Genomic DNA, 288,358 nt, shown 5'->3' with positions numbered 1-288,358 from the left:
TTTCAAACGGTAAGATGCATGATTTTTAAAAAAGTATTTCCAGGGTAAATATTAATTTCCATGCCTAAAATTTGGAACATACAAGAATTAATGAATAATAAAGTAAATATTAGGATTGGATGCACTTGTACCAGCTGCAAAAATACCTTTTCTACATATCACACTGAAACTTTTCCAAAATCAATATGCTGCATTAGTGGATTAAAATAAGCTCCCTCACTATTTGAGGTAGACGGTTGGTCATTCCTGCAAACAGGCACCAGAACCCAAGCTGCCCACCAGTATGATCTGCATCAATGACTAGATTTTCACCTTTTTAACTTCAAACATTTTTGTCAGTCGCAATCACCTATGCATTTGTTCTAAAACGTGTGCTTTCCATTCATCATTTCATCCACTGGGAGGATAGAGAAAAGGGCTGGAGTTGTGCCAAAGGATAAAAAATTAATTTTCTTGCAGTAGAGGATCTTGTTAAAATGAAACATCTTTCCCAAGAAATGGATGCTAACCCAACATAACAGAATACTAATAAAGTCCTTTCACAATATTTTTCCTAAAGATTAACTGCATTTAAGAAATTGTCTTTTTTATCACCCCCAAGTGATACTTTTAAAATATAAATCACCTCTGAACAAGAGAGACTTTTTTCTTGCATTTCTGGTTAACTTATACATGGTTTTGTGACGTTATCTTTAGTCAAGGAAACCTAACAAAAGACAAGACCATTTACAGTTAAAAGGAATAATTTGTATGATTTAAAGAAGAGGTAATACAGCACCAGATTTCCCAAGGCAACAGGTATGCATTACAAGTCCACATTACTGCTTAACAATTTGGAAAAATATTTAATATTTTGCAAATAATATATTCACTTTATATACAGTTCATACATACAGTTTTAAGCAGAAAATTCTAAATAGCCATACGTCAATTGACTTCATAATGAGAAATAAATGCCTCATACTTATGGAATTTGGAATGGCGGGGTGGGAGAAAGCAGTATATAAATTTTTAAGAGAATATATATCTAATTTCTCTGCCCCAAAGAAAAGGGAGGGGGAGCAGATAAAGGAAATGTTAATGGTACCAGGGTGTTGGACTATTGGTGAGCAGGTGTGTGCTGCTGAATGGGTCTCTAGTGAATTAGAAGCTTTTAAAAGAGATTGATTCTCTTGCTTAACTAATTATTTCAAACATGCTTTTAAAGGTATTAATTACTTGTGGAAAATAGCCTCCATTTGCTTCTAAATTGTTTCTTTAGGTAATTCTTTGCCTGCAAAAATGTCTAGGGTAAAAGTGAACAATCTGTTACCATAAAATTAAATAAAATATTTAAAATGGTTTTAAAATTATGTAAAATGCATTTCAATATACTTATATAGAAACTTAAAAATTATATAAAATTTTTAAACTTGCTTACTTCATATGCAGATATTTTTATTTCATTTACTTCGTACATGTAAATGATAGATTTACAAACCTTAAAAAAATCCACTTTTTTTTAATGTGTGCCTATGTGTATATCACACAATGGCAGGAAAACTTATATCTTTTAGTTTTACAGTGAATAAACGGTTATCAGACATTAACTGTGGCACTAACAAATTACTGGTGTGGGCAGCACTGGGGCATAGCAGATAAAGCTGCCCCTTGTATATCATGTAGGCACCAGTTTGTGTACTAACTGCTCCACGTCTGCCCCAGCTCCCTGCTAATTAATGAAGATAGCCCAAGTGGTTTGCCTTCTGCACCAATTATGAGAGAGAGGGAAGGTGTTCCCGGCTTCAGCCAAGCCCAGGCCCAGCAGCTATTGCAGCCATCTGGGGAGTGAACCAGCAGATGGAGGATCTCTCCTTCTCTTTCTCGTATTCTCTCCTCCAACTCTGAATTTCAAATAAATCTTTAAAATACTAAAGTTGTTGACTCAATTTTTCTTTCTGATCTGGTGGAAGCATTTGAATTTGCATAAAAAAATTCATCTTTGGTTGGTTCAGAATAATTTTAAGGACACCACTCTTCAGAACATTAAATACCATCCCATGTTGCCTTGTGTTTTAACTGTCTAAAATTCTTGATTTTAGCTGTCTAAAACATTTAGATCCACCTGAAAAAAATTTTATGGTCATACACGCATCTAAGGCACAGGCACAGTATACCAGGAACAATTTCCCAGTCACAAGAGACCATGTTGCCAATCTGCTGTCCAGAACTCAGAATAAAGAGTCACGGGCAGAGGAAGAAAGTAGCTGCATATTCTTGGCATTAATGAGTAAACTAAGAATTAGTCATCTTAAATCCTCCTTAGTAATGCCATAATGTAACAAATAACACTTTAAAAATCCTCAGGCACCTTGATGTCTGAGTAACTATTTTATTTTAAACCAGATCCTGCCAAAATTTATAGAACTATCTTCCCAGGCCAAGATACACACACACACACATTTTTGAAAACAAAAAAAATTAAAAATTAAAAATATGCTGGATCAATTTCTTCACTCTAACTTTTGTTAGATTTTTAACAACACTGTAGCTATTCCCCATTTGCAATGCAGAGTGTTAACAGCTTCACTGCTGGTGTAAAATACATAAGTCAGAGCGACACAGAATAAAAAGAGCCCACATCAAAATACATCTTCGGTTGGCCCAAAACACATTTTGATACAGTGGATGAATATCTAATTGTTAAAATCAACACAAAAGACTGAAGCCCTTCTCTCAATGTTCCCAACAGGATAATGTAGTCTAACAGTTTATAAACATAGAGCAGGAATTAGAATTAAAAATTGCTCCAGGTCAGAAATGATATCAATTTATAATCAGAGAGAAAACTACTGGTACCCAGTGGAGATTAAGGAGATGGTTTCTGAAAATGTACATAAGAGCGACAAAAATAAACAACTTCCACAGTCTGGTGGCACAATTCTGTTCCCTTGTGATAGAAACACAAAAAGGAGTCTCTAACAAGCCCCAAAAATATGTGTAAGTGTATTTTAAGTAAAAATTTAGCTTCTCAGCCAACGACATTTTTTTTTCTGCTGGAAATAATGAACTAACGTAAAAATGATATAAGGATGTGTGTAAAAAGGACATTTAAGTGAAACAGGTTGAAGAGCTCTATAAATTTGCTGAAGATTAAATTAAAGCTAGATGTATAAGCTATGGAGATAAAACAAATTGGGTAGTTCCTTCTTTAAGCAAGGATTCTTTGGGGTTTATCAGAGAACAGGTGTGCATAACAAATCAGTGGCAGGACTGGCCCCCGCTCTGAAACGGGAGTCTCCAGCAACCCCTTGTAACACATATATGCTCAAAACTCATTACTTTGGATATGCCTTGTTCTTGACCTAAATGCAATAGAAATTCTTCCTTGGGGTGCACGATATACATGAAAAAGTACAACTTCTCTTTAAAACACCATTAGAATATTTTATTGTGTGTGGACATACACTCTTGTTACTCCTAAACGCTATTCTATTGAGTACAGTTTATATTCACTGGCAAGACGAAATCTCCGGGGAAGCCAGAGAGAGAATGCAATTTCTAGTAATAACAGCTCACAACAGTGAATACTCTCCACTTATCCCCACAATTTCCAGCTATTTTGGACTCCTTTCTGAATTAACCTTTCATATCAAAAGGAGCAATTCTGCACACTAGAGACTCCGGCACAATTTCATGCATAATTTATTCACTCAGTTCAACATTAAACGCACAGTCCTTGACTTTGTCAAGGTGGATTCTGTTGGCAGACTTCACAAGCAGCAAAACAGAAGAAATGAGATCTACAACTCAACCTCTTCACCTATTCTGTCTGGTGAGAGATGGTGAGTGGGACGGTAGAAAAAGAAAAATAAGGTAAGATTCTAGAATAGTGCAGTCTTCTGTAGAGTCTTTGGCAGACACATACTATTATCACATTAGTAGCCCTCAAGACATTTTTTTTTCATGTTCAAAACAGAAAAAGAAATATAAAGAGAGAGAGAAAAAGGGAGAGAGAAGGATGGAAGGAAGGAAGGAAGGAAGGAAGGAAGGAAGGAAGGAAGGAAGGAAGGAGGGAAGGAAGGAAGGAAGGAGCTTAAATTCCATTTCACCAACAAAATTGTGGTGTACTTTGTTGGCTTCCTGACAATTCTGTCATCTATGAAAAATGATATTTTCTTCTGTGTTGCTGGGTAGGCACTGTTAGAAGAAATTACTTAAAATTGTTATTCAAACGGACCCACACATCAAGTTGAGGTCATATTAGAGGAACTCATTTTAGAAATTTAAATAATACAGATTCTCCAATGAGATCCCAAAACCCAGTTTTGCATTCCCAGATTGGTCTTCAAGAAACATAAATATTCATTTTCTCTTCCTAAACTACCCATTTGAATCCTCAGATGAGGAATATGTGCAACCATTTGTAAAAGCATAACTGTGATACACCATGAAACTGATCTGTTGCCTTTTCTGCCTCAGACATATCTCACAGTAGATCAGAGATCTGTTTTTGCTCTTTAAAGGGGCTATGTTCAAGCATCACCTGCATCCCACACAGGAGTACCTGGATCTGATCCCTGACTGCATTCATTCTAGCTTCCTGAGAACTCTGGAGGTAGTAGTGCAGGCTCAAGGAGTTAGGGCTCTACCATACACACACACGGGGTCTGAATTCAGTTTCTGGAGGAGAGAACCTGCTGATGGATGCTATATCTCTCTGCCTGTTGAATAAATAATTGTGTTTTAAAACACTATCTTGGGCCCGGCGTGGTGGCGCAAGTGGTTAAAGGTCCTCGCCTTGCACGCCCGGGATCCCATATGGGCGCCGGTTCTAATCCCGGCAGCCCCGCTTCCCTTCCAGCTCCCTGCCTGTGGCCTGGGAAAGCAGTCCAGGACTGCCCAAAGCTTTGGGAACCTGCACCCATGTGGGAGACCCGGAAGAGGCTCCTGGCTTCGGATTGGCATAGTATCGGCCCGTTGCGCTCACTTGGGGAGTGAATCATCGGACGGAAGATCTTCCTCTCTGTCTCTCCTCTCTGTATATCCGCCTTTCCAATAAAAAATAATAAAAATAAATCTTAAAAAAAAAAAACAAAACAAAACACTATCTTATTCAAAGTCACTAGATCTAGACACCAGAATCCAGAGTTTTCGGTCCCAGCACAATAATGTAGTGGTTAAAGTCCTCGCCTTGCATGTGCTGGGATCCCATAAGGGTGCTGGTTCTAATCCCGGCAGCTCCACTTCCCTTCCAGCTCCCTGCTTGTGGCCTGGGAAAGCAGTCAATGACGGTCCAAAGCCTTGGGACCCTGCACCCGTGTGGGAGACCTGGAAGAGCTCCTGGCTTCAGATTGGCACAGCACCGGCCACTGCGGTCATTTGGGGAGTGAACCATCAGATGGAAGATCTTCCTCTCTGTCTCTCCTCCTCTCTGTATATCTGCCTTTCCAATAAAATAAATAAATAAATCTTCTAAAAAAAAACCCAGAGTTCTCTATTTCTCAATCAAAATTTTTTTAATACTCATTCTGTAACAGTTTTTTTTCTTATTAATACCAACCAAATTAGCTTCTTGCTATAAGTCTTAATATAGTCCTAAAATGTTACTAAAACCTTCACAGCATACTGAATTTATTCCAAATAGCATTGCCAAGTGATATTTGTAAACATCCACATGTCACAGATGAAAAAACTGAGGTTCAAGGGATTCTAAAACCAGTTCTCCTATAGACTTCAATGCCCCTTAAAAAAAAAAGAAAAAAAAAAGGGAAAAACAAAAACAGACACTAAACGATTTTTCTAAATACATCAGGCAAAATTATTTGATCTGCAACTTTTGCACTTGCCTTTTAAAAATACTAATTTCCAGCAGCAGCCACATCCAACCTTCCAAATTGTTAGAAAATTAAGGCCTACAAGGACACAATGAAATCTCTTTGGAAATACCACAAATACTGGAAATTTTCACACAGGATTTTTAGGCAAAAATCTTTAAACTTTCTTAGCTAGCTGCCCCTGTAGTTTAGTTAGCAGAAACCTAAACTTGAGCCTTCCCCAAACTGAGCTTTGCTTTTATAATTTGCTTCAGATCATGAAAAGTAAATGCTCCTACTACCATTGAAGTAGCTTGCTCAGAATTTAGCAGTCTTCCTCCACTATTATTCAGCGCCCTTTTTATTGTCTCAAGACAGTTTCTGGATTTGAACCAAATTACTAAACTTTGTGAACACTTAGAAGTGAAGCAGACTTTTGGTTATAAGCTTTTCAATACTAGAGACACTGATTTGCTTCCTGATTATGATATACCAAAATGAAATTAAGAAGCCTCATTTTTCTCTGGATTCCATTTACCCACACTCCAAGCCATAATGCAATCTGGAATATTTAGCTCTTTGTAGGAATAGCACAAAGCACACTGGACACATTGCATTCTGGATACAATGCTAAGCACCCACCTGGAGTTCTTGACATTCTAATGGATTATCTCCTTGCTACTGCAACCCAGGGATGTGAAATCCCACATTACCGCCTTATAACTTTTGATCCCTACAGTAGATCTTATGCTTCTGGAGTAGCAACCAAAGCACAAAGTTCTTAGAATTGTAGTCACAAGTTGAATAGCATGGCACTCTTCTGTTCTTTAAAGTGGCCAGAGTCATGTCCAGGCTCTACTTTTTGATATACACTTAGCAGAAGTTTAGTTCTTAAGCTAACTATTCTGTACCTTAATTCCTAATTAGGAAATACGGTGAATAATATCCACTTGCAGAAATGTTGTGGGAATTTAACATGACAATAATTTTAAGTGCCTTAGCCCACAGCCTGGCACAAGTGACATTTATCTGCCTAATGAAAATGACACCAAGATTAATTTCAATCTTCACAACATCTGTGAGGCAGCTATAGTAACATCTCATAAAGATGTGCGCATGTGAAATGTGGCTCAGCTGGTAAGTGGGGAGCTGAACTTGAACAGTTTTGATATCAACGCCCCAAAATTTAAAATGTCACCACGTGCTGCCATGCTAATAGATGGTTATTACTGAAAGGAGCTTTATGAAAATGGATAGAGTACTAAGAAGGAATCTGTGAACCATAAACGTAACTTACAACAAACATATTTATCTACTGTTTATTCCTGCAGCACTCTCCAAGCACTCAATAAATGGATTGTCTAAACAGATGCCCCTGAGGAGGATCAGTATGTCACCAAGGTCTTTTTTCTGCTCGGGTACTGAGTCTCTGCAAGCATCAGTGCTCAGGGTATACACCTAGGATCTTTGCAGAAGCTTTGTGTTTGGCTGATGAGAACCATCTCCTCTGACACAGGCTTCTGGGAAATACACCTGATAAGGTCCTCTGGAGAAACAGAACCTAGAAAATGCATGTGTACGCCTCCAAAAGTGAAGTCTGCAGTGGAAACTCACCTACTGCACAGTAATTTGTTGGTTCAAGGCCACGCTTCCCAATTTCATTCATTCAAATCTTACCTTCCAAATCCCACCGTATCTGTTCACTTAAAACCTATGTTAATATGAATTCAGAGCATTTTATTTAAGTGATCTTTAATAAATGCATTTTAAAAGGAAAAAATACATGGTATATTATGATGACTGATTTTGTATGTTAAGTCAACCTTGTCTTCCTATAATTAAAAACATTTGTTGTCATGATGTACATTTATTTCCACATGAATTTGTACTATGTAATACATATTTTAACATTTTACTGTTAATTAGAAAAAATTCATATGTATGAATGGCTATATAGAGAAATATTTACTCTATGGAAATGGGTTATGCAATTTAAATTAAAGAGACAGGTCTAAAGTTTGAGAACGGGGCATCAGGCTGAAGATGACTGACAGAAAAGATACAATCTAATCACAATCTATAGGCGAATTCCCACTAGCTTGGAGAGACCAGGTGTTTTTTTCATTGTATGCAAGCCTTCCACCCCACTGGATGAGGCTCACTCCCAAATGTGAACATTAACCAAAATACAGAACACAAAATTAGCTAACACCAGGAGTTTCTCCAATTGTCTCCTCTTCAGATGGTGATTTATCAAATGAGATAAGACTAAAAGGCTTAGGTTAGGACAAGCCCGAGGTGTAGGTTAGGCTCAGAATTCCTCCCAACTTTAAGATTAGAATGAGGTTAGACTCAGTTTTTGCTTGGCTCTTTCCCATTCCTTGTTGTGTTTGCATTTCTTTCATCCAGGTTTGTCATAAGGAGTAGGCCTCAATAATCACGTATAACATAGTCAAATTGTTGGACTAAACCCTCCCTGTTGGCTAGAGAGCCACAACACACTTTTCATTTTTACTCAGCTCTTCAGCCACCAACTTCTAGTGTTTGCCTCATTAAATATGTCTTCCTATTTTGAAAAATGTTAATCTCATTCCCCATTTTACCTGTATGAAAAAATAGCCCCATATTACGAATATCTCTTAGTCACAGAAGCTTTTGAGTGTGAGACTATAAGCCCAATCAGATGCTTTAAGAAAATTTCATTTATTTATAATTTCTATCACTGTTTCACAGCATTTACTGGAACTGCTTTATAATGAATGACAGTCACTTGGAACTTCATTCTAATACTGGAGTTGAGTGTCCGGATGACAAAAAGTTTTTCAGCATAAACTGCATTATGCTAAGACTCTCAGGAAGTTTTTTTTTTAAGCCCCTCTTGTTCAGGTCAATAAGAACCCACCGCAAAGAAATTGTCACGTGAAAACTGACAACTAATAGTGTTTTAGATTTACAAAAGCATATTCTCTTCCTGTTTTTCTCAACTGTAGTAACTGGTAATGTTACTGGCAAGGTTTGTGGTCACTTGGGGAGTGAATCATTAGATAGAAGAGTTTTTTCGCTGTCTCTCCTCCTCTTTGTATATCTGCCTTTCCAATAATAACAAAATAAATCATTTTTTAAAAAAAGTATAGCACACAGTGCAGTGGGAATTGAACCTAGCAGATAAGATGACTGTATTTGATACTGGAATACCTGGGTTTAATAAACATCTCTGGATTTTGCTCCAACTTCCTACTCATTCCAGCTCTGGAAGGCAGCAGTGATATCTTCATGTCCTTCTGCCTTTCAAAAAAAAATACTTTTAACAAGGCATGTCACTAAAATATTCTTGTTAATAGGGCCTGAATAATTAAAAGTTAAAGCACAATTAATAAGCCATGAAAACATTTTGAAAATGATTAGATTATGTTTCCTCTTTTCTTTCGTCACCAGCTGAAAGCTACTACCATCCTGTTTCACAAAATTTTTTTAAAGATTTATTTTTTGGGCCCGGCGCAGTGGCGCAAGTGGTTAAAGGTCCTCGCCTTGCACGCCCAGGATCCCATATGGGCGCCGGTTCTAATCCCGGCAGCCCCGCTTCCCTTCCAGCTCCCTGCCTGTGGCCTGGGAAAGCAGTCGAGGACGGCCCAAAGCTTTGGGAACCTGCACCCGCGTGGGAGACCCGGAAGAGGCTCCTGGCTTCGGATTGGCATAGTATCGGCCCGTTGCGCTCACTTGGGGAGTGAATCATCGGACGGAAGATCTTCCTCTCTGTCTCTCCTCTCTGTATATCCGCCTTTCCAATGAAAAAATAATAAAAATAAATCTTTAAAAACAAAAAAGATTTACTTTTTTTTATTGGAAAGTCGGATTTACAGAGAGAAGGAGAGACAGAGAGAAAGATCTCCCATCCACTAGTTCATTCACAAAGTGGCTATAATGGCTGGAGCTGAGCTGATCCAAAGCCTGGGAAAGCAGTTGAGGACGGCCCAAAGCCTTGGGACCCTGCACCCACATGGGAGACCCAGAAGAAGCTCCTGGCTTTGGACAGGCTCAGCTATGGCTATCATGACCATTTGGGGAGTGAACCAGTGGATGGAAGATTTTTGCCTCTCCTTCTCTCTGTAAAATCTACATTCCAATAAAAATAAGTAAATCTTAAAATGAAAATAAAAGAATTGTCTTTTAACTGATTTCACTATCTCCTCTCTCTGACCTCCAAGCACAGCAACCCTCTTAAGCACATTATTTGGCCTACTCTTACTTGTAAGACGCTATTGAGTCCTGCTTTTGTCTTCTGAGGCATTTTATGATTGATTCCATTATCAAAGGAAACAATTAAAATCCTTTATAGAAAACCATATTCATGCATTAGAAAGTCAGGGAGGAAAGAAGGAAAGTAGGAAGAGAGGTGGTAGAGAGTGACAGAGAGACACAAGGAGACAGACAGACATCTTCTGTTCACTGGCTCCCTTCCCAAATGTCCCCACAGCCAGGGCTGGACCAAGCCGGTCAGGAGACTGCAACTTCATCTGGGTTTCCAATGTGGGTGCAGGGCTCAAGGACTTGAGCTGCCTTCCATGCTTTCCCAGGTACATGGGCAGGAACTAGAATGAAAGTAGAGACAGACTTAAGCCAGAGCCTACATGGGACGCTACTGTTGCAGGAGGTGGCTGAACTCTTTGCACTGAAATTCCAGCCCAAACCAGGCTCTTTAAAAAGGTGAATATGGGGCCCGGCGCGGTGGCGCAAGTGGTTAAGTCCTCTCCTTGCACGCCCAGGATCCCATATGGGCTCCGGTTCTAATCCCGGCAGCCCCGCTTCCCTTCCAGCTTCCTGCCTGTGGCCTGGGAAAGCAGTCAAGGACGGCCCAAAGCTTTGGGACCCTGCACCCACGTGGGAGACCCGGAAGAGGCTCCTGGCCGTTGCAGCTCACTTGGGGAGTGAATCATCGGATGGAAGATCTTCCTCTCTGTCTCTCCTCTCTGTATATCCGCCTTTCCAATAAAAAATAATAAAAATAAATCTTTTTAAAAAAAAAAAAAGGTGAATATGGGGCCCGGCGCAGTGGCGCAAGTGGTTAAAGGTCCTCGCCTTGCACGCCCAGGATCCCATATGGGCGCCGGTTCTAATCCCGGCAGCCCCACTTCCCTTCCAGCTCCCTGCCTGTGGCCTGGGAAAGCAGTCGAGGATGGCCCAAAGCTTTGGGAACCTGCACCCACGTGGGAGACCCGGAAGAGGCTCCTGGCTTCGGATTGGCATAGTATCGGCCCGTTGCGCTCACTTGGGGAGTGAATCATCGGATGGAAGATCTTCCTCTCTGTCTCTCCTCTCTGTATATCCGCCTTTCCAATGAAAAAAATAATAAAAATAAATCTTAAAAAAAAAGATGAATATGTACTTTATTTGTAGGAGAATATGAATGGTCTATACCCTGGAGATGCAAATCTTTAAAAGTGCTCCAAAGTAATCATCATAGTCTATTCAGAATTCATTTATTTTGGAACTGTAAATTTTCCTTTTTAATTAAACAGTGAACAAAGTTTGGCTTGGCCTGAAAAGGTGGGCTTCAGATAAGCAGGGGAAGATTTCTCCAGCCTGTGAGCATGAGAGGTTACAAACATTTTCAAGGACAAGATGCTGAAAAGGCTGTATTTTAAGAAAGACACAAAATTTCTGAGGACACAAAAACGGATGTATAAATAAGGAACAAAGGATCGTGCACAATTGCTTTAGACAGCTAAAAACAGACCCTAAGTGTACTCCAGTCAAGTTGACCTGCTGGACAAGATTAATAAGCAGTTCTGTTCATGATGCTGTTCAGATGGTGTCCAGCAGGTGTTTCTCCAGAATGCTTATAGGGTTTTTAGGGGCAACTGTTTCTGATCATCACATAGTCTAGATGCCAACAGTTACACACTGACCTTCTAGTCATTCCACACACATCCCATTACCTTCAACCCTGCCAAGAAATACCCACAGTCAGTGGTGATTTTGTAAGCACTGCTCCATCTGCTAGTGATGCAACTTGTCCCTCTGCCCACACAACTCTCTCAACAAGCTCTTCTAATCATTCCAGTTCCAGTGTCACATTCTGTCTCATTTTGGGCTCTCCTGAAAATACAGCCTTACTTGGGGACTCAAGTGCACATGCTTTATGTGGTAAACGGCCACGCAAAGAAGGAGAAAGGGTAGGCAATTTGTAGAGATGCCTCATCAAGATGGTAGATGTTAAGAAATGTCAAGATCTTTGAAAACCACACAAAACACTTCGAATTGTCTGTTTACAGCCCATTGGCTTCCATCTTCTCATCAGATGCTTTCCTCTTGGGCTCTACTGCTCTCAATTTTCACGTCCTAATGCTTCACAGAGAGCCACAAACAGAAAAACTACGAGGCACAGCTCACATTTTCCTTGCATCAGAACTATCCTCTGTCTGGGCAACAGATTAAGAAACAAGCTGAAGCAATGTGATGAAAGACCCAATGCATCTGCCGCACCTTTTCCACAGGGCTTTTCTTCATCCCTCCAGAAAGAGAAATCTGTCAGTCTTCGGTGTTCTACCCTGTGGCAGCACTTTCTAGAGTTTGTTATAATGGTCTGTTTACTGCTCTTTCTCCGGCACCAGGTTCAGGGCTCCCAGTGGGCATGCTGTAATGGAGTAACTGGCCCACTCATTAAATGAAATCAATCCATATGTTATCTACACTAAATATCTAATCACACAATTTTACACACATGTTATGATACCAATTAACAGAAAGTTTAAGATTTTGCATCTCCAATATATCACAAAGTACTTTTGATAAATCCAAAAGGCTTTTCCTTCTGGTCTTTGTAATTTAAAAAGTGATAAGATAAAGGAGACAGAGAAGAGTAAAGGCTGAGGGAATTTTTCTAAATTTTAAAGTTATCATTCAATACATCTTTGTTATATTTTTAATGATCCTTATTGCTATAAATTCAGTTAAAAAGTTACCTTTAAAATAATTTAAGTAGTTATATATTTTTTTCTATGCCATATTTATTCAAATTAAGCTGAAAGATCTTCGTGCCCTTCTATAGCTGTTTATGTGATATACTCTGACACATTCAATACAAACATGGGTGGCTATTCTTAGGGGCAGCCAAGAAATGTTAACTGACTAATCAAAATAACAGCTTCATCTTTATTCTAAGCAACCCTCATCCCTAAGAGAATCATATCCCTAAATTCTCATAAATTTAAAATAGAATTCCAGGGCCTTTGATTGAGTGTGCCAGGTTGCATTACTTTTTCATTTTGTATAACTTTTTACAGTTGGAAAAAATGACCATTGCACACACACAAAAAAGGTGCAGATAATCTTTATAGCTGTTCAAATTATTATGCAATTGTTGCTTTTTGTTAAAGCTAGCTGCTCTATTTAACAACTATTTGTTACACAAACCAAATGCCTGGTTCTCTGCTTATTCACTGTATTTATTGTTACATTTTAAGACATTATTCCATTTCAAACTCCACCAGTACACACTGTTTTCAATGTCTTATAATTAAACTATTGTAAAAGTCACATTAGTTTCATTTAGCAAAGCTAACCAATATCCCACTAATTTTTTTTAATTGAATTAAATTTTTATTTATACATTAATAGGTCATATCAGCATCTGAGATTATGTATCTTTGTAATACAATAGTCTCTTAATATCCCACTAATTTTGCATGTACCTAAAATAAAGATTTGTTGCCCCCTGCAAAGATGTTGGCATCTGTTAAAACTGATAGCTACTATAATTTCAAGCAATGGTTATACTTAACTTTACATTTAAATCTTCACTTAGTCCTTCTGGTGCTCACGAGTATTTTTTTTTTTTCCCTCTTCTCTTTCTGTGTGTATTACACACATGACAATTTTCAGTTTTAAAAGTTTTATGTGTACAGTTAAGTAGCACTGAGTGCCTTTACAATTTTGTGTAACCTCTATCCTACTTCCTATCTCCAGAATTTTGTCTGTACTAGATACCACATATGAGCACATTCAATGTTTGTCATTATATATCTGGATTATTTCACTCAGCATAACATTTTCAAGCTTCATTCATGTTGTAACATGAGTCAATGTACAAGAATACTTGAAAAAGTTCAAGAAATGTGTAGTGTTAAAACAAAACCCATTATACATGGATTACAAAATTTTGACAGCAAATTTGGCGTATGTTTTGATTCTATTTTTACATTATCCATTAACTTTATGAAGTATGTTTATATTCATATTTTGTTAACTCATTGCTCTGTTAGTGGACAGCTGGGTTGTTTTTACCCGTTGACCATTGTGAATAATCTTACTATGAATACTGTAGAATAAAACCCTGTCAGGGTCCGTTCTTTCAGTTTCTTTGGGTAAATACCTAAGAGTGAAACTGCCAGATAGTGTCATAATTATACGTTTAACTTTCTGCAGAATTGTCAAAATGTTTTCCAGAGTAATTGTACAGTTTTAAATTCGCATGAAAAAAGTTTTAGTTTCTGTACAGCCTTTCTAATAATTCTTTCTCTTAAAAAAATGAAAGCACCCTAACTAGTATGAAGTGCTATCTCCCTGTGGTGCTGACTGGCATCTCCTCAGTGACTAAAAGCACTGGTCATCTTTACATGAACTTATTAGCCAACAACATATCTTGTATAAAAAGTCACTATTCAAATGTTTTGTAAATTTTTGCACTGAATTGCTTATCAGACATATCTTTTGCAAATATTTTCTCCTATTTTGTGAGTTATCTTTTTGGTCTTGCGACAGTCTTTAAAGCCTAATGTCATCAGGTTAATGGAACATCTGATAACTATACAACTGAAACGTCTGATAACATCTGATACTATACAACTGATAAGGGATTAATATCCAGAATATATAAAGAACTCAGCAATAATAAGACAGTTAACAAATGGGCAAAAGTTATGAACAGGCATTTTTCAAAGGGTTAAATTCAAATGGCCAAAAGAAACATGAAAAAAAAAAATCCTCAGGATAACCAGCCATCAGGGAAGAGTAAATTTAAAAATCACTATGAGGTTTCACATCACTTCAGTTAGAATGGCTATCATACAGAAATTAAAAAAAAAGAAGAAGAAGAAGAAAAGAAAAAAACAAAACAGAAAATGCTGGTGAGGATATGGGAAGAAAGCTACTCTAAACAAGTGATGGTGGGAATGTAAACTAATACAATCTTTATGGAAGATAGCAAGAAAATTCCTCAGAAATCTGAAAATTGATCTACCATAAAATCCAGCCACCTCATTCATTCATTCGAATTTACCCAAAGGAAACAAAATCAACATATGAAAGTTTCGTCTGTGGCCCCATGTTTTTGCAGTTCAATTCAAATATTGAAGACATGGAATGAACCGAAATGTCCATCAACTAATGACCAGATAAAGAAAATGTGGTATACACACACTATGGAATTCTACTCAGCCATAAAAAGGATAAAGTTTTATCTTGTGCAACAAAATGGATGCATCAGTAACTATTCTTAATGAAATAAGCCAGTCCAAAAAAAGACAAATATCATGTTTTCCCTGATCTGTAGTAACTAACATACAGAGTTCAAAAAATGTAATAATACATATGAGTAAAATAGATATTTTGATATTTGACTACTGTTTACAGCCCTTACCTATACTCTTCAGGAACAATTCTTTTTACTTACTATTGTTAATGTTTTTGCATAGTGAAGGGCTAAGCTTGTGATTACAAGATAAGCTGAAACTGTGCCTTTACGATAATCAAATAAATAAGAAAAGAAGGAAAGAGGGTAGGAGGGTGGTTGGGTGGGGTCGTAGAATGAGAAGTATCACTCTGCTTCTAAATCTCTATATATAAAACATAAGAAAGTTGTCCAGCTTTTATTAATAAAAATTAAAAATCGTTACTAGTGTTAAGCAATATCAACATGAGTCTGGGCAATGAACAGACATATGCTTAAAGTTCTACTTAAGAAGGAGGCATATAGTGGTTGGAGGGATATTAGACTAAAAAAAGTTTCCACACTATTACCATCCAATATTCAAAGGTTTAAATTTAAAATTGTCTGAAGAAAAAAAAAAAAAAGAAAACCTCTACATTTAAATTGGAATCTAACTATAAAGAATTAACTCTTTTCCTGTGTACATATAAGTGTAATAGGTGGATTAAACATATTATGATCTGCCAAAAGCCAATGAATTGAGAATATTTATTTTAAAGGCAAAATTACACAAACAAGGAGAGACAAAGAAAAGTTTTCCACCTGCTGTTTCACTCCTCCACTTTCCAAATGGCTGCAGTGGGTGGGGTTGGTCCAGGCCAAAACCAGAAACCAGCTGCTTCGTCCTGGTCTCCCATGTGGGTGGCCAGGCTCAAGCACTTGACCATTCTCTGATGATTTCCTAGGCACATTAGCAGGGAACTGGTTTGGAAGGAGACCATTCTGGACTTGAAGTGGCACCAAATGGAATACTGCTGCTGCAGGCAGTGGTTTAACTCACAATAGTACAACACTGGTGCCAATTAAATCATTTTCAAAATTAGTCTAAGACTTGATTCTATCTCATTTTATGATATCCTCTACCATTGGAAGGAAAGTGGAGCAGCTGGGACACAAACTGGCGCCCATGTGGATCCTGGCACATGGAAGCCGAGGACTTTAGCCGATAGGCTACTGTGCCAGGCCCCAGTTTTTGCTCTGTTTAGCACAGAATACACCACACTGTCAAAAGAAATGATTTCCATAGAAATATTCCATTAAATGTTTCATTTTGCTTCCAATATCTCATATTTACCTACTAATCGAGGATCAGACATTTCTTGGGCATAAATGTCACATAACCCTATGGAACAGACAGAAATTTGCCTTCTAGCCATAGACCTTTCGCCAAGCCAGAGTCTCCCAACTATAAACTCTGACAGTTAGTTCATCGTTCTACTTGTAATCAAATGAACAATTCTTGCTTCAGGGTAAAGAACTGAAAGCCAAGGACACATATTCAAAAAGCTACGAGGCACATCATTCCCACAAAAAGAGAGCAACATTTTAACCATTCTTCTTTCTCTCAAAAAAAATAACGTAAGGTATCTTTCAGACAATCAAAAAAAAAAATAGGTTATGTCTTATCTGGGAGAGTAGGGCCACTTCTGAACTGAAGATGCAAAGCCTGCCACATTTTCCCTAGCACTTCCTGTAAGAATGTTGCAAAGGTCTTTAAACGGTATCTGCTTCAGTATTACCTCCAAGGGAAAATCGCTTTGAGATGTCTTCTGTATTCTTTGCTGTGGTCAGAAATGAAATCTCCACATTACCTTGCATTTGCTCTCATAGTCATTAGCCTTAGACAGCACCATCATTTAAGAAATTCATCATCAGTGCTGTCCTTCGCGCAATGTATTAGTGCAATACATTATAAGAGCACCTCAGCCTGATGATGTATGACTCCAAGATGGCAACACTTGGGGAAGAATGGGTCTAAGAATAGATGTGGTAAAGGAGAATAAATGTATAGGTCCATCTGGGTAGTGTTATTCTGAAGTAAAAGTATATTTGTGGCTCTCACCCAATCCCTCCACATACTGATCTTTATAACTTTCATAATTTAAAACAATTATTCATGATATTAAATTGTTTTTCAATGACAAAGAGGGACGGTTTCTAAAATTAGTGGATTGGTACATTGAGGGATAATGTAGCACAAGCTTGATGATAAATTTCAATCATGGCTTTCAGGAAAACTCTAATTTCATCCACCTCTTGCTCACTTAAATTTTTCAGTAGATTCTCCAAAGGAGAGAAAGGAGATTAACATCTGAAGTCTTCAAGGACATTAGAACAAAAAGTGAGCCCCATTAATTAGTCTATACCAAATTCTAGCTTTTTACATGGCCGATGATAAATTTTCCCCAAAGCTTAATTCTCCTGTTTCCATCTTTCAAAATCTATCCTTTCCATTACTTTGTCTAAACAGACACAACTATTTTAGCTAACTACTGAAATAAATCATTAGGAACACTCAACTTCAAAGAAAATTATAGCAAGTGAAAATGTCTCGATGGCCCGATTCAGGCACAGAACAGCGACCTGCAGGGTGACAGACTTCTTTGTTAACATGGCTTACAGAGTTCATTTCAGTAATGTCCAGTACACCTTGAGAACTGGTCCTCCTTTCCGATTTTAAGACTATGCCTCCAGAGGTCAGTGCCAAAGCGATGCCCAATCCAGCTTGCTGCCCTTATCCTATCACCTCAGGATGCTTATTCAATTGGAGTTAATTTTTTTTATTAATTAAAAATTAAAAACTAAATCAAATTGAACCCTTCAGTTGTGTAAAAAACTGGGTCAGAATCACTGAATTCTTTAACAATATTTTTGAGGAATAACACAAGGAGACAAAATGAAATGATAAGATGCCAAGTCCAAAGGAACCTTACTTCATCTGGTCAGTGAGAATTGCCTTTGGAATTTATGATGCAAGTCAAACTGCTGCATAGATTTTGCAACAAGAAATGAAATTAATCCTATAAGTATTCTTACTTGAAAGACCAAAAGAACCAACAAAACACAAAGACTATTACAATCTGCGGTCTCGCTTCGGTACCACAGTCTCACAACACAATTTCTTAATGAAATCAAATTCTGCATTTTTGGGAGGCCAGTTGGGGGATATTACGCTGTCAGTTGAATTCTCTGAGAGTGGAGAATAAGCCTGCAGTAATCTCAGCATATTCCAGTCCCAATTAAGGACAACAGCTTATTGGAGGAACAAGACCTGTAGGCTGGCAAAAACGAAAGTCCCTTCTTGTTAATATATTACCTTCCTGCAACTACTACTTCTCAGTAGGTGGTGTGAAACTGTCACGCCAGGCCTCGGGTTCTGGTGTCCAAACAGGTTTAGTTCTCAAAGTCTTTCTTCCCCTTGATAGGGACTTCTTGCTTAGGAATGCCGATGAAAATTTTTAAAGTTTCTTTGAAAATAATTATTTAGGTCCCAGCACGATAGCATAGTGGTTAAAGTCCTCGCGTTGCCTTGAATGTGCCGGGATCCCATATGGGCGCCGGTTCTAATCCCACAGCCCCGCTTCCTATCCAGCTCCCTGCTTGTGGACTGGGAAAGAGTCGAGGATGGCCCAAAGCCTTGGGACCCTGCACCTGGAAGAGCTGGATTGGCTCCTGGCTTCGGATTGGCTCAGCTCCAGCTGGTGCGGTGGCTTGGGGAATGAATCATCAGACAGGGGATCTTCCCCTCTGTCTCTCCTCCTCTCTGTATATCTGCCTTTCCAAATAAATAAATCTTAAAAAAAAAAACAATAATTATTTAAAAAGAATTACCTCCCAGTCTTTATCCATGCAGAGCAGTATCTCAGCTGCAAGCAAGTTTCTAAAGTCAAGATTGTGGCTTCCAAAACACAGATTTGTAGAAATGCACTTGAAAACCTTATGAACTACGGCAGGAAATGGTCCAGTTACTGCAGTGGGTGAAAAGAAAACACTCCCCAAACAATAAACATATATAATTACAGTGCTTTTACCTGTTAACATCATCACAACCTGAGAATAACTGAGTCACTGCGCTGAAAATGATTAGAATCTTTAGTGACAATCATAAAAGATGTCAGAGAGGTACTTTAAATTAAAAAATATTAGCAGCTCTGGAGGGCTCATATTTGCCATTATTTAAACCAACTGTGCTTTTCTGGATCTTTCAGCATGTTGCCATTTCTTTATTTTGCCATAGATGCTTTGTTTTGTAAATGGATTAACTGTATTATTCTCATTGACTAAAATATTTTTAAAAATACAGTAATTGGTTGTAAACACAGAAAAACGTAAACAAGACCATTTGCTAGCTTCTTTCTCAAAAAAAAAAAAAAAAACTTACTCTCCCTTCCCAACAGTCTCTCTTTGTCTCTCTCTCTGTCACACACATGCACACACACACATACACATACACACTTTGAGACAGAGAAAGAGAGAGAAAAATATATCCACATGCAAGCAGTGTGGTGAAACTAACTCTAGCATAATTGCCTGTGTGCATTAGTCTGCTTTGCTATTACTATAGGGGCATATCTGAAGCAGATATGCCTCAGAATACTTTATAAAGAAGAGGCTAATTAAGCACCCCCTTCTGCAGGCTTTAGGGTATGGCAGCAGTACCAACACAGCTCTGGTGAGGACCTCATGGTAGGTGGCATCACAGGAGCATATGCCAGAGGGATAAATCACATGACCAGACAGGGAGTGAAGAGGCACTAAAGAAAGTCCTCTCACGAGAACTAAGCAGAGTCCAAAACACCTAAATTTCTTCTGAGGACAATGTCCTTAACAACCACCCCCCACCACCAAGAACAATTAGGCTCCACAGCTTCAAGATCCCACCATCTGTTTGCATTGCGACATGCACACCAAGCTCCCAACACATAAACCCTTTGAGAACACTTTTAAACCATATTATAACCATTGTACCATGGAAAATAAAATTATTATTATATATATATACACACACACACACATATGATCATATTCCCCAGATTATGGGTAAAACATTTCGTTTCCCATTACCAACACATTCTGTACCTGGTTCTGGAGCAAGTACAGTACACGGACTACCTGTGATTCCAATCCAGTTTCCTGCTAATGCATGCCCTGGGAGGCAGCAGTTAATGATTCAAGTGCTTGGATTCTGCCATTCATGTGGGAGACTCTGACTGAGTTCTGGGCTCCTGGATTAAGCCTTGATTAGCTTTGCTGTTGTGGATATTTGGCTGCACTGAAGTTGCATTCCCTTTCCCTGTGTTACACTGACTTTTAAATAAATATTTCAAAAACTTGGTTCTAAAGTTTTCTCACCTACACAGCACTAAGAAGCTTGCAGAAATATTTAAAAGTCTCAATCCATTCCTTGGTAAATAACAATACACATTTAATATAGTGGTTAGGAAGATGATACATTTTTCATTAAAGAAGTTATTTTGCATCTGGTAAATTGTAGTAGGTGTCCAAATCACAGTAACCATTATAGCTATTATCATTCTCAATTATTAACACTCTTCACATTAACTGAGACTAAAGTCAGCTCAGAAGGTGAGAAGGCAGAGAGAAATGTATTGCAAAAGTAATGGTTTGAAGGCTTTGGGCCCCCATTGTACAGGGAAGAAAGCAGCCACCACCTCATGCCAAGAGTGCCAGCAGCCAAATCTTTGTGGACTCCTTCGCTATTACCATAGATGCTACAGGCTCCAAACTGACTGGCAAGGTGGTAAAAGGGTATCTGCACAAACACAGGACATTTAAATGATTGTAGCTTGCTTGGCTATTTCCCATGAGAGATACCACTGTACTTTTTATTTTTGAACACTTAAAAAGTTCTCTTCCTCTTGAACTTTTTCTTTCTTTCTCAAATTTTTCTAGTTCTTGATTATTGTGGGAAAAATAGTTGCGGACACAGAGAGGGTTAAGGAAAAGGATAAAACAAAATAAAAAATGATTTATACACAAATTATCATACTTTGTGTTTATTTCTACAAGATCCACTTGGATCACTAATGATTGTCACTATTTACTATTGATTGTCAGCTCAGTCCCTGATATGTTGAAGAAATAACAGCACTTGTCTGGCTGGTGCATTTTAAAAACTCTACCCTTCGTGTGGTTCAGGTCTGAGTACAGGCCAGGCTGGGACAGTTCATAATATCCACTGGCAAATCTGAGAAGCAGGATGGAGCACAGAACAAATCAGGTCCGGTCACAACACCAGTCAGTTCACATTAAGACTGGGACTCGGGGCTGGCTGGGCTGAGCTAGACTTCAGCATCCACCAACATGAGCTGGAACTGGGGACAGACAGGGATGGGCCAGGCTACAACACCCACTGGCAAATGCTGAGGTGAAATGGATCATGCCATATTGGGCCACAGCACCGACCAGCACACATGAGAATGGGTGTTGGGGAGGTAAGCCTGGCAGAGGGACCACTGGGGACTCACCTGCTGTGCCACTGCTCCCACTGGTAAGCATGAGAACTGAAACTGGGAGCAGACCGGGCTGGTCAAGGCTATAATACCTGTTGGCTTGCATGTGAACTGGGTTAAGCGGAGACTGGGCTGACCAACTGTATCCACTGGTGCAGGCATGAGCCAGAGTAAGTGCAGGCTGGTTGGGCTATGCCACAGCATCAGCTGGCAAGGGTTGGGACTGGGGGAAGTCCCTGTCAAGTTAGATTGTAAAAAGTACCTGGAAAGTTCAAGATCTGACACTGGGGATGGGCCTATTAGGGAAACTGTGAACACCCCACTGATGGGCTGCAACTCCCACTGGTGAGCATGAGAACTGGGGCTGGAGCAGGACTGGCTAGACAGGCAGCTGCACCCACCAGTACAAGTGTGGACTGCACAGTGGGGTCAGTTGGGTTAAGCTAGGCTTCAATGCCCACTGACATGTACAAGAGCTGAATGGGACAGACTGGATCAGTCTGCTGCACATACTGGCAAGCACAGGAACTAGGGCTGGGGGCTGGCCTAGTGGGGATCTTCAAGGGGGTCACTCCCACTAGGCTACAGCTCCAGAAGGTGAACATGAGGGTTGTGTGGTGGGCAGGGTTGGGTTAGGCTGCAGCATCCATTGGTTTATGTAAGAGACAAGGATGGAGACAGAACTGACACAACAATTGCAAGTAGAGTGTGTGCACATGCTGATGTGGGTGACAGACTAAGCTGGACCCTAAACTGGTAAACACACAAGAGTCACACCTGTGATCACCTCAGACAAGGTTTTTTTTTGCAGATTCCCCCAACTGAACCTCTGGACTCAGAACTCCAATCATGGAGACAATCACAGGATCTGTAGTCTGATCCTGGAGTGCATATGTCAAAACTGGGCCTCCTCAATGGCTAAGATGGAGCAGTGGACGGCATGCCCAGATGCACAAGCAAGATATTGCAGCTCATTGAATCCTGCAGAGGACATCTGGTACCATAGTAGGGGAAGGAGGACAGAACAAATTGGTCAACTACCCCAGTTAAGTGTTGACAGGAAACATCTGGATGGAGACTCTAAGGTGGATGCCAGCAATGGACCCAGAAAAGATTTCCTCATTCTTGGAGCAATGAAATCAACAGCATTTCTGAACTATCAAAACCACCTGAACAGAACCCTTGGAACATGGTCCATATCAGCGACACTGGAATGACATCAGGTGGCAATTCCCCATCCCCAGATACTGAGGAGGTTGAGAGGCTGGATGTGCCTTCTCCCCTTAACTCCCCTCTTTCCCCATATACAGGAAGAAAAAATAGAAAATTTGGAACCAATGGCCTCACCCACTTTCCCCTAATATTCAATCCTTTCCACCCTAATCAACTATATAAACATCATGAAAAATAAAATAAAATAAAAACTTTACCCTTAAAGTCTTTGGGCACTCTAGCAAAAGAAGCCATGCAAGAATTAACTAACCCCAATTGGGCCAGGCATATTGGCTCAAATGACTAATCCTCCACCCTCCAAGTTCTGGCATCCCATATGGTCACCTGCTCCAGTTCCTATCCTGCTCTTTATGGCCTAAGACAGCAGTGGAGGATAACCCAAAGCCTCGTGACTCTGTTCCCACATGGGAAACCTGGAGCAAGTTCCTGGTTCCAGATGAGCTCAGTTCTGACCACTGCAGCCATTTGGAGAGTGAACCATCCACTGGTTGGTTTATCACCCTTCTGTCTTTCCTTCTCTCTGTAAGTCATAATTTCCCAATAAAGAGAAATAAATTTTTTAAAAAAATCACTAAGCTCATGGTTTCTGGCCTGAAGAAAGCATTTCTTCAGCAAAAGTCCAGAGAATTCACATTCCAGTAAACTTTAACAGGTGCTACACAAATCACTAAATGTGAGGAAGGATACAGCAAATAAAGCCAAACATAGTTTCTTAATCCAGGATTGTTTAGAGCCTTCAACTCCTGAAAAGGATGTTTCCTTAATGGGCCGTGCTTGTTCTCACAGAGCATTTCAAGGGGTTAAACATTCCCTTAGGCACTTGAGTAAATGCTTGGGGAAACCTCAAGATGGTCTCACGTTTTGATTTTTTGTCTAAATTTTGTTAACCAAAGTCCATATTATCTATTTCAGGGAATACATTAGAAACTCTGTAATTCTTCTTGGTAAAATGGGGTTAAGATACACAACTCTGATTCTCTAATGAAAGCCATAAGTCCTATCAAAAATTTATGCAATATCTTACTGTTAACTTCCATGAAACTAGTTTTTGCAAACTTCAGTGTAGACACATGAGGTTAATTAAGGAAGTTAAAGCCAGGGTGATTGATTCTATCCTGGAACACGTTTTCTGTAAGTGGCATCTTTTCAGACTCAGTGTATAAGTTAGCCACAGGCACGTTCCACTTTTGTAGGTTCATTCTTTCTCCTATACCACAGAACAGAACTGATGCATATAGATTTGGCTAAAACGTGTGACCTCATAGATCGACAATCAGTTTGTCTTGACTGCAGGCAAAGTCATGGAAGAACAGAACGAATATATGTCCTCAGGAATCAAGAAACATTGCCTTCTGAAGGAAGCAATTTCTCTGCAGTCTCTTCAGTTGATAAGAATTGATTCTGCCTACAACCCCTCTTCCTTCTTCAATTAGTCAACACATGTTATTCTCTTTTCAGACACCTCCATGTCCTGAGGGAGAGGGGTCAATATGAGAGATCATTTTAACTCCAGCGGAAGATGGGTTAGCCAATTAGATTTCTCACTGTGCACTGGATAAAATCCTGTGTCACAGGTTAATGTGGAGCACTAGCAAATAGTGGTACAGTAGGTGTCAAAGGTCCTGGGGTTGGAGCAAAGGCTATTCCTATCAGTGGGTCAGATACAACCCTCCTGCAAATGACGTCACAGATTTGGAAGATGGGAAAGAAAGATTCCTGGTAACCCTTAGATCTTGCCATGTCTCTTAAATATAGTTCTACAAAGTCTCAACTGACAGGAAAAGTAATGTGTTTTCTGCTTAAGCTAGTTTGAATTGTGCTTCTAAAGCTGCCATAAGAAAGGTGGCTGAATAATCCACTCCTAACCTTAAAAATTCATGCAAAATTTGCATTCTCCTTCATAATAAATCCATGTTTGTTTTAAAAGAAAAATATGTTGAATTATTTACCTTTGAGTAAAGTTGACTTTCCAGGAAGATGCACTGTGGTTTATTTGGTGTCTTTTTACTCCCTGGACTCACTGCTGAGGACCCAAAGATTTGAGTTGTATGGTTGTGGAATAAGAATGTAATACGTTCTTTCTTAGTCCTTTTTAAAGAATTACATCGTTTTAAGACAATGATAACCAGTCTCCTTTGCTTTAGTACCACCAACAAAAACTTACAGAGCAAATGGTTGAATTTCATGAGCACTTACTATGTACTATATGCTTTGTCCAAATCATGACAGTCTCATAACAAGCTCCAAAGTGTTACTATTACTCTAGCTTACAGATAAGAAAATGAAATGTACATTTTTTAATGTGTACAACTACAAATCTAGAGTAAATAAAGACAGCCAGGATCAAAATCTTGAGAACAAGCTGAGAATTTACTGTCACCATTCTTTTCCACAGCATCTAATTTACTCTGTGCCAGGCACTGTCCACCAAATTTCCACAAGCTTAATGACTTAAAGCAACACAACTGATTGCCTATAGATTGAGAGATGAAGAATCTAAAAATGAGTCAGTGGAGCTCTAATTGTTCTCAGGGTTCACAGAGAGAATCTGATTCCTAGCATTCCTGAGCTTCTAGAGACTACCTGAATGTTTTGTGCTCCGCCCCTTCTTCCACCATCAGAATCAGCAGCACACTCCTGAAATACCGCATTGAGGCACTGCATGGTAGCCTAGTAGCTAAAGTTCTCTCCTTGCATGCACTGGGATCCCACAGGGGTACTGATTTGTCCTCAAGCTGCTCCACTTCCCATCCAGCTCCCTGTTTGTGGCTTGCGAAAGCAGTTGTAGACAGCCCAAGGCTTTGGGACCCTGCGCCAATGTGGGAGTCCTGGAAGAAGTGCCTGGTTTCTGCCTTTACAACAGCTCAGCTCTGGTCATTGCAGCCACTTTGGGAGTGAATCAGCAGATGGGGAATCATTCTCTCTGTCTCTCCTTCTCTCTGTAAATCTGGCTTTCCGGTAAATTTTTTAAAGAGCCCGGAGCAGTAGCCTAGCGACTGTGATCTTTACCTTGCATGCACCAGGATCCTGTATGGGCACCAGTTCTAATTCTGGCGGTCCTGTTTCCCATCCAGCTTCTTACCTACAGCCTGGGAGAGCAGTCAAGGATGGCCCAGAGTCGTGGGACCCTGCACCTGTGTGGAAGACCTGGAAGAGGCTCCAGGCTCCTGGCTTCGGACTGGCTTGACTCCAACCATTGTGGCCTCTTGGGGAGTGAATCTACAAATGGAAGATCTTCCTCCTTGTCTTGCCTCGTCTCTGTATATCTGACTTTCCAATAAAAATAAAATAAATCTTTAAGAAATAAATAAAAGTAAACAGAAACTAAAAAAAATAAAGACCTCTAATGAAATGAGAAATATAACAGAATGTTTCCAGAATGTGAAAAGACTAGACAAGAGTCGGGGTTAAAATGATTGTTAATACGTACAGGGCTACAGTTTGAGAGAAGAAATAGATTCTAGTGTTTTATAACACAACAAGATAACTATGATTACCAACAGTCAACTGAATATTTTAAAATAACTAAAAGAGAGGGCTATGAATGTCTCCAATACAAAGAAATTGGACACACTCAGACAAAATGAAGGTGATGAATATGACAGGGACTCTGATCTAATCATTATACATTGTATATATACTAAAGTGTTATACTCTCTACTCCACAAATACATATAACAAATATTAATATTTCAAAGTAAAAAATATATTTTAAAAAATCATGTAACCATGATGGATGTTCAACAAACTGGTGCTGTTTTTAAACACAAGATCTAAATCTATTGCCTCTCTTTGCCTGTAAGCACTCTTGTGATCAGATTGGGTTTACTTGAAACATCCAGAGCAATTTCCCATTTCAAGATCTTTAATCATTTCTACAAAATCCCTTTTTCCATAATAAGTTGGATAATTCAGAGGATCCAGAGATTCAATGTGGATAACTTTCAGAAACCTTTATTCTGCCAAACATGGTAGGCAAAGGTCATTTTAGCTGCTCCAGAGACCAATAATACAGATCTTTGAAAATAATTTTAAACTTCATAATTTCAATTGAGTCCCATCTCCCTCCTGACGTGTAGGATCACAGGATCAACTCAGCTTGCTTTCCTGCTGAGTCTGGAAGATAACTCAAAAAAGATGGGAGACCACTCCAATCCCATCACACTTTTTAACTTAGAACACTGCCAAGGACCCATTCACCTGTAAGAATTTATGTCAACTCTACTTCCAGAATAAGTCTTGATTTAATAATGATGCTTAAAACATCATATGCAACACATCTTCACTTCCCAAAATGCCAGTATACATTATACAGCTCATCTATGAGATTAATGTACATACATGTTTATATATACATATATTTGTTTTGTATTTTGCATGAATGTTGCCTTATTTCATAGAGAAATTATAATATTTGTTCTTTTGGAATTGGCTTATTCCACAGAGCATAATGGTTTCCAGTTGAGACCATTTTGTTGCAAATGGCAGAATTTCATTCTTTTTAATGGTTGAGCAACAGTACATAACAGTATGCATCTCTAAATCCTGAATTAAAGTGAGGACTTCCAATGAAACTGTTAAATATACCTTGACAATATGATGCTAGATTTTTCACCACTGCCAATACCTACAATGCTATGAGACACTTAAATAGCAGAATGTTGTACTTGTGACTGCTGCTGAAGGACTATCCTATCGTAATAATACAGGGGAAAATGGTGTGGGGGGACTGAAAGGGGAGGTGGGGGGAGTAATCCCTATACCTTAATAATCATAGCACAGAAAATAAGAATAGCTATAGATACATTGCAAAAGTGAAAAATGCAGTGTGCAAGATCAAGTTATGAAAAAGCAAATTCTGCACTTTCTATTTATGTAGTTTGACTGGCAGGGTAAGAAATAAATTATACATACATAAGAAACATTATATAAACAGTGATTATTTTCTTATTGATCCCCATGTTTCCCAGGCTTCTTGACGGTAAGCAACTTATCTGTTTAATGGCCTAGATTTTAGGAGTCCTTCCCAGGTCATATTAAAAAGGGGATCATCAGATTTGCCAATCTTTGTTTTCTTTACTACTAAAAGATGGAACTGAAATACCCATGGGTGATCGATCTTTCTTCTCTCTCTCTCTCTCTCTCTCTCTCTCTCTCTTTCTCTTTTGCTTTAAAGATACCTTTACAGTTGGCTTTACATTCATCCACACTAAAAAAATCAATTCCATTTCAGTCTTATATGAAATTATATTGTCCCTTCACTCTTCTGAATTTTAGACTAAATGAAAGCAGGCACATAATTGACCTTATTAAAGTTACAGATAAAACACACTCTTACTACTAACAGAAAAACAAATTCACCCATCCACACAGATATCACCATTACCTTGATCTGATCATTATACATTGTATTGAAAAGCTCCACTGTACTCCATAACTATATATATTCCATACACTCATATATTAGGGTTTGGGACAAAGGCCCTAAATTTAAGAATGTCATTGATCATTCCCTAACAATAGGTACTTTTCAAAGCTTTGGCTGAATCATTGATACTCAAAGGATGCAAGAGTTCAAATTATCTTGTTCTGAAAAAAAAAAAAAAGGAAAAAAGAAATGAAAGAAAAAAAGCAAGTATGAGTGGATTTTTCTTTTTATTTTGTTCTTTTAAAGATTCTATTTACTATGTAACCATCACTTAAAATAATAACAATTTTTTAAAAACTGTGCATCCAAGAAAAAAAAAAGAAACTCATGGCTCTCAGGTTTGGACCAATTCATTTCAGGCTGATGTTATCATTTGGGGAGTTAACCAACAAACGGAAGATCTCTGTATAAAACTTGACTTTCAAATAAAAACATGAAAATTTAGAAAAATAAATACAGACTCTATTTATTTGTAAGACAAAGTTATAGGTACTGGCACAGTGGCCTAGCAGCTAAAGTCCTAGCCTTAAACGTGCCAGAATCCCATGTGGGCACCGGTTCAAGTCCCAGCAGCTCCACTTCCCATCCAGCTCCCTGCTTGTGGCCTGGGTAAGCAGTGGCGGACGACCCAAAGCCTTGGAACCCTGCACCCACATGGGAGACCTAGAGGAAGTTCCTGGCTTTGGATCAGCTCAGCACCAGCCATTGTAGGCACTTGGGAAGTGAACCAGTGGATGGAACATCTTTCTCTCCGCCTCTTCTCTGTAAATCTGACTTTCTAATAAAAATAAATATATCTTTAAAAGAAAAGACAAAGGTATAAAGAGAAATAGAGAGAGAGACAGAGAGACAGAGAGATCTGGTATCCACTGGTTCACTCCCAAAATGGCCATAATGGCTGGGCTTGGACTCCAAAGACAGGAGTCAGCAACTTCTTCTGGCTCTCCCATGTGGGTGCCAGGGCCCAAGCACTTTGCTGACCTCAATTGCTTTCCCAGGCACATTAGTAGACAGTTTCATCAAAAGTGGAACAGCCAAGATTCACACCAGCACCTAGGGGATGCAGGCACTGCAAATGGTGGCTTAATCCACTACAGCACAACTCCATCCCCTTGCTTTTGTTTCGTAGCCCCTTGGAAAGTAATGGTGTTTTCAATAAAATTCACAAACAGGTGATGGGTCTTACAGTCTTAGTTGTCCTGTCAGCCACAGTTGGTTGATGAAAATGAGGCCATCTAAGCCTGACAGAATCTTGACCACACCTTCTTCAAGTGGATGGTACAAGAATTTCCCAGCCATTTCTTAACTGGTTGAGAGACCATAAATGGGGAACACCCTCCCTACAGGTCCCTGCCCAAACAAGGAGGGGTCAGGGAACATTTAAGAACCCAAGACCCTTTCAAAAACCTTTGGCATTTCTCCCTTCTTTCTTTCAAGAGGCACCCCACTTTCCAGCCCTCACCGGGAAGGTGCTTTCCTCTTCTCTTTTCTTTTTATGTTAAGTTAGTCACTTGGCAAATAAAACTTCTCTGTCTGCCAATTCCCAGTTTTTTATTTCTATACTAAGCTGAGGAGAGAACCCACTTAGGCCAGTTTTGTTTTTCTTTTAAAGATTTATTTTTATTATTTTTTTTATTGGAAAGACAGATATACAGAGAGGAGAGACAGAGAGGAAGATTTTCCGTCTGATGATTCACTCCCCAAGTCAGCACAACGGCCGATACTATACCAATCTGAAGCCAGGAACCTCTTCCGGGTCTCCCACGCGGGTACAGGGTCCCAAGGCTTTGGGCCGTCGTCAACTGCTTTCCCGGGCCACAGGCAGGGAGCTGGAAGGTAAGCGGGGCTGCCAGGATAGAACCAGCGCCCATATGGGATCCCGGGCGTGCAAGGCGAGGACCTTAACCACTGCGCCACTGCGCTGGGCCCAACTTAGGCCAGTTTTTAGGCCAATAAACTCACCTTCATCATTTGTAAAAAAAAAAAAAAAAAAAACAAAAAACAAAAAACAATAATATATACTATATATATGTATAGCATATAATAAATATAAAAGTTATATATTTATGTATTTGAAAGATCAAGAGAAAAGAGAATATCTTCTATCTATTCATTTACTTCTCAGATGATTTCAACATCCAGGGCTAGGAAAGGCTGATACCGAGAGCCGGGAGCTTCTTCTGGGTCTCCCACATGGGTGGCAAGAACCCAAGAATGTGGCCATCTTCTGCTGCTTTTGGAGGTCATTAGCGGGGAACCGGATTGAAAGGGCAGCAGCTGGGACAGGAACCAGCAACCACATGGGAGGCCAGCATGGCAGCTAGTGACTTTACCCACTACATCACAATGTTAGCCCAGCATGAGTTAATTTAAGGTAATTAAACTGTAAATTGGTAAAATTTATTCATTTATATTTTATTTTAGGCATTTGGAAACATAAATTCTAGGAATTCATAGTCTTCCCCTTTACACCAAGAGTAACTCTTTCTTTCTCACACACACACACACACACACACACACACGGATAAATCCCCAAGTAAAACCCCACAGTGTAAAAACCATTGCTTTGTACTTCATACACCACTCAAGAGTCAATTATTCCTGACAGATCACCTATGATGGAATTATAAACAGTTTCTTAAAAGGAAACAGAGGAAGCTTGGCCGACAGCTAAAATAGGAGAATGACATCAATGAAAAAAGCATTCACTCTTTCCTTTGGAACCATGGTGAAAGTTTGACAATGACACAGAACAGGTCCTAGGTCTGATCCTGGGTTGTATTTATCCTGATGAAATAACATTTAGGTTTAGCATGGAAGTGGTATTGAAATAATAATAGATATGGTTAGTACTAAGTCTTTTTTTTTTTTTTTAAAGATTTATTTTTATTATTTTTTCATTGGAAAGGCGGATATACAGAGAGGAGAGACAGAGAGAAAGATCTTCCGTCCGATGATTCACTCCCCAAGTGAGCGCAACGGGCCGATACTATGCCGATCCGAAGCCAGGAGCCTCTTCCGGGTCTCCCACGCGGGTGCAGGGTCCCAAAGCTTTGGGCTGTCCTCGACTGCTTTCCCAGGCCACAAGCAGGGAGCTGGAAGGGAAGCGGGGCTGCCGGGATTAGAACCGGCGCCCATATGGGATCCCGGGCGTGCAAGGCGAGGACCTTTAACCACTTGCGCCACCGCGCCGGGCCCAGTACTAAGTCTTGAGTTTGAATCCCACTTCTAACACACTGTGGATTCTTGGGGCAGTTTTTTCAATTCTGTGAATCTCAGTTGTCTTGAAATAACAAAAGAGGAAACACAATGAAAGGGTAGCATTCAATCCATACCTCTGGCTCCTTTATATTCTAATGGTTACTGGTTTCATCCGGATGAACATTTAAAACAAGAGGCTGGAGCATACTATTACCTGTTAGAACACAGATCCTGCTAATTTAGCATTTTAGATTTTACAAAGCAAACTGTTAAGATATTCTGTAAGTGGTACATGTTCTTTTCTTGCTTAACGACACTAACCTGTTTTTATCTTACTTATTTAACAGTTTTGTGATTAGCAAAGGCAAAATTTTAGGGATACAAGTCATTTCTTTGATGTTTTTGCTTTTAGGTATATTTGATTATTTGTTAAAATTGATTTAAAAATAAGCTGTGACAACTATACATTAAAATTATTAAAATTATAATTCTCATATTGGCTAATATTAGGCAAGGTGAAGCAAATGAAAAACATACACATTGTATGAATTTGTAATTATGAAGTATATTACCACAGGGGCAGCCTACAACATGTTAACTGAAGCCTGTTTAAGAGCAAGCCTGTTCTATCTTTACTCAACAAGGGAAAAACCAAGTGGACAAGCATATGTGCAACGCATGTCCTAATTTATGCTTTAAAACAAATACAAATTTAAAAGAAGCAGTGTGTTCCATTCTTTAGAAAAGAAATACCATATATTTGTTAAGGGAGAGTGGTATGTGTCCAGAAGTATCCAAATATGGCTTCCATCCATTTCTTTCCATCTTATATGCACAGTACACTTTCATCATCAATAGATTCTCTGCTCTGTCTCCTGAAGCTGCACATGCTTGTGACCTGTCTAGAACAGTGGACTTACTTTCTGCCATGTCTGGTCAAAGTTTTCATGACATCTTTAAAGGTTTTCACTTTCAGTGTGGGAAGCCAGATGTCCAGTTCTTAAAAAGCTCAGGCCAGAATACTAAGTGAGGAGACACCATATGGAGAGTGAAGGGCCCTCAGAGCAATACAGAGATGCAATCCAGGACAAACAAGTGGCATCTTGTTGTCATGTCCAGCCCAGCTCAGCCCATCGGGACCAGAACTGCCCAGAAGAGTTGAACGCCCCAAAATTCCTGATACAAATGCTGTAAATAATAATGAATCATTCTAGCTCTATGCCATTAAGTTTTGGGATAGCCTGCCACTCAACAAAGATAAACATAAACAAGAGGCAGGAAAGACATGACTTTTCAACTGAGTGCTCAAAAACAAAATTCGGTTGAAGGACTGTTTTGCTTTTTTTAATTAATTAATTAATTTTTAGGAATGAGCTTTTACTAGCCCATGAGTAACTCTTCAAAAAAACACCAAAGATGCATTTTTCTCAAACCCTGCAGGGCAGAAATCAGTGTCTCAGTTGCCCTGGTCTAGGAGTCAAAGATCTGGCTTGGCTGCTCGGTGAGAGAATCTCGCCTGTTGGGTGAAGCAGGTAGCCTCTGGGCTTCCATTTTTGTCCTCCATAAAAAGATGAAGGATGGGGGCTGGGAGCGAGGCTAAGGCGGGATATTTGGACCTAGTTTTACAGTCACAAGTGCCTTAGATGCTGATGTTTATACATGAGCTTTCCGTATTATTTTACACATATTCAGAAAAAAACAAAGACAGAAAACAAAATATTTTTCACAGGACATGGATATCCTAATATCTGAACTCACTGCTTGCAATGCAGTTTTAATATTTCTTTCCAACACAGTTACACTACATTGTATTTATATGTATGTAGCCCTTTGAAATTTTTAATCTTAAAAAAAAAACATAGTTCGTGTAAGTCCGTCTCGGCATTTTTTTTTTTAACTATACTGGAGGCCTCAGAGGAGGGGGGACGGGCCTTTCCCACAGTCTTTCAAGAATTAGCGACCGTGGAAGTTTGGTTTTGTTTCTAGGACCTCTGCTTTGAGATTTTTCTGACTAAACCCAGAAAAAATTCTCTGCTGGCAGCCGTGCCATGACTGGCAACAACGGGCAGCCGGACGTGGGGTTCACGGGCACCGCGTGCAGGACGCGGCTGGGCACTTGAGGCGGAGGCCTACTCTGCACCCCAGGACCCGCCGACGCCCGCCGACGCCCGCCTCCCGCAGCACTCCGGTTCTCTGAGGGGGAGGCCCGAGCCCACACAGCACCACGCGGAAGGTACGAGAAAGGAGTTTACTTACAGTTCCTGAGCGGGAAGGGGGTTGCTGAGGCGGCCAGGTCCAACAAGACAGGCCTGAAGGGCCCCTTCGGAGGACCCAGCGGCAGGCGTGAGGAGACGCCACCGTGGAGAGGCGCCTGGCGCGGAAGGCCCGAGTGCCCGGATGCTGGGCGCCGGGTGGGGGCGTTGCGCCGTTCCTGCGTGTGTCTCAGACTCAGTCTCGGCTGCTCAGAGGTCCTCACACAACTTGGTGGGCAGAGTTGTTACAGTTTAGGGACCCACGATCAGGAAAACCTGCTTCCACGCCAGAACACACGCAGCTGTCTTGCGGGAATTTTCTGCCCGCAGGGGTTGCTTGAGTCTAGGGTCACCAAGGCGGAGGCTGAGACCGAGGCGAGGATATGGAGGATAGTTGTGTGCTGAGGGAAAGGGGAAGCTTACGGGCAGAAGTCGACGCCTCAGAGTGCTTAGCTAGGTCCAGCTCTGGCACAATTGCGGGAGGGGTAGAACCAGACACTGCTCAAGTACTGTGGGGTGGCCCTTGGCTATAGGCTTGCTCCGTGTTCTTGGGTCGAGGGAGAGGTGAAATTAAAGGTAGAAATGTGGGTGAGCAGAGAAGAAAGATTTCTTTGAAGTACACCCTTAGTTGTGATTGCCTGCATGCTCTGGGGACACTGATCCGCCACCGACAAGATTGAGGCTATTCTTTTGCACCACCTGGAGGCATAGGGGGTGACGTCCTTGTGATGCTTGATTGAGTAGAAAGGGCAGGGTCTAGGGAGGGGCTTGAGTACAGCCTATTTCCTTGTGTCCTCCACCCAAGCATCCCCTTTCTAATCTCAGAAATGTCATGGTGTCAGGTTTAGGATGAGAGTGGACTTGTCAGCTACTCTAATTTTATAATAAAATGTGACCCAAAAGGGATACAGCCATATTGGATATGTTTAGCTGGCATAGGTTCTAAGAGGCAGTCAGGGAAATTGTAGTTTTCTGTTGCATGGAAGGAGGAATGGATAGCTGTACATGAAAGGGGCCTCTGCAGGGGTAGTGCAAGAAAGGGGTGGTTTTAGGGGGTTTCTATGAGATGTGGTGGTCCACAGGCAGCCCGGGATGTGCAGGGACTGCAGTGAGCAAGGCAACAGGCTAGTGAGGGTCAAACCTCAGCCCTTTCTTGCTATTGCAACCCCTGCCAACATCAAAAGAGGTCTGAGGCCAGCCTCTGGCATGGAAAGTTACACTTACATTCCAAATGAACAGTGACAACACAGAAGTATAAAAATTCCTTAAACCCTTTTATCTCCCAAAGTTGATAGACACACCCAGATTTTCTTTCATTATTACATCTACAGAACAATGCCAGGCATTGAAATGTAATTTTTAGTTTTCTTGACATCTTATGGTGTCAAGATCTCTTTCTGAGAGACCAAATCAACCTTTTGAAATGATCAGCCTCAAGGAGTAAAAGTTTGCCCTGTGAAATCAGAGGAACTGCCTAGAATGATTTAGAAGTCTTACCTACATAAAGAGCTAAAACCTGTTAATCATCAGCAGCATTTAGTTGTCTTGGTTCTGCATGTGTGCACAGGAACACACAGAGAACAAATATACACAATAGCAAAATCAACTATAGTACTTTAACCTCAGTTATATGAACAATTTACTTTCTCTTCTCCTGAAAAAAAAAAAAAAAGACAAAGGAAAAAGGTTGCTTTTAGTGTTGTGGAAAATTAAGTACCCAAGAGAAGGATGAAAAGAGATGGTAAATATATAAAATATATGCAAATTAAAGCAGTATAATACCATTATCACCTGTCAAACTGGCAAATTAAAAAAATTAATTCCCAATGAAGGCAAAATAAAGACATTTTCTTTCTAAAAGACTAAAAGAATTTGTCACCAGAAGATTCTTATGAAAGAATATATTAAGAAATGTTCTTTAATCATAAGGAAGAATATTTCAAATGCAACAATACAGATGCAAAAAAGAGAAAAGAACAAAAATGGTAAATAAATGAACATGTCACAATGGGTACTAAATGTGTAAAATAATACATCTTGTTGGATTTTATAATAAGCAAAATTAAAATATACCATAGATATCAAAAGGATAGAAATAGCATTAAAATAGCTAGCACCGCAGTTCATAAAGCGGTTAAGAATGCAATATTAGAATTTGATAAGCCAAAAATGTCATAACTATGTAAGTGCCAAAAAGATGTAAGAAAAACTTTCAAACTTCTAGAGAAAAAAACAAGGTAACAAAAATTCTTCAACTAAATTCATCCAAAATAAGCAGAAATGTGGGAAAAAAAGGTTAAACAGCAAATGAGCAGGCTAGACAGATGTATCATGCTATAGTGTATAAATAATCACATTTACTATGAAGGTATTAAATGTTTCATTTAAATGACAAAGAATATCTGGATTTAACAATAAAAACAAAGCTCACCGCAAGAAATTAAAAGGGGGTTAAGCCTAATGGTTTGAAAGCAAAATATTTTAAAAAGAGGAAAAATATATGCCATATAAAATAAAAAAAGGATGCTGGGAAGTGATAAAAAGTACATTTTAAATCATAAGCATTCCTGGAATTTAGAAGGGGCAATTTAAGTAAAAAATATTACCAGAAAAATACAGCAATTCTAGGTGTATAAGCATCTGGCAACTTATCATTAAAATATATAACATAAAATTCGACAAAGATTATAAAAAGAAATAGAGAAAACCATGATCATAGTAGAAAATTTCAATATATCTTTCTCTGTTACTTGCAAATCAAAAGGACAGAATCAGAAAGTAAGCATATAAAATACCTGAACAATGCAAGTTACAAGTCCAACATAAATAAGTAGAATGCTGCCACAACCTCTAGAACCATTCTTCAGTTTACACACATAAATTGTAGCCACACTTGATTCTAGTCCCTCAAGCCAGTCAGTGATTTTCATTAATTTGGGACCAGGCAGAGCTTATTCTCTGACCATCGGCAATTAAATTAGAAATAAAAAGCAAATTTTAAAAAGCATATAATTTGAATTTAGGAAATAAATGTAGTAGCCTCTGTTATCAGCTATGAAAAGGTTGCTAGTTGATAACCCTTCCCTTCAGATTTTACTGTAAAACCTGGATTAAAAAATGATGATAAATAGTGAATTCAGTTCAGTTGGCTTTTTTTAGGTATCTATATTCAGTACTAGTTACTTTTTTCTAAATTCAGTAATTATAGCCTGATCACTTAGTGACCATACAGAGCTTATTACAAAAAAACCCTGATTAAATTTTTTATTTATTTTTTCAGCCATCAATTAACAGAAATTAATTCCAGTAATTAATAAAAGTGAATTCTAGCCTACTCAAACAAAAATGAAATGAGTTGGAGCATTATGTATAGGACAGGAGAATGGACAGAAGACTGGAAAGTAGGTCAGGAATTGGCAATCTCAGAACACTCAGCATCAGGAATGGCCCCATTATCTTGTTTAGACGTTGACAGTGTCCTTCAAATGCTTTGGTCCTTGACTCACTCTGGCTAAGATTCACTTTGCAGAGAAAACTTGGGTTGCATACCCAGTTCTTAGCTAGCAGAGGCCAGAAGTTTGATACAGAATTCTGGGAGCAATATGTAAAACAAGAAGAAGGAAATACCCAAAATAAAATCAGGGGGCTATCTGGAAGGGAATGAGAATACCATGCAGTAAAAAAAAATAATCCTTACCAGGAATAACATAAAACATATCATATGCATAACAAAAAGAGACAGGATACATATTACATGTAATAACACAGAACATACTAATTGTTTGTTTAAAGAAAAAGACTGTGTGTGTTTCAGTTCATTTCTGTATTTCCAATGACTAATATAGTATCTTAAACCCAAAAAGGATGTAGTAACTGGTGGTAGAGCAAATAAAAGAATATAATTATGCAGAGACCAAGGAAGGGGGTGGGGAAAGAGTCTCCACATTGTTTTTTCCAAGTACCTGTAGTTGGTATACAATTAGAGAAGAGGATAAAGAACAGTAGTGATTCCAGAAAATGTTTTGGCTCAAAAATTCCTTAGTCTAGGAAGTTTGAGAATGATTGTTAAGAAATGAGTCGCCTCCCTTTCTGTTTCCTGAATCATCTCATTGTTCCCATAGGGAAAGCCTGGCAGAAAAGGCTTCATTGTCCAGTGGAACCAACCAGGAGAAGCTCCCCAATCCCCTGCAGTGCACACATTGCAACTCAGCTTCTCCCAGGCCTGGGGAAATAATGATTTGTGGAAAGATAAATAGTCAAGGGTTATTTGGTCATCACACTGGGACTCCAGCTCTTTAGAAGTCTGCACTGATAGCAAAAACATTGTTGAATGTCTAACTGATTTGAATGATATTAGTAGGAGACGTTGGAGAGAGGAAAGCAAGAGTGGCTGGATGTCAGCAAGCTGACGATGGAACAAAATTTTGTAGGCTGGGATGATCGTAAAAGCAAACAATGGTGATGTTGTCCTTCTGGTGTTATTGTGCAAGGCTGTAATTTATGGATGAAGTGGAATTTCAAACAAAATAAACAGACTTGAATTTAACTAATACAGCAAGCATAGAACATTCTGTTATGTGCGAAGAGAAATAGGGATGTTTTACATACTCCTGCTATTTGCTAAACAAATATGTTTATATTTGGCACAAAATGTTGCTTTTATTTTTTGCTGGCTTTTTGAGAATATCCTTTATCATTTAATGTTGAACATACATAAAACATGGGGTGAAAAGGAAAATAGTCAACATTATAGTTCTAGAAGTTAAAAAAAATTACCACCCAGAGAAAACTTCTCTAAAAGTGTTTTTTTTAAATTAGAATTTTTAAATAAAATAAAAACTATTTTTTCTTTTCTTTGAAAATCTGATGTCTGATTGCAAAGAGTGTGGCGATATGATAACTAAAAAACAATAACTGCTTCTCTGTCTTAAGTTACCTGTGATAGTATATTGAACTATTTAGTTTCAGTTACACATAGGAAAGAGAAACAACTTTTCTCTAATCCATAAGTTGAGTTTACTTCTCAGTAAGCTTTGTTAATGACTATTTATGGAATTCTTAGATTCAGTGTATGTATTTGAATGGAAGCCAAAGGATATACCTTACATCTTAGTGCTGGGAATAGTGCTTGGCACATAGGAGAAGATGTTTGTTGTGTGAGCCAATACTCGATTCTATGGGCAAGATATCTTTCTATGTCGTCAATGCATCTGTCAAAGACAAAACTAAGTCTGAGTATTTATTCACCAGCTTGTGGCAAGGGATCCTGTTGTCCTGATCGCTCAGTACGGGCTCACAGGTTAGAAAGAATGACTTTTGTTGAATAAAAAGAAAAGGCTGTGGCAGCCTCTTGACTGGCAAGGTTAGGCTTTCTGGGAGCCAGGATGACTTTTTAATTGGTCTTCAGGTGTATTTGACTTTCTTAGGTTGGCTTAAGGTGGCAAATAATCAGCTTAGTGACATTCTTGAAAGCAATGCTAGGGGCAGACCATTTTCTTGTGGCCAGCCATTTCTTGGAACATGTAATGTTCAATGAGCTGCATTTTTTACAGTCAAACTGTGATGATGGTCCTTTATGAGAAGCTAACTAAAATGATGGGCAGCTTCTAACATCTGGGTTCTCTCTTTTTCTTTTAAAACACTGACAAGTCTCAATTGGAAAAAGACCTACTAGAGAATTTTTAGCAAAAAGAATATTTTTTAAATTAAAAAATCATATCATCATCCAAGAATCTTAAATGCCTTAAAAGTTGAAGGTGGTATAACTTCACTATTCATGATAGCACTCTGATGTAACTTTCCATTTTTATATTCAGGCCTTATTTAAAAATGGGTGTGGTATCAGCACAAACACAGGGTCAGTATTTTACTAAGTTTTAGTGATGTCTGTAAAATACTGTTCTGATAATTCAAGAATACGATTTTTCTAGGTGTTATGTCTACTGTGTAAAGTAGCCATCTTAGAAAAAGTGCTTCCAAGGAGTTAGACATACTATTGGCTTTGGGCTTTGTCTGTACTTATTAATTCATAAAACCACTATCTGGGGGGACAGTACTAGTGACCAAGGGAAATTTTAAGTGGAAATTAAATAGACCTTTGGCTTCATGCCCAGAAAAAAATGTCAGTCCCTGGGAAGAAAATCAGGCAAAAGATAAAAAAGATTCCATTATATCTATAATACAATCTTCTTATGGCTTTAGTACAAGTTTCTTCTCTGCTAACAGAAGTCCCTGCAGAAGGTTTAAACAATCTCAACAATTTCATTATGTGAGCGTAGCTAAATCCAATAATGTAAAAGGGCCCAGAGAGTCTTCCCATATGCTTGATTCTGTACCCTTTCCTTCTAGGGGAAGTCAAAGAACTTAGCTGTATAGAAACTGACTCTACACCAATTGCCCGGAGCACAAATCTTGCTTTGTTGACATCAACTCAAGCTCTCCTGAGGACTCACAAAGAAGAGAAGGAGCCATTACAATTTCTCGTGACCCTGCTCTGAGCCAAATCCAGCTCCTCTTAAATGAATGAAAATGCTTGTTACATGGCCCAAGAAGGTACTTTGTCCATTTGAAAATTAATTAGACCATAGATAGCTGAACAACCCTCAGATGCTTTCACAATGTTCTTAGATGGATGACCCTGGCTGAATTCCCAATTTTAACAAGTTTACCCTAAAGCAAAAACATGGCTCTTTGGCCAAGCATATGCCTACAATTATAATGCTTTCCTGAGCTGTAGCCAACTGCTAAGTACAACCTCACCAGAAACGGAAGTTAGGGAGAGAATAGTTAAAACTTTTACTTGCAAATGGCAGTAGATATTCACAAAATAGGTTTTTGGTCCTGAGCTAATTTACTTATTCATTTCATAGCTGGACCTAGAAAAAATGTTAAAATCTCATGTAAGTCATGACCTATTCTAGATTAAAATCCCTTGAGGGCACAGATTATGTTGTGCTTTGTAGTGCTTTAAGTGTAGTACAATTATGGGTTTGACATGCACTTCCAAGTGTCAGTTTGAGGCTATTGATAAGATTCTGAGCCACTCACCTAAAGAATAATGGCTATTTTAAAAAATGTACTGTATAACGCTACATTTAGGGAAGTCCTTAGCAACTACTACAATCACAATATGACAGATACTTAGTTCATTAGCTATAATGCAGAGTGGATAGTAAAAATAATTTTGGACACATTGTATAAAGTAAAATTCCATGAAGTTCTAAAACTAGAGGAATTTTGGAAGGGTCACAAACTCAAAATGTCTCAATGGATTTAACTTTTTTTTTTTCCTCTGTAAGAACTGTGTTCTTGTAGCTGTCTGGTGCAAGGTTAGGCATACGACTGCCACTAGGATTCACTGACTGATGATGACCAATTATATGCCTTTTCTTTCCCCTCTAGACTGTCTCTCTCTCTCTTTTAAAATATTTATTTAATTTTATTGCAAAGTCAGATACACAGAGAGACAGAAAGGAAGATCTTCCATCTGATGTTTCACTCCCCAAGTGACCACAACAGCCAGTGCTGCGCCGATCCGAAGCCAGGAGCCAGGACCCATATGGGATCCCTGTGCATGAAAGGCAAGGCCTTTAGCCACTAGGCCACTGTCCTGGTCCCTGGGCTGTCTCTGAATCTCCTCTGCATGTGCTTATCCTGGAACAGATGATCAAGTCTTTTTGCCTAATGATGAATAAACACAGATGCCATTGTATGTAAAGAAGTCAGGTAATAGTTCAAGTGACGAATGATGGACAGAGACAAGACATACTGTCAGGCGGCATTGCTGCTAACTCATAGTGTGGGTTTCCTCTCTAGGTTCTAGTCCCATCTCTGTTTCCAATCCTGCTTCCTGCTAATGCACACCCTGGGAGGCTACACACTGTGATGACTCAAGGAATTATGCTCCTGATGGCTGTGTCAGAGACCCAGATTGGGTGTGAACCATCCACTGGGAGTTCTGTCAGTTTTTTTTTAAATGCATTTTTTAAAAGTCCAGATTTGTTTTTTAAAAAGAAAGAAAGAAAGAAAGAAAGAAAGAAAGAAAAAGAGAAAAAAGAACTGCCTACATTACTTTAGTATCTTAATATGAAGGAAAAGGCAAAGGAAAAACATTGGAGAAAGCAACAAGTACACTCTGATGTCTCAAGATTTATTTGTTTAGATAAGAGAGTCTCTCTCTCTCTCTCTCTCTCTCTCTCTCTCACACACACACACACACACACACACACACACACACAGAAAGGGGGTGGGGAGCAAGATCTGCTATCCACTGGCCCACCTCTCAAATGTCCATAACAGCAAAGGCCAGACTAGAAGCCAGGGACTCCATCAGGGCCTCTCAACCCAGAAAGTCAAACCATCATTTGCTGCCTCCTACATGCACTAGCAGGGAGCTTGATGGGAAACTGTGATTGCAGTCCTAGCACTCTGATATAGGGCGCGGACATCCGAAGTCACAGTTTAACTGCTGTGCTAAACACCTGCCCTGAATTCCCATGTCGTTAGCTGAATGAACTGGGCAAATGGTTTATCTGTAAAATTGGGCCAAGTTCCAACCAGTGCTGTAAAAACTACAAATGCATTTAACCATCATTCTCCCCACAGGCCTATAAGGTAGGATCCTTATTTTACAGATAAAACTGTGTCAAGTAAAAATTAAGTAACTTTGACTACTGGCATTTTGTTTTTTGTGTGTGTGGTTTTGGTTGTGTTTGCTGTAGTCAAAACAGAGCTTGTGATGCCTGCATCCCATATCAGAGTGCCCAAGCTTGATTCCTGCCTCTGATGCCAATTCCAGCTTCCTGCCGATATATACCTGGGGAGGCAAAGTTGATGGCTGAAACACTTGAGTCCCTGCCACCCTCATATGGATTGAGTTCTGGGTTTTGGATTTACCTGGCCAACAACCAGCTGGGTGTTGGGACATAAATCAATGGATCAAAGATATTCTGCTTCTCTCCTTTCAACTTATTTCAAAAATAAATAAATAACAGATTACACAGGAAGGAAGGGACAAAGGTAGGATTTAACCCAGACATTGGATTCCCTGTCTATGCTCTCCTACCTTATATCTTCTGTACCTCCTTCACTGAATGGTGATAAAAGTATCAGTTATGATAAAGTTAAACATCATATTGGGTTAAACCCATAGTAATCATTCATTTTTATAGAAAAAGCTCCTCACAGTCTTTCACTATGCATGGAAATCAAAGGTGTTAGTTCTGTTCACCTTGGTAACCCTGGGTCATAGAATGTTACCCATGGGGCTCAGAAATTATTGAGGGAATGAATGGATTGATGAATAGGGTACATATTCAGAACTCTTTGAGGATAGTCCAGAGGGAGTCTTGAGTATGTTTTCCAAAACAAAAGTATCTCTAGTACTTTTTAAGAAAGATTTAAAGTAAAAGTCAAGACTCTGATGAAAAGGCAATTTGGAAAGCACAGAGATAGTCACAATGGAAACTTTGGAAGTGAGACTTCAGGACAGGCTGGAAGATGGGCTGTTTTGTGTACCTGTGCACTTGCTCTTTTGCCAGTGGTGCAAATTCTGCCACGTTTTCCTTACTAAAGCCTTCTCCAGTTGGACATATACTCCACCTCTGCCACTGTTCACTAGATTTCAAAATTTAGCTATGTATGTGCACACACCTAACCAGTTGTAGGTCTGAACGGAACCTAAACCTCCTAACTCCTATCTCAGTTGTCTTTAAACCCCTATGACCTTAAATGTCCCCTGGAAGAAGCTCATAAATGAACTAGGCTGCAAATTAAAGAACTAGAATGAACTTAGGCAGAAGAGTGGGAGTCCTTTAAATGCCAGCAGGCATTGCCTTTGGCATAACAAAGGAGTTAAAACATAATTAAGATCTGAAGACTGATTACAGGAATGTGTATGATTATTTTTATTATTTTTCCTCTTTCTATCTCTGTGATAGGATGTGATCAACCTCTGCCATGCTCCGTTGCTTAGTAGCAGACCGTCAGAGTTTTAATTATATACTAAAATAAGCTAAAGAACAGAAAACTGCTTTATGTCTAATGCGTATATATCAAGAAAGGCATGTGACAGCATCTAAATTGCTTTAGTGCCTGATAAAGAGTGCCTCCGGTAGGGTTGTCATCAAAAGATCACGAATGGAGTAGGGAAGTATTATTAATAAAGCTGCTACTCTATTTATATGTCTCCCATTGTTTGTGATTCCTTCTTAGCAGTGAGAAATGAATTTTTATCTACCACTAATTTCATCAGGTTTTTTTTTTCTGAAGTCTAGGAAAAAATAAAGAACTTTTGTCAATTCTACTGCCAACTCTACTCCTCCAAATAGAATTCTTTTCACTCCTCCAGATCTGCAATTCCCAAAATATTATATCTTGCAATAAAAAAATAAAGAATTAGTTCATTCATTCTTTTAACCTTCACCAGAGCAGTATTTCAACAGCAAACTCCAGAGGAGATCTCTGCCCTTGTAGAGATTAAACTTTTAAGGAGAGGGAAAGATAATAAACCAGTAAAACAATGAAAATATAATTATGGACAGTAACAAGGGTTGTACAAGAAATAGGATATGTTCCATATGATGAGACTTAGCTGCAAGTGATAAAAGTTTCAAAATCACTTGGTTTTCACTGGGCTGTGATTTAGCCAATATTTTTTCTATTAGCGAAAACATCTTTAACACCAGCATTTATTCTGGTTGATCAGTAGCCTATTCTGTTTGACTTAACCAAGTTTATGTGTTGAACCAATTGCTGTAAATCTACATTGTAGATTAACTGTGGCATAAAAAAGGTTCTCACATTAGAGAAAAGTCAGAGATAAGCTTGTCAGAATGGATAAGGTAGCTTTACACATTTATCAGGAATTGGATTTGTTTCCCATACACACCTTCCATGTCATGGTCCAGTTATTACATCTGTATGGAAGGCAGAGTTAAGAGGAGAGCCATATCTTCTCCAATGAGGGACAATATCATGTTTTCTCCAATAGGCAGGAGGTAGTGTGGTGCTACGAGGGAAGCTGTAATAAGTTTTCATTCGAGGTGGTCATAAAGCCATATGAAAATTAGGCAGTAGTTCTGTTACTAAGGAAAAGGGGAGAGCTGCTATGGGACATTGCCACCCAGTGTGATATGAAAGAGAGTAACTGGCAGAGAAGGAGCTGCCTTAAACAGGGTAGCCAAAGTTCTCAGGAGCTATGAAAAGAGACTTAAAGGATACAAATGAGCTGATCCTATTGTAGGAGAAAAAGATGCCAGGCAGCAAGAACACCTTATTTAAAAGACAAATGGATTTCTGCTCACAGAATGACTTTGGCTTCCCCTTACAATAATATTATGCAGTTATTGGTTATGTTTTCTTGTTCTAGAATGACAATCTGTTGTCTTCCAAATTCTTAGTTCTTTACACTCTAGAGTAGGTTGTATTGTGAAAATTTTTGAGTTACGAAGAAATCAGCTACTGTCATCTTATAATTTTGAATTTGGTAGAAAGATAGTTGAGAATATATTCAAAAGTAAATTACTACTTGATACTTTACACAGGTATGTGTCTTCACGGGATGTGGAGAGAGAAATAGTCAAACCAAAGAAAAGCATATGGGTAGTATGTGTTTGAAACTACCATGAGTAGGGTAAATAATACGCTAAATTCAAGCAAAACTACTTCTAATTAGGGTATTAAATCACAACTCACAATAACATGATTTGGTTTGGTGTTCACTGGAATAGAACCAATCGTATGGAACTAATATGATGTTTTGTGCGAATGTCACATCAGTTATGCACTTGTTATATGATTTTCATGGGTGCCAGGATGTAATTCATTGGAATAAATAGAAGAGCCTCGTGGCATTAAACTTAAAGCTATAAAGGGGGAGTTTGACTCATTAAACCTTCCCAAACCATAATTAGGCTGACATTGCATCCAGAGCATTTTCATAATGAATATCATTCTCTGACATCAAACAAAAGAAGAAATTGGCAATACTATTTATTTCTGCAGTTTTATGTGAACAGAAATCACTCTAAAGTAAAGCGTTTTGTGTCTAAACATATCATACAGTGTCTGTATGCCCTACTGCAGGATGCAGTGATAGCGTGAATGGATACATGTGTATGTATTACAGAGCTTTTCTCTTCATCCATAGTAGGAGGGAATTTCCATGGAGGTCATTGTTACGGGTTTGTATAAAGAAGCTCCAAGAATGTGCTTTTTTCTATATATGTGCATGTATCTAGCAATGAACCAAAGATGTCATCTATGAGATAAAGAAATCATGATAACCCTAAAGCTGTCTGAATATGAGCTTCATTTTCAAGGGCAGAGAATTTGTCCTTTTTACCTCAGTAACTACAATACCTAACACAGTTTTTGACATATAGCAGGTAGTGAGTAAGGTTAAATAAATGAATGGCAAATCCCATTTACAATTTCCATTGCCCTAAATAGCACTGTAAATTTCTATCAAGACATAAGGGTTATTCAACAAGTTCATGGAAAATGCACATTATGAAAATGTATGCATGGATTTCAACTTTTTAAAAACAAAATAAACGTAAGTTTTAAGTCCATTTCCATGAAGTTTTTGAAGTAGCTTTACATTTCACAAAATCCAATATACAATAACATTTTGAGACAGCAGAAATCAGATTATAAGTAAACTGATGTTATATAGTATTATATTCATCCACTTCTCCCTGGAATTCTATATCAATATGAAACAATAAGATACGTGATTAGCCTGGATTGCAGAACACACACTTAGGTATACAAAAATAATTATATTTAGTTTCCTAAAACTAGATAACTTATAATTTGAGTCTACTACTTCTTAATAGAGCAGTTGAAGATTAATATTTTTAACTTGGGGTTCCTGTCCCTGTTTCAGGGGATATGGAGAAAAACAAAATCGTAGGCGAAGGCAACTGGTCCTGTCATTCTTTCTGGCCCGTGGTGAAGAGCCCTTGTGAGTTATGATACGTCTTCCCTCCTTTGCAAGGCCTTCCCATGATTGGTTGTTTCCTTCTTTAATTCTAGGTCTTTCTAAGTGAGTGATTAGGCTGTCGAAGGGCCCATTTCACCTAAATACAATCATCTTTCTCTCTAAGGTATTGCTGCCTGAGCAAGGACTTACCTCCTAGAGAATTATGCAGTTTGTTCGCCATCTCCCAAAGCTTTAGGCGAAGTAAGAGAACATAGAGCCCATGGCTCCCATTGATATCTTTTTCCTTCAGACCTCTCCCTCTGACCTATCTTCCTTCATAATTTGGAAATCTTCCTGGAGTTTGTTAAGGGAACAGTTGTGCCTGGATTTGTCCTATGCTGTGAACTTTTTCTGTTTTTCTTAGAGATGGCTTTGGTTTCCACTTTCCAAGAGGGGACACATTCTTGCAGTGACTCTGTTAAGCACAGAATAATAATTTGAGCTTCATGAAAGCTATGAATAGACCAAAAGGAGGTTATGAGTCTAAGAGAAAGTTTGGCTAGTATTACAGAAATGTTATTTTGTTGGCAAATAAAGCTAGAGCAAAAACAGAGAAACAGGAGTTAACAGAAGGATGCTAGAGTGGCAAGCCCCTAGGGCTAGAGTTTGTCAAGTTACATAGCATTCGTGGCAGATCAGGACTAAGGGAACTTTGATTAATAAGTGTGATGAAATGGAGACAGACATATAGGAATAATTTTTTAAGTGAAAAAATTTCCCATCTTCTTTTCCCACATAGTGGAATCTACTTTTCTTCCCTGTGAATCAAAGAAGGCTTGTGATTGCTTGGATCAGAATGCAGTGGGGCACTTTGGTGATGTCTGAGGCTAGGCCACAAATAGTCATTCAGCTTCCATCTGGAGTTTTAGGCCACTTGCCATGGGTTGCTCCTTTTTAGAAACCAGAATCATGTTGAGAGAAGCCAAAGCCACATGGTAAGGCCACAGAGAGGCACTGTGGTCAACAGTCACAGCTGAGCCACACATTTGAGACATTCTAGTCCAGGTACCAGATTTGTAAGTGAAGCAGTTCCCAAATTATTCCAGCCCACAGCCATTCAGTTATCCCCAGGCATTGGAGTCTTCCTGGCCAAGGATACAGACAGGCTGCTGCAGAACAACACAAGCATTGCGCCCCTTCTGCTCACCTACCTATAGACTTCTCGAACATTAGAAAATGCTGGTTGTTTTCTTACATGATGTTGGGACTACTTTGTTAGGCAGTGATCAATTAGTGGAACCACTCTGAAACATAAATAAGGGAAAGGCTAAAAAACTAGCAGATTGGAGTTTCCCTTCACTAGAGTAAAAGGTCAATGCACACACAATAATGTTCAAGTGGCATGGTAAGAGCTAACATTTATTGAGTATTGTCCTGCATCAGACACAAGGATTACTTTATATTACCTCTTGACTGTCTGAAGTTTTATTTAGCACCATTTTACAGATGAGGACAAAGGGTTAAAGAGAACTTGGGTTTCTTATCCAAGGTTATAAGGTAGTGTTGTGGAGAATATTGAATTGAAATTCAGTCTGCCCCCTAGTAACCATATCTTTGTTTACATTATGGAGCACACTGTGGTCCAGATTGGAAAATCTGCAAACTTAGGGAATGTTCTGCTAGTATTCTTGATGAAAGAAATAAACTTCAGGTGTCCCTTCATACCCACAGCTTCTGTGTCTGTGGATTCAACCAAATGTGGATCAAAATTATTTAGAAAAACACTGCAACTGAACTGAACCTGTACAGCCTTTTTTCCCTTATCAGTTTCCCCTAAACCATCTAGTGTAACAATTGGTTCCATAGCATGTTAATCATACTAGGTAACATCAGTTACCTAGAGAGGTGTGTAAGATATATATAAACAGGGTGCCATTTTACATAAGGAACTTGAGCATGCTTAGATGTGGCATCTTCAGGACCTCATGCCTAACAAGTTTCAAGGGATGACTATCCTAGCCTTGTCCCCTTTCTCCTGGGCAAGTATATTTGAAAGCCTTACCTTTCATCATAGGAAAATGAAGTTTGATGTTATCTATCTTTTTGAACATCCTCATCAAATATACTTTGGGCTTCACAGTCATAAACCAAGATATGTTAGCAAATAATAGGGTTATTTTTGCCAGAGCAAAGACAACCACTATCTGAATGAAAACATATTCATTAAAACACAACTGAAGAGAAAGGATAACAGTTACAACTTGTTGCCAAGCATGGAAATGAGTTTGCTTTCTCCCAACAAAAGACCACCACTCCCTGAGATGGGCATTTAAAAATTTATCTTCTAGCTGAAGAAACTGAGACCCCCCAAACCTAGAACTGTTTGCGTGTGATTACATGGTAAATGAAAGACCTTTTAAACTTAAACCCCTGCATTCTGTTCATGTTTCATGTCTTAAGCAACAAAGATAAGCAAGCAACTAACCTTAAAGTTGTTTCCACAAGGGTTTCTTTCCTGGGGCTCTATCTTGAATTACAAAATATTTTTAAGGGGTTGCATTAATCAACTGGAGGATTCCACAAGCCAACAATCTTTTGACAAAATATGGACAAAGAACATTAAGATCTTATCCTTTATAAAGATATATCCTTTATATTTTAACAAAACCAATGAAGTATATTTAAAATAAAGGTGGCCAATATGGTGGCAAAGAAAGCTAATATTCCACCTGCAGTGTTAGCATCCCATATGGGGACAGGTTCATATCCCAGCTGCTCCATTTCTCATACAATTCCCTGCTATGACCTGGCAAAGCAACAGAGGATTGTTCAAGTTCATGGGCCCATGAACTCAAATGGGAGACCAGGAAGAAGCTCCTGGTTTCAGATCGGCTCAGCTCCAGCATTTGTAGCCATTTGGGGAGTGAACTAGCAGAAAATTTGTTTCTTTCCCTATGCCTACTCTGTTCTCTATAAAATCTGCATTTCAAACAATATAGTCATCTTTTAAAAATGAATCTTAACAAATAAAATAAAATGGATAGTTCTTTAAACTCTGCACATTTAAAGCTATGGAAGCTAACAAAATTGCCCTGAGTTTCCTTAGCTTACCATAATACTTTACCACAATGTTCTGGACAAGCATTATTCTGTGGAATGGAAATGCTACCATTTGTTTAATTGACTTCAATGCATGCTTTTTGTCTTGTTTTAACATGTGTGTGTCCATTTACATATAAGTGCTTTTGCATGGATGGATATGCAATTATGTTGCCAGAATGGAAAAAAAAAGTATCAATGTTGCTGGCTAATTTAAATTTTAATTGGTGACTTATGACACACCCATGTTGAGTATAACACAATTAAAAATCTAATCTAAATTAGCCTCTCAATTTTAATTTCATGGAAATATCTTAGCATTAAATGAGACCAATAGAGGGCCCAGATGATAGCATAGTAGCTAAAGTCCTCACCTTGCATGCACCAGGATCCCATATGGGCACCAGTTCGTATCCTGGCTGCTCCATTTCCCATTCAGCTTCCTGCTGTGGCCTAGGAAAGCAGTCTAGGACAGCCCAAAGCCTTGGGACCCTGCACCTGTATGGGAGATCTGGAGGAAGCTTCTGGCTTAAGACTGGCTCAGGTCTGGCTGTTGTGGCCACTTGGGGAGTAAATCAGCAGGCGGAAAATCTATCTCCTTCTCTCTGTAGATCCGCCTTTCCAGTATCAAAAAAATAAAAGAAGAATAAATTTAAAAAAAATGAAACCAACAGTAGTGTTGAAATTTTAAGACTATCTTATGGCAAAAAACAACATTTACAAACACAAAAAGTATTAAGGTAACAGAGTATCATTGTGATATCACAATGATATTTCATTTTCAAAGTTTTATGGAGACACCTTGCATTAGCCAAGAGTTGTTCTTTAGGAAACAAATTAAAATGCTACTGATCCCCGATTCTGATGACTATAACAGAAAATGAAAGTCTTATCTCCTGCTTTTTAATTTACCTCATCCCCAATATTCTCATTGACAACTCAGGTTAAAACTCAAGAAGAAACTCCCCATACCCTCATTTTCCTTGTACTGCTAAAGTTAGCACCTTAACTGCTGTGCCAAAGGCCCAGCTCTGTTCTCTTCCCACACTAAATCATAGCGTGAACAACACTTGTGCAGGTTTTGTTGCCTCTCATATAATTTTCAATTTTGTACAGTGTGTATACGTATGACATTCAGCAGTTCTTCATCTCAAACCAGATATGATTAAAGAAGAAGTTCAGTTGACAACAAAAGGAGTAAGTATTAAATGCTGTTATCTAATCTTTTCTAATAATTCCAATAAACTGATAAAATCTGCCAACAGGTTTCACTAACCAAAGTAAGATACACTTCCCATGTGTTTTGCTTCCAATGTTATAAAAGATCAAACATATCTCATAAGCTTTGTTTAGGAAAACATGCAACATTTTTAGATAGCTTTTAAATTCTAAAATTCTCTTATCCAAGCTGCAAAGGGGAATTTAATTTGCTTTTGCTTAAGCAGAAAATATCTCATTAATATAATTACCGAAGCCATAAGTCCAGTAGGAAATGCTAAAATTTATGAATTAATAACATTGGAGTAAAGGATAAAGAATTATAGACAGGAAAAGAAGAAGGGAGAGGAGACCAAAAAATTTTTATGTATAATGAGTATCATCTATTTGTAAGCATAGCTTCAACTATTATATCAAAAGACCTAAAATCCAGGTCTGTTTCATTTTCACACAGCAGTCCAGAGGAGAGAGGTAGATCAGTTCTGCCATATTCAACATTGGGCAACTACTTCTGGGTCCAAGAAGGTGAGTAACTGTCACTCTTTCCTAACCTAGGATTAAGAAATGCAGTGATGGTAATACCCCACCATGGGGAATTTAGTGACCCACTTGTTGAAAAGGAGGCTTGGAAATATAGAAACCAACAATTGGGTTACGTGTTGATTTAAAATTGAGAAAATTCTGCAACCAAAAGGAGGAGGAAGAAAGAAGAGAATTCAGGGGCTAGTACAGTGACACAGCTGGCTACTCCTCTTCCTGCAGCGCAGGCATCCCATAAGGGCACCACTTGAGTGTCCTGGCTGCTCCACTTCCCATCCAGTCCGTGCTTGTGGCCTGGGAAAGCAGCAAAGTTTGGGCCACAGGCTTGGGACCTTGCACCCCCATGCAGGAGATCGCATGAACATTTAAGTACAGTGCGTTTTCCCTCTTGGAGACATAACTTTGTCACTTGGTAATGACTGGTTCATCTTTTTTCCCAGGACTTGAAGAGTTTGGAAGGAAAGCAAAGAAGGTATGAGTGCTGTTTTCTGAGGTCTGCTAATGAGAAGTCCCCAAGGACACAGCTATATTACAACTCAGTGTAATAATATTAAAGATGAACCTGTGTCAGCAAGCACAGGTAAAATTATAGTCATTATAATCTGTTTCAAGAGGCAGGGTACTACACCTGAGAAAACCCAGCATCAAAAATTATAAAGTTACTTCAGTGGGAATTTGGTCTAGCAGTTGAGAGCAGGGGCTTGGTCTAGCAGGGGCCCCAGTACCTGCGCCTTCTGCTACTGCTCTTCCTAGGTTCATTAATAGGCAACTGGATAAGAAATGGAGCATCTGGGACGTGAATTAATTAGTGCCCAAATAGGATGCTGGTGCTGTAAGCAGCAACTTTACCCACTAAGCTACACTCAAGGCTGAAAAGGAGAATTTGAAGGAGGAATTTCTAGTTTCCAGGACTACCCCTTTCCTTAGTATAGCACTGCTCAAGTATATTCCTTTCCCTTGGCATTGATAACAGGCTCAGGATAAGATGTAGCAGTCATTTTCAGCTAAGGAGCCTCTGGGAGGAGAGAAACATTTTCCAGAGCGGTTGATGTATGCCATTATGTATGTCATTAGTCATTTTACCACTTTACAAAGGGAGTGGGGATATCTTAAAATGAAGCATCACAAATAAGGAGAGAATGCAACTAATAAACACAGTTATGAGTATCTGAGGTCATTTTTCTGAGTTCCACTCCTGGAGCTTCCTGTTGTGTAAATCGATATTTCTCCCCACCCCCTTTTTTTTGGGGGGGTTAAGTCAAATGGAATTTGATTCTGCCGCATGCAACAGAAAACATCTTGATAACTCAGTGGACTTTGGTAACATCAGAAGTTAAGGAACCATGGCCATTTCGAGGAATATGTGCTTCGTGAATACTATGAAAATTTTATTGCAAAACTCAGGTCTTAGAACTCCATCTGGTATAACATTAATTAAAGAGGATTCAGAGTCACAAAAATTAATTTGGAGACACAACTATATGACTTTAATACTTTGTCTCCATCCCTTTCTATCCCTGAGATTAATGGTAGCAGAAAATCTCTAATTGGTGATGCATCTGGAATGGCAAGATACTGGTCAAGGTATCTTTGCCTAACCTTCTTGAAGTTTGTTTAACCTTGAAGTCTACAGTAATGGGTATATGTATTTGGGGCAGCACTGAGGGAGCCACTTAGCATATTCACATCCCATACCAGAGTGCCAGGGTTTGAGCTGGAAAAAGAGAGTGCCTGCTCTTGATTCCAACTTCTTGCTAATGGCTCAAACGCTTGGGGCTTACTACCCACGTGGGAGACCCCATCTGAACCTGCCTTGGCCTCCAGTGTGCCAGCATGCATGGGGTGAACCAGCAGAGCTGTGTCTCTCTTCCTCACTGAGTAATTAAGTCAACAGAAATCTTTAAGTATGAGTATCTGCTGTTTTGCTTACTTTTTTCTCCCCCTCTTGAAAGCAGCACCACCCGTTCATGTCCAGAAAACCATGCCTCTTTTTTCCTTAATCCACATGCTTTAGATGCTGCTAAGAAACTCTAAGAATGTCAACAAGGGTGTTTCATCATCAGATCATGTTGATAAGACCCAAACAGGCTTGATCAGAAGGAATACAGAGACTTTACCAATGGGGAAAGACATGCTTGTTTTCCACTTGACTTTGCAACTGCTAGTGAGGGTTGCATGAAGAAGAGCTGCCTGCAAAAATGATGGCAGAGACAAGACAATTAGAGATAAAAAGATTAAGTGTCTTGTTTGAGCCAGGTGTGCATGAAACCACATTTGTCTTTTAGACCTTATGGTAAAATGAATCCATAAATTCCTGTTTTACTGGAGTAGTAGTCCTCTGTTCATCATGTACTTTTAGCCAAAGTAGTGACTGAGAAAAAAAAAAACCAAACACTTCAAAAGAGATATCAAATGAAAGAAAGCTCCGATCCCATCTGCAAGCAAGGGAAAAACATGCTAATATTCAAATTCCATAATGTGTTGAAATTCTATAATGTTGGTCAATACTCTAATATACTGCAGGTGTATGGTTCTTCTAACCTTTGTGATGACTGGCCTATTGACAGTTAACAATCAAACTTTTAATATGCAACCAGATCCATTTCTTAGATCTGCCTCCCTTAAAAGAAATCATTGATAACGCTATGTCATATATAGTACCATATAATTCTTCTTAATGCTTCTACCAAGAATCCATGGGCAGGACCTAAACTTATAAACCAATTAGCCTGTAGCCAAGATCACCACCTTATATCCCAAACTTCAGATTGTCTTAAAGAAGTGGGAGTCATGCAATATAGTGTCCTTTTTGTTTTACAACTCATAGAAAAGGTAAATTGAATGTGTTACTAATATTTCTTTTCTAATTAAAAATAAACACATAATTACTTCTTGAAGTGAAGAATAAGATATTTTAAACAGTAATTCCATGTAATCATTGGATATGACAATCTAGGCTAATTTGTCTTTTCAGGACTAATGAATTTTAATGACAATTATTTATACCTGCAGAATCATAAACAAACAGAATTTTTTTTAATCAATGCAATATAGTATCTGTAAAAATTTCCCAACTGTGTTCCTTGGAACCATTAACCAGTGTTTTACCCAAAGGGGCATGCAAGTGGGTATGCGTGTGCATGCAGGCACACACACATACCCACATACTCCCACGGCCAAAAAAGATTGGGAAACATAATATACTGTTCCCAGTCTGAAAACTCTCAAGACACATTAGCATATTTTAGAATGTGAGAAGTCTTACAGTAGAGATGCCTGTTCAAATTTGTTTAGCCCAGCACATCCCCAAGTTAACTTTGTCAAAATTAACTATAGCATTTCGCCCTCCGGCCCCACCTCCAAACTCCCATTCTCCAAGGCTTTCTGAACAGCTTGTAGAACTAGTTCCATAAAGCGACGTTTGGGAAACACTAGTTTAGTGGTTTCTAGCTACACAGATTTTGCTGCCTGAATAATATGTAAGGAATTTTGAGTGACAATTGCACCCATTTGGATACATCTTCAACTGATTCCATAATTAGAAATTTAAAATGCAAATTTTTCAAAGCAAACTGTCTTTTCCATTGCAACATGTTGCTAAGATTTATTTGATTTTGTGTATACTCACATTACTTTCCAGTATATCTGGTATAGGTAATAGGCTCAAAAGAACAAAAATATGACTGACCATGTCTAAGTAATATGTATATACAGGACTTTATCATTTGAATAAATCAAGTTTATCCTTTAATTTTTTTAGGGGGGTTGGTTTACATGTCTCTTAAGAAAATGGAAGCATCTTCATTTATACTTTATGCAAGATGTACATTGTGGATTCCATGTTAGTATGGGCAAAGACACAAAACCACTACTCTGAATCTCAGTTATGGCTAAACAAATTAAGAGATCACCACCACTTCTCTCTAAATAAAATGAAATTCTAACTTTGCAACATTCCCCTTAAATGATTTTTGCTCACACTATTTGGCCATGCATTATATCTTGGCATACACACACATACACACACACATGCCCCAGGATAATTCTAAAGGTACATTTATGATTTATATTGTCTAGGTGTTGGTGATTAGTCATTCCTCAGATGGTATTCCAAAAGAGTGATCAAAATGAAGCACAGCTGAAAATAAAACCCTGAAAAACATTTCAATATTGATAGGAAAGTGAACAGACAGGATATAGTTGAGACACCATGCTTAGCCGCATAACATCAGTGCTTATCACAAAGGATTACCAAATTTAATTCTCTAGGAAATATGATAATGATTTCAGCCTCACCAAGGCACATTTTCTGGAAATAATGTAGTATAATTATTCTCATGGCAGCAGCACATATGCAGAGTATATGAATGTAACACAACGTAGATTTAGGTCATTTGTGCTGAAGATACTTTTTAAATGTGATAAATTAGGCTAAAATATTCTGAACACAGGTCCTCTCCTCCAGCTTAGCCCAAGACTCCTGTTACTTTTGCTGTCAAATATTAGACTGCTGTTCATTACAATACAGTGTTTCCACAATGTGGCACCTGTGCCCACTGCTGGTTCATTGAATGGTTTAGGATGTTCCAAAAAGCATTTTCTATTTAAAGTATTATTTATTTAATCTGAAAGGCAGACAGACAGGCAGAGATATCCCATCCACTGGTTCACTTCTCAAATGTATACAGAGAGCCAGGTTTGGACCAAACTGAAACTAGCAGCAGGAACTTATTCCAGGTCCCCGACATGAGTGTCAGGGACCCAAGTACCTAGTAGGAAGCTAGAGCCAGGAGCATAGCTATGGTTCAAACCAAGGTACTTTGATATAGGGTTTGGGCACCCCAAGTGGCATCATACCCATGAAAAAGCATTTTTTCTATTTCAATAATAAAGGTTATTATAGTCCTAATATAAAAATGACTACCATTTTCTGAGCATTTATTACAATCTAATATATTAACTTGGAATGGTTTTCACAAGACCAGCTTGTAGTAGGAAGTATCTATTATTAAGTCCAATAAACAGAATAGAATTCAGGACAAAGGGAGGCTAAGTAGTTGGCTTAAAACCAAATAGCTGGAAAAGGGTAAAGTTTTAAAAGATGGTTAGCCAGGAACCCATGCTTGTCAATTCATGATTTTAAAAATACTGGTCAAGTAAAAAAAAAAAATTAAGATATACAATCTATATATATGTATACCATAAAGTTATTTAAGTTGTAGGTCAATGTTGGATGTTCAGGTTACATTTCCTTAATATATAAGTGTGTGTGTGTTTGAGAAACAGAGAAGGGTGGAAGTTGGATAACAAAGATCTTCATGGGCAATGAAATGATTGTGAATAGGCAAGTGATAGGGCAGAAATGGATTAAAGTGCTGTTGAGCCCTCCTTAGATAGCAAGATCCAACTTTCAACTTACCTGCTTTTGATTCTGTCCCCTAAACTTCTCTTGTTCAGACAGAAAATCTTCCTACTTTTATACATTTTGAAGGCTTCACAAGTCATATTTCTATGGGAAATATAAATAATTCAAATAACTCTGGAAAAGAAAGGCCTCAATTATTATATATTATAATTTCAAGAAAAACTTAAGAAAAAAACTGACAGATCAGAAGTATTACAGGAAGTTTCTTGCTCATTTTCTCCAGAGGTTAAACCAGAATATATTTTTTAAAAGGGCAGAAGTTTAAGGTCTGGCTAGGGAATAAAGACATGTTTTGTCTGACACTTCCAATTCAAATCCAACATTTATCAAATGATTCTTAAGTACTGTATTAAAAAAAAGTCAAGAGCTGGCAGCCTGGGTATATTAAGCCTTCATTATTGTAAATTTGTATTTTAAAAACCCAATATCTTTTCTGTAAATATGCAAGGGTTTCTCTGACAATTTCTCTTTTTGTAAAGCCACCTCTTGCTGAAACACTAAATAAAACTCCTATATGGAAAATGAATTCTTGGCATTTGGGAGTTTACGATCTCCCCAAATTCAGAGGGAGAGAGAAAAGCTGCATAATTATGTTCATCTGAGTGCAAGTCACAAAGTAATCAAAAATGTTTAAAGCTGAAAAGCAACATCTTAGAGCGGCATTTAAGACAAAAAAAGTACTCAGTGGCATTTTAAAATTTTTCATGCAATTTGTTATTCATTAAATCAGAAGAAAATGTGCACTACTGTTTTTTTTTTATAAGGCAAACAATATTCAAAATTGTAATTAACACAACTGGCCAGCACTGTGTGAAAAACCAAATGCTTTAATGAGGCTATCAAGAACAACAGTTCAATTGTTTCATTGGATACATGAATATTGATCCATAAAATACAGTGCTATGGACCATACAGAAATTACTGCTGCAAACAACAGCAGGCAGCTATTATTAACATTACAGTACCAAGCGTCCGTAAGAGACAGTCATTTGTCTTTTTTTTTTAAGCAAGAAATAGGGTTTATTTTATACTGTTATCAACATAAACTTCTCCCCAGTGCATTTTTCAAAAATATTCATAAGTGCATTCCTTTGTGCTTCATATCTTTTTACTTCTATTTTGTTGTTGTTATTGCTTTATTGTTTAAAAACAACCGCAAGGGACTCTGTCATCTTAGGTATGACCATGTTAGGTTGGTTGTATATTTTTGGCAAAGTCAGAAGGTTTGGTATTTCCATTGCCTTATGCAGAGGCAGGTGAACAATTTGGCATATTGGACTCTCTGCATAGAGGCCCAACCCCAACTCACAATTCTGCACCCAGGGGCATGGGGGAGGTGGTGCAGATCATTGTCTTGTTACAAACAAGAAGGCCAAACTACTGTCTCTTCACTTAACCAGTCCCTAAAACAAATCCACAATCTATTTGGCAAAAAAATAAATAAATAAAACCACCCCCAAAGTTATAGCAATTCTCCTAGACTTGCTCACCTGTCACTCCCCAAAATTGTCTTTTATGAAGAAGGGGATGGTAAAACAGGCAATGACAAGCATAGGAGCTGCAAGACAGGGCAGTGGTACAAGATGCCATACTTCCTCTCCACAAAGCTTTCTATGTGGTTGCTACCCATGGCCATATGCCTTCAGCCATGGGTCACTCAATTTTGTTCTATTTTTAGAAACTCTCAAAAGTAGCTAAGGAAGTCCATCATCCCAGTATTAGGATCTTCGGCTTTTGCACCTAGCCCCTCCCCCTATATAAATATGATGAAAAAAATAGACAAGGCTATGATTGTATCAGTGAATACTATGGTACAATTAAGCTGTTCATGCAGATTTGCACTGCTATTCTAGGAAAAGAGCTATACAAGTAAGGGAGTTGAAAGAATGGGAGCTAACTTTCCCGACCCCCTCAATAAAGCTATAAAACTGATAGCATCATCAGTGTTTCCAATGATCTTCATTGCCCAATGTGCATGGGATCGATGCAACTGATTATTGTTCACTTAAGCCATCATTCCAACATCTAACACTCATTCCTTATTTCTGACTCCTCCATCACCCATTCACATTTGACATTGAAACACCTTTTTTTTTTTTAAAGCCTCCTGAATAAGGTTTCCTGATGAAAGAAGTTGGCACTCTGTCACTAAAATATATTTAATATTAAAAATATCTGAATGAAATTTGGAAGCTCTTATATTGTCTACATAGGCACCATGCTACATGTTCTTCTCAACTACTAATACCACCTTGAAACTTTCTCTTACATTACAGTTCAGTCAGTGCTAGTCCCCAAAAGACTACTGCTATATTTAAGGCACTTCATTCTGAATGGATATGCTTTATGTCAGTCACTATTCAATTGCAGGCTGCTTCTGAGCAATCCTATTCAACAGCCTGGTTCCTAACACTATGTGACATCTGTATAAAATGTCTAGGCTTGATACGTGTAACACTACTGTTATTGCATAGGGCTAAACAAGTAGATAATTCACTGAAACTACCTTTACAACACTGCTGCTTGTTAAAACATTGTTATCAAGTAACAGTAATTTGCCAATACAGTATTTTATCGCTTTAAAAAATTTCAGCAAGTTTGCTAAAATAAAACCCCAATTTAAATGATCATCATGGGTGTAGAATGCCATGGCATGGCTCCAAGAATATTGCTATTTTTATATCCTAAAAATAAATATGTAAGTTAATTCCTGCTAGAAAGCTTGGTTCTAACCTACTTATACCTTAAACGTGTGTTGAAAAACAGTTCTGAATGAGATTGTAATATACAAAATATTTGCAAAGCTCTCGTTAAACACAAGACCTTGCATAAAAGTTTTCTATTTCATGGGTGTATAAAGAATGCAGAAAACCACCAGTGAGTTGTAAAAATATTGAAAACTTGCCATTTTAAGATGCATATTCTTACAAATTAATACAAACATATTGAAAAGAATGAATGATAATAAAGAATCTGTACAAATCAAATGAACACTAAAACATAATTTAAAAATAAAAATAGCAAAGCCAATTAGAAATATGCCCAGTTCAGTTGTCTTATCAAAACCAAAAATGGGAAAAAAAAAGGCAAAACAAATTTTCAGTGCTCCTCAATATTGTACTTGGAGACATTCATTCCTGTTTCAAAATAAAGTCCATCTTTGTGAAAAATTGAATGACATTCATCAATTCAGTGAAGAAGAAAACTGTAACAGCACATTGGGAAGACCTGGCTGTTTCAGAGCCTGGGTCTAGCGCCCTTCACCTTGTGTGGGAATCAGTCATGTTTCCTGACAGGACAACCCTCATGAAAATGGCTGCTGTAGCTCTCCTTTTATTATCATTATTATTTTTTGGTCTTTTACATAACATAGTAGTTCTTTAAATAGTTTTCAGTATAAAGACTAAACGATGCTAGAAGGATACTGTATCTTTAAGGCAGTCCCAATGAATCAATACATTTATTAAATGGAGGAGAAGATGGATTCCTGTCTCTTTCTCTCTCTCTCACTCGCTCTCTCTTCTTACTTTCTCATTGTCTTCTGCTGGTTACTTCCCATTCTCTCAGTTAAATTTTACATTTAATTTCCAAGGAAGTCACAGGCATAAAAATCTCAAATCAAGTTTTCCCCTGAATAAAAATGGACAGGCATATCTGATGCAAACTCCTCTTGCTTGCTCAGAAAGCTAAAGTCTGTGGCAAATTCAGTTCACAGATACAGCACACTTATTGTACAATACTTTGGAGGCATTTGTAGTTGTAAAATAGAATATACAAGTCCGTTTCACAAAAATTCTAAAAATAAAACATATCCTGGGCTATCCATAAAGCATGAAAAAAATTTCATATTAAAGGAAAATTATCAAGAAAACCCCTTCAGGTAAATTATTAAATCTACGGATCAAGATACGAAGCAGTCTGTGAGGACACAAGGGCAGGCAGGACTGGCTAGCAAGCATGTTCCGTTTCTTCCATGCTCATACTGCTCCGACGGCTGCTTGTTTTGGAAGCTCCAGGAGACACTGACGAGAGGAGTGGATCTGTCACGCCTGCGGGAGAAAGCGTGTCGTCCATCAGGATGTCTTCCAGTTTGGATCCCATCTTTGTCGGGACACCGTAGGCTTGGCTGCTCTCGGTCCCAGTCCCGAGGCTGTTGTTGAAGGTGATGGTGCCATCTGTGAGATCAAGGGTTGTGGTACAAGTGAGGTCTGCATGTTGCTGCAGGAGTTCCTGGTTGCAGTTCTCCAGAACAGGTTCTTGCTTGATGATCCGATTCACCAAATCTGGAGAGCAGAGACCCGTGGACGGAATGAGGGAAATCCCATGTGCTCGAGCCTGCATTTCAAGTTCCTGCAATCAAAGTCAAAGTCAGACACTGAAATAGGAAGGGCAGAGAAATAACTCTGTACTATCCTGTCATGATGGATATGGGTACGAGACATTTGTCCAAACTTACACGGTGTACTATACCAAAGGTGAATGCTGAATGGATGGAGTGTGGAAAATAGGCACCCAAGCACAGTCAGATAAAAGTAGTTTGTTCTAGTGTTCCATTGCACAGGAGGGCAACTCTAGTTCCCAATCATGTACTATATGCTGTATGGAAGTGTTATACATTTAGCAAAATTTTAAACACATTTTTAAAGATGACAGACTTCTGGAAGATATCTATATGTCAGTGGATATTAACACATACCATTCTGGTGAGAGATGTTGCTTGCATCCTGAGGTGCGTGTGTAGGGATAAGAAGTGTATAGCAAATTTCTGTAGGTTCCAATCCATTTTCCTATGAACCTAAAACTGCCCTTAAAAGAATTCTATGAAAAAAAGCTTCAGCTACTTGGAGGAAAAACAATAAATGCTCAAAATAAAAAAAGTTTTAAAAATTTATTTTAATAAATATACTCTGAACTTCCCAGGAGTATTGAAAGTACACAGATAGAATATCTTCAATGAAGAAAAATGAAGAAAAACAAAAGTAAAAATTTTAATTGTGAATTGACATAAGGAAAATAGTAAGTAAATAATAATACTGCTCCAGAGCCTCCAAACTGTGCAGTTTAACCTCAATGTGCAGCAATCAACTCATAGGCCACTGGGAGAGAGTTTGAGGTTTAAGGAGCATGAGGAGAACTACTAAATTTAAGAATGGTTTTCAGTTTCAGCAAAGGAGATTATGCCACATACTTTCAGATCACACAATATTGCAAAGCTGGGACTCTGGTCATTGATGTGATTTAAAAATGCTACCTTGTGAATATCAACAGACACTGGGAAACATGAGTGGTAGTATGCAATCTGATCTACAGTGTTAAAAGCTGTGCAGTGCTTAAAAGTCATACATGTCCTAATAAATAATAGAGTTATTTAAAATGAAAATTAACCTGGTGGTTAAGATGCTTTTGTCCCATAGTTTATGATGTCAACTTCCTACTCATGTAGGCCCTGGGAAGCAATGGCAAGGTCAAGTAACTTGGTTTCTACCACCCATGTGGGAGACCTGGACTGCATTTGAACTCCCAGTTATAATCCTGACTACTGGGTGCATTTGGGCAGTGATACAGTAAATACAAGCCTTCTCTGTCTTTGTGCCCCTCAGATAGATGCAAATTTAAAAAACAAAAATAAATAGAAATATTAGTTATAGTGGGGCCACCACAATGGCTCAACTGGCTAATCTTCCATCTACATTGCCAGCATTCCATATTGAGTTCAAGCTGCTACACTTTCCATTCAGCTCTCTACTTGTAGCCTGGGAAAGCAGTGAAGGATGGGTCAAAGCCTTGGGACCCTGCACAACATGCAGGGGACCCCACACCCATGTTGAATACCTGGAAGAGGCTCCTGGCTCCTGGCTTCAGAATGGCTCAGCTCAGACCACTGCAGCCATTCAGGACATGAACCAGAGGATGGAGGATCTTTCTCTCATCTAATTTTCTCTCTTTAAAATCTGCTTTTCCAATGCAAATAAATAATTTTTAAAAATAGGAAGTATGCTTATAAAACAATGGAATTTAAAGAAAAAGCTTAGCCTTTAACAAAACTTATCTGAAAGGCAGACAGAGTTAGAGATGGATCGTCCATTTGCCAGTTCACTCCAAATGCACATAACAGCTAACACTGGGCCAGGCTGAAGGCAGGAGCATGTAACTCCAGGCAGGTGTCCCACCTGAGTGGCAGCGACCCAATGCACATGAACCATCATTACCCAGGGTGCACATTAGTAACCAGCTAGAAGCAGACGCAGTGCCAGGACATGAACCCAGGTATCCTGTTGTGGAACATGAGCATCCCCCAAATTGTCTCAGTTACTGTACCAAGTTCTCCCAGCCCCCACTAAGAAATGACTTTAAAAAATTAGACTGAAATAAAATCCCATTTTTCTTTCCATTTACATGTTGTTGTTTTTTTTTCTCCACATGGCTACTAAATTTTTAGGACCTGATACCTAATAAATTTTTTGGACCTGACGAGAATAGGTGAAAAGATACTATGACATGAATGGTGTCATGTACTAAAAATACCTGGGTAGTGATGGCAAAAGGTGAGGTTTCATTTAAATAACTGATATTTTAGAAACATCATTTAACTCAACTTACCATGGCAGAAACAAATGACTTAAAATTTTTTTTTTCAGCAAATTCTCATTCACACAGTGAATAATTTTTTCTTATATATTCTTCAAGCATTTTCTTACTGTGGGCTGAAATGTGACTGTTTCACTTCAAATTCTTGTGTTGAAGTTCTAACCTTTAGTACTATGGGATGTGACTGTATCTAGAGAAAGGATCTTTATAAAGGTAACCAGGTTAAGGTGCGGGTTTATAAGGGTGGGTCCTAATCCCACAGGACCAGTGTTTTTAAAATAAGAGGATATTGGGGCCCAGACACACACAGAGGGAAGGTCTTGTGATAATCCAGGAAGAAATCAACGAGGACAAGCCTAGGAGGGAGGCCAAAATTACCTTCTGTTGTTTAACGCACACAGTTATGGGACTGGTCACTGCAATATACTTTTCAAATCTTGGTGACTTCCGTACCACATCAGTTCAAACACTTTGACAGCAAACTGTTATGGTTTGACTGTTGGCCCTCGTAACACTGGAGTTGGCCCTAACACCTTATTTTAAAGATATTGATGGTAGAAACGATAAAATTATGCCAGCTGGAGATGGCGTCTTTGGGGGGTGAGTTAGCCTGGTCATTAGGACACAGCCCCTATGATCAAATCATGGTAGCTTTATAAGAGACCATAGAGACACAGATACTCCTTTCCTTATCACCATAGTGATGCTCTGTTCAGTGTTATGCCAAGAATGATGTCACCAGAGGTTCACTCAATCTGCTGGGTCTGTGACCCTTCAGAACCACAGGCCAAAATAAACCAGTTTTCTTTATAAGTTAGGCTGCTTCCAATATTGTTTTAAATAGTTGTACAAAGCTAACATGTAAGTTCTTTCCTTTTTTTTTTTTCCCTTTCTGAGTATCTCTGGATATCCTTAAAATGAACTACGGTCACCCCAGCTGATCCTGGTAGGCATCCCTCCTCTACGTGCCAATGCCAGCTTTACTGTGATGGGATGATATGTGATAATATAAAAATTTACAGCAATGTTGTCAGAGAAGGAAAGTATTTTCCACATGATATGACCTATTAACCTTTACCCACAGGCCTAGACAATAGTGTGCTCCCAAAAGTTAGACTTAGTCTATGTTAAAAGCTGCTGGATCTACAAGATCTTTCTCTGTAGTAGATACAAGTAAGAGACGGGAGCCTGGGGTGTCCCGCAGTGTTTGTTATGTTCTTTTAGACAACCTACAGAGACACAAGTCTCTCCAGGCATAATTTTAAAGCCCCGGGCTGTTTAAGAAAATGGCAGTTCCATTAAATATTAAGGTTTCATGCTCTTTCTTCTGTAAAAAGTTTTGCATGCATCACTTACAGTGAAAATGAAAGGAAGCCCTTAGGCCTGTGTTGAAAACCCGGACTGCCGTAGATCTATGGCTACACGCAAATCAGAACTGCACCTCCACAGACGTAGTTTGTCTTCGGAAAAAGATTAATTGGGACTAAGGCAAACATCTTACTCAAATCCTTTGTTCCTGAATTAAAATCATGATCACTGAATTAAGATATTTATTAGATTTCTAACTTAGGTGATAAATTCTATCTAGAAAACTCTGGCTTCATTTCGTCACAGAATTTTTCTAACTGAAGATGTTTCTATGATGTGCAGAAGTTTCCAAAGGTGGCCTCAAGAACACTGAATGAAATTCAAGATATCACCATGGAGTTTCCAATGCACATATTTCAGAATATTCAAATTTCACATGAATGTACATGTTTGGAAATATAAAAATCCTAGAATCTCTCTCAAAATATTTGTAATATTTGTATAAGGAAACAACACAGCAGTAGAAGCTGCTTTAATAAATGGGTATACAAAGTGCAAGAGCTTAAATATCTGTGGCTTCTTATTAAAGAAATGAAATATAAGCAAAAAAGCCAAAAGAGGAAGGAAGATTTTTGGATTACACAGAAATTTCAGTTCTCTAGTTAGACTCTAAAAGGCATCCCCCAGAGAAGAGCTGCCCTCTGTCTCCCCATTCCACGTTCTCCAATTATGAAGGAGCATTCGGAAGATCATTGATCATCACTATAAATAAAGCGTTGTGTTCACTAAATACAAAGTCCAGATGAAAACTATCAGGGGGCCCGGCACGGTGGCGCAAGTGGTTAAGGTCCTCGCCTTACACACCCGGGATCCCATATGGGTGCCGGTTCTATCCCAGCAGCCCCACTTCCCTTCCAGCTCCCTGCCTGTGGCCTGGGAAAGAAGCAGAGGACGGCCCAAAGCCTTGGGACCCTGCACCCACGTGGGAGACCCGGAAGAGGCTCCTGGCTTCGGATCGGCATAGCTTCAGCCGTTGCGCTCATTTAGGGAGTGAATCATCGGACAGAAGATCTTCCTCTCTGTCTCTCCTCCTCTCTGTATATCTGCCTTTCCAATAAAAAAATAATAAAAATAAATCTTTAAAAAAAAAAAAAAGAAAAAAGGAAAACTATCAGGGCGGGCCCAGCGGCGAGGCCTAGCAGCTAAAGTCCTCGCCTTGAATGCTCTGGGATCCTTCATAAGGGTGCCGGTTCTAACCCCAGCAGCTCCACTTCCCATCCAGCTCCCTGCTTGTGGCCTGGGAAAGCAGTAGAGGACGGCCCAAAGCCTTGGGACCCTGCACCCATGTGGGAGACCCGGAAGAGGTTCCTGGCTCCTGGCTGCAGATCGGCATAGCATTGGCCCGTTGCGCTCACTTGGGGAGTGAATCATTGTACTGAAGATCTCCTCTCTGTCTCTCCTCTCTGTATATCTGACTTTCCAATAAAAATAAAAATAAAAATAAATCTTAAAAAAGAGAGAAAACTATCAGGGAAACATCATAGTATCTAAAGTATCATATTTCTCATTTCCATTCTCTAAAGTAACTCCATAGATACTTGCATCGGAAACCTGAAAACCCTTCTTGCTCTATAACAAAATTAGGTTCAATCAGGTCCACCTGACCAACAATATTATGTTTTTTTTTTTTTCTTTCAGGATTTAGAGGTGGAATGATAGAGAGCAAGCTCCTTTTCACCTGCAAATGCTCCCTTGCCTAGGGTGTGCAGGGTCTAAAGCCAGGGGCTAGGAGCTTATTCCAGGTCTATGGATGGGAGGGGGTCAATGACTACTCCAAATCACCAACAAAAGCACAAAAAATGTGGATCGTGTGACACTTCACAAACCATGAAATGAGCACTTTATATTTCTAAGAGCTGAAACAAAAAGGCGAATCCAGACTTGTTCAACTTTAGTTGGAAACAAACACAGTAACGGGCAAGTCCAACATGCCACCCTGCACATGTTTTAGAATGATGGTGAGAGTGCTAAGAGTACTGATTTGCAGGGACTGGACAACAGGGATAGCGTGTTACAGACACATTTGTACAAGTTGGCAAATTCACAGATAGGGAATCCAGGAATAATAAGGATCATCTGCCTTGGGTTCATTACATTCTTCCTCCTCCCATCTGGAAGTCAGCAATGTGTGGTAAACGTGACCTAAGACACGCCAGGTACCTGAATTCTGAGCAACAAATGTCGGTTAGCGTGCTCCAGTTTCTTCTGTCTGTTTTCAAGCTCTTTTGCTCGCTGCTGTTCTCGTTGCAATTTTCGGATATAGTCAACAGATGCTTTTAAAATGGTTCCCTTGTTCCAGCGCATGTCTCTGTGATGAAAACGCAGAAAATGGACTTTTATTTTTTTCAGATTTGAAGCGCTATGGAAATATTCAAGGCATTTTAAAAAAGATGCAGTCACAGTTTTTAACGATACAATAACAATTGTACAGCAGTAACAACCATCACTCATTGAGCACTTGCCACATGTTGGCTACTGTTGATCCACTTTGTGTACAATACGCTTAACACAAAACCTGGTGTTGTGTGGACATAGAGGCATGGCAACAAAGAGTCAGATCAACTTGCCCTCGGCCATGGAGCCACTATAAGGTGGAATATCAAGACTTACATTTGGGTCTGCTGATCACAAAGTCAGTGTTCTTAAACAGTAGTTATGGTTATTATCTAATTTCTCCCTGTATCTGAAATAGTTGTTATCTAATCTCTCTGTATCTGCTTTCCTCATCTCAAAGACAGTGAAGCTATGCTTCTATGGGGAAACTCATAAGCATGTTGCCGTTCACAAGGCACTTTATGGGTATGTTATATATAAAGTTTGGAACACAGTTCAAATATTGCAGCAGGTACTACGTTAAGGGCACAACATAAAAGTGACTGCAATAGTATTACTGATTAGCTATATTCAGTAGTATTTATGATGTACCTATTTCTTTTTAGTCCTTTCAATTCATTTAATCTTGGCAAACTCAAAGGGTAGAAACTAGTATCGTGCCCATTTTACTGGCTAGAAACTAGAGCACATAGATTAATTTCCCAAGGTCACAGAGCTAGTGGCAGAGCCAAGAAACCTAGAGAACCTAGCTACACATACCCTGTCATAAACTGCTATACAACTAGACCAGGCAGGCAAATTCTGATGACCTTCCCCCACCTCCAATTTCAGCAGGGGAGAATCAAATGAAGCAGAAGAATACAGGTGTCCCCAAGCTCCCACATCTGGTTAGAGAATATTTGGGAATTCCGACCCAAATTCCTAACCAAGAATGCTTCTCAATTCTTAATCAGTATATCTGTAATGTATTTATATATGAGAAAATGAAGAACGCCATCAAAATGTAGGTGAAAAGGCTTTAGAACACTCAAAAAAAACATAAGTATATTTCCATATTATTCTAATCTGATTTTTAAAAAATACAATCTTCATAAAAATGACAATAGCAATGATGAAAACAAAAAGCATTTACTTATAAAAAATCATCTACCCTGTAATCTATAACTGCTAAGAGAAGATTGGAAGTATCCTATGGGACATGTAAATGACAGGCCAGTAAAACAACTCACCAGGTAACTGAACCTCATATGGGTTAGATGAAGAACAAAACATAAATTCTCCCATGAGGTGTGGGTGGGGTGGGTTATGACAGTTCCCTGAGAATTTTCTGGTGCTAGTCTCTGGGGTCCCTGTACCAAGATGCCAACTCGGGGAACTGTCTTGAGATACCCAGGGTCAGCTAATGTTCAGAGCTGAAATCAAAGTGCAGAAACCAGCAGCCAGAGAGAAATGGAATTATAGTGAATAATGCTTTATCCAGGCTAATAAAGTGAGCAGACAGTCTAGAAACATTCAAGTAGCCAGCCATTCAGTATGTGTGCATGTGCGTGTGTGTATACTTTGAGAGGTATCGAGACAGAAGAGACAAAGGAAGTGGAAGGAGAGGGAGGAAGGAATAAAGAGTGAATGAGGCAGACAGGAAAACACAAAGAGAGAGAAGAGATAGAGTGAGATTAAGAGAGAAACATGGGCTCTCTTGTGGCAGTTCATTCCCCAAAATGCCTCCAATGGCCTAGGTTGTACTGGGCTAAGGCTAAAACTAACAGCCAGGAACTCAATATTACATGGGTGGCAAGAACTCAATCACTTGAGCTATTACTGCTACCTCCCGATCTGCATCAGCAGGAAGCTGGAGATAGACGGTGGAGATAGAGGGCAGAGCTGGTACTGAGCCGATCCTGTGAAATGGGAACACAGGTATCTCAACTAGTATCTTATCTGTCAGGCTAAATGTTTGCCTCAGCCACTGCTTTCAAGAATTATTTTAATCAATTATCCTGGATTTTGCATCCTCATGAGAGCAAATGAATCAGTTTATTTTTGCTTTGAAAGAAAGTGTTTTCAAAGTTTTGTTTGTTTGTTTGTGTTTTGTAATGAGAGGGACACTTTTTATTCTTCATATGCCAAAGTTAATACAGTTGCTGATATATAAAATTCAGAAAAGCAGGTTTACTCTGTGAGAACACATGGTAAAGGGCCAAGACTCTCATCAAAGCGTTTTGCCAGCAGCCCCAAGGTACGTTGGGAAAAATGTACCTGGTGTGGGAAAATCACCTTACTGATGACAGTCTGTTTTATCTTAAAACAATACGTACAATTAAAGATCATTATCAATTCAGATTATAAACATATAAGTATTCTAATACAATGGAAAAAGAAGATATGCAAATAGAGGCTTTCACTGCAGCCCAATATTTCATAATATGCTACTAAAGAGATTCACATGCTATAGTTTAAAAGAATATGCTAAAAAGTGAAAGCTGATAAAGAACAGGAAAATGGGAATTCAATTTCAACTATCATGCAAGACTGGCTATAGGAAATGAAGGTCACAGCCCTTTAGTAGGATAAATTTGTGCTGCAGAACTGAGAATCTGAATGTTCTGAGTTTGAAAATGCCTTTCCTTGAAACCTGGGAAAGCAAAATGTGGAAGATGGAAATTGTGCTTGCACATTCATCAAAATCACCTCACAATAGGTAACGGTTTTATTTTATTTTGTTACAAATTCCCTGACAATAATGTGAATAGCAAATTTAATAATCCTTGCATGAATAATGCTTGATTTCATCTTTACATTTTATTAGGTAGCTAAAAGGTCATATTCAAAGGCTAATTTCATAGAATGCCTTTGGGGGCCATTAAAATATATACATTTCCTAGCCCCTTACTTCAAATGGGCCAATTTCTAATGGATAAAAATTGTGTATTTGTTGTCCCATTTGCTGACATTGCAGATGACTACAAGGAAGGACCTGAGAAAATTATCTTTACAGCTGTTATCTCTGGAAGGGAGGGCGGGTGGAGGGAGACCATAAGCTGTAATCCAAAGCAGCTGACTTATACTCAATAAGATCATTTTAAAATTATTTTTTTCTCCAGAATGGCAAAATACCCAAAGTGTATGCAAGTTTTCATAAAATAATTGACCTTTTTCTCTTGAATATCATTGAACTTAAAGTCACCACAGGCACTTCTCAGTGCCTGCAGGGTGATAAGAGAGTGCTTCCCAAATTTTTGGGGTGGATGGAATTGAAAGATATTTCCATACTGGTGCAAACACTTTTTTAAACCCGAGCATAGCTTTTTAATAATAAACATTCTTCATGCATGTTTTGAAGACTGCTTGTGCTGTACAAATAGAAGAGCAAATAGTCAACAGATCTGGTGTTAACAGCTATCCCTACACTGTGTGAATTGGTAAAAGCATTTTTTTTTTTTTTTGGTAGCTCAGTAGTTGTTTACCAAGGATGCTCAGGTTTCAGAAAGCCATAACCTTAAGTCCAAGCTAATCATCTTGTATTCAGTTTTGCAGAATTCATTGCACTACTGTTGCAATTTTAGTTTGAGAAGTCTAACCAGAAGAAAAATATAAGGAGTATTTAGAAACAGACCAAAGGAAAAGAAGGGCACTTCTACATCTGAATTTTTAGAATTGAAATTTTTTTTTGCAACATAGTAAAACATGTTAAGTTATGAAAAAAAAATTATGATACAGATTAACATGCAATTATACTCACGGATCATTTGACTTGGGAATCAAAGTACCTAGTTCTTTAATGCGGTCATTTATGTTGAATCTTCTTCTTCGTTCAACTTCAGGGAAAAAGATCAGAGGAGAGGGTTATCAGGGACACTGCTGCACACACACTCAGCCTTTCTCATGTTAACGTCAACAGGTCAGGACTATGTAAACCTCAGCCCTGGTTTGTAATGTTCCTTTGTTGTTGTTGTTGATGTTGTTGTTTTGTTTTCTAAACTGATTTGATGTAAATGTTAACACACTTTTAAAATTAATCTCCTCTATCTCAGACCAAACCTTTTCTTCCAGATCAACCCCTTAGCTTTTGAAATCAGAGTTACTATCCTTAATTACAAATGACAAAACTGCTTTGGAAATATTAGGGATGTAACAAGGACATATACCCCAAAGGGGTGGATACTTCACCTAATCCTATTGAGCAGGGGTCAGCAAACCTACAAAGGCTCAGAAAGTAAATACTTCTGGCTCTGTGGGGATGCAGCAAAACTGAGCATACTACACAAGTATTTGTTATAAGCAATGGTAACTATTTATTTTATAATGCAGTATACTAATAAAAAGTACTAGAATTTTACTCAGGATGCTGAAATTTGAATTTCATTAAATGTACTCATTTGGATTTTTTTAATCATGTAAAAATTTGAACAAAAAAAAGTGCTTAGCTCACTAGCCACAAATAACGCTCTGATCAAGTGGGAGAAAGTCTTTGCACACTAGACAACAGATAAGAGGCTGATATCAAGGATATACAAAGAACTCCAGAAACACAATAACAACAAAACAAACAAACTGGTCAAGAAATGGGCAAAGGAAATGAGCAGTCAGGTTTCAAAAACACAAATTCAAATGACTAACAGATATGTGAAAAAATGTTCAAGCTCCCTAGCAATAAGAGAAATACAAAGAAAAACCACACTGAAGTTTTCAGTGAGAATGGCCTATATATAGAAAACTACATACAACATCTGATGGCGAGGATGTAGGGAAAAAAGTACCCTACTCCACTGCTGGTAGGTCTGTGAACTGGTGCAGCCACTCTGGAAATTGGTATGGAGAATACTCAGGGAACTGAAAATTCACCTACCATATCCATATGACCCAACAATCCACTCATGGGAATATATCCAAAAGACTGATGCAAACACATGAGAAAGCAACCTCCACCCCTGTATTCATTGCAGCACAATCAGCAGCTGCAAAAACATGGAAACCTAGACGCCCATTAAAGGAAGACATGTGTGTGTGTGGATGAGCGGGGGATGTCAAAGCCAGCTCTTCACACCATCCAGCATCTGTATGTCTGCTGGAATGCCACTCATGAGGTTTCACTTCTGGATTCTCATGCACATACAAATCCATCTAACCACCTGTATAGACACACACACACATCCCTGTAATGGTGTGTTCCTTTTATACAGCAGGATATTATTCCCATTAATCCACCACTTGGTCTTCTCATTCAGTGAAATAACGCAGAAGACCCTTGTTTCAAGTGAAAACTCCAAAGGTGGGAAACCCATTTTTCTGGCTCAATGTTTTTGAAAAGGGCCTTCTCCCAAATGAGAGCGTCACCAACAAATACGTGAGTGAATATATGAGTGAATTAATCTATTCTTTTGTATGTTTTGTCAAGTATTCTTTAAAAAAATCCTTAAAACCGCAGAAGAAAAAAAAGCCAGCCAAGGGACAGTCCCCACTTGGTTATTTAACACCAGTAGCTGGGTGGGAACTGAGGACTGTCCATAGCCCTCATGTCCTAGTTAATGAAGTTTGCATTTTACTGAACACACCGGACTTGGGCTTGAGAGTTCAGATGCCTTCTCAAAAGTGTAAGTTTTTGACAAAAGCTAACTTCGTTTTTCATACCTCAGTAAAGTATTTGTGAATGCCTGATTATCTTATTACGAAGGTGTTTTCAAAAACAAAACAAAACAACTATCCTAGAGTAAAAAACATGTGAAAGCTGCAGGAGACCTTAGAGATACCATTACTACATATCTTTTGGTTAAAATATGAAGTTTTTCACACCTAATGAAAACTAGGGGAAGCAGCAATTATTACAAGTAAAAACTAACAAACACCTTGTGGGACCCAGTAACCCCAATTCATTAGTACCAGATACAGAAACTAACTCTCCTGAATACAAAGAATCATAAAATGTTCTCTGTGGCATCTTTTATGATAGCAAAGAACTAGAAGTAACACAGCCTGCCAGCAGTGGAGCAATTGCTAAATATCCACCCAGTCATACTGTAGAATACCACACAATTATTTCTTAAAAAGCAGACAGATCTAGATTTCCAAAAGCAAAAACTCTTCAGAACATACTGCTTCATACAAAGAAAAATAGCAAGCAGTAACAAAACATGGACAACATGACAAAGTTTATATTCTAAAAAAAAAACACAAAACAGTGCTATTAATTCTCTGTGTTCCTGTGTTCTATATCTATTATTAAACACATACACACAAAAAGTCCGAATGGAAACAGACAATGCTCATCCTAGGGACTAAAAGAGCACTGGCCTTATTCTATCATTCTTATAAGGAAAGTCTTTATATTTAGCTCATATTCTTTAAAAATCAACTTAGGAAAAAAAGGAGACTCAAGGCCCTGAAATGAGGAACCCACATACAATTTTCTATCTTCAAATTTTATCTCTTTTCCTCCCATTATGTGGTCTCTCTTACTTAGTCATATTAAGCAAAAATGTCAGTTCTCATAGGGAAAAAAAAGCTTCACTACTTAATTAAGAATAAATTAAATGTAAAAATATGTTAAATGTTATAGGACTTTAAAAAAAAATCAAGTGAAAGTCAGAAATTTGGGAGGCTTCCTTATCCATTCTTTCCTTTTAGATGTTTCACTCTTTTTCTTTCCCTATAAATTTCACTGGAGAAAATGATCCCACACACCCCTTTTGTTAATAATAAGTTCCAGTGTGAACAAAACTTGTAATTGGGCAGTTGGGATCAAATCTCCCTTAAAATACACACACACACACATACACACACTATCAATAATACAAATTAAAACACTTCATACATTGAAAGCAAGTATATTCAAAAAATTAAATTTGATTGAAAATAAAACATGGAGTAGAACATGCAAGCACTTGGAAAATTCATTGAAAAGACAAACACTTTTCAATCATGCACAGCTTTTCCATAATACATATTTTTCACAAACATTTAAAGGCCTTCATGAAAATGGATTTCAAATGGATTTTTGTATTAAAATTTATTTGTTAATTCCATTTTCTGTAAACTATTTAAAGTACTCTTATATACCTTGGTTCCTCTCAAATACAATTCTCTTCCATAAAATGTACCTTTAAAATCTATAGAAGCTAATTTTTCTTCCAAAATTTCTAGAAAAGATATGCTATACCGGGTAACAGGAAGTCCAATATCAAGTTTCATGAATGTAAATAAAGCCAACTTACTCAAGTTGTGATTGTCCTTTTTTTGCCTCTCTTTGGCCAACGCTCTTGCTTCAGACTCTGTGGGAAAAATACACGCTGTGCACGTGAATGAAGTCATTAGAAACTGGAACTGTTCAAGGGACACAGCAATTAAACCCACACACTGAGAAAATCTAATTTCCTGAACACACAGGAGCATCTACAAAAATGGTAAAGACTAGCAACACCAATTTAGAGCTCACTATAACATACCCAGGTATCAACAAGAATAAATACCTAGAAACCAATGTCAGTTTGCTGCTGATATTTCCATTATCAGACGTCACACTGCAAAATGCACTGACATGAACATTGAGCAAAAAAGCTCCTGACTGGATTTGTGTGTACTCCGAGAGGTCCACCCGTAGGAACTTGTTTTTTTCTGAACTTGGAGCCAGGTTCTATTGGAACCTGCCAGCCCAAGACCATTTATGACTCTTTGGAGTCACAATGTACCAGTGTGAGCCCACAAAACTAAGGACACTGATAAATATAGAATTATTTGGGGGTGTCTCTATTTGGAAAGTTCTATTTGCATAGCAACTCTCAGAAGGTGTCTATGATATCTCTCAACTTACATGGAAAAAAATAAAGCAACAACAAAAAATTTTATTTGGTCAATCCAGGGATTCAGAAAACCAAATTCTTTTCTGTTAGAATGGTTAATCTAAACTAATTCCCAATTTTTTTCCCTCAAATAGAAGCACGGTGGACAGCTTTTACCTACACACTCTTCAGTTCAATGATTCTTGGAGCTTTTGGTGTTATCTTATGGTACTTTTCCTTTGCAATAAGGTACCTACTTCTTTTTAAGTTTCAGATGGTTTTGAATGATTAATTACCTTGTAAAGTTCAAATCAATGTTTTTTTCTTTTTTAGAAATATCTTTATTCTGCCACAATTTCCTTCATGCTTTAAAGACACCCTTGAATAGACCAGGCATCTTTTTTCTGTATCAAATATGATTCTCAGTTTGTTTACCCAATCCTGTAGAACACAAGGACTAGATAATAAAAGGGGAGGGGAAAGGGCCATAAAATTCAGCGTGGTAGAATGCCAGTTCTAATACAGTTTCTGTGATGTTTTAATGGCCAGATGCCTTCCCTAAAGCACTGTACCATGTGGTAAAATAGGTAATTTCACCCTTCCCTCAAGAACAAACAATACCCATTACTCCATTTTGTCATTTATTTTTTCCCCTTTGTATTTGCATTTCTGTTTGCATTTGACATAGCAAAAGTAACAGCAGGTGTCTAAAAATGTAAAGACCATATTCCTATCCTAACCCAACACTGAGTATCAGTGAGTGATAAAGGAAAACTCAGGTCAGGTTCCTCGAATTCAGAGGTGTCTGAGGGTTTCAAAGTTTTGTCTGCCTCACCCAGTCAATCACCACTAAGTCAGTCACTGGTGTTGTTCATTAACAGTGATCACAGTTTCCAGTATCTCAGGAGAAAAAGCAAGCAGGATGTTCAAGTATAAATCCTGCATCCCGAAACACGGTCCCATGCTTTAACTGCTGCAGAGCCTACAGATGGGTGTCCATGAGTTAAGATATGGTCTTGATAGCTCCATGCTGACAATTTCATCAAAATGATAGCAGAAAACCCATAGTTAGAAGCATATTTGCTGTTTGTAATGTATTTACCTGTGAGCTCCCTTTTAATGTTGGGAAGGTTGGCTGGACAAGAGTTGCTGATGGTGAGGCCAGGGGGTGGAAGGCCTTGGTTGCCATATAGGTCAATCAAGTTTCCAGAGACAGGTAACTAAAGAGATAGAAAAATAATAACAGAAATGAACTGCTGAATGATTCCTAAGCGCTTCAAGCTTTTATTAATGGAAAATAATGTACTATAAGAAAGTCACTTATACAGACAGGAAAACACAAAATATTTGCTTTTTCACCCACTCATTGATACTGATATGAAATAGTTATATGGTGTCATGAGTTAGTTCTTTTTGAGAGAGGAGCAAAGACAAGTGAAAAAGTAGTGATATGGCCAGGCTAGTGGGTTTATTTTGAGCAAGGGCACAAAGAATAATATGGCAAATGCTTTATCTATTGTAACTAGAAGCATGTAGTACAAGTTGAGTAAATATGAGTTCTCATCAAATAGGACCCTTTTTTGAAAGAAAGAATTACAGAGGGAAAAGGAGAGATAGAGATCTACCATCTGCTGGTTCACTCTCCGAATAACTGTAGTTGCCTGACCTGGGCCAAGCTGAAGCTAAGAGCCTGGATTCACCTGCTCCCCTCTGGGTAAAGGTGCCCAAACACTTGTACCATTTTCTGCTGCTTTCCCAGGCACATTAATATGGATATGGGCTGAAGGTGGAGCAGCCAGAGTCTAACCAGCAACCCTTTGGGATGCCAACACGCCAAGGGATGGATTAACCCAGTGCAATGCCAGCCCCTATAAAATGGGATTCTATGTGACATAACATTTTTCAACCAGATACAATTTTTTATCAATCAAATTATTTCCTTTTGTCTCCTCCTCTTTACATCTTATTTCTTTTATAAGAAAAATCAGGGGAGGAGGAATTCTCCCTTTTTTTTTTTTTTTTTTTTTTGAGAAGCAGTAGTTTCCTTCTTGCTAAAGAAAAGCTAATTTCTTTGAAATTGAATTTTTTCACAATGCCACAAGAGGGAGCCAACAGACTTTAATAAAAGAGCAAAAACCTTGCACTTCAAAAGAAAAAAAGAAAGAAAAAAGAAAAAGAATAAATGAAACATTTAACATTCCTAATCTGGTTTAAGATTTTTTTCTCTCCTGTCTAGCTTTTAACTGAATATCTTAGAGTAATGAACACATATTTCCCTGACGGTAACTTCGTTTTGTTGTACATGTATTTCTCTGCAGTTGGTTGGTTGCAACAGCTTTATATGCTCAGTTTTATAGACCCAAGAAATCTCCTCTTCCCATTAAAATTAAAAACATTTTTAAATTATTTTTTCAATTTATTTGAAAGACAGAGACATGCAAAGAAAGAGAAAAAAATTAGGTACAGAGTGATCACTCATTGGTTGTTTTACCCCATTGGCAACAGCAAGGGCTGGGCCAGGCTGAAGCAGGAGCTGGGAAGTACATCTCTGTCTCCCAACAGGTGGCAGGGGCCTAAGAACTTGACTATCTTTGTGCCTCCCAGGATGCAAGTTAACAAGTAGCAGAATAGAGAGCAGAGCTGGGATTCAAATTCAGGCACTCCAACATGTTGCATCCCAAGCAACACCATAACTACCATGTCAAATGTGTGCCTATCAGGCAAGATTTTATGTCATTTCTTTATTGAAAACTCACTCTTTATTTCACATCTGAGAAAAGCAAATTCAGAAAACATTTATCTGTGATTAGAATGTTTAGCCATCAGGAGGTTGCTAGTAAAGATGGTACTCACATTAGTACTTTTCATCCTCTCCAGTAACCATTAGCATTCACATGAAAACTATCCAAGCGACAAAAAAGCTTTCTTCATTGGTACTCTCACGACAGCTTCTAAATAAACACCCTATCAACTAAACATTGGCTAAAGATCGCTGTGGAGTGGTAGATAGAGTCTATACTTAGTTCTAACAGAATCAGCAGAGGCAGGGAGGACAGGTAGATTAGCAAAATCCATGATACACACTATTCCCTACTCTCATGCAAATAAGTGACCATGTGGTGATAACAAATGTCCTTGAGCCACATTTCAAAGTCCTCTGGTTAAGGAACTGATATAAAAAAAGTGGTCAGCCTTGTTCGGTGTGTGTTTGGTTTGATTCTCACCCAACTTAACGGTATCTGTAAGGTATTCTTACTGCCTAATCATGACCCTGCGAAAGGCCAGAAATGGAACTTAAAAAGCTGCTGTGATACCTGGTAACTCCTCTGGATTCCCAAAGCTTTATGCTTTATTCCATCTTTCCAGAGTGTCAGAGTATGAGAAACCTCTGGGTTTTAAAAAACCAAGAATGTGACTTGAAAACCCAAAGCTACAGCCAAAACAAACAAACAACAACAACAAAAAAAAACCTCTTTCCGTAGCTCTAGAAATGTAGATCATATATGGTATGTTTCATATGTAAATTAGATGCAAACATGCAATTATGTCAAGATTTGTTAGGCATAACTAATAGGCAAGTGGTAGTATAGCTTCTAAAAATATCTCTAAATTATCAATGGATCTACATTGAATAGACACCTAATTCTAAGCATTTCTTGTTTGAGAACATGGTTTCTAACCATATTCTACAGGAAGATGATACATATTTGTATGTTTATAAATTTAGAATGAGAGAAGCAAACAATAGGTAATGAGAAGCACCAGGGACAGAGTAGATACAAGACACATATAGAGGCAGAGAGAAATAGAAAAACAGCAAGCAGAGAGGTGGCGGATGGGGAGACAGGAGGCGAATTAAAATATCCATACCTAGACGTCTCAGCACACTCTACTGAGGGCAGGCATCACTACTTAAACGGCAATGTAAGGCCTTTTCTGGCTGCTTCTCTCAAAGATTTTCTCCCTCTGCTGTTTAGGAGTGGGCAGCATAGAGCACACTGGAATATTTTGTTGGAAAACATTTAATTTTGTGGGTGCCTACTTTGGGCCAAAGAACCAGAATGGTGTTGTGTCGTCAGCTTACTGAATTTCCAGAAAGAAAAGCCAATGTCCTTGTCATGGCTGAATGGAAAGCAGGAAGCATTGGTCCCATGTGAACAGCAATACTGGTGTGCAAAATCAACTGGTTAATACCAACCAGTGAGACTGCAAGTTTCTATACAATGCCAATTGAACCTAAAAAGTAAAACTTCGTGGCTCACTAAAATATGGATACTCCAGTTAACAAATTAGTAGTGCAGAAATTTATAACTTGTGCTTAGAAGCCAGCAAACCAGGTTCAGATTCTACTCTGTTCCTGGTCTGATGGACACTCAGCAAGTCCTCTAACTTCTGAAAGGCTTAGCATCCCATTTGAAAAGTAGAGATGTTATCACTGATCTCACAGGGTTTTATAAGACTGAACTAAGATAAAATAAGTGAAACATGGGACTTGCTACAGAAGTGATAAATAACTGATAGTTGCTAAGATTACTAATATTTTAAAGTTCTGGAAATAACTGAACTTCCACTCCAGACCTTGGATAGTGCAGTTAGCTAATTTTCACTTCTATCAGTAAAAGCATCTGTTCCACCAGTAATCATGTTGATCAGGGCCCCAGTGTTAGTACAGTGAAATGCAAATCTGAGAACAGGAAATCAAAAAGGACCTGCAGGACTAAGGTGACCAACTGTTAACCTAGGGATGGCTGTTTTTCCATGGTCAATGTGTGAAGACATTTCTGCACCCACACCTGGAAGAAGCACATGTTTCTGGCTTCCAGTGTGCAGACAGCAATGATGCTGTCAAACAAGCCACTGTGGACAGAGACAGCCCCTACAACAGACTTCCCAGCCCACAGCCAATCAATAGCACTACAAATGGGAAATTGTGTCTTAAGTGGTGGGTTGCTTTTTTGTATTAATGGCTGTTATATGCCGAAGCTACTGAAAGTTTGGTTAAAACAATCTAGGTTTTTAATTTAAAAAGTGAAGATTCTGTAGCCATCTATATAATTAGCATCATAACAAAGTACAAGTAACACCTTTGGAACTGAGAGAGGCATCTGCCAGAAGGTGTATTTTGCATCTTTGCTGAGATCTCATCCAGTAGGTTAACCTGACAAGATGTCTACCTGCAGAACACAGGCTGCACCATGAGCAGGTGAAAAGCACTGTGTACTGGGACTATCAGAGCAAGGGAAGATGCTCCTGTGTTTAAGCAACAGTTGAGACTGAACTGTGTTCCTCAATGCTCTGCTCCACCAAAATGAATATTTTTCCAAGTAAGTGATTATTGTAAAATGTTATTACTTTTCCTCTCTCTGGATGGTCCTCTTCTCTGAGTATCAATTGAGCACTGTTAACACAAGCAAACTGGGACTTTTATTCTTTGTTTGTATGGTACAAGAGGGCCCTTGTGCTCTCAGAACAGTTATTTCTAGACTTCAGTTCCCTTAGGACAGTTTCCTTGCTATGTGTTCCTTCATGTTATTTTTTAAAAGGGTTCAGTTGAAATAAAACATTTCAGAGAATCATATAAAAGGAAACAATGCCTAATATGAGAAATATTGAAAGTTAAACCTCACTGTGGGGCAAAACCTAAACTGTTCATAAGTTGTAGGGCTTTAGTTATTTGATTTTAATTGCTAAAACCCGGGTTTGCAAAAGAAGGGCTAAGTTAGTGACATTTGCAGAACACTAAGCAGTCAAACTTGTTCTAAATTCTTTCTGCAGAGTAAATCATAATTCCTTCATTAATTCTATTATGGGAGATGCTGTTATTCACACTTTACTGACAAACTGAGGCACAGGTCAACTGACTGAAGATTATATACTTAAATGTTGGTTCTGGGTCTGTGCTCCTAATCACCAAGTAAGCCTTTCCCCAAACAGGTGTTTGTTTCTTTTTTTGTATAAAATCTCAATTAGGCCACATTTAGCCTTTTTCAACAAGGGACTATATAAGAGAAATGCATACCGGGATAAAGTCAATGATTATCTGTGAGTACCTAAAGGGTACTTCTCCCCCAGCTGGGAATTAATTCAGTCCTGCCCAAGTGATCTCTCATGAGAATTTCCCTGAAATGACCTCTCTGCTCCTGGACTACGTCTGCAGGCCAAGGCTAAAGTGATCTATTTCTTCTAGACTGCTAAGTCCCAGGCTGAGAGGAAGCAGTACCTGCCTTGTCCTTGCATCCACAACACCTTGCCCAGTGCTGGCAATATATTAGGTTTTTAACAAATGCTACATCAAGCTTACAAAGAATTAGAAACAGAAAATGAAGGAATACACCCTCAATACTAATATGGACCGGCTGAAGGGACACAGATCATGACCAACATCTTCAGAAAGGTGGTTGCCACATGGAAAAGTTCTCTATGAAGCAAATTCAGATTTTTCTGGAATTTACAGAGACTCAGTGTGAAGGATATAATATAATTTTAATATAGCTCATGCGTGACACATATTATAGATGCTCAATAGATACCAAGTGGATAAGAACAACTGAAAAAATATGCTTCATAACTAAGATGATGTTATCAAGTACAACTTACGTTTCCAATGCCAAATGCTGTAACAGTTGTATATACACACTTCATCAAATGGAATGACCATATAAGATAAATATAATTAGCCCCATTTTGTTCCATTTCCAATTCAATTCCATGCTAATAGCCTGGGAAAGGCAGAAGATGGCCTGAGTGCTTGGACCCCTGCACCCATGAGTGAATCAACAGATGGAAGATTCTCTTTCTCTGTATGTCTAACTCAGACTTTCAAAATGAATTTAAAAAATCACTAAACAATAAGAAGAGAAATGACTACCAGTAAAAACTTCATTAAAGATTTTGGTATAAATAGGTAAGAGTCATCTTGCTCCCCAACTGAAGGAATTTACTTTGGAAGATAGCTTTAGAAAATTTTACTCTGCCAAAACAACATATTGTAAAATGTATTAGCTTCACAATTTTAAGTATATATTTCAATAATCTATGAAATCCAGCTACAGAATTTTCTCATCTTACATGTCTGAGACTGCTCTCATTTCTGCCCCTTTCCTTAGTCAACATTAGTCTTTTAAAAATGGGTTATGTTCAAAGAACTACTGTGCTGGCTTGGTTCTGATGCACTTAAACTAGATTACTTTGTACAAGACTGTCTAGCAAAGCAAAAATCAACAGGTCAGACAGAGCCCTCAAATACTAGCATAAAAACTAAGTAACAAATAAGAGTAAAAATGTTAGCACAACTGATTTAAGAACTAAAATTGAAGAGGAATAACCCTGATACCCTTCTATTACCTGAGACTATTAAGAACTTCCTTTAAAAATGGCATTAACTGGAGCAGGCACAGTGCTTGAGATCCTGCTTTAGAGTGGTTCTGGCTCAGCTCCTAACTCCAGTTTTTAGTTGCAGGTGATGGCTCAAATACTTGGGTCTCTGCCCCTAACATGGGAGATCAGGCTGAACTGGCTTTGACCTGACCCATTGCTGAATGGTTCAGGCATTTTGGGAGGGGAACTAAGTGGATGGCAGTTTTCTCAGTCTGATGTCTGCCCCTCTGCCTTTCAAATAAAATAAATCAGTGAAAATACAAAAATAAAATTGCATGAACCCTTTTCAGGCCAAACGGTTTAGTATGGTTGAGTCACTATAATCTATAATATTTCCTTAGCTGCAGAAAACAAAGTTAGGCATTAGATGTCAGGGAGAATTGGGGGACCAACCCTCCAATTGAAAGGGTATTTGCACACAAGGGGAACCCAGAGTTTTATAATAGCATTATTAACTCATGAAAGATTCCTGATTTCTGGTGTCAGTGTTCCTTATTAGTGAGTTTGAGGTAACTCTCAGGATTAATGTATTATGAGTAAATTTCTCAATGAATTAGTTATTAAAAAGTTCAGGAGAAAGAGGTAACTTTGATTATTTTCTTGGTATTTTCTTGAACAACAAAAACAACGAAAAGGTCATCAATACCGTATTTGCCATTTGCAGGGCAGGATCCATCAAGCCCAGTATTTCTTCATTATAACTTGATTCCAGGCTAATGATGTCATCAATGACATCATCCATCTAGAGGAAAAGGGGCAATGGGAGAGAGTTAGAAATAAGCCAAAACTGTAATGCAACACAAATAGAAATCTATGGTCCTAACTTACCCAATATAAGAATGCTTTTTTGTTAGGCACCAGGCTCATGGATTTTCAAGGGCCTATCTTCCCTGAAAATAACCTAATCAGGATAGGGACTGTAATAGCCATTCTGCATGTGAGATAAATGACCAAACACAGCTGCCTCAAAGTAAAGTTTCAACAAAGCATGCTTTAGCTACTGTACCAAACTGCATCTTGAGTGCTAAAAGTCACTTCCTTTATTCACTGAAGGTTGTTCTCCTCACATAGCCTTCTCGGAGGAATCCGGCCCCTAAATTCACAGGGGTAAATGGACAGTGTGGCCCTCAGGACGGTGGTTAATAGTCCTGCCCTAATATTCCACTGGCTTGTAAAATCAGTTTCTCCTTGCACAGCTAACAGAGTGCTTGATGCTCCCTGAGGAGTAGACCAGGACGAGGTTATCATTACAGCCATGGAGCTGACATTCCCACTAGATCAATTTTATTCCTGAAGTACCAACGAGAATAAACAACAGTGATTACATGTGCATTGCAGCAGTTGCAAAGTCTGTGAAAACATTTGTTCATAAACACCTGATGAATTGGAGCTAGCTGGTGTGTCTGTGCTTGGGTCTAACAGTGCTTTGTGGGGACACAGTGAAATTTCAGACCTCTGGGAAACGCTCCTCAGCACCCTTCTGCCACTCCCACTACAGGGAGAGGTTCCATCATGATGGGACCTGGGTTGGATCCTTAGGTTAGGAGAGAAACCACTGACCTTTAAGAGACTCGGTGTGCCAATCTATAAAACAGGCTTAATAATATCAACTGCCTTCATAGATTCTTGTGAGATTTTAGGACAAAGCATGTAAGTGCTCACAGTGTTCTCAGGTATATCGTCAACCCTGAGGAAACGAGGGGCATTAAGTGCCTCCTAATACAAATAATTGGCAACCAGCTTAAATAACTGCTTGCACACTGCCTGTTACTGTCCACTTCTAGGTATACCAGTTTTACTTGTTTTTAAGAGGTGATTTTGTAACTGACCTGGAAAACAGGCAAACAGATCAAGGGGTTTTGAACAACCTTTCTTTATAAATTTTTATAATTCTATTTATAGGAAAATAAAATCAGGGGTTGGATATATTCTATTTCAGAATTTTTTTCTATGTATGACAAAGGAGGTAAGTTGATGACAAGAAATATAGAAACCAAAAAATAATTTTTGTTGCTAATATTCTCTTAAATATCTATATACATGCATAAATACATAAGTAGATGTAGCATCATTTATTTAGCCATTAAATGTGATGTTAGAGAAGAAACTTTAACTGGGAAAACATTTCTTAAATTTAGTTAAATTGAAAAAGCAGATTTGAAAATGTATGTCCTATGACAAATCTATAAAACACATAGACCACACCTCCTCTCCATTAAACCAAAATCCTATGAAAATTATCACTTTACAAAAACATTCAATGATGAGGGTATATAAATGAAATAGATAGCATCATGTGTATATATTTAAAATACTTTCCAAATATTTAAAATCATGTGGGACAATAACACATTTTTAGTTTTTAACTTCCTAAATAATTATTAATCATGAGATGCAATGAAAAAAGTGGTTCTGTTCATGGATTTTCTTATTTAAAAAATGCATGTAGGGAGGTAAAAAAAAAAAAAAACCTCTCTTAGGTCATCAGCAAGGTGTGATCAGCCACAAATATAGATTCTCATTACAAAGTGTTACATCCTCTGCGGTCCAGTCATTCAATACCTGCATACATGATGCTCGCGAATGAGTGTTCATACTTGGGCACTCGCTCTCCGCCCTGTTTTGCTCTTCAAATTTATAAAATCCCTGCAGAAACACAAGCAAAAACAGCCCATGATATGGATTTGCAGATGACTTTGCAATGACACATTCAGACGAGGCTGATGGCAAAGCAACAAGATGAAGTAAAGTTTCAAACACAATGGAATCTGACCAGAGAGGAAATAATGAAGGACAACTGGTATCAAATCATCCTGCTAGATGGCAAACATAGACAAGGAAACAGTGGTGTTGGGTTTGGGCATCATTTCCCTCTGGAAACTAAATTAACAGGACATTGGAAAAGTTAGCCCTGAATACACATAGTATCAGGGCACACGAAAATTCAGTTAAAATGAGGCTCATCATTTCATAACCTGGAAATCACAGGTATTAAATCACAACTCTCCTCTCGGTTATTTTCACATTCAAAAATTTGATGCAATGATGAGCTTAAAGGCATGCTTGAATCTTGTCTCCAATCCAGCCTTTATAAAAGCAGATTGAAGCGGCAGTGGCAAGTTTATAATGAAACTGAATGTATCCAGTAGTAGAGACCTTTGCTTTTCTGTTACATTCTTGTGTGTTGTATTATTCAGATCCATCCATGCACACTGTGTACTTTCTTTTTTTTTTTTTTCTTTTTCCAACTCAGGAAAATAAAAGTAATATTCCACACATTCACAACAAGCGGAATTTCTACACCGCCTGTCCCACACCTTTTCTATTTTTGCTTTTCCCTTTCCACCTCCCTTTCTCCTCGCTCTCTATTTTCACTGCCTTGTAAATCCGAAGGCATGGGAGAAAACAGAGGATTCAGTTAACAAAGGAGAGGCCAGTGGAGAAAGTGGCCCCTTCTCCCCTCTTCCACCTACTGCAGGCCAGGTTTCCTTCATGTGCAGCTTACCCAGTAACTCAGCAAGGGGGACAATAGGCTGAAAGTGCGGCAGCCACGTTGGCAAAAGGGGGAAAAGGGCTGGTGAAGAGTGGCCCTGAGGATAGACCAGACTCCACAGTTATGAGTAGAAATAATCCAACAGACAGTCACTTAGTTTAAGAAAACAGGAGAGGAGAGGAGACGTGAATTACCTCTTTGTCACAGTTGGAGTTAAGTGTGAGCATAGCCATGGGGCTGTTGGGTGCGCTGCTCCCCGGCACCGGTGGCATGACATGATCGCCAGGCTGGTTTGGACATGGCAAGCTCAGGACTTGGTTGGCATGTTTATTTGCTAAAGTGGTAGAAAGGTACTGCTTTACCTGCTGCCTTTGGGCTTGCTGTATGTGGTACTTGGTGGGGTTTTCAAGGTGGGTCTGCACCTGAGCATAGCCACGGAGGGAAAAGAAGACAGGGCCGTTATTTTTCAGTGGCAGACAGCTCTTCTTTCAGGCACAAGCACGGGAACAACCAGTTGAGCAGCAGAGTCAAGTATTAATCCCCTGCTGTGTACCAACCTCTGTTCTGACAGATTTTTATGTTATTCAAGTTTACAATCTAACACATAAGATTTGAGGTAGTACTTTGCCCTGTTTTTATGTCCCTATTAATGAACTATCCATCTCTTTCAAGCCTTCTTCCCTTCTAGTGTCTAATAATTAAAAGTTTGAAACTATCTTCAGGGCAAAAATTTCCCCTACACACCTGAAAGGATTTATTAAGATCAAAACAACAACCCAGAAGAAACATAACTTATTTCACTTCCCTTGGCAAACAGAGCAGCTTTCTGTTAAACAAAACACACACATACTCCCTAAAAAATCCGCTTAAGATCCAACTGCAAAATGGTTATAGAAACATTCCAGTGATTAAATCAACCAGTTGTGGATTAATTCCTCCCACTTTCATTTGGCCATAATTATTCAACATTTTAATTAAGAAGTCGATGTAAAAAGTAATTCCAGAATTAAGCAGTTCTTTGAAATGCATAACACTTGTAACATGCGTTTCATAAACATGGTATTTTTTCTCCTTTCTGATAAACACAGACTTAGAATTCTTGCCTCCCTACAACCCCATTCTTGCTCCCTTGCCCTCCCCCCCACCACCCCACCAATGGTTTTCAATTCACATCATTTTCCTCGATACATGCAATTTAATCTTATAAACTACAAAGAGGGGCCAATAGAATACGGTCAAACACCAGGAAAAAAGGTATCCTTCCAACATGTATTTTGTTCAAAACTACATTGAATTATTTCTGTGACATCAAACAATAAACAATATTAAAGAATAGATTTGTGCTTCATGAGAATAGTGTGCCTATTGCAGTAACATAACAAAAGTACCTTGGTCTATTTATTGCATTACAGCTCAGACACTGAACAGGAATAAGAATAAAGCTCACCTGATAGTGGTTATATTCTAGCATTTCCAGCATTACAACGTTTAAGGTGGCCCCAATTCGAGCAGAAGTAGAAGGCTCTTCCTCCCTCTACTTTCTGTAATTCCAGTTTGAAGACAGGCACAGAGAAGGCACTATAAACAAGGTATCCTGAGACACCACCGGAAACTTTATCACAGCAGCCCTGCTTATAATAACCTAAGCTAATTAGCTATGCATGTTAAAAAAAATCCATTCCATTCCCACAAGGGTGTTTTTTTTTTTGTAAGCCTTACAAATTTGGTCTTAAATATTGGTATCAATTTTTTCCCCTGGCTTGACGTCATGCTTTTTTTCATAAATATAAAAGAACCTTTTTAAGTGATGAGCTATCAAAGTCAAACTCACTGTCAGATCAAGGCCGATTCACTATTCATCTTTAGTTCCAGTAGTATTAATAGACAATGGCATTTCTCTTTCAGCAATAGGTTAAGAGCTGGGTGCCCCCTTTAAAGGAGACATTGCCTAAAAGCCAATGTTGCACATGAGATTTGTCTAATGGCCAGAGAGCTCTGACACTTTGACTACAGGAAGATTGTATTTTGGTATAGAAAAGATTCTTTGATGAACTTTTGAGTTCAACAGCCTCATCCTGCATCTTTGGCCAAATGTCTACCTCATTCTTAGTTGGGTAGATATGTAACTTGCCTACTGATCTCACATCAGGAAGAGGGACGCTACCCTAAACAGAGGATGGAACACACATGTACAAACAAAACAAAACTGCAACCACATGTATATGAAAATCAGAAATGAAATATTTTATTAAAAATCTCCTAATAATTTGGGAGGCTAGAGAAGATGAATTCTCATATATACAATTGCCATATTTACATATTTACTCATTCACTATTTTACTCATACACTAAGCAATGTGTAAATGCAGAATATGTACCATGAATAAATCTGTTTTCTGTATGTTTTATGTAACTTGGATCAGACAAAAGAAGAAAAAGGTATTTATGTATATATATACATACATCCATACACATATACATACATACATACACACATATACATCTATCTGATATTCTGGAGATGTTCTATTAGGCATAAAAATTCGATAGAAATTCGATTCAACAATTTCAATAATTTTATCTAAATGCCCAGGAAACTAAGTCCTCCTGGTCAACAATCTGAAATCGCCTTAAATGCTGGCGGGTCATGCACACAGAGGCTCTCAGAGACATTTTTAGGTTCCATGAAGGGTCCAGACATGATAATGATGAAGACAATAGGCATTACTAAAATAAACATAAAATGAGGGCAGTGAGTGCAATGTGCTCATTTCACTATCTCGCTTAAAAAAGAAAGGGCTGCACATTTAAAAATAAATGTTAATTCAGAGGCAGATTCTCATTCTTTAATGAATCAGAATTTCATGGGTTAGTAAGCAAAGAAGGAAGCAAGCTGCTCTCCAACAGTTTTGTCAGTGAGAAATTCACAATATCCAGGTTTGGCTGGCAGAATGGGTGCATTTTGCTCTTTTACTGTTTTTACAGTTTTCAAGCAGGTTGAAAGCAGATGGCCTCTAAATGCTCTGCAGTAGACAGAACATCTCCAGCTGTTTCCATGCCAAATACTTCAAACAGATAACATAAAGGAGGGACTTACACTGCAAGGTAAGGCAAAAGTAGTACAGCTGTGGCCAATGAGAAGACACACCTCACATCTTAAAGGAGCAGCAGATGAAAGTGGCAGTTGATTGTGGCCAGGTGGGAATACAAGGCAACTGTCCACCTAGTTTTCAAGGATAACTGGCAATCTAAACTTTTTTTTTTTTTAATTCAACAGGCAGAGAGAAACGGAGCCAGACAAAGTACAGACAGACACCATTTGGTGGCCCAGTGTTCCGATGTCTGTCCCAGCTAGGGCATGGGCCAGGACTGGAACCAGAAGCAGGCTTACACAAGGACCCAGCCATCTGAGCCATTACTTGTTGCCTCCCAGAGAACTACCCTGGCAAGAAGCTGGATTCAGAGGCTGGAGCTGGGAATCCCACCCAGTCACTGCACTGGGAAGCAAACGTCTTAGCCTGAGTCTTAACTGCCAGGTCAAATGCCTACCACTGAGGTTTTGTGCTGTTTTGTTTTGCTTTGTTTTGTTTTGTTTTTCTAAGTGAAGTACTCTAAGTTCCAAATTTGGACACCCAGTGTCCTGTTTTTTTCAAAGTATAAGTCAGATCAATGTACCCAGGGTCCATGTGCATATTCTACATATTTACAATTCCTGAGGGATGGCCTAGGTTTCAAGGAAAAGTTCACCTTCTGAGAGGCTAATAGTCAAACACAGACATTTCCTGGTGTTTGAGTGACCATGAACATGACAACTTACTTGGCAGATTAGCCAGGAACCCAAAATCTGAAAGGGTCTTGGAGACTCCCAGGACCCCTGATAACATTTCCAGAAACACTCATCTACAGCCTGGTTAGACCTCTGATTCAAACCTGATGCTGTCACTCACCACTCTAGGTGATGTCCATGAGAGAACCTCCTTGTGCTCTGCTTCTGTAGAAGATGCTGGAAAAAGAAATGAACCCTGTCCCAACTCCTTCATAGCACTGTAAGGCTCTTCGACAATTTCAAAAGCCCAATAAATGAAATTTTCTGTCCTGAGCTATCTTGATTCATGGCTCTTTAACGATCTTATTTTCATTAATTTTTAAATAACCAAAAATCATGCAAGTAAGAATGTCTATATTGCATTAAGGAGGACAGGAACATCTTCTGATCTCCTGATTATTATGCCATGTCCTAAAACTCGGCTCAATTATCCACGTTAAAGAATCCAGACAACAAAAGATGCATATTGTTGAGCGTTTGAGACATAGGCCACAAAATGAAGATGCTCTATCCACTATCAAAGTATGTATCTATCACTATCATTTACATTTTTATAAAATAAATATTAGCTATCTGATCAAAGTACAAAAAATCCAAAGGCTTTGAAGCATTTTTTTTTTCTGCTCCTATATTTTTCTGTTTTTTTATTCACTCAGATCTTGACAGTAGCAGAATTGGAAAGGCACACTTCCTGTCACATTGTAGTGTGGCCTCTTCCAGAGTGACACTAGCAGGTTCTTTTCCATCAGTTTCATTCTAAAGAGATCCTGGAGTACACCTGTCAGGATAAGGTGGCGGTTGTAGGGCCCAGTGCAGTAGCCTAGTGGCTAAAGACCTCACCTTGCATGTGCCAGGATCCCATATAGGCACTGGTTCTAATTCCAGAAGTTCTACTTCCTATCCAGCTCCCTCCTTGTGGCCTGGGAAAGCAGTCAAGGATGGTCCAAAGCCTTGGGACCCTGCACCCATGTGGGAGACACAGAAAAGTCTCTAGGCTCAGCTCCAGCCATTGCGGCCACTTGGGCAATGTATTAGCAGACAGAAGATCTTCCTCTCTCTTTTTCTCTCTGTATATCTGACTTTCCAATAAAAATTAAATAAATCTTTTCTTAAAAAAAAAAAAGATGGTAGTTGGCGTCTTTGTTGCCAACAAAATTTATTAAGGCAGCAGGGAAGGCCCACTTCAACATGCACATTAGCTCTATTAATCAATTTGTAGAATAGAATTTGAATAAAACTGAGGGAAGATTTCCACAGGCCTTTAGCTTGATCTTGATTCAACTGTATTAAGAGTTTGACAAAGCTTTCAGATTTCTTATCTTGTGTTCAAGAAGGCACTGTGCCTTTGCCAGTGTGTTTGAAGGAAATTAAAGGGGGTCTCAGCCAATCTGTCACTATCTATCACCATTACTCTACTACAATCCCTTCCATCCTATTTTTTAAATTTATTTTTAGTTTATCTGAAGGCAGACACAGGCAGACAGACATGTGGGATGTCAAGCAAATCCCTACCCTGTACTTTCTAAAAATGTCAATGTACAGAGAAAGTCAACGGTGCAATCCTAATCCCTGGGGTGAAGGATCAGAATGAGGTAAAACAGCTTCAAAAAAGTAGGCAAGGTCTTACACAAGTGACACTGGATCAGTGTTAGGGTTCTTTAAATTGCATAATTATGTTACCACAGAAGAAAACACAGCCCAGAACATATGTGCTAGAACACATAATCCTGTTTTTTGTACAACCTGTACACAGATATCTTTAACCAAAAATAAAGATAACAAAGATATGAATTCTGTTTTAAGACAGAAGACACAAAGTCAGTTGCAAACAAGTAGCAAAAATGAAATATACTTAAGTATAGGAAGGTAAAAAATGAACTAAGTTGATAAGTCCAAGGCCTTAGCTCCATACCAGGACACTGCCTATTTGACTAGCCTGCTTCTTCTGCCATTGTGTATGGGTTATAGTCTAAGAATGGATTTGGCATGTTTAGATAGTAGAAAAAAAATCAAAAGAAGAATGATATTTCATTACACATGGAAACTGTATGAAATTGAAATTTCAATGTCAGTAAGTACATTTTTATTAGAACACAGTCATACCCTTAGTTTACATATTGTGCATGGCTGCTTCCTTGCTAAAACGTAGAGCTAGAAACAGAGCGCCCATGGCCTCTAGGGCCTAAAATAGCTGTTCTCTGGCTTTTCTCAGGAAATGCTGACCACTTCCTTTGGGCTCTTTAATCCATGTCCCTCACTTGGCTTCCATTTTAGCATTCTTTCCTAGTTTTCCTCCTATCTTTATTTCCCAGTCTCTTCTGCTGGTTTTCTCCTCCTTCTCTTTAATGTTACAGAAACTCAAGTCTCCAAAAGGGATTTCATCTATTTTGCCAGCTCTGGCAATCTACCAACCCAGTCCCCTGGATTAGCCTGGCCCATACCTGGCCTAAGCTCCAGACTCATCTCTGCCTATCTCCTTGACAGCACCATTTGGAGCAGCTCAGGCAGCATGTTCATCAGCATGTCAGAGTCAGGTCACACTACAGAATTCTGCAACCCAACATTTTGCTATTTTTCTGTTAGGCTGGAATACGTTAAATTGCCAAATTTTATAGGTACAAAATTGGACTCCAGGGGCTCTACTTCCAACCCGGCTCCTTGCTAACACACCTTGGAGAGCAGCAGAGGATGTCCCAAATATTTGGGCCTCTGCCTCCCATGTTAGAGGCCTGGATGGAATTCCAGGCTTCTGGCTTTGGCTTAGCCCACTCACGGCTATTGCAGTCATTTGAAGAGTGAATCATTAAATGGACAATCTCTCTCTCTCTCTCTCTCTCTCTCTCTCTCTCTCTCTCTCGTGTGTCTCTACTTTTCTCTCTGTAACTCTGCCATTCAAATAAGTCAACAAATCTTTTTTTTTTTTTTTAAACAGTCTCTGTATAACTCAGTCTAGTTACTTAGTTGTATCTTTTGGCCATTGTTAACTCCACCCTTGATCTCATAGTCTATATCCAATCTACCAGGAAGTGTTGTTTTCATCTTCAAAACACATCTGATTAATTTTCAGCCTCTACTGTTATCATCTCCTGTGATCCAAACCATCATCATTTCTCATTTAGATTAAATGTTTCCTGAATCTTTTGTTTCTGTGGTGGTGCTTGAATAGTCTATTTTCAACAAGATGGACAGAGATCCTTACAATATATGTCAGCCCATATTATTCCATTGCAAAATATAAAATAAAGAAAATTTTGCAATAGCACCCTATTTATTTTTAAGAGAAAACAGCAACAACTTATAATGGTTTTTAAGTCCCTATTATGGCAACAGTATTCACAATACCATTGAATAATATCGAAATGTATATCTTTGGGACTGAATCCAGAGCTAATGAATCTGAATCTTTGGGCATGAAGCTGAAGAAATCCATGTCAATGGGCAAGAACTGTGACATGGCAGATATTAAACCATAGTTTGGATTGCCCACAGCCCACGTCTTGGTAATGGTTTCAGTCTCAGCTTCTCTGTGCTTCTGATCCAGCTTCCTTCTAATAGACCAGAACCCTGATGACTTGCTTTAATGTCTTGCTGCAGATACCTCAACAAGTCACAGGTAAAGGATGCCAGGCTGTCAATTGGGGTCCCAGATCACAGGTATGTCTTGCTGTCCTATACAATATTTAATATTCTGAAAATCTGTCAACAAAAATTAAAACATTAAAGTTTTCACAACAAAATCTATATCCTTTGCTCCTCGGGATGTATTAGGAGATCTAGTAACAGCCTTGGGTTAGTAGTTTGTAAAAAATAAACTGATAAAAAGCTAAGCTGTAGCTCCCTCTCTGGAGGAGGCACTGACTTTTCTGTACTCCACATCCCCACCACTCTTTATTCTCACACTGGCAACTCTCCTGCTTCCTTCACTAATCTGTCTGATCTCTTATGCTAGGGTGTTAAGCTGCTGCCTGCGAAGCCAGCATTCCATGTGAGCATAGGTAGAGTCGTGCCTGCTCTACTTCCAGCTCCCTGGGAAGGCAGTGCAAGATGGTCCAAGTACTTGGGCCCCTGTCTCCTATGTGAGAGACTCAGATGGGGCTTCAGGCAAGTGCTAATATGGCAATTGTTGAATGAACCAATAGATGGAAGAATAAATCTTTCTTTGCCAACCAAATAAATAAGTAAATAATTTTTTAAAAATGTATTTATGTGTTAGCCTTGTAGTTAAAGTCCTTGCCTCAAATTTGCTGGGATCCCATATCGGTACTGGTTCTAGTCCTGGTGGCCCAACTTCCCATTCAGCTCCTTGCTTGTAGCCTGGGAAAGTAGTCAAGGATGGCCCAAAGCCTTGAGTTCCTGCACCTACATGGGAGACCCAGATGAATCTCCAGGCTCCTGGCTTCAGATCAGCTAAGCTCCGGCCCTTGCGGCTGCTTGGGGAGTGAATCAACGGATGGAAGATCTTCCTTGCTGTCTCTCTTCCTCTTTGTATATCTGATGTTGCAATAAAAATTAATAAATCTTTTAAAAATATATTTATTTGTCACTCCTGCCTTATCCTTTCACACATTAAATCCTTGAAGGTGCTTCCAAGTATGATGGAATGACAACAATACAAGCATGATCAGAAAACCATGTTATATAAACAATCTCATGTGAGACAACAAACAGTTTGATAGGAACTTAACATAAAAATAAACTGATACAAACTTGTTAAAGGTATATGTGTGTCCATCCAGTAACTGCATTTTTTTTAAGATTTATTTTTTATTTTTATCGGGAAGACAGATTTACAGAGAAGGAGGGACAGAGAGAAAGATCTTCAGTCTGCTGGTTCACTCCCCAAGCAGCTGAAACATCCAGAGCTGAGCCGATCTGAAGCCAGGATCCAGGAGCTTCTTCCAGGTCTCCCACATGGGTGCAGGGTCCCAAGGCTTTGGGCCGTCCTCGACTGCTTTTCCGGGCCACAAGCAGGGAGCTGGGTGGGAAGTGGAGCAGTTGGACAGGAACGGACATCCATATGGGATCCCAAAGCTGCAAAGCTAGGACTTTAGCCATTAGGCTATTGTGCCACACCAGGCCTGCAACTGGGCTTTTCAAAAACTTTTCTAAGGAGATCTTCACATACAGAGGCACAGAGTTGGGTGCAAGGACGTTCACCAGAACTCTAGTAAAACAAGAGTAGGCGTACTATCCTAGCACATATTCTGCCTATTTATAAAAATATTTATAGGACACAATCACGCCCTTCACTTCCATAGTCTCTGCTTCCAGGCTGTAATAGTGTAAGAGCAGAGTATTGTCCCCACAGCCTGAAGTATTTACCAGCTAGCCATTTTACAGAAAAAGTTTCCCACCATCACATTCCAGTACCAAAAACACTGGAAATAAGTATCTACCAACAGCCAATGCATTACTTGTGAGGTAGCCATACAGTCTGAATCTTAAGCCCTGCGCATCCCAGCACTGGAGCCCAGTGCTTCATTCTGTGTCCTAAGGGATGATATGTGCACTGTGGGAAGTTCAGCAGTATATCAGGCCTCCCACCTACAGCCTCCGACCCCCCACCCCACTTAGGATGGTCAAAAATATCTCACATCACTGACAAATGCCTCCTGAGAAGGACCAAACAGCCCCCACTGGAGAAACAAAACATTTAGACGGATACTATCCTGCCATTAAAATTGTTTATAAAAATTATTTCACGACAAAGTTCTCAGTGTAAGTAGGAACACAGAGCAAGTTAAAAACACTACATACACTACTACCCTAAATTGGTTTTCAAATGCTGCCATAGGGAAAATTTAAACAACAACAACAAAAAGGATTCATGATAAATCATTCACTAAAGTCTTAACAATCACTATCCCTGAACGATAAAACTATGGGGCTTATTTTCTTTGTTCTTTTCTGTATTTCCCGTAATGTATATTGTACTAACTTTATAACAGAAAAACTAAAATCCAATAAAAAAGTGACAGATATGAGTAAATAAAGATATACTGAATCAGAATTTCTTCAGGGAAAATTTGATCAACAATAAATGCATCCATGGAATTCTTACACCCTGGTGAAATTTCTCCTCGTTTCACTGAAATATTTGCTCAGATTAAGAGGATCCTGTTATTTGTGAAATTTTTAGTCTGACATGCAAGTGCAGATAGTTTACATTTGTACAATATTTGGGACATTTTTATGGTTTTGCAAAGGGCTATGATTACGTGGTTCAGTGGGGCCCTTATAATAGCCCATTGTCAGGATGGTCCAGTTCCCCCCTGCCCCCATGGGAGTTGCAAGTGCAGCATTCCACGTGCTAGAACTTTTCCATGTGCCCCAGTTTAGCACTGCCTCAGAACTGCAGACGTCTTTTTGTTTCAGCATTTCCCCCCTAAAATGCCCTCATTGTTTGCAGTTTATCGGGTATTAGAGATCATTACGGCCCAGGCAGCTCAACTCCCTTTACATAAGGACCTACACTCTGAAGAAACTGGCAGTGGCCAAGTTTGTCAGCGATGAAAACATTGCCCCTGGGGCTTATCAAAAGGTCAGTCAGACGGCCCCCAGTCAGAGAAGGGAGCTGAAGGCTCCTGGCTTGAAGGTCAAGTCCACATGAACTGAAAACTGGCAAAAAGCTTCCTCCCCATTAACACACAGACTTTAGGGTCTCTGTCATGAGACTCAGGGGGGTCCCTCTTGAATTCTGAAGAACTGCATTGTTTTGGGCAAGTCCTAAGATCTGCTTTACAGATTTTGTGATGCTGAACCTCCACACAGGAATGAAGCCTTATCGGCAACAGCAGCGGTGCACTGCACTGACAGCCCTTCAGAACTGTCCCCACCATTTATCGGGTCACACATTCCACCAGTACCAGCAAATACTCCTCTGGTAAGTGCAGCAAAGCCCCACATCCCATGAACATCAAAGATGGGAAAGCAGAGACAAACATAAAGCAACGTAAACAAGAAGGAAATGCGAAGCCCATAGAGCAATTAGTGAAAATGCACACAAACCAACCAACCAACCAACCAACCAACCAACCCAGAACAGAAAGCTGCAGGAAGAAAAGGCTCCTGTTCCTGGGGTGACACTCTGGCTGGAATCTGAACGATGACAAGAAGCCACAATAGTGAGTCCAGAAGAGGAGCTTACACCCTGAGTTGGGAAAGACCATGGCACATTGGAGGCACAAGAATAGCTCTAGCATCCCAGGTCTTGAGGTCCAGATGTGGGATAATTCTGGAGGTCTCAGAAAGCAATGTGGTTTTTCTTCCCTGTTACTTACAATGAGGCTTTAGAGAGGTTTTTAATATATATATAGAAAAATGATATGATCTGATGACTGTTTTGATAACATCATTCTGGGGCTGATGTGGACAGAGGGTACATATAGCCAAACCTACAAGGGAACTGCTGAAAGTTGGCTTCAGAGTGGAAGCAAAAGGTGAACTTATGTTTGGTGCAACAAGAATTTATAATCTGTACAGAGTTTGTACATGATGTGTATTTTTTTCCACCAACGTTTTGGAAGATTTCTCTTATGAGATATCATGTGGTGGCTTGAATAAAATACTAAGATGCAGTTGGATATGAGATTATATGCCACCAGATACTATCTATGGTTTCTTGGCTTGCATTTAATCTCATTTTAAAACAGCAATAGGAGTGGGCATTTGGCTTCATGGTTAACACACCACCACAGAAACCTGCATCCTTGCTTCAGAATGTTTAAGTGAAGTTCTCAGCATGGATTCACGATTTCAGCTTCCTGCTAGTGCACATCCTGGGAGACAGTGGTGGCTCAAGTAACAGGTTTGCTGTCACCATCGTGGCAGACCCCGCTGAGCTTCCTGTCACCTCCTGCTTTTGGTTCTGGCACAGCCCTGACCATTTTGAGCACTTGGGGAGTGAATCAGCAGATCGCAATTTTCTCTGCCTATTTTTCATTCTCTGTTTCTGAACTCTTAAAAAAAACACAACTAAACAATGAAACCAGTTTATACTTTAAAAGGGTTTTCTATACAATACTATTACCTCATACTGCCATAAAGAAGTTATAACAAATAATATATACCGCTGTACAATACCCTGTTGATCTCTGAAAAGCACACAAAGTAACAGGGCCCACAGTCAGAGTGAAGTGGAGACAGTTTAGTGTTTTAAATATCTGGCTGGATCTTAGATTTAAGTTCAAATCCAGAGCAAGGTGCTTAAAACTTCTGAACCTTAGGTTTCTATGTGTAAAACAGGATCTTGGACATTCTTGACTTAAAGATTGCTTTGGTAGATGGGTTTAAGGGATAGAAGTTCATGAAATGCATTTGGAACATAGGAAATAATAAGAAGATAATGTTCTGGTACTGTCATATTGGAAAGGTTGCTTTCATCCCAAAAGATAACTTCACATTGTTCATCTATTTGGAAAAGAGTTAATATCATCCTGAAAACAAGAAGCAAATGAGGGGAGCAAGCAGGGACACATTCAGCATCCTTCTGTCTTTTTCTACTTGGCTAATGTTAATATCAGAGATGAGAGTGACAACAAATGAGTGAAAGATAAGAAATAAGCATGGGACTCTTCCAAGCAGGAGTAGGAGACAAAGACATTAATGAACTCTGTCACTTCCAAGTGAGTTCAGTCACTGATATTCCAACTGGGCATTAGGGAAACTGTACATCTCACAAATCGTATACGAATTTTTGCCTGTGCACTTTCCTCAGGGGAGGTTTAACATTTAAAGATGAAATCATATCATACATTTACATGTTAGAGGGGAAGTAAACAGCAAGCACAAATGAATGAAAAAAATATCCTTTTGGAGGTAGATAGTAGTTTTTTTTCTCATCACAGAAAAAAACTAAGTTGAGAAGATGATTTCTCACATCCTACATGTGAAGCTCTCAGTTGGATTTAAATTTTGTCATAATTCTATAAATATATAAATGTAAAAGTTGGACATGCCTATACCAGACTAATATACCTGTAGAGATAGTCCCATTCAGATGTTTTCGTATGTCTGATAAAAATAATGAATTCAGGAAATACATTAGAAAACGACAAGGTAAATTTGAGAATGAAGGCAGGAGCCCCGAAAGAGATTAACAGGAATAAATATGGGTACCGTAAAAAATTCATGGAAAATGGCAGTAAAAAAATTTTATTTTGATATAAATAGTTTTACAATTCCATGCATAAGTTTATGATATATGGTGTACTAGGAAAACATTATGAATTGATTTCAAAATGTTCTTGCACCAGAATCATTTTCTACTCCATTTTTACATTAATGTTTTTTGAAGTGACTTCATACAAGGACTTCTCCTGATTATGAAAAAGAATTACAAAGTGAAAATGAAGCACTTACTGACCATTTATTATGGGCCAGATACTACTTTTTCTAATATTTTCAGTAGAGTCTCTCATTTCTCCTCCAACCCTACAGAGGAAAGGCTTTTACTATACCCATTGGGGGAATGAGAAAATTAGGGATCATTCCTAATACTGTACCGAACACTACCATGTTAGTTATAGAACTTACATTTTCAAAGCAGTATTTTTGGTTTTGAAACTATATAGACATTTTTCATAACAACTATTTTCAGTATTTATTTTTATAAGAACTCATTAGAAATAAAACTTCTTTTCAGAATGGTCCTCACCTTCGTGGATAGTGGGTATGCAATTAAAGCTGTACCCAATTCTCAAGGAAAAGGAACAGCCAGCCATTCAAGCTAGCGCCGTCAACAAAGCTGGGTCTTAACGAGAAGGAAAGTCAAAATGAACATTTGTTCTGGGAAAACTGCCTTAGGACTTGGAGTAATTTAAGGGTTGATGTTTTCTTCTTTCTTTCTTTTTGTGGGAGGAGGAAGGGTAGGGTCAGCAAACAGAATCTTCCAGTCTCAATAGGAATTTTTGTTAACCAGAAGCATCTAAGTATCATGAGTTTTTAAAGGAAAGGTTAAAGCACTGCACAATAAGCAATGTCTTTTATAAGAAAATAAGCCACTGTGTTACCAAAATACCAGTTGCCATATACCTAACTGCACACCAGTATCAAAAAAGAAAAGAAGAAAAAGGGACACATTACCATTTTGGTTAAAAAAAAAATCAATATTAAAATGCGTTGGACAAAAAGGAAAAACAGTTATTTAGTCAGTCTCCAAAAATCTACTTGTTAATTGGTAGTGCACAGAAAAATGGGCCTTACCATGAAAGAGAACAATTCATTTTTATCCCCAAGGAAGCTAACTGAAGTGTTACATGGTGAACAGAATAGTAGGTGATATACATATGAATGTACATATAGCGTACACCTAACTGTGTAAGACAATGGCTCCATTCACAGGCAGTTTTACACTTCAAAGAAATGTTGACCATGTCCATGAATTTCTGCTTGTGACAACCAAGAACAGTTGGTAAGGGTGAAGACGAGGAGGCTACAACCAGCATCTGGCGGGTAGAGGCCAAGGCAATGCTAGTGTCCTTCAATGCAAGGAACAGCTCCTCACAACAGAGAACATTGACTCCCATGTCAGTGGGACTATGGTGCAAGAATTCCAGTTCTCCAACCTACTCCTTATAGTGGTAGATTCCAGAACAACACATGGAAACTAATCAAGGCAGGCACAGGATGGCAAAGATACCACATGAACCACGCATGTGCTCCCTTCTAGTATCTGAGTTTCACTGTTAGTTGGTGGTTATTTCATGTTTTATCTTCACATGCCAAGAAGACCTTTCAGTTAATTAGAGGGAGGAAGAACACCACCACTATTGTAAGCAGCCTAATTCAAAATTCAAGGCATTAATAAGGATTCTACACAGAAACATGGATAGTAAGGGATAGATACCATCCAGCACAAATAATAGTCAGCTGTGCCTGAAAATTACAGAGAATGAAAGTGAACAATCATAATGATATAAAAAGCAGATGAGGAATCTGTTTTTGGTGTTTCTGGGTCATTCTGAACATCTGTGAGTTCACACTCCAAATTTGCAAGTGTCACTTAAAAATCTGTTCTTTCTGATAAAACAGTAAAGAAACATGGGTGGACTTTGCCGAGAAAGTGGGAAGCAAGCGAATTCTTACTTCACAGTATTTATAATCAGCTTACAGTGCCTCATAAAAGCGCTCTTTACTCTCTTAAACTGTTGGTAAAACAACAATTTTTTTTTTTCATCTATTTAGTTTCTACCTTCAAGAACAGGAGGACAGGGATTTGGCAAAGCAGTAGGACACCACTTGTCATGCCTGCAGCCCGTAACAGAGTGCCTCAGTGTGAATCCTGGCTCGTCTTGATTCCAACTCCCTGCTCATGCACACTGTGTGAGGCAGTAAGGGAAGATTACTTCCTGGGTTTGATATGGGCCAGCTCTGGCTGCTGCGGGCATGTGAGTGTTACCAAGGGATGGCAGATGGTTCTCTCTACCTATCAAACACATTAAATAATAAGAATACATTTTTAAAAGTTAAAAAGGAACTGTTGCTTTCCGATATAGTTTTCAGTCATTTGGATATGGCACAGATTTTTGTTTTTCTAAGTATTTTCAAAAGTATAAAGAGAAGCTTGTCAAAGGGGTGCTAAAGCTAGAGGACAAGAGGAGACCCATTGTTGCTATCCTTTTTACATTACAAAAGTTCTTCCATAATAAAGAGTTATTAAAAAGGAAAAACTGACTTAGCAGTTAGGAAGCCTGCATCCCACAGGCCCGTGAGCAGTGACGAGGGCTCTAGTTACTGGATTCCCACCACCCCATCAAAGACCTGCATTTTCTTCATGCCTCCTAGCTTCAACCTCAACTTCTGAGAGCATTTGGGGAATGGATGGAATTGTTAACTTTTTTTTTTTAAAGAAACAATGTTAAAAGTTTTTGGTATAGTCACACACATATTTCGCGCTGCCTTGAGCAAATGCATGAAATAATTGAATTTTGAAATTCCTTGCAGCTTGAAAGATTCTAGATCTGGTTTCATCTTATTGTTTACCTCTCCTAAAACAATCTTCCCACAAAGATTCTGCTCAAACAATGCCCAAAGCAGATAAACTCTGACCCAAACAACCTCACAGGTCTCTTACCAAAATGACAAGGAGTTTTGACTATTGAAGTGAAGGCTTCTTCTAGAGAACACCCACACTGTCTGTGGTTAATGGGTTTCTAGTACTCACCTCTCTACATTCATATTGAAATATGGAATGAGGTAGTGTGCCTTTACAATAAATATGCCTAGAAGCTGAGTCAGAGCATCCATTGGCAGGCATGTGATCTATGGCTGGGAACAGACCCGGTTGGGGAGCAAAGGGGACAACCCTAGCTGGGCTGAGGTTCCCACCAAGAGGCGCGTGGCCTGGAAGGGGGCTGCGTTCTGATCTGGAAACAGTTGTAGTCTCCCTTGGCACAAGTGTGGACTGGGATTGAATGCACCGAACTGGGCCGGACCCCGACTCCCCCTGGTGTTCTGGAGGACCAGGGCAGATGTGGGATGGACTAGGCAGGGTCTCAAACCCCTACTGAGCCATGTGTGAGCCATACGTGGGTATGGGCAAACCATGTCTGGGCTGGAACATCCAACAGCAAGAACCAGATTGGGTTGAAGGCCAGTCAGGAAAAGCCACAGTTCCTGCTATGACAGGAGGTGGACTGAGTAGGGTTGGCTCATGGACCCACTGGTAAGCGTGAAACCTGGCATTGGGAGAGGTTCTGATGGAGGAGCCTGGGCAACTCCTCTGGCAGGGCACAGACCCAGCAGGTAAACGCAAGAAACATGATAGGAAACAGCCCAGAAAAGGCCATGGAAAGCTACCCACTGGCATACAATTGGCTGACGTGGGGGCAAGACCAGGCTGAATCTGTCCACATCATCCACTGGCAAATCCAGGCACCAGTGTGGGTCGACCTAGGGTTGGTCGCAACAAAGACTAGTGCACATTATGGAATGCCGAGGTGAGGTTGCCTGTACCGGAAGGGATCGCAGCGCCCAACCAGCCTGAGAACAAGAAAGGAAGTGGGCAGAGCCGGCAGGGGAATAAGGGAGGGTTCCTTTGCTGGACAGCTACTTCCACAGGAGAGCATGGGCTGGGATGGGGGCAGACCAGACTAGGCAGAGCTACCACACCTGTGCGCCTCATGTGGACTAGATCAGGGAAAGGCCAGGCTGGGCGGATTATTCCTACTGGTGCAAACAAAATTAAAGTGGGCGAGGTTTGTTTGGGCAGCATCAACTGGAATCTGGGAGTGGGAGAGGCCTGGGAGGGAAATAGTGGGCTCATCCCTCTTGGGTTACCACTTCCATGGGAGGACATAAAACTAAGACAGCGGCTGGGGTGGAATGGGATGTGGGACAGACTGGATTACTGCTACACTTACTGGCAAACCAGGGTAGGGGGTGGGCCTGGTTGGGGTTATTGTGGGTCGCTCCAACCTAGGCTACAGCTCCTGCTGGTTTATGTGAGGGCCAAGTATGTGCTGGGCAGAACCAGGCTGGACTGCAACACCCATTGGTTCCAGTGGAAGTCGGGAGTGAAAACAGAACCAACCCAGGAATTGCAACCACCAGCTGATTGGAGCGATGGACGGTGCCAGGCCCTGTACTTGTTAGCACATACAAGAAGTTTCTTTGGAGATCTTCCTAATCTAAATGCTGGACTCAGAACCCTAACGAAGAAAAGAGAGAAGACAGAACAGGTCAACCAACCATCTCAGCTATGATGGACTATGTCAATCAGTGGATTTTTCAAAGATCTCATAGTGCTTGGAGTGGCAAGATTGACAGTGATTCATAACTGTGGCAATATCAAGACCACTTGAGCAAGAACCTCAGAGCATGCCCTATATCCGGGACCTGGGGAGGGTGGGAAATTGGGTGGGCTTTTCCCTTAAATACCCCCCTTTGAATATGAAGCTAACAATATGGAAAACATACTAGTATTATCCACTTTCCTGTAGCCCTTGAACCTTCTTACCCTAATTAACTATGTAAAGAATGTCAAAATAAAATTTATTAATAAGAAAAAAAAAAAAAAAAGAAAGTTACTGTTTGACATAATTCCAGAGGTAGATTTTAAAATAGAAATGACTAAGAAAAAAGTTTATAATGAAAGGCTAAACAACACAATGGTTTTGATTCATTTTCTCTTTCATGAAACATTTATTTAAATGATCTATATAACTTTATTTTAAAAAATGTTTAAATTATTTGCTTATCCATTTTATTTATTTGAGAAGCAGAGAGACAAAATAAGCTCCCATCTGCTGGTTCACTCCCCAAATACGTGCAATGGTTGAACTGGAATAAAGCCAAGAGCCAGGCTCAAATCTGGGTATCCCCAAAATACCTGATCCTCCACTAGTGCCTCACAGGATTTATTAGCAGGAAGCTGAAATTGTAGGACTGGGATTTGAACCCTGGAATTTTGACATGGAATATGGGCAATTCAGCATGTTAGTCACTAGGCTAAACACCCACCCCATTTTCCACATTAAAAATAGATATTGGAAAAACATGAGAATGACTCATCATAATTCTCACTCTATCTGTGCAGAGCTAAAACTAGGGAAGAAAATGAACTTCTACTGAGCATCTCTTAGATACAGGCATCATGCTCTGGCTGTTATAAGCAAGCTTACTTTGTTCTCACAGTAACATAAGTTCTATTTTACAAATGAGGAAACGAAGGCCAGGGGCTTAAATCACCAGTCCCCAGGCAAAGTTAGCAGGACTGGAGCAAACACTGCCAAGTTAAAAACAAAACAAAACAACAACAACAACAAAACCAAGGCTCTATCTTTGCTAAGGAGGACTTACAAATATCTCCCAATCATAAAACCTACTCAATTCACCTGCCCCCTGAATCCTGCAGTAGCATGTCCCATTTAATTTCTGATAGTATGGTCCAGATTTGGACCAGTAACTTAAAAGTACACTTTCCTACTGTTCACTTTTTAGCCATAAGTTACAGTGTTCTAATCCTAGGAATACTTGGAATTACAAATAGCCCTTTGCTAAGTAGAAGGAATTACCAATACCAAAAAGAACAGAATGAATTTCTTAGAAGAGAGTAATGCTGTAAACACCCTACGTGTTGGTTAAATTTCCAGCTTTGCTACAGTAATATTTCTTCTGCAGCATGTCATGAATATGATCACCAAAAGGCTGCTTTATCACCAACTCGCTTGAATGGTGAAAGGTTGTTAGAAAAGAGGGGGAGGGGCAGAAAGGGCATCAAGTCAAATAGTCCAATATTTCAAAGTCAAGGATGGTAAACAAAACTGAGGAATGTACCAGACCCAAGTATTCAAACCATGTTAAATGTGTAAAGGCTAACCTAAATGCCAATAACTTACATAAGCATAAACAAGATTTTGTTACCTTATTATTTTCTCTTTTTAGAAACAATCTATTGGGCCTGGCGCAGTGGCCTAGCAGCTGAAGACCTCTCCTTGAACGTGCTGGGACACATTAGGGTCGCCTGTTCTAATCTCAGCGGCCCCGCTTCCCATCCAGCTCCCTGCTTGTAGCCTGGGAAAGCAGTCAAAGCCGGCCCAAAGCCCTGGGACCCTGTACTCATATAGGAGACCCGGAAGGCTCCTAGCTTTGGATTGGTTCAGCACTGGCTGTTGTGGTTACTTGGGGAGTGAATCAACAGATGGAAGATCTTTGTCTCTCCTTCTCTGTATATCTGACTTTGCAATAAAAATAAATAAATATTTTAAAAAAGAAACAATCTATTGTAGTTTTTCAAATGTAAATCACTTTTCAGGCTATAACTTACTTAAGGGAAACCTCTCAACTACACGCCAGCTGTCTTGATTTTTACACCCTGTGTGCCTTACATGCATGTGTGTGTAATGAGCAAATACTGAACAAGTAAGTGAAATGCTAGAATCTTACAAGAAAAAGCAGGTCCTCCAATGTCAAAAAATGGCAGAATGGCATATTTTAGAGTTCACTAGTAAACCATGCTGTGGTTATTTTTATGATTATATCATTTAATTGTAGAAACATTCACTCATAAATACTGTAGTTAATCAGAACATCCAAGAAGTAAGAATATAATCCTGAAATGTACGGTCCTGACCAATTTGAAATCTTTCATCTTGAAAAGCATTCATAAGGCAGTGTTAACAGTCATATGCTTACTGAGATACACATCAAATTACTGATCTAGATACAGGGTCTGTTTTCATTAGGGTATGTGCTTGTTTTATAGAATTAAAGAGCAGCACTGTGTTGTAAATATTTCCTTAGTAAATACAGCTTGCTTACATAAAATGTTTCAAATGTTTCCAAACACTCCAAATTTAACTCACTGGAATCTGAACCTACAAAATTTCATATCAAAAGGAACGAGGATTGTATCTTGTTTAGGTAAATTAAAAAAAGGTCGGGGCCGCCGTTATGATGCAATGGATTGGGTCTTTGTCTACAGTGCTAGCATCCCTTGTTGGTGTCAGGGTCCCAGTTGCTGTATTTCTGGTGCAGGTCACTGCTGGCGTGCCCAGGAAGGTAAGGAAGGACGGCCAGGGTGCTTGGGCCATTTCACCCACTTGGGGGACCCAGGAAAGACTTCTGGCTCTGGATTTGAGACACACCTAGAGATAGGCCCAGCTCCAACCATTGCAGCCATCTGGGGAGTGAACCAGCCAAAGAGGGATATATCTCTCCTCTCTCTAACTGCCTTTCAAATAAAAATGAATCAATCTTTAAAAAGAAAAAAATAAGGTGTAAATTAAGTACACTGGTATTTTAATAAATAATTAATGAGATTTCTTCCTACATTTTAATCTCCAAGTCTGACATTCAGATATAAGAGCTTTGCACAGGGGCTGGAGGAAGATGGCCGACGTAGGAGGGAGGCTGTGAGGGAGCAGCTAGTGAGAGAGGGATAGAACGCTACAGAAGCAGCAAAGAGGAACAGCAGGGAACCGCAGGGAGAGGTCCGTGAAGCTCCCTGGGACAGTGTGGAGCCAAAAAGATCCACACAACTCAGAAGAACAACGAGAACGGAGCAGGGCAAAGGCAGAGAAACCGACATCCCACTCCAGACCTGCTGAGTCACTCTTGAAAACGGCCTGACGGGAGACGCGGCCAGCTCGGAGGCGGGGAGATCAGGGGGATCGTCACCGGCGGGAGGCCTTCGGCAGCGGTGGAGGCAGACTGCAGCGGCCGGACGTTTGGTGAGCTGGGGGTTGACGTGGCAGCCTCCGCATTTCTTGCCCCCTGCTGAGGCTACAGCCTCAGAACGCGGAGCAGACGGCCGAAACTGTTGGGTCTGTGTGGAACTACGTACAGTGGTGTTGTGTTGGTGGCTGAGGGGGCCCCGGGAAGGCGCATCGGATGTTCTTGCGCTGAGGGGACCAGTGCGGCTCGGTGCGCAGAGGTAGCTGGCGAGGGTCTGGAGTCCCCCACATCCTGCCTGGTGAGTGCTTGAAACCACCAGGACTCTGAACGCCGCACCGAGCGGGCTGGGCGCCCCGCCTACAGCAGCAGCACCTCCGTAGCGCAGGTGTCAGGTGACAGGAGAACTCCGGCACCAAACTGACACGGTGCGAACCTGCCGCCGTGAAGTCATTATAACAGGGCGCCTGGGCCACTCCTCCGCTAAGGGCCTGTGTGGGGGAGCCACACGGGAGCAGGGGCTCTGAACACCCACACACCACGAGTGGTGGATTCACTGCATAAGAGCCACGCCTGGAAAGTGCCTCACCCACAGTCCCGTGTGTGGGAGACGCACCAGGTGGGCTCTGAAAAACCCTGCAGTCCCTGACACGGAGAACGCAGGGAGAAAGCACATAAAACCTTCTACGCCCTGCGGATTCCCGTGAAGGGAGCACACCCAGAGAGCGCCTCCATCCCGCCACGCCCTGGGGTGTCACACCTGTAGAAGAGGTGCCCAGAGTGTGCCTGGAATCCACTGGGCCCCCAAGGTGGTGCTCTACAGCCCCGGGCCCTGAGAACGCACCAACGGTGCCTTGAAAATTACCACGCCCGGCAACACCACGCCTACAGGCTCCAATCTCTACAGGAAAGCACCTGACAGCCCCTCAACACACGGGCCCATCTGCCTCACCAGAATACACCAACGCAATGGGAAAAACCACCAGAAAGAGTTGTGCTCCAGATGAAAGAGCCAGCACCCCACCAAACAAGGGCCAAAAGCCATTATCAATATCGACGATACGAGATGAAGACATGGAAGTGTTACCAACAAAGGAATTGATGAAAATAATGCTAAAATCTCTCAGAGACGTGGACATAAAGCTGGAAGACCTCCAGAACCGCATAATCACCGAAATACAACAAATCAAAACCAAACTGGATGCCCAAGATAATAAGATTGAAAGCCTCATCAACAGAATAAATGCGGCAGAGGAAAGGATCTCTGAAACAGAAGACACACAAAATGAAAGTGCCCAGCGAATTAAACAGCTGGAGACAAACCTCAGCAAAACTAATAAAATGATGCAAGAGATGAAGGATTACCTTAGAAAATTGAATATTCGGATCATCGGCCTCCCCGAGGGAGTAGAAAGAGAATTTGGGATGCAAGCAGTGCTCGATGAAATTATACAGGAAAACTTCCAAAACACTTGGAACACGAACCCACCCCGCATACAGGATGGACAGAGAACTCCCAACAGACATGATCCAAAGAGATCTTCACCCAGACACACGGTGCTCAAGTTCTACTCCAATGAAGACAAAGAAGGAATCCTGAGACAAGTACGAAGTAGAGAAAAGATCACATACAGGGGAAAACCCATCAGAATCACTGCTGACTTCTCCGAAGAGACCCTACAAGCAAGGAGAGAATGGACAAAGATCTTCCAAGTCCTGAAACAAAACAACTGTCAACCAAAAATAATCTACCCAGCAAAGATCTCATTTGTATATGAGAACGAAATCAGATACTTCAATAGCAAAGAAAAACTAGAAGAATATGTCTACACAAAACCAGCTCTGCAAAGTCTCCTTAGAAATGCGCTAGTCCCGGACAAAAAGGAGGCAAATCACAAACAAAGTTGGCAAATAAGAAGGTCTCCAAACTAAAGGCCGCACCAACAAGACAATTACATAGGCAACAACACACACACAACACAATCACATGGCAGGGCAAAATTGCAACCTCTCAATTTTAACTCTCAACACAAATGGTCTAAATTCACCAATCAAAAGACAGAGATTAATAGAATGGATCATCAAACAAGACCCAACCATCTGTTGCCTACAAGAAACGCATCTAACCAGAAAGGATGCAAAGAAACTGAAAGTGAAGGGATGGAAAAAGATATTTCACGCCAATAGACGAGAAAAAAAAGCTGGGGTAGCTATCCTAATTTCAGACGAGATAGATTTCATTCTAACTAACATCAAAAGAGACAGGGAAGGCCATTTTATACTGGTGAAAGGAATGATCCATCAAGAAGCAATCACCATCATTAATGTTTATGCACCGAATCTTAATGCACCTACTTACGTAAAGCAATTACTTACAGACTTAAGGGAAGACATAGACACCCGCACAATTCTTGTAGGCGATCTCAACACACCTCTAACAACAATGGACCGGTCTACGAAACAAAAACTCAACAAAGAAACAACAGAGCTCACACAAACAATAGAACAACTGGACTTAGTAGACATATATAGAACTTTTTATCCTAAGGCCACAGACTATACATTCTTCTCAGCGGTGCATGGCACCTTCTCCAGAATCGACCACATGATAGGACATAAAGCGAATCTAAACAACTTCCAAAACATTAGTATCATACCATGTACCCTCTCAGACCACCATGGGATGAAACTGGAAATCAACAACTCAAAACTCCCCAGGAAGTATAGGCACTCTTGGAAATTGAACAATATGCTATTAAACGAACAATGGGTCAGAGAAGAAATTAAAGATGAGATCAAAAAATTTATGGAAACCAATGAAAACTCTGATACAACATTCCAAAACTTGTGGGACACCGCCAAAGCAGTGCTACGAGGTAGATTCATCGCAATCGGAGCCCATGTCAAGGCCCAAGAAAGACGCCAAATACAGGAACTAACCTCACACCTCCAGGATCTGGAAAAACAGCAGCAGAAGAGTCCCACACACAATAGGAAACAAGAAATCATCAAAACAAGGGAGGAGATAAACCAAATAGAAATCAAAAAAACTATACATAAAATCAACAAATCAAAAAGTTGGTTTTTTGAGAAAATAAACAAAATAGACACTCCACTGGCCCGATTGACCAAAAAAAAACAAGAGAAAGTGAGAATCAATAGCATTAAAGATGAAAAAGGCAACATAACAACAGACACTGCAATCATTAAGAAAATAATTAGAAATTACTACAAAGAACTGTACTCCCACAAATTTGAGGACCACCAAGAAATAGAAAAGTTCTTGGACTCCCACCACTTACCAAAACTCAGTCCGGAGGCAACTGCAGAATTAAATAAACCCATAACCGAGGTAGAGATTGAAACAGTCATCAAAGATCTCCCAACGAAAAAAAGCCCAGGCCCAGACGGCTTCACTACAGAATTCTACAAAACATTCCGAACAGAACTAACCCCAATCCTCTACAAGCTCTTCAAAACAATAGAGGAGGAAGCAACCCTCCCAAACTCATTCTATGAAGCTAACATCACCTTAATCCCAAAACCGGACAGAGAACCATCAGAGAAGGAAAACTACAGACCTATTTCTCTGATGAACATTGATGCTAAAATTCTCAACAAAATCCTAGCCAATAGAATTCAAAAAATCATCAGACAGATCATTCATCCGGATCAAGTAGGATTCATCCCTGGAATGCAGGGATGGTTCAACATTCGGAAATCCATAAATGTTATAAACCACATCCAAAAACTGCAAAACAAGAACCACATAATAGTTTCAATAGATGCAGAAAAAGCTTTCGACAAAATCCAACACCTCTTCATGCTAAAAACTCTAGCCAAAGTAGGCATAGATGGGAAAATCCACAACATAATCAAAGCAATTTATGAAAAACCCAATGCCAGTATCATACTGAATGGAGAAAAGCTAGAACCCTTCCCACTGCGATCTGGAACAAGACAAGGGTGCCCGCTATCACCACTGCTATTCAACATAGTCCTAGAGGTACTTGCAGAGGCCATAAGACAAGAAAAAGAAATCAAAGGCATACGTATAGGAAACGAAGAAGTCAAGCTTTCACTATATGCAGATGACATAATCCTGTACATAGAAAAACCAGGAGACTCAATACAGAAACTGCTAGAACTTATACGAGAGTTTGGCAGAGTGGCGGGGTACAAAATTAATGAACGAAAATCAACAGCCATAGTGTACGCAAATAACACCAAGATGGAAGAAGATCTAACCAACAGGATACCATTCAAAATAACAGAGAGAAGTATGAAGTATTTGGGAATAAATTTAACCAAAAGCGTAGGAGACCTATTCGAAGAAAACTACAAACTATTTAAAAAGGAAATTGAACAAAACCTCAAAAGATGGAATAACATCCCGTGCTCCTGGATAGGCAAAATCAATATCATTAAAATGTCTATACTACCACAAGCAATATACATTTTCAACGCAATTCCAATCAAATTGCCCAAAACATTCTTCACGGAACTGGATACAATGATTCAAGAGTTCATCTGGAAACACAAAAAACCACGAATAGCTAGAACCATCCTGAAAAATAAGAAGTTAGCAGGGGGAATCACAATCCCGGACCTCTGGACATACTATAGAGCAGTGGTTATCAAAACAGCCTGGTACTGGCACAAAGACAGAAAGGAAGATCAATGGAATAGAATAGAAGCACCAAAAGGGAACCCACACAAATACAGCCAATTAATCTTTGACAAAAAGACCAATGACAACTCAAGCAAGTGGGAAGGCCTCTTTAGTAAATGTTGTTGGGACAACTGGCTGATAGCCTGTAGAAACAAAAAGATAGACCCACATCTATCACCATACACTAAGATCCAATCTACATGGATAAAAGACCTAAACCTACATCCAGAAACCTTCAAACTCTTGCAGGAAAATGTAGGAAATACCCTGCAAGACCTAGGAGTAGGTTCCGACTTTCTAAGAAGGACACCAAAAGCAATAGCAGTTGAGAACAGAATAAACAAATGGGACCTCATCAAACTAAGAAGCTTCTGTACAGCAAGGGAAACAATCAACAAAGTAAAAAAGCAACCCACAGAGTGGGAGAAGATCTTTGCACACGATATAGGCGATAGGGGGCTAATTTCCAGGATATACAAAGAACTTCAAAACAACCAAAAAACCAAAACAAACAAACCACTCAAGAAATGGGCACGGGAAATGGGCAAACATTTCACAAAGGAACAAGTCCAAATGGCAAACAAACATATGAAAAAATGTTCCAGCTCCCTAGCAATAAGGGAAATCCAAATTAAAACATCGATGAGGTACCACCTAACACCAGTAAGATTGGCCCACATAAACAAGAACACCAACGACGCTTGCTGGCGAGGATGCGGGGAAAAGGGAACCCTACTCCACTGCTGGTGGAGCTGCAAATTGGTACAGCCTTTATGGAAATCAGTCTGGAGAACACTCAAACAACTCAAAATCTGCATACCATATGACCCAGCAATAGCACTCCTAGGAATATATCCAAAACACCTGTTTTACGACAAACCAACATGCATCCCTATGTTCATTGCAGCACAATCAGTAATTGCAAAAACATGGAAGCAACCGAAATGCCCATCAGCAGAAGATTGGATAAGAAAGCTTTGGTTCATCTACTCCATGGAATACTACTCAGCTATTAAAAAAAACAAAATGCAGTTCTTTGTGGCTAAATGGGCACAACTGGAAACTATAATGCTAAGGGAAATGAGTGAATCCCAAAAGATTAGATACCACATGTTTGCCTTGATTTAACCTGTAATTTTTTGTTTGATTGTTGGTTATTTTTTGAACCTGTCATTGATACTGTCTCAACCCAGATGTTTCGAAGAATGGAACTTGCATTATTTTTAACATATTGTCTACCCATTACTATGTCAATTAATTCCATAATGTTGTATATTGATACTGAGGCCTTGTTGGGGCTTTTAACTGACCAGATCTTTACTCTGTTAGACCTATCTTCAGACCATAGAAGGTCTCCCCAAGAGGCCACTGAACTTATCTGGACAATAAGACGCTGAACTTTATGCTAGGCATGTGTTTGCAAGCAATGAATCTCAACTGAACTTGAACTATGGTTATGCAACAAGGTGGAGGAATCCACCATGGGGGGAGGGGTATGGGAGGGGTGGGGGGGATCCCCAGCGCCTATAAAACTGTACTACATAATACAATGTAAGGAACAATAAAAAAAAAAAAAAAAAGAAAAAAAAAAAAAAAAGAGCTTTGCACATAAAATGGCATCATATTATTTTTCATAATAATGAGCATTTATCAGCAATCTCCAACATAAGAATGGGAAAAATTTACTTAAATTATTATATAATTATTTAAAGTGATACATACACCTAAAAGATGAGAATTTGAAAATATAATTCAGATATCAAAGCATAAATCTATGTATAGACACAAAAACATATGCACTAGTAAAAGAGTAGGATGATATTATTTTTTAAAGTTTTGTGTAAGAAAAATGGAATATAATAAACTTTCCTTTTTTTTTTTTAACCATCCAACCTTTCTGGCATAATTACTATAAAACAAACTGGTAACTTTTGGTGGAGGGAGGGGCTGTAGAGACAAATCCCTATTCTAGAAGTATTGTCAGACTTCTTAGAAGCTCAGAAGTGAACATATGACTTACATCCATCCAGCAGAGTCAGACTGGACTAAGGAGCTAGACAAGTAGAAGGGACCACTAGAAATGGTTAGAGCTACATACAGGAAGACTGAGTTCCTGCTGTGTTTGAGGAAAAGGAGCAGACTTCAGTGGTTCTTCAGACTAGTTCTGTAGTATGGTTTTAAGTGCTGCTCCTGGCTACATGGCTCCAATTCCTGTTCTCCATCTGCCCAACGATTGTGCAGAAAACCCAGTATGTTGTCAGCAAATTTCAGCTTCTTACTGTTGGTGCTTAATAAAGACTCTGACTAGGAGTAAATATTGGATCTGGTGTTTAAGTCACACTCTCCCATAGTAGAGTGCCTAGATCTGAATCTTGACTCCACCTGTGAGTCTAGCTTACTGCTAACACACATCTTGTGAGGCAGCTGATGACGGTTTAAACACTTGGATCTCTGGATCAAGTTCAGACTACTGGCTTCGGCCTCGCCCAGCCCTGGCTCTTGTGGATATTTGTGGAGTGAACCAGTAGATGGAAGATCTATTTTTGTCTCTGTCTCTATCCACAATTCAAATAAGTAAAAACAAACAAAATGTTTTAAAAACTCAGATAAATGTTTAAGGTTGGATTAACTGTAAATATGCATATGATTATTATCTATTATGTGAATATATGTACACTTAAATAAATATACATTTAAATATACACTTACATATATAAGGGAACATTCACTAATTTTCATGCATTAGGATTTCTATATGTAAATAGGAATTATATGATATGATTCATTCTTATTATGCCTGAGTATGATTTGCTCTTCCTGTATTGAGAGGGATTCTACTAAAGGTTCTGGTTTAGAAAATAATTTTACAATACTGCAAAATATCCAATGAACAGATCTCTTAGAATTCGTGCTTGAAGCAACTGAAATTAAATTCTTTCTCTTTTCTCCGGGCTATAGTGAAGTGTGATATACAGAAACCAGTCGTATATCTATCTGGGAGAGAAGTGTGACTGATTATGTTTAGCACCTGTGTTTGTATACGTGCACTGTGCAGTGGCTGGATGAGGTATAAAGGAGTGAATTTCTCTTAAGGTGTTTATATTTCATTAGAACCTCTGAAACTAGGGCTTATACCTCCTCCTCTGTGAAGTACATTCTTCACAGCAAATATGTTCAAACTATGTGAATTGGTTATTATTTTTGCAGATTAAACAATCCAATTCATCTGGAATATATTCAGAGGCTACAACTGGGTTTTGTTGCTAAAGACAAAAATAGGATAAATGGAGGTCTTTGGTTGCAAAGAAGTGAGTCGAGCTCAGGATTCTTCTCAATATCCTAGCTTAGTAAACAAGCAACCACCACAGTCCTCCTTCCTTCTGCAGAACCACCTAGGCCTTTGTATTCTTTCTTTCTCCAGGACTTAATTCATAGGGCACTGACCAACACACCGGTGGGCCAAGAAGGTCTCATTACTGCCACCTCACAAGTGGACAGTAAATCCTTAAGCCAGGGGAAGTAATAATTTGTGAAAAAGCAGGTAATGCATACATAATGAAGCATCATGTTAAACATGTGGAGGGTTCTCATCCTGCAAACCAACTAAAATATCCTCTTCTCACCCACAATATTGTTATTTGAAAATAAAACTGCACAATCCAAATAGCAAGATTAGATGAGTATGAATTGCACCTGTTAAGACTGTGTACCCTTCTGGTAAAGGGGCAAAAGAAGAAGGCCACTACAGCTGACATAAGGAGCAAGGCCACAAAAATAACTTTCACTGAGCACAAGCATTTTGTTAGCTCAGATTTCAAAAAAGGAGAGAATCTCCCTTCTCATTTACAGTGTCATAATCCGTTGTGTCATAGTTAATAAAAAGTATAGTATTGTAACTATATTGTATTCCTGAAAGCCTGTTACAGCTTTATGTCGTCCTGATTTCCAAAGGTTGAGTAGGCACTGCCACCAAACAATTCAAGGACCTTCTTTTTATCATGTTGTTAACATGTTCATCAGGACAATATAAAATCACTGGCTTAGTTTACACCCCAATAACACCCCTGGAACCAGCCAGTTCTGCCCTTTTGTCCAATGAGCTGTACTATTATGTGTATCTAAAAAGAATGGACTGCACTAGCATAAATGAGAGGCACTCAATCACCGGACATGATGATCAAGCAACTCTAGGGCTGAAATCTGAGTCACCTTCATGCAAACTCAACTGTGCACCATCATCGCTGCTCCATTACCTCAGCTCCTCCTTTGAAGTCCTGAAAAAATCTTATATTACAAACTCAGCACACATGAAATCTCTCAAGGAAGAATTCATCTCCTGAAGAGAAATAGTGGCATAAACCATGAAATGTAATGCAGGACATGCCTCCTTCCTATTTTTAGACAGAAAATGGCATTTAAACATTAATGGTATTACTGATGTTCACTGAACAATGAAAAGGAAAGCTCATAAAAAAAATCCCTTAAAACAATAAACACAAATAAAATCATCAAACAACTCTTTGCACTCATCTTTAGTTTTTACTCTGTAAAAGTAACTGGTTTTAGAGTTTACACGCATTCTCTATGTCTATTTCTAGGCTGATTTAGTAGAATTAAATAAAGTCATATAAATATATGCATTTAAAATAAACATCTGATTACATGATGCACATTTTTCTGCAGCTTGCTTCTTTAAAATAATAACAAAGCCAAATTTTCAAATGAACACACCTAGATACACCTTTATTTCTTCTTCTTCTTTTTTTTTAAAGATCTGTTTATTTACTTGAAAGGCTGAGGGAAAGAAAGTAAGAGATCTTCCACATGCTGGTTCACTCTCCAAATGGCACAACAGCAAGAGTTGGGCCACGCTGAAACCAGGAGCTATGATCTCCATCCAGGTTTTCCACACCAGTGGCAAGGACCCAAGTGCTTGAGCCATCATTTGCTGACTTCCCATACACATTTCCAGAAGCTGGTAGGCCTAACTCTTTTGAAAAGCAGCCACCTAGTGTTCCATAATACGTGAAAAAAAAAATTGTAGATCATTTCTAGAATAAAGGCTTTCAGGTACTCAACTCTCACTACTATAAATAATGTATGTAACTCAATGAACATACTATACCATTCTGTAAGGTTTTTTGTAAAGTGGGGCATTTGAGAGAGGAGACACTGGGGCAAAGAGCAGGCCTATCTCACATTTTGATGGATGATACTCAAATGCCCTGCAAAAGGCCATCCAAGTACTCACCCACGTCTTCCTTAACACTGTCTCCAACATGTTTGGAAGCTTTCTAACAACTTCTGTGAGCAGCTCATAGATGATTATCACACTTCAGTGGGGAAAAAGCATAAGCCTTCACATCAAATCACAAGCAAAGTTCCTACTCTAAAAGATGACAGTGCGAGGGAAAACAGGAACAGGAAAAAAAGAGAACTGGTACATTTCTAAGGTAGCACACAAGGAAGCCAGACAAGCAAGCAGGACTACAAGTTCCTGATGAATATTTTGTTTGGCTCTCTGGTTGGGATGTGTCTCAACATTTAAAGTGCTTCTTTAAACATTTTTTTAAACCAGTGCAAAATGATGTAACAGATACCTTCCTATTGTCTATATCAAAAACAAAATTAACATATCATTCTCTTTGCTGTAGAATAAATATTAGAGGTAACAACAACTCCCTGAAATTCCTTTATTTTCTTAGCCAGAGGCAGCTCTCACCCAGGATTTGCTATGTGCTGTTCCAATCCATTTTTATGATTTTACAACACAGCAACTCTCAAGTATTTATGTTACAACATTTCATTTTCTTTTTTTTTTTCTTTTTTAAAAGATTCATTTATTTTTATTGGAAAATCAGATATACAGAGAGGAGGAGAGACAGAGAGGAAGATCTTCCATCCGATGATTCACTCCCCAAGCAGCCACAACGGCTGGAGCTGAGCCAATTCGAAGCCAGGAGCCAGGAATTTCTTCCGGGTCTCCCACACGGGTGCAGGGTCCCAAATCTTTGGGCCATCCTCGACTGCTTTCCCAGGCCACAGGCAGGGAGCTGGATGGGAAGCAGGGCTGCCGGGATTAGTACCAGCACCCATATGGGATTCCAGGCATGCAAGGTGAGGATTTTATCTACTACTCTATCATGCTGGGCCTGAGTCATTTACTTTTTTTTTTTTTTTTTTATTGTTGCTTACATTGTATTATGTAGTACAATTTTATAGGCGCTGGGGATTCCCCCCACCCCTCCCATACCCCTCCCTCCATGGTGGATTCCTCCACCTTGTTGCATAACCATAGTTCAAGTTCAGTTGAGATTCATTCCTTGCAAACACATGCCTAGCATAAAGTTCAGCGTCTTATTGTCCAGATAAGTTCAGTGGCCTCTTGGGGAGACCTTCTATGGTCTGAAGATAGGTCTAACAGAGTAAAGATCCGGTCAGTTAAAAGCCCCAACAAGGCCTCAGTATCAATATACAACATTATGGAATTAATTGACATAGTATTGGGTAAACAATATGTTAAAAATAATGCAAGTTCCCTTCTTCGAAACATCTGGGTTGAGACAGTATCAATGACAGGTTCAAAAAATAACAAACAACCAAACAAAAAATTACAGGTTAAATCAAGGCAAACATGTGGTATCTAATCTTTTGGGATTCGCTCATTTCCCTTAGCATTATAGTTTCCAGTACAACATTTCATTTTCTTAAAAAATTACATAAATGTTGATTATATCAATATTTAAACCAATTTGCTTTTGTTTCTCAATATTAGCTTACTGAGTTCTATTCAAAAAGATATAAAGATAATTAATTCATTTATTTTTTCCATTTAATGATCTTCTATCTAATCCATTCTTCTACTGATCAACATTTAAGTTGGAACTGCAATTGTTACAAGTATAAGCAGTGCTGAATAAATATCCTTTATTTGTCTTCTTTGGGGTTTCTTTAAGATTCAAACCTTGAAGTGGAGTTGCTAAATAGCAGGTTATTACATGAAAGCTGTATGAAATGTCAGATTGTTTCCCATAGTGCATGAACAGCCCATGCTCCTGCTAGCAATATATGGGTTCTAATTTCCTTATTCTCTTCAAGCATGCTCTTATTCGGATCTCTAAATTTTGCCAATCAGGTTATGTGTAAACACATTTTTTCAGTTATAGCTTTAACTGAAATTTTTCTGATTATAAATCAAGTAGAGTTTTTGTAAATTACTTATGTATAATCTGTCTTCACTCTCACTCTAGTTTCCTTTTGGATACTTAACAGTTTTTTTTATATCTCATAAGTATTAGCCTTATGCTCATTGTTCAAGTTATAAATATTGTTTTCCTGATTAGTATTTGTCTTTAACTTTGTGTTTCTAATTAATACCATCTCCCAAAAACATGGTTTAAAATCCAACAGAATCTGGGAAAGGAAATCACCATATCCTATCACTATAAACATCAAAGACTTATTTTCTAAGAACTTTTTTTATATTACTCCAATCCCATTATAGAAATCATCTCAATTTAACAGCTGAACATCATGATAATGTAAAGGAACTAGCTCTGACTCAAATCCTTTAAAAACTCTGCTTGTCCACGTAGAAAATGAATACTCTCAGATTGTTGCTTACTCCTAAGGAGAAAAATAAATTTAAAACGAAGTTATCAGATAAAAGATATAAAAACCACTGAAGCTTCTCATGTACTTTACCAGATCGTCTTCCAGGAAATTGTACCAACTCACAATACCATCACAGTGTGTATTCATTTTTAATCAACTTCATAAGAGATGAAATTGTAATGTGAACAAGCCACAAATTGGCAAATATCAATATAACATACAAACAAAACATCTTACTACTTCAGTTCAATACTGTTTTAGAATTGTAATTTTGCTAGGTTAACTGCAGTGCTACTTTTTTAAAAGATGAGGGAAAGGTGGGATGAAAAAGGAAAATGGCTAGTTTAAAAACTTATGGTCAAATACAGGTGTGATATAGTGATATAGAAGATGAACAGCTGTGGCTTTGTCTTTTTTTTTTTTTTTTTTTTTTTGCTTTGCTCTTTTATTTCATGAGGCAAAGCAAAAAATGTCCCCATAGCTAAGGAGCACACAGTTCCTGCTGGAATGTTCTCTTGCTGTACAAAAGAGTGCAAAGTTTAGTTACAGTCCCAGAGTTAACCAGGTGGCACAAGCAACTCCTTAGGCAACATTTCTGTTCTCTTTCCATCTCATGTATCCATGTATCTATCCATCCTGGATTCTACTTCTAGACATGAAGCAAAAAAGTGGGTGGAAATCTTGCAAAGTATAAGAATTTTAGAGGAAAAAAGACCTAAAGAGCTTGGTTAAGGTGCTCTATTCTTGAAAAGGAATCACCAAAATACTAGAGATCATTCTCTCCCTCTTTTTCAAAAGTCAGTTTTTAATGTTTACTGTTGTGAAAGTTCTTCTGAACCAACTTACAGAAACTTCCGCCCACCTGGCAGAAAAATAGTCCTTCCTCTCCCTTGTGCACATGCAGCTATGCTTATTCTCAAGAGCAGTGACAGTGATTGGATCTCCTGAATCTAGGAACCCAGGGAGAGAGTAGTCTAAGGGAAACTCACTGCTGGGAGGGAGAGCAAATGATATTGGCTTAAAGTAAATGTGGCACGTAAACTATCCAAAGATGATGTTGATGGATATGGTAGGTCTCCAGTCTGAAATCAAGAGTGATTTAAAATACCAGTTTGGCACTTGAACACAGGCATGAGATTCTGAGGAGGATACAATATTCAATTCATGAACCAAGTCCAACTACATGATCTCCAAAGGTCCACGATGAATCTTTCTGAGTGGAATGTGAATTTTCAGTGAAAGACAGACCCCTGCTTTTGTCTGCTTATTTGCTTTGTCTTCAGCATCCCTAGAGCCTTTAACATTGTCAGGTTTAGAAATACTCAATGCAATTGTGTTCAGTGACTCAATGAATAAATTATTTATTTATTCAACTAGTTGAACTCACAAGGCCTCATATACTAGCCTTCTTCCAATTTCAAAAGAAATCATATATGGGAAAAGTTTTGTACATTAATGTAGAAATTCCAGAGATCAATGGACTATTTAATTTAGATTTCAAGCTTGAATCCCTTCCATTCTTTAGTGCTAAGGGTATTATAGTAAAGTGATTAAGAACCGAGATTATGAAGGAAAGAGGGAAGAGGATCAAATTTTGGCTCTATTATTTTTAATTGGGTGGTCTTGGGCCAATTGTAAAATCTCTCTCCAAGCAAAACAGCCATTAATGGTGCCAATCTCAACAGTGACAACATAACTGCCATATTGGACAACTTGCACACAGCATTTAGCACACTCACCAACATATATTAGGTAGTCAACTAATTAAATTGCAGTTTCCTTTGTGTATGTGTGATCAAAGAAATAGAAAAGGGATTATATTGACAGCTGCTATTGTAAATCATACTCAACAGTCTACAGGTGACCAGTCTGTTCTAGACACTCTCCATTTGAGATCTTATAAGATAGGTTAACAAAAATCATCTTCTGGATAGATTCTACAATCCATTTCAGAACATAACGGGTTTAATCAGTCTTGTGACAGGCACTCTTTCTGAGCATTTAAGAAATGATAACACTAGAGACTATGAAAAATAAGACAGAAACAGTTAAAATTTCACAAGTGCATTCTTCTACTTTAGAGGATTTTTTTAATGTCTCAGATAAACCACTCTGAAAAAAAGACATCAGGTAGAATGCCAAAGCAATAGCTTCAGTTTTATATCCCTATAAAGTGTGGCATTATGTATATAACTATTATATATTAAATATTACCAAAATAACAACTAAAAGATAAATAGTAGAAGAGATATTATCTGACTCTGAGACTTACTAGACTTCTACATTAATAAGGACAGTTTGTAAATGGTATCAAGATAGAGAAATAGATCAATATATTGGCATGCAAAGTCTAGAAATATGACCAACATGTATGACGAACTACTTTCTGACAAAGGCAATGCAATAGAGAAAAACCTGTCTTGCAATAAATGATGTTGGGATATTGGAAATGCACAAGGAAAGAAACGGATTTCAAGCCATATTGAAGAATACACAGAAAAATTAATTCAAAATAAATCGTAAAACCCTAAACTTTAAAATTTCTCAATGAAAACAGAAAATTCCCATGACTTCATATGTATTAATTAGTACTAAAGAAACTATTAATTTGAGCTTCATCAAAATTAAAAACCTCTGCTCTTCAAAAAAACACTATTGACAGAATGAGAAGACTACAACTAAAGCAAAATATTTGCAAAGCTTGTATTTGAGAAATCCAGAACAAATAGAGACCTCTCAGAATAAGATAAGCAACTCAATTTAAATTTTAGGCATACAATTTGCATAAGTACTTTATCAAAACAAGATACAAAGATGGCAAATGGGCCCATAAAAAGATACCACATCATCAGTCAGTAGAGAATTCCAAATTAAAACCACAATGAAGGGGCTGATATTGTGGTGCAGCAAGTTAAGCTATCACCTGCAATGTTGGCATCCCATAAGCACACCAACAGCACTGTTTCATGTCTCCACTGCTTCACTTCTGATTCAATAGTCTAGTAATAAGACTGGAAAATCAGCAAAAGATGGCCCCTGAACCCACCTGGCAGAAACAGTTGTTCCCAGCTCTTGATATCAGCTCTTGATATCCAGCATCAGCTTGGTCCAGCCCTGACCATTGTTGCTATTTGGGGAGTGAATCAAGATAATGGAAGACCTTTCTGACTCTCTCTCTGTAACTCTTCCTTGCAAATAAATATAATAAAGTTGAAAAAAAGAAAATCGCCAAAAGATAGTATTATTGTATTACATACCTTTTAGCATACAAATCTATCAGAAAATGGAAAAGACTGACCACACCAAGTGTTGCAGAGGACATATGGAACTGGAGCTTTCACATATTATTGGAGAGAATATAAAAAGGTAAAACCATTTTGGAAAAAAGTTCATTTCTTTTTTTAAAATATTAAGATGCAGATCCCAGGTAAACATTAAAAAGGAACAAAGCAATGCACAGATATCAATACCTGTACATGCAGGCCTGGTGCAATGGTTCAGCAGCTAAATCTTCACCTTGCAAGGCACCAGGATCCCATGTGGGCACCAGTTCATGTCCCAGCTGCTCCATTTCCCATCCAGCTCCTGATTTGTTTCCTGGGAAAGCAGTCAAGGACGGCCCAAAGCCTTGGGATCCTGCATCCACGTGGGAGACCTGGCGGAAGCTCCTGGCCCTTGGCTTTCGATCACCTCAGTTCAGGCTGTTGTGGCCACTTGGGGAGTGAATCAGTGGATGGGAAATCTTCTTTGTCTCTCCTTCTCTCTATAAGATCCGCCTTTCCAATAAATAAATCTTAAAAAAAAATTTAAAACTACCTGTACATGAATATTCTTGGAGCTTCTAATATTCCAAGGCTGGAAACAACCCAAAATGCCTATGTCAATGGGTTATGGATAAAAGAATTATGCTATATCTTTATAAAGTAATACCATTTAGTAGTATAAAAGACTGAAACATCGATATATACCATAAGCCTGAACCTCAAATTAATTATGCTGACCGAAAGAACCCAAACTCTTTCCCCTGGGTCTGTGCCCAGGAAAGCAGTAAATGATGGCTGAAGTGCTTGGGCCCCTACCACCTATGTTGAAGATCTGGATGGAATTTTTGGTTTCTGGCTTTGTCCTGAACTAGTCCTAGCCATTATGGCCATTTGGAAAGTGAACCAGTGGGTGGAGTATTTCTTTCTCTCACTCAGGATCCCCACTGCCTCCCTGCTTTCGAATGTATCATTCTGTCAAACAAATAAATGAAATCTCGGTGCTGGTGCTACAGAATAGTGAGTTAAGCTGTCACCTGTGTTGCTGGCATCCCAAATGGGCACTAGTTAGTTCATGTCACATCAGCCAAACTTCCAATCCAGCTAAAAGCTAATGTGCCTGGGAAAAGAGTGGAGGATGACCCACCTGCTTGGGCTCCTGCACCCGTGTGGGAGGCTCAGAAGAAACTCTTGGTTTCTGGCTTCACCCTGGCCAGCCCTAGCTGTTGTGGCCATTTAGAGAGTGAACCACAGATGGAAAATCAATTCATCAATCTCTTTTTCTCTGTCTTTCAGTAACTAAAACAAAGCCTTAAAAAAAATCTGTAAAACAACAAACCAAAAAATACCAAACAAACAAAAACAGAGGTGCTAGGCCTTAGACACCATTTATGATCTCAACCTTACTGATCCACAGGCCTTGCTACCGCTTGAAACCAGCAGGAAATTTTTTTGTAAGAATCACTTACAAGGCCACTGGCACGCTGCATGCCAGGTCTGGGCCCAGCAGTCATTATTTTTAAAGGCTCGAAAGAGCATGCCACAGATTGAGTCATTATTTTCAAATACAAACTGGACCCACAGCATAGAGGAAAAACTATTCTTTTGATACACAAGGAATTCCTATCTCCATGGGTTCAAGATAATTAAAATCAGGGCCCAAATGATGTGGTCAACTTGAAGGGAAAATCTAATTTCTAAATTCTTTGAAGATTTATAATACACACACACACACACACACACACACACACACACACACACACACACACACTGGAAAAAGCAGAATACGACAAAAAAAATATCATTGCAATATTCTTCTAACTATGCTATATCCTTAAAAACAAATCATGCTTTAAAATAAATCCAAGTGGGTTTGTTTTATACTTTTTAATCTTTAAAAATTTATGCATTAGAATGCTCCAGGGGCAATTCTAACTAAATGACATAACTTGTCAATGAGCAAGTAAAGAAGCATGTCAATAAGCAAGCCAGAGACAAAGAGCTGAATGTGTTCCAGAAGCTATGAGTGGAACTAAAGACTGCCGTCATTAAACGTAGCATTTTGTCTGAAGATCAAACCAGTGTCACATATATTTTTTTAAAAAACCCTCAGGCTGGATTTCAAAGGAGTCTATTTTATACCAGAATAACCTATGAGCTGCTTAACCCTTCATGGGGCGGGAAATATGAATCATGCACACAAGCCTAGTGGACAGCAAGGTCACTCAAACATAAAAATCAAAGGGTGAAGAGTGAGTCAAATAAATGTTTACTGAGTCCCCAGTAATATCCCTGGGTTCTTTCTGGTATTGGAGACTAAGGAGTACTCCAAAAAAGAGAAGGGCTTTGTTCTCACAAAGCTCAAATTCGGATTTAAATATGTTAAGCATAGGGTTAGTCAGCATGGCCTCATGATTCTATGTAAGTTGGGGGAAAAAAGAGGAATCGCAAGGATGAGCCATAACTGTAGGAAAAGAGAAAAATTAAACAACTGCATAAGTGGCAATACATTTGTCATTACTTGACACTATGACTCACATAAAGAGTCACTTCTACGGATGAGCGCCCTCCACCAGCCATGAGGAACACAACAGAGACACATGTCCTCGCTGCCAGCAGGATGGGCTCACAGCTCGATTCCTAATGCAAAGTAAACAGAAAGCATATCATGTTGCCACAGCCATTTACTTTCCCTGCTCCCCCAGTTGCCTATGCTGTGGAACTTGCAGGACTGACGCAAGCTGGGATAAGCGGGTAAGTGAATCAATCAGCTATACCACATGGGCTCTAAAGGCAGAGGGTGGCAGGCTACCCTTGGCACATGTCCTGTCTTACGTGCATACGGTACTGTTTAGATTTTTCTGTGAGACTCTGATTTACAAATTTAAATTACATTTAAAATGTGGGTGCATTTTAAAGACATGGTTCCAGACTCTATAATACAAATTTCTTCATTTGCTTACTAGCTAATTATGAGACAAAAATTGTGGCAGTACGTAGAGGATGCGATCAGATTAGGATCAGTTGTCTTGTCTCAAATAAGAAATTAGACCATCATCCATTGGTAGAAATAGTTGGGCATTGACAAATGTCCATGAGCTTGGATTCTAGTCATGCTAAGTGCGCTTAGACAAAGTTTGTCTCAAAGAAAATTTGGGAAGGAAAGAGAATGGGCCTGTGGGCTAAAAAGTTGGGTTCTTAAGTTGAAAAGACTGTACTTGAACCTACAAAAATAATCTAAATTTTGGCAAAATGCACTATTATTAAAAAAAAACACAATTGCTTTTAACATGATCCAAAAAGCTTTCATAAGCAATAAACTTCATATTTAGAAAAAGTCTCTGGTAACAAAACAGAAATGCTAATAATTTTAGCACAGATATAGGCATAATGTAATTAAAGATACATCAGATTAAAAAAAACCACATTAGTTCACATTGCTATTAATTTCTTTTGGACATTACTCCTTTATCAAGCTAATCTAGGAGTATACTGCATGAAATCACAACTAAGGGCCCGGTGCTGTGGCCTAGCAGCTAAAGTCCTCGCCTTGAATGCACCCAGATCCCATATGGGCAAAACGGTTCTAAACCCGCTGGCCCCACTTCCCAACCAGCTCCCTGCTTGTGACCTGGGAAAGTAGTTGAGGACAACCCAAAGTCTTGGGACCCTGCACTCACATGGGAGACCTGGAAGAGCTCCTGGCTCCTGGCTTTGGACCGGCGTAGCACTGGCTGTTGTGGTCACTTGGGGAGTGAATCATTGGACAGAAGAATTTCCTCTCAGTCTCTCCTCCTCTATGTATATCTGACTTTGCAGCAAAAATAAAATAAATCTTAAAAAAAAAAAAGAAACCACAACTAAAACCCAAGTCATTGCAGGGAGAGGAACAGTTAACACGCTCTTGTCCACATAGATGCTCATGGTTCATCCTCGTTCCAGCTTCCTGCTAATGCAGTCACCAGGAGGTAGTGGCACTGGTACCCACCCATTACCACCCATGTGGGAACCACTCATGTGGCAGACCTGGATTGAATTCCCAACTGTTGGCTTTAATCTGGGCCCAGCTCTGGTCATTCCCAAACTAAGAACAAGGTATTGCATACTCTTTAGGTATTCGTTTTATATCAAAACTGTTATCTTTTGAACAATCAGCACAGAACAACAGTGAATGGCATGGCACAGGCCACTGCTGCTACTTGACGGATGAACCACTAGATAGGAGTCCTCCCTTTGCCTCTTAAGACAAAAAAAAAAAAAAATCTACTGCAGCAACTTTTATCTAAAGAGCTTAATGTACTTTACACATACATCTCATTCCATCCTCACAGATTTTTCAGCTTTTAAATGTGAAGTTTTCTGGGGAGAAGTACACAGGGTGGTCTGATGCTTAATATATTTTAAATTCATTTGTACTCCTCAGGTGTTACTTTCCCAGGTCAATCCTTCCATTTTTAATACATTATAATCTTAGGGATTTCACAAAATATCTCCAAAAGATGTTATACAATTCTTCATTTATGCCTCTGTCACTCTGTCTCATTTTCCCTAGTGAACACTGGTTCCTGATCTTCAATCATGTTACTTTATTCGCAAAATATCAATTGAAATATTCCTATTCCAGGCACAGTTTTGTGTTAACATATTTACCCAAGGTGCTTCCTCCTTAGCCAAGAAAGAGCTTATTTCCTGCTTCCACTCATCCTTTCCCTAGTTCTATCAACTTTTGTCAATTGTAGTTGGAAAAGAAGGTCACTGGTTTGCCAAGTGTCAGCCAGTGGCGCCTCAGGAGTCAATCAGGATGAGCACAAGGAAGGAAGATGCGGGAGGTGTTTGGTTACACAAGGCCAGGAAAGAGAAGAAATTCTCAAGTAATTGCCCCACACACATTTTATGCAAAACAAAGCAAGGAGACACTGATGAAAGAACAAGAGAATAGGGGCTCAGAAATAGAACAGACGCATAAACAATCACAGGAAGGCTCACTGTAATGCCTAACCTGATCACCAGTAACCTGCCTAGCTCCCCAACCTCACTCTGGGTCCCCTGTGCAGACTCACCGAGGCAAGACCAGCCTTCCCCTGGTTCTTTGCTGGCCAACTCCTACATGTGGGATGTATACATGTCTCTGTGTGTACAGTTCCTTCAGTATCCTTCCCATATCCTTTTGCTATACTGAAGTCTAGGCTTCCAAACATTGGAGCAGTGGATGTACGGAGGCTTTCTCTTACAATTTACTGCTAATTCTCCTGCCTGGTGCCTGTTAAAAAAAAGGCAACAATACACCAATTTTTGTGATTACTTGGCTAACATTTGTATCCTTTACTAGTAGTGAGCTCTATAAAGGGACATTTCCTCAACAAAGAACAATGCAATGTATACTCAGTACATATTTGTTTTATATCATAACTCAGTGTCATTGCAAGAATCCATCTACCATAAATGTGAATGGCTCAGGTTTTTATTCATTCATTCATTCACGCTCATTTATTAATAAGTGTCAATTTTTGAAGGTTGTCTATGCCTTAGAACCATGTGAAATCCCAAGGTGCACTCTTTGTTAGCCATGCACATGAACCAGAGCTCAACAATCTATCTGAAAGTATAGAAAGTAATTATTTCCATCCCTGTGAACCATAAAGACTCTATTGCATGACTAAAATCTGCCACTGTAATGTGAAAGCACCCTAGACCCATATGGAAACATAAGACAGGACTGTGTTATAATAAAAGTTTGCAAAAATAGGCAGGAGGCAGGCTTTAGCCCCCACACACTTTGTCTGCCAGCTCCTGTAGGGACTAGTTTCTTATTCCTCTCTTGTTTAGCTTTCTTTTATGTGAAAAACACTCGGTATTACGCCATCTTTCTTCTGCTTTACACTTAATAAGGTTTCATTCACATCACTTCTTGATTTTTACATGTATGATTTTATTTTAATTGTGTATAGCAATTGCACATGTTTACCCCTTACTTTCCTTAATTTTTAAATGTACACCACTTCTTGATTTTTAAATGTATATATTTTATTCTAATTTACACGTAACAGTTGTACTTGCTTGCCCTTTATTTTTCTTATGCAGCTGTTTTCTTCTTACATTTTCTAAGACTTGTAAAGTCAGTGCTTTTATCGTTTATTCTCAAAATGAACTTGAATGTCCCCCCACCTCCAACAGTGCAAGTATTCCCTAAAGCTACATCCAGTAGCATCCAGAAAAATCTCGCTAAACTTCTCTCTTGCTCTCTAAAAGGAAAATAAACGAATGCTCAAATGGAAACAAAAGAAGACGCATGCTTCTAGTGGCTACCCAGCTAGGTCAGATCCAAGCCCCTCTGCAGCCCCCGGGCCCTTTACTACCTGGGGCGGGTTCACGTGGTCCACACTATTTCCCCATCCCTGTCTCAGCTCTATCTTCTCTTACATTTCAAGCTTCACACCACAGTCGAGATTGTGTTCTGTTGCTGCATTTCTCTCTTCCTGCTTTCCCCCATACCTTGCTTTCTTATTCTAGACTTTGGAGTATAAACCTACAGTTCTCTACATTTCCATCTGATTGTAGTCATCCACAAGGAATGCGTCCTTCATACTTCCTCAAGCTGAACCACATTCCTCTGTGTGGCTGTGGCAGATCCAATTGCCTTCACCCACTTTTGGAGAGGGAAGAATGTCAATGTCTGGAGGGGTGAACAGACTCACAAACACTTAGTGAATGACTTCCCACTTGTCCTCCAAGACCTTGCTCAAAAGCAGCCAACTAAGGAGCATGACATGTACTTGACATGCATTAATTCATCTTATTGCCACAGCTCTGAAGTTGCTTCTAGTGTTTCTGCTCTAACTACATTTATATACCTCTAGAAAAGATCACATTCTGCAAAAATCAGACAGCATGAATAATATGGAAAGATAAAGTTAGGAGCGGACCCCTTGCAACCCATGCCACTTTGTACCCAGAGCACAAATAACCACAATCAGTAAATCTTTATTTAATCCCAGCTGGATGAAGTGCCTACTGGCCTCTGCAGCCAGCTCAGAGACTGCCTTAACCCTGCAAAGGTCCTCTCTCAGCAAGGCCCATCGTAAGTGCCAAGTGCCACAATGCTGATCATGTTAAAACATTTAAATCTGGGACCTGTATTGTAATGCAGCAGGTAAAGACGCAGCCTACAACACTGACATCCCATTCTGGTACCAGTTTGAGCTCCAGCTACTCTATACTTTCCAGCTCCTTGCTAATGTGCTCGGGAAAACAGTGGAAGAAGATACCTGAGCCACTGCCACTCACATGGAAGACGTGGATGATGCTTCTAGCTCCTGGCTCTGACCTGGCCCAGCCCTGGCCATCACAGTCATCAAGAGAGTCAGTTAGCAGGTGAAAAAAAAAATCTGTTTCTCTCCCTCTATAACTCTTTCAAAGCAAACAATCTTTATTACTATTATTAAAATCTGATCTTAAGACACAGCCTTCTTTATGTTTCTTCTACAAGCAAAATATTTCTACAAGGGGACTGAGAAAATCTGTCTGGTGGCACAGATGTTTGGTCTAGCACAAGACGCTGCTTGTGTATTCCATGTCTGTAACTGAGGACCAGATTCAAGTGCCACCTCTGCTCCAATTCTAACTTGCTGCTAATAACACACTCTGAGAAGCACAAGTGATGGCTCAAAAAGTAGGTCTCTGACAGCCATGTGAATGACCTGGATTGAATTCCTGGCTCCTGGATTCAGCCTGGAGAGTCAATTAGTAAATGAAAGACTTGCCTATCACTTTCCTAAGTTAAAACATAATAATAATCTGTCAACTCAACTAATCCTCAAATAAGAACAATGCCTTGGACACTGTTGGCATTCAATATATATTTGTTCGATATATTAACTTCCATTCAGCACCTTTGTCCAAATCCATACCAAAAGTGTCAACACAGAGAACAAGGCCTATGTGGTAGCCACTTGTGCACCTTCCACCTCAACAGAGAGAGGAGTTTGAAGAAAAGCAAAGCACTTCCTAAAGCTCCAGCCCCACTCTCCCTCATGAAGGCAGACACACTGTAGACACTCAACCCATTTTCCCTAAGGCTTTCATTTATGGATATGACTTTCTGTTTCAATATGATAAAGCTTGCTCCTGACTCTTCTACGGACTAACAATGTTGTGAAAATGAAACAAAAAGAATTCCGCATCACACAGAACTCTTATTTACCAGTGCTTCTGAGGTATTCACATTACAGAAAGACATTTCAATAGAATAGAGCATGCCCATTTTATAGACAGGGAAACTAGGGTTTAGAAACTGATTAAGACACTGGCCCAAGATAACCTAAGAAGAGAGCAAGTATTCAAGGAGAAATCCTGAATTCCAGATCTGTGTAAAGAGGAAGAAAAGGAGAGAGGAAGAGAAGGAAATTAGCACCAACAAAGGTGTTCCCCATGGGGAAAAAAGGGTAAAATCTGAAAGATTATTGAACAAGGAATGCTTTTGACAGCAAAACAGTCAACACAGAGGACATGAAATCAGTATAATATCGAAATGGAGAAAAGAATTATAGAACAGCATCTCATTTTATATTCCCATCTTCTGACCTCATAGCTATGAACCAAACGTGTCTACTATTTGATTTCTGCCTAATAACAGAATGAAAGTAACAACTACAGAATATTCTGTAGGTACTAACTGGGTCAGAAGTTTCTTTAATATTAGATAATGAAACTTAGAGTTAAATATTTAATACAGATTTTTAAAGATGTTTGTGCAAATAAACTAATGGGTAACTGGTTGACTCACCCATCAACTATTTATTTATTTTTTAATAACAATGTATTATGTGACACAGTTTTATAGGTACTGGGATTCCCACCACCCTTCCCATAACCCTCCCCCCATGGTGGATTCCTCCACCTTGTTGCGTGACCACAGTTCAAGTTCAGTTGAGATTCCTTCATTGCAAGCATATACCAAGCATAGAGACCAGCATCTTATTGTCCAGATAAGTTCAATGGCTTTTTGGGGAGACCTTCTCTGGTCTGAAGGTAGAGCCAACAGAGTAAAAGCCCAGTCAATCAACAACAATATACAATGTTATGGTATTAATTGATGTAATATTGAGTAAACAATCTATTAAAAATAATGCAAGTTCTTAACCGCATCCTGTGACTACTCCATTGACATTTCAGCAATTGAGGTGCATAACAGTTATATTAGGGGTGAAGCACAAGATTTTGAAAGTATAGTCGTATAGCTTTCTTATCCAGTCTTCTGCTGATGGGTATTTTGGTTGCTTCCATGTTTTTGCAATTACTGATTGTGCTGCTATGAACATAGGGGTGCATGCTGGTTTGTTGTGAAACAGGTGTTTTGGATATATTCCTAGGAGTGCTATTACTGGATCATACAGTATGCAGATTTTCAGTTGTTGACTCCATACTCATTTCCATAGAGGCTCTACCAACCTACAGCCTCACCAGCAATGGAGTAGGTTCCCTTTTCTCCACATCCTTGCCAGCAAGTGTTGTTGGTGTTTCCCCGTATGTGGGTCAATCTTACTGGCATCAGGTGGTACCTCACTGATGTTTTAATTTGGATTTCCCTTATTGCCAGGGAGCTTGAGCATTTTTTCATGTATTTGTTTGCCATTTGGGTTTGTTCCTTTGTGAAATGTTTGCCCATTTCCCGTGCCCATTTCTTGAGTAGCTTGTTTGTTTTGGTGTTTTGGTTGCTTTGTAGTTCTTTGTATATTCTGGAGATTAGCCCTTTATCACCTATGTAGTACGCAAAGATCTTCTCCCATTCTGTGGGTTGCTTTTTTACTTTGTTAATTATTTCCCTTGCTGTGCAGAAGCTTCTTAGTTTGATGAGGTCCCATTTGTTTATTTTAGTCTTGGTTGCTATTGCTTTTGGTGTCCCTTTTAGGAAGTCAGGATCAATCCCTAGATTTTGCAGGGTATTTCCAACATTTTCTTCCAAAAGTTTGAAGGTTTCTGGATGTAGGTTTAGGTCTTCTATCCATTTAGAATTGATCTTAGTGTATGGTGATAGATGCGGGTCTATTTTTTTGTTTCTGCAGGCTATCAACCAGTTGTCCCAACAGCATTTATTGAAGAGACCTCTTCCAGGTCTCCCACATGGGTGCAGAGTCCCAATGCTTTGGACTGTTTTCTGCTTTCCTAGGCCACAGGCAGGGAGGTGGATGGGAAGCAGGGCTCCTGGGATTAGAACCAGCATCCATATGGGAGCCCAGCATGTTCAAGGCGATGACTTTAGCCACTAGGCTATCATGCTGGGCCCCAAGAGGCTGTTTTTAAAGAAAATGTTCAGGCTAGCCTTGTGGCACAATGGGTAAAGTTGCAGTCTGCAATGCCTGTATGCCACACAAATACCAGTTCAAGTCCTAGTTACTCCACTTCTGATTCAGCTCCCTGCTGATGACCTGGGAAAAGCAATGAAAAATGATCCATTCACATGATAGACCCAGAAGAAACTGCTGGCTCCTGACTTTGACCTGGCTCTGGCAATCATTTGGAGAGTAAATCTCTGAATATGTATGATCTCTGTCTCTCCCTTTTTCTCGATAACTCTTGAGTTTCAAATAGGTAAATAAAACTTTAAAAAGAAAAGAAAATGTCACCCATATATGAGACATATTCACTAATCTGGGTTTTAAATTATGACAAAGAAGATAATGCCTATATTCCTTTTAATTTTCATTATGGGAAGATGGAGGAAAACAATAATACTAATAATACCAAGTGGCTGTAACAGTGGCACATGAAAATGGCAATTTGGGGATAACAATAAAAACTACTATTTTCGGTGATTAATAATTATAAGACTTGTTATTTATTAGTGACAACAATAAAAAAGAATACCTTATTGAGCACATTCATTCTACCCAGCACAATGCTATCCAACTCAAATGCCACAAATGGTTATTGGGTCCGGGAAATGTGACCACTTTAAGAAATTTTAAACTCAATGGCATACAAATTTGTATTTATGTCAAATGAAGATGTTAAAAACATACTCAACTTAGTTGTGAAAAATCTTTTAAATATGGGCCTTTGCTTCTGCATTTTTCAACTATAAATTTTATAAAAATCTAAATGGAGACCAAGCAACTGATGAAAATTTAGGATCCAAGTGTATTGGTGGGACAAAATATACGCCCACTTATGAAGACAATATGAAAGATTTAATATATAATGCTGAAATTATAATATTTTACATGACAACAACTAAGATTTGGATGTCCAGATGTGACTAACATTTACTTCTGTGAGACAGCAATACATTAGTGAGCTATCTAATTTAATTTCTACCAAAACTCTCCAGAGTAAGCACATTCCCTCCTTTTTACAGATGGCATCACTGAGGCTTAGAGAGAACAGGAAACATATCCATGTTTACTTAGTGAGGTACTGGAAGCAGGCTAAGCTACATTTTCAACAAAGGCAATGATTGTGGTCACATCCAACAGTATGAATTAAGAACACCAGTCAGTACTAACAGGCATTTGACATTCAAAGACCACAAGGGCTGAAGTCGTAAAGTTCTGTGTATTTCATAAATTCAATCTCCTAAGCTTAACTTGGCTGTTATAAATATCACCAAATGTTTAACAATGCAAGAAGACCAAAGGCCATTACTACAGCTTGTCTAACCAGACTAAGGATTCAAATTAAATTCCATCAAACCACAGTGAGCCAATAGATTTTGACAAGCACCTCACATCCAAAAACCTCCAGGAGTCTGTGTGTGTGTGTGTGTGTGTGTATTTAATTTGCTCCTCTCTCTCTTCACCAAGACACAAAAGAAAGGCCCAGTTAAATGCTGAATAGGGAAAAAGAAAATGCAACAAAGTTAATAAGGGACTATAGATGGCCCTTCAGAATTTGTAAAAACACAAAAACAAGAGGGCACATTTCCATCACTGCACAATCTTGCTTTTGTTTAAGAGCCAAGTCCCAGTCTTGAAACGTGTGGGTAATAAATCAGCAGGCATTATTTTAAATCAACTGGTCTTATAAAATAAGCCAAGAGTTGAAAGAGGCAGGACTAATTACCAACATTCCTTGATGAATTACTTAGCGGTGTGTGCTAAGTCAATGTACGTCTATGTCTTGATCCCCAATTTTATCCTGGACTTATTTCCCAGGAGGTAAAAAGAACATGTGGCTAATTAAGGCAACGATCTCCAGATCTCCACAACCAGAAGTCCTCAAGGTAAGATTTCTTTCAAAAGGAAGAAAGAAAGAAAGAAAAGGTTCTTTGCCTAGTACTTATTAATCTAATTTTACTACTTTACTAGAAAAACAGAGCTAATCTTGTCACCTTTAGACTGTCTGAACTACCCTGCACTGGTCAGAAAAAAAAAAATGTTACATATTTGTAATTTAGCCAATAAGAATTTCTTAAGCCTTTCCTAACCGGCAGGAATGTCTCTGGTTTGTCACTTCCAATTAAGGTTCAACAAAATTTCCAGCCCCTAAATTTTAATTATATAAAACCCAAGGCCAACAGCAGAGATTACAACAAAGTTATGCCTAATGATATAAAGGAGAAGAAACTTGAATTTTGCTTCATATTCTGAGCCTCTTAACTACATTTTAAAATGATTCACAATTGGGTGATTCAAATCATTTTGCTTGTTTTTAGTTTCCAGGATTCCTACACCTTCTTAGTAATACCACCAGGGTTGCATAATGTGTGTTAGTCTAGTAAATTCACATAACAGAATAATTATGCTCACCCACAAACTTGGGGGTGAACTGGGCTTGTTAAGACTCTTAAATAAAATGCAACAGAGACATCCACTTTAATTACATGTGGAATGAATGCGTATGTTCTTCTAGTAAAAAAAAAAAAAGTTGAGCCTTTGATCACCATCACCTCAACACCAACACCCATTCCACAGATAACTAGCAGGAACAATTTGGCATAGAGTCATCCAGACCCTTTTCTAGAATATTCTCAACTGTTTTCAGAGTGGTTAAAATAATCTTTTTTATGAACATTCTTTAACAGCCTCGGACTTGATCTGTTACATGTTCCCTTCTCACAAAGGCATAATATGTAAAAACAGTTTTATAAACAATATCTGAAGTATTGGTATATTACCAGAACCTAAGCCTTTCTCAGAGTTCAAGCTGATACTCAAGTCAATAAAAAGAGACATATTTAGGACAAGAACGAATATGCTATTACTAATTGTAGCTATAACCTTGAGCAAAGACCTATCTTACTGACTTACATGTTTTACTGCAGATCCCACCCACTTATTTTAGTAGGTCAAAATTAAAAATAGATTTTGCTTACACCTGTCCACAATCTCTCTTGTTCAAAAGCTTAACTATAGAAGGAAGTCTATCAACTTTAACTCCTTTCTTTACAAACTGAGATTAAGTAGGTAATGTTTGTGAAGATATATTATAGCTGATATCCACTAAAAAGTAAACAGAGAAGCAATCAGGACCAATGTTACAATTTTAAGTGCTAACACATACCAAATGATATAATACTGCAAGGGATGTCGGGTAAGAAAAAAGTAAAAATACAACCATAAATCCAGAAAAAAATCTGAATTCAGAAAACTGTGAAGTTCTACTTCAACGAGTAATTAAAGAACATTTAACACAATATAAATATACTGTTAAACTACATAGAATTGTAAAGCACAGGAATTGTGATGTGCTGGGCCATCAAGATCTTTAGAATCTTACTGACCTTGAGTTTCAATTTTATATATATTGTTATGAACACCTTTATGACATTGCTTTTTAATCCTTAATGCTGACACTAACCTATGAGGTTACCTGGTAAATGTGGCCAGGAAAAGCACATACAGTTCTTTCATCAGGAAACTCATGGAAATACTTTATTCAATAGATAAAATCCTTACCAACTCAAATACCTAACCTAAGACCATGTACCTTTTTTTTTTTTTTAAGTTTTGTCTCACACTTAGCTCTATCATAGCGTATTCCTGGCAGACTTTAGAATTCTACAGAACCTGCCCCGAAGTTCTGTAGCAAAAGGCAAGAGACAACACAATGGTTATCACAAGACACAGAGTGAGGTGTAGAGATTCCCGGGGAGGTGGGGATCATCTCTCTCTTCTGCTTCCTCAGCTGGAAGTTGAGGCTCATTCCACTGACTCCCCTGAGTTGCTGAAAGGTCAAATGAGCTAAATGATAAAAAACACTCATCCTGACACCCAATCCACACCATAATTAACACGAAGGTAGTCAAGGAAGCACGCTTGCCTTCTGCCCTGCAGTCTGTTCTCAGTAACACTGCATCCACATCAGTCATTTCTATGTTGAAGCTATGGCCCAAAGTGCCAACATGTGTTACAGAGCCCTGGTGGCCATGGCATTTGAAAGCTGAGCAGTGAGTGCTTCCTCTGCCTCTTAAAGTTTCTCAGGTCGCCCATCTGATGAGAGGTAGGCAGATCACTGTAAAGTTCAATTCAGAAAGTTCAAATCCTGATGTCACCATTTACTTCGGTGACTCTGTGCGAGGTTCAGTTCTTGCCTCTGTGAGACGAGGATGCAAGAAAGAACCACCTCACAGACCAATCTGGGGACTCAATGAGTCAAACACCAGAAAACTCCAGTGTAAGCACATGGTAAGCACGTCTGCTATTGTAAACAGCTTTCCTGCAAGGAACAGACCAGCCAGAAGATGAGAGGCACAGCTATAAATATCTCAATCATATACCCTAAACACAAGTCAAAAGATGTTGACCAACCTGCAAGAACGTTTCTTAACATTTTCCCCTTCAGCAGCCATTTCAGACATTTTCCTTCTAACTTCCTTTCCTTCTTCTCCATGAAATGTTAACAGCCACATAAACTGCTTATCTCTTTACGTTCCTGACTCTGTTACAATCCCCTGTAACATCTACAACCTTTTTTACCCTCCATAAACAAAGGCTGATATCACCCCTATTTTGCATACATTCCTTACAGGTGCCATCACATTAAAAAGAAATCACCATTTACAACTAAATAAAACTAGGTCCAGATGTTTTAGAAAAATGTCCCTCCCATGCTCCCATCACTTCCAGAAGGATGCAATCAGCAAAACTGTGTAAAAGAAAGGAGATCGCACCTACCAGATGGTTTCATCGAACAGGAAAAACTGAGAAGGGGCCAAGCAGATGCCTCTCTTCTGGCATCACAAAGGGGATTCCCTCAGAGATGAAAAAGAGACACACAAAGAAGACATTACAGATTTTCATCTCAAAGACAGGTGCCAATTGGTTCAGGGGTCTGCTGAACCCAGGCGGCCCCATCCACTACTGGATGAAGTCAAATTATCCATACTCTAGTGTACCTCATAGCCTCATAAAAATGTTCTGTGGTCGGAGGGGAAATGTCTCTCAATTTCATGCCAATATCACTAAGTGAGCTTACAAGGAGAGATGACGTTTCAGTGTTTTCAGAAATTTGGAACTAGTTCACAGCTGTGTGCTGGTTGGATATTTGGTTTTAGATGGTTACTCCCCATGGGTCTGCTCTTTCAAGTAACCCAAGCCTAAACATCCAAGCAAAGACGACTATTCAGCCAGCACTTCATTACTGAAACTCCACTGAAAGCAGTGCTGACAGAAACACTATCTAACACCAATCAACAAACATGTGCTTAGATATGGGCTCTTACTGGCCTGTGGAAAATGTGATTCTAACAGTAGAAGCAAAGTCTAAGGAACATTTTCGTAGGCCAGCCTGAGATGACCAGCTCCTTAGCCACAGGGGCACAGGAGCAAGGCGAGGCAAACACAGCCGTGGACACACAGGAGCACGTGGTACCCTAACAATCACAGAGGCAGAATGTCCTATATTTGCCAAAGCAGAGACAATTGGAAGAAGAAAGTTTCTTCTGTCCCACTCACAAATATGAACAAAGAGAAATACCACATTACTTCTACGTAGTCAGAACAGCCTGTTTCCTCAGACCTCACTCCCATGGGAGACAATCACAGCACTGGAAAAGGATTTTAAGTAAGACTGCACACGAAACTGGTGCCAGTTATCTGTGGGGCGCATGATGAAAGGGAGGGAGAGATGTCTGTTGGCTTATTCTGCTGTATCATTTAAATCTCCTCAAAGTTATCAAACATGATCTGGAATTTTAAAGATCAACAAAATTATTTTTAAAGAAAAAGGAAAACAACCTGGTTGTGATATGGAGTGATCCAAAGACTGTACTGGAAACGAACTCTCTATATACAAATGAAGAGGGAGCTGTTTGTGGAACCTACATTGAGATTCCCTTTGTCCTCCTGAACAAGAATGTAGTCTTAAAGTCAAAAATTGTTCTATAAGCAATCCCAGAAATCAAGGTTGGTGACTGGGAACCAATGTTAGCCCTGACAAGAAAAGACTCTCAGGTCTTTATCTTATGAGGTTAATACTTATAGCAATGGCTCCTCTAACTAAGGGAACCAAAACAAGTTGATCTGAGAGGCTGAATTTGCTTCTGCCATTCCAGTCCTGCATTCCTGGCTAAACAAATCAGCAGCAAAATCCAGTGCAGAATGTGGGAGAAGTCCCTTCGGCTACTTTGTAACCTATCAACTCAGTTCTCACTCCTCGTGACTTTGTTCATGTATTACACTCCAAAAATATGACACATATTGAAATTCCACTACTGGTAGATTTGCAGAGAAAAATGAGCAATTTTACCATCCACCCACTCCAAGCCTAGTGAAGCCTCACAGAACATCAGCTGCCTAGCAGAGGTTTCAGAAACAGGATTTCCATCTCAACTGTCTAGAGTCTGTACAAATCGATACAAGACTGTTGAGATAACCACCATGTAAGTGCCAACATACATTTTGTTTACAATATAAAGGGTTCAGCCATACAGGTTTTTGCATCTGATGAACAGCAAGAGTTACACCTAACTATGGAATAAGTTTTGCAACTTCTGAGATGATTTGGGGTTGGGGGAACCCTTAAAAGTAAATTTCTTCCCAACTTATAAAAAAATACAAAATATTAAAAAAAACAATTAAAATCCTTTCTAAAACATTCAAATAAACTTTCCCCTAAGCAGAACAGAAAAATGTATAACCTATTCCAGAAAGAAGACTTTGTCTTCAAAATTTTAAATAGCTAGACAAAAGGACAGAATGAAGGAGATGATGAAATGAGAAACCCTTGGACATTTCCTACATATTTATAAACTATAATGTTTTCAAGCTACAAGCTGTCAGGGTAGACTTCAGGAATGGTGGTAAGGAAATAAATCCTGACAAATTTGCAAATCCTAGATTAGAGTAACCAGATACTTTGTTAATCGAGCGAAGCAACAGAGCTGAAGCAGTGAAGACATTTGGTAGTGATGTGAAGAATAAAATTTGACGATTTTGTGGTTAGTATCATGGTGCTTCTATAGCCAGGAGACCTCACACATCTACAAGATCTGCCCTGGCTATTCTATTTTTGCTTGAAAATAAGCTATACCAAATTTCAAACCTTAGGTTTGTATGTTTATAATGAAACGATGAGATTCACCCGTGGAAGAAGCCTCTTTCATTAATAGTTACTAATGGTTTCTCTGATCATTCACAGTTTGAAGTACAGAATAAATTTATTACTGTGAAAAAATATTATACACTCCAAGAGGTGGGTAATTTGCAGTAAGGAAACATCCTTAACTTGCAACACCCAAATGTGTCAAGCTGTTCTTAGGAGATCTAGAAAGGATGCAAAGTAATACAACCATTCTAAATCATGAGAATCAGTAAGAGGGATAAATCCATCAGTCAATGACTCCAATATACAACCAAATGAAAATGCTGTAAACTTTCATGAACTTATAGGCTAAAAAACTACCACATGTTGAGGAAAGAGTCAGACAAACTTCCAGTCTCTGGTAGAAATTCTAAATGGTCCTAAGTTTATAAGATGTCAACAACTTTTAAACATGCTTTACAAAGCTTCATATTTTAAGCATAACTTGCCAAAGAAAGGGATTAATCTGAAAACATTAATTTAACTTATCAAAATCTGTCATTCTACCCAGTAACTGGATGTTGGTAGGGTGAGCTTTTATGCCTGTAAAACACTTCACAATGACCTTAATTTCGTTAAGTTCTTGCAAACCAGTGGGAGATGGAAGAATTTCACAGATTCCTTAAGACATGATAGCACATCTAAACACATACATTCATCTCCAGTGAGAAGCACCCATATTTGGTTTTAGCAATTTAAACATCAAAAATTAATGAATTTATTCATACATTATACAAAATTTATTCATATGCAATGTATTACTCATATACTGTAAAAATGTTTTATACAAATCATGAGATAATATTTAACATAATCTATAATACAAAACAAAACTTGATTAGTATACTTGACACTACCTATTCACTGAAAAACACATTCTGATGGAAAAAAATTATCTAAGATCTTACAAATTAACTGTGCTGCCTTTAATCTTTTACTTCCTTATAATAAAAACTACATGGAAATCAAAGGGATTACAGTTCTCTCATTTATCTTTTTACAATAGACGAATGTATACATAAAACTTTTAAAAATATGTATTCTTTTTAAGAAGCATTAAATCTTTACTTACTAATCATTATACAACAGATTGCCAAAAAGTATATATCTTTGGGGTTTCTCAGACTCCTAAATTAAATATTTTTATTTGGTCCTTCACTTACGAAGGGTACTAGAAACTGTCTAAAAAAACATTAATCCTCTAAACATCATTACACCAACAAGTCTTCCTTTTCACGTATACAATACTTTTCACTAGCTTATACAACTGCAGTATCAAATCATGAAAGCTAAAAAAGAGATTAAACTATTCAGCATGAAATCCACATCTTTCAATTGCTCACTTTTATTTAGACCTTGTCTTCCAATATTAGGCATCTATTTGAGCTTTAACTTTAGAAGTTTTTCTTGCATTTCTGTTAGGAGATGCATGTATATCCAGGATTACCAGGACACAGTAAAATATGAGCAAAACAGATATGCTATTCGTACAACTTAGTGTGTTTTAATTTCAATAATTCCAAAATAATAAAGTTTAAGTAACAAAAACATTTGGAAGTTGTGTCCATTTTTAATTCAATAGGTGAATGATGTTTTAACACATTTGTAGTTGTGTCACTTCTTCACCATTGGACATAACTGCTCTAATTGGAAAACCCATTTCAATTAACATACTCTACTGTCATATTAAAACATTACTTTCCAACTACCAGCCCACATCCATGTCAACTCTTTCAAAATTTGCTCTTAATTCACATGAGTTTAAACAACCTGAAATACAGATAAATAATTATGGTTCTTGCAATCAGGAAACAACTTAGATTTTATATGGATCTTATTTTTAAAACTTAGTGATTATTCATTCTCAACCAACCAAAAGAGAGACATCCAATACACAGCACATTACAGAATATTAAGCCCTGCCTTGACTTGAGGAGGGAAGGAAGGCTACCAGAACTGTGGCAATACTCAGACTTTGGAACAACCATGTAAGAATAAAATTATTTGCTAACCACCTGGATCTTTTATTTTTCCCTTAAGGTAATTTTAATTGGTTTCTCTACCAAAGAATTCCATTGTTCATCTCTACATTTAAAAAGAGTCATTGCCAATGAAAACCAATTGATCTTAAATTTGATTTTCAAGAATTGTGTTCCTAATTCCAGGAAAGGAATACAGACTCACCCCAGAATTATAACACTTCATCTCTCCATTTGTTAAGAGTAAACTTTAAATCATGGGAGATATTCCTTCCTTTTTCTTTCCTTTCCTTTTTTCTACTTTTCTAGAGCGCTAGAATGAATGCAAAGATCACATTGTTTAATGAACAGTAACATTGAGACCCTTCAGAATGAGTCAATTAGGCGAATGGGTTAAAAAAATTAAAAGTGAGAAAGTTTCTCTACTTTCCTTGACTCATGCATATTTAAGAATGGAAAACAATTCTTTTAAAACAAGGAATATCTCCCCATGGCATGAAGAAGACACATTGTGAGATGTTAGATTTGTTACAATTTTCTCTCGTAATTAGGAATCTATATGTCCCTGACAGAATGACGCTAACAATCCCCTGCAGCTTTTAGTCCAGCAAGAAATCAAAGAAACCCAAAGCAGACAACTCACTTCAGTAACAGGATTATGTAGTCTGGTTATTAAAGTGCAGAAAGCTCTTCCACAGTTTGATATCTAAAGGGACTTTCTAAAAAATTCTATAGCCAACATTATTTACTACAGAAAGAAAAATAGAATAAAACATAAAAAATTACATTTCAGAAAAAAATACAGACCACTTATGACAAAAGGCCTGCTTTAGATAACTTTTATGCTTAGAAACTGAAATGATAGCCATTATGTCTCTTCCTGCTTGTGATTCCTCACAGAACTTTGATGTTTTTCTACCACTGACTGAGGCCTCCTATTCCATCACAAGTCCGCACCATTCTTTACACGTAAAGTCATGAAGGAATTCATGGAGTTGGCAAATTACAAGTGTGTTTCTGACAGGTTGATACAACCAGATAGACATTGTGATCCATATAAAAACACCTAGGAAAAGAAAATGGAGGAGAGTGTGGGCCAACCAAGAGCAGCATTCACGTACCTTGAGGACTTCCATCGGCACCTGGGCGGCAGAGGGCAGGGTGGTGGGCACACTGACGTTGATAGCTGGTGTTTGACTCACGGGCACTCTCTGTTGCATGAACTGGGCCGCCTGCAGCTTCTGCTGCTGCTCCCTGCGCTCCTGCTCCTGCATCTGCTCACGCATGAGTTGCTGGCGTAGCAAGATGCGTGATGTCATACTGGAGGAGCTTATCGGAGGCTTGGAGGCCCCAGGATGCTCTGCAGAACTGCTGTGGGAAAATCAAAATGCACGTAACATTTAGTTTCCTAATGAGACTCTTCACTTACATTTTGGGGTATCCTAAATTGCACAAAAGTATGAAATGAGCTGGTGTGAATATAATCAAGTCATAGAATGGTACTCCACATAATTGAAAATCACGAGGTGACAGGATTCAAGTCATTAGTAGCTGAATTAAAATAGGTTGGCTTGATTGCATCAAGAAATTTTTATCCGGCAGTTTAATTTTTTTTGACATTTTATGCTGCATGCTACTCATCACCACCAAATATGGCGCTGCCATATGCAGTGGCAGGAAGTACTGTGTCTTAATGGCACCCAGAGTTCCACATCTATAAACAAATTGCTTGATTTGCATTTTGGGATAACTGAATTTAACCAAATAACTACCCTTACTAGTTTCTTAAAGGTGTCTACAAAGTTTCTTAATGGGGAATTGTTGAAGGAAAAGGTGAGTTTTGCTATGGGGAAATTTTTATAAGATAAAACATCATTAACCAACGAAACACTTCGGCCACAGTGTTAACACTGAACTCGACCTCAGTCTTTGGGGGAGAGGGCAGAAGACAAGCTGGTTTGACAACCCAATTCTTCTCTGCCTGGTTTTCTTTGTACCCTCTTTTCTTCTGATGCATCCTGGCATGCCCTCCAGTATGAGTGTGCTGTGCAGTCCCCGTAAGGCCTACTCTAATGGTTTAGATGCTCTCTATGCAAAATTATTTAACCTCTAGTCATAAGGTAATTTTTCTAACTTTGCTAAAAAAGGTTTTCGGTTGCTTATCCTGTCAGCCCTCTTACATCAAAGTTAGTAAACCTCTGTCGGCCTCAGTCACCATACCGAGAAAAGAAGGATAATTATATTTTTCACGTATTAACTCATTTGTAAAAGTGAAAGATGATTTTTATAAATTATTTCAATGGTATCATTTATACTTTAAAGTCCTTCACTTTAGGTATTCTGTGAAGATAAAATAAAAACCATTCATAAAAGTCCCCAAGAATGAGTATCACAATACTCATTCAATAAATGCTTGTCACTGTGAATATCATGATACAAAAAACTTGTGTCTTGCAATACATTTTTTAAACTTTTTTTTTAGGACAAACACTACAAAACCAGACTACCTAAAAACAGAATAAAAGGGAAGCTTTCAATATTCTCTTAAGTCATGCTTCACATATTTGTACCTTGATCCTTCTGCTGTGAGCACAAATCCCAGTCCTGCCACCTAAGAAAAGGCAAAAAAAAGCTTGGAAATCACGCACGCTCCTGAAAGTGCCTCAAAGACAGGAACCATTAGGGGAAGTATCTGTCTCCCTCTCGCAGTTCCAGAAAACAAAACACATGTCATAAAAATTACACCATGCTTTGCCTATTTTCACTATAAAAATGGTAAACTGACATAGGTTAATCTAATAGCATGCAGCTGCTAAAATAGTGTTAAAACTTATTTATTGATGTGAATAAAAGTATGTCATATAATAAAATTAGAACAGCCAAGTAAAATGGGACTCAAGGTAGGACTCAAATTTTTTTTCTTTTAATTGTTTATAACTAGAAAAAGCAAACTGGCAGTGTTTGAGTCGCTGCTGGTAAATATTAAATTATTTTTGAAAAACAGCATTATCAAATATTATCAAAAAGCTATAAAAGCATTCAATTCGAATCAGAAATTTCACAGATAATTTTTTGAGTAAAAAAATACAAATTTGGAAAAATCAATATTGTAAAATTCTTTACAAATTACAAAATATTAATAATCACCTAAAATTTGGCCTATGAGAATGGTTAAGTAAACTGTAATACATGAATTCAATAAAATACCAGCTAAATTTTTTATTTAAAATAAAAAATCCCACTCAACCATAGTAGGAAGTGCAGGTAATACAAGCTCATTGTAAAGCAGGAGTCAAAAGTGCATTTATATTTTGATATATACAATGTATGGGGTGTTCACATGTAAAAAAGCACAAAATGAGGATGATCATAGTTGTCAGCCTGGGAGTAGAATCGTAAGTCAATTAATTTTTCTTTTGTTTTTCTTGTTTCCACCATAGAAAGCTATTATATTTTTTATTCCTGGTGGTAGAACATACATCCCTGTATGCTGATTTTTTTGAATACACAGAAATGACTTGAGTGATTAGTTATCCTTTGGCTAGAAGGAGAATGGATGGGTCCATCACAGACAGCATTTTGATACTGAAAGGAAATGTGTGACTATATCCAGGTTCTCTTGAAGGTCTTCAGCATCCTGATACTTAACACCCTCCTTCCTACCTATTTTTTCACACATCCTACAGATGTAAACAAAACTGAATGATCTTAATATCTTGCCTATTATTTTAATAGCATTACAGTCTCCATGTAAATTCATCTACTGAGGAAAGCTCTACTAAAAGAGCATCAAAAGAAAACTATTTTCCTACTTTTGAGTCTGTGTTCAAAGCTCAAATGTACTTTCCTGAGCTAAGGAAAGGAGGGAGGGGTGGCTATTTAAAAAATAAATAAATAAATAAGCAGTCTTACTATTCAAAGCCTGTCAGGTTAAAACATTCCCAAAGAGACTGATCCTTTTGATAAGAACAGGAGCAAACCTTTGTGCCGTAGCAAATGCAGCTGTGGAATAATCGCACTAATTAGCTGCTCGAGACAAGTCATTGGCTGTGATACTGGGGGAAAATCCTTTCAATTAACAGTAAAGCATTCTTGAGACATCTTAAATGAAAATTACTAGTTATCAACCACATCAAGGCTTCATACTTTGCTAGCAGCACCAATATCACTTCAGCATTTTCTGAACTATTTTGTGAAGGGGAGGAAAAATATACAAATGTATACACAGTACACCAATATAAATAAATGAAAATCCCTTTTAGAGCCATCTATTGCTTCATATTTATAGTGGCAGCCAAGCTCAGTTAATTGACAGTGTCTTCCACCAAAAAATACTGATAATAATAAGAAGAAAGAATGGGAGAGATTTCATTATGCACACTCCCTGGAGGACATTGTTACAGTGATAAAGGTAACTCCCAGGCTCCCAGTTTAGCTCTCAATCTATAAAGCATCCCTTTCCCTTACAAGTAACTGAATCTGCAATTACAAACAAGTGTAAGGTTTTAAACTCAGAATCTGGATTTAAGTGAGACTATAACAGGTAGAGACCTTTTATTACTATATTATTATTATTATTTAAATGAAGACACACTGTTAAAATTGCTCATGACACAGCAGAGACTTCCAATGTATTTAATTTGAAAAGCCGACTTAACTCATCCTGCTCCATGAAGCTCTGTCTTTGCTAGATAATCCTAATTGCATGAGTCTGAGTCCTTTTAATAAGATTACATAAAGGTCATTTATTCAACAAATAGTTACTGAAAAACTGCCAGGTGCTGGGAATACCTGGTTTCTAATCTCATAGTTTAAAGCCATGGTCACTAATTCTGAGATGCTTTGAAAGTAAGTCAATTATCTATATTAATAGACATCCATGTAGTTCCACGTGTCTCACCATCAGGAATCACATTCTAAAATCCAACTGGCAGGAAGGCAAATGCTTTTCCTGGCACTCGGATGAAGCACTGAACCCAGACACAACAGCCCTGGGCGCTGAGAATTCTTCCATGCTGGCTCACAGAGGAGAGCCACCGACTGGACATCAGTTGTACTTTGGTCTCAGCTGGGCAGTGAGGTCTTCAATGAGCAACTTATGTACTCCAGGCCTCTCCAAATTCCACCTACCAATAAGCTGCAGGGATTAGGTGAGCTCCCGGTAGTCCTGGTAGGTCTGGAAGGCAGTATGTGGACAAGAGGAGGACACTACATGTTGTTTGGGTCCCTACCTCAAAGGCTGAATTTACATTTTTAATCTTCAAACCTCTGTCTTCTCAGGCCTATTAAGGCCTATTAATCATGGGTTCTTGATAACTTAGCATGTTCCTTTTTTAAAAAAGAGCTCCACTTCAAAGGCAGAGCTACCGAGAGAGACAGAGAGAGATCCTCCATCCGCTGGTTTACCCCTCAAACGGCAGCAACAGCCAAAGCTGGGCTGATCTGAAGCCAGAAGCCAGGAGTTTCACCCCAGATCTCCTGCATGGGTGCAGGGACCCAAGCATCTGGGCCATCCTGTGTTGGATCTACAGGGAGCTGGATAGAAAGTGGCACAGCCAGAACTTGAACCAGAGCCCATACGCGATGCTGGGGTCACACGTGGCTACCTCACCAGCGACACCACAATAGCCACACGATGGCATATTCTTAAGTCTAAAGGAATTAACCATTGCCTTCCTCAACAACTCGAATAAATCCAAAAATTCATTGAATTCAAAACATTTCTGTTTCTAAATAACACCTGCCTAATTATCCCTCACCTTAAAAACTTACATTTATGTTATTTACTTGAAAAGCAGAGAGAGAGAGAGAATTGGTCTATCTGTTAGATTACTTTCCAAATGCCCAGAGCTGGGGCAAGCTAAATCCAAGAGCCAGGAATTCAATTCAGGTCTCCTATCTGGGAAGCAGGGACCAACTACTTGAACCATCACCCTTAGCCTCCTAGGGGGCAATATTAGCAGGAAGTTGGAGCTGGGAATGCATTCAGGACTCAAACCTAAGCACTATGACATGGGATACAAGTATCCCAAGTAAGTTCTTTGCCACTGTACCAACCATTTGCTCACATCAATTCCTCACCTTTGACAATGATGTCATTATCTCTTTTGAAACACCCTTTGGTCTCAATGCCATGGTCCTCCAAGGCAAGAATTTGGCCAGCTTAAATCTAGAGAGTCAGAAGGAACTGTTAAACCTCTTTCCTCAGGGAGAAACCACCTCTGTTCCCTGTGACAATGGCCAGGTTAGAATTATCCAATCTCATTATGATGAGAATTAGAATTTATAATAAATGAAAAAATCTTAGCACAATGACTGGAATATAATCCAATAAGCTGGGATGTAGTTCAAAACTAGAGGAAAAAATAATATCAAATATCATCATGATAGTATTTTGGATTCAAGGGAGACATCTTTTTAAGCCTATGAAAAAGTCTGGACAACAAAATATGTCATATAAAGTTCAGGCAATTCTGACTTAAGTCTAAGAAAACTTTCGGCCAAAGTTGTGCAAGGAGAGAGGAAAGGCAATCTACTCTTTAATTTTCTCATAAATCATAAGGAATTCTAGAATGCTTCCCCAATAAAATAATCTTCATTAAACTAATTCAGCTGGTAAGGTTCCAGGTCTTGTATGTTGTTTCATTTCTGTAAAATTTACTTATGTCTGGGGAAGCACAGTGCTGGGTTCACATACACTGTAGCAACACAGACATGCACAATAGTATTAACACAGGTCCAGCTCCATGGCTCAGTGGTTAAATCCTCACCTTGTAAGTGCCAGGATCCCATATGGGCATCAGTCCTGTCCTGTCCTGTCCTGTCCTGTCTGGTTCCTGCCCCACTTCCCATCCAGCTCCCTGCTTGTGGCCTGGGAAGGTAGTAGAGGATGACCCAAAGCCTTGGGATCCTGCCATGGTATAGGAGACTTGAAATAAACTCCTGGCTTCAATTCTGCACTTGATATCTGATCATGTTAGGAATCAAGAAGTAAAAGTTCCCAAATCACACATTCGTATGCAACCTATCTGACTCTCAAAGCAGAACACTTTTTTCCCTGTCTGAGGAATGGCACATTGCATTTCCAATCTCCAGCCAGCCTGATCACAGCCTAAACTCCTTCCAATACTCAGTTCAACATGCTGGATGGCACTGAGTGAGGATACTAACAAAAGCATCTGTCTAGAGGTGGCTGGCGTATCCTGAAGATGACAGTACAACTAGAAGGAATGAATAGAAGGAATCAATCAGCTAACTATACAGACATTTTCCCTAACCAGTTAGCTTTCCCAGCAAAAAAAATTCTGAAGTGCTTCCAAGGACACAAATCTCATTTGGAAAATAGATCCATGTAACAATAATCATTCCAAAATCATCAGGACTTCTGCTATCTGAATCTTTCCTTCCACAGTAATTCAGGCAGGACCATGAATACTGGAAGTAAGTATCACTGAGAAATTACTGCATCTCATAATAGTTGGGAGTCTGGTGCTTATAAATATAAAAGTACCAGATACCACAGTTTGGCTTCAGACTTCAGACACTGAGATCAGCTGGACTTGTCTCATCATGAAATTTGGACTTTAGTGGTAAACACACACACACACACACACACACACACACACACACACACACACACACACACACACACACACACACACACAAAGTCTGCCAAAATTATAGTTGCTTCTGGTAACATCACCAGGTCAGACAATAAATATTCTAGGTTTCTGGCACAGAATAAAGCCTTCAAAAGGCAGTGTGTCTTTTCTCTTCTCTCCCTCAACAAATTCCTAAATGCTTTCCCAGAGCTCAGTGCTGCTGGAGCCCTAGGATAACCTGGTGAACAACCCTGCTGGCTACTCAAGCTTCCCACACTATCTCCCCAAAGAAGAACACATCCTATAAACTAAAATCCACTAAACACATCTACATTAGAATTTGAAATCTTTACTGCTTAACAATTTGGTTCTAATCACCTGGTAATGACTCGAGACTCTCCACATTTATTCAAAGCTCTAAATCAAAGATCATCTTGATAGGATTCCCCCAAAAGAGTGGAGAAAAGAATTATACGCTGGTTGTGTAAAAAGAAAAACATTTGCTCTTCAACAAAATTTATTTAAATCCTTGAAGTCAGGGAAGGGGAGAGACAGAGAGAGAGAAAGAGAGAGAGGGAGAGGGAGAGATAGGGAGGGAGAGAGACAGGGAGAGAGACAGGGAGAGAGAGAGAGAGATCTCCTATCTGCTAGCTGAGTCCTTAATGCTCATAACAATCAGGTTTATGTCAGAAACAAAGCAGCAAGTCAGGAATTTAATCCAAGTCTCCCATTTGAGTGGCAAGTATCCAGATACCGGAGCTCTCATCTGCTGCCCCACAGTGTACATTAGCTGGAAACTAGGATTAGGAGCAGAGGTGCAGTTTGAATCCATGCACTTCAATAATGGCACACAGGAATCCAAAGCAGTATCTTAACCATGATGTCAAATATTCACCCAGAGCATTTCTTAACATTGAGTTTATCTCATGATCATTATTTCTATTTTCATCTGCATCATAAGACACTATTATTATCTTAGTGACATATATGTGTAATATATAAACAAAACAAAAATGTGTTTAAAAATCACTGAACTAGGAAAACAAAATATTTAGAGTTCTCTGCTCTCCCCAGTAACTTTTATTACCAGGTTCTAAGTTGGCTATTTCATCATTCTCAATATGCTTCTCATTTCTGCATACTCCAGCTAAGGAGATGTCAATCTCCTACTAGAGGATATTTTAAACTGAGAATCTGAATGTTGCCATTTTCTCATTTCATGACCATGAGTGATCTCCATTTCCCATAGCTGCCACTGGTGCCTGACATGCTCTTAACAACTCAATTCCTTTCAAGGAAATGGCCTCTAAGAGCGAGATCAATGAAAAGTAATAAAAGCAGATAAAGCTGAAGGGGCTTTCACTCATGTTTTTTGTCTTTCATATCAGGCTACTTTCCATGACACTGCACTCAAGAATTCTAGCTAATGCTGTCTAACTAGGATGCCCCAATCATATAACCATGGTTGACAAGGTTCTAAAAAGCCCAGCCCCCGTAAGGTATAAGTAATTAATAGAGCACTACACAATCCTCTACCAAAAGTACTTTAGAAGAAAGAATATCTTAAAAATCTAAAGCTGTGTAATAATCTAATGACAGAATATGGAAAAGAGTGTGAAGGTGGAAGGTTTTCTCTTTTCCAATTTTTAAAAACCATTTTATTTAGGGGTGAGCATTGTGGTGCAGTGGAATAAGCCACTGCTTGCAATGCCAGCATTTCATATGAATGCTGGGTCAAGTTCAGGCTCTTATAGCCAGTTCCCTAAGGCAGCAGGCGATGGCCCAAGTACTTAGGCCTCTGTCACTCTTGGGGAGACCTAGATAAAGTTTGACACAGCCCAGACCAGGCTGTTGTTGCTGCCACCTCCAGATAGAGAAATATAATCCAGGCTTGCCAATCAACATACCCACACACCTGATCACAGCCACTGACTCAAGAAAGAGCTGCTACTTCAAGGGATAGCCCAGCAAGATTCAGCGTGATGTATCTGACTGAAATAACCAGGGTAAAAATATTCTTTTTGTACTAAGGTTTGGAAAACTGGCAGAATGTAAATCTGCAAGCTCCTACTTTTACTGGAGAAAAGCTTTAGAAACTAGCTGGATTTTTATTGGGAACTGAAAGGAGGGACACAGTTCTGAGAAGGAAGAACCAAAGAAAGCCATGGTTTCAATCACATGCAACACCAAACGCTTCTCAGCTTCTCAGGAGCTAAGATGGCTATACATCTAAGTTTTACCAGTGAGATTTAACCTGAAATGTCAGGCAGCACTTCCAGGAAAGCTTTAAAAGATATCTTTATTTGCACGTCAGCCATTGTACTTCCTGTGATATGGCTGCACTGGCTGGAATTTCAGGAGCCATGGAGAGCCAGCATTACGAAACTCAGGCTTCAGGTTTCTAAGAGTCTGGGTCCTTTCTAACCTGGAGAAGCCAGCTTCAGGAGGGCAAAGACCACAGAAGGACAAAACCCATCTGCTCACTGGGTACATTTTAGTGTCTCCTAGCAAATAGCCCACCTCAGGAAATCAAAAACCGAAAACATCAATGTTGGAGAAGTTTCAGTGAGACAATTTGCTTGAAATATCCAGTGAAAAAATACTCTGAACTCTAGGGTTCTGCTGTATTTCCTTAATTTCTTTCATTTAAAAAAATTATTTACTTTTTGAGAGGCAGGGAGCATCATAGAAAGGAATCTTCCATCTGCTGGCTCATTCCCCAAACACCCACAACAGCCAGGTCCAAGCTCCTGGCTAGGAATTCCAGCAACCTCTTCCTTAAAAATGGCAGGGACCAAGTACACACTGGTCCAAAACGTACTGCCTTCCCAGGAGCACTAGCTAGAAGCTGGACCAAAGTGGCATTTGGAATATGGGATGCCAACTTCACAAACACTGTGCCACTAGCCCCTATTTAATTTATATAAATCACTTTCTCACTACAAGAATCCCCAAGTCAGGACAAATCTTACAATCAATGAACACAGGTATCAGAATTTTCTTCTCCCTCAAACAGTTATCTCATAATCGACAATGAAATAGACTCAGGTAAGCACATGTTGAGAGAGAAATACAGTGGCATCAGGAATAATGATAGACCCTCTGAAACTCAAATTATGGTTTACTAACTCAGAAATCTGGAGACAGAAGAAACCAACTTAGTAAAACCAGAGGAAGAAATACTGAGTCACTGAGGACCTTAAGTGAAGAGGCATTGAATGTAGCAGATATGAGCATCTATCCCAGATTAAAATGCCCAGGTTAAAATCCCAACATTCTCACTCTTGAGCTACATGAGTTGGGTTACATGACATGCCCAATTCTCAATTTTCTAGTCTGCAGTAAGTAAGTGGAAAAAAGAACCTCATCACAGAGCAGCTGTGAGAACAAAACATGTTGATATGGACAAGATGCTTACAATGATGGCCACAAGCAGCGAGAATAATGAGCACAACCTAGGCATTGAGCTACTGCCTGTGTCTCAATTCCAGAAATGTTATCCTCTGAACCTCTTAATATCTCAAAGCTAGTGGCAAGTTATTTTCTCTAGAACTCAAGAAGGTTGCTTTATGCTGTGGCATTCTTTTGCTTTCCTAGAGCAAAATACAAAACAAACCATTAATTCACAGTGTGTGCCCTTCTGAAAGAACAGGCACAGGAAAGTTAATGGGCAACAGCTCAGTGAGCATGTTTTCTCAAAAATGCTTGCTAAGAATTTCATTCTGAGGCTTTATATGAGAAGCATGCTCCTGAAAAACTCAAAATGATGAATTAATTTGGATGGAAAGCCAGGATATTGAGCTGCATAGGATGGATAGTTTCAAGGGTTCCTGTACCCATCACCATGCTTAAACTTAATATTAAAAAATAAAACATAAGTAAGTCACAGAATCATACCTAGAGCACAAAAGAGCAGACATCATCTCTGCTACTGTTATCTGATAGATACGGCAGAAATTTTAACATTTCTAGCATCACATCTTAAATATATAGATAGGTATTTATTATACTCATAAAAGGCTCAATAACTTTTAGAGAGATGACTAAGTAAAGGTTTTAGTGGCATTTAGAATAAAACATCTACACTATCCATGAAAGGAAACTCAAAGACATAAATAACAGAAGCACAAGAAATTAGCAATCTTTTCAGAATCTTTTAAAATGCATGGATCTCTTTTAAGGAGTCATGAACTTGAACACACACGGAAATTCATAGGACGTTCTCTCTTTTTGAGAATCAAATTCTAAAAATAGTTCTACATCGAGTATTTTTCCACCGTTCTTGCTGTCTTTAAGCACACCTTCACAAGCTGCTGAACATAATGCCTTTCTGACTTGATCAAACCTCTCTCATGACCCAGGAACGCTCAGTAAATAATTATTAAGCTCCAGAGGTGGCTTTTGCATAAGCTGATCTGCTTGAATGCCTACTCACTTCAGGACACAGCTTTGAGTATTGTTTTCAGACCTTATCACTTAACAGTCAAAATAAATGTTAAAGGGTGGGGGGTGGGAGAAATAACTTTCCAATTATTTTTTTTCCTCCAATTCAGCAGTTCTTCAACACTGCCAATTTCAAACTTGAAGGCAGAAGACCCTGAAGTTTGGATGTTTTGTTTTCCTCTCAAAGGACAAACAAATAATATTCACAGAATGCAAATAAGATGTTTATTAATGCAACTTTACTATTCCACAGCCAAAAATAGAAAAGAGAAAAAAAATCTAAAGTGTTCACAATGGGACTTCTTTGTCAAATATTACTGTTTTCCTGAAAAGAAAAAAAAAATTCTTTATTCATAGCAAAGCTGGGTTTCAGTCTATATTATAATCATAAACCAAGCTCTGCTCTTTCCCAGATTTTTCAATCATTTTTATCCTTTTTGTCATTATTAATTTAAGACAATCAATTTTTAAAAAGAGGGCAGATACTTGGCAGGCATTTCCATCTTCCCACCCCTATCCCAACATACAAATTAGTTGTTGTCCTGCCATTTCTTCCACCACAGGTTACAACTGAAGCAAATTAAAGCCACAGTCACAAAGTAACAGCTCCGAGATTTTTAATTCCCAATTAAAATCTTTCCTTTTGCTGCCCCTCCCCATGCAAAAAGGAAAAATAAATTGCTCCAGTCCAGTGGTCCCAGGATTATTTCCAGAATCAAACTTACAGATACAAGCTTTCAAAGGAGCATGGCATGAACATCTGAACTCTAAGCGCCTCCATCTTTTTTCCTTTAAGGTGTTCTGCAAGCCCTTGGCGAAGAGTGAAAGTCAAAGTTAGTTCTGGCACCGGCTGTGTCACTAGGGGTGGCTCCTGATAAGGCCCTGGAAACTCCAATCCAAACACAGCTCTGCACTAGAACGGTGCATGGTGTCTGTCTGTAACAGCAGACCTGCTTAATCCAGTACCTACTGTACCTGCAGGACAAAAGTGCTGCCTCACACTGCAAAAGGGGCTAAACCCGTGCCCAGCCAGAAACCCAGCCCTGCAGCCCAATGAGCACCTGGGTTGCTGATTGAGCCTTCCCTGGCTCGGGTACCGGTTCAGGCTTGCAGGGACCGCGTGTTATTAGAGAACTTGAAAGGAGAGGTAATTTCACATACCGGTGAATTTTTAACACTTAATGGAGTTCCAGAATCTAAGATGCAGGTTAGGGGACTGCCTGCTTGCTGTCCCTTCCCAACTCCTCATCCATCATCTCTAGCTGTTGTTTTGCATCTGTGCACAAACCTTTTTTGGAGCCTGGAAAATGAAGTGCCCTCTTGCTGACAGACTGGAGATCCGACAGCATTCCTCACCCTTAGACCTAAGAGTGAAGCAGGGCATGCTGCCCTTGCCTGGTCCTGATGGAAATAAACTGCAAGCAGCTTCTCTCTGTGGGCACCATCTTTGGGAACACAATTTGTTTAGCTCATACAGAGCTGGATACTTACAGCCTGTCACTCAGAATGCATGAGTACACACACACATACACACAAGCACACACATAAATACAGCAATACATGTTCTCAAAACATGCTTTAAAATGCAGACATGACAACATCAATACAATGAAATACGTCAGCAGCTTCTACAGACTCAGGATACCCTGCATCACTATCACAATCTGCACATTTCTTCTCACGCGTGCAATTCAAAGGTCAGATCAAAGACATCCTGACAGCAGCTAGCTGTGTACCCTGGGCAAATTACTTTGCAGCTTTCAGCATAACATTTGATTGTCAAGGAGAAAGACTGAAAACAATTGCCTTGAAAAGCAATGCAATCTCCATAAGCCATCACATACTCAAATTCCATAAGCTAATGAAATTATCTTTTAAAAATTTTTTTCTCTAGTAATAGGAAATACACAGCCTGTAGTCTTTAGTTAAACTGTATCTGAACCTGTTCATGCTTTATTTATTTATTCATTCATTTATTCTTTGGTTCAAAAACACAGAGTAACTGCAATACCCCAGTCACCACGTAAACTTTCAGCATTATAGTCTAGTGGGCAACATTTGAAACCATCACATTAGCACACAATGATAAATGGGATAATTGGTCCAGGGAGGAGAGGCACTTGAAACCTAATGATGGGGACTTGGGCTGAGATTGGAGTAAGTGAAGAACAGTCTGCAAGAACAGTCTCCCAGCACCAGCGACATAGGCATGAAGCTGGCAGTGGCAAATCAGACCTCGTGGCTGGAGGTCTAGAGTGAGGCAAGAGCATAGCACCTCTAAGATTCACTATAGGACCAGGGCCATCTGCAGAGGATCCAACAGGGCAAGGAAAGGTCATTGGCTTTGTTCCAGGATGAGGAAGAGGTTTTTAAATAGAAGAGTAGTGAGCTCAGATCTAAGTTTTTTTTAGCAAGGCTTTTCTGGTTGCTAAGTTGAGAACCTTCTGCAAAACAGACAGTAGTTGCAAGCCCAGTGTGGTGGCCTAGTGGCTAAAGTCCTCATCTTGAACACGTGGGATCCTATATGGGTGCCGGTTCTAATCCCAGCAGCTCCACTTCCCATCCAGCTCCCTGCTTGCAGCCTGGGAAAGCAGTCCAGAATTGCTCAAAGCCTTGAGACTTTGCACCCGCGTGGGAGACCTGGAAGAAGATCCTGGCTCCTGGCTTCGGCTTGGCATAACACCAGCTGTTGTGGTCATTTAGGGAGTGAATCATCAGATGGAAGATCTTCCTCTCTGTCTCTCCTCCTCTCTGTATATCTGACTTTACAATAAAAATAAATAAATAAATCTTTAAAATACACACAAAAAAACAGACAGTAGTTGCAACAGCCCTGGTAGGAGGTAATGATGGTTCAGGAGAGGATGGGGGAAAGATGCAATGTGGCATGAGAAAAATAGGCAAATTGCTGATGAAATCACTTAATAAAAGGAACAGGATGGGAAATGTCCATGTGTCTGGTAGAGTAACTGTAATCATTAACAACAGTCATTGGGTACTTTCTTCATGCTAAGAACTTCTCTGAGAACTGGGTAGACAAATGACTGAGCACAATACTACATTGTTCCATTTGCTAATCTCTCTGCTTCTCTCTGAATGCTGCTAGCACTAGAAGATAAGAAAACCAACTGGTTCTCGTGTCAACCAGGTTGGAATCCCATCACTTACTAATTCTGTGATCTTGTGCACAGTTATTGATTTTCTGTTGGCTCAGTCTCTTCTTCTGAGGAAAGAAATACAACAAGGGGCGGTCCCTCAGGCTATTGCTGGAGTAGAGTGAGAAAATATGTATAATGTGTTCAGTACAGTATTTGAAACATAATAAGTGGGAAAGAGTGGGAGAAAATCAAGGAAGTTGAAGATCAGGAAAAAAAATTAGGAACTCACTGAATTAGAACCTTTTTAGAAAAAGGATCAAGTCAGATTTTCCTCATCCAGGGCACCATTTGCTTTAAGATACAAAGGCACTGGGTAGATTTTAGAACTTAAACTTTAATTTATTTCATACCTACATGCAAGGAAAATGTGTGCCCTCTATGGACTCTCAAATGTTGACCATAAAACCCAATAATATCCATTCCAACCATCTGGCATAAGGTGATGCCAAATGCCAATGGCATTTCAGCCAATAACGTGCCTTTTTATTCTGGACAATCCACTGTCCCAAGAAAGGCATCCACTGGCCATTCACATAAGTGTATAAATAAAAGTATCTCAAAGGGCTTCTGTTCAATTAAATTATCGTACTTTACAAAGATTTAGATGGCACTAGTGTTCTCAGAGGACCTTCTTGAATGCAGAAATGAAATATCTACCATCATACAGACAAAAGTTTGACTTTCAGGTACCCACCTGCCAACTTCACAGTTTCCACGCCATGTTACATGCTTTCCCAGAACTCAAATATTTACCCCTCCAGTTAGCAACCACTAAATGTCAGCACAAGTCTTCTGGTACTAGTGACTGCGGACGTTTGACAGTTGTGTCTACAGAATGTAGAGTCAATAAAAATAGTTCCCTTGTGTATCTTTCTACTATCCAATACACACTATGCACAAAGAACACCAAAGCCATAAAATACAGAAAGCAGCATAAAAGTATTACCTGTATTCTAATGCATTTCACATCTGAATTACTACTTTTTATCCCAAGCTACTACAAATCAACTTCAGTGATCAGGAATCTCACTGATCTTTTAAAAGTCGAACCTTAACTAAAATGGGATTTAACACAATCAACCATCCAAGTGACAGATGGTTTTTTTCTTTGAGAGATACTCTGGGCTTTGGAATCTGTACTAAAGTGAAAATTCAATCAGCATTTTGAAAGGGTTAGAGAAGAGATAAAAGGTTTTACTTGTTATCCTCTCCAAAATTCAACTGAGGAAAAACCACTCTTATCACTGCTCAGAATTCTTCTCATTTAATTGGATATAAAATATTTTTTCCTCCAAGTCTCTCCCCACACCAAAGTACACCATTGTCTTGCATATTTTCCTTTGATAGTTATATTCTTTTCAGTAAATCCATATTTTTTATTCACCAGCTCCACAATAATTACCTGCCAGGACTGACCCAAAAACTACCTCTAGGACAAGTTAGCAAGCCCTTGCCTAGACTTGCAGTTTTTGATTATGACCCTAGCCAATGGTTCCTAAATCTGTGTTCTTAACCGAAGCACCTGCAGTAGGTCTAGTGGAACGGCTCAATTGGCTAAGTCTCCAATTATATAGAGCTAGCATTCCATATGGGTACTGGTTCACATCCTTGGCTACTCCACTTCCAATGCAGCTCCCTTTTTATGACTTAGGAAAGCAGCAGAGGATGGCCCAAAGCCTTGGCACCATGCACTCACATGGCAGACGTGGAAGAAATTCCTGGCTCCTGGCTTCAGATCAGCTCAGCTCTGGCCCTTGTAGTCATTTGCAGAGTAAACTAGCAGATGGAAGATCTTTCTGTCTCTTCTTTCTATAAATCTGCCTTTCCAATAAAGATAAATAAAATTCTTAAAAGAAGAAAGCACCTGGGAACTTCCCTATCTAATTCCCCTGAAGAAAATGTGGAATAGTTTCGAAGTATAAAAATCAAACATCTCCCAAAGAAATGAATGTAAGATACTGTCCTGGGTATTGTTCAAAATTCTGTATTTGAAATGTTTCCTTATTTAGTTATTTATTTGCTGTGGGGAGAAGGTTTAGAAGACAGAGGGAGAGAGGAGAACATCCACTGTTTTACTCCCCAGATACTCACAATGGCACTAGGCTGGACCAGAAGCCAGAAACTCCATCCAGGTCTCTCAGGTGGGTGGCAGAAATCCAAGTTCTTTAGCCATCACCACTCTCTCTCTCTCTGGGTCTGCATTAGCAGGAAGTCACAGTCAGGATCAGAGGCAGTACTGAACCCAGGTTTTCCATCAGGGCTTGTGGGTGCCCTAATCAGTGTCTCAGCTGCTAGGCTAAAAGCCTGCCCTGGAATTCTGCAACTTTTGGAACATCTCATAAGAGGCCAATGTAAAGCCATCACTATAGAATAGAATAGACACTGCAACTACATATGATATATTCTACACAATTATCTCTTTACTGATGACAGGAAACCTAGATTGCAAGCTTATTGTACTTGTTGAAAAGAGAAGTGGGGCCTGGTGGCATGGCCTAGCGGCTAAAGGCCTCACCTTGAACGCCCCGGGATCCCATATGGGCACCAGGTTCTAATCCCGGCAGCTCCACTTTCCATCCAGCTCCCTGCTTGTGGCCTGGGAAATCAGTCAAGGACGGCACATAGTCTTAGGACCCTGCACCCATGTGGGATGCCTGGAAGAAGTTCCTGGATCCTGGCTTCGGATCGGTATAACGTCGGCCGCTGCGCTCACTTGGGGAGTGAATCATCAGACAGAAGATCTTCCTCTCTGTCTCTTCTCTGTATATCTGACTTTCCAATAAATAAATAAATATTTAAAAAAAAGGAAAGTGACATTATAGTTTAATTCTTCGAAGAAGCCACTTCGTATTACTACGGACACACTTTGACTGTTCAGTGCAAACTTTGTTATGAGGTAGAGAGTACTACAGAGGAATAGGCATTCACCTAGCAGTAAAGATGCCTGTCCCCTACACTGGCTTCTCACCTCAGCTTCTTGTTCAAACAGACCCTGGAACCAGTGGTGGTGGCTAAAGTAGCAGGGTTTCAGCTACCCATATAGGAGATCTAGTTGAGCTCTCAACTTTCGCTGGCCCAGGCTCAGTCACTGGTGACTATTTGGTGAGTATCAGATGGGAGCTCTTCTTGTCTGTCTGTCTTTCTGTCTGCCTAAAATAAAATAGCACCAGCACAGTGATAATGCACTTGAAAAAAGCACTCTAGAATAAGAGCACATCTCTTCTTCTTCCCACATGCCACTATACTCAGGGTCTCGGAGAAGTCAGATGCCACTTAAAAGCTCTACAACTCAAACATTGATGGCTTGGCCATGCAGGTGGAAAGCACTGTTGTCAGAGCTACGGGGAAGACAAAGATGAACAGGCAGGAGGATCTGTTTTCCAGGAACTCAAAACACAAGACCCACATATGCCTATGCAAAGGGCAGGCCGGGGAACAGAATGCTGAGGGTCTCTGCCTCCTCTAATAACCCCACCTATGATGGGCTCCTCCTTGGCTAGCATGTGAGGTCATGCAGGTGCTGCATTTCACCTGAAGAGGCATCCTCTCCGACCACCCTTCCTAAAGCAGAAACCCTTCTGATTTTCTCTCTTGGCAAGTGTTGTCTTCTTTCTTTCAATAGCACTTAACTCAACTTGTGATTATTTTATTTGCTTTTCGCATTTTCTTTTGTCCTTGGATGACAGGGTCTTTTGTATTCATTTTATTCTCAGTGTCTGGCAAATAATAAATGTTCAATAAATGTTTGCTGGCTGGCTAGATTGATGAGTCGATGGATGGATAGAAGAAAGGAAAGAAAAATATATGAATGGGTGAAAAATGAAAAAATAATCAGGTAAGGAAGGTTATCTGAAGTATCATTTGAGGATGGCATTTAATTAAGTAGAACATACAATTTACTTTTGTCTGAAGCCTTTTAAAATTTTTATTTTGGAGTCACAAAGAAGAAAAACAAGTTGCCATACACGGATTCATTCCCCAAAATGCCTGCAATGGCTGGGGCTGGGCCAGGGCCAACATCAGGAGCTGGGAAACCCATCCAGATTCCTCATGCAGTTGGCAGAAGCCCAATTATCTCAGCCATCACTGCTGTTGCCGAGGGTCTGAACTATCAAAAAGCTCAAGTCAGAAGGAGGAACCAGGAATGGAATCCAGTGTGGGGAGCAGGCATCCTAACCACTAGACTTAAATGCCCACTCCTATTTGGAAGCTTTTAAATGACTGACATAACTGAAGTTCATGGATAAAGCATTTGGGTACAAAGTTACAAGGAACTGGTCCAGCAATTCTAATTTGAAACTATCACAGCATGACTGAAGGAAATTTTGAATGATTGTATATCTTTAGAAATATCTGTTCAGTACAGCTAAATCACGTTTATCTCTTTAGTCTTGTGTCTATTTTTTTCCTCTACAAAGAACAGATCTCCCTGTAACAATGATATTACAACATCCTCTGAAAAGACAACTCATTGTACCTGGCACCCAAAGAAGCCCTTCAAGGTTGAAAAGGGAAATATGTAAGAGCTCAATATTAAGAAAGGATTATTTAGTGCTTATCAGAAAGAAAATTTAATGTTCTTCAAACTGTGTAGGAAAAAAAATTATCCTGAGACTAAAAATGCAATCTACAATCTAGAAAAAGGAATTTCACATTCTGCCTATCCTGAATTTTTGAGTAATGAATGAGACATATAAAATGCTAGCTCGGCTCTCTTATTTACTATAATAATAATTACAACAAATTATTCCTCTACTTTGAGCTCTTCTCTTACCTAGGCTTCACTTCAAAAGAAATATTTTTTTTCCAGCATTAAAGGTGATGCAAGGCTTTCATTGGTATCTAAAAAAGGTAACTGATATTTACAATAAGCAGAGCACAATCTGTAATGTAAGCCAAATAGGTGAGAAAACACAGAGTTGCATAGGGAAACACTGAGGAGATAATGCCACATTGATAATCTTTTGAAATGAAAAACTTGGTAAAAAGGTAATTTACTTTCTTATCAAAGTAAATAAACTGAAAAAGATAAGGCAGCAGCCACTACAGGGGACCAAAGTTACTCTCACAATATGACTCTGTAATAAATACAACCTTCCACTTAGAAACTGGAAAATCATGATGCTTTTCTCCAACTCCTCTGACTTGTTTTAAAAGAAAAATGTGTTGGGGCCAGCGTTCGGGCACAGTGAGCTAAGCCACTGCCAATGACGCCAGTATCCCAAACGAGTACCACTTCGAGGATCTGGTTGCTCCACTTCCAATCTAGCATCCTGCTAATGCACTTGGGAAAGCAGCAAAAGATGGCCTAGAAGCTTTGGCCTCTTCCAGTGACTTGTGAGACCCAATGGAGTTCCAAACTCTTGGCCCAGCGCTGGCCATTGTGGACATTCGGGAAGTGAACATTTGGGAAGTGGATGTAAGATTAATTTCTTTCTAATTCTGCCTTTCAAATAAATAAGTCTCCTAAAAAAGTGTATTCTTCTTTTACCTGTAGTACATTTTTCAAAGAAAAAAAAGAATAGACCGAAGAGTAGAAAACAATATGGTGTATCTCTGTCTTACAACGGTCTTGGACAGTAAGGCAGGGAAGTTACCACTGCCATGATCTTCCTGTTCTTCCTGCTAGCAGAGTCCAAATAATGCAATATGTAAAACAGCAAAACACTAGGCTGTTCCAAGGACCCTCCCCTGGATACTACGGCTGAGGTCTTGGATATTAAGGAAGGGGAAACCATCCTCCCCTTCCTCCCATCTCTAAATGAAATTCCAGGCCCTCAGCAGCTAAGATAAGCACCTACATCCCACAGTGCTGCAAAGGGGACTGACTGAGATAAGGAAGAAGGGAATAATTTTTTATCTGGATTTTCTAGTCTATGCATGCAAGTTAAACATGTGCAACCCCAAAGTAAGTTGAAGGTACAACTGTCCTATGTATAAATATGCTTTACAGAAGGTAGTGGGAAAGCTCTGCCGTGTGATGATCCCCATATGTAGGATTTTGGTAAGAATGCAGGGCAGTGATTTCAACCAGTGCGCAGAACTTGGAACAGCCCACTCATGGCTTTACAAATGCGTAAACAACTGCCACACCCCTTCCGTGAATATAAACTCAGCACCATTTTTCCAACTGGAGGTAGCAGAGTGGGGTGAGTCAACATAGAGAAATACCCTCCAACCCACTCCCACACACCACTCTGTTAATATTTCAGCTTTACCATGGCCAAACCATTTAACTTCTGAGCCTGAAGACTACATCAATAAAACGGGGGTGTGAATAATTACCCATTTCATAGATTAATATGATGATTAAATGAAGCAAACTATAAAAAGTCTACAGCTCAGCACATGAAAAATAGGGCTCAATCAATGTTATGCAAGGAACGAGGACTCTTATCTCAGAATACTGCAAAGGTAATGAAAAATCAGCCTGCAGCCCTCGCAGAACTGCAAGTTCTAGGGCAAATAACCATTATTTCATAGAGATAATGGCCAACATGTTTTGGAAACTTGATACCTAAAGAGCCTATACAAGCTTGTGATAGTACATTCCCAATGAATAACTAAACAAAAGATGAATACCCAATGAATAACTAAACAAAAGATGTCAGTGATTTTGATGATTTGGAGTTTAGACAACCAGGCCATGTTAATGTTCATTTTAACTATAAACAAAATTCTAGTGTGCTTGATCTTCTGCTTTGACTCAAGGTGTACAATATCTTTTAAACTTACAGTGTTATTGTATAAACAAATGTAGATGTCAGACAGGAAATCATGTAGGTCATAAAAACAACTGTAACAAATCAAACCTCTTTGGCTCAGCAGATTACCCTAAGTTAAATTTGTATTAATCTCCCAAACTTCTGTAGCATTTCAAGCACTCACTCTTACACTAATGACATCCTGTTTCATTTATGCTACACAAACAGGATTTAAAATGAGAAAAATAATATTTGCACAAAAATCCTTCCTGGCTGTTGATTACATCAAATCAATCATAATAAACTCCATACATATTAATCTTCTGTATCCAATTCACACTCTAGGGAGTCTTGTCTGTAATCAAAGTATACATTTATGTTGATAATAAAATGTTAGGTAATCAATATTTTAAATTAATAGCAAGCATTATCTCAATTAATATTGCCATAAGGCTTCACAAAGGAAAAACACCAATTTTACCTTAAAAAGAAAATCAAGCTATGTACCTAAAAAAATAGTACATAATTTTAACAAAGTCACTGCACTGTTTTAACGTTCATTCACCAAGTATTAATTACCTGTCAGGAATTACAAGTGGGGCTGGTAATAGAGTATAGAGAATTAAAAACGCTACAATCAAAAATTCTAACATAAAACAAAGTTCAGGGCCCGGCATGGCACCCCTGTGGCTAAAGTCTTCACCTTGCACGTGCCAGGATCCCATATGGGTACCAGTTCTAATCCTGATGGCCCCACTTCCCATCCAGCTCCCTGCTTGTGGCCTGGGAAAGCAGTCAAGGACAGCCCAAGGATTTGGTGGAGACCCAGAAGAAGCTTTGGGCTCCTGGCTTTGGATCGTTTCAGCTCCAGCCAATGAGGCCACTTGGGGAGTGAATCAATGGATGGAAGAGCTTCCTCTCTGTATATCTGACTTTTCAATAAAAATAAAATAAATATATAAAAATACAAAGTTCATTTTAACAGTGGTAAACAAAATCATGAATAAAAGATCGAAGAATGAAAATATCCCCATTGACAATCATTCAAGAAATATTTGTTGAATACATACTATGTCTCAGGCACTCCTCAATATGCTAAAGATTACATCAGTGATGTATAATGGACCCATATTCTCTTTTTTAATTTTTTTAAATTATTGATTACATTGTATTATGAGACACAGTTCCATAGGTACTAGGATTCCCCCCACCCCTCTCCCAACCCTCCCCCCATGGTGGATTCCTCCACCTTGTTGTGAGACCACCGTTGAAGTTCAGTTGAGACACCTTCATTGTAAGCATATACCAAGCATAGAGTCCAACATCTTATTATCCAGATAAGTTCATCTGCTTCTTGGGGAGACCTTCTCTGGACTGAAGGTAGGGCCAAGAGAGCAAAATCCCGATCAATTAAAAGTCCCAGCAGCAACAATATATATCGTTATGGAATTAATTGACATAGTGTTGAGTAAACAATACGTTAAAATTACATGTAAGTTCTTAACAACCTCCTGCGACTATTTCAATGACATTTTAACAATTGAGGTGCAAAACAGTTTTAGGGGGGTATGCAGAGAAATCTTTCATACTTTGGTGAGGAGTACTTATTCTTTGTGTTCTACCTAGTAGGGTATGTGTGAGTCCATGCTGACCAATCTTTCTTTGTTATTCTCTGCTCATCCATTCCAATTTGTGTGTGTATATGAGTGTGTATGCGTGTGTGTGTTTGGGGGGGAGGGGTCTGGAGCGACCCTGTTGGTCATTGTAGAGGGTGGGTGCCCAGAGCTGCAACTAAGTAACGACCGGAGAAAGCTCCTTTCTCTCATCCCAAAGGAAATTTATTGTTCTTCTGATTCTGAGGACTGCTCATGGTTCCTGGCTGTTGTTCCGATGACTTTGGATCCTATGAGGAAGGACTTGGGCTTCTTCCATCTCATGTAGTAGGTCCAAAGAGGGGGAATGGATGTCCTCTGAGTTCTCGGCCTCCAAAGGCATTCCAGTTCCCTGTGGTCTCTTTGGCAGTTGTGATGTAGTCCTTGGTGCCCGTTCTGATAGACCTTGGTGGGACCTTTAAGGGACCAACCCGCCCCCTGGGCCTAGGCTCCGCCCCTCCCTGGCCATGTCCTCGGCTCCAGCCATGTCCCAACGACCCGTAGGACCACCCAGGCCCGCTACACAGAGCCCCCCTGACGTCTCCCCAAAGGCGAGCCATCCATGGGACTCCGGCAAGCCCGGAGTGGCTCCCCATGTGGGTGCGGGAGCTGCCATGGTGCTTACCAGGTATCTGGACCCATATTCTTAAGAGAGAAATGTTTTGGAGTAACTGTAAACAGACAATCTTAAAATCAGACATGATTATAAGCTGTTAATACCATTAACAATGATGTTTCCATGAACAAGCACATTGGTTTCAAATATTGGATTACCAGGCAGAAAATTTGAAAGGACAACAACTTTTTTTTCAAAAAGTGAGATTGTGTCTCTGCCTCATTTTTCAAGAGAGGAAAGAGGAAAGAAGAGACAGGGAGAACTCTTCATTAGACTGTCATACTGTACTTTATATTTGAAAAGCACCCCTCACATTACTTGACATATTTTTACTTAAAGAACCTGAAGGGCAGAGAGTGAGGTAAATTGCTCAGTGTCAAGATGGGAATTGGTTGCTGATCTGGGATCGAACGCTCCTGAGACCAAGCCTTTCTTACTGTCAGTAGCAAGCGTGTGTAAGTGACCCAAAGGGCCCAGAAACAAACTGGTTCTAAAATTAGAAACTTGCTTTGGCATTACCTCCACCCCAAGTGCCATACTAGATTCTGCATTCCACACAGACCTAGACTATGTCTGCTTCATTCACCACTTGATCTCTTAACTACACACAATTTCCAGACACAGAGAAGACACTCAGCAACAATTCATCCATGGGTTAAGTGATTAATTAACCAGCTACAGTGTTTTTCTGACCATGATTTGTTTCCAAAAAAAGCACAAACTCTAGAAAGGAAGAAGACTCTTCAGGATATTTATACCAATCCTGAGTCAAATTAATGGCATCCACTGCAAAGAAGCATAAAGAAGGTTTGTCCTTAAACAAGTTAATATGCTTGGAAAAGAGATTTTAAAAATAAAATTATAAGGAAGGGGAAAGAGTAACTCAACACATCAGCACAATTCATACTTGTTCACGAGAGAAGAAAGGAAGTAAATTAGAGCAACCACTATGGAAAACAATATGGACACTTCTTTAAAAAAAAAAAAAAAAGCTAGAAGATCATATGATTCATCAATTCCACTCTGGGAATCCCTCCAAAAGACATGAACTCACTGTATCTAACAGATACTAAGTCCACCATGTTTATAGCAATACTCTTCACAAGAGCCAAAAATACAATCAACCAAAGTGATCACCCAAAGAATCATATATAAGATGAAGCAAAAACACACAATGCAATATTACTTAGTGACTAAAAAAATGAAATGCCATCACTTGCAGCAAAATGGTTTGAACTACAGGGCACCACCTCAGGTGAAATAAGCCTGACCCCAAAAGACAAATACTGCATGTTCTCCGTTATAAGTGGAAGCTAAAATTAAAAAGGAAGAAATGTCCACATGTATCAATTTTGTAAATATTGTGTCTTGTCAAACTTTAAAAAAATGTTTTTTCTAGATGTATAAAATAAGTTCTTAGAAAAGAATGATTTTTAAAAAAATGTCTTTCTAGGGAAAATAAGATCTTTGGAAATCTGACATGAATCATGGACTGTTTGGCAAAGATCGTAAATCTTGAACAAAATTTCCCAAAGAATGGAATATAAGATGATTTCGAATATACCCACAGACTCCATGCTAAATAAGCATGGAATCACACAGTGAGAAAGGCCCTTTCAAATGTCTTTCATCTGGGGGAAAAGTCTGTGCTTGATGCTAATATGAATCTTTCAACACTTGCCCTTTGTACAAAACAGCGCAGATCTTAGGCTCCCATTCCAGACAAAGAATCTAAATGATGTTCTTCCTATTTTATCAATGTACACATTCGTGTGACTTCCACATATAATATCTTCTTTAAAAACAAATTCATATTTTAAGTTTCATGTCTTGTCTAAGGGCACAAGAAAACAGCTAAATGTGGGAAACACATTCATTTAGAGAAATCAAGAAGGTGCCAAAATTCTTTAGGGCAAATAAGATTAAACATTGTCCAGAAATAGTGGCCTGTCCCACTGTAGTGAGACGCTAACGGCTACAAAGAATTTCATGCTGATAAAGAAAACCACGCAGGGTTCTGAAATCACAGTAGGCTAACCCCACCCCAATTTCTCACTAACTGTGGAAAATGAGCATGACACTCAGCTATGGCTCCATGCAGGAAACAGGGGCCATGGCCAAGTAGGACTAAGAATACCACAAGTGAGGTAGCATTCCATGAACTGCATTTGTGGATGGTGCCTGCAAACAAGACAGACCTCTGTCCAGGAAGGGAAAAAACAAACCACAGGACAAGGCTGTTAGAACAAAATGTCAGGCGTGCTGGAGGTGGATGTTTCAACAGACTTCCCTACGACTGAGAAAATCACTGTGACTTGTGTCACACGCTGAGCTCATAGGCCATTTTCCCCCTATTTTCATAATGATGTGCTGGAAAGTGCCTAGTGTCTATTTCCTCCTTGTTATACTTGTATAATATTTTCATACACTAGATGGAGCCAAATTGATAGTGTTTTTGGATTTATGGACAGGTTTCATGCTGTATGCTTTAAAAGCATCCGATTCAGAGTTATGGAAGCATTGTGTCCTACTTAAATATATTTTAATTTAAATGCTCCAGTTTTTCATCTAAAAGGTATTAATGTCCTACTATTTTATAATTAGGTATATTTTTATTCACTTTCAAGCCCAAATTAACCAGTATCCATAATATTATAAAAATGCTTATTTCAAGTATGAAGTTGTATAAATCATTGGCATTTAAAATTTTGGCTTATTACTATGTATTTATCATAGTTTTTAAATTCATAATTTCACAAAAGGCAGGCTTTTGAGGGTACAGAGATTAGTAATTTGTAAATGCAATGAGCATAAATGTCTCCTATACCTACAAAGATCGTCTTTAGTGTGGAAGGGAGGGTAAAGCAAACAGAGTCCCAGGAAAGAAGAGCCTGGACTCTTGGTCCCTGAGGTCATAGAAACAGGCCCAGGGATGCCCTTGCAATACCAAAAGGCTGACCTAAGGATCAGGAAAGGCCACTGCCAAGAACAAAATGAAAAGCTGCTGTCCACAGTCACTGACGTGCGGCTGGGATGTAGCTGCAGGATAGTACCAGGAGGGTCACAGTCACAGTTCTCTCTAGACCAGTATGTAAGCACAACGTCTCATTACCAAGTGGCTCTCAGTCATAGATTTTGTCCTCATGGGATTCCTGACAATATCTGGAGACATTTTTGGATTTTACAAATGGGAAGGTGGGTTCTACTGGCATCAAGTAAATAAATACCAGGATGCACAGTACAGTCCCCTCAAAAAAGCAATATCTTGTCCCAAAAGCCATGAGTGCCTAGGTTGGGGTCTGCACTAGTGGCACAGCAGGCAAGCTGCTACCTGCAAAGTATGGTACAATACTGTATGCAAAATAATGTATGAACACCACTCAAGTCATACTTGATCCACTTCCAAATCAGCTCCCTGCTAATGTACCTGAGAAGGCTGTGGAAGCTGGATCAAAAACTTCCATGGAAGAAAGGGATGAACTTTCAGGCTCCTGACTCCAGTCTAGTTCGGACCATCAGATGGCAATACTCTCCCACCCTTTCCTCTCTTGAACTCTGCCTTTCAAACGAATAAAATAAATCTTTTTTTTTTTAGTTTTTTGCTCTTCTTTTTATTATATTTTTGACAATCTTTACATAGTTAATTAGGGTAAAAAGGTACAAGAGCTATAGGAAAGTGGCTAAGACTATTATTTCCATATTGTTTCCTTCATATATTTGAGGTAAAGGGGATATTGAGGGAGAAGCCCCACCCAGTCTCCCACACACCCCAGGTCCCGGATGTGGGGCATGCTCTGAGATACTTGCTCAAGTGGTTTTGATAGTTCACCAGCTATGAATCACTGCCAATCTCGCCACTCCAAGCACGATGAGTTCGTTGAAGAATCCACTGATTGACATAGTCCATCATAGAGTCTCCATTTGTCCAGTATTTCGCTGCCAACATACAGCTGAGGTGGTTGATTGACCTGTTCTGTCTTCTGTCTTTTCTTGGTTAGGGTTCTGAGTCCGCCATTTCGATTGGGGAGATCCCCAAAGAAACTCTGAGGTGTTCCCAGACCAGATTTTTGTATATACTAGCAAGTACAGGGCCTGCCACAGTCCATTGCCCCTATCAGCCTGAAAGGAGCAGCCCCCGGATCCCAGGCAGGCCTGGGGACAGCTCACCACATGCTCGCGGTGACTGGAGCCGGGATCCGAGCAAGATGCCCCGTCCTGAGGCCCAAATCTTTTTCTTTAAAAAAAAAAGGTGGGGGCCCGGTGCGGTGGTGCAGTGGTTAAGGTCCTCACCTTGCACGCCCGGGATCCCATATGGGCACCGGTTCTAATCCCGGCAGCCCCGCTTCCCTTCCAGCTCCCTGACTGTGGCCCAGGAAAGCAGTAGGGGACGGCCCAAAGCTTTGGGACCCTGCACCCGCGTGGGAGACCGGGAAGAGGCTCCTGGCTCACTCCCGTTGCGCTCACTTGGGGAGTGAATCATTGGACGGAAGATCTTCCTCTCTGTCTCTCCTCTCTGTATTTCTGCCTTTCCAATAAAAATAAAATAAATCTTTAAAAAAAAAAAAAAAAAAAAAAGGTGGTATCCAGACCTCTCTGACAGGCTGCTAATCCCACTGGTGAGTACTTGAAACAAAACCCACAATGGTAATTAATGGAATAAGGAAGATACAACCAAATATGAGACTTCCGAAGTGCAGAAAGAACGCAACGAGTACAAACACATGGTTGTTCATTTTATTGTCCTCTATTAAACAAATGAGTTTGGGGCATTTTTTCTTTGCTATATGTTTAATATTTAAAAAATTTAAAAATTAAGGGGAAGGGTCAGTGTTGTGGTACAGCAGGAAAAGCTTCTCCCTACAATGTTGACATCCCAGTGGAGTGTCAGTTCATGTCCTGCCTGATCCACTTCTGATCCAGACCCTAATAATGGCTGGGAAAATGATCCATGTCCCTGGCCTCTATTACCTATGTGGGCGATGCTGATGAAGCACCTGGCTTCCAGTCACTGCAGTCATCTGGGTAGTGCTCCAGTAGATGGAAGATCTCACTGTATCTCTCCCTATCTTCTTGTTAATTCTACTTTTAATCAAATAAATGAAAAAAATCTTAAAAACAAGATACATTATCATTTTAAACAATTAAGAGGAGTGAAGAAACAGAGAAAAGCAGTAGAAGTCACCTTTTCAGGACATCAAGAAGGGTCACAATGACATCTGACAAGACCAGCTAAGGTACAACCAGGGTCAGAGGTATCTCTTACTCTTCCTTCCCCTCACTCCCCACTGGAGAGCCACTGATCACATCTTATCTATCAGGCACCACACTGCATCTTCTCTGTCCCTGAGCTATTCTGGTATGGTTCAGATCAGGCCCAGGCTGCTCAATTGTTCTGCCAACTTCCTCAAAACAGCTACTACTAGATAGCCACTCCAAACCAGAGTTTTACTCTTTTCACACCACAAGTCCTTTATAAAAACTAATGGTTCATCAATATACAACAAATGAATGTCAATCTTTAGACAATCAAGGACCAACTTATTTTCGCAGTTTTATCTGCCATCATTCCTATCAATATAAACAACTTACTCATTCTCTGACCATACACTCTCACTTTGGCTGTTCTTTTTCCAGGAGTACCCTCCAAATACTCACTGGCCCTTTTCATCAAAACACTGAGACATTCTTCAGAGAAGTGGAAAAGATGCATGACCAAATGCTATTGAGGAATGGGAACATCCAGAACACTTAGGCACTGCTGATTGAGAGGGTGTGTGCCTTACAACCCAGTAATTCCACTTCTTGGTACATACCAAAAAGAAATGTTTATGCGTATCAACCAAAAAGTAGATAGCAATATTTGTGGCAGCACTGCCCATAACTGCACAAAGCCGTCAGCAAGCCAAATGCCCATCAACACGGGAATAAATGCTGCTGCTAATCACACAGTGGAATATATTTTGTGAGAATGAATGTCTCTATGTAAAAATGACAGAGAGTCAATCGCATGGACACATTGTGATGCAAAGGAATCCAGATGTGATAGTATATGCTAGATATTTGAAGTAAGAGTCTAGAGTTCTACATCTGTGGCATTGGAAGTCAACATAGTGACCTTACACTGGGAGGAGATACAAGGGTGCTAGTAATGCTCTCTTATAGACTGGGTACTTGTTACTTGGTGAAAATTCATCAGGTAACATGTTAAGATTTACACTCTTCTCTGTAGGGATGTTTCACTTTAGTTAAAAGTTTGTTGAAAAAAAATATTTTTAAAACTTCATTTTCCAATATTACTACCAATAACAAAAGAAGAAATGGTATACATTTTAAAAAAAACTATAGGAAAAGCATGTCAGCGATTTCTGCCTTATGTCAATGCAATATACTCACATATACTTTAAATAGATTTAAGACGTTTCTGTACTTAGCGTACATGAACGGCAGCATTCAGAAGCATCCAACCAAAGCATCTTTCTAGAGGTTCCTTTGTGTCAATGGGATTCTTGTAGCCAGACTACATCTCCATCTACAAAAATGATTCCTTATTGCTGCGTAAATAAGTAATGACACTTGGGCATGCTTTTTTACTGATCTCCTGTACTCATACACAATGCAGAATGAATGGTGAATGACAGAATGGCCCCACACTCCAGCAGCACCAAGAACATGCTAGCAAAGGGGCTACATTGACACCTATGCATTTTTTTCTGTTTATTCAAACACAAAAAGCATATGTCCAAATTCTCAGGGGCAGAGAGCCCCATCACAAAATTTCCATTAGCTGGCATTTTAGGCGCTGCTATCTGTGGAGTCCCAGCCACTATATGGCCAGGGTCAAGGCCACGGAGAAAGGAAAGGGCTAGGAACATTTCAGGGAGATAGCTGCATTGCACCTGCCAACATAGCTGATAACAGCACATTGATCCTTACCCCTGAGGCCTTAAAAATGGCACAAAAACTCTGATAGTTTTTAGGACAGTCATGATATCTACATCCTTTGTTCCCTTTCAGAGATACATTAAAATATCAGCTAACTATGAAATGTATAGTATGTGTTCCCATGCTAAGCATTTTATGTTCAGTGCTTTATTTTAATCTTTCATAATAACCTTCTATCTGTAATATTATACAAGGGGACTTGAAAATGTTGATGAAAAATTCATTGAAATCCCCTCCCCTTATTAGGCTTTAAGAGATTACATCACTTGATGAAGGGTCTGCAAAGAAGGAATTCAGGCCATGGCACAATGAATCATCAGAGCCTATATTCTAAGTCACAGACTATGCCACCCAAATATATTTGTTTATGCAAATAATCAAAATGCACTCTATATCTTCATAGGAGAACAAATGTGGATAAGATATGATTCTTTTCTCTAGGTACTCATTACTTGTGGAAGAGTAAAGAATCTATATACAATAATACCTTAAATGTTTTGGTGCAATACTTCCCTGAGACTTGTATGAAAACTACAGAAGGGAAAAAACATGCAAAACACAGTCAGAACTGTATCCAGGTCAGGAATCTCTGGAATACTTAATGTGATTGACTATAAGATGCTCACAGTTTTGATTAAGACAGGAGTAAAGGATTGTGAAAAGTCAAAGGAGACACCCTAAGGCAAACAAGTTTGAAGCTGGAGAAGCAGGCACCAGGCAAAGAAGGAGAGATAGAGAGAAAGCAGGTGGAGGGACAGGGCCTAAGAAGGAAAGAGCAGGAAAGCAGGGAAATGGTTAAGTGGACACTGAAATGTTAAGGTGTGAGGCTGCTGCTTCTACAAAGAACAGTGTAAAACTAAAGTCATCAGAGACCAGGCTTTAGCATCAGAAGAAGCTACTTAGCTTCTTCTCTTATCAGCTATGCATCCAAGGGATAATGATTCAACTTACCAAACATCTTTATTTTCATCTGTTTAAAAAATGGGTATTAAAAACTGTCTTATCTTCGCTACTATTGAGATAAAACATAGAATAATGCATGTCACACATCTGACAAAGAACCTCAAATGTAAACATTAGGAATGTTGCAGTCATCATTAACAGCATTATCACTATCAAAGCTGCTATCATTGTCACCACTGTCACAATCACCATGGCTTGACGCTGATGACCCCAACGAAAGAATTCCTCTGAAGAGACATATAACTAAAATCCTTGTTTCATATTTGGGACATGCTTAGAAACATCACAAACTGAGGAAGTATATTTGGCCAAATAAAATATCAGTGTAACAATCAAACTTTCTTAGGCCCACCACAGCAGCCTAGTAGCTAAAGTCCTAGCCTTGTATGCACCAGGATCTCATATGGTCACCAATTCTAATCCTGGGGGCCCTACTTCCCATCCAGCTCCTTGCTTGTGGCCTGGGAAAGCAGTCAAGGATGGCCCAAAGCCTTTGGACCCTGCACCTGCGTGGGAGACCTGGAAGAACCTCCTGGTTTCTGGCTTCAGATCAGCTCAGCTCCAGCCATTGTGGCTGCTTGGGGAGTGAACCATCAGATGGAAGATCTTCTTCTGTCTCTCCTCCTCTCTGTATATCCGATTTTCCAATAAAAACAAAATAAATTTTTTTTTAAATCTAACTTTCCAGATACTCACTTTGTAGATTTTGTAAGCTTCCACTCCATTATTGATTCTCATTAATCACACAAACGCATAAAAAACATATTCTTAGTTTAGAGCAGGGGATGGGGAGGAATGATGATAATCATATTACGATAGTCTATCATCAGTATCTGTTCTTCCTAACAGAACAGAGATCATTACTATGGGCTCAACCAATGTTACATATTACTGTCTTTTTGCTATCTATATCAGGAACTTGAAACCATAAATTTCTAAAGACTTTAAAATGTATTTGTTTGTTGTTGCTTTAGTACAGAAACACACAGAGACAGACAGATATTCCCCCATTTACTGGTTTAACCCCCCCTTACCTCCCTCCCCCACCATCTGCAGTGGCTACAGTCAGGATCCAGGGACTCAATCCCCCTGCCTTTCAGGGTGCACATTTGCAAAGAGCTGAAATCAGGCATGGATCTGACCTGAACACACTACTGTGAGATTGAACGTAGGTATTCCAAGCAACACATTAAACGCAAAGCCTTTTTGCACTGTTTCTTCATTTCATCATTTTGAGAACGATATTGCTATGCAGTAAGAAAAAATGGCCTGAACTAGTCTACCCAAGTCTGTGTTTTGGTAAGTTAGTTTTAATTCATCATGTGATCAAAGAGCTAACACAAAAATAATATTACAGAATTCATCCATGTGTGATCAACGAAATGTGCGGAGGATGTTATGTTTTGATTCAAAGCCACGGTAATAACATGTTCATGAAACCCTTCCTTTTTCAAATATTCCACGGCCAGCCAATATTTACCACAGTTATAATGCCATGCAGTCAACTCTGGAAAAATAAAGTCATGAAGAACACAATCATTTTCACCTTCTCCAGAAAGCTAGCTAGAATATCATTTACCTCTACCATACATACAGATTCCATATACAGAAACCCCACTGTCCTGTTGCATATGAAAAGGAAAAATGCAGGCATTCCATTGGTCCTCCCTTGACCAAATCCAGTTACAAAATCACCAAAATTCCTTTTAACTTTAAGTATGTTCTCCTGGAAAAGCATAGTAGCAAATAAATTCACCCTATTTCTAAATAGGAATGCAAATGGCCTTTGTTAATCAGATGGCGACAGAAGAAGGGAACTGATCAGAGGATAATGTTGTGAGCAAGTCATTGGCAGCCAATGTGACACAAAGGCTGAAATACTGTTCAAAGTGGGGAAAGGGACTATGGTAGTCAGAAAACATCACAAGAGTTTACATTAGGAAAGGTTCCCAAATGCCTTTCAGGAAACCCAATCAAGTCTCAAGACACTGAGTAAACCTAGACTTGAGGCATACGTGAGGACTGCTCTTTCCATCAGAAGCTTAATGGCTATGAAAGAAACCACCTCACAGGAAAGGATCTTCATTACTAAGGTCCCATAGATTCCTTTACCTCTGAAGATTCTTGCCATTCCTCTGTTTCTCTAGAGGCTGTTCTCACCTGTAACACCCCCTGCCCTAGGCTAAGTTTCCACAGTCCTTCTGGAAGATGACCAATATTTAGTTGTATTTGGAGGAGTGTCTCCCATTTGATTATGCTGATGTCCTCAAGGACAAACACTCAAAAAAAAAAAAATGCCAGCTCATTTTCCTGGGCATACTAGTCCCTGACTTGATCTGTAGATCTGTCTTAGTAAAATATACAAAATTGAAATTACTATTAAAAGAAAACCCTCATGAATATGCTTCAGAATGATTCATCCTCATTGTCCACATCTCTGTGACTGTAACACACATCTATTGAAGATGCTGCTTTGGAGATATTTCATACTCTTTCAAAACCATTTATGGGACCATCTGTTAATTCCACAAATATTTACTGAACACATACCAAAGAGCCAAAAACCAGACATGGCTCTAGGTGGAAACAAGTAAGACCGACATGTTCCTGTTGTTGGTGTGGTATAGTGGGTAAAGACACTGCCTAGGACACTGGCATCACATATGGGCTCTGATTCATGTCCCCACTGTTCCACTTCCCATCCAGCTCCTTGTTGATGTGCTTGGGAAAGCAGCAGAAGATGGCCCAAGTGTTTACGCCCCTGCCATCCACATGGAAGACCTAAATGAAGCCCCTGGCTCTTGGCTTTGGCTTATCCCAGCCTTGGCCACTAACAGGGGTAGTGAATCAGTAAGTCTACCTCTCTCTCTCTTTCTCTCTCTCTCTATCTCTCTTTCCTCTCTTTTTCTCTCTGTGTGTATATGTGTGTGTTTCTCCCTCTCTATGTGTAATTTATATCCTAAATACATACATAAATCATTTTTAAAAAATGACATGATACTTCTCAAGCACAGAATTTTAAGATATCAGAAGTGAGTCCACAAACATGCTCCACAGGGCCTAAGCAACTGGTTCCAGGTCACCATATTAGGAGAGGTAGTGACTGTGATAAAAAACATGTACAATGCTCAAATCAACATGTTCTCTTCTTCGGGAGTTTAAGGTTGATGCTGTCATCCTGGCTTACACTGCCCTTCCTTAGCCTGAGGCATAGCTTCTTCCTCAATTAACTCAGTTTGCTGCTTAAAAGAAACCTCCACTGGTAGGTCAGCTCTATCAATCTCAAATTAAACAGGTTTCTCCCACAACACAACACAACACAACACAACATACACACACACCAATCTTCATTTTTCCTCATAACATTTACTACCACCTTTCCTTCAAACACCAGAACATAAACTCTATTAGGGTACAGATTTTTGACTGTTTTATTCACCTATTCCCATTAGCAGAATAGCTCTTGACACAAAGTAAGTGATCAGTAAATGCACGCTGAATGCATGAAACCAGTATTTATACACACACACTCCAATCCTAGTGAGGAAGCCATATCCCCGAGAAGGAAATAAAAGAAAATCCAACCCAATGCCTTCCTCACAATGGGATGTGGCTTCAAGAAAATGGGGGAACCACCTGGCACTCAGTCTCACCATCACTGAGACAACAGGACATGGGGAGGGTGTGGTGAATTAGACACAAACTCACTCAAGAGTGAACACTGGCCCATTCTTTCCAAGACTTGATTTCTTAAAGCAAGATTCACAATAACGCTACTTTCAGTGAATATTTCCCAGGATGTTTGGTAGTGCCCACACATGTATTACCAAATGGGGTATCACAGGTTTTTTTTTTATTCAGTAGGTTACGATAACCTAATTCTGCTCCTTAAAGACAAATGAACCATTCTTCTAAGTGACTTAATGCAAGATCATGGAAAGTCAACCAATCTTAGGAAGAAGACAACAATGTGTATTGAATAAACTGTCACATGTGTTCACAGAGTTTCTATCAGGAATTACAGAAAAAAAAAGAAAGGAAAAGATGATGAAAGAAAATAAAAAAGCAGAACAAAGAACTATAGAGCCCTGAATGACACTAGAATCAAGTGGACTTAAAAAGAGGTCAGAGAATAAGCTAAAATTATTTTAAACTTACCAAGTAAGAAAATAAAATGACCCAGGGGAAAAAGTCATTGTCCTATTTTTATTTACTCATACCTTGTTCTTTTCCCAAAAGGACTAAAAACAGCTAAGGACAACACTTACAACATCACAACAACAGAAAATTCATGTAGGTTGATGAAGGCAAGAGAATTCAAGAACAGAACATGACAAACTCAGGGATAGAATTATAGGAATAAGATTAGCACCAAAGACAAAACAGAATGCAGATTTTCTAGAGGAGGATCCTAAGCATCTTTTGAAGCCAGGGCTCAGTGTTGAGTGTCTGCAAGGACCATGAAGGCAAACTAAAGGAGTGAAGCAAACCTAGGTGGGCTAGGACAAGCAGATGGCCATTCTCCCTCACTGAATCCCATGGTTACCACAGACATGTTAGCACAATGTGGTTAGATCTGAGTCTTCAAAATAAATGCTGGGAATTCAAACACATGAATACACAATTTCTCATTCCCATGTTTACAATGTTTTTTGGGTTAAAGAAAAGTGTGGGTCAAAGAAAACATGTCTGTGGCCATAAAGAGGAAGAAGACACGATCAGTTACATGACTAAATACATCCATAAAATAAAAACCCAGAGTTGTGTGGAAGTACAGTCATTTGTGGTAATGAAACCAGAGAGACACTTCTCCCTCGAGTTTTTTTTTTTTTTTTTAAGGTTGACACTGTAACACCCACAAGATAGCCACCACATGCAATCACAATGCATAAGGCTCAATCTTACAACAATTTTCAGTTGGAGAAGAGACCCAACGCTAAACTGTAATTTAGTAAAACTTATTACCAGGAAGTACAAAGGATAGAGGAATGCAATTTTCAGTTTTATGAAAATCTTGGGATAGAAATTTCTGCTGGTCTAGATTATTTCATATTTCATACATTTCCTTTATCTATGTTTAAACCAACTGACACTTTGAAGAAAGAGTAATCTCTCACACTTTCTATAAACATAGTCACCTTGGTCAATCAATCTCAAATAACACCTTCTTTCTGCCCCATTTTTTTTTTTTACAATATTCAGAAAAACAAGTGAGCCTGTACTCGTCAGACTATTATCCACAAATATTAAGTTTTCACAGCAGCATTTTATATTATCCACAAATATTAAGTTTTCACAGCAGCATTTGATAAGTATCAACCCACACTGTGTTCAAGGTTAAGCTCCTCAACAAAGACCCTGAGTAAAGTAGTCTATGAGGTTTTAAGTTCAAGGCCAATTTCCTTTATTGGACTGCCCATCTGGCAGTGTAACTGAACACTGTAAGAGCTGAAGAAGTTGGCATGCCTCCAGTCATCAGCCAAGGAAAGAAACACAGGTAGGACTGAAATACACGAGAAAAAAAAAAAAGAACAACAAAAAAGATCTTTCTCTGTTCCAGGTAATAGACAAAAGGACAAATTCACACCACGCAGAAATGTTGCTTGGAACTCTTTGGGTGCTGATGGGGCAGCTAGATTATAAACTGGGTTCGGGCATTCCTAAAACAAGTGTAGGTCTTTATTTTGTTTAATATCACGTATAGCCAACTCTGTCATAATGCTTGTTTTGAAAATAGAAATTTGCCCCTGCATGATTGACACAGTAAGGAAAAAATGGGCATAATTTCAATGAATTTTGTTTTTGCTTGCATCATTTTGCCCACCAAAAATATAGGATGAAACCTGAAAACTGTCCTTAGCTGCACCTGTGCTGCAGGAAAACCCAGAACTTAGAAAATGTGCACACTGCAAGCATTACCCAGCTACTCAGGTTATCATATGTGTTTTCCACATCTGGAATGATTTCAGACAAACTTCCTGCCACTACTCAAACTCATTCACATGCTACTTCTGAGGCTACTTTCACAGACAAACTCCAGGTCTTATTCAAGGCCAAGAATCAAGTATAGTACCTATCACTTCTATTAGGCTCCCAATATTGCCACCATTGAAGATTTTGAGGTTCACGCTCCTAAATTTCTTTATATACTTCTGTTGTACACTGAACAATTTTACATAGCCTGAAGATTTCTACAGAAATACCGGTATTATGTAATGTTCTGATACAGTAAATTTATTGTATTCATACTTGGATTCCATCTTAAGTTTTATTTAAAAACATGAATTGCTCAGATGTAAGCTCTTTCAGAGCTGGAATATAAGTTCTTCTCATATCACTTTATATGTAAATTATATTTATTAATACATTAATTCAAAATTTAATGAAATACTGTGTAAAGTTTACTATCCATTATGAAAATATTCTATAGAATGTATTTGCTCACTGTAGAAAATGAACAATAAATAAAAATGTATAAAAACTAAAAACTATTAATCATCTAACATGCAAATATCTTGTGTTTTTCTTTTCATTCTTTTTCTTTGCATTAAACTTCCACTATGCCTGCTACACACACTATTTCCTCTGATTCATGTACCTTAGCTTGACTTCAAAATTGACCCACCACTTAGAGGTCAAATACGCTTACTTTTCCAAGACAAGATGAAGTGTGAAAGTCATTTAAAATTCACGGAAAATAAAATAAAATTATGAATTAATTTAGGTTTGAAATCTATGCATAGTTTTTTCTTAACACACATTTTCCATGATTTTTAACAACATCTATCCACATTGATTTTTAAATTTTTCACACTAAAATAAATTTATATTTTAATTTGCTTTCCCTGAACTTTTTGAAGTTCTCTGTGATACCAAATTAAGTCAATGATTTCTCATTAATTGAGCACAGGCTATCTACTCAGCATTATGAGTGTACTCTGTGACATTCAAATTAGAATATTTAGTATGCTGTGCTTACTCACCAAAAAGACTTCTTAAAGTTTCCAAATTTGGCACAGCTGCCACATTTCTTACTCTTAAGATTAATTAGTATTTTCACTCTGGCTCTAACATTTGTTAAAAATATAAATTACATAAATAGCACATCCTGAAAAGAAAATGGACTTATATTATTAGTCTCCTGCAAATTACAGATTCAAGCATTATCTCCTGTCCTTCTATCTGTCACCTTTTCAAAAACTGTACCACTAAAATTACGTATATAAAGCCCGGCTGTTTTTGAATATTTTAAAGTAGTAAAAACACACATTAAAGTGTCATGAAGACTGCCCCTTATCTTCCCCTCTTTCTATTCAAAGCAGTTATTTTAAGATGGGATTTTTTGAGTAGATGAATGTGAATTTAAGAATTTAATAAACTATGTGGAAGATCCCAGCTATAATTTTTTCACCTACAACATTAGAAACACAATTGTCACCCGACTGGCTGAGGTTAAATTCCTAACTGGCAACACACGGGTGAGCAGAGAAAACTTTTCGGGATCTCATCCTTCCTCACCTTTGTATGAGATGCAGAAACATGATGAGATGTTCAGAAACATTAAATTAAGACAAAATTAAATGTGGCTGGGCCATTCATATACACAAAAACCTAAACTAAAATGATTTACAATTGATTTTTCAATCCTCTTTTAAAAAGCACGTGATTCATTTGGAACTTCAAGAATGGGACAGAAGGAACCTTGGGGGAAAAAAAAGTCAAAAGGCTACACACTTCTGGGCACTAAGCAGGTGCTGAGCTCCATCAAATCCTTTCTTCTACGATGAAAAAGACAATTATCTTATTATGCCCACTATTTCTGCAAGAGAAGTTAAGCCTTAAGTTAAGTGGTACTTGGTGTGTGTACCCCCAGAAGCGACCCTGGAAAAGCCATGTTTGAGAAGAGGGAAAGAGCAGCTGTTGTTGAGGACAGAGGCACATCCTCACAAAGAGAACAGGAGACAAGCTGCAGGCTGCTGATCAGAATGCACCCCTTCAGGAAGGCAGTTAGTTCATGCCCACCTCATATTTCATCTCCGACCCTCTTGCATTATATACCCTGGCTTACCTCAGTGTGGGACAGCTCCCAAACAAAGGCCCAGTTGAATTGCAGATACTTTAGTATTCCTACCCCAATTATTCAAAATCTATTGGGGCTCCAAAAAAAAAAAAAAAAGAACTCCTTGGGCTCCAAACTCATGCAGTCCTTGACAGAGGGGAACACAACCCAGAGTGTACAAATATTTTGAGATTGAAAGCATGAAGGCCATGGTGCTTTTTTTAATTTTAAACTTCTTCACATAAGTGCACTCGCTTTCCCCGCCCCCCCCCCCCAATTCAACTCAGAATCCCTTACTCCTTTTTCTCCATCAGTTTTTTAGGAAATAGGACTGCATGGGAGGAAGACCTGCATTCTCTTATGCAAGAACTGAACATCAATCATTGGAAATTATGGAGCAGGCTCCTCTTTGAATCCCCATAGCGAAGTCACTGCCACATGGGAAAGCTATGAACCACTGATACACTCAGCCTGTCACAGCGATAGGCTTGAAGTGGAGAGGATGGGGCAGAGAGGGCATCTGGCCCACAGCTGATGAACATGGAATTGGGCTTGTCTATCCAGAAAGTTACTTAGACCTCCATCACTCAGTGGAGTGTCCTGAAAAGACATAAGAAGATAAAGTCCTTGATTGTGCTAGATACCAAAGACAAAAAGGAGCTTCAGAATGAAAACTGCCTTTTAAAAAACTCACATGATTTTGTTCCTTATAGTTAATGAAAAGGGGCATTTAACATCAGTTTTGGGGAAAGCAGTGGGATTTTTTTTTTAAGAATTTCAACAGGAATTACCACAAAGCTCATTTGTAAAAGCTTGATGAATCCTCACTTTTCTGACTTCGAAAACTAATATTCTCTGGAGTCAGAATACAGGAACTTACTTTAATGCTCAAAGTTCTTTCACCTCCCTTTAAGAAAAAAAAATTCACAGTGACTGATGTGTGACATTTACTCAAAGGAAAAAAAAAAGTACAGGTTGAAACCATTATTATACGTCATAAAGCATCAGTAATGACAACTCAGCAAAATCCAAACCATTTTAAGGTCATAAACAAGCATATAAAGTGTGCCATGCTCACTTATAGGGAACTGTGTTTTAAAAAAGAAAATGTTCACAAAGGGCTCCACCTCAATCATGCTTTTCCCCATATACCAGCCACAAGACTGACATACGACCTTTCCAACCCTCTGTGATCCTTCCAAACGTTGGCCATTTGACCTTGATCACTAAGGAGAGAAGAGGCAAAGCTGCAAAAATCAGAAGCAGAAACACCAGAAGATGTTGGAATCTGCTGAATATCTATCTCACAGATGACATACTGGCTTGCCTGACTTACCGAAGCCAGCACAAAACTCATCAGATCTTTAACCACTTACATTTTAAATCCAGTAAAACAAAATCAGACTTACCCTGGAAAGACATCCTCTACGCTGACTCAGAAGAGCAGCCTGTTGACAAGGCAAAACACAACTACAAACCCAACGCTTCCCAAACTCCCTGGGTGTAGTCTTGCCATCCACCCACTAACCCTGCTACCACATACACATCTGGCTTTTCTTAAAGAACTTCTGCAAATGTACGGTAGATGAGTAACCACTCAGCCTTTGTGTGACATACCAAACCCATCACTAATCATGGTGCTTTCATTTGCTCATTACACTTCTGTATGTCGTTGTTTTTTAGTTTTTTTTAGCAAAATCTGTGATTTTGCTAGTGCAGACTTGATAAAATCAGAGTATACACATCGTCCAAAAGACAGTGGGATGCCAGCTATGTGCAAAATTTTTTCTGGGCTCTAGTCTGCAGCCAGTTATGGTCAACTGATTACATAAAGGCAGAGCTTAGTTTAATAAGTTATCTTTTAAAAGTAGTATCACCATTATTTTTCCAAATACAATAAAATCTTCACTCAATTTGATTTAATCCTTTTAGTGAAAAGGGCCAATATTTCTTTTATTTATTTATTACTATTTATTATTAACTGTTGATTTTAGGAAGTATAAATTCATTTGTTACAAGTTTTCCTTATAGAGCTTCCTACCTATATACTGTGCAAGTGTATATATGTATACACACACGCACATACACACATGCATACATAGTTCAGAAAAACACATGGGAAGTTATGAGTCTTGAACAACACAATTTTTCAGGTTGTGTAAAGATAACAGAGGTCATAGATAGGAGCAAATCTCTAGTGAGATCAGGACAACAGCATATAATCGAGTGTATTGAAACTTCTGCTAGAAAACACATGCATATTCAATGAAGTGGAATAATAAAGACTATAAATAGCCTCATGTCAATTCAGGTCAGATAACTCTTCCCAATGAAGTACCAAGGGGAAAAAAAAAAAGTTGTTCAACAGCAGGAGACTCTTGAAATTTTAGAATAATAAACAAGGAATTGCAAACTTCACCTTCTTAAAATTACTTCAAGTTTTCAAACTTCATTTTTATTATAAACACTCATGACAGGAAATGTTGAGACTTCATCCGGATAGATAGGTAGACAAGATTAAAATCGTTTGTAAAATCTCATTCTACAGAGAAGTGACCTTTTCTTTGTTCATGTATTGAGTGCGTCCTGGGAATATAAGCTCAGAACTGGGCAGAGATATTTTAAAAATTAAAGCAAACATAAGTCCTGCTTTCAAACAAGGAACAATATTGTATCTGTTTTTAAATCTGAGAGGGCACTGTGCCATCAGTTTTCAGAGGAAGTATATGATCCTCTAATCTACCCAGAAGCCTTAAGATACTTCCTGCATCTGGAGAATTCCTCTTTGAATTTGCAGGACGTGGGAAATAGATTCCCTTCCCAGACTCTCTTGCAGCTAGGAAAAAGACAATTGCCCTCAGTTCTGCCAGTCAGATAAACTGAATTTGCTACGCAAAACTGAATGGTGACAAGGGAAGAAGCAGCTCAGCAGCTACATATGCACTGCCTCAGCCTCAGTGTCCCAAATCAGAAACGTCAACTGTGCAAGCTCAGCTACAGCGACATTGGTCTCTTCCTCAAATCAGCAGGTCAGTGTGCTGGAAGCAAGGATCCCAACTACCGAGTCCCTGGTCTGGTTCTCTGGAATCCCAGGGATCCTGAACTGCTGAAAACGCTTTAATATGCTCCACTTCTGCTTAACTTAAAGAGAATTCAGTGTCTATTGATCTAAAAGCTATATAGGGACATATCTTTTAACAAGATGAGGCAGCAAAATGTCATGAAAGGGACAAAAAGATAACTGAGATCCAAAGGCAGCAGTTTTCAAAACGGGATTTATATCCCCACCCCGTGCTAACTGGATCTGGGCCCATGGACAAGCTTATTTGAACATTATGAATGTCAAACAATAATGTCCACTTTGCAAAGCTGTTCACAAGGGGAAAAGATGAGCTCTTCATTGACTTTAAAGTTCATCCCAACATTTATTGAGCTCCTTCCTATACTTTCTGCTAAATACCAAGTTCTAGGGTTGCAAGATTTAGCAAATGAAACTACCAGACATTCTGTTAAATTTGTTTTAAAAAATAAAAATTTTCAATATAAAAATGGCACATTTTTAGGATACACTTAAGTATTATTTGTTGTTTGTATTGATCCATAGTTAACTTTATTGGCTAAATCATTATTTCATCTTGGAACACATAAAGGATACACACATCACACAGAAGTATACCAAGAGACATGATTGTGACTGGTAAAAATTCTCAGTCTCATGTTCCAGGCTGGGGCAGGCAGATTAGGAAGAAGTCAAATTACCTACATGATCTAACTAAGCAAAAGCACTATGATAGTAATGAACTGAGCTATAAGATGAAAACAAAAAGGAAAATCTACTTAAAGAAAAAGTGGTTAAGTATACTGGATAAGGATTCCTCAGATAAGATCAGACCAAAGGAAACAGGATATCTCATTATAAACACAGGGCATCTTGCAAAGGCTAGCCACAACGCAGCTGAATGTTCATTTTATTCCTTGCAAAGGCCCAAACTTGTAAAATCCCAACAAAGAGTACCTCTCGGGGCCAGCGCTGTGGCTCAACAAGCTAATCCTCCACCTTCAAGCACTGATGTCCCATATGGGAGGCAGTTCATATCCAGGCTGCTCTACTTCCTACAGCTCTCTACTTGTAGTCTGGGAAAGCAGCAGAGGATGGTCCAATTCCTTGGGACCCTGAGCCCATATGGGAGAGCTGGACAAAGCTCTAGGCCTCAGGCTTTGGGTCAGCTCAGCTATGGCCAATGTGGGTATTTGGGGAGTAAACCAGTGAATGGAAGAATCTTTCTCCCCATCTTTCTCTCTGTACATCTGCCTTTCTAATAAAAATTAATAAATCTTTAGAGTAACTTCTTCATTGCGTAACCTAAGAAAGAGGCCTCTTTGGCCTAACCCTAAACTGGTCCTGTCCCTTGAAAAAGAGAAAGATGACACATGGGGGTACAAACTGATTACCAATGGCTTTCTCCTTCTGCAAGTCTGGCTGTCACCACCACAAGACATGCCAAATCAGAACTACCCAGCCTAGACTGCCACAAACATCATCAGAGATAATAAAATAGCAGATACAACATTAACTCACTAATGTTTATTGTCATGCAGTAAGCTAGCTAGAGTAAGAAACAACTACAACTCTGAGCAGATGAAAGTGAAAACTGGGACAGCATCCCAGGAGCCCAGCTTTCTCACCAAATAACTGGTATACAGACACCCTGTGGACTACAGCAGCTTCCACTCCATGGGCACTGCTCCACCTACAGTTCTTGCCAATGCCCACAACACACCCTCTTCCTCTTCTCTGCTGGCCTTTCCTCTGCCCGCCCACGAATTATGCCCAGATTAGTCTTTCTGAAGCTCATTTTTCACCTTCACACTAGTTGCTCAAATAGTACATCCCTAATAAACATTTGCTAATGGGTTGATTGTAATTTTCAAATCTGAGTTTTATTAACCTAGCACTGAGTGGTAAAAGAAGGCAAGCACTCAGAAATTTACAAGATGAAATGCTCTCCACAAAAATGGAATATTTCCCAAAAGCCAGGAATGTTGTGAAATACATATATGCAGACATCTTGAGGATCCAGACCAATTACCTATTGCAACCATTTCAAATAGAAAGTTGGACAAACAAACAATGTTACTATGATGGTGCTAGCTAGCATCACAACACACAGCAAAGCATGGGATTCAGTCTGAAAGGTCTCCCTTTGCACAAGAGAGCAAGAGGAGGAAAAAGTGTTTTATTCCTATTGTAAAAAAAAAAAAAAAAGGCAAGAAAAAAGAAAAAGAGGAAAAACCAATCCTTAACCTTCTCTAAACTTTTCTAATAGCTATCGTCTGATGATTCTCTGCACCCATATCATTTGTGATGTTCACGATGGAAAGAAAGAAATACATTCAGGGATATAAGCTGCCATTTATTTGGGGCTCACAGCGTGCCAGACTTTCTGCAGTCGCAAGTACTCACATCTTTATCAGCACCATCACAAGCCTCATTTATGGTAAGCACTGTACTAACCACTCAACAAACACCCTGTCAAGAACCCTCACAGCAACCTTGCATGGCTATATATCATATTTTCTAGGATACAGATGAAAAAGCGAAGGCATAGGAAATTTAGCTAATCTGTCTAGGATTTTATCATGAACGCTCTGAAGAGTCTAAGGTAAAGCAACACTAACCAGACACAGGAAATCAAAGTGGAATACACAGATACTCATGAGAATATCTGAAACCCAGGAACAAAAATAAGGAGGTACATCAAAAAGTTGGCTTACGACAACATGAGACCTGAGATTTGTGACATCACTAGCATTGAGAAGGAATGACCACACAGACATGTGAGTTATCTCAATGAAACTGGACAAATGTAAGCTCCAGGTTGTACACTCAGTGGGAGAGCCAGATCCCAGACCCATTCATCCATTCCATCACCCAACAAAGACTGAACACCCAATATATGTGTGACACCAAAAAAAAAAAAAATCCCTAATTCAATGGGGCATCACAATGTGGGTGGGATGTAAAGGAGAAACTGTTAAGCAACCAAACTCTGTAAAATGTTAAAGATATCAAGTACTTGGGGCAAGAAGCATCCAAAGGATCGAGAAGAGGGCAAGAGAGGAATGCAATTTTAAATATCATCATCAGGGTAGGCTTGGCAGGTGACTTGTACTGTCTTAGAGCAGGTGATGAAATGAGCTCTGGAGACTGTTAGGGGTTAAGCCTTCAAAGCGGGCACTGCCCAGCATAATCAAGTAAGCCAGTCCTTCCACAGCCAAGGAAGCACAAGGGGATTTGGAGCCAACCCACAGAAGCTATTTAGGACAACATATAGCATCTATTCTTCAACTTTAGGAATCGTGAACCGCTAGAAGAATCCAATGGATGTAAGGTGCCCTTACTTCATAAAGTGTACAAGCACACAAGATGGTCCTAATTTCAAAGTGTTAGTAATTCCCAAATAGTCTATCCTAAACTCATAAGGAAGGATCATTATCCTGTAGAAAGTTACAACCCCTTTTGCCAAAATCAAAAGACTGAACTCTCTCTTTTATGGATTCTCCAAAGAGGAGGAGAGCAACTTTCTTGCAGATCCTGAGGCTTCTCATGCCTCCCTGCTATCGACACTCTGGGAAGGCCATCCTCAAGAATCAAGGAAGCTTAGCGAGGCTGCCTGCTTTGTCACTTGAAACTGACTCTGTTAGCCATGCATTCAAGGCACAAATCCACATCAACAGTAATCCCCACATCCACAGGGCAGAACAGCGGGGCAGAAACAAGGGCTATTCAGGTAACTATAACATCATTCACAGACAATATCAAACAGCTTAAAAATTAGTCTGTTACAGAGTTACTGAACTTCAAATCCTGCCTGCAGTTGCCTTGGTAGGGCCAAAGCAAATGGTTTCATGGCATATATATGGCCTACAGAACAGAAATTCCCTACTCCAAGAAATTAAGGATACAGAGAACAAGAGTCCAAGTGGAAGTGAATGACACTTAGAGCCAACCTACCACCATGTGGTCCTTATACAAGCATAAGGCCTATGTGTGACTACATATGTATTTATATATTGAAATTTTTTCATACTAATAAAAAGGCAGCAGAGATTATTTGTTTATTGACACTTCTGAATTTGTAGTGCCTAGAATAGTGGCTGGCACAAAGTAGATATTCAATAAACAACAGAATGACTGCTTTACAATTCAAACTAGGAAGTCAATGCACCAAGTATCACAATAAGTAGACAAAGTAGTTATAGTGGAAAGGTTGGGCATATGGCATATAGGAAATATGGATTTTAATTTATTTTGAAACACACAACGGGTTTCAAAGGAGGACAAAGAGGGAGACAAAGGAGGAGAAGAAGAAGAAAGAGAAAGAAGGAAGGGAGGGATGAAGGGAGTGAGAAAGGGAAAAAGAAAGAAATGCCAGAACATGAGGTCCCATTTCACTGGTTCACTTCCCAAATCCCCACAACACTCAGCGCTCAGACAGGCCTAAGCCAGAAGCTAAGAACTGACTCCAGATCTCTTACAGGTGGCAAGGACCTAACTACTTGAGCTATCACCTGCTGCATCTCAGAGCCTCTATTACTAGGAAGCTGGAATTACAAATACAGTTAGGACTCAATTCCAGGGACTCTGATATGAGATCTGGGTATCTGAAATGGTATGTTAAATGTTCAAACTTCTCCTTTGGAATATGAATTCTAACAGGTTACCAGAACATGAGCCACAGGGCACAATACCATTAATCAGATACACAGAATATTAGAAAACATACTGAGCTCCTTTCACATGAGTTCAGGTTTCTCACCAATGCTTTTCAAACTATCTGTGGCACCAGTTTTTTTTTTCACTCCAAATGCATCACACACTGATATTCTCATAAATTGTAATAGAAGTAAATCTTAAGACACATGAAATGAAAAAAAAAGACAACCATGCAAACCTACATGTTTACTATTAGATTCCACAAACCTAAAATTATTCTCTTCAGTTGCAATAAAAGTTTCAGAATACTCCCTTTTTACTGCATACCAGCAGCACACAGTCCATGAACCAGTTCAATCCATGGGTCACACTGAATAATTTAATTCCCAGATCATAAACACACAAACCCCACACTGCAGATTCGAATGCTCAACTCAGATGCATATGTTTTTGCTCTGTATAAAATAATGAAAAAAAAAACCCAGAGTTCTGCTTCTGTCAGTTACATGAACCATCAAGAATAAAATTAGCAAGTCTATGATGGCCATAATGATGGCTCCAAGAATAGGTTAATATATGATTATGCCACAGTTCAGATCATCTCAAGACATAAATAAGGAAATTAGGGTCAGAGTGCTCATTTTATAACAGATGGTACATTTAGTAGGATAAATATAACCAGAGTCACTTCATTTAACTAAATACTATGGTGATTTTACATTCATCTACTTATAGAATGTAACACACACACACACACAGATGTGTGTGTGTAGATATATATATATGTTATATATGTTATATTTGTACACCCACAGCTCTACAAAGACATATTCAAAGCATAAAATAGTAGGATAACCTTTTCAAAATGCTAAAATGATGCACACTTATATCAAATTTTTTCCTTTATGCATTATCTACTTGAAATTATCCCACAAAACCTACATAAAGTTGATTAGATATAATCTAGAAACAAAACTGACATATTACTCTTCAAGTTGAAAACAGGTTGTCCCTTTTAATTATTTAAATAGCTCCAGATTAATGAAGGCTGTTAGCTAATCTTCTTAAATGATTCTTCATCTTAAACTACAACCTTTGAAACTATACACACATAATCCTGAAATCTCCAGCGAAAGCTCCTTAAATCAGGGTAAGTTAATGATTGTCTTCAAAGTCCAATGAAATATGCATTCCAGAGGAAGGCATGCTTACGGTTGAAAATGGTGTCAATATTGACTGATTTACATCTTAACTGATACCCAGGACAGCCTAGAATGAGCCAATTGTGCAGAAAGGTAATATTATACACTGTGTTTAACACAACTTTTTAGAGGTATGATTCAAACCAAGACTGACGGTCACCTAAAAGCTTCACACACACATTCCAACCCATCATCTGGCACAAGGAGGGGATATGTCCTGAAGACAGAATGTAACTGCTCATTCTTCCTCCAGTACAGGCCACAAGATCAGGTACCAGGCATGCCTTTGTAACAAAGGGTAATCACTGGAGGGCCTCGGCCGCCAACACAGCCTTGCTCTTCTGCACGTCCCACATATATTGCCTATGTGCTGGCTCAGCATCCAACTGGCATACAGAGAAGAAAAATGAAGCTGTTGAATAATAGTAACAAAGAAAAACTCATTGTGAACCATATCCCAAAGATCACAACCACTGATTCAGTGTAAATGTTTAAAACATGACTCTGCTGGCTTCTGTGCCAAGTCTCTCCTCCCTGATGGCTCCCTCTGGGAGCTTTCTAGTTTCCTCCTTATTGATATAAGTTTCCCCTGAAGGATGATGGCCAAACAATGGCAAGGATGTGGGAAACGTGCTGCTGGCACAGGTGAAGTTCTACAACAGATACTCAGTGGTTCCTTCCTTCTACTCAAGATAAACATGGGTATTATGTCCCAAATACAGGGGGCACTATAAAAAGTTCATGGAAGAAAAAGTTGGAAACCCAAGCTCTTTTTTCAAGAATTTTTTAAAGATCACCCTTCATATTTATGGATTTCTCAAATACCCTCACCCAAATTTATCTTTTAATTTCACACTTTCAGGAACCTGCTGAGGGATGTTCTAAGATTGTGACTTTAACTACACTTGGCTGACTCCATATGTCAATTAAAAAAAAAAGTGTTTACCACCTCAGTCTCTGTAAAAATCTTAAAAGTAGAAAAGTCCTCAAATGCCCATCAACAAAATAAAATGAATAAATTAATCCCAGCGGGATCAAAGAATAAGCATTAAAAACAAGCCATAATGATCCACAACAACACAAATGAACTTCTCTAACACAATCACGATCAAATATTGCCAGGCACAAAACAAACACTTTGTTTGTGATGACTGATTCTATTTCTGCAAGTCACCTAACAGACAAAATTAATCTATGCTGTTACAAGTTACATGGGTGGGAAGCCTTGGGAGGAGCAGCACCTGGAATATATAAGAGCACCCAGGATTCAAATTATATTGGATCAATGTTCCAAAGGCCAGTTAATGGGAAGAAAGCTTGCAAAAAATCTGTCACACTGAACATGTGTGACACATGGATTATTCTTGGCATTAATAAAACATTTTAAAAAGAAAGAAGATGCATATTGAAGATATCTTCCAATCTATCCTTGCTTAGCCTGAAACAAAGCACCTACTGTAGTAGGTAGCTTTGTAAATCTTATGTACAAATATAAGATAAAACATCAAAGATTAAAAAAATAATAATATTTTAATCAGGGAAAGATGCCTTCTAGGAAGATCTGTTTTGTCGTATGTGGGGACTTGAAAAAGTCCATGGAAAAATGCATATTATCAAAAGCTATGCATGATTTCACAAAATTTTTTTTTTATACCAAAACAAACTCACCTTTCAATTTCATTTTCCACGAACTTTTTGAAGTACCTTGGTAGTTGTGTATCCTTTAACCAGGTAGATCCTTTTCAGAGGAAAATGGTTAGCCTTACCTATTTCCCATCTCATAACTGAAGGGATCAGACCAGATAACCCGTAAAGCACCTCATTCTAGTCTCTTATTCTGATTCTTACACAAACCCTATCACACTGCCACAGAACGCATGCAGAAAAGAGGAACAAAGGAGGAACGACTGCTTTGAAGCCCTATCACAAGATGCCAGGACAGAAGGAAACAGCACTTGATATGCACATTTAATCAACTTAACGATGATCAGCATAGATATTACAGCTCTGAAGACTGTCTCCTTGAACTGAAATTCTGCTCAGTAACTACATCCTTTCAGTAGCCTATTTACAGCTCCCAAGGTTCCCATATAAACATAAAATCTCTGTGGACTGTGGAGAGCACTCAAAGCCACCATCTTCCTCCCCCACAGCAGAAAACTGCAAATATTCAGATTTTCCTAAGATTCTCTCATTCAGTCAGACGAAGGCAGAGAAATAAATAATAGCTCATACACTCTTATTTCATGCTCCTTTGTTTAAATCATTAGACCGTCTTTACCCACTTGCTTCTTGACAGCACCTATTTTTATTGATGGGACCCAGGATCAGTTGGGATGCAATTAGGTGATTTCATATAAGAAATACTACAAGTTTAATACAAGAAATTATTAGCTATAATGGATGAGCTAGTAAGAAGCAAAGAGAGAACCTTAGAGAATACAAAAAAGACATCTATGAGAAGCAGCCACAAGTCCAGGACTAAAACATAGTGTTCAGTAGCAGCCCTCCTCCTCAGGGCTAAGGTGCGGAGTCTACGGGCTCACTGCAGGCAGTGGAGTCCCAAAGGTGCGTCACTGGTAGAACTTCCTGGACTCAACTGTGCAAGGTGCTAGGAAACACTTTTCACAGTGAGATGTCTCATCACAGGTATCCTACTACAAAATGATTCAAGGATGGTTGTCCAAGCAAGCTCTTAGCAACTAGGTTCTAGTTCTGTACACCAACCACTTCAGGGGCTGGGCACTAGAGATGCCAGAGCACTGGAAGCTTCTCGTACAGAAGTTACAGGAACTCAGAAGACCGCCCCTGGAGAAGGCATCCACTCTGTAGGAGCTGGGTGATGGAGAGACCACATGCATTGCAGAAACCAACCCCTGGAAACCCATAAAAACTACAAATATCAGAAGAAAGGAAAAGAAGGAAAAGCACTTTCCTCTTGCAGTGCCTCTCCACATTCCTTTCCTGACTAAGCTTAACACTGTGCTATTTAAAGAGAGCAGATCCAATTTCGCCAAACAGTCAATAACAGGGGAATCTCAACCCAATAGGCAGTAAATTCATAATTATCACAGATGCTACCATAAGCATCAGAAACACGAAGTCAGCTCTCTGCATACATGTTCTCATAAGTCCCACCCTGGTTACAAATGACAAAACTGACACAGAAGGAAGAAAAGTCTCTTGTTGAAATGCAAATTAAGTCTGGTACTAACCAGAGTAACAGAATGACTTCTGTCTGATCAAGTTCTGTCTGATCAAGTTCAGGGCTCCGGTTGCCTGGGAGACTTCCAAACCTTCTTCATTTGACTATATTCTGAGTTCACACGAAATCATTTTTGGGATGGAATTTAGTCTGGCACAGTCATCGACAACATCAGTCTTCTGACAAATGCTGACAACTTAGATATCAAATCTCTTACTGAGCCATAAATAATGTTGCTCATGTTGTGACCTTTGCTTAGCTAATTACATGATTGTTGTAACTGTTTTTGTAACATGATAATTTCAGGCCTGCATATGTTCAGAGCGTATCAGTTAAGGGCCTGTGTCCGTATCTTGGTCTTTCTGCTAACTAAAATTTGGGCCAGAGACATATTCTGAACCACAAAAGGAATTGTAATTAAGCCCTCAATCTGCTTAGGAAAGCAGGATGGATGCCACAGCAGTTTCACCAAGGATTCTAATAGCAACCATCCCAAATCATGGAAAAATGCAAACACTGTCTATGCTTCACTTTGGTGCAGATGACAAAATGCTGGCTTTTTAGAAATCAGATTTGTGGAAAGAACCTGATGCTACACAAAATATAGTAACTGAAATCTTTATTTGCAGAAGCAAAGACAAAAAAAAGCATGAAAGATTGAGATTGTCATGGACTGAATCTGTGTGTGCTCCTAAAACATACATGTTGAAGTCCTAATGTTCAATGTGATGGTCTGTAGAGGTGGGCTGTTAGGGTGAGGCCCTCAGGGTAACACCAGGGCCCATCCAGAAGAATACAGAGAGACATGTTCACCCTAAACAAAGGCCATGTGAGGACACAGCAGTCTGTTGCAGCCTGGAAGAGAGCCCTCTCTGGGAATCAGATCTGCCAGGACTTGAACTTTGAGCCTTCAGAACTATGAGATAGATGTCTGTTGTGTAAACCAGCCACTCTATGGTGCTTGTTTGTTTCTTATAGTGTTCTGAGCTGACTCAGACAAAGGCTGGGACCAAGGTTCAAAACTCAGCTCTCCAAGAGCACTTCAAAAACCTCAATCAAGGACAATGGAATTAAAAGACAAGTCTACCTGGATGCAAAAATCTTTTGAAATCCATGCACATGAGATTATGACATATAAGCAACACATCTGAAATACAAAATTGCAGAAAGGATAACTGAGAGAAGCACAGGAATGAACACACCTACCTATAACCCTCAGTTGAGTTAAATCTGGGCTGAAAAATGAATTTCAGTTGGGGCAAAAAGACACTTTTGGAAACAAATACAACCAAAAAAATGAGGAAATGACTGGGAAAAGCAAGCAAGTGTTCTGTGTGGGTGAGTGGGTGGTTGAGTTTCAAATCTGGGAAATCACTTAGTCACCATCCCACAGCAGACCAAGCAGGGCAGACAGGAGTGGGAGACACAGAACTCCCCATCACACTCCAGCTTGAGCCCAGCTTTTCAGTCTCGTTGTTCTGCTTGGGTTTTAGAGCTGGGCAGCTTTTGCTGAATGTAAGCTCTATGAAGGTAGAGATATGTCCTGTGTTAATTTTGTTTTCCTCAGACCTGTGGCAATGTCTGGAATGCATACTTATTTTGGGGGATTAACAAAAAAAATAGTTTTGTTATGTTTCGAATTTATTTGAAAAAGAGAGAAAGAGTGAGAAAGAAAGAATTCTATCTGGTGCTTTACTCCCCAAGCGCTCACAAAAGCCAGGGCTGGGTGATGCTGACACAGGAAGTCCTAAACTCTGTGTCTCCCACATAGGTGAAAGGGATATGAACTTGAACCATCACCTGCTGCCTCAAAGGATGCACACTGGCAGGAAGCTAGATTCAAACCAGACACTCAAATAAGAGATATGAACATGCCAAGTGGTCACCGAACCCACTTCACCAAAATGCCAACCCCAAGAAAGGAACTTTTTTATTTAATAGCAAGATTGCAAGCAACTGTATTTTAAACAGTGGAAGCTAATATTAGTTCTAGTTCTATGTCCATCTGTGAGACAAATGACAAGCCAGATACATGTACAGCTTGAAGATTCTTACTGTAACTTGGCATATGAAAGCTTAGAATATAAGAGCAAAATGTATATTAAAGGGAGATTATCAAGCAAATCCACCTTGCACTTTTGCTTTCATGGGTAGAACTTTTTCTTATCCCATATAACAGAATTCAGAATACTAATATTAGCTTTGACGGTTATCTACTTTTTGTTTTTTCTCAGTCGAGGTCTATTTTGATTCTACGGAAAGAAACACAAGGTCTGGGAACAATAAATGCAAAATGAGCAAGTTGCAGGACCACAACAGCAAAGCTGCCTTGAATCAAAGCTTATGATTTCTGCCATCTCTTTGTTTCCCATACATCCTCCCAATTAGATTTTTAAGTTTTAGCAACCTCACTAGTTTTTCAGGCTTTATGACTCAAGCTTATGGGATCTGAACACAAAACAAAGACTTCAATGTCTTCAGAAACTGAGAACATTCTAACATTGTCAGGGCAAATACTATTTATAACCCATTTAGTGTGTATGCTCCCAGAAGCATTTTCTATGCAGCACATCTGAAATACATTGCTGAGTTCCCAACTTTAGCAATGGTGAAGTGAAATAGCAAAAACTCTGACGACTGTAGGAGGGAAATGAACTTGGTGTGATCATTTTATAACATCCAGTATCAAGTGACCAAGAATGTAAAGGTTCCTGTTTTTGACTCACATTTGACAGCATAGTGCCTCACTGCTATGAATTCTGAGCTCAAATTACTGGAAAATGTGGGACTGGAAAATATTCTACAACCAGGCTAAAAGAAAAATAATCATGGAAAAATCCATTTAACTATTTCCCAGAACACACATGAATAAATGTCAAGAAGTTTTACTGCATGCATATTCAAAGGGGCTTCAAAAAAATTCACTGAAAAATGAAATTAAAAGACATATTTAACTTTGTGCAAAAAAAAAACTTTGAAATCCACATAATTTCTTTTACGACTATACACTTCCATGAACATTTAAGAGATATCCACATATGCACAGATTTTTAAAAAATTTGGAACAACACAAATTTACCTTTTTAAATTTCATTTTGCCATGAGCATTATGAAGCACCCTGTTTGTGTAGTCTATTGTTACACACATACTCTTTCTTCATTTAAGCTTTTCTTACGGTATGTGGTTCAGGGTTCTACAGGATGGTGTCTTCGCACAATGTTGCCTAAGGTACAGAGTGCTAGGCTGACCAATTTTGCAGCAGAAGTTCTACCACCATGATTGATTACAGTTCAGTCTGCAAGCCCTGCACATTGCCTCTGTTCCATTCATGCATCCCAACCAAATTAATTTTCTCCCGTGCCAATTCTATCACATCCCCTGGGTTTACAAAGAAGTTTTACCAGGACATCAGAGCCCAAAAGGGACTGAACATTTTCATCCTGGCAGAAACTTAAAATAGAGCTTAAAAATAAAACAATGAGATGAATTTTTAGCCATGCAAAGCTTTCATCTCTAGAAAGGTCTCTTACAATTATAAAAAAAGAAAAAAAAAAAACCACCCTACTATTGTTTTTGTTGCTACATTTAAACTGCAAGTGACTACAAAACCAACTTAGTTATCCAAGGTTTGGATTTCAAGATAAAATGTTGAAATCAAGTAATATTAGAAATTTCCAGGATAACCCTAGAAAAGCATCACTGCATAAAAGAAATATAAAACAAGGCACACACATGCACACATATTTAACTTTCCTAATAGTCATATTAAGAAGAAAAACAGAAGGGGAATCATTTTATTAACCTAATGTGCAAAAATTATTTCAATATTATAGCTTGTTAAGCTTGACCAAAACATTTTGCATTCCTTCTTTCATACTAAATCCACAAAATCTGGTATGCATGTTATACTTGCAACGCAAATCATTTTGAGCTGACCACATTCCTGGTGTCTACTAACCACACATGGTTAGTGCTACCGTAATGCATAGCATAGCTCTAGAAGTTTCTCTTATGTTTGAGGTCACTCTTCCAACTCAGAAAGCTCCAGTTGCAATGATTTATTTTCAAGGAGAATAAAAAATTCTAAGAACTGTCTCTATTTTCAAGATTTTCAAGATTTATATTCAAGATTTATATTTTCAAGATTTATATTTCTTTATTTGAAAGGCCAAGTCAGCACAGACCCAGATGGGAAGCAAACAAGCTAGGATTCAAAGCAATGCTACAAGGAGGGACACCTCGAGTTGCAAGCAGCAAGCAGCTTAACCCAGAGAGCCACAACACTGACCCTGAGAAGTGCTTTAACTTCTGGAACAAGTTCTCACTTGGGCTTCGCTATGGGACATAGCCACATTTTGGGCCATCTGTTAGAAATACAAGAGTGCCCACCAAAATGAACTGACCAGCCTCTAGAATCAGACACACAACCATAGCAAGAAAATTCTTCTAGCTTAAGCAATTTTAAATTCTGAACTTCATTTTTTCCCAGGTGCTGGATCTGGACATTTAGCAAGACTTAAATTAGTACCATTATTGAGATATTGTTTTTGGAAAGAGGGGGTGGAAGAAAAGCTGGGCCTTTTTTAGGATGAGCCTTTGAGGAAGAAGGTTATAGGAACCCAAGCTAACATTAGTGCAGACACCGTATCCTTTCCATGGGTTTTTTTTTGTTTTGTTTTGTTTTGATAAATCATGACTTTGAAAGTTCCTTTAGTGTGGACTTTTATTTCACATTTTACCCTCAACTCAGCAACCACAGATGCTTTTCCAAAATCAAGACAGTATTCTGATACATATATGCAGATTTATTTTTTTCCTTCGAAGTAATTTATACTGAAATTTTAAACTACTAATCAGCCCTAAGGAACAAGGGAACAGATGCTTCTTCTTGTAACACTACAGCCCACTGAATTTTTTCAACACACAGGTACTACTTGCATCAAAATAACTAATATATTTTAAAAAGAAAGTGAGGCTGCTATTAATACCTCTTGGAACCTAACGTTTGTTTCCTTTATAAGTAAATATCTTGGGCCTGGCATGATGGCGCAGTGGTTAAGGTCCTTGCCTTGCACGCCCAGGATCCCATATGGGCGCCGGTTCTAATCCTGGCATAGCATCAGCCATTGCGCTCACTTGGGGAGTGAATCATCGGACAGAAGATCTTCCTCTCTGTCTCTCCTCTCTGTATATCTGCCTTTCCAATAAAAATAAAATAAATCTTAAAAAAAAAAAGTAAATATCTCACTTGTCTGATTTTGACATATACCTTTTGCCCCAACTCCTTTGAGTTCATAAAGTTATTAAAATTATGAATTTGAATTCATAAGCATTCATAAAACTACTCCCCAAAGTTTTATTTTAAGTCCAGCAGTATCTATTTAAATATTTTTTCATTTATAATGAGAATATGTAGGACAAAAGCCTGAACTGTATTTCATTCACATATTCATTTTACAAACATTTATTTTTCAAATTAGATTATTTTTATATTCACAATAAAAATATGGTTTTCCACCTAACCAGAAAAACTTGAAACACAGACTGAAAAGATGGATAAGTAATTAATGACGGTAAAGATGGATGAATTGTAAAAGGTATACAGTAGTATGGCTATGTGGCTCCAACAGGTATTGAAAAGTAAGAATGGACAGATAAGAGCCAGCCAAAAATGCAGAGGGAAAATGCAAGGAAGTCACAGGTGAACAGGGAAATAAATGTCTAACGAAAGCAAAGAAATAAGTAAGACACTAAGAGGAAATAGAAGAAAAGTAGTCTAATATGCACAAGCACTGCTGGAAAACAATGCGAAGATTGCTTTGAAAACGATAAGCAGAAATATCATATGATCCAGCCATACTACTTGTAGGTTTGTGTACTAAAGACATAAAATTATTGTATCAAAGACACATATATATTGCAGCCATTTGGGAAGTAAACCAGTGGATGGAAGATGATTCTCTCTGTCTCTGCTTCTCTCCCTAATCTTATCTATCCAATAAAAATAAATAAATCTTAAAAAAAAAAAAGAACAGATGAAAGTAGAGCAGATGAGACTTTGGCCCAGGAGAACATTTCAGCGTTCTAATTTACAAAACTCCAGTGTCAGTAGACCCACAAGCTTAGTTTTATCCTAATAACTATTGAAAAAATGTACAGATTTAGGTGTTCTTATCCCTTTGGTGTAATTTCACATTCTACTCCTGTCCCAGAGTAAGACACAGGCAAAACATTATAATAACCTCCCTGAAAAACGCTTCCACCCCCTTACCTGATACTGATTTAACATGAACTATTCTACAAAATCTAGGAGTTCTAATTCCATTTCTAACATTACCTTTACTTTTTTTTGTTAAAGATTTATTTTTATTATTTTGTTTATTGGAAAGGCGGATATACAGAGAGGAGAGACGGACAGGAAGATCTTCCATCCGATGATTCACTCCCCAAGTGAGCGCAGCAGCCGATGCTATGCCGATCCAGAGCCAGGAGCTTCTTCCAGGTCTCCCACACAGGTGCAGGGTCCCAAAGCCTTGGGCCGTCCTCTGACTGCTTTCCCAGGCCACAGACAGGGAGCTGGAAGGGAAGCGGGGCTGCCGGGATTAGAACCGGCGGCCATATGGGATCCTGGGCGTGCAAGGCGAGGACCTTAACCACTTGCGCCACCGCGCCGGGCCCTCTAACATTAACTTTAAACATTTATTTTTAAGACATACATCAAACATGTTGTCATTTTACTAGGATGTTCTTCCCGTTTGCCTTTGGTTTTGGTAGGTGCTATGCCTCTTCTCTGTGAAGAGAACATCTTGAAGTATCATTTGTAGGAGAGGTTTGAAAGAGGCAAATTCTTCTAGCTTTTCTTTACTCTGGAAGAATTTTATTTCATTTTCAAAGACGAAAGAAAGCTTTGCGGGGTATGTTATGCTAGGCCGACAATTTTTTTCCTTTAGAATTTGGAATATGTCACTCCATTCTCTTCTTGCCTGTAGAGTTTCCTGTGAGAGATCTCCTGTAAGCTTAATTGGCATTCCTTTATATGTCAATTGATTTTTTTCACATGCACATTTAAGGATCTTTTCCTCCTGTTCAATTGAAGAGAGCTTGATTATCATATGTCGTGGTGAAGATCACTTTTGATCAAGCCTGGTGGGAGTTCTGTGTCCCTCCCTGGGAGGCAGCAGGGATGGCTCAAGTAATTGAGTTCCTGTTACTAACATGGGAGATCTGAATTGAGTTTCCCACCTCTGACTTTGACCCAGTCTAGGCCAGCTGGTTGCAGGTATTCATGGAGTAAACAAATTAACGGGAGAGCCCTCAAATATACACATTCTGTCTCTCTGTCTTTCTTTCTCTCTCTCTCTCTCTCTCTCTTTCTCTTCCTTTTCCTCCCCTCTGTGTCTCTCTCTCTCTTATTTGTACATGGGCCACTTAAATAAACTTAAAAAAAAAAAAAGGCCTATACTTACAATTCTCACATTAACTGAATTTTATCTAGCACCAAGAAAGAGAATATTAGTACTAACCTATATTGGTAGTTGTAACAGCACTTCCAAGAGAATTACTTCACTTGGTATAAATGTGAAAGTAACAGAGAAGAAAGATTTGGAACACATTCTACCTACGGACAGATTCAATCTTCCTTTTATTTTACCTTATCTTTCCCTGGCTACCTGACCACATCAATGGAAAACTTATCTTTAAGACTAACATCAAGGGATGAGAACATCTGTCTGAGTCAGACTCACTAGTACCCAAATGTTAGGCACGTTCGCTGTGGGGCCAATTTTCCTTCTGACCTAGACTCTTGGCACTCTTACTACTCCAACTGTTTATCACGCCTATTGTCTGCCTAATCCATCAAGTAGGAGACAACAAAATGGCTTCAGGAAATGCCAGCCGAGGACCAGAAGGTGACCAACAAATCAAAGCACTTATATTCACATTGCAGTTCTCCCTCTTCACTGAATGAAAAAACAAAAAAAGGAAAACAGCAACTTCGTTGCTGTCTCATGTACCATAGAATTCAGTAGAATCTCTTGGGGAAAAAAAAATCTCTAACAATATGTATATGTAAAATTCTGAGATAATTCAGCCTCCAAATAATGAGAAATTCTGAGGAAAAAAAAATCAGGCTATGAACATTAAACGTTGACAGAGATAAAGAAGTATTCAGCTGAGAGTCAAGTGAGCACTTAAAGTCTTGGCTCCGCTGTCATGCTTTAGAGTTGAGCTTTTCTATTTTCCCATCTCTGAGAGCAAAGATCTCAAAACATCCAGTACCTAAATAGGTCCCAACAAGATGATCCCTTCACTGACACACCCTTTTGCCTTTTTAAAGCATTTTTACAACCATAATCTATTTTTTTCCATTGCACTGTCCCTATGAGATTGCACCAATCCCATTTTAGACGAACCTGGTAATGTCAGGCACCTTGGATAAGGTCACTTAGCTATTTCAGGACAGAGCGAAGACTATAATTTACTATCCTCATTCTTTCCAAAACACTGCACTATTTTGCTTATTCTCCTTACCCCATTTCTATTTTTACTATTGCCCCAATGGTTACTGACAAGTTTCTACTAACCTATGAGGCTTGTTCTACTAGAAGTATTTGGAGTTGCAAATGGATAGAAACCACAGGAGAACTGGTAAAGAAAAATCAGGAAATCTCAGTTAACCAGAGACAAGAATGCAATACACATGGGCCCCAGAGATTAAACTGGGACCAGGTCAGTACAAAACTCTTTTCATTGCCCCACTTTCTCATGGGGCATCTAGATGCACCCCTGTGGAATATGCACCCAGCTTTGCACACCTACTATACTAATTCTCATCTGCATGCACTCTTAGCTCACATGTCATCCAAGGTGAGCTTCTGGCCTGCCTAGCATTTCCCCATCATTATTTTGCTTAACAGAGCATACTGGCTCTTTGCATCTTTACCCAAAGTTTCTCAAAAGCAAGCTGTGTATTGGTCAGCAGATGAGCTGGCAAATTTTGGCCAAATGTCTATACTTGTGTGACTGGCTGGAAAAGGGGGATCAGATAGCAGAACAGCAATACCCTATCCTGGCAACAGACAGATAATCCATACATTGTAAAACAACAAAATACTGGTATCACCGGACAACTCTCTTTGCCTTTAGAGATGAAAATATCGAGGTCTGGCCCGGGTTATTGAGGTCTAGGCCTGGCTGCAACAGCTCAACTTCAAGTGCTGGGATCCCATACTGGCACCAGTTTCTGTCTAGGCGACTCTGCTTCCAATTCAGCTACCTGCTTGTGGATAGCCCAAAGCCTTGGGATCCCACACCTTTGTGGGAGATGTAGAAGAAACTCCTGGTTCCTGACTTTGGACCAGCTCAACTACAGCCACTACAGCCTCGTGGGGAGTGAACCAGCAGATGGACAATCTTTCTCTGTGTCTCCCTTTCACTCTGTAAATCTGCATTTCCGATAGATAGATAGATAGATAGATAGATAGATAGAAAGAAAGAAAGAAAGAAAGAAAGAAAGAAAGAAAGAAAGAAAGAAAGAAAGAAAGAAAGAAAGAAAGAAGGAAAGAAGAAAGAACAAAGGGAGGGAAGGATAGGGAGAGAGAGAAAGAAAGAAGAAAGGCCCCAGTGAGATAGCCTAGTGGCTTAACACTTAACTTTGCACGTACTGGGATCCCATATGAATGCCAGTTCTTATCCTGGCTGCTCCACTTCCCATCCACCTCCCTGCTTTGGCCTGGGAAAGCAGTCAAGCAAGGCCCAAAGCCTTGGGACCCTGCACCCACGTGGGAGACCCAGAAGAAGCTCCTGGCTCCTGAGTTCACATCAGCTCAGCTCCAGCTGTTGTGACCACATGGGGAGTAAATCAACAGACAGAAGAGCCTTCTCTGTCTCTTCTCTCTACAGTTTTGATTTTCCCATTGAAAGATAAATAAATAAATCTTTAAATAAAATATTGATGTCTGTCTATATGGTAAAGTGACATACCTAAAATAGCATAAATACAAAGTGGCAACTATGCCTGTAATACATAAACTCTGATTCTCTAAAAAGCCACATATTTCCTTCTGAATCCTTATCCAATCTGTGGTTCATATAACAAATTACATGCCATGATACACTTATGGCAAATCTATCCTTAATCATAATACATAATCACAAAATATTAACACCTCTAAGCATAGTCTCAATCTCAGTTACCCCAATAAATCACCTCAAGAGCCTTTACAAAAAAAACAGTACCCCACCTTAACTAATCATCTGTCCGACGGCAGCCTACCAACACTGGTATTTCAGCTTTTCTAGAGCTACTCAGGTCACCTTGAAGTGCAGAATTGAGAACCATGGTTACACAACCTATACTTACTATGCAGCACAACCTATAGAAAATCTTTAATAACCTCATTTTAATTCAAGTTCAAAATAAGGAAAGTTCTCAATTCATGTAACACCAACGTTAGAACACAAATTATAGCTAGTTTTTAGGTAATAATAACTACAGTTATCACTTCGGGATTGTTTCTACTATGCTATAGAGCTTTGAAGTAGAACTTAGCTTCATGAAGACAAACACCTAGTACTAAACTCTGCTGAAGTCCCAAGGATGTCTTGCAGATGTTCTGCATATGTAGAATGAACACATGAATGACTGATCTCATTGTAGCCCTTGAAGAATGGCATTATTATTTCCTTGCCACCAGTAATACTTTTTTAAGATAAGAGCAAGTCCTACACATTTAAAATAATACAGGTACTCTAACATTGAAATGACATGTCTTTCTTGAGAGTTAATCAAAATTGGTGGGTGCCGGGTCTATGAACTCTGAGGTTGGCGTTCTGGTGCAGTCTAGATCACATGGCACAGGTGCTTAGGCTCACCAGGGAGAACTGGTCCTTCTCAGTGGAAAAGATGGAGCAGTGGACAACAGATCATAATACACATGGAGGATATGGCAACCTGTTGAGACCCACAGAGGGTATCTATACTACAGCAGAGGAAGCAGAACAAAACTAATTGGACTACTATCCCAGCCAAACAATGACCATAAAAATCTGGTCAAATGGAGACTGTAAGGTGGACTATGTCAACCAATGGACATTGGAAAGGTTTTCTCATCCTTGGACCAGTGAGATCGAAAGCATTTCAGAACTATCAAAACCACATGGGCAGACTCCTCTGAGCATGTGCCACATAAGAATCCTGGATCGATATTGTGTGGCTGTTTCCCATCCCTGGGTACTGGGACAGTTGGAAGCTGAGTATAGCTTCTCCTCTTATCGACTCCTTTGCCCCAGAAACAGAAAAAAGAAACAGAAAATCTGGCAACAATGAAAAAGGGAGTTACTTTTTAAAACCGATCTCCCTTTTTATTTTTATTTATTTGAAAAGCAGAGTAACAGAGGAAGGAGGAAAAGGGAAGGGACGGAGGGAGCGGGAGGGAGAGAGGAAGATAGAGGGAGAGAGAAAGGAATTGATTTTTCCCATCCATTGCTTTTCCTGCAAATGTCTACAAACTGTCTTCATCATGACAAGCCCAGAGCCAGGAACTCCAACTGGGTCTCCTACATGGATTACCCAGTACGTTACTTGTAAATGATCTGACTCCTGCTAGCAGCATGTTACAGGAAGCTGGGTTAGAAGCAAGGCAGGACTACATTCCATGTCCTCCAATACAGAAATCAAGCATCCTAAGCAATGGTTTAACACACTGTGCTACAACCCACATTCCAAAAGGTTATTTCAATATTAACTTCGATATTTAATTCCAAAGGGTGATCACATTACCATCAAATAAATCCTTGGACTGATCTAGGTAATATTGAACAATAATCCAAAAATCCAGTCTGCGGTTTGAACTTTAGCCAAATATCCCACTCAGGGTAAAAGAACTGAATGGGAAAAAAAAAAAAAGCTGTTTAATACAATGTGTGACTCAATACTTAGTAAGGAAATGAATTGGCAAACAGCAATTAAAGCCACCAGAACTATCCCTGAACACTGGGCTCTGTCACTCTTAGTATCAAATTCTGCAACAAGATGTCAAAATCTGTAGTGAGCTTGAGAACAACACGCAATTCTTCAGGTAAGCCAATTCCAACCTCAGGTTTCAGGAGCAAAAGTAGGTGAGACTGCTTAAAATGGAAACTAAGGTTATCAAACAATAATAGAAAGCTAAAGGCAAACATGAAAAAAAAATCAAATTTATTTATTTGAATGGCAGAGTGGCAGTCAGAGACAGATCTGCCATTATCTGATAGTTCACTTCCCAAAAAGCCACAACTGCCAGGACTAGATCAAGTTAAAGGTAGGAGTCAGGAACTCCACTCCCATGTGGTTGCAGAGAAACAAGCATTTCAGCCTTTTCCACTGCTTGAAAGAGGCCAGACTGGAAATGAGGTGGACAAGACTAGAACCAGCACTTCAATATTGAGCTATAACAACATCAGTGATTAAAGACACACATCCTTACCTACATTTAACCATAAGAGACTTCCAACAGAAACTGAGAAACTATATACAAACAGGAGTAGAAATCTCACAAAATGTTGGGATTAAAGAGCTTAGCAAAAACGGGAAGACAAATTTGTGAAAGAATCTCTGCTCTTACTCAACTGAAATAATAATTTCAAAGAATGTTCAAGCTACTGTCTTAATTCCAGAATGCCCCGAAACCAATGCTTACTTTCTAAAGGGTAAGCAATATGTTCTTAGCAGAGCATCTGACCTAACATTGCAGGATAATACAAAAAAAAAAAAAAAAAGAAAAAAAAAAGGGCCTGTTCAATGGCTGTTAAAAACTGCATGCATGAGCAATAAAGATTGAATGGAGCAAAACTCCACAGCACATGAAAGAAGTACACTACAATATTCAGTCATCTGGCACACATTTAATTTAATTACTAGTTACTCTGATGCTATACCCTGTGCAAAAGCAAAAGTCTATCCACTAAGATATACTTAGTTCACTGATGTTTACAAACGCTTACATGCCTTTGTGTGGGCTTAATTTTTCATTTATAGGCTCCCTCGTATCACATTTTACTAGCACAACAGTCTTATAAAGGAATCACGTGACAACCCAGTTGGCTCTATGTCTGAGATGCAGCCTATTCACACATGAAGCATGTGGGTATGCTTTACCCTCCGAGGCACAGGGTATTATTTAGAAAATTAGTGCTCTAGCACTCAAAATGAACCCTGAGTCACACTGCCCAACAGGCTAACTAAGGAGAGATCAGGGCAGCAAATCAAGGACGCAGCAATACCAGTTGAGATCAAGCCACAGTTCAACCCTTACCTTGGATTTTCTAAAAGCTGCCAACTTCCCACATTCCTCTTGTGATTCTTGCACCATGCGCCACAAAGCTTCTGATGGTATCAAATAATTAAGACATTTTCTGAGATTCTGACTGCTCTGAAACTGTGCCAGCTACTTCAGGAACATCTCAGACAATGGTGTTGCTATCTGTCTATTCCATGTGTCTTTTGTTTTTTTTTTTAATTTACAAAACAGACTCAACAATCCAATAGTACCTTTTATCCCTATGAAGGCAGGAACAAAATAGTTTTCGACACCCTTTAGGCCTCCATAACAATCTAATTTCCACATTCTGCTGTATTTTCCTCTAAAATCTCTCTCAAATACTGAGAGACACCCTGAGATAACCAGTCTCCCAGGTACATTACTACAAGAGCTCTTGAACCACTCTCTTCAGATTATGTACCGAGCTTCATTTTACCCCATCCACCCCAGTTCCATATCTTGTTTATCATGCCGCTCCAACATCTTTATTAACAATAAATTATGGGACTCATCTGCTCCCTTGTGGGCTTGCCAGTGCAGTTAGGTTTAAGATCCAAATTCTGCACAGGGCACTCAAGGTTCAACGGAGTATGCACTCTCTCAAGCTTCCTAGTCTCATCTAAAACCTGGCTCTGCCTTGATGTCCAATTCTGGAACCTCTCTGGTTTTCTGGCAGTTCCTCAGTCGCACCATGTTCTATTCCTACCCCAAAGCTTTCTGCACATGCTTGTCCTTCTGAAATATTCACCCCACACTTTTTAGATCTTGGAACAAGCTTCATCTCTTTGGGAAGTTTTCCCTAACACTAACAGTTTAAACCTTACACTATGCTCTCATATGATTTTCTTACAGCTGAAAGTGGGTATTTATTACCTAATCATCAGATGAGACTATGCCTTTTTTATTGAGGCATCCACAACAGAGGGTCCACAACAGAGACTGTGCCTATTAATACAGGGTGGCCACTCATTCATGCTTCCTGAGACTGCTCTGGCTTAAACTTACTCTCCTACAGCAATTAAGACAACTCTCAAAGATAACTAAGTAAAATAAACTGATGGTTACTCTAAATTGAGTTCATCATTGACTCCTTGGTAACTACTATCAAAGCAACTCGGCAGTTAATAAATATTGATTGAATTACTGAGGGCATATTTTGATGGGCATGATTATGTTATTTCCTTAGATACATTTAGATTACATGTTTATATATGATATATCTATATATTATATATATGTGCATATACATATCAGGAGTCTTCAAAAAGTTGGTGGAAAACTCATACTACAAAAATATGGTTTACAAAATTTTCTACACTGAAATAGCTATAACTCCAATTTTCCCACAAACTTTTAGATATCCTCATTTACATACCTTCAAGGGAAAAAAAACAACCAAAGGATTCACAAAGTAGTATTTCAAATTACCTAATCACTAAAAAGAGCTATCACACACACACACACACACACACACACACACACAGAGCCAGCTCCTAAGAGCCTGGGGCACTTAGCATTCCTCTTCATCACAAAACTTGTAGCCCTTCAGAAAACACTAGAGAAGCATCTTTGTATCCATATTCCTCCAAAATTGAATCACTGAAAGATTAGCTGTTTGAATGAGGCCAGCACCTACAAGACCACAGAGACAACCCAAACAAAGGTACCAAAGTGGTTTTTCCATCATCGAAGTTCAGTAAGAACAGTCCTGCTATAATTACAACACTTAGCCAATGAAATTGTTACCTGTACATATTTTGCAAAAAAGCATGACTTACCAAGTTCAATTGTGGGCACACAAAAATAGGAAATTACACTTTCATTAATTAATTGGCTTCAATCAACATAAAAAGTCTTTGTGCAACACCTGCCTTTAAGAAGGGAAATGTAGGGCCTGGCACGATGGCGCAGTGGTTAAAGGTCCTCGCCTTGCACGCCCGGGATCCCATATGGGCGCCAGTTCTATCCCGGCAGCCCCGTTTCCCATCCAACTCCCTGCCTGTGGCCCAGGAAAGCAGTCAGAGGACAGCCCAAAGCTCTGGGACCCTGCACCCACGTGGGAGACCCGGAAGAAGCTCCTGGCTTCGGATTGGCATAGCATCGGCCGTTGCGCTCACTTGGGGAGTGAATCATCGGACGGAAGATCTTCCTCTCTGTCTCTCCTCTCTGTATATACGCCTTTCCAACAAAAAAATAAAATAAATCTTTAAAAAAAAAAAGGGAAATGTAAAATTAAGTACAGTTCATGAATTTGCTTTGGGCATTAATGAATATTTTTATAACGAAGTGATAATAACGCAGGCAGCCTGTTCCTAACAAAGTTCTGAATTTTCCATTAAACCGTTTGAGAAGTCTGGGAAGTTGCTGCGGGGCAAAAAATACCATCCAAGTTTTGCTTCAGACAGACATGTGTTCGGTCATCTCTAACATATCTCCATGAAACTATGATGGACCACAGGAATGCTAAGTGAAAGAAAAGTCAGGCAGTAAGACCACCAACCAAAACGGTAAGTGATATTATGGAAGTTAAGAGAGAACTGGTCCAGCCAGAAATTTCTTCTTGGGCATCTCCCCAGGAGACAATAAAACAAAACAGCAACACTGGTTGTTCTTTGACTTTAGAGATTTGAAGAATCTATGCACTCAAGATAAAAATCCTCAGCAGAGAACTAGATAGGAATGAATGCATAAAACCATCTTCAAAAAGAATTTCCTTGCTTTACTCATTTTACTGGCTTGCATTTTTCTGTCTTAATTACACATGGAGCCAAGCTAACAATAATTGCAGTTTTGATCACAAGTCCATAAGGAAAACAGCTCCATCTTTGCCATCTTTAAACTGTCAGAATCCTGTTACTTATTGAACCCCCCCCCCCACACACACACATACATGACAACAGAAGGAAGAACTACATCCTTTAGTGGGTAGCATTTGCTTTGCTTCGAGTGATACTTCAGACTTGCCTTTTCTGCAAAAACCATCATCCTCGTAAATTGCTAAGAATTCAATCTAAAAATTCAACGGAGTTTGTTGCATTCAGATTCTCAACCTTGCATGTTGGCATACGGTTCCAAGACCTCCCCTACAATGATCTATACATCTTACAGTTATGGGCATAAGTTTTTATAAGTTTCTGTATAGTTTTCTTGGAAAAGATCTTCTCTTTAAATTATAAATTGAAACCCAAAGAACCTTCCCTTATTGTCAAATGAATGTTTCCTTGAAAAATGAAACCACTCACTAAAAGAATATTGAAATGAATCACTTAATTTAAAAAAGTAGGCTCAGTACTGTTCACAGGTATCCTGCATCCTGCACCCAAAATTTGCTTTGAAAAACAGATCTTCACATAACTATTCTACATTTAGTGAAAAAAAATAGCTCTATAAGTCATAGCTCTGTTTTTCACTCACCACCTACAATTATTATATAATCCATTATATACTACAGGCAGTGGAGACTGTAAATAAAACTAAAATTCTTCCTGCCCTTACAGCATGTAGTAGAAAAGACGGCAATAAACAAATCATTATAAGATACATGATCATAAATGTCCTTGACACTTATTAGAGAAACCAGCAGATGGCTATAAAACAAGAGATGGCAGAAGAACCCTCATTCTTTTTTCCATTATGCAGGAAAAAGAAGGGGGGAAAAGATGTTTAAATAATCAGTGTTAAGGGAACTGTCTTGAATGCCTATAGAACATTACCATTCAGCAGTACCTTTATACTTTTGGCTAAAACTGTAATTGTCAAAAATTGTCAACAAAATTCCACTTTTTATCTATAGAAGAACTAAAAACTACAAAAGAGGAAGAAAAGGAAGAAATATGTGGCCACAGATAATTATTTTTCTGATTTGAATTGTTTGGCTAAAAAGGCAAAAAGAAATGGGTTTCTTGAAAAACAAGAAAAGTTAGCATACGAACCCTGCACTATCTGTCTCCACAGTACACCCAGAACATGAGAAGCACCCCTCTGAAACCAGATGTGGGGTCACTAGATACAGATGCTTGGGACAGTGATCTCTACCTGTGACTTCCATCTCTGCACTAACAGTGTGTGAGGCTCTGAGAAGCAGAACGGTCATTTCACAGCTTTCCAGATTCAAGGGACAGCATGGATCATGGCAAGTCCAAGGCTGTGTCATGCCAGTCTTCCTCCACAGGAGCCATCACACATTTCTCCTATGTACTCACAACTAACTGAGGATGGTCTCTGTCCCTAGGGACCCCTTGATTGCTGCAAAGGCTCCAGGAAACCAAAGCTTAAAAAAAATCTGAAAGCAGGTGTATTAACACCAAAGATGGCCTAAGTGTGTGAGCCATGCCACTCATGTAGAAGGATCTCTCTCTCTTTCTCTCTGCCTTTCTCATTTAAATAAAATAAATATTTAAAACAAAATCTCAAGGCCAGTGCAGTGGTATGTGAGTTAATTCTCTACCTGCAGTACTGGTATCCAATAAGGGTGTAGCTTTGTATCCAGGCTTCCAGGCTGCTCCATTGTCTGATCCAGTTCCCTGCTTATGACCTGGAAAAGAAGCAGCTGATGGCTGACGTTCTTCGGCCTCTGCACCCACATGGGAGACCAGAAATAAGCTCCTGACTCCTAGCTTCAGATCAGCTCAGCTGCAGACACTTTGGCCATTTGGGTAGTGAACCAGAAGAAAGAGGATCTCTCTGTTTGTGCCTCATGCTGTCTGCAAATCTGCCTTTTAAATAAAAATTAGTAAATATATATTGTGGCATCACACCTCCCAAAAGCAAAGCACATTTTGAAACGATCAATTCTTAATTGCAATTTGTAGATAAACTTTCCAAAAGTCAAGCAAAGAGAGTAAACAAAAGAGCTACTCCAAGAGCTAACACCTATATTTTTAAAGACATGTAACCATAAAAACGTGGGACATGCAAGCAGCACAGACAGAAATGGAAGGAGATACAGATAGTATGCTATCTGCCCAAAGCAATGTTATGTGTTTTTAGAACTTCAGAAAGATCACAGAGTTGGGTGACCCAGGAACAAACAAATAAAATTGCTCAGCCAGCACATGTGTATTTGAACTATTTAAACAGAGCCGACTCCAAGCCTGAGACCAGTGAGTGCCTTGTGGTGCCAAGAACATAAGATCTTCCATAAATATACTATTAAATGCACAGAACCTAAGGACTGCACAGGGCACTTATGCCTCAGCTATTCTTTTTTATTTTTATCTGAGCAAAAATGGAAAAAAAAAAAAAAAGGAAACTCCCACCAACCTCGCTCATTCACGATGAATGTACAATTTGAAGGAAGGGACTTCCCAACATGAAGGAAACTGTTTCCTTCTTCCTCACTGTGGGGAAATTTGCAGCTAATAATAAAATTAAAAGCAAAACTATGAGTTATTGGGTCAATGGAGCTCATAAAACTAATAATAGCTGTAGCCATTCTTGCTTATTCATAAAAGCATAAACTGTTGAAAATCAAGGCCTCACCTTTACCTACTTGAAAGATGTACATATTTGCTTATCCCCAGACTTACTTGCTTTCCATTCTTAAAGGCAGTTCTATCAGCCTAGACACCTTTCAGGGGAAAGAGCTGCTTTATGTAAATCAATCCAAAAGTCATGAATTTATTTTTTGGAGGGTCATGGAATATTTCATGATACTTCCCACAAAGCCCACTTAATTATTTCATTCTGAAGTAATAGTATGAACTTGACTCTAAAACATATAGTTAAAAAAAAATTGCAGGAATTCCTCATCCAAGTAGTTATCTTCTCTTTTTGAGTTTTATGAAACATAAACCAATACAGTTCCTGCTACTGAAAGGATTTTTACTGTAAAAGCCAAAACTGCAAATCAATACCAAGGTTTAGGCAGAAACAGAGGATAGAGTTCCTTGAAGAGTGTCCTGTACAAGGACACAACACAGTTCTCGGTAAGATGATAGCCCACAAATACATTTCAGAAGCCAATGAATAAATGAATGAGATCAGTATGAGACCTCCAAACACATGACTTTATATATTGGATTTTTGTATATTGAAGTCTTTTCCCCACTTATGATGTTACAATTTGAAAATGTGACCATTCATGTCTGAATAACATGTGACTGGCCAAACAGAAGTTAGAAAAGAAGAAACACTAGTATACTAACACAGATTTGGTGTTTGCTAAGTGGCTGGAAAATTAATGGCCAATAATGAATCCATACATAAGTGAATGGATACAGCCCCCTGGAATATCGTCTCAGTTTCCTCATAGCTGGCTTGTCATCAACCCTAGGAGACCATATATGAGTCCCAATACATGCAGCTGTCTTAAAAAATTAAAAGCCATTTGTTAAAAATTGACTTCATCCTGCAGATACTTGGTACAACAGTTAAGGTGTCACTTGGGATAGCTACATTCAGCATTAAAGTGCCTGCATTCAAGTCTTGGCTTCACTCCTCAGTCTAGCTTCCTGCTAAAGCACTCCTGAGAGGCAACAGGTGATGGCTCAAGTACCTGGCTCACTGTCACCTATGTAGCAGACCTACACTGAATCCTTAGACCTCTGGCTATTGCAGGCACTGGAGGAATTGAACCAACAGATGGAAGGCATTTTTCTGTTTGTTTCTGTCTATTAGAACTGCTTATCCCTTTACAACTAACTGATATTAACACAAAAAGAAATCAAGACTTTTTATTTCATTCTTTGGATTCTATGAAGAAATAGAATGGTTTTTAGAGATAGTCCAAACATATGAATGAAAAAAGTTGGCCAAGTTCTGACTGACTGAACTATACAGGCCCATGACTCTAAGACCGGCTTTCTCGTCCTTGGCACCAATGATATTTGGTGAAAGAGAATTCTCTGCTGTGGGGCTGTTCTGTGCACTGTTACATGATCAGCAGCATCCCTGGCCCTGTCCCATGACATGTCAGCAGCACCTCCACACCTAGCTGCGCCAACCAAAACATCTGTCATCTCTCAAGGCACTGCCAAAGGTCTCCTGGGGGTCAAGATCATGCCTGGGTGAGAAGGACTGCTCTAAGCAAATCTCTTGATGACTTAAACCCTTGTTTCCTCTTGTCAAAGATGTGTGTACTGCCCCTTTCCTCAAGTAATGGATGTAGTCATTAACTTACAAAAATAACAATACTATCAATGACAAGGCTACTATTGAAGGAGTGCTCAAAATGTGCCAGGCATGGAATAGACAACTCACGTGGTTCCCTCCCATCCTTAATCATAAGGACTGTTGCACTTATGTTTGCACTACTAGAACACAAACAGCAATTGTCACAGCCTAGGTTCAAATCAAAGCCATCTGACATACCAAGGCCTTGAATTCTCACACATCATACTTTATAGTAAACCCCCACAATGCAGTTTGCAATCCAGTAGACCTCAAAAAATAAATATTTATTCCCAGCCAACATTTTTTCATAATGTTCTTTTCCCAGAATAATCAGAGTTTGGTATAGTTTTTCTACTGCACACAATCAAGGATGATCTCTTTAAAACCCACATATAGCACAATCACCTTTTCAACCTTGTAATTAATAATGCCTCCTGCCTGACCTAAGATATGGTATACATTCTTCACATTCCATGATAACTCTTTGCTGCCAGAAACTGTAAGCTGCCAGAGATCAGGCATAATGGATGAAGTTCTTTTTATGTGTGTCTGGGTGAAAGTTGGGAATGTTAGATAGTAACAAAAACACATTGTTACTGATTTGATATTATGGTTTACAATGGAAAAAGAAAAAACCACATTCAGAATTCTAAAATTGTTTCGGAATGTTGAGTTTCAACTAAAGTTCAGTAATTTTAAGAATACTAAATGATATATAACATGTATGTGTATGATATAAAATGATATGTAACAGGAAAAAATAAATGAATAAATACTTCAGCTCCTTAATGATAAGCCCTTGCTAATGATTATTTTATCTTCCTGAAACAATAGATTACACAGTATAATTGGCTAATGCTAGTTCCAAGCTTTTTTTTTTACAAGGTTTTGTGGCTGGTCCACAAATGAACACCCCACCCTTCATGACAATCCACATTTGAAGAATAAACATTTAAAGGTTAAATAAACAAGTGACACAAGGAAAAAAGATACAAGTTTTAACTACCCAAATTTTCTTTGACTTTTTTTCTTAGAAATACAGATTCCTATGACTTACACATGAGAATATTTATTAGGTGCTTACTCTGATAAATTATAATCTAGAGAATCAATGCCTTTTTCGAGTTCAGCTTTCTTTTCCTCCCCTCTAAGCATATTGCTTCCATTTCAGAGCATTAATCCAAATAACAGTTGAGATTACCTAAGTACTGACACACAACAAAGATGAATCATGAAAATATTCAGTGAAGGGCATGACGCGGTATCCTAGTGGCTAAAGTCCTCGCTTCAAACACTCCGGGATCCCTTATGGGGGTTGGTTCTAATCCCGGCAGACCAGCTTCCCATTCAGCTCCCTTCCTGTGGCCTGGGAAGGCAGTCAAGGACGACCCAAAGCCTTGGGACCCTGTACCTGCACAGGAGACCTGGAAGAAGTTTCTGACTCTTGGTTTCGGATTGGCTCGGCTTTGGCCGTTATAGTCACTAAGGGAGTGAGTCATCGGACAGAAGATCTTCTTCTCTGTCTCTCCTCCTCTCTGTATATCTGACTTTCCAATAAAAATAAATCAATCTTTTAAAAAAAATTCAGTGAAAGAAGCCAAAGTAAAAGATCACATACTGTATCCTACCATCTACTTGAAATGTCCAGTAGGTAAATCCATCAAGGCAGAAGGTAAACTTACGGCTGCCAGAAAACAGGACTGATTGGAACTAAACACTAATAGGTACAGGACATCTATGGGGTGGGAGGAGAGAGGGTTCACAAAAACAGGCTAGAAATAGTGAGAAAAGTGGTATAAACAGTAAAGATATTGTTGTTGTTTCAAAGATACTGTTTAAGACGGTAAATTTTATGCTCTGTGAATGATTCGCAGTTTGTTAACAGGAATGGCTAGAGACAGAATGTCACTAAACATAGACACCCAGTTTGGGTTTCTTTCCCTTGATGGTGGTATTCGCATAGGTTTCTTCTGTAAAAATCTCCCTGCTCGGGCCCGGCGCAGTGGCGCAAGTGGTTAAGGTCCTCGCCTTGCACGCCCGGGATCCCATATGGGCTCCGGTTCTATCCCTGGCAGCTCCACTTCCCTTCCAGCTCCCTGCCTGTGGCCCAGGAAAGCAGTCGAGGACAGCCCAAAGCTTTGGGACCCTGCACCCGCGTGGGAGACCCGGAAGAGGCTCCTGGCTTCGGATCAGCATAGTATCAGCCATCGCGCTCAGTTGGGGAGTGAGTCATCGGACGGAAGATCTTCCTCTCTGTCTCTCCTTTCTGTATATCCACCTTTCCAATGCAAAACATAATAAAAATAAATCTTTAAAAAAAAAAAAACTCCCTGCTCACTTAAAGAGATATGAACAATGGAAACGAGAAGCTAGTACTAGAAACTATAAGCAATTAGCATCAATTCATCCCAGGAGTATGCTAAGGAGATGACATCTCAGGATGCAGAACCACAGAAACCAATATTGAATGTTGGACCAAAGAAATAAAAAGGCAGTGAAAGAAACTAACAAAAGGCAAGGAGAGTCTGCTAGAAAAGGAAGACAAAGGTCAAATCACTAACGCTTGTAGTTCATTTTTGGTGTATATATTTGTATAAATAAGTGGGCAGGGTATCCTAGAAATAAGAAGTATATTATACATCAGTCAAAAAAAAATTAAAACCAACGTGTAAACTGTCACTTATTAGTTATTTCCTCTTTCCAATACTCTACAACAATTTCTTGCCAAGCTTCTCCCTTCTTCCAAGCATTTCTTTCTTTACATCATTCTTCTTCCTGCATAAAAACATCACAGTTCCACCCAGAAGCCCCAAAGCATGAGCCACTCTGCCTTCTCTCAAGGCAGTCTCCCCGATATGAACTTTATACCCTATAACAGCCTCTAGTGCCTCAAATGTTGCCCAGGTGTGTCCTATTACCCTCTCAATCACTCATTCCCCTATTCGCTCAGGGAACTAACCAGACGTCTTAGCAATCCAAACCTGACTCTTGCTCTGCTCTTTCACTGACTAGTCAGGGTGAGTTTCAGAACTCATCCAATGCTCATATTTAAAATACATATGTTTATTTGAATGGCAGAATCACGGACAGGGTGTGATGAAGAGGTAGAGTGAGAGAGCAGCAAAGAGAGAGGGAGAGAAAGAAAAAGAGAAATCAAGAGATCTTCCATCCACTGGTTTACTACACAAATGGCCACAATGGCTCATTTTAAATAAACCATAATTTCTCCTCAGAACAACTCTGAATGATAAATAGCATGACATGAAGATGTGATGTAAAGAAACTGGCAGTCAAAAGAGACTAAGTGACTTAAATCACATGTAGCTGTCATGTGTATGCAACAGGACTCAAGTCTACCTAGCTGACTTGAGCAGTTTTCCTAACAATAAAAACATGTTCTGTATAAGCTACCGTGTAGCCAGGAACTGCATAGACTATAAATGCCAACAGGGCTTCTAATCTTCCCAACTAGTATGCCATGTGGGTAGCACTAGACTTAACTATATAGGTGAGAAAACTGAAGCTGAGCCAAGTTGGCCACATGCAGAAACTGGACACATAAATAAAATTCCCAGCTTGCAATGTCACAGGGCTGGAATCTGACCCCAGTGAAGCCTATAAAGTTCTGGTTTTTCCTCATCAATTTGAATGCTGATTAATTACAACCTAAAACCATGAGTCATTACTTTATCTGTGATCACCTTAAAGCTCTCTGAAAATCTGCCAGATGTCATTTCTGCAATCAACACTCAGATTTTCATTGCTCATATATTCAACCTACATATTGAAAGTCTCAGATTTGTACTGCAATGCAAAAACAGTTCCAAAGAGATAAATTCAGCATTTGCAATAAAATGGGCAGGAAAAGTGACTTTGACCATCAAATCTTCTAGGGGAATCATTACTTTCCTAAAAAATGTAGAGTGAGAATATCAGAATTTCAAAATGAAGACAGCCAAGTTTCAGTTTCAACCAAAGAAGACAATATTAGATTATAAGAATTCAATAAAAGAGTGAAAAAGGCTTGCTGAACTGCTGACTGCTGTGCCATCACAACTATGCCCCTTCTAAAGTCTTTTCTAAATGTTTCTTGCTGAGCCCACCAAAACAGAAAATCTTCCCTGGCCAACCAAACATGTTCTTCTTTTCCCCTGTAACCTATTCGTTTTTCCAAAATACTTGAATGATCTTTAGTATGCTACCAGAAGCTATACTTGTCCCTCATGTGGTTTACAGATATTACCATCAAGGCAAATCTATTACTTCTCTGAATACTTACAATGTGAGAAGACAGATTTAAAAGAAAGAACACCTACTTGGGTACAGAGACTGTTATTTTAGTTTCCCTGCATCCCAACCTTCAGCAACATGGATACATAGAACACAGTTTTCCATCCACAATGGCATAAATTTGTTTGAAGAAAGCCAAATATTCTGTGTGCGCCCTTGGCATGAAAATAAAGTATGCGTTCTTACATTTGCTTCTAAAAATAATTTGTAAACTTGTAGAAATTTTTCTTTGTATTTGTCAGCATCAGAAACCCTACAACAAAAATCCTCTATAAATAGATATAATTTTGGTGGCAGGAGCTGTGGTATAGTGGGTTAAGCTACAGCCTCAATGTCTGCCTCCCATATGAGAGCCAGTTCATGTCATGGCTGCTCCTCTCCTGTCCAGCCTGGCCCTTGCACCACACAGCAGGCCTGTGAGAAGCCCCTGGCTTTGGCCTGACCCTGCCCCAGGCACTGCAGCAATTTAGAGAGCCAGCCAGTAAGTAGAAGATCGATTTCTTTCTCTCTGTGTGTCTCTTTCCCCTCTCCCCCTTTCTCTGTAACAGTCTTTATAATAAATACGCAAATATTTGTAAATGGGTATGATTTCCACAACCGGTATCATACATACGCTGTCTTACTACTTCTGCTCTAACTACAAACCCCGAGGCATCAATTAGGGCTTCTACCCAAGTATTTTGAAATGTCTAGGTGGTTCTTAAGGCAACATAAAGCCTAAGTGACAATACAGTCTGTTCCACAACTATCCTAAAAGATATATTATTAAAATAAAAGGTGCCTTTTTTTATAATGTAAGAGAACTTTATTCTATAGAAATTGTCATGGGATGCACATTAAGAAAATAGAAATCACAAATAATCTAAAAATGTGTGTTGTACTGATAACTTTTTTTAAAGATTTATTTATTTTTATTGGAAATACAGAGAGAAGGAGAAACTAACAGAAAGATCCTTTGTCCACTGGCACACTCCCAAAGGGGCTGCAATGGCCAGAGCTGAGCTGATCTGAAGCCAGGAGCCCCCTTGATGTCTTCCAGGTGGGTGCAGGATCCCAAGGCTTTGGGCCATCTTCGACTGCCTTCTTAGACCACAAGCAGAGAGCTGGACAGGAGGTGGAACAGTAGAAACACAAACCCACGTTCACATGGGATCCTGGTGCATACAAAGCTCCAGCGCTGGGCCCAATTCCTGATAACTTTCAAATATGTATATTGACATGAACTGCATTCAGTAGGTTAGCTTTATTTAAGATATGAAGAAGACAAACACACACAGAGAAAGAGCTTGCATCTGCTGGTTCACTCCCAAAATGCCTTCACTGACAAACAGGCTGAAGCAGAGAGCTAAGAACCCAATGAAGCCTCGCATGTACATGGCAGAAACCCAACTAGCAGAAGCATCACCTACTAACTGCCAGGAAGTGCACTAATGGGAAGCTGGCATTAGGAGCTGAGGTCTAGCTTACCATGGCATTCTGACGCAGGATACAGGTGTCCTAACCACTGTTTAACTGCTCAGCCTCTCCATAAACACTTTTAAAATTTGTGAACAGACTTATTTTTAAATAACAGAAGGCAACTCATTATTTTAAAAAAATACTATCTTTTTACAACACTATTTTTTTGAAATTTTCTTTATTTTTAAGTTGGAAGTGTTGTAGACCAAGGTTCATAAAGAGGGAAAATGGACATTTTAATGCAGGCTATAATACATCTATTAAAACAAAACTAAAGTTCGGAAATGAAAACGATTACTAGGAGAGGAAAAGGAAAACAGATTTATGAAAAATTTATTTGCAAAAATCTCCAGAAATACATTTTGCTAAGAATATATCTACCAAATGATGAGGCAATCCTTCTATCCTAATGTATGCACATTAAAGAAAAGAGTACAGCTCTAAAGACAGGTTTGGGGAAGGTCTTTTTCTTACATTCCCAACTGGAATAGTATCCAAATGTCTGCCACAAAGAGCAGAAATATTAAAGAAATGTACATGCAGACTCTGCTCATTACACGCTCAGCATCAAAAAGAACCACTGCTACATAGATCTCACAGATACACTGTGGAATGAAAAAAAAAACAGGGAAGAAGAGAGTATTTGATTCTATTTCCACCTAACAAAACCAGTTTAAAAAGTCCAGATGATAGAAGTCAGATGAAAGGTTTCTTCTAGCAGGTGCTTCCTGATTGAGAGTGGCACAAGAGAAACATCTCCCAGGCTGGCAACCTTCCAGTTCTTGATCTGAGCAGTACCTACATGGTTGTGTGTAAACAAATTAACAAATCCCAATTACAAAGCAGCAGCGTGGATGTTTGGCTGCTGTTGTTTTCATTGTTGTTTTCAATGGATGTGATGCATTTTTTTAAGAAACAGGAAGACAGAGAACTTCCACCAAGTTGATTCACTTCCCAAATGGTGACCACAGTTCCTCAGCTGGGAAAATCCATCCCAACTTCCCACATCCTTGGCAGGGCACCTGCTATCTGCCAGGGTTCACCACAGCAGAGAGCTCGAATCACAAGTCACACTTAAAGCCAGGTACCCTGATATGGGCCAGAGGGGTCTCAACCACTAGACCAAATGCCCACCACTGACGCATATATCTTTCACCTGGATGACCAAGCAATGATCACTAAAATGCTCACCTAGGACATGAAAACTGGTTCAAATCATCCTGGTTTGTCACAGAGGCAAAAGGAGGGAGCTGCACATGACTTACATGCCAGTCCACAGCATCACCAGGTAACCTGCATAATCATCTATTCAGACAAGGCACCAAGCCAAAGAACACAAGACCATCTGACTCTTTGCAACAACAAAAATGCTTTAATAAGGGGGTCACACAAGGGCCTGCAGGCCAGCTTTGCTTAGATAGAATAATACACACCATGCAATTAAATAAGTCAACCATAAACAACTGTTTATAAAATGTGAAGAAACAAAAGAACCGCACAGCTCACTTCTTGCACATCACCAACTGCAGAATGTGTGGAAAGGGTAGTTTCCTTCAGTGATCCTCCCAAAGAGGACAACTAAAATTGAGATGACTCAGGAATAGAGATGGGAGGAAAAAGAGGTGACAGGCTACCTGGAGGCTGCTCCCTCCTATACTTCATGTATCTCTAGTGACCTAAATAGGACAATGTGTACCCTACGAACTGCCTGAATCTTGCCTGATGCAAGATTCAAAGGGCATTCCTGTCTCATTTCCAAGCCATCCCAAAAATAGTCAGAAATACTCAAACTGAGGAAGACAGCACTGCTTACAGAGGAGGACACTGTAAATACACCAGCCTGGGTACCTAACTGGCATGCACTGAAGAACATTCCAGTGATGGCCTGAACAAAGGTATTAACTGAGGCTCATTATTTGGTACTTAGTATTTTGATTCACTTTGAATGCAGTCACATGTCACTTAACAATGGGAATATATCCTGAGAAAATGTGTCACTAGGCAATTTTGGCCACTGAGTGAATATCACAAAACATACCTGCACAACCTAAAGCAGCTTCTGTATCACTATCTGACATAACATCATGGGCCCACCATCATATCTGCAATCCAGGGTTAACCAAACAGTCACTGTGCAGCTCATGACCATACTGTGAAACACCAGTTGGCAGGTGTAAGAGAAACCAGTTTATAATGCGTGATGGTTTTGCAATAGCACACTTTCTATGCATTATACATTACAGCAGGGGTTCTTGACTGGGCTTTTTACTCTGCAAGGAACATTTGGCTGTGCTTAGAAACATTTTTGGTCTCAACCTGTTGAGGGTGCAGAGCAGTACACTACAGGGGAGGCCAGGGATGCTGGGACATGTCCTATGATATCAAGGATACCTCCATCACCAACAACTACCTGACAAGAAAAGACAACAATGCTCTCCAGGTTAAAGCTTTGGAGACAGCTCAGAGTCACAAAGCAAGGACTTCATCAGGCAAAGGAGCACATTAGAAGAGCAAAACAGGAAACAAGATGACAAATCAAACAAGACTTAGGAAAGCCTTGAACCTTTTTTTTTAAATGTCGCACGAGGCAAAGAGTTTACAAAAAAAAATATGCAGTTAAAACACTCTGCACTGTTTCAGGGGAAGGAAAACTATAAGCAATCTGAATCAATCTATGGGAGATTATGTGAATCAACTGTGATAAAAACCATACTCGGAGACATCCTACAGCCATTAAACAGTGGGTTTGAACTAAATGCATTACTTGGAGAGATGCCCATGAAGTAAGGATAAGGGAATGAGGAAGTTTACAGGATACTGTACATATAAATTGAATAAGTGTGTATATATGCGTGTGTATACATACATATACATACACATATACATATACATACTGTTCTCATGTGCCTGGGAGGGACTATTGACACAAATAAAAATGGTTAATATTGACCTCTTTAAAGGAGTGTAGAGCTGGAGCTTGGCACAGTAGTTGAAACACTGCTTTGGATGTCTGGATCAAAGTACCCAGGTTCATGTCCCAGCTCTGCCTGTGATTCCAGGTTCCTGCTAATATACACCCTGGGATCCAGGAGGCGATGGCTCAAGTACTTGGGCCCCTACCACCCACATTGGAGACCCAGACTGAGTTTCTGACACCTAGCTTCAGCTAAAGCCAGCCCTGACTGTGGTGGGCATTTATAGAATGAACAAATAGATGAATGATCTCCTTTTCATTTTGTCTTGGAAATAAATTCAATAAGTACAAAATGTTTAAATATATATATTTTAAAATATAGAACTGGGAATGGGGAGGAAGAAAATTAACAACTTTTGCTCTATATGACATTCCTCTTTTGGTATTAAAAAAAAAATCTTAAAAAGTGAAGCCTAGACCAGGAAGGAGAATAGAAGTAAAGATGAGAGAGGAAAGAAGCAGAGCCCTTATTCAAGGGAATCAGTGAATGGAAACACTCCAGTCTGTTGTTCCTGCTTCTACCAGTGAGTGCTGCTGTTGATCAACCTAACCAGCAAAAGCCCTAAACCAGAACTGCAGGAAGCAGCTTTGGCCTTCTGGCAGGCACATCAGGATCAGACTAATTCGGCCAGCAAGGAGCAGTTTCAGTCAACAAGCATGGTTTGTTTGTTTGTTTTTCTCTGACCCACTGCTCACCTCCAAAATGCCTGCACCAGAGAGTGACGGAATGGACTCTAATTATCCCTCTCTTCAAAAACAGAGAAGCCAGTATCACTGTATGGCAGCCTCACTTCCGGCCAGTGTCAACCAGGATTCAGCATCTCTGGCAGCACAGGAATGTCAAGAGGCTCAAGACCACAAAGTTCCCTGAACGCCTCTGGGGTCCTCTACTGCTCTGAGCATGGAGTTGCATTACATAGGTTCTACTGCCCACATGAAAAACATCCAGCACAAAAACTCCTAGACTTAACACATAAAAATGTTTCATAAAATGGGACTTTGAAAAAATGACAACCGCAGCATGGCCAGGATTTCTCTCCATTGCTAGCCCTTAAAACACACACACACACACACACACACACATTTATTTAAAAATCCCTTTCGAATTTTCAAAACAGCCAAGATTTTCATATTTTGTCTGAAGCAACCATTCTTCACTTCTCATGAGTCTCTGGATTTTCCTACAGACACACATTCTCTTACAGCGTACACACAAAAGAATAGCAAAACAAGATGTGTTTTTGCTTGCAAAACAATGATTTATTAGTGCACTACTAATCTAGGAATAGTAAAAATGAACCAAGGAACATGCACTCATATCTATCTAAGTTATGACACTCCAAGAACTGCCGCCACCGCCCTGTTAAGAAGAAAAACAACTTGCAGAGCTCCTCAGCAGTCCGGCGTTTTCTTTCATCCCAGAGTTGAATCACGGTTGCAGAGGCCGATTTCACAATCCCCCCGGGGATGGTACGGGCTGGCGCCAATCATAGCATTTCCCCTTATTAGCAAACTGGCATTGGACCCATCAAAAACTTTCACATTTGAAATTTCACACATCTATATTTAGAATATGACTCCTAGGACATTTGCTGTCTGCCAGACAGCAGAAGAAAAAAAAAGGGCATCGGAGCTATATTTGTTCCTATAGAAAAGGCAGGCACAGATTAGAGCTCCAAGACCCAAAACAAAAAAGGTTACCCAGGCCTTAGAGACTTTAATAAGAAGTTAGTGTAGGGGCCAGCAGCACATCCATCATCCAGGCCGCATGATCACAGCAGACATCTGGAACTAAGGAGTTTAATATTCTGAACCTACAAATGCTATGCCCAGCAAGCTGGTAGATTTGTATGAGGATTCGGGCCTGGTATAAGGAATCGAGGAGTAAGAAAACTGTAATCTCAATTTGATACCCAGTCTCAGAAGGCAGTAGCTACTCCATGGCTCCAGCCATCTGCTGACCTGGCACAATCAGGGTCTAGGGTGTCTAGACTTTTTCCATTTGTCACAATAAGCTCAAAATAGGGATTTCTTTTCATGTGAAAGCTTCTAATTTTTTTTTTAATGCCGACCACTGTTTCATATTTTGTGAACAGATTGTAGATCCATCTGAAATGTGTACTCAGTTGTGGGCTCTGGATCTGCAACTTCAAGAAACATATTCACATATTCAATGACATGGGTAAATTAGTTCCAGGAGTCAGTACAAAGTTTTTTTAATGTGGCTGAAAAAAAAAGGACAAAGAAACGGATGCCAGGAATCTACCATCTGAGCCATTATTAAGAGTACAATGCAGTAGCTTATTTACAGCACATCTCCCGAACTTCCTCATCTTGTAAAACTCAAGCTGTGTGTCCAGGGAACACTGGCTCTGGGATGGGTAGGTCATACAGGGATTGTGACACTGACTAGAAAACTATACTAAATACTGGAGTATGTGGGTTTAGGTCCAGCTCTGGTTTCTGACTAGCTTATTGCTAATGCACAGCCTAGAGGCAGTACATGATACTGGAATAGTGGGATAGTGGATAATTCCTGCCACCAATGTGCAGAAACTCAGATTGATTTTTGCAGCTCCCAGTGTTAGCCACTGAAGGTATTTGTCGGGAAAAAGGCAGAAAACCAGTAAATGAGAGGTTTCCTTTGCTTGCCTTCTCTCCCCTCCCAGCACCTCTTCCTGTTCCTCATTCCCCATCTCAAAATACCAAGACACACACACACACTTACCAAAAAAGTTTGTGGAAAAGTAGAAACAAAAGATAAATGTAAAGTAATTAATACAATAAAAACACCATTTCTCCTTTCTCTCTCCCTCTAGTTTTTGAGTTGGAAAATTCTAGATATTTTACACAAACGAAATCATACAGGACCAGTGTTGTAGCACAGTAAGTCTACCTATGACCTCTGCCAGCATCCCACATTGGAGTACCACTTCAAGTGCTGGCTGCTCCACTTCTGATTCACCTCCAGCTAACACAGCGGGGAAAGTTGCAGAATATGACTCAAGTGCATGGCCCCCTTCCATTCTCTTGGGAGACCTGGCTAGAGTTCCTGGTTCCTGGCTTCAGCTAAGCTCAGCCCCAGTCATCATGGCTATTTGGAGTGGGAACCAATAAATGAAATATTTCCCTGTCTCTTTCTCTCTCTCTCTCTCTGTCACTGTATCAAATAAAGTAAATATTTCAAAAGCATACAATTAGTAGAATTTTACAATATTAGTCTTACTGAGACTAGCTTATTTCACCTAACAATGCCTTCAAGGTTCATCCCCAGGCACGTTGTGAGAGGAATCTCCTCCTCTGTAAGACTGAACAATGTCCATTGCATGCATATGTACAGTGAATTTTGTCTTTCCAGCCACCCACTTTGTTTCTTGGCTGTTGTGTACAGCAGTGCTATGAACATCAATGTACAAATTACCTCTTAGAAATTCTGCTTTCATATATACCCAGAAGTGAGTACAGAATCAAGTAATAGTTCTGGTTTCAAGTTTTTCAGGAACCTTCACACTGGTTTCTATAGAAGTCAGACAATTTTACAATACCACGAACAGGGCTCACGGGTTCCAATTTCTCCATATTCCCACCCAAACTTGCTATTTTCTTTCTTTAAAAAAAGTGGCTATCCTAACAAATATGAGGATGATTACTGGTACTGAGTATTTTTTCATACACTTCTTTGTCATCTGTATTTATCGTTGACAAAATATTTTTTTCAAGATTTCTGTTCTTTCTAATTGAGTATTCTAATACTTAACTGTTGAGTTGTAAGAGTTCTCTTGTCAGTTACAAAATCTGTACATATGGGCCTTTGTACTCTGCTGATTGTGTCCAATGACACAAGAAACTGGTTAAGACTGATACCCCCTTTATTGATTTCTTTCTTTTGTTGCCTGTGCTTTTGGTGCCAGGTCTAAGAAACCCTTTCAATTCCAACATATGAGATGTTTTTCCTTATGTCTTCTTCTACAGTGTCACAGTTTTGGGTCTTACATTTAGGTATTTAATCCATTCTCAGGGTTAATTTTTGTATATGGCATAAGGCACAAATCCAAATTCATTCCTTTGCATAAGAATATACAGTTTTTCCAACACCATTTGTTGAAAAGAATATCTTTTCCCTACCTAGTGCTACTAATGCCATGTCAGAGTATAATACATATATTTTGTTTGTTTACGATTTATCTATCTCTATTGGAAATGCAGATCTACAGAGAAAAAGAGGGACAAAGAGAAAGACACTCTGCCCGCTAGTTCACTCCCCAAATGGCTAGAGCTGAGCCAATCTGAAGCCAAGGGCCACACAGGTACAGGGTCCCACCACCCTGGGTTATCTTCCACTGCCTTTCTAGGCCATAAGCAGGGAGCTAGATGGGAAGTGGAGCAGCCAGAACACAAACTGACGCCCACATGGGACTCCGGTACATGCAAGGCAAGGATTCAGGATTCAGCCACTGAGCTTAGCACCAAACCCAATATATATATTCAAATCCATACATTTATACACACACATATATAGGGAGCCCTTTTTGGCCCTTTCTGGGCTCTCTATCCTATTCCGCTCATCTATTTCTGCATCTTTATAACGCTCCTACTGTCTTGATAACTGTAACTTTTCAACATGTTTTGAAATAAAAAAAACATGAGTTCTCCAACTTTATTCTTTTTCAAATTGGGCTATTCAGATAACTCCAAATTTGCTCTGAAAGATTTCTGGGTCCAAGATTTCCCAAGAACCAAGCTGATAAAGACTTCCTTTCAATTCTCTACCACTACTAGTATATAGAAACACTAATTCTAAGAAGGCTAACAAACAAATGCAACTTTCCAGAATTTTCAAACTTAACACTGGATGGAGAAGATTCAAAGCTGGTTCTTTTGCTAATAGAAAGAATAATGGTTTCTAGCACAAGTCATTGAGTCAGACATAAGAGTTTAAATGGTGACTCCATCACTTCTCTGCTTTTTACACTTTATTTGCATTGCTTTTAAGGTTTATAGCGGAAGTAATGGCAGCATCCCCTTCAAGGGTTACTATAATGAATAAACAGACTGATGTAGAAAAAGCACTGAACCCTCAGTTCTCCTAGCACATAGCAAACAATAACGTTTGACTACTATCATCACTCTTATTTACATCTTCCTATAATAACTATGTTATTTTCATTGATGATGTCATCATTGTCTAATGACACACATTTAGACTTTTTTTCAAGCATGAAGTACAATGTCAAAAGCAAGAAGCAATCACACTGAGATTTAAAAAAAGAAAGAGAAAGGGAGAAAAGAAAGGATGATTTACACTGTCTGAATGAAACTCTGGATTTATTCATTTAAAAAGCATTTGGAATAGAAAACCACTGGTCAGCCACAGACTCCATTTAATACTTTACAAATTCAAACTCCAAACACTAAGACTTAAAAGCTAACAGGAAGAAAATCTCTTGATCTATGCTAGTCTAGCCTGTACTACTAAGAAACAGATAGAAGCTTAGCATAAAATCTTTCAGAAATTAAATCTTAACCTCATATTTTATTTATTAAAGGCTGGTTTCAAACATAACTTGGATGAGTGTATAAAGCTGTGAGATGCATTGTGTCATACGTGTTTGAATCTGCATTTATTCTCACTTTTAACTTCTCTGATTGTCTCCTAGAATGTGTATCTCCCCTGGTAAAGTTCAATCCACCTTAATAATGAGGCATGTACCACGTACCTTGAAACCATGTTTATGCTAACTGACTCAAGTCTAGACAGTTAAAAAAAAAAAAAGTTTTATTTTTTTCCTTGTTATTCTTAAACGGTCTTCCAGAAATCTCTCTCAGCTTCCCTCTCCTCTCTCTCCCTGTATGTGGAAGAGGAAGTGAGTATCTCCAGGAGTATTGGAGCAGACATCTAAACATTCCTAAGTGGCTCTATAATAGTCTATAGATGACATAACCATGAAGGTGCAGTGGATTGGGTCAGAAAGCAAGTATACAACAATGTTACATCCCTGGGTGAAATCAACTCCGAAGCTCAAACCAATTCCAAAAGGCCTAAATGAACCAATAAATCTCCTTGGTTGCTTGAACTGGACTTGTCACAACTAAATGGACCTTTAGTTGGTAGACTGATTAAAGTCCAATGTTAAAACAAAACATTTAAAATAATATAAATTTCCAAGAATATATGCCTCAGATGTGTGTATTTGAAGCTCTGGACCCAAATATTCAGATTTTTAAAAGCTAAGAACATGCAAATGCACACATAGCTTCACAGTCCTGCATGGAACCCAATATTAACGTTACTCAAGAATTGCCATCAACCCTCCCAACATCACTCGTGGAACAGAACTTAAGGACTTAACTCCTCAGAATACTGAACATTCTTCTGTCTATTTTCTTTCTGCCCCTAACTAAGTAAAGGTTACTTAATCTTCCCTTAACAAGGATGTATATTCATTTTTTCAGCATTAACTAATATCAAACAACACTGGACATTTGAAAAGATACTTTGAAAAAACTTGGATTTCAAAACCTTCTTTATCCTAAGCAGCGCCCCCCGCCACAAACCCTTATATTCATCCATTATCAACTTTCCCAGATTGCCAAGTACCTAACAGGGGCAGAATGAAAATAATTCCTGTTCTGAAAATAATCCCTCAAAAATAATCCCAAACTTGTATTTGAGGGAGAGTAAAATCAGAATAAAATTATTCATTTGATATTTCCCCAAGTATACACTGCTGACATTCTTCCTTCAACTCTCATCCTCCTGTAATAAAGGTGAAAGAATTCTGTAGTCAAAGAGATGTGAGAAACACTGGACACAAATACTGCCAGACACTTCAGAATATCTACTCGTGAATGCACATTTTGATGGCTGGGTCGGTACTAAGCCTAAGTACAAGAACTTAAGATGGAGTCTGGTACATGCAGAGGTGCCCAGTGTCTGGATCCCAGCTCTGCCACACAGCAGCAGTGTGAGCTTTCTTCGCTGGAATATGGGGATGAATATAATGTCTGCTTGATACTACACAGAATGCTGGAAGCACACACTATAACCACTCGGAAAGTCTCGGGTTCTCAATGCTCTTGCTGTTGCACATCAAATCAATGTCAGAATGTAAAATTGCCCAGATTAACATGATCTTAGAACTTTTTTTAAAAGGTCTATTTTATTATTATTGCAAAGTCAGATACACAGAGAGGAAGATCTTCCATCTGATGATTCACTTCCCAAGTGGCTACAACGGTCGGAGCTGAGCCAATCTGAAGCAAGGAGCCCGCAGCTTCTTACGAGTCTCCCACACAGGTGCAGGGTCTCAAGGCTTTGGCCTATCCTTGACTGCTTTCCCAGGCCACAAGCAGGGAGCTGGATGGAAAGCAGGGCCACCAGGATAAGAACCAGCACCCATATAAGATCCTGACGCGTGCAAGGCAAAGACTTTAGCCGCTAGGCTACTGTGCCAGGCCCCAGAACTTTTTTTTTTAATTAGGCCTCCTAGGGCATTAATCATTACCCAGCTGCTCTTTGAACTCTACTCCTTGAGTTACATGTATTATCCCTATGAGAAGGTAGACGTCACCTTTGATGTGGCCGTTTGTATACTTCCTTTCCTCTTACTCAACCATCCTAAACACTGGCCTCCCAGTTCTTTGTTTCCCTGCACCATCCAACAGCTGGACATGGTCCCAGGCTAAAGGTCATATTCAGTTTCCCAAAGATGAATATTGTAAGGCCTTTCTTCATTCAAAATTCATAAAAGAAAAGAGAAGTTCCACACCATTAAATTGCTAAGAACTACTTCGCAGGTGATTTAAGAAAAAAATAAAAGGGCAATCAATAGCCACGTGCACTTTAGTCAAAGCGCAATGCTGATGTTAAAGGTATGAACATGGGCTTCCAGGAGACTGAGAGTTCCACCTTCCACTTCCCCTTCTTACTAGTCACATGACTTTGAGATGATTATCTCTAAGGCAGAGATAAAAGATAGTCCTTAGCTCATGGGACTGTTGTGATTTACACAAGATAAATGCATGTACAGTGCTTGGCAGAGGATCTGGCATGTTGGAAGCCTCCATAACTGCTGGCTCCTGCTAATAAATTATCACTGCTGTTGTTGCAACTGTTGTTATTTCAGGACATCACTGCCCCAACATGCTGTGACTCACTGCCCACTCTGCTTCTCCAACCTCAGCCCTCATGAGGAATGTTCGAGTCTCCTGCAGGACAACCTGAATTATACTCAGCACTACACAGATGGACCGAGCCCCATGGCCAAATGGTATCTGCCAGCACCAAACTTTCGCAGAAGCAAGACAGTAAGGAACACAAGCAGTCTGTCCTACAAAGAGGGACAAAATAATTCAGCTGCGGCATGATAACTAAGACAACAAGGTATCACATAAACCAGCCCAAATAATCAACATCTGAAATGCAAGGTGCTGGAACCCAGAATCCAGACACTGTAACCTTTGAGATTCACCTTTGACAAGGAACACAAACCTTGGACATTGCACTTCAGAAGGAGCCAGAGCTTCTTAAATCCACAATATTTACATCCTATCCTATCAAGTCTGGTGAAAGGAAAAATCAGCCTCTAAAGTTGTGTGGGTTCATACAACTTTAGGGGGTGCCCATGCAAAGCACCTAGGAAATTCTATTCTCTGATAATGCAGTTAGTTACTGACAGGTTTCAGGGGAGACCAGCTTGCTAGGCCAGCTTCCTCAACAAAGGAATTTCTTTAGTTTGGGGAAGAAGGAAGAAGAATACAACCAGTGAATTTTGTATTTTAAAAAAGCTCTTTAAAACCTCTAGGTTTGTGACTGTTTCTATACAGAGATGTCAAAATCTTCAACAAGAAATTTTAAGAGAATCACTACTACCTAATCAGAGATCCCAAAAGATCCTCAAAATGATTTCTCAGGGAATTCAAATCCACCCCTTCTCCCTACAAGTAGCTTCTAAAAATAAATATTTGCACTAAATTCTGGAATTTAGTACAAGAAGAAGTAATATGTTATTGAAAACTCTCATTACAACCCCCACTAGCAAATAAAGCCATGGCTCATCCTAAGAAAAGAACAAACAGCATGTTGTTCCTTCTTGGAGATCTGCTATGGAGAACAGTGGGTATTTAAAAAAAATCCCTTCCCCAATGGCTCCTTTTATATGCACCACAATGGAAAAGATGGAATTGTGATATTGGTGAAATGCACAAAAGCCTTTCTTCAACGATAAAAAACGTAAGCCATCAAAAAAACGCATTTACAAGAGTTGAAGGAGGGGGAAATGAGAGGGAGGCAGGAGGAAAGTGAACAAAATAAAAAAAAAAAAATTCAACTGAATCTTGATCTTTACACTGATAGATTTTAGACCACAGTTCTCAAATGTGGTATGACAAAGGAATAGAGGTGAGAAAAGCACAGACTCTCAAAATCCTCAAGTCAGGAGAGCTAGAATCATCCGTCAGGAATGTGCAATTGGAATGCCCTTCCCAGATGACTTGACACAGGTTATTCTAAAACAACACTCTGCGAACACAGCTCTTGGACAGCTACATGTGACTCCTGTGAACAAGTACAATAAGGTAGCCTGCAGCCGTCAGGCAGGACAGGGAGGTCTTGGGTCACGACTTGCGGTGCTGAAAGCAACATAACCCAACGTGGTGTTTAAGGAAGGATTTACAAATGAGAGGTATTTAAAGAGATGGTGTAAAATTAAACTAAAAGATCAGTTTATCTCAGCACAAAAAATTCAAAAGTCATGTATAGATGGGAGTCTTGAAAAAGTTCATGAGAAACACATATTATCAAAAAAGCAGGAATTACAAAAAGTTTTGTGCACACATTTACCGTTTAATTAAATTTTCCCCCACAAACTTTTTAAAGCGCCCTTGTATATCCCTTGGGAAAAAATATGGCATATATGTGTATGTGTGTATATGTATATATTTCACATATTTTCCCCAAATAAAGACACACACACACACACACACACACACACACACACACACACAGCTGACTATGTTGCAGTCAATCCATCATGTCATTTTTTTTCTACTTCTCCAACATAAATTATTTGTCAAGAATAGCTGCGATTATGAGATGGTTCTGTCATGGTTTGAAACTTAATATTGTGTAGATGGGGAACAGAAACTGGAAACATCTAAGAAAAATATCATTGCTGACTTTGAATTTCTCCACACTGCGTCAAATGAGTCTCAGGACTATTAGATTAGTATTATTCTCACACATGGAAGAGACCCTATCTATGCACATGCATGACTTTAACTATCAATTTGTGAGAGAACTAGAAGTCTAGTTGTTAGTGGGAAAGAAGGTATAAATCCAAAAATGTAATTATCAAGAGAGCCACTCTCCTCCCTCTCACCCCAGAGCACATTATACTGAAAGAAGCATAAATTAAAATGAGTTTAATTTTCATTATCATTAGCTAAAAAAAAAATCCTGGGATGCTTATGGCTTTATTTCCACTGATATCAAGGAAATGAGTTAATCTTTATGTTCTCATAGTGATCTGTCAAACACAGCACTAGGCATTAAGACATAATCCCCCCCAGCTTGTACCATTTGTAACTTCAGTAGAGATTAAATATTCCTAGATTTACCTAGACAGATAGCCACAGATGAAACACAAAAATTTGACAGGAGTGTGATTGCTTTGAAAATGAATATAGATCCTGAGAAACAGGCATAGCCATGGAATATTTAATCAAGAAATGAGCTGGCAACAAGAAAAGGCTCTTGAACAGTGAATACTCTTATGGCAAATATACCCTTACAACTATACACACACCCTCTGCTCTATGCTTGGGTTTGAAAACCAGGTAGAACAGGGTTTCTGAGTCACAGTTTGTCACTTAATTAGCTATGTGACTTCGGCTAAGTCATGTAACCACATTTAATCTCAGTGTTCTCATCTGTTAAACGGAAGAATAACAGTAACTAATAGAGTTGTTGTGAAGATAAAATTAGATAATACATGCAGTTCTTTACACATAATAAGCATTCAATAAATCTTAGCTACTATTATTCTATTATGAGGGTAAGGCGTGTGTGAGGATAATTTGACCTTGGTATCCACTGATTGACTGGGATGATAAAAAAATTTTTTAAGAGCATATGATGCACAGGTCAGGGACCCAAATTAGTCATTCAAATGGCTCATGCATTATTTTAAAAAATCAGCTCACAAACACCTCTCCAAGCTATTGCGGCAGGTTGAGGATCTTAGACATGCTTGCAGTGACATCTATATACAGCCAGAAAGGCTATACAGTGCACAATGTCACACACCGCAGTTCCCACACCATGATTTAAACAGGCCTCCAACAGATGTTCATTAGCTACTTTCTGAAGATGCTGACCTCCAAATCCCCAGCATAACAAATGTGGTAGTGTCTGTTCCAAATGAACTTGGGAACCCACCATGTTCTAGGGAATCTAGCCTGGCTGCTTCAGGAACAGAGCTGAAAAACAAAGGCAGTACAGTCAGAAGCCCCTCAGCTGCATATGCCATCCCTAACTCTGATGGTACCATCACAGTTTAGACAACCCTGACCCTCAGGGAGCTAGGACAGATGCTTTTCAAGGTCCTTCACCATGGTTAAGAGCTCCAGTAGCTGGGAACAGTGCACTTGTCAAAAGCAGAGCCGTCACCTCTTGTAAAATTTGGAAGTTACCAAATTCCAACGAAATTTTAATTAGAAAATTTGATGCAATTTGGCCCTTTTTTGGAAAAACACACTGTGCTCCAAATGCACTTAAGGGTCTCAGTAAGGTCAGTTTCATGGGCATGACACCTATGAAATGACAGAAGCCTCTAGTCTTGATTTAACACCCTGTTGTGGTTGTCTGGAAGTTCTTCATCATCAAACAAGAGGCCCCACCTACTCACTTTGCACTGGGACCCAGAAAGTACACAATTATGAATCTAAAGGATACAGCAGGGCAATGGCAAACAATAGTTTCACTCTATCTATTCAAGCTAACAGAGATTTGGGATGCATACCTACCAGATTTCATTTGAAAAATCTCTTTTCTGAAGAGATACATAATTATTGGGCCCGATTCAATAGCGTAGTGGTTAAAGTCCTCACCTTGAATGTGCCAGGATCCCATATGGGCGCCAGTTCTAATCCCAGCAGCCCCGCTTTCCATCCAGCTCCCTGCCTATGGCCTGAGAAAGCAGTCAAGGACAGCCCAAAGCCTTGGGACCCTGCACCCGTGCGGGATACCTGGAAGAAGCTCCTGGCTGCCAGCTTCAGATCAGCTCAGCTCCAGCCGTTGCGGCCACTTGGGGAATGAACCATCAGACAGAAGATCTTCCTCTCTGCCTCTCCTCCTCTCTGTATATACGCCTTTCCAATAAAAATAAATAAAATATTTAAAAAGAAAAAAAAAGATACATAATTATCAAATTACTAATTCAATCTTAACATTCTGGTCACATATCTGAAAAACACATATTATCAAAACATATTAGATCTGTTAGCACTTAAGAACATTAGTTTCTAAAAGAACTGGGAATTAAATTTGTATGAATGAGTTACACTTCCAAAAGAAGCCATGGTTTTACAATGCAAATTTCTCCAGAATCAGTTACTACTAAGGAAGCACAGTCATCTTTGGCATGCAGGATAGTTCCTAAGCATCCAGGAAATCTCACAGATACCAAAACCCTGAATGTTCAAGTCCCCAGTATTTGGCCCAGCAATTAAGAAGTCCATACCTACACGTGCATTCCTGAGGTAGATGTCCAGCCCCAGCTCCTGACTCCAGTTTTTTTTATACGCAGACCCTGGGAGGCAGCAGGTGATAGCTGAAGTAACTGGGTTACCTGCCACTCGTGTGGGATACCTACAACAGGTTTCAGCTCTAGACACCAGTCCCAGCCCCAATACAGTGCTGGCCACTGGACTGCACACCAGTGAATGAGAGAGCTCTCTCTCTCTCTCTTTCTCTCTTTCCAGTAACAAATAAAAAAGTAAAGATACATGCAATATTTATGTATATTCTTTCATATGGGTTAAATCAACTCTAGGTTATTTATAATACAAAATACAATGCAAATGCAATATAAATCATTGTTACAGAGTATTGTTTAAGGAATAGCAACAAGGGAAAAGGGTACAAGTTCAGGGCAGACTTTTTTTTGTATCAGACATCTTAAATCTATGATTGAAAATGCAGATGCAGAACCCAAAGTTATGGGAGATCAACTCTACCATGTACTTCTCCAAGAACATAATACTTCTTATTTACCTTTGATAAATTTTGTCATCCATAGGTGGACATCTTGATCTCAGTTGTGAGTATTCTCCAAGGCTGGCTGTCCATGGTCTAGGACTCCCATTGTTCTTCCCCTATATGGTCCCCTCCTACACTGAATCCAACTGCAGCCAAATTACAATGGCTAGTGCAGGGTGACAAGCGAGATCCTATGCCATTTCTGTAGCTAGCTAATGGCTTCTATTGGCTCGTGGAGTAGAACACACACTATGCAGAGCCTGGAGCCACTGTGTAACTACTTCATTGGACCCAATAGTAGAGTTCCAGAAAGTGTACAGACAGAGTCTCAATGATTTCTGAACCCAAAACAGGTCCTGCAGACTTCTCTAGCCCAGCTATCACTAATTAACTGCAAGTCCACAAAAGACCTCAAGCAAGACTATCAGAGAACTTCCCCACTGAGAATTAGGAGAGAGTAAAATGTTATGGGGTAAAGTCATTATGTTCACCCAGGACAGTTTGTTACCCATAGTAGTTAACTGAAATAAACTCTAAAAAGTCTACCAAGAGAATGGAAAGATAGGAATGCGCAAAGCAAATCCATAATAGAATATTTCTTGGTATGACACATTTTTTATATTGTAATGAATAACATTTGAAAATTGGTCATTATCACATAAAAAAAAATCTAGATTCTGGCTTCAACAAAGTCAAAATGCCAGCCACAAATGCAGGTTGAGAACAAAATGCTAGTTATCCCTCTAGACAGGCTTCCCATATAGTCTTCCTGACAGTTGCCACTTGACCTTCTTATCTGCCAGTTTTTCCCCTGATACCTGTTAGAGCACTTTTTTTTTTCAATCAACTACACAGTACACAACTCATTCTTATATCTCCTGCAGTTCAACTGCACAGGCCTCAACTGCTCTCATCACCCCCCATGTACTTGCCAAATCCTGGCACTCCCAGCTGAGGTATCTCCTCTCTTGCCCATCCTATTACTGCTGTTTTCATGCCCCCTCCCTTAGATTACAACAGGCATCTCAGGAGGGCACTCCAGCCTGTACCTACAATGTTATTCCAGTCTGCAACTGCTAGGGTAACCTAATGAACACAGACTGGGGATAGCCCTCAACTGCCTCTAATACCCTCAGTGAGTTTCCTGGTTGATACAACAGCTATTGCTACAACACTGGAAAATTGGAAAAAGGATACAAGGAGGACTCAGAACTTCCTACAAATGTATGCTGAAGTTCATGGGAAATTGAATGAAAAGTCTGATCTGTTTTTGCGTAAAAGCAGTTCCTGGAAATGTACATTGTGAGAAATCTATGTAATCATTTCAACTACTTTTACACCAAAAGATACTTATCCCTTAATTCAGTCTTCCATTGACTTTTTAAATTACCCTCATAGAGATGACAGAGACTATAAAATTAAAATTATCTCCAGCTCTTATCTCAACTTCACAGAACAGGCCAGATCAGAGAAGCTAAAGAGTATTTCCAAGATCACACAGCATATATAGGGGGCTTGAGCTAGCCCTTGCCAAATCCCCTCTACTTATTCTGCACCTTAAGAAGTCAACATTATTTATCTTGAGAATCCCACCAACTAAAATAGCCATCAATGAATTCTCCACCTGTTAGGTGGTGAAACTGACTTGAATTAGAGAACAAACACTTTTTATCTCATAGTATGCTGAATGATGATACCGTTCAAAAAAATATGCCCAATGATTTCCCTTTCCTACTTGTAAATAGAGAACAATTATATCCTTCACAAATACAAAAGTCATAGTAAAGGGTATGACACTTCCCATCACACATTCCCTACTTATACTTGCATATCAGCTGGTGACCACCAAATGGAATTTTCCGTATTTGTTCTAAACTCAGAGAGGCCCGCTGAGAGTTAGATAAAAGGAAGACTTGGAATAAATTTATGAGAAAAAAGGTTTTTCTTGTGAATTGAGAATTTTGATGAGATAGAAAAAAAATAACAAATTTTCAAGGCTATTCACAATTACATGTTTTCAAGGTTTCTATGAAAAATACAAACTTTACACAAATAATGTTAATGAGAAATCACAACTTGAGACTCATTATAGAATTGAAAAAAAAATGTGTCTACAAAAAAAAATTCATCCATGCTATTTAACAGTCTTGTGTTCTTGAACACTTCACCTCCCTTCATTCCTTCCCTGAAACCTGACTGGGCAAACGCAAGCAGTAGCAGGCCCATGGTGTGCTTCTTTTGTTTTGTACTAACAAGACCTACCAATGCACCCATGGAGAAGGCGCCAATTGACACAGTGCTGGATAATGAGATGCAAGCAGGAGACTACAGTTGGGTCTGGGAAAGGTTGTATCTTCCTGATGCAAGTGTTACCCTCTGTTTTCTCTCCCCTCTTTAAGTATATGTGATAGTTGGAGGAACAGCAGCCCTCAGTGCCATCACAAAGTGACAAACACTAGGACAAAGCCAAGATCCAGGGCTAAGATACTGTTTCTGACATGATGGAGCCATTAAACGCATGCTAGCTGGCCACTGGCATGGCAATAAATGAATCCCTATTTGTGCAGGCAACTATTGGCTGACTACTGGATTTTACACATGTAAATGCAAACTTAATTACTACACAGATTTTAACCCAAGAATAGTTCCTGTCAGAAAGCTATGTTGAGTGACAGCATTCCCTCTTCCACATACAAAGAACATCCACCATTCCTAACCTGTTCCTCTCCCAAGAGCCTGTCTCTACAAACAGTACTCATCCACAGAAGGAATCTAGAAGTCATCCTTTCCCTGCTCACCCTTTGACTTCTCACATCAAACCAGCTTCTAAGCCCAGGATTCTCCCTTTCCAATATCTCCCTCTTCTAGAACTTTTCATCCCTAAAGCAACATGCAAGTCATAGTGGTCTCACTCCTTGTCTTCCCCTTATTGGTTTTCTCTGCAGCCTCTGCACTGCCACAACCTTTCAGACACTACACAGGATCCCATTCTTCCTGCTTAAAACTTTTCTATGCTTCAGTACTGGCCTTCAAATAAAACTTACACTCTTGCCATGGTTTAAAACTGCCTCCGCTCATTGACCCTGAATTTGAATATAGCTTTTACTCCAAATTCAAAAATTCATGCCACATTCTTACTAATATTTGGACATGCTACATGGAAGTTCCCTCATTTATCTTTGATTCATCAACTTTAGTTGTCCTTCCAGAATATAGAGATAATCTGGAAATTGTATAAGTATGTCTGTACTTTGATATAAGAGTAATACCCAGGCAATTCTACAACCATTAACACATCCTTGGACATCAACTGTTTGGTGCAAGCTCCTACTTTTCACTAAAACACACCACACTTCAGGGTCAAATGCTAGTAACATTCTTGTTTTTCTCCAAAACCACTTACAGTACAGCTGTGTACTGTAATTACTGTTCCCTCTTTCCTACTCTCCATTAAAAAAAAGGAAGTTGAACTTAAAAATACATTGCAAAACAACACCAAAGTTTAAAAATGGATATTGCAGCAACAGTGACCCAAATGACTAATGTGGAAAATGTTACCAGTGTTGGAATCAGGGTTTATCCAATTCCAATGATGCATGGCTTCTGGCCACAGATGAGATTTAACATCAGAAATTTCAGCCATGCCAGAACTTTACTCTGTGCACCCAATCCCAGTTATAGAAGGAAATAGACACAGACCTGATGTAAACACAGATTATGTGATGCCATTTTTACTTACAATTTTGGAATATTTTGTTTCTTCTGTTCCCTAGGAATCATTTTCCATGACTATAAAACTGTTCACTGAACATTGAACCCAACTTTGATCCTGTGTGACTTATAAAACCGTCTACATAGCATGGCTATATGACTGCCACTGGATATTTTTCAGTTTGCCAATAGACCTCCATTTGAATAAATAAACCAACCGTAACCATAAATCTCAATATTAGCTTCCATTCATTAATTATAATTTCCATACAGTATGATGCATCTTAAAGGCCACACATATATTAACAACAGATGAAAAGTAATAGAAACAGAGGCCAGCATGTGTCATTGTGGATAAAGTCACTGCCTGGAACAACAGCATACTGTATGCATGCCAGTGTCCTTGCTGCTCCACTTCTGTTTCAGCTCTCTGCCAGTGACCTGGGAAAGCAGCAGAAGACCCAAGTGCTTAGGGCCCTGCTACCCACATGTAAGACTTGGATGAAGCTCCTGGCTCCAGGCTTTGATCAGCTCTGGCCATTGCAGCTATTCAGTAAGTAAACCAGCAGATAAAAGAATCCCTTATTCTCTTTCTCTCTTTCTCTTCTCTCTCTCCCATTCTGTCTTTCTTCCTCCTCCATCTCTCTTCTTCTGTGGCTCTCTGTAACTCAAATAAAAATTTTTATTTTAAAAAGTAATAGAAACATAATAGCAATGGTATATTTTATACCAAACATAATAGCAATAGCCATTTTAAGAAAAGTCTTTAGTATATCTATAATACATCGAATGTTTCCCAAGTTCTAAGCCCTAGGCAAGACAATTCACATATGCAGCAGTATCTCATTTACACTTAGTAATCCTTGGCATAACAACTAGAATCATTCCATTACACAAATAAATAGATAAATAAATAAACAAATAAATAAGGAGGAGGAGGAAAGGAAATTGAGGATCAGAAAGGTTAAACCACATCCTTACTATTACACCTCTGAGACATGATGGATCCTGGCGAATGAGCTCAGACCATCTGTCTGCAGGGCTTAGACTCTCAATCATAATAGCAAACACTGGTCTAGCACTTGCCATGTTGCAGGAGTTCTTATAAGTACTTGGCAAACACCACCTCACTTAATCTTCCTAATAACCTTATGTACCAGATATGATTACGACTCCATTTAATCTACAAGGAAACTCAAACATGGAAAGATAAAAGTGGCCCTAGACAGCCCAGTCAAGCTGGGCTGCAGACCCAGGATTCAAATCCAGACCACATTCTGTGCCCTTCCCTGTACTATCCTCAGAGTAATAACACATTGGTAGATTTATAATGTGTTGTGCATTGTGATACTTCCCCACATTATCTCATAAAATCTTCACAATAACTTTGAAGGTAACTGGTATTTTTACTTACAGAGGGGAGCCTGGGGACTGAGAGAAGTCAATTCAGCTCCCAAAGTTCATACGGCTAACAAATCTCACACTGGGAGATGCACAGGAGAATCTTTTCAGGGTTTCACTCCCCCATCTCAATTTGTTCCTGAGGCTGGGAAATAGCAGGCATCAGATTTTCCACCTCCTTAAAACTGTTCGGTTCATGTAAGTCAGGGTGTGACTATTCACAAATACCTTTGAGCTCATCTTCTGGGAGCCAGTGTAACCACAATGTACACTACATAACAATGGCTGCTTTCTCTATAAATGAAGCATGGCAGTTACATTTAAGAGAAGCCCATTTTTTTATATGAACACTTAAGACAGCTTAATTTTAGAAATGAATTTCTATGGCTGATTTTTGTTTCAACACAAAGTAGGAAAATCTGCTTTCTTCCCTAGATTGTCCCGCTCAGTTTTCTGTTCCTTTTACATGTTGTATTAATGTAAGGCAAAATAAATTCCCCACCCTCCCCCAAAAGCATTATGGACTCTAGTAAAGAAATAGAGCATTTTCTCCATTGCTTTCAATAAACAGGATGGGAAAATACAAGCCACAATAAAGGTCATTTCTGGAAATAGAATTAAGGAATAAAATTGTGACCATAACAAAATAAAGGGATAAATCAAAACCCCACATGTCAAGCCCATTCCAATTAAAGAATGCTGACTTAAGTGTGTCATCGAGCTTCAGTTGGTACAGAGACAACTTTAATAAAATAATGAAAGCTATGGACCTGGTTACATTAGAGACAAAAATCACACCTCTGGATTCCTGATAATACAGTCAATAACAGCTATTATTCTTGTTGGGGTAGGCACAGACATTTAATATAAATAGGGAAGACCCAATCTGCCTGTCAATCATGTATTCTTTAATTGTTAAATGCATTTGATCAACAAATATTAACACACTGCCTATCTGATCTGTGTCACAGGCGGGCCTAATAATATTGTGCTCCTAATTGGGAGCACAATAGTGGGCAAAACAGCTGCACTCCTGCATTTGGGAAACAGATGCCAAACACAGGACAAGAGCAAAGGATAACTGTGTGTGTAAGAAATATGAAGGGAGAGACCGGAAGCCAGCAAAGCACAGTACAGCAACCAGAGGCAGGGTGAAAAGGAGGTTCAGGAGTAACCTTCAAACTGGAACTGAAGGATTAGCAGAAACTAACAGAGAATATAGGAAAGTATCCAAGATGCCAAGACTGTGTGTAAAAGGCCCAAAGCGGAAAAGCAGAACCGAAAGGAGGCAATATGATTTGGAAGTCAAGGTCTTTTAGTTTGGTTTCTGGCTTGACCACTAACCCTGGCAAACCCTTTATTTTGGGGGCCTCAGTTTCCCACCCCCATCTCTAAAAGCATCATTGGCAAATGCATTTGCCCCCCTCAGGATACTAGAGACAGCTCAACTGTCAAAGCATGGCCTAGCCCTTCTGAGGTCATGACACTGGCAATTCTAGTAACTCCCTCAGCAGCAAAGCGTCCAGCACCCCAAACCTCAACACACATCAGAGACTCAAGTAAAGGACCACTCTGGGCAAGTGGTAACTCTCCTACCTCTTGGGATGTCGATTCCAGATCCTCCACATGGAAATTTACAACACTTAACTCCTAGGCTCCCCAGATGAAGCTAACTAACAGAACATGAGGAATATATTACTCAGTGGGTAAAATGATTGGGGCTCTACCTGTCTAAGGACAGTTCTCTCTGAAGTCTGAAGATAAGGCAAGGTTAAAGCAATACATCTCCAAGGAGGGGAGGGGCATAAAGAAACTGACCAGCCAGACTGACAGTTCATAAGAGAACTAAAATATCTCAAGAAGTCGGAGAAATATTCCAGTAGAATGGTGCTGGTCAAGATGCCCACAGGGATATTCTTGAGTACTAAAAGATGGTCCCTAAACACCTCCTATACAGGATTATTTGCAGGACCTTGATGTGCTACACAGCAATGATGCAAGTTTGAGGCATAGCCAAATTGCTCCGGGCTGTAGAAGAGAGGCTGTCAGGCATCCAGCACCTCCTACCCTGTGTGGCACTAGGTCTTACTGGAAGCTGAAAACTGGCTTGAAGAATGCTGCTTTGACGATCTCTGGGTATTGATCTGCCCAGGATGCCCATGGGCCTCTTCTCTGCCATTAACATGGCTGAGTAGGAAACTATGCTCACCAGAAACATCTCCATCTACCCAACTCCTAGAAAGAAGAAATCGCATCATGTTTATTACTGCATCCCAACTAATAGCACAGTGCATCATTCAATAAGTAAATATCTTCTATCTTCTACAAGAAAGAAGAGTATGATGGCTATGTGATGGAGTGAATCATCTGTGTTTTCCCACAGCACTTAGTCTGTAGGCAACCTTCAACATCAGTATATAAAATTACTTGATAGTTTGCAGAGTTTTCAAGGTGGGTGCCTCGAAAAAATTGTTGAAAAATGAACTAAAACTTTCTAAGATAATTTAACCCTCTATGTTCAGCTTCAGATGCTCAGAGAGATATAATCAATCACATTTATGAAATACTCAAAGTGAAATTGTGGGTGGAGATGGGGTAGTAACCAAAAATGAAAGATCATTAAAAACCACCCAAACTACAAGCACTGTTTCATAAGAGTTTCATAAGAAGGGGAGAAACTTAAAGCTCAGACTGCTGAATCTATGTGCTCCTATCTAATAACAAAGCAATAACCTAAATGATCTCCGCATTCCTAGAGGACCAGTTCCCCCACTACACTGGTCTGATGCTGGATTAATTAGATCATGCTACACCTCTAGCTGGAAGTTTGCAATGGCTCCCCATTTAGTGAGAAAAAGCATTCTCTACAACCCTCTCTAAGGCCTGCCCCTGCCCTAATCCCTTTTCTTCCCTGACTCCTATCTTCTGCCATTCTTAGTACTATAACCTTTGCTCAGCCTGTGCCAGCTTACTGTAGCCCTTGTGCTAGTCCTAAATCAGGTACATTCCTGTCCAGGGACTCACTTCTCCTGACCTCTCTTGTGCTCTCCTCACCTGCCCAGGATTGGCATGATCTACTCCTTCAGCTTCACAAGGTGTTTCCTCAAATGTCCTTTTCTCAGTAACACCTTCTTTGTCTACTAAGTTTTATGTCACTCCAAACCCATTCATTCATGACACTTGGTCTTTCTCTACAGCACTTTTCACCACTCAACACATGAATATTCTACTTATTTTTGTGTTTGTGACTATATTCCCCTCCTATGTAAGCACCATGAAGCCCAGATTTGCAGCAATATGGCTCCTCACTCTATTCCATAGAGGAGTACCTGGCACATAGTAGAAACCTCAGGAAATATTCATTCATGGACTATTTCCATGTATTGAGTGATAGAGTTTATAAAAAGCCTGAATCCAGAGCTGGAAAATGTGGGACAGCATTAGGCGATTCCTGGAAGGCAGCATGTGGCATGAATGTCATTTACCATCTCTCTATGCCCTCTTCTGAAGTGCCACTCACTGATGCCATACAACCAAGTCATTAAGCAAAGGAATGAAATGACATAGTGACATGTCAAAGCAACCCCCTGTGAAGCTGCATGATTCTAGATTGAAGAATAAGCAAGCAAGCTACTCTGCAAGATGTTCCCTAATACACAAAGTACGAATTACTTCTGCACAGCCTACCTGTGCCCTTCAGCTCAAGAAGGGAAAGGCAAGGTTGCTTAGACTGAACAACTCAAAACAGAGATCAGGTTTCAGAAACCTGGCATGAACCGGCATCTGCCATGAAGCTTGAATGGCTGGCACCAAGAAGCCTCCATGCATCATCCTAAACATAAAACATGAGGCTTCAATTATAACCTAATGACAGATGTATAAAGGAAGATCTTAAGAGTCGCCAAAGACAAGATGGCAGGAACTAAAAGTAGATATTAAAGATTTGGCCTAGCCATCAAGGGGGAAAAAAGTAACATTCGGCCAGACTCCAACTAACACAGCAGTTTATGCTCTTTCATGTTGAATAACCTAATAAATGTTTGTATCCAGGCTCTTTCTCACCTCACCATAGCCAAAAAGAGCAAAAACACAAACAACAACCTGTACAGACCTGAAAGGCACATGCCAATCCTGACAAAATTAAATAATAAATGCCTTGCTAATTTCCAGTTCAATTTAGAGCTTTGTAGTTCAACACTGCTCCTCAACACACACATAAATGGAGGGGGGAAGGATGGAAGAGTATCACATCCCCACTCCTAGCAGTCACTCTCCAGCATTGCGCAGACTACTCAATGCAACTGTCTACACCAAATGTCTTAGCCAGCAGGGACCTCTTGTCACATGTTAATACGGTTGCTAGAAAAGTTAGGCTGATCTCAAATACTGGAGCCATTTATAAATGTCATGCATTTCACAGAGAATCACTTAAACAAATACTAAAAAAGAACTGTTAGGATTTTAGTATTTACTACAATAGTAACACCTAAATTTCAGGATTAGAGATCCCTATAGGCAACCCTAAGGGCTGAAGTAGCTTTGTATGTTTAGCATCCCTTCTGTAGAATTTTCTGTGTTATCAATAGCATACGGCTGGAGAATTATTTGGGATCATTGAAAACCATTAAGGCTATTAACTCTGACCTGGATGGAGTCTAATAAACAAGTGTCATCGCAACAGGAAATGAGTTAAGCCAGCTTTCAAAGTCATTTAAACAAATACTCAAAAGCAAAGTGCCTCACAAGAAGCTTCTCATAGAATTACTAGGCTGGGGATTTCACATAGCTTAAATCAGAGATCCTCAGAAGGATTCATTTCAGGGAAGAAAAAAAAACTCACATTTAAATGGAGTGACTTTCACTTGGTTTACATGACCAACCAAAAAAAGTCCCTAAGCATTGCTCAAGTCTTTCTGACTATTTCATACAAAACAACAGCAGGTGCATGATAAATATTTAGGAAACTAACCTGGAGTGGATCCAGCTCCACCTACATCAAGTCAAGTTTCTGATCTGGAAATTCTAGACTATAAGCATCACACATGAGAGAAGTAGCTATGATTAAGTTCAGTATTGCCACTTAAATTATTGTCAAGTCTGAGTAACAAATTCAATTCAAAATGCCCACTTTCAGGTATTTTGCTTTTCAGGTGCTTTTTAATAACTCTAAGCATATACCCAGAACATTTTATTTTCCCAAATGAAACCATTCTCATTTTCAAATCATTCTCTCTAACAGTAAACTTAACTTAAAGACACCATTCCTACTATAAGCCATTCCTACTTCACTGAGCCTCAAGATTGAATCACTCTGTACATTTAGCCAAGTTTTACTTGCCTTAGACCCTGATCTTACTCATTATATTCAAAACATGCTTGCCCCAAAACAAATGTATCTTTCAACTCCCTTTCCCCTGAGCTTTTTGACATCCCATGATACTCTGCTGTTTGTGATAGTTGCTTCTCATCATCATGTTTGATTAAGTACTAAGGTTCCTGAGGACAGAAATTATTCTTTAAGTTCCTTTCTCCCTCCTTACATGGCTAGTTTATGAAAAACAGGTGTCTAGGAAAATTGGCTGAATTCAAAGGATAGCAATTGACATTGCAAATCTCTTAGGGTCTTCATCTAGTCTAGCAGCTTAAAAACCAAACCTACTTAAAAATTAACTTAAGCTCTAAGTACAATGAAATGACTCCACATTATTAACCTCAGCACTTGCTGTGCTTATTTTCCAACCCAGAAAACCAGGCCAAACACAGTGAACTATCTTTTCCGGATGGGCAACTCTAAGAGTAATGAGATAATTTCCTCCAAAGATGATGAGGTTTTCAGGATTCTCTGGAATGCACACCTACCTATTAACAAGGCATTAATAGTTCCCTTTGGGTAGAAACAACATTGGACCACTTTAGAATTTTCGGCAGAGTACTCAGATGTCAACACAGTCTCCAGCTGATGGTGCCACCGCGCAGACAGGTATAATGAATCAGGAGACAGATTTAAGACAGGCCCTAGCGATGATTCTTTCCAATTCCCGTACCTATTTCTATACTTGCATTCAAAAGTTCTTATCCATTGTTTACATAAGCATTCAAGTATATCTATCAGAGTGGAGAAAAACATGAATAAGAGGGCAAAAGGCTTGGTTTGTTTTTTTTTCATTTTTTTATTATATTTTTGACACTCTTTACATAGTTAATTAGGGTAAAAAGGTTCAAGGGCTACAGGAAAATGGGTAAGACTATTATTTTCATATTGTTTCCTTCATATATCTGAGGTAAAAAGGGATTTTAAGGGAGAAATCCCACCCAGTCTCCCACTCGCCCCAGGTCCCTGATATGGAGCTCCAAGAGTCTTGCTCAAGTGGTTTTGGTAGTTCAACAGTTATGAATTGCTGCCAATCTCACCACTCCAAGCACGATAAAGTCGTTGAAGAATCCATTGATTGACACAGTCCATCACAGAGTCTTCGTTTGCCCAGTTTTTCACTGCCAACATAAAGCTGAAGTGGTTGATTGACTTGTTCTGTCCTCTGTCGTTTCATGGTTAGGGTTCTGAGTCCGGCAGTTTAATTGGGGGATCCCCAAAGAAACTTTGTCTGAGGTGTTCCCAGACCAGATTCTTGTATGTACTAACAAGTACTGGGCCCGCCACAGTCCATCGCCCCGATCAGCTGGTGGTTGCAATTGCGGGGTTGGTTCTGTGCAACCCTGTCTTTCACTAGAACCAATGGGTGTTGCAGTCCAGCCTGGTTCCGCCCAGCATACACTCGGCCCTCACATAAGCCAGTGGGAGCTGCAGCCTAGTCGGAGCGACCCTCAATAACCTCCACCAGGCCCACCCCCTACCCTGGTTAACCAGTACGTGTAGCAGACTTGTCCAGTCTGCCCCACATCCCATTCGGCTCTCATACATGTCAATGGGTATTAAACCCTAGTTTCATCTAACCAGCTCAACTATCCAGGCCTCATGGATGTTGTTGGGTAAAAGGCTTGGTTTTACACCCAAGCCAGAGCTACCAAATTTAGCAAGTAAAAATATAAGATACACAGGTAAAATTTGCATTTCAGGTGAAGAATAATATTTTAGAGGCAAGTGTTGTGTCCCCACCAGGTTAGGTCACCACTGGGGACACCCACATCTCACGTAAGAGTGCCTGGTTTGAGAACCTGCTACTCATTTTAGAAACAGTTTCCTGTTCATGCACATCCTGGGAAGCAGTAAGTGATGGCTCTCAAGCACTTGAATCCCTGTCACCCATGCAAGAGACTGCAATGGAGATCCAGGCTTATGGTTTCTCCTGACCTAGTTCGGACTGTTGTGGACATCTAGGAAGGAAACAAGTGGAAGGAAATGTCTATCTGTCTATGTCTTCCAAATAAATAAAAATAATCTTAAAAAATCTGAGTACAATCATCTCATGAGATATGTGGAATAGAGCTATACAAATTTATCAGAAACTTAAGTTTCTGAAAATCAGTGTTTGATCTAGCAATCCTACTCCATAACTCATAAATTGTACTATCAAGTCTTTAATTTAAAAAGAAAAAGAATTAGCAATGCATATATTCATAAATCTTTAATTTTCAAAAAGAACAAAAAGGCAAGTAGCATGACAGCACATTATAGAAGGAAAAGAATGGGAGGAAAAGCAGCTGAGCAAGGTATACTGAGTAGTATGTGCCAGGTATAGAGCCAAACCCTATATGTGTATATGTGTATTATCTCATTTAATTCTTACCACATCCTTATGTAGTAGAAACTATTATTATTGCTGTTGTTATTATTATTCTATAGATAAGGTAATCAACATACAAAAAGAACAAGTTGTCCAATGTCAAAGAACAGTTTAGAAACTCAAACCCAGGTAGGCTTAACAAAAGGCTTGTGTGCTTAACCCTCCCTCATTTTACAGCTGAAGGGAGAGAGACTCTGGGCAACTCACCCCAACTCACATACCCTTCCCTAATCTGTGCAGCTTAGATTCAAACCTAGATCAGTCTGATTCCAGAATTGCAGTTTCAATGGGTAATTGCCTCTCTAAAACTTATAAAATTGGAAAAGCATACTCCTACCTAAACCTGCTGTCATCACCACCCTCATAAATTAAAATGTTTCATCTTCAAAACGCAGTGCGTGAACTCAACATGATTTCCTAAAGGTGGGTCTGAGGTGGATGCAGAACATCTGGCAAGATTTCTTTTCAGGGGAGGAATGTGTTGTTACTGTCATTTGAGTATCCACACAATTCTACAAATGACTCACCTAATGCCTATCAGGTTTGCTGCCTTGGGGCAAATTCTCGCTCCTGCTCACAAATCCTGGAAACAACCAGGAACACAGACATGAAATTAATTTGAAACCACCACCAAAGCCAGACTCAAGATCCAACTATGTGTGGAAAGATGACAACAATCAATACTTTTCTTCTTGGTTCTTGGCCTCAGCAGGCAAGATCATCCCATGTAACACACTGGAGCTTAGAAATCCTGGGAAAACATCTGGAACTTTATCCGGAGCATATCTACCAATGGGGATCCTTGGATGCCAGATTCTAGGTGCCTGTCCAGCTATGGAATGAAGTCAGATGTCTGCTACTGAATGTGTGTGTTTGTGCAGGTGTATACATGCACAATATTAAGTATAAATTTGAGATTTACTGTTCATCTAACTTCTGCCTTTGTAATTTACAAAAGGGAGCATGCTGTCTGGTTTATAAATGTGCTGTATAAGAAAGTTTGAGGGAAGTCTGTATTTTACATGAAGATTTGGAATTCTGCTCCTATCCCTTATAACATCCCGTGCTCCTGGATAGGCAAAATCAATATCATTAAAATGTCTATACTACCAAAGAATATACATTTCAATGCAAAATCCAATCAATTGCCCAAAAATTCATACGGAACTGGATACAATGATACAAAGTTCATCTGTTGGAAGCACAAAAAACACGTATAGCTAGAAACCATCCTGGAAATATAAGAAGTCAGCAGGGGGAATCACAATCCCGGACCTCTGGACATTATATAGGAGCACGTGTTTATCAAACAGCCTTGGTACTGGCACAAAGACCAGAAGGAAGAATCAATGGAATAGAAAAGAAGCACCAAAGGGAACCACACAAATACAGCAATTAATCTTTGACAAAAAGACCAATGACTGTCCAGCAAGTGGGAAGGGCCTCTTGGTAAATGATGTTGGGACACACTGGCTGATAGCTGTAGCACAAAAAATTAGGCCCACATCTACCATCACTAAGATCAATTAATGGATAAAAGACCTTAACCTAACATACCAGAACCTTCAAACTCTAGCAAGAAAATGTCGAAATTACGGCAAGACCTAGGAGTAGGTCGACTTTCTAGAAGGACCCATATGCATAGCTGTTGAGAACAGAATAAAAAATGGATGACCTCATCAATCTAAGAAGCTTCTGTACAGCAGGAGAAACAAATCAAACAAAGTAAAAAGCAACCCACATAGTGGGAGGAGATCTTTGCACAGATATAGGCGATAGGGGGCTAATTTCCGGATATATAAAGAACTTCAAAAAAACCAAAAAAAAACCAAAAAAACAAGCACTCAAGAATTGGGCACGGGAACTGGTGCCAAACATTTCACAAAGGAACAAGTCAAATGGCAAACAAAATATGAAAAATGTTCCAGCTCTAGCAATAAGGGAAATCCAAATTAAAAATCGATGAGGTACCACCTAACACCACAGCTAAAGATTGGCCCAATAAACAAGAAACACCAACGGACGCTTGCTGGCGAGGATGCGGGGTACAAAAGGGAACCCTATCCACTGCTATGGTGGAGCTGCAAATTGGTACAGCCTTTATGGAATCCAGTCTGGAGAACACTCTCAAACACTCAAAATCTGCATACCCATATGACCGCATAGACTCATAGGGATTATCCAAACACTGTTTTACGACAAACCAACTTGCATCCCTATGTTCATTGCAGCACAATTCAGTCATTGCAAAAAAACATGGGAAGGCAAACCGAAATGATCAGCCGGAAGATTGGATAAGAAGCTTTGGTTCATCTCTCATGGATACTACTCAGCTATTAAAAAACAAAATGCAGTTCTTTGTGGCTAAATGGGTCAATGGAAACTATTAATGACAAGGGAAAAGCGCAATCCAAAAGATTAGTACCATGTTTGCCTTGATTAAACTGTTAATTTTTTGTTTGGTTGTTTGTTATTTTTTTTTTTTTATTTTTTTTTTTTGAACCTGTCATTGATTTCTGTTCAACCAGATGTTAGAAAAGAAGGGAAACTTGATTATTTTTAACTTATTGTTTACCAATACTATGTCAATTAATTCCATAATGTTGTATATTGAATACTGTGGCCTCGGTTGGAGCTTTTAACTGCCTGGATTTTATTCTGTTAGACTATTTTCTGACATAGAAGGCTCCAGAGGCATGAAATTTCTGGACAATAGACGCTGAACTTTTATGCTAGGCATGTGTCTGCACGCACAGAATCTCAACCGAATTGAACTATGGTTATGCACAAGGTGGCGGAATACCACATGGGGGGAGGGGTATGGGAGGGGTGGGGGGGAATCCTAGCGCTATGAAAACTGTACTAACAATAATGTAAGCACAATAATAAAAAAAAAAAAAAAAAAAAAAAAAAAAGAATAGTACATCATAATCTAGAAGTGTTGGTTTGCTTGACTGCGCTTCTGCTAAGAACAAAGGCCAACATGTTTATTGTAGTTCCGACTATATTGTGGACATCTAACTGTGACAAATGAATATCAATAAGCAATCATGTCAATGTTACCAGCAAGCAGCAAGCACAGGCCTTAATATTCCCAAATGTCACTGCCCTTGAAACCTGTGACAAGGGTTTTATCCTCCCCATAATCATACCCTATGTTCAGGACTGGATAGGGCATACATATCATCATTTCTCACAAAAACAGCTCTGCTTGAACCACCCTAATTGGCCTCTGCAACACTGTGTCTGCCACTCTCCAACCCATTCTACTCCACTGTGTGAAACTGGCCATGCTCCCAAGTGGTCCAGCCATTGCAAAAATGCAACCCTCTGCTGAGTTTCCATGCTTCAGCCTGCCTAAAATGCTTCCCTTTCATCCTTTCATCTGCTTGGCAGTCATCTTTCAGAAATGAACTCAAACTTAATTTCTTCCAGAGCCTTGCACCTTCATTGTCCCCTCAGAAGTACTGACACCTCCATCTCTGGTTCCCAGAGGAACAATAACAAACCCAGTATCACATTTATGTTGCTGTGGGTTACAAGAAGGCAGAGTCTGTATCTTATGCGCCAGCCATTTTATATTAGCGTAGCATCTGGCATGCAGAAAGTAGCCAATCATCAAACACAAGATGTATAAATGGATTTGGGGGAATCAAGGCAAAACTCCATTTCAATCTATTTCCTGACATCTTATACTGCTGGAGAACTACTGTCCAGATTCATTCATATAGACATATACTGATCAACCAGAAAAAAATTAATGGAAGACAATGTTGCTGGTAAGTGAACATTTGTGGACTAAGAACTTCCACAGAATAATACTTACTTGAAATTGGACTAGAGGTATCACAAGCAGAAAAATTCCAGACCAAAAAACTGTAGTAAGGAACCTCCAATAGAACACACTTCTGAGATAGCAAATGGGTTCCAATTCTTATACCTATGCAGAGTTGAGGGACACAGGTGCACCAAAGTCAGGAGGACCCAAAGGTCCTCATAGTTTATGGAAAAGAATAAGGTACTTGTGTATAACACCAAGCAAATGCCAGCAGCAAGGAGCAGAGGAGTATCACATGGGCTCCCAACCTAGTCCCTATTCCTCCATGAGTGATTAGGGTTACACGCTTAGTTAGCTCAGTTAGGCCTCCTAACACATTCATTCATTCATTCCACATTTACCAAGGAACTACCACGTCTGTCATGATACTATTTGATAAGAAAAGCATTCATGATCTCCAATCTGGTGAAACTTTAGAGTTTATTAATATACCTCTTAGAAACTTGTGTTGTGCTTCTAATTCCCACCTCCAATTCGGTTATTACACTATCCTATTTGCTTGTATTCGGTTAAATTGCCTAAATATAAAAACTTGAAAAATATCTCAACCCAAATGATTTAATAATTCTTAACCTTTTATAATTCATATTTAACAAACAACTCCTGGGATAACATTTAAAATAGTTCCTGAATAACTGTATCATTGTAAAATGTCAATTCAATGAACTAATCACAATGTTAGAAATATTGTGTATAGAATTTACAGTGCAAACTTTCCAGAGATTGAACAACCATAACTTACCTTCAAGAATGCAAATCAATTGTCCTTAAGGAAAGGGAATTCTATTTTTAGCCCCAATCCAAACCTTATCACTAGCAGTTCAACTAAATCCATTCAATCATGAAAGGCAATAAAGAAAAACCACTCACCACTTTGTATCAAATATACTAGTACATGATTTTGAACTACAGCTTTTCTGTTTAATCTCATTTTCTCTTTGAAAACTGAGATAAATTCATTAGCATGAAAAATTAACCAAGGAAAGGGACTGTTCTGAATCTAAATAATTTAGTTTAAAAAAAAATTCTTTTAAAAGAAAGTAAAATAACCCAACACAGAAATATTTATAAAATCATAATTTTTACCCAAGATTTTATATTTCGACTCTGGAGTAAACATATGATTTCTCAAATTCATGTTGCTTTGCAAAATTCCAAGGCACCAAAGAACACTTATTTCCATAAAGTAAAAAGACATATTCTGGTCATATTCTAAACAGGATGCCAGAAAACAAAACTAATGCTGTGAACAAACAAATTTTAGCTAAAATTCATTGAAATAATCCAAATGCTCTCCATTCCAGAGAAAATGGTAAGTCAGCAGTTTGCATATGGCTGCCTGTTCTAAATACACAAAATAAGCAAAAACACTACCAGAGGAAAGTGCAAATGCTGAACCCTTTCTATTTCTGCCTCCCAAAGACTGCGATGCAATCAATAGCACTGAGCAGGTCTCTGCCACGCTTTCCTCACACTTCCAGGTGGAGTTCAGCATCTGGCCCAACAGCCTAGAGAACTCCCCCCAACAAGGTGCAGGGGACCACCACTTAACCGGGAGACAAGAAAGCCTGAGGCCCTAGTTCCCACCAGTAGAGCAAGAAGAAGGAAGAGACCCATACAAAACAACCCAAACTGTCACAACACAACCAGGGAGGCAAAGCTACCCACTCCCTAAAAAACAAAAGGCTCTGACAAACTTAATATGAATCAGAACCCTTGACCTAATACCAATAATACCCTGGGGTGGGCAAAAGCCTTTTGAGTAAAAAATAGTCCATATAAGGAAACTCTCTTAAGGGAAGTATTCAAAACCCTTCACCCAGGGCAAAAGACAGCCCAAAGGACAGATTCAGCAGCGAGAGAAGCCTGTCTGGGGTTACTAAAGGACATAGGAGATGAGCATCCTAAGCACTGAATTGTTTTTTTGTCTGTTTGCTTAAATAATGGGGGGAAAATAGGAAAACTGCACTTTGAACTTCAAGACAAAGAATTTATTCCCAAAACCCCATTCTCCTAAAAGGACTTAAAAGTATAATAATTAATCAAGAAAATATCAAAATGAGGAAGCGGTATTCTTTTACAATTTCTGTGAATCCCCACCAGCTGTAATTTAAGAAATCCAGTGACATCAGCATTTATATCTGAAACAGCAAGAATGACAGAACTACAACTTGCAGAATCATCTAAGAAGCGGAAAAGAAATTTGGGGGGGGTGCGACTGGAATATGCATTTGAGAATGTGGAAAATTCATTCACTGTGCAGTGAATCACTTCCACAGCTTCAAACACCAAGGCTGCCAAAACTAACAGGCACACACAAAACACATACACACACACAGTGGAAAAGGAAGTACAAGCACTCTAAACCTAACCCAGTGATCCAGGGGAACTTCTGAAAAAAAAATCAGTGACAAACAAGTATATTACACATTTCTGCAAGCAAACAGAAAGCCTGTAGCCACTGATGAACAAGGAAAACCAAATATCCAGTATCCTATACATAAAGACCCTATTTTAAAAAGATTCCCTCCTCCCTCCAGAAAAAAAAAAAAAAAAACCCTGCTATACAAGAACCTGTAAACAGAGTTACTTTAGCTATCACTTGCATTACCTTCTTGAAAACAGGCACAGAGTCAATTCCATGGCTTCTTTTGCACTGATAGAGAAAAACAACTTCTGAGAAAACCACATTAGTTTTTTCCAGGAGCTCCATCTGAGTTCAGAGACTGACCAGGCATAGGTTTGAACACCCAGCACAAAGACCAACCATTAGTTTTTACTCAAGTTAGAATCAAAGGCAGAAGACAGCCACGCCAAGCTGGACTAACCAGACAGCTTAGAGAAGAGAGGTGAAAACACTTACCAGGGCCACCTTGGCCCTTTGGCTGAACATTGAGTCCACTCAAAAGTCTCAGAATGCAGATGATGACGGAGATGGCGATTGTGGCCGCTCGGCCACACGCTTCCATGCACCTTCTCTCAACACGAGGAAGGCTAAATTAGAGATAGAGTGATAATTAATGGGATCTCTGGCAGCAGGAGCTGGCTGCTTTAGCAAACCAGTAATTGCTGCCTACTTAAAATGACAGGGAGTTCGGCCAGGAAGGAGGGAGGTGCTAATGATGGTAATCATAAAGGTAAAACAGACTTCACATCAACAGGTTACTTGGCTCTCATTCAAAACTACCTCCTTATCTATACATTTGGTTCATTAATAACAGAGAATATATCCAACAATTTCACATTAGACAAGCCTGATGAGGAAAGGACACAAATAAGTCCCATGACAACAGATATCCCTTCCACAAATTCTCTAATCTGCAAATAATCACAGAACACCAAATGGCCTGTGAAAATAGTGACCCATGCATGCAAGATATTACACTGGAAACGAAAATGATTCCTGTTGAGCATATACTTTGCCTTGAACTTCACTTGAAAATATTCAGACAGTTAAAATATCAACAGCACCATAGACACTGTTCACGCCCTCTCTTCTAGCATGAAAGCAATCTCCCTATCTGTAACCACTTCAGAAAAGGAAAGATATTTAGTTCAACTGTTGTTTGCCAAAACAACTGAAGATGGCTGGCAAGGCAAAGAGGAGAGCAGCTCAAGGTGTCTTCTCTTTACAAGGCAACAACCCACCTATTCAACTGATCACCAATCACCTCTTTAGACAATACCCTCAGGGATACCAGTCCCCAGGATCCTCCCCACCCCAAGGAGAACAGACCCCCCAGTATACCTCTACCATGTTTGATGCCCACAGACCAGAGCAGTAAGGAGTCAGACTTCTGCCATGAAGCGTTGTCTGAAGAGATAAACCAAAACAGCAAGCATGTCATTCCACAATGACTAATGCTGACCAAAACTTCATAAAATCCATTCTCTCTCAAGTCAAAGACCTACTTCACCTGCTCAGGAAACCTTTAGCTCTCTCAGAGCCTTGGTAAGAATTCCTTGGGCCACCCACCTCGCCCCAAGAAAAGTTCATTACAAAGGCTAAGCCACAGCCCAGAAATCCCTATAAAGAATGTCACACAGCAGTTCTAACATATTTTGTGGCAGTTAAAGAAATCAGAGTAGAATAATTAGAAACTTGTTTAGTTCACACCTTCCTTGGTACGTATGAGAACTAAGTCATTTCTGAAAAATGGTTGATCTTTCTCCTATTCCACTAATTAGGAGTTAAGAATGCTTCTGTATTCAGCCTATGGATCTCCAACTCATCACCAAGAAGACCCACTACATGTATAGCCTCATCATTAAAGTCATCAACTAGGATCTTTATAACTTCTTCCTCACTGTTAGATCATTATAACCTTTTATTGAAAATATTTAACTCAATACTTTGCCATGACTAATGCTCTTAACACCCACATGTCAAGGCAGAAGTTATGTTCATTACACAACATGGTGATGTTTCAAGACCTCTGGCATGTCAAAGATAAACAGTCCAGAATGGAACAGACTGGCTACAACTTTAAGAATAATACATAAGAAGCAATTAACAAGTCAGGTTGTGGGGAAGATGAGATGAGTTAAAATACATAAGATCTAAGGAGCAACAAGTGAACAAAACATGGTAAGGGTAGACAAGACTACTCAGTGTCATCAGGGAGCAACATTCGAAGATGTTTGTAAGGAATGAGGAAAACCTAAAACTTACACACCGCACCCTTGGAGTGATGGAGTGTCCACCATCCCATCTTTGGCTACTTTTCTGGGAGCCTTCGCAGCATGTGTCCTTCACCTATTCAGAAACACCTTTGAAAACAAAGGACTATGCAGCCAGGCATGCTGTGAGCACCTTTAATAGACAGATCTGTTTGTTTTGGACTCCTATGTTTGACCACACCCTGAGTCTTTTGTCTTCATCAGACACCTAATCCTCCTTTTATGCCAAAACCAACATGAGTTGTCACCCCAATCATTTCCTCCCCACCTCTCCCTTGGAACCCCAAAATACATGGTCACCACTACAGTGTGGCAGATAAGAGGATGAGTTTGAAGAGTCTCTGGTTTGAATCTTGGTTCTGCCCTTCTGAGTCTGACTCATGATAACCCAATGACAGAAGACAGAGAAGCCTCGGTTTCTTCAACTGTGAAACTGGATCCTACCTACCTCACACCAGAAATACTTTCTGTGAAGCATTTTAAATGTTGAACACCATACTCAACACCGAGCAGATGTCTTAATATGCTTATAATTCACACAGATCAAAAATGATTCATTTCTGGATGTGGGCGTTTGGCAGAGCAGTTAAGATGCCACCTGGAATGCCTGCACCCCATTCTGGAGTGCCCAGGGTTCAGTTCTGCTTCCAGCTCATGCTTCCATGCTAATGCACACCCTGGGAGGCAAGGGTGACTCAAATACTTGGGTCCCCACCACCCAGACAGGAAATCAGCAATGAATTCTCAGTTCCTAGATCCAGCCTGGCTCCAACCCCAGCTGCTGTGGGCATTTGGAGAGTCAATCAACAGACAGAAGATCCCACTCTCTCCTTCTCTCTCTGCTTTTCAACTATATTTAAATTAATTTTAAAAATTAAAATAAATGAAAGCATTTTACTATTTCAGCTTCTGGACTTTTCTGATCTTGGAATTATTTTTTAATTACATAGCAACCTTCCTTACCATAGGACTAAGGCAGCCAGAAAGGCAGACTGACAAATAAATATACTATACACACCCACAACAAACCATTTTTTGCATACAAAACGATGTTTTTCAAAAATTCCCAAGACAGACCAACACACTAACACAGGGCACAGCCTGTTTGGAGGGAATTAAGAATGCTAGACTCTACCATCACTGCCACTACTCTTTATGCTTTTGCTCCTATTTAGTGGGAGGTTCTATCTTGTTTTGCAACTAGAAACTATTAGATGAACACAAAAAAGAAAGAATTTTAAGCACTCCAACATGAACATAGTTAATGCTGATCATGATGACTATACTGATAACTACCATATGCTAATTTCCAAAAACAGAGAAGCCACAATCATCACCTTTATCCTCTAGACCCTAAGGAAGCTGGGTCTGGAGACTCAAAACATTGCTTATGTCACAGCAGAATTTCTAAGCCTTTCTATAGCTTCCCCAGGCACAGTCCATAATCTCTCTGGCATCTTTAACGAAGTTCCCTCAATCAGAACTCGACTTTCCTGAAGAACAAGAGAAATGGGATTTTTAAAAAATCTAAACAGGGAAGCCACAGTTTTAAAAATCTAGGTGTAACAGACCATCTTACTGGTAAACAAAGAGATAAAAAAAAAAATGTGGCTTCATGCACAAGCTGCAACAGCTAGGCAGACAGTGGTTTTCAAAATGTCCCAAGGGAGTAGGCTTTTTAGACCAAAGAAAGAACCCCTAGACAAAGACAGAAGAAAAAAAAATTTAACAGAATTAGCCTACATGAGTCACAGAGTCCCCCACTGTCAAATCACCTACTTGGAAAAGTCACACGTAACCCTCAAATTAGTATCCACAATGTTTTCACAGTCTACTACGGACATGCACAGAAAAGCAAGGTTTGAGTAGCCCAATGTATGCATTCCCCGCACAGTCAAATGAGAAGGTGCTCTGCCTTCTTGTCTCAGCCCTTGTGTCACTCTGTAAACAAGTTACCTTTTCCCAATCTGCATTTCTCTGTGTGTGTGCTTTTCTTGGTGTCTCCACTGTCTAAAGAGTCAAGCAGTGTGTTGGAGGAAGGTCTCATACTCCCAGGCAAAAGAACACTGTGTTGCCCCTCATGGACAAAATATAGGTTTTGGAGAAGCTTCCTTCAGTCCTGAAGTGTGGTCCTGAGGTCAACAGGAATGAATACATAATACACAGTAATGTATTCTTCCACTGGAACTTACATAAACATAGTCACATATTGACCAACCAAAAGCTTGTGTGCAGAGGCCCCAGAATGAAATTTATCTTACATTTCTACAGTGTAATGGTTCAGTATTCTCTAATTCAATGTTTGTGGTGAACTTATAGACTAGAACATCCAGAAACAATAAGAATTGACTGTATTTTATTTCTTAGCATGAATAGGAGTGACAATAAGCATTATCCTTTCCAACTTAATGCATTAAGATTTACATATGCCAGGCAAATTTTGAAAGCTACCTATATATTTATTTTATTTGAAATCCAGAGAGACACCAAGACAGGTATCTTCCAAATGCTGTTTCACTCCTCAAATGCCTGCAACTGCAGGGGCTGAGCTGTCACCTGCCACTGCCCTATTTATAGAAAGAAAGCAGGAAGACAGACCAAGAAACAGAGCTGGAACTCAAACCCAGGCTCTCTGTAGAGCTTCCAAGTGTCCCGAGAAGTATCTGAATTGGTGGGACAAACACCCACCCCAAATGCCAGGCATTTTAGACATCATCTTCTAGACTCCTCATAGCTAACTCAAGAATAGCCCATTTGATAGGTGAGGAAACAGAAGCACAAAATAACCTTAACAAAGGATAATTAAAAGCAAAATTTGAAATTTCTTACACATTTTTCTGAAAGGGGACAATTGAATTCTTAAAAGTTTCTGACTTCTTTTTTTTTTTTAATTTATTTATTGGAAAGTCAGATATACAGAGAGGAGGATAGACAGAGAGGAAGATCTTCCGTCCGATGATTCACTCCCCAAGTAAACCGCAATGGCCGATGCTATGCCAATCTGAAGCCAGGATCCAGGAACTTCTTCTGGGTCTCCCACAAGGGTGCAGGGTTCCAAGGCTTTGGGCCGTCCTCCACTGCTTTCCCAGGCCACAAGCAGGGAGCTGGATGGGAAGTGGGGCTGCCGGGATTAGAACCGGCACCCATATGGGATCCCGAGGCATTCAAGACAAGGACTTTAGCTGCTAGGCCACGCCACTGGGCCCAAAAGTTACTGACTTCTATACATCAGAAACATTTCATCCATCTTGGTCATTCTTCATTCAACATTTATTACAGTAAACGATTCCTCCAGATGTCCAATGAACTAACAGATTCCTTGTCCTCCTGAAGATGGACAATAATACAAGTATTGCTAATCAACCTATCTATAAGATGCCTTAATGTCTGAGATGTACAATATTCTTTAAAAAAAAAAAAAAAACACTTTCAGGAGTAGGCATTTAGCCCAGCACTTCAGACACCTGTTAAGATGCCCACATGCATATCAGGATTTCTGGATCCAATGTTCAACTTTGGCTCCTGATTTCAACTTCCTGTCAATGCACACACTGGGAGACACTGGTCATGGTGCAAGGAACTGGATCCCCGGCATTCATAAAGAAAACCTGGATTTTGCTTCCAGCTCAAGGTTTTGGCCTGGCCCAAACCCAGCTACTGTGAATTAAAAGTAAACTCACCAAAAGGGAATTCACTCTATCTCTTTGTCTATATACGTGTATATATATGTGTGTGTATATTTGTTTCTCAAACAAATAATAAACTCCATTAAAAGTAAGAATTTCAAGGAAGAAAAAAAACAAGAATGTCAAGTGAAGAGGCAGTTAAAAGCTATCTTCAGTAAATACCAGTTACAATGCAGCCAGCCCTCCACATCTGCAGTTTCTACACCCTCAGATTTAATCAGTCAAGGACCAAAAGTATTCATGGGGCCAAAAAACACACCTGTCCTGAATGTGTTTTCATTTCTTTTCATTATTCCCTAAGTAATACAGTATAACAGTGATTTACACTGTACATATATTATATTAGGTAATGTGATCTAGAAACAATTTAGCAAATTTAGGAAGATGTCTATAGGTTTTATGCAAATGCCCTGTATTATTTAATAGCAGGAATTTCAGCATAGGCAGATATGAGTACTGACAAATACCCAAGAAGAGTTATATACTTCCTTCCCATACAACAGATGTGCCCCTCCAAGCAGGCTCTTCTCTCTGCAGCCTTGATGATCTGACCCTGGTTACACAGTATCACTTAGCAGCTGCCCACTTGCCAATGGTGATATCGACCTTTTTTCCTCACCATTATCTCCTGACTCCTCAGTAAGCTCAAATAAATATTTATTAAATACCATTTTACCTCCCAGGCCAAGAAAAAATTGCTCAAGGATACTGAAAATAATTTCCAAACCATGACTCAGAAAATAAGAGCAAAAGTCAAATCTACTAACATCCACCCAGTTACACATCCAAAACAATAAATCTACTCAGAGGACTTCTAAAATTGCTTTCTCCATCTCTGAGGACTAGCTCCTCCCAGCTCCTGAGTGTCCCAGCTCTCAACTCTGGCCGATTTTGTACATTCATCCTCTCCTCTGCTCCAGTATGGTGCTCAGAAGTCCAGTAGACGGTCCATCTGACCCATCCTTCTCAGCCTTCTTCCTGTCCTGTGCTCCTGACTTCTCCAAGCATATGAGCTCATGGTGTTTCTATACTGCTCATTCAGCACATAGAAAGAACTTTCACTTCCCCATTCCCCTATAAAAACCGAGGATGTGAGCAGCTTTATACTCAAGTTTGGATTTGCCATAATTTCAAAGACTGAAAATACTCTGAGAATCACTGCCCTGAGATTTTCACTTACATTTATGTGCTATGGATTCTGGCAGAAGATATATCCTCATTAATTGGCAGTCAAATTCATTTCCATTCCTATGCACACAACATATGACAGAGCGTGGGAGTGGGAGTGGACCAGAGTATCCTGGACTGCTGCTGAGTGCTGGCATGGCTTTGAAAGCTTGCTGCACAGACTCCAGGCCATGGAGAACTGTCCATCAGCTTGAGATAAGCTATGAATACACAATATCTTACTTCTGAGAGGTCTTCATAAAGTACATGCAAAATACACATGGGCCCAGAGTGGTGGCCTAGCAGCTGAAGTCCTCGCCTCGAATGTGCCAGGATCCCATATGGGCTCCAGTTCTAATCTCAGCAGTCCAGCTTTCCATCCAGCTCCCTGTTTGTAGCCTGGAAAAGCAGTCAAGGATGGCCCAAGGCCTTGGGACCCTGAACTTGCGTGGGAGACCCAGAGGAAGCTCCTGGCTCCTGCCTTTGAATAAGCTCGGCTCTGGCTGTTGCAGTCACTCAGGGAGTGAATCATCGGATGGAAGATTTTCCTCTCTTCCTCTCCTCCTCTCTGCATAACTGACTTTTCAATAAAAAGAAATCTTCAAAAATAAAAAGTACATATAAAATACACATACAAAGTACATATAAAATGATGGAAAAACTATGCATAGGCTTCAAACTTTTTGGCAGAACAGCAATTTATCTTTCCATTTTTCCAGGAACTTTTGGCAGTTACCTCATTTTCACTAAACAGTGGCAAAGCAATGAGAGAGTAGACAACACTTGCACACACAAGTATTCTTATTGTTAGTCACTTCTTCAATTCTAGTGCAAAGCCTAAGTTCTAATAGCAATGCCACCAATGGTAACACAAAACTATAGTCCTATGGGCAAATGGTTTAAACTGGTAATTAAGATGCCCACCTCTCATGTCAGAGTACCCAGGTTTTGATGCCAAGCTCCAGCTCCTGACTTCAGCTTCCTCCTAATCACACCCTTGAAAGCAGCAGAGATGGCTCAAGCAGTTGGTCCCTGCCACCCATGTGAGACACCTGGACTGCACTCCCAGCTCTAGGTTTCACCCCAGTTGAGGGGCCATCAAACTGATTTGGTGAGTGAGCCAGCAAATGGGAGCTCTCTGTCAAACAAATTAATTTCTAATAAGAACTGCAGCAGTAAGTAGAAGTGATTGCAGCACAAGTGTAGTAGGAGTAGCAGCAGCTAAAGTCTACTGTCTTCTTACTACAGGTAGTATCTCTCTTCATGGTTGCATCTTCATAGCCATCCAGTGAGACACATACCCGACTCTCCAAGCAACAGTACCAGATTGTAACTAAAGAAGGCATTCACATCTATGTGCAATATAATGGGACTTTTTTTTCCCCAGGGAAAGGGGTTACTATCTGAGCTAATTTCACTTTCTGCTCTCTGATGACCAGCCTAGTCACAAGGTTTTAGGCTAGAAACCTCATGAAGAACAAGAAAATCATACTGGTGTGGAGAGAGGGAAAAGACACCACTTAAAATCTGCATTTGGTACAGCGCTTAAAATACCTCTTGTGACACTCAGACCTCATATCAAAGTGCCTGAGGCCAAGTCCGGCTCCACTCGCAATTCCAGCTTTCTGTTCATGTGCACCATGGGAGGCAGTCGCTGATTGTTAATTACTTGGGTCCCTGTCCTCTATGTGGAAACTCAGACTGATTTCTAGGCTCCTGGATTGGACCAGCCCAGCTCTGACTGCTGCAGGCATATTGGAACTGAACCAGTAGATGGGCAATCTTCATCTGTCTCTTCCTTTGTCTTTGTCGTTCTCTCTTTTAAATAACTGAACTAGATGCATAACAATAATTAAAACTATTGTCTCTTAAATAGTTACACACTGCTATCACCAACGGGAAAAATGCTAACAAAGTGGAAAGATGTAAAAATTTTGAGGTTCAGGAATGTGGCACAATGGTTCATCCAAGATAAAGATGCCCACCCCTATACACAAGCTGTCCTCTCCAGTGTGAAAAGGTAGAGCACAAGCTGCTACACAGGGCACAGCGAAAACTGACAGGAATTACAGACAGCCACGTGGAGACAGCAACAGCGCTAAGTTGTCTCACTGCCACAGAACTGTGCCACTTCAATAACTGCAGCTTATTATTTATTCCTCCACTGGACCTTAGTCTGCAATTATGATGAAAAGAAACATGCTGATAAAGAAAAAAAGTTGTGCGGACAACAAAAGCAACACCGTGTCTGTAAATAACACGTGCCACCCTCAACACCTCTCCTCATGATCCCACCACTTGCCACTATTTCAAATCTTACAGATGTTGATTATCCAAACTAGGATTTCTTCAGGCCTCCCTTTCTTGTCTATGGATCTTCATATTTCCTTGATGGCCTTTGAGTTATTTTGTCTTTTCTTAAGGTGTCCAAAATCAAAAATTCATTTCAAGTAAAAAAAAAAAAGCAAATCTTATTGATGCTGTGGATATGGAGGGAACTAAGAGTTAGGCTTTGGCCTGAGCACTCTACCCACATAATTCTTTTCATCCACTTAATTACTCTACAACTAAGATCATACTATTACCCACTACTCTCCTGTAGCCTCTATTGAAATGAAGATCAAAAGAATAACCTGTCAAAGGTATGCAGCTACTAGATGGCCAAAGATGGAAGTTAACTTCAAATATGTTTTACGCTAAAGTTAAACTTATTTAAAACCCCAAGCCAGTTTATAATAATAAATCAAGTCTTTCTATTTGGAGAAGCTGAGTTAATAACAAAAGAAAAAAGAGAGACAGAGAGAGAAAAAAACAAAGATGCTAAAGTCCAATTAGATGAAACACAGTGGTGGGTAGAGTTCTAGAATTTTTCTTTAGGCTCTGTTGGTCTGACAAAACCCAGGCCTTTCCTTCCCTCTTAAAGTGAATGGCTTGGTGAGGTTCAAAACAGAGTGACTGTTGGGTCAAGACACCCTTGTTCATGACAAAACAGATGCTGACTGGTCCTGGCCATTCCATCCCTGTTTTGGAAGCTCCCACACTCCACAAACTGTCTGGAACTCATTAAGAGGGGAAAACAGGCTGAAAGTCGTATTTCAAATTTTATTCAGCAGAAGTTACATGAACAACAATTTGGTCATGTGGTCATACCCAAAACCACCATCACCCTATTTCTCAACTGAGGCTTTCAGTCAAGTGACTGCAGTATGCTTTAAGTTTCACACATTCCCAGTGAGTCTGGTTTCAACTCCAACATCTCCTGAGATTGAAGTCAGGGCTCATCAGGTAGTACAGATAGGTTACTTTACACTCTGTGTCACTTTACACTCTGTCACATGTACACAACCACAGTCTTACCCTCCGTAGACCTAGTTAGGCATACCCTTGGGATTTCCTGTCATTTAACCATTAAGCTTTCCTCATTCAGCATGGTTAATCTGGAGTTTACGCTCCATGTCAGGATATGGAACAAGTGTTCACATTCCTTATAATTTATCTCTAATATAATGCTTCCTATTCCTAGTTTACCAAGCAGAATCACTATGCCACTTTCACCACCACCTTATTGCAATGGCTTTCAAATTATGACAACCTCCCTGACCACCCCCTCACTCAACAAGAACACCACTTTCAGCATCACTTAGAAGCCAGATCCACTGAGTCAGAAACTGCAGTGGTGTCTCCAGGAATCTGTGTTAAAAGAAGCCTTTTAAGGGGAGCTAATGTACACTCATATTTAAGAACCTTATACATTTAACCTTAAATGTTTATATCTCCTTAATGATTTATCTTTGTTTTTCTGCTTTAGAATAATTTTTTCTCCCAAATCAGAATATACTTAGTGAAAAATAATGTAAGGTTGCGCTGGTATTATTGGGCCACAGCTGATTACTAACAATAAATAGCTATACACTGGTTTAACAAGAAAAAAATTCCCCTCTAGAAAGCTGATTTTCTGGTCATCATATCTAGACTGGTGATACCAGGGTACCAGGAATTAACTTAGAGTGGTCAACGCACACCCCACTGAAACCAACTCCTGCCACAAGGCCATGTGGCCAGACCTATATCACATTCTCCACTCCTGGAGTCATGACACAAAGCCACGTAAGCTAAGCATATGAGAGGGTTAGTTAGAAAAATTTAGAAAAGAGATTATTAGCATGCAAAAAAAAAAAAAAATCAGTGATCACCAGGAAAAAAATACTTAAGGAAAGGGAAAATGGCTGCCACTGAGAACCACTTATCAAGAGGTGAGGACTCTGGACTCAAGAGTGGGAAAGAGGGCTACACTAGGAAGGGAGGCAAGCAGAGTGGTCCCCAAACCAACCTCCAAATAAGTAGCCTTGCCATTCAACTCCCTGCTGTTAAACCACACATTTTACTCACTTTAACACTGTAACCGGGCAAACAAGAGCAAACCCTCTCATTCATTCCTGAATCAACAGTCTTAAAGGCTCCATACGTAATCAGTACCATTAGAACTGCATTCCAAGATCCAATCATTTAGCATTTAGTCATCTAGCACTTATCTAGATAAAACTGTTAGTGTTTATCTACACAATGACCATGCTGAGATGACACAAGGTATGGTTCCAAAAAGTCTACATGCTGACTGTCCAATACACCATGAGCAGTGGCCAATCTTCTGCAAGCTATTCTGCAAGCATACTTCCTTGTAGCAAACAGGCTAACTTTTATTTAGAATGTCATTTAGAATGCCAGCTGCTTATCTTTTCAGCAACTGCTTCACATCCACTACTGTGAGCTCTTCCCTTAAACACAAATAAACAGAATTTTTCCAGAAGGCATACTTGTCGTCATCCTCTCCCTTCGAGAGTAAATGACCCTAACTTGCTAATGCTATTTTAATGTTTCTTAATCATCAGTCTCTGCCAAGAGCATTATAAATTTGCTCAAAGGGTTGGTTCTACTGGCAGAAGTGCCAATGTCCCATAGTTAGGTGATATAGCTATATACAAATCTAGTAATACAACACCCCAGAGCTAACATTACAGTAATACCTTTCTGGTTTTTGCCAAAGTGTCTCAAATATGGGGGGAAAAATAAAAACAAACACATAACCCAGGCCTTTTGACAGAGAAGGAATTGTTATTGTCTGATTGCTGACATACTTTTCAGTGCCTGCCTGGACTCAATTTCAAAGCACTCACACCAACACTAGGGCACAGACCCCACATACACACAAGAGGAACAAGGCGGCCACATCTCCCTGAGACTAATGGAATTGACCATGTCTGCTCTGATTCCGAGTTAAAAAAGAAAACTATCTGTAGGACTTCAAAGTGCTCTTCTTTTTTACCAAATTCCCAATCTCCAGTTATAAAAATAAAATGTACGTTTTGAAAGATGTGTGTCTTTGGACCAATTTAGTATTCTAGAACATACTATAGCCAAAGTGGTGAAGTAAACACAGCATTCTTATCTGTCTGTCATTTGGTCATTTCATATACAACCAAACCAGTTACTCTACAAACCTTCTCTCCCTTACTTTTCTCCCCACGAAGCCAAGTTAAGTTTTCCCCAGCAAGAACTATTCCCCAACAGTGGAGACAGTCACTTTGCCATTGCTGTCTCATTCATACAGGGAAATGAATGGCCGTGGGCCACTGATTCAGCAAGTGTGCCCCTGTGGAGAAGACAATGACCAGAGAGGCTTTCCTGAAATTGCTCAACAAGCCACATTTTCTTTATAGGATAGGATTCTATCAGCTCTAGGATTCTATCTAGCTCTGAAACTCCTGGAAATGGGATTTTAAATATTTGTTGTCACACAACTAGGAAACTTTCCTTTTGAAAGTCATCATTTCATGGATACTCAAAACAACAGTTACTGAAATCCAAATGCTTTGAAAATGTTTCTTAAATAAGTGCAATTACAAACACACCACTGCCTATGGATGTGAAGGTTGGTGAGTGGCTAGAGTGGTGTGTAGGAGAGTTTCTGCGTTCTCACTTCTGCACCAGCACTGACATTTTGCTTCCATGTGCATAGGAAGCATGACCTAGGACTGGGAATCAGGAGGTTGATGTGTTGTGGGGCCTGTGTACATTTTGTGAAATCCACCTCGGGCTCTAGTTTTTAAATCCTCAGTTACTTGGACCTCTCCCTTACACCAAAAAAGGAGTTCAAAGCCCAGCCTAGTAACCCACCAGGTTAGACACGGTCAGAGAGGAACAGTCTCATTATAGTGGCAGTGAGAAAAGCAAGGAGACAGCACGGACGGGGCAAGATGATCCTAAAAGAAAGAGACTAATAAAAAGTAACAAGACTCATCTCCACTTTTGGTCCAGGGCAGGTTTATGAAGACAAGCAGGAATCTCTGACTCACTCAGTGTTAGGAAAACACTGATGACCAAGTCATAAACACAATAGATTTATGTCTGTAGTACTTTAACCTCTATGTATATACTACCTTGAACCAGTCGTAGGGGGTCTTCCTGGAAAACCACCGGCATCAAGCCTCATGTCATGTACACTCACTTTTCTCTTCACAGGACCCTTGTAAGGTAGCCATTGCCATGTTTCAAAACAAGGAAACAAGCTCAGGGGGGTTGGGGGACTTATCCAAAGACACAGAGCTGGTGAAAAGCACCAAGAGATATTCCTTCCTGTCACATAGTCAGGGCTGTCCTCAAAAATCACTTCTTCCATACAGTCATTCCTGATCATCCAACGCAAGAAAATCCCTTTATTTCACAGTCACACTTCACCAATAAATGTTTAGTTTTCCTAACAGTTGCCCAAGATCTTCTTAGTTCATTTATTTGGCTCATTGACTGTGTCCCTACCTCTCAGAGATGGGGAACCTTTTTTTTCCTGCCAAGAGCCACGTGGGTATTTATAACATCATTTGCGGGCCATACAAAATTAGCAACTTAAAAATTTGCCTGCTATGGACTGACAGAACTTCGAGTCCTGCCTACAGTTGCCTTGACCAGACCAGGGCCAAACCAGATAATGTCAAAGGACTTAAACAGCTAGCAGTTTCAAAGTTCCCCAGCATTACCCTGGATGGAAGTACTATGCTGGCAGGAATCCCATCTGCCTGGCTCTACATATAATTTTCTATGGCAAGTACCAAGTCGAACACCCTATAGGGTGTTTTAATCAATAATCCTTATAAGGAGGGAGAGAAAGGTGAAAGAAAAGGATAAGAAAAAACAATAAATCTAGGACCTTCCAACTCCAAAACTATACTTCCTACACTTAAAGTGACTGAAGATGGTTTTTGAACCACTTGGGGAAGACAGTAGAGAACATCAATGATGTCAAGAGGCCATCTCTAGGTGCTTTTTTCCCTCTCATCAGTACCTCCAAAGCAATGTACCCCTGCCCTCGTCAGCATGATCCACCTTCTCAGATACGGCATGGTTTGAATAGGATATGGCTCCTGAACTCATGCTGGACCTTAACCCTCAAAGTCATAAGTTAATGGTACTAGGAGGGTGGTGGACTTGATCTTATTATGGTGGTTAGGACGTAGCCCTAATGGGATGTCCTTAGGTCACTGAAGGTGTGACCCCTAGATAGTAATTCTTGAGAGAGGCTTGGTTATAAAGGCCTGAGTTGGGCCCAGCCATTTTTTTCTCTGCCTCCTGGCTCTGAAGGTTACACTTCTGCCCCTTCTCCACCAGATGTCTAGATAAATGGGACCACTTCCTCAATCTTAGATTTGAACCTCCAACACCATAACCGTAAAAAACAAACTATCTCCATTTATAAAACCAGTTTACTCTGATATTTCACTGTAGTGACAAAAAAACTTATGAATACAATTAGAAAATAGCCAATGAGCTGCCACCAAGCTATAACACCCCAAGCACAAAGCTCAGCTCCTGAAAAGCCCTATGAAAAGGTCACCTTGGAAGGTCTCCATATTCTGACTTTCAGGACAAGTGCCTCACAGGAACACTCTAAAGGTGAACTCCTTTAATCTTCAGGGTATGCATGAAAGGCCATAGGAGAGAAAGATTAAGCAAAAACAAAACAACAACAAGGAAGCCATGCTTAAGAAGCAACCTAGAGAAATAGGCTTACCATAGAGGAGATAAATCTCTGGCATTCCCATGAAGCCCTGAGCAATAGAAAGGGAAGTAGAGGGCCCAGTGCAATAGCCTAGTGGCTAAATCCTTGCTTTGCATGTGCCAGGATACCATATGGGTGCCAATTCCTATTTCAGTTGTTCCACTTTTCATCTAGCCACCTGCTTGTGGCCTGGAAAAGCAGAGGAGGACAGCCCAAATCCTTTGGACCCTGCACCTATGTGGCAGACCTGGAAGAAGCTCTTGGCTCTGGCTTTGGATCAGCTCAGCTCCAGTCATTGCAGCCCCTTGGGGAATAAACTAGTAGACAGGAAAAGCTTTCTCTCTATAAATATTTCCAATAAAAATAAATAAATATTTTTAAAAGAAAGAAAAGAGAGAGAAAAGAAAAATAGAGATATTTCATCTGAGGAGCATATGGATCTTCCTCTTCCAAGAAAGATGCGGACTCCATTACTTGGAATAATTCCTTTCCTTTCCTCGGTGCTCACAAGACTCCCCAAAATCTTCTAAACTGCAAGTTTGTCCTTATAATATCACACGTTTATGGTGCTTGCATGTTTAATCTGCCTCTTTGATCATTTTTCCCAAATAATGTAGTTAAACACATTTTTATAATTTACTCTGATTAAACAAACCTAATGGAAAAGTACATTTTATACTTAACAACCACCACACACAAAAAACAAATGAAACTTTTCCTTGTTGTCCTTGAAAGATGACAAAAAAAAATAGCCAAAGGTTCTTTTTTCCTATTATTTATCCTAATACTGCCAGTTCTGAAACAAAGCAGTTGGAGGCAGAAATTTAGTAACTTTGATTTGTCCCAAGATACATTTTTTTACACTGAGGTCCTATTCCTGACAGTAAGCACATGTGACCTGTTCTAAAAAAAGGATATTTTCCACTTCTTGCACAACTGGAGCAGATATAAACATCAGCCTGTGCAAACTACACTGCTGAACTCAAAGGGAATTAAACACACACACACACACACACACACACACACACACACGAATTCTATAAATAGCAGTAATCGGGAAAAGGAAGTCTCCATTAAGACATAAAACCAACACTTAGAATCCCACTTTAATCAAGTGTTCCATCTAATCATGCCACAGAACGAATCTGCATAATAAGTTTTGAACATCTGCCAGGTTAAGGCACCACATTCTCATCTATTTTGCCTCAGACACATGATTCTACATATGGTTTCAGTTATTGCTACAAGGAAGGGAAAATGCTATCAAGAAAAAATTTTCTCAGAAAAGAATAAATTAATATGCATGTACAAAATTGGGAGGATACCTCAGTTTTAAAGGTTCTACCCACCCTACGCAAAGGTTGTCTACTCACGCTGTTATTTAAAGAAACTGAGACACTAAGAGGTTGCATGCCCTAAACACAACAGAGTGGTTAACAGACAAAAGCATGAGCTCAGCACTAAAGCACAGCTCCCTGTAAACCTACCCACGTGCTCCCAGTCTCTGCACTGCCCACAGACCACGAGGGAGAACTGAGAGTCTGGTTAAAAGTTTAAGATGCAAACATGATGCAGCCATTTGGCCTGGTGATTGGACACTTGCATCCCACATCCGAGTGCTTGAGTTCAGTTCCCATCTCTGGGTCAGGTTCTAGTTCTGGCTCCAGACTCCAACTTCCTTCTATTCTAAAACAGATTCTTAGAGGCTCAAGTAGTCAGTCTGTCCCTGTCCATCATGTGGAATACCTAGATTGATTTCCAGGCTCCCAAGGCCAGTGTGGCCCCTCATGGCCACTGCAGGTTTAGGGAAGTAGACAGAAGTGCTTATGCACTTGTTCTGTCTTCCTCTTTCCCTCTCTTTCCCTCTCAAATAAACCTTGTTTGAAAAAAAAAATCTTCAGGGACCATTACAAAATATTCTGCTTTCCAAGTACCAGCATCTTATATGGACACGGGTTCCCAGCTCCCTGTTTGTGGTCTGCAAAGGCAGCAGGGGGTGGCCTAAGTCCTTGGGAACCTGCACTCATGTGGAAAACCAGGAAGAGGCTCTTGGCTCCTGGCTTCAGATCAGTTCAGCTCTGACCATTGCAGCCATTTGGGGAGTGAACCAGCAGATAGAAGATGTTTCTGTGTCTCCTCCCTGTAAATCTGCCTTTCCAATACAGATAAATAAATCTGTAAAAACAAAACATCTAGCACAAACAAAAACTTTAAATGGCTTTGCTAGGATTATGCTTTCCAAGGCATCTAACATGCTATTTAATGTAGAAGAAAAGCATGTTTGTTTCAAACTCAGACACTTCTATTTGTGCATAAACTCTCTCCTCCAAGTCCACTTCTTGTATTACCTCCCCAGGTTTGATGCTCACCTCCCCCACAGTAAGCTGTTTGATTGGCGGAATCCATGTATTCTCCCCTCCTCTCTCTAGGAGTTTGAGAGGGGATATAGTGGGATTCATCTTTGGCTTTTGTCCAACCACGCACCTGCTTTTTATACAGCAGTAAAGAGAAACTGACAAGAACATCTCACAACACCCAGACAGCTTCTGTTTAAACCCAGGTCCAAACTACTGGATATGACTCAGTCTCCTCTGTAAACTTGGAAAGATAAAAATGCATAGAATCAAAACTGAAGTAAGAATGAATTGAGATACTACAAGTGAAGTAGTCAGAATTGCACCTTGCACCTAGTAAACTCTACATGAGGATTACCTGTTTTTTTTTTTAATTGTAACTAATGCCATTATCATCTGTATCTGCAATCACCTCATGCAGGTTTGCTAATGATTAAGTATGCTTTATATATATGAAAACAGAACAGGGGCTGACACCCAGTGCATACACAGTAAACATTAGCTGATACTACTGGTAGTAGTTTACATCTACTATGACTCACTAACTACATGTTGAATATGAACTTTATATATGTGCTGATTAGTATCACTGTTATTTTCTTAAGCAGCATTGAAGTATTGCTACAAATTGGATCAAAAATTTTAAAAATGCAAAAACTTGAACTGGATCAGAAATATAAAACAAAAAACTAGCTGAATTAGGAAAAAAACAAAAACAGAATTTACTAATATTGAGGGAATTTAACTGTATAACAACACTTGCCTAACAGAAAATAGTCATGGTCAACCAAATGTGAAGACTTTTCAGAATGCTAGAGCTCAGTACCAAGTAATAAACAATATAACAAGACCAACATCTGCTAGTATTTACTAAGTACTTTCTATACGCCAGGCAATACACAACTCCTTCCCAATGCCATAGTTAAAATTCTTAAGACTTCTAGAGGAAGGCTCCCCTATGCCAGAGGAGAAAACTGAAATGAGCAGTCAACCTGCCTGCCCACATAGTCACTCAACTAGTTGGAAACTGACAGGTGCCAACACAAGGCAGCTAGTCTCTATGTTCCTTAAAGACTATACAAACCACAATTTTTTGTTTAAAAAAAATCAGAAAGTAAAAATCCTATTAGGACTGACAGTCTTCCTTGTGCCTAGAATCAATTTTCATTTTATAAAAGAAAAGAAAATTCACATGACGACAGAGAAAAATCTCAGTATATATCCACAAGATGGCAGTGACCTTATACCCAAATAGATGTGTGTTTGTGACAAAACAGTCTATCTTCCTCATTTCACAGCAAACCAGTGAAAACTTTATACACCTCTCTATGAGTCAGCATTTGGGAATCACTACTATATCCCGCCCTGCCACAATAAATCCTCGTGCTTACTGGCATCCCCATTTCTGATTTGCAGCAAGTTCACTAACAGCTGTCTACAACAGTGTCAAAACTCCAAGAAGAAACTGGAACTCAAGGAAGTCAGTTGTAAAGTCTATCTAGGAAAAGGATATTAGTGACTACTGAGCCCCAACATTCCACACTTAGAAAACCAAACCAAAGCCTTGTGAGCCTCTAGGATGCCACCATGCTGGAAGACGTCTTCAGGTACGCAAGCCCTACAGTGTGTTCCCTGGCTCCTGAACACACACTGGACAGTTCCACATTTGCTTCAATGCCAGTGTGTGAATGCCAGGCTTGCCCTAGACAGCAACTTCTCTGCTACCCATATTTCTAAACTCTCTCCCAGGACAACAAAACTCTTTTTGAAGGGACTAAGGTGCAAACAGTTCTCTCTGAGAATTTATCCCTGAAATAAGAATCTGCTTCTGACACAGCCTTATGGGTCAACATGATCAAAGAGGTGTCCATCCATTATCTAAACTGCCCAGTTCTAAAGGCAAGAAGATCTTGGCAGGAACTAAACATGTTTTTCCTAACAGACACATTTGAGCTTGACCCCAACCAGGAGTATATAAACACCTCTTTTTGAAGAAAGCCTGGTAGCCATCTATTTTCAAAGGAACACAATGCTGAAGGCAAAAACAAAAACCAAACACCTTCCAGAGTGAGCTACTAGGGGAGAAGGCAACACAGTCCAGCAAATACTGAGGGTGCCAGGCATTGTTCTAAGCCAATGGTTCTGAAATAGGGGTGACGTCTGTGTCTGCTGCTGTCACAGTGGTGCAGCAAGCAGCACTGGCCTCCAGCAAGAAGAGACCAGGAGTGCTACTCACTATCCCAGCACGGCCCTCCACAGTTAAGGATTATCTAGTCCAAAATATCAACAGCACCGACAAGCAGAAGCTCAGCTCCAGGCTCTGGAATACAACAGTGACCAAGGGACAGATAGAAGTCCCTACTAATATTGGACCTCATGGTCTAGGGTGGAGAAATAGACAATAAACCTAGTGCATGAGAAGGATCTAGAATAAACATCAGAGAAGGAACACCATTGGGCAAGGCAAATGGAAGTGGAGGAACAGCCATTGTGAAGACAGAGATCACAGCAGGCCACATCAATGGCGTGACAGGGATTACAGGGAGGACACCGAAGACTTGAAGTTGGTGGGGGAGTGGGTACTCCGGCTTGTGAACAAAGGGTGGTCCGGGCAGAAGGAACAGAGGGTACACTATGCAAAGGGGCTGAAAGAGCCTAAAATATTCTGGGACCTGGGAGGAGACCACAGCAGGGAAAGAGGAGCAAGTGAGAGGTTAAGGCCAGATCTGCCAGGCAGTCTGACTGAATAAGCTGCCATTTCACCATTTTAAGGACTTTTGAGTTTTACTGAGAAACAAGAAACCACGAGAGGGTATCAGGTAGAGAATGGCATGATCCGTCTTGAGTTTCAAGACATGGTTTCGCCACCTCGGTGCTATTAACAGTTGGGGTACTAATAACTCTTTGATTGGAAGCTGCCCTGGGCACTGTAGAACTGCTAACAGCATCGCTGGCCTCTACCTTCTACTATAAACCAATGATGACCCCTTCCCATTGTGATATTAAAAATATCTCCAGACATAACCAAAGGACCCATACGAGGATAAATCATTCCTTAATTGGGATTTTTTTTTTTTTTTGAGAGAGAGAGAGATGGAAGGAGAGAGGGAGGAAGGAAGCTCCCATTTACTGGTTCATTCTCCTTAAGCCCATAACCACCCCTGACTGAGCCATAGCAAGAGTCTCCCAGTGGAGAGCAGGGACCCAATTACTTGAGCCATCCCTGCTGCCTCACAGGAGCTGCATGAATAGGAAGCTACAGTCAGACCCTGAACTCAAGGATTCTGAGACGGAATGCAGTCATCTCAACCCACGGGGCTATGCTCCCTCCTGAGTTGAACACCACTTCCAAAGGAACATACTAAAAAACCCACTACCAGTGGCTTCAGCAACCTGCTCCAAGATTGCCGGAATAACCCAAACAAGAGCTGATAGGGACTTGGACAAAGAGGTGGCAGAGGTTTTGAACTTATTTCCAACTTCAAGGAACAATGTAGATAATATATCTGATAGGCAGGCCATTGATCTTAACCTCTCAATTCTGACTTTTTCCAAAGTGAAGTACCCCAGTGAAGCCTGAAGACAAAAAGCAATGGGAAGGCTCTCAGCACAGTGCATCCCTCTAAAGCACACAACAGATGTTAACAGGAATATCGTCGACAACTGCGGAAAACAGTGCAGGGAACTGCTGCCAACTCCACCTATTTATTCACGGATTTTATTTCACTGATTCATTTCAAAATATGTGCTTCTGCTCAAACATACAAGTTTGACAACAACTTTGTAAATTTAGCCTTCCTTCTCCATATGGATGCTACCCTACACCTGTGTTTCGGATCAACATGTGAAGCCATTCCTTCCCCCCACTCGGAACCACTTCCTGCTCAGCACCCTAGGATGCTCACCCCTGCAAGTCATTTTTTGCTGACTCAAAAAAAAAGAGGCCCAGATCCTCCAATACAAGTTTCGTAGCACTCTTCTGGGTTTTTTCCAGATGGCATTTTTCTCACACTCTCAAACTCATTTAATACTATGTATCAGCTACCATCAAAAATATTCCAAACAGTCCAGTTCATTCATTCCTTTCAGGACTACACACGCACACACATACACCCTCTCATTCTGGCCATGTAAGCATTTGCTTATAGAAGCAAAAGCAAAGGCTGCTCACTGGTAAAACACTAGTCCCTTCAGCCCATCGCAGATAAAGCAGTAGTGAGCATGGCCAACAATACCCTTTACACACATACACCCCAGCACACGCAATCCAAGTTCACACACAAAACAGCCATTATGGGGCAAACCACCAACTCAAGGCTGCTGTGACGCCTCTAACGGCACAATCTCCACTCAGCAATCTGCCTGCTAAAGAGGCTGCCTCGGTTGCCCTTCTTCATTCGCACTGATTTTTGGACCTGTTCCCCTTCAGGCCGCCAGTCCCATTCACCAGACCCTGGCCGCTGTGCGCGGTGGCGGTGAGGAACACTTGCAGTTATTTATAGCTGTATCTTATCTCACCAGGGAGAAGGCTGTGATGTGACCATCTCCCTCTTAGTAAACACTGGAAATGAGAAGCTGGAGAGATCGGGAGTGGCCCCGGGATCTAGAGAAAGGGAGACACTTAATCCGTTCCCTCAAAAAAGCCATAACGCAGCGAGAATGGGCGAGAGGTACAAAGGCAGCGCGCAGAGGAGGTGGTGGGCACCAGACCAGGAGTGTTGAACTCCTCTCTGACTAAAAAGTTTGTGAAGTTCTCTTCTCAGCAATTAAAACACGTGTAACCCTCACGTTCCTTTCAGGGAAGGCCAGCGTTTGAATGGGTCTAAGTCCTGGGCACTAAACCTGCACCGGGGGACACGCCCACGCGCGGCCGTCGGTGCCGCCCACGCTCCGGAGCCGCGGCCGCCGAGGTGAGGGGCGGAGCCCGGGAAAAGCTCACCTGCGGGCGGCCGGCTTTCCCAGAGCAGCCCACAACTACCCTGACGAGCTCCCGGCTTCCCTGAAACCTCCCGTCGTCAGCCACCCCCAGCGTGCGCTCTCGGAGCCCTCAGCCCTCAAGGGCTCTTCCGCCCAGGGAGGGAAACCTTGGAAAGCCTGTCTGCCGTTCCCCGTCCCTCCATCTCGCCGACCGAGCGCGTCCCGTTCCGCCACTCCTCCTCCCCCACCTGGCGCCCGGTGGCTCCCCAGCCCCCACCCGGTCTCAGCGGCTGGCATCCCCGCCGCGCCGCCCTGCCCGTCCTGCCCCGCTCCGGCCCGCACAGAGCTCGGGCACAGCCTCCTCAGAGGCGCGCGGGCCGGCCGAGCGCGGCCCTCAGCTGAGGTGGGGGAGACCCGTCCCTCCGCCCCGGGGCAAGGGCACGGGGTCCTTGTCGCCGGGTTCCATAGCGTCCGGCTGTCCTCGCCCCTCGGCGGGAAGTGCGGGGGGCTTCGCAGCCGCCCGCCGCGCCTCACGCCAGCTGTCACAACTCACCTGCTCTTCAGGGGTTGACTTTTGAGTTCGTAATAGGTTTTGGGCTCTTCGTGAAACTCCTCCCCGACTTCAAAATCCGGCACGATCCCCGATTCCGACTGCATGGCTCCCACTCCCCGTCTTTCCACGGCTCCAAAGTGAGAACGGAACCCGAGGGGCTGAGGGAAGGTGGCGGGGCCTGGGTCCCCCGGTACCGCGCGCGCCCCCCGCGAGGTGCCGAGCTCAGCCCGCTCGCCCGCGCGCTGCCGCCCGCCCCGGCGTGGTGAGTTTACACTCGCACCCGGGCGGGAGGGGCGGAGAGCCCAGCGCCTCCTGGGAATGGTAGTTTAACTAGGGAGGGCTACTCTAGGTTCGCGTCTGCAGAGCTGCTCGTGACAAAACTACAACTCCCAGAAGGCCAAGCGTGGACAGCGGCACCACGGTGGACACCGCTAGTGCAACTCCTGTTTGGACTCTCTGTCAATGTCAGCAGCTCCTCTCCCTCGCTTCTCCCCACTTGCTTCAAGGGTACGGACTTGGGTATTTAATATTAATAAGGACAAACACAGCCTTCTCTCCTTTCGTCACTCCTCCTTCCAGCTCAGACGTTTGCGACGGCATCCCGGGTCCAGATTTTTGTTTTTTCTTTTAAGTGAAGTGTTTTGTCACCAGAAAGTTTCAATATTCAAGGCGATCTTGAAGTAAAAGGGCTTCCTATCAGCCCGCAACTCTTCCCTGGGTTGCTGTGACTTATCAGCCTGTGCTTGGAGAGGAACGTAGCGCAGGAACTGCCCCTTCTTGGCAATAAATGCACTGCTGCAGAAGTTCCTGTGCGGTCCTTTCCTAGCACTCAATCTGAGCTTTTTACGGCGCTCTTTCAGCTGAGTGGCTCTTCCCCCCTTTATCCAATTAGCCACTTCTAATGGAAAGCAGCACTTGAAAGATTCGGTTAATTTAAAAAGAAACCGCATTTACACAAAAGCGCGCTGTCGCTGTCTGCTTTTAATTACCCAGTTGGCTAAGAAGTTCAAAGGAGAAGTGCCCTAACATTTCAGGAGTGAAGTGTGGGGCACAGCCCTCCGGAGCTTGGGCAATAAAATGCCAGGCTGTGTTCGCAGTGCCAATCCTTCCCTCCAGTCCCTTCCAGTAGGATGTATTCCTTCTCCCCGCAGCAGGGAGGTGGTGGAGTGAGGCACTGAACCTTGAGTCGGAATCCCCGAGCGAAGGGCTGTGCAATCCTAGGCTTGTCATTGGGTTCCTAGAAGCCTCAGTTTCTTCGCCTAGAAAAGAGATTGGCAAACCAGTTTTAGAAGGTGTTGCAGGGTCAAAGGCAGGAGAAAGTATTTTGTAAACTACATATATATTAAAAAGTTACCCAATGGGTCCTTGTTTAAGAAATTCTGAAGATATCCTTCTTAGAGTAACATCTCATCCAGGAGTTTATCTTTTCAGAAGAAATAAACTAAATGATTGTCCTAGGAGAAAATAAACGCTAAAGAGTGATGACCTTACCGGGATGGCCTGTTTGCACATCTTGTCTCGGGATGAAACATTTACATTTCATACAAGATTTACATTTCATACAACCGCTCCAGTAAGGCAGGTTGACTTGGGAGCAAGACTCTCAAAGAGATTAGCAAAAGTACAAGGGGCAGACAGTGCTACAGTAGCAGTCATCAAAAGCGCTTAATGCAAAAAGAACTTTTGTGTATGGAAAACTAAAACTATTTTGATGCACAGAAGTTCAAATATGTGCTTGATTTTTTTTGTTGTTGTTGTTGTTAGTGTAATAGCTTTTTATTGGACAGCCACAAGGCTTTGGGACCTTGCTGCTTTTGACCAGATTTATACAATCTCAATTTTTCAATAGTGCAACTTGTGCCAAAAAAAAAAAAAAAAGAAACAAAAAGACCAACTTCACCTCACTTGTTTCTAGAAACATCTATTAGTGAAATAAGTTACCCCTATTATAGATAAGTATCTATTCATGTTTGTACATTATAATTTTTAACAGCTTAAGATAAACTCTGCAATGTATTACAACACATTAAACAGTATTCAAGTTACTGGGTAACAATAACACCACCACCAACAACAAAAAACATACAGCAGAAACCTCAAGTGCTTCCTCATTTTCTAGATTACAACTCACGTACGATTTCCTTTATGAATAACAAAGTAAATGAATTAAGTAAAAAGAGATTGTAACATGGGAGCCAATCTGTACTTCTAAAGCTATCTTTTGAGTTAAGGAAAATGTAACTTTAAGGAAAAGGGCTTAGAGCCATTTTTTTCCAGCACACGTTAGGAATATCATTAATACATTAAAATTAACATTTAAGAGTTTTATCACAAAAAAAGGTACATCATCATCATTACTTTGACAAGAAACCCGGGGCAGGAAGGAGGGTCAAGGGCTCACAGGACTACAGGCCATATGCAATTATAAACACTATACCCTCATGTTCATGAATTTCAGATTTTAAATTCTCAGATAATCTTAATTGAATTTTCTACAAACTTTCTGAAGTGCCCACATGAAAATTTTTTTCCAGGGATTGGCATTTTTGTGTAGCTGGTCAAGCCTCAATCTGCAATGCCAGCATCCCATACAAATGCCATTTCAAGTCCCCTCCACTCCACTTCCAACCTAGCTTCCTGATAATGTGCCTGAGAAAGCAGTGAAAGATGACCTAAACACTTGGGCCCCTGCACCCATGTAGGAGATCCAAAAGAAGCTCCTGGTTCGCAGCTTCAGCCAGGCCCAGCCCAACTTTTATTCCCATTGGGAGATTCAAGCAGCAGGTGGAAGACTCTTTCTCTCTCTCTCTCTCTCTCTGCCTTTCAAATACAATAAATTTCTCTTTTAAAAAGTCCCCAGGGCCCAGTGCTGTGGCCTAGCAGCTAAAGTCCTCACCTTGAATGCACCAGGATCCCATATTGGCACCAGTTTTAATCCTGGCAGCTCCACTTCCCACCCAGATCCCTGCTTGTGGCCTGCGAAAGCAGTTGCAGACAGTCCAAAGCCTTGGGACCCTGAACCCATGTGGGAGACTCGGAAGAGGCTCCTGGCTCCTCACTTCGGATCAGCTCAGCTCTGGGCTGTTGAGGCCACTTGAAGGAGTGAATCATCAGACTGAAGATCTTCCTCTCTGCTTTTCCTCCTCTCTGTATATCTGACTTTCCAATAAAAATAAATAAATCTTTCAGGAAAAAATGTCCCCAAACTACTACTTTTTGATCCCTCACTATGATCACAAATACATGATAGGATGCCCAGAACACCCCTGAGGAAAGCACTTGTATTCCTTATTAGACAGACTGATGTCAAAGTGAAGTTACTATCTGTCAGAGGAAGAGGAAATGTAACACACAAGGATATGTGAACTACAGATTCTAAAACTCATTGATGTTCTCCATAATTCATGTTTAGACTCCGAAAGGAGGATTTGGTTGTGCTAACAACTAGGAGATATTTCAGGTAGCTAAGGAGTGTATCCAGTGACATTAAACATTTTCTGCAATAGTTAAATTTCTTGTCCAAAAGTCAGTGGTACCGCTCATTTAGGAATGCTAGAGCCTTAATTTTTCAGCTCACCAGAAGCTTCTAATGCTGAGAAAGCTATGGACTCTCTTCACAGGCAATAGATATAAACATAAGTGGTCTGTTGAGCTCTGAAACACATCACAGATTTCATGTTGGAACTGTAGTTTACTATCTTTTTGAGGCTGTAATGAAATAGCCCATCACACCATTCATTATACCAAACAATAACCTAACGGGGACCGTTTTTTGAAGGGGAAGAAAACCAAGGCACTTGTACTTTTCTCCAGTTAAGTGCACCTCCCAGAGACATCTTTGAGGTACAGGATGCAAAGCTGAGGTTGCTTTGATGCACACACTGGTAAATGCTAGCCTTACACGCTTTCTTCTGATCTCTATGTTGTTTTCTCAAGCATGCTTCTGAAGTTATCCATTATAGTGTCACATGTCACCCAGTCAAACAGCATCATTTCCTTAGCCACAATGAGCCCGTCAATATTGGACAAGTTATGGTACAGATAATAGTTCTGAGTATCCCACAAAGCCCTACCTGTTGGAGGCTTGGTCCTCAAAGTCTGTGGTCAATGGTCCAAGGATTAATATCAGTGGTGAAGTGAACACTTAGTACAATTATGGTGCCCACGAGGTGGACCAAGAGGAGGTTTTTAGATCCCTGGAGGCTTAGGCTCAGATGCCAGCTCTTAGCAGAAAGTTGGTTATTCAAGCTGAGGTCCACCTAGCTTCCCTCTTGATTTCCCGACTGGGAACGGGATCCCTCCTCAGCACAGGCCACACCATTGCCAGCTTCCAACAGATGCCAGACCACTGGGACTGGCCAGCCTCATGCTGTGAATCTCCAAACTGTGAGCCAAAATACACTTTGTCCTTCCCAAGTAGTTTCTCTCTGCAATTTTAGTTAAACTAAGGAGAAGCTGACCAAAACAATCTTCTTTGGGAGTTTTCTCCTAGAGGCAACTGGGAAAGAAAATCTGGTTTTTGGAAGCATGCTGCTGGGAAGAAAGTCTGGAGCTGCTCACTACTACCGGCATAGCAAAGCTGACTCAAGATGGGAGAGAGATAAGACAAAGAGAAATGGAAAGCAGCAAGACTGAGAAGTTGAGAAGTACAATAACGCTGTTTTACTTCCTTGTTCCAAACATACCTGAAGTCAGATTCCCTGAGACGTTCAAACACATGAACTCCTCCCTGAAAAATTGTCTTTCTCCTGGAAATGTTTTGGTTTAGGTTTTCTTTTTTCTTTCTTTTTTAAAGTCAGCTCTACAGAGAGAGGAGGAGAGACAGAAAGAAAGATCTTCTATCCGTTGATTCACTCCCCAAGAGGCCGCAAGGATCAGAGCTGAGCCAATCCTAAACCAGGAGCAAGGTCTTCCATGTGGATGTAAGGTCCAAAGGCTTTGGGCCTTCCTCGACTGCCTTCCCAGGCCACAAGCAGGGAGCTGGATGGGAAGTGGGGCTGCCAGGATTAGAACCAGTACCCATAGGGGATCCTGGTGCGTGCAAGGTGAGGACTTTAACCGCTAGGCTACTGTACTGGGCCCTTGTTTTAGGTTTTTACCACGTTCAAAGACCCTTATGTAACCTCCATGAAAATCTTTCGTTCCTTGAAGCAGATAGTTTCCTATCAACTCACACACCATTAATGCACAATAACACAAAGTCTGCTGCCTGACAGACATCCCCAACTATGTCTCCTCATTAATTAGTTGAGCCCTAGGAATGAACATGATTTCTAAAAATAAGTAATTTAGAGTCAGCATCTCCACAATTAAAATGAGGACTGGGGGTATTGTAGATTAAGCCTTCGCCTGCAGGGCTGGCATCCACTGGCTGCTCCATTTCTGATCCAACCAATAGCCTGGAAAAGCAGCCGGAGATGGCCCAAGTGCTTGGGTCCCGACACCCGCATTAGAAAGACTCTGGGAGAAGCTCCAGGCTTTAGATTCTAGGCCACAAAGCAGCCTAACCCTGATCATCAGGGGTCATTTGGGAGTCAATCAGAGATGGAAGCTCTCTCCCTCTCTGTTTCTCCTTCTCTGTAACTTTGCCTTTTTAAAATTAGAATAAGCATTTTAAAAATGAGGACTGTACGGGCTGTACCCACCGCATGTCCAAAAGCAATGACTAGATATTATAGTTACTAACTTTTTTCTAAAATTATTAACATTAATATTGCTTATATTTTTGTCACACTTTGCTTTTTATAATGGAAAGCTAAAAATCTTTAACTTTCTTTATTTCTTTATGCGATTATTTGTTTTAAAGAGACAAAGTGGGGAGAAAGGGCAGGATAGAGAGAGAGGAAGCTCTGACCCACTGTTTGTTCTCCAGCTACTGGCTAGATCGGAGCAAAGCCAGGAATTCAAAACTCAATCCAGGTATCCAAAGACCTGTGCCATCACCTGATGCTGCCCAGAGCTGACACTGGCAGGAAGCTGGAGTTGGGAGCAGAGCTGGCACTTGAGTCTGGGTCCCTGATGTGGAGTGTAGGATATCAACTACAGGTTACATCAACCGCTTCCATGAAATGTTTATAGTATCTTCACATGTACAAATATAGCTTTGTACCCAACTGAGAGTACTTTGGCAGCATATATTCCTGGACACAGAATTCTGTCCCATGAATTTTTTTCAACATGTAACTGATTTGTGGTTCTAATTTCTTAGTTCATCTGTGTATCCTACAGAAATGATAACAGAATATACAGAATTGAACTGTCTGATTGGCTGAGGCTCCAAAGTGCTCAGAACGCCTCCTTGACTGAACAACTTAAACATGAAGTTTGCAGCGGGTAACAGGTTGCCTTTGACTTAATTAGTTGAAAGAAAAGCGATCCCAAAAGAGAGTGGATGAACCAATTCCATCCCCCGTTCGGATCAGAGACAGTGACGACTTGAGAGCGTGTGAAACGACCAGTAGGTTTGTCACTCAAGATGCCAGCTGACTATGGTGGCAGTGAAAAGAAGAGGGGTTATCCCAAAAGTTCTTATTTTGATAATTCAGTATATTCGGATTAGTAATTTGCCGGTGGTAAATTTGATGATAAAGGTTAGCTAATCCTATGCATTCACCCCTCCTTCATTTGTTTAAGCCAGCTCACAAACCAAAAATAGCCCTTTTCTAGCTCTACAAAAAATTCCTGCAAACAGAAATATACATGAAAATTAAACAAAAATGTCTCCATGTATTGGAATGTTAGGCAACAATGAAATTAAAGTATTCAGAATATTAAGGATGAATCTAAAAAAAAAAGAATCAAGATACAAAAGAATTTGTGCATTGTATCTCCTTGCTAAAAATGATCTCAAAGCTTCATGGCTTAATACAACAAAAACAATTTATTGGTATTCATCAATTTTTTCTTTTTTAAAAAAGTTTTTATTTATTTGCTTTTGTTATTTGCAAGACAGAGAAACAGAGAGACAAATCTCATCCACTAGCTTACTGGCCAAATGTCCATGACAGCAGGAGCTGGACCCGGATTACACCAAGAGGTAATTATTCAATACAGGTCTCTCACAAGCATATCAGAGAACCGGGTACTTGAGCCATCACCTGCTATTTCCCAGGCTGCATTTGCAAGAAGCGCGAGTCAATAGCAGAGTTGAATCTTGAACCCAGACACTCTGACATGCGATGTGGATGTTCCCAGCAACAACGTAAGCACGGTGCCAAAACCTGTCCCCATGACTTCGCTGAGCCTGGTCTTTGGGAAAGGACTGCTCAGGAGGCTGATGCTAAGTAGCTCTGGGTTGTACTCATCTAAAGACTTGATTGGGGTTAGAGATTATATTTTTAAGGTTATTCAGTTGCAAGGCAGGTGGGCAAGTGGATGCTGGCTATTGGTAGAAGGCCTTAGTTCCTATCCTTCCCTGGACTGATTGAGTTTCCTTCTGGCTCTTTCCAGGGTAGACATTACAAAGAACTAGCTGGAAATCTCAAAAACCTTTGAGGGCCTGGTCTTGGAAGTTGATCACACAGCCCAACCCTGAGTCAAGCTAAGATCATTGGGACTATTATAGAAGCTAGATACCACAACTTCATTTATAGGCAATCCAAAAATAGATGAAAATAAATTATATGCAGAACTTCAGAAGCTTATGGAAATGTGTTTTATGGGGGGGAGGGAGTAAAGTATGTATGGGTTTCAATGTTCTTTGCACCAAAATAAACCTATTTTTTATTCCATTTTTTTATGAACCCTTTGAAGTGCTCTCAGGCTTAAGAATGTGTGATTAGGCATTAGAGTGCTAGAAGAATAGAAGAAAATGATTACCATGAAGGAGGCTACCTCCTGGAGGAAGAGGTTGTGAATGGGCAAGATTCATTGTTTATAAAAGAACACATTTACATTTTATGTAGTTTTCTACAAATACGACGTAGTTCATAAATACAAGAAAAATTTTTTAGAAAAACTAGACCCGAAGAGAACTGACTGGATAAACAGAAAGCATTCTTTCCTCTTTCATACTTCAAATATAGATCAACAGATGTGGTCGAAAGAAGAAAATCAACAATCAAGTCACTAATTATAAGATGAAATTAGCCAAGAGGTGGTATTCTATATACTTACAGATATTTGCTTCCTCAGTCCTTACAACATTGTAGTTTCTTGGTCACTTTTTTAACAAATAAAGAAAATTGAGAATTAGAATGATTTTAGGTATCTTGCCCAAGATTACACATCTTGTAAATGATGGAGCCAGAATTCCACTGTTGAGCCTTTCTGAGGTGGAGGAGGAGGCCATCTGATTTACAGACATTTTACAAGTTTTCTTATTTTTGCCTAAATTGAATAAGATTTTGAAACCCTTAGCTGGATCAATCAACAAACCTTCCTTAGTATGAGACTGGTTCTATGTAGGTATAAGTTATTTGTTAAGTGAATAAAAACACAAAGATTTATTATTTTATGAATGTCTTACATGATGCTTGTTATGTGGCAAGCATTGTTTTATGTGCTTAACTTGTTTATAGTCATCTGATGGTCTCCTAGAGCCACTCTTTATTCATCTTCAAGAGGTACATATCTGGATATCCCTTGGCTATTCGACCCTAAGCAGAGAGTTCTGTTGTTCTAGCTTCTTGACCTTTGGCTCCTGGGTCTTGGTGCTCCATCAATTCAGCAACGGAACCCTGAGCATCTACTCCTGGTTGAGTTCTGACAAGGGGTGGGGGAGATGAAGCTAACAAAGATGAATGTAGCTTCATCTGCGACCCAGTAAGTGAACATTCATCCTGTGCAACTTTCTGACAACTTTTTGTGTTAACATGGCTGAGCACATCAAATCCCTTGAGGTTTATTTGTAGCCCTCACAACAGGAAATGTGAATACATGGTGGCTTTTTTCTGCTTCTAATTTTAGTTCCTTAATAAAAGCTAAATACACCTGATTCGGTTATTTTCTAGCCCAATATTTCTCCAATCATTCAGGAGCAAGTCTAAACCTGTCTGTTTGTAGTTTGAATGAAGAGATTTCAGCTTTCTTATCTGCAATGCCCCTGGGACACAGGACTACTTCTACCCTGATATCAGTTCAGTCTAAGTTACATAGTCCCTACTGATGGAGAAGTCACTATTTTGTTCAATCAGTATTTGCCAGATGCACATACGGACGTTACGGAAAACCTAGTTAAAAACCCCATTTTCGTGCTCCCTTCGGCAGCACATATACTAAAAACCCCATTTTCTTTTGCCTTGCCTTAGTTGTCAGCATAAAAAGGAGTACATGTGATTTTGATAGAGAACATATGTTCTCTTACTTTTGGCTAATTTATGAATTTATCCTCTAGACAATTATTGGATTTCTCTCACGGGCTTGATTCCAACCCTCTAGGAACTCACAATATGGGCAAGGGTACAGGTGGGTGGAGTGGGAATATGCCTGCATCATGGAAGTGATGGTAGATGCATATGGAAAATCACATAATTATAATATAGCACATTTCAGACAGTGTATGGTGGAATTTAGGAATAAGGGATCTGATGAAAGTTGCTAGGATTGAGCTAAATTCCTGAAGGAAATGACATCTAGTTTAAAAGTCTGAATAATTGAGCCCCGCATTATAGCCT

General features: G+C 39.6%; 1 protein-coding gene across 10 annotated transcripts; it reads right to left on the bottom strand.

The window, feature by feature from the left end:
- Positions 1–57,887: 57,887 nt before the first annotated feature.
- Positions 57,888–278,987, bottom strand: MITF (melanocyte inducing transcription factor). Of its 10 annotated transcripts, none has more exons than XM_040994801.1 (10): positions 278,745–278,987; positions 143,110–143,359; positions 86,203–86,430; positions 85,078–85,161; positions 83,162–83,257; positions 76,241–76,358; positions 74,575–74,649; positions 71,106–71,181; positions 67,193–67,340; positions 57,888–61,426 (listed from the first exon to the last, which is right to left on the bottom strand). In XM_040994801.1, the coding sequence occupies exons 1-10, from the start codon at positions 278,846–278,848 to the stop codon at positions 61,025–61,027; spliced, it is 1,581 nt and encodes a 526-aa protein (XP_040850735.1). In that variant the 5' UTR covers positions 278,849–278,987; the 3' UTR covers positions 57,888–61,024. The 10 variants fall into 10 exon arrangements, with proteins under 10 accessions (XP_040850735.1, XP_040850737.1, XP_040850736.1 ...); XM_040994803.1 differs by having other exon boundaries at positions 74,575–74,631; XM_040994802.1 differs by having other exon boundaries at positions 143,110–143,356.
- Positions 278,988–288,358: the final 9,371 nt, after the last annotated feature.

The sequence above is a fragment of the Ochotona curzoniae genome, unplaced genomic scaffold, assembly GCF_017591425.1.
Source record: "Ochotona curzoniae isolate NIBS_2020 unplaced genomic scaffold, NIBS_Ocur_1.0 contig_908, whole genome shotgun sequence".
Classification (NCBI taxonomy): Eukaryota; Metazoa; Chordata; class Mammalia; order Lagomorpha; family Ochotonidae; genus Ochotona; species Ochotona curzoniae.
The sequence above is the reverse complement of the archived record's forward strand: the minus strand, read 5'-3'. Positions and strand labels throughout refer to the sequence as shown.

What these genes read in the sequence shown, in the direction of transcription:
- MITF (XM_040994801.1), bottom strand. Translation starts at nt 278,848, where the DNA reads ATGCAGTCGGAATCGGGGATCGTGCCGGATTTTGAAGTCGGGGAGGAG. An exon ending in AAAGGACAATCACAACTTGA is followed by an intron (nt 71,182 to 74,574) that starts GTAAGTTGGCTT and finishes TTTTCCCTGAAG; the next exon opens with TTGAACGAAGAAGAAGATTC. An exon ending in ATTTGTTGCTCAGAATTCAG is followed by an intron (nt 61,427 to 67,192) that starts GTACCTGGCGTG and finishes CTTTGATTGCAG; the next exon opens with GAACTTGAAATGCAGGCTCG.